The following is a 288,358-nucleotide window of genomic DNA, read 5'->3' on the forward strand; positions in this document are numbered from 1 at the left end:
TGGTGATATATCAATTGTCTTTTCTTTCAATGTTTATTTAGGCCTATATTCTATTATATGTTATTATATCATATTATTATTTTCTAATTACAGGTATGCAATGTCTAGCCTATGATTAGGCTATATCAATGATAAAAACACACATTGCAAAGTAGCATAATAACAATGACAATCGCACTTTAGGCCTAATAGCGGACATTTAGGTGCATAAATAACTTAATTAAGTGGAAAGAAATAGGCTATGTGTAAATATTTGTTCATTTGCCTTGTGGTTATGGTCATTCTATTGACAAATAGACAAAACAAACAGATAAACAACAACTACATTTTATCCTGGGGCAGACAGTTATTTGAAGGGTTAACTACAGTTCTCAACTGCTTATGGAAAGACTGACTTGAGCAGCCCGCCAACAGTGGCACACTTTGAAACCAGACGATTCAAAAAAGGAACAGGCAAGCCTACAAATCGAATGCGTCATCTCCCGAGGGAAACGTTTGCCGGATATTTTACCACCAGGCTGCGTATGCGCGCCGTTCCGCACAGAAATAATTATCAAACTTCAACTCAGCCTGCACACATACCTTCGATTCCACTTTCAAACGGTCTTCCTCTTGTTCTGCTTGCTTTTTCTGTTAGTCAGACATGGAAAATACTTTTACAAAGAAAACGAGAGAATGATTATTATCATACTGACTATATTGTGAGACTGACTTATTCTGTACTTGACAGCTGTTCATTTTGGGTTTTAAATATTGGAGTTTTCCTCTAATTTAAGGTAAGTTGTTCTTTAGATTTCTCTGTCACTGGGGTATGGAAGCAGTTGAAAATGTTGGAGGTATTATATCTATCATGTACTTATATTTAGATTGAGAAATATATTTTCATATATAGGGGAACATGGGGTAACAAGCCCCCCCCTAAGAACAATGTTTAATTGCTGACACAAAAAAAGCAAAGTTTGGTAAAACTTTGGTATGGGAATGATTGTCAGACTTAGGCAAGCAAACTATGAAGAGGAGTAAGTGGCTACAGTTTACACTTTTTTGGTTATTTAATGACATTTCGTTTTTAGAAAATGACAGTTTTCCCAAGTACACGGGTACCCCCCCTGAAGATTACTGTGTTAAAATCTATTTAATACATTTTATTTTGATACTTTTGAATAATTAAATGCTTAAGTCTAGGTATCTTATTTGAATTAAATACATCAAATATTGAACCAAAATGGCATTGCACATCTCACTATTAATATCCTCACTATGATGAGGTTTTGATGTAAGGCCTCTCTTTTCTTTATCACTCCAAATCATTCTAAAGTGTCTAAAAATGACTGTATAACTCAATGAAGTTACTTGTAGATGATTTGGACATTATTTGTAAAATACTAATTTAGGTAGCATAGACTTGCATTAGATTGCCGGGGGGCCAGTTGCCCAATTGGAGGGGTGGTAACTTAAATGTTACTGCTTTAATCAAAACTGATTCCTATTTTTCTTTCTAAACAAGTGGATTAGTTATATTTAGTCTCCGCTACAGGTTTTTCTACAAGCTTTACTCCGTTGATCTAACTCTGTGCATGCACATAGGTGGAGTGGGATTGTTGGATTAGTGGACACCTTTTGGTAACATGATATCCTCGCCAGTCCCACAGCCATTCACAAGGGGGCGATAGCACAGTTTTTTTTGTCTTTTAATTTTGTGAAAACAAGGAAGAATTGCCTTCCCTTGCTTGTAGCCGCTATCTTTAGCTTGGCTAAAGACTTAGCAAGCTAGCTAGCCTTTGAACTTAAAACATTATCGCAGTTTGATATGCTGCTTGTGTATTCATTCCCATATCAGCTAAAACATTGTGTTTTGGTCACAGAGTAAAAAAGCACATGGCTAGCTAGTTGGCTACAGCAGTTTCTACCATTTCACAATATCCTGTATTCACTAGTTATTACTTTTAAACAAAACACCTTTTTGGGTGGATTCTTGTTGTTTGAACAATGGCTGAGATTATATTTAGTTATCAATGCAAAATAGGCTACTTTGATGAATAGCCTATGTATAGCCCATATATCAAATCAAGGAACCAAGCCACACTGCCATCCCACGACTGCAGAAGGAATGATACAGCGTGAAAATGTTCAGGTAGTAAAAAAGTATGTTGAATGCCAGAGCGTATTAAAAGAAGCCGTCCCTTTTGTAACTAAAAATGTAATTGCAACACTCCGAATCTTGCGTCGGCGTAGAGCTTGCAGTAAGCTTAATGGTACATACATAAAACATTTATAGATGTAATACTATATAATATAATACTATATTATATAACTTTTTATAAATTACGAAATATTAGATCAAATTAACTCGGTTTGTTAGTGACTTACACTACCGGTCAAAAGTTTTATAACACCTTCTCATTCAAGGGTTTTTCTTAATTTTTTTGTCATTTCTACATTGTAGAATAATAGTGAAGACATCAAAACTATGAAATAACACAAATGGAATTATGTAGTAACCAAAACAGTGTTAAACAAATTCTTCAAAGTAGCCACCCTTTGCCTTGATGACAGCTTTGCACATTCTTGGAATTCTCTTTATCAACTTCCCCTGGAATGCATTTCCAACAGTATTGAAGGAGTTTCCACATATGCTGAGCACTTGTTGGACGCTTTTCCTTCACCCCTGCGGTCCAACTCATCCCAAACCTTCTCAATTGGGTTGAGGTTGGGTGATTGTGGAGGCCAGGTCATCTGATGCAGCACTCCATCACTTTCCTTCTTGTCCAAATAGCCCCTACACAGTCTGGAGGTGTTGTGGGTCATTGTCCTTTTGCCATGCTGGTTAAGTGTGTCTTGAATTCTAAATAAATCACTGACAGTGTAACCAGCAAAGCACCCCCACACCTCCTCCTCCATGCTTCACGGAGGGAACCACACATGTGTAGATTATCCATTCACCTACTATGCGTCTCACAAAGACACAGAGGTTGGAACCAACATTTTCAAATTTGGACAAAGGACAGATTTCCACCGGTCAAATGTCCATTGCTCCTGTTTCTTGGCCCAAGCAAGGCTCTTCTTCTTATTGGTGTCCTTTAGTAGTGATTTCTTTGCAGCAATTCGACCATGAAGGCCTGTTTCAGACGGTCTTCTCTGAAACAGTTGATATTGGGATGTGTCTGTTACTTGAACTCTATGAAGCATTTATTTGGGCTGCAATTTCTGAGGCTGGTAACTCTAATGAACTCTGCAGCAGAGGTAACTCTGGGTCTTCCTTTCCTGTGGCAGTCATCATGAGAGCCAGTTTTATCATAAAACTTGATGTTTTTTGCGACTGCACTTTAAGAAACTTTAAAAGTTCTTGAAATTTTGCGTATTGACTGACCTTCATGCCTTAAAGTAATAATGGACTGTCGTTTCTCTTTCTTTGAGCTGTTCTTTCCATAATATAGACTTGGTCTTTTGCCAAATAGGGCTATATTCTGTATACCACCCCTACCTTGTCACAACAGAACTGATTGTCCCAAACGTATTAATAAGGAAAGAAATTCCACAAATGAACTTTTAACATGGCACACTTGTTAACTGAAATGCATTCAACACTTTTTTGGTTACTACATGATTCCATATGTGTTTTTCATAGTTTTGATGTTTTCGCTATTATTCTACAATGTAGGTAAAGAAAAAGCTTGAATGAGTAGGTTTTGTAAAACTTTTAACCGGTATTGTACATTTTTTAGATGAGACAGATAAAAATTGTAGTCGAGGAAGAGTAGTGGCAGCAAGGGTGTTAAAAAATTGGTGACATAAAGTGGTTTCTGTTAGAATTACACCACGTTACCCAATTTTATTTTTTGGGGGAAATGCTCTAAAATATGAATTATTTGCATAGGTGCATGTTAATTTGCAACAGAGCTAAATAGTATGTATTTTAGGATGATTATATATTATATTTGTGTTTTATGGTCTATAGGTTTAAATGTTTTAAAGCCTAAAACATGTTCACAAGCGGCATAAAGACTCTGAATGATATGGTACTTGGCTCTTGGGTGAGTTGAGCTCCTATAACAAAGGTATTATTAGTACTGCTCTTGCATGCTTTCATTATGTTGAGAGCTGCACAAAATCTGACATTGACAAAGCAAATAACCCTTGGACTCTCTGACCCTTCCTTCCTTTCGCCTATCTGCAATATTCACTGTGCCGTACACACGTAACTTACACTGTATACAGTAACACTTACTTAAAGCCCGTAGGTACCTACACTGTAAGCAGTAACACATTGCTTAAAGCCTGTAGGTATAATGCATTATAATGACGTTCTAATCCATTGTAAGACTATAGGCACAAATGAGCCTCTTTACTGTCTTGTTATCCTATTATAATCATCCTGACTAAAATAACAGCCTATTTGAGTCACTTGAAAATCTCCTACATACAATAGAGAGGGACAAAACATAGCCTCATAACAAGGCATTGTAAATAAAGGCTCATACATGCTTATAACAAGTTATAATGCATTATAGCTGAAGATTTTAAGTAAATGGTAACCTCTTATGCTTATGCATGTGCAGCGTATGCATGTGTATTGGCACTGGCAGTCAGTGAGTATGTACTGGTACTGTAAAGACATGTCTAATTAGTTCTCTGTCTGCCTCTACGACTACAGTCTCAGACCCCAGAAGAGCACAGTACTGGTGTCTTGGGCCGGATCGGGAGCTGGTTCTCCCCCTGGAAAGAAAGAGGGAGCCCCAGGAGTCCAAGTGACGATGCCTCTCAGTCCCAGACGGAAGACCAGAGCCCCAGGCCACAAGGAGAGGGGGCCCAGGAGGAGCCTGTGAGGGGAGAAGAGGAGCAGCAGAAGGAGGGACAGAATTCCCAGCCAGCCCAGCGGCATCTCTCCAGGGTTTTTGAGGAGTGGAACACGGCGGACGCCAGAGCGTCTACCCACAGGGACAGCCCCCTCTCTGCAGCCAGCAGCCACAACGAGTGGGGAGAAGGAGGAGGTCCTAGGGAGGAGGAGTGGTGGATTGCCTCGCAGGGAGAGGAAACGGAGGAGGAGGGGGGAAGGAGCAGTGGAGCGAGCGGGAATCCTGCCCCGAAGAGGAATGCCAGCCATCTGACACGTGTTCTTTCATCTGCCCTTGAAGAGGGAGTGGCCTGGGAGGACTTTGACCGACAGGAACACACCCAGGCCCTGCCCCGATCCCAAGTCCAGGCAGGCAAGAGGCTGCATGTGTACCTGGAGGAGACGAGCCTGAGCCTGAGCCAGAACGGAACGAACACCCACACAAAGCAGGAAGTGCCCCACGCCATCATCACCACCAGGGTGAAGAAAAGACTTCAGGTGGTTTCCAGAGCAAAATCATCCAAGAGTGTTGACTTGTCATCAGAGAACACCAATACAAAGGAGAGGACAGAGGAGCGCAAAAGGATTTGTCTCAAAGCTGCTATAGGGATCAAAGGTCATAGCAGTTACAGTGCCCTGGTGGGAGTGTCACTGAAGTCCCCCACAGAGACACAGACGAGCTCACAGACCATCCCTGAGCTCTCTGGTGAAGAGGAGTCAGACAGAGACACAGACACGATGGGCCGTAAGAACTCAGGTAAGAGGCGGTCCAGGAAGAACTCCTCCGGAGACGGAGGAGGAGCCAGTTCTCAGGAGAATACACCCACCAAAACCCAGCCTGGAGCCGAGAACTCACCTACATCATCAGAATATAACACACCTAAACCTGGAGACTCCACCCCCTCCTCTTCTAAAGACGAACATGCTTCAGTTCCAAAAAAAATACGCAGAGGGAAGGAGAGGGAGGAAGCCCAGGAGGACCTAGACGCACCAGTACACGCCACCCTAGTGGCCGTGGTGGACGGGGAAGGGAACATGGACATAGACATGGTCGACGACACGAGCCCATGTCGGGTGGAGAGGCGCACGGAGAGCGCCGAGTCCAAACGCCGGAGCATGAAGGTGTCACACAGCGAGGTGAAGTTCTTTGCGAAGAAAGTGATGGTGAACTCGGAGCAGCCACTGAGTCCAGAGGGAGGACACATAGCCGTGAGCTTTGAGAAAGGAGGAATGGCTACAGGAAAGGTCACGGAGGGTCATGATACAGCTAAGGGAAAGGGCAAGGTGGAACCGAAGGTGACCAAGAGGTGAGTTGTGTTTACCTGACTACTAGATTACTGTATCGTTGGATAACCTACTTCCTGACTACGCAGTTTAGGAATCAGATATGTTATTTAAACACTTTAAATATCTCTGTTTACAGCAAAAAAAGTGAAATAATGATATTTTACCTGTAAAGGGAAAACTATCTTTGTAGTGCATCAAAATATGTCCTACATTTGTTGGCATTTCAACCACTAACTCCACTTAGCTCAAAGTATTTTCAAAACACTAAATCCATTGAGATAGATTTTGTGTGTGATATAGAACAAATGTAGTGTATTTACAGCTAGATCAATTGAACAATTTTTGGTCATATTGAGACAGAAAACATGCTTCTTTGTTTTCATTCGTCACAGACCACCTGATTTAAAGAAAGTGGACGAGGAATCCAAGACTCCTCAGCCTATTGGGCGGATCGCAGATAGGATCAGCCTTTTTGAGGGGAGAGCGATGGGGGTTGCCAGTCCCAGTAAGACTTACCCCAGGAGTGCAGATGTTTCTCCCACCAGGAAAGTCACAGAGCAGCTAAGAACAAATGTAAACAGAGAGCTCAGGTTGCCAGATCAGCGGGAGAAATCGGTGGAACGTGGCGATGCCAGGTCCAGCTCAGCCCCCCCTGTTCGGGAGAAATTAAAAACGATACGGGAGCGGGCGAGGAACTTTGCAGAGGCTCAGAAGGTGGATGATGAAACAATGGTACCCCAAAAGTCCTCTAGTATTGCAGGAATAGCTGAAAATTCTACAGATTCTGCTGTGTCAAAGACAACAAAACAGGACATTCAGGGAAAACTGGCCAGTGGGGAAAAGACTCCTACTCTGAGCACCCCAAAGGCAGAGATAACATTGAAACCAGCGGAGCCAGATACCACCCCAGTAGGGGTCATGCCAGTTCCTAAAGCAGATCAGACAGACTCCAAAACAAAGGACAAAGAGGCTACTGAAACAGTGGAGCTACCAAAGAGACCTACCAATATTGACCTAAATACTTCAGTTAAAGGGGGGAGTAGCTCAGACTCAAGCCAGCTGACACCTCAGGTGGACTCAACCAATGAGGTCAGCCCACAATCCAAAGCCAACAGCAGACAAAACTCCAGGTCAAAGAGACGGAAAAGCAAAGGAGGGGAGTCAGCCAATCACCTGAACCCGAGCTGTGACATGAAACAGGAAGTGACAAACACTGAGCAGGAAGTGGTCAACAGCAAACAGGAAGAGGCAGGCACCACAAAGAAAATGGCCACTGCATTTGAGCAGGACGTTAATACACTTACATCGCCACAATACAGTCAATCTGTAGACGTAAAATCAGATGTTAAAAAAGAGTCTGTTAGTGAAAACAGCCAACAAGTAGTCATTAAAAAGCGAGCAGCCTCAGACAAGCAGATCAAGTCATTGTCAGATGAAAAGGAAAATTCTAACAAACCGTTAAAGGAAAAGATGCAATCACCCACACCTGCAAATGTCAACAAAGACAACAAAATGGCTACCTCTGATCCTATCAGTGTAAGAAAGGGGCCCAATGATAAAACTGTAGACATTCTACCCTCACAGAGTTCCAAGGGAGAGAAGGCAGAGGGGGGAAGCTCTGAGACGACCTCTACCATTAAGATAAATCAAAATGTTTCCAAGGACAACAGCGATACATCCCTGTCTTCACATTTGCCTAAGAATAAACAGACTCTTGTTCAAGACCCCTCTCGTGTGGAGAAAGGCTCACCTGTCCCACACGCTAAAGTCGACAACAGACCAATGCAGCCTGAAAAGAAAGCGGTGGAAATGGTAAAACAGTCTGAGAAAAATACAGATACAAAGTCAGAGAAGGATTTGCCTTCAGGCAGTAGACAATACACCCCTGAGACAGCTGGTACTAAAGCTGTCCCAACCTCTGTAGCTCCTATTAAACCTCCAGCCTCACTGACTCCTACACAGCCTTCTCAGTCAGATAAAATTGCCAGTGTTGTTACTCAGATTGATGAGACAGCGATGGGAAAAAAGAGTGATAAATGTGCAATCGAGCCTCCTAAGGAAGGGTCGTCTACACGTGTGCCTGAGCAGAAAACAAAATCGTATCATCAGGACCCTGTATTAGAAAAGCAGCAAACCAATGTCTCAAAGCAGACCCAGTCTGTAATGTCATCTGAGGCGAAGACAGATAAACCTAGCCACGACACACTGACGCACAGAGTGAGGCCTACCCCAGAACCCACCCCCTCAATGCCTAGCACTACAGTGCCAGTAGTAGAGAAGGACACCTCTATAAAAACAGAAAGCAAGGCCTCAAAACCTACAGCAGTAGATTCTGCTCAGAATCCTTCGGAGACTAAAGCCCCAGAAAAGACAAAGGGTCAGGGGGAGAAAGAACTACCTGGGGCAAAGCCGAAGAGTGGTGAGGGGTCAAGTCTGGATGTTGGGAAGCAGAACTCCACTGCTGTAAAAACAGAAAGCAAGGCCTCAAAACCTACAGCGGTAGATTCTGCTCAGATTCCTTCGGAGACCAAAGCCCGAGAAAAGACAAAGGGTCAGGGGGAGAAAGAACTACCTGGGCCAAAGCCGAAGAGCAGTGAGGGGTCAAGTCTGGATGTTGGGAAGGAGAACTCCACTGCTGTAAAAACAGAAAGCAAGGCCTCAAAACCTACAGCGGTAGATTCTGCTCAGATTCCTTCGGAGACCAAAGCCCGAGAAAAGACAAAGGGTCAGGGGGAGAAAGAACTACCTGGGCCAAAGCCGAAGAGCAGTGAGGGGCCAAGGCTGGATGTTGGGAAGGAGAACTCCACTGTAAAGACTATAGCCCCAGAGGTAAAAAAGTCAGAGGATGTGAAGGAGGGGAACACTCTACCAAGCCAATCACAGAGTGAGGACAGAGAAAAGACAGTGATGTTGCCCAATGGAAAGCTAGAAGAGGGAAAATTGAATGCACTTGAACAAAAGTCATCTACTAGTAGTTGTACTACTACTGTGCAAGAAAGGACAACTGATGAAAAGAAAGGAATTGTGGTAACAAATCCTACACTGGTTGGGAATGTCGAGATCCACCCTGTAACACAACTCAAGACAACCAATGAGAAATCAACATTTTTCCCCAGTCCAGGCAAAGTTTTGAAGATACTCTCTTCTACTGAAACCACCAAAAAACAGAGCCCAGTCTCTCCCCAACATCCATCCCTGAATAAGCTCCCCTTACTGGGGGGCGGTGGTAGTGGCTTGCCCCTCCAACGCGACACCCCCTCCAGCTGGCTAGACGTGGACCATCGCTTTCCCAAGCCGAAGCTCCTCCGCCCCGCTGAACCCAAGCTCAGCTCATCGGTCAGCGAGAGCAACCTCTTGGACACATCCGGAGAACTGGACGACGATGACTTCATCGAGAACATAAAACGCCTTGGCGTGCCTTTCTCGTTGCCACCGCGGCAGAACCACCACCACCATCCTCCCAAGCCACCGTTCGCAATGCCCGCCATCCGGGAGGACCGCTTCGAGAAGACCTTTGACCCAGAGGAGTTCCAGTTCGGCCTGAGGAGGAAGAGGGAGTTTTCTGTGGAGACGACCCAGAGTCTTCTGCCTAAGCTCCAGAGGAACCAGGTCAAAGGGGAGCTGAAGCCGGCCAGGGCCAGCATCACAGACCGGGACAGGGGCAGCATCCTACTCAAGAGCCTCGACACCCGTTCCAGGCTCATCTTGGAGAGGGAGAAGACCACCACGGAGGAGGGCGAGGAGAAGAGGAAGGAAGGGGGTGAGGGGGAGGAGAAGGAAGAGGAGGAGGCGAAGGTGGTGAAATCTCGTATGTCACGCTTGGAGGGGAGCTGTATCCTTAGTAGCCTGAACAGCTCCTCCACCCGGGGCAAGAGGCCCGGAGTTCAACTCCAGATGGACACCACTCCGTGTGGGGAGGTGTCTCCCACTGAGGCCCCTCACCTCCAGCCCAGCCCTTCACCAGTCACTAAGCCACCACCACCAGTCCCCCAGACTTCCCCCACTTCCTCTGGGGAGGCTACCATCCAAAGTCGTAACCTGGGGAACAGGCCCACTGCCCAGACTGCTGTGGTCAGTGACTCAGCTTCTCCGTTCCCGTCCTTTAACGACATCAAGCTGCCGGAGTATTTAGAGAAGTACCTTCCTCTCCGAGAGCCTGCTGGGAAACTAGAGCTGAGCACAGGGCAGGAACTGCTCAACTCAGAGGTAGGTTTTCGACAACTCTCAATTCTATTGAGTAGTGCTTGCATCCCACACCACATGTTGAATCTAGCAGTTTTGAACATCTCAATGGTAGTGTTTCTCAAACCTCTTTTTGAGAATCCCAAGTCATGTTACGTATTTGTTCTAGTTCCAGTACCAACACACCTGATACTCTAATCCAATGCTTAACGATTAGATGACCATTCAGATGTGCGGGTACTGGCAGGTGTTTTGGGTAACACTGCCATTGAGATGTTTGAAAGCTATAGAGTGTGTGATCAATCTTGATTGAATGGTGTGAAATGCAAGCAGTGTACTCCCGAGTGGCGCAGCAGTCTAAGGCTCTGCATCTCAGTGCAAGAGGCGTCACTGCAGTCTCTGGTTCGAATCCAGGCTGCAGCACATCCGGCTGTGCTTGGGAGTCCCATAGGGTGGCGCACAATTGGCCCAACGTCGTCCGGGTTTGGCTTTCCTGTTGGATTTCCTGTTGATTAGAAGAACATTATCATAGAACGCAGACACTCTGTTCTGTGTTTAAACATGTTATCCTATTTCAGTAATTGTTTTTGTATTTCCGTAGGTTTTTACGGGGAGGGAAGCGTGTCTTACTGCCTCACACACGGATCCTTATCTGATGGGTATTTAATGGTTATTGTTTGGTTATATCAGGTTATTGGAGGGATGAAGTCACTTGAAGGAGGTGGTAGAGGAGACTTGAATATCAGGCCTGGACTCCTAATGCTGGATGGAAGACCGAATCTTCCTCTGGTTCCTCCATCCTCCCTACTCGAGGCCATGGCCCCTCTGGCTGGCCCACTAGGGACTCGTACTGACCATGTAAGTGTGTGTGGGAGAAGGGGATGGATGGATGGGTGGGTTGGGGGGTTACACGTGTGTAATATTCATTAAGTATTATGTATAAAACAGTTATATTAATTGACTTAAACATGTCTCATAACAGTCAATAAAACAAACCATAGTCAAACCATGAGTCAGAAAGGCCTGACCCACAAACAAGTACACAGTACGCAGAACACAGTCTTAGAAAATAAAACTATCTAGAGCCTTAAAGGGTTCTTGGCTGTCCCCATAGGAGAACCCTTTAAAGAATACTTTTGGGTTCCATGTAGAACCCTTTGTACTGGAAGCAAAAACGGTTCTACCTGGAACCAAAAATGTCTCTACTCTGGGGACAGCTGAAGAACCCTTTTGGAACCCTTTTTTCTAAGAGTGGACAGTACACAGTACACATCATTAACTTAAACACTGATAAGCAGCTCTGGAACCTGGATTTTATGACATTGAAGATAACCATCTAGAATGTCATGATAATTGCAGTATTCATGTGATTTTGGTGTTACAGAGAGAGGATGTGAATGGATTCCATAGGCGACCAGGAAAGGTAGGCACAGCTTCAAACAGATATTTTCAAAGAACCAGGATAGAATTGAAAGAATTAGCAGGATAGAATTGAAACTGAATGGAAGGAGAAGCTATTATTTGTGTCCCAAATGGCACCCTATGCCCTATGTAGTGCAGTACTTTTGACCAGGACCCATAGGACTATACAGAGTAGGGTGCCATTTGGGACTCTACCATTGTGTTATTGAAGACATCTGTTTCATATGGTTTCGCATCAAGGGAAAATGGGGTTGTTTGAGAAAGGAGCAGATCTACAGCTGGATATGTTTAAGAACAAGCTATTCTGTACTGCCAAGAGTCATTTAAACTCTGTGGTAAAAGCATTGCATTGTGGAATCTCAGGGGGTGGGGATGGAAGGCAGGCAGTTAAACATGTACTTTATTTTCTTTATGCTGTTTCAGTAACTGTAGGTTTGCATGCAAGAGTGATAAGGTGGCATCCCAAATGACACTTTGTTCCATATACAGTGCACTGCTTTTGACAAGAGCTCGATGGCCAAAAGCAGTCACTATAAAGGGAATAGGCTGCCTTTTGGGATGTTATATCGTGAGGTTATATAATGCTTGAAGATGAGAATTACAAGTGAATGGAATGAAACATCCTAACAAGCTCTCATGGTAGCTCTGCCAACTTAGTCATATGATGAGTCACCCGATGAGTCATACAATGTGATGGAATATCGACATCAGATTCAGAGCGAGGGAGAGTTAATGTACTTCCTTTTCTTAATGTCTTGATTAAAAGACAGTTCGTTTTGGTAGTCGGATAAATGGAAGTTTGCTTCTTCAAAAACATATACATTCTTTTTTTAAACCAACACGTTTCAAAATGAGGCAGTGACAGCATTTATTTTTCTGTTGATATTTTGAAATGACACATGGTGTTTCCATGGTGATGTTTGAGCATTTCCTTCTCTCTTTATGCTTTCTTCAAGAAAATAAAACCCACAGTGCACCTTGCCAGTATCACTTTAGTTTATTAAGCCTGCCTTCGTCAGAGCTGCTCATGACATCTTTTTCTCTTGATGTTTTGAAATGACAAAATGGCTTCCCTGTTCCTATGATTTAGATGGTGTTGTTTGAGCATGATCAGTTTAGCGGCCAGACTTATGAAGTCTTCAGAGACGTGGTGGATGCCACCCAGTTCCAACTGTCTCCTAGGATTTCTGTGAAGGTGTTGAGAGGATGGTGAGTCACACAGCCAAACTGTCTCTTATATCCTACAGAGTAAATGTTCTGTTTTCAAAGTTCAAGCAAGGTCTGGAATAGGAATATCCAGTTAACAGAAAAAACACAAGTTTGGATGCTCTGTCTGGCGTCTGTAGAAAGCATATTTACATAACATGTAGCGTAGTGCTTCCTTGGCAGAGAATATCTGGCATGCCAAGCTGAGTTATTCGATGGTTTCAAATACCATCCCATCCTATGACTCATGTCAGGAAATACCAATGTGTGATAACAATTATATTGGACTGTTTATCATTCATATTACTTCATTTTATTGAATCAACCACCCAAAGTTTTTGTCCTACATGATAATGGGACATGCACAAACAATAAACTAGTCCAAAGTCAAGTGGCCTGGGTACCAGTCTTTACACTCCTTGTCATGCAAAACATGGGGTACAAGGAGTGGAATGTTAGCCAAGCAGGTTCAGGATTTCAGGCGACAGAAAGAGTTAAACGTGAAGTGTAAAAGAGAATTTCCAGGTGAAATTAAGATGAGCGGTCTCTGATAGTCATTAAAAAAAATGCATCTGGATTAATTCAAGTTGCAACAGAAAGACATCCAGCAAGAGCACAGAAAAAGTCTAATGGCCGCCAAATACAACAGGTGTAGACTTTACAGTGAAATGCTTACGAACCATTCCCAACAATGCAGAGTTTAAAAAAAAATGTATACAAAATAAAATAACTAACACGAGGAATAAAATAAAATAGACAAGAATGGAGTTATATACAGGGAGTAACAGTACCAGATCAATGTGTAGAGGTACGAGGTACAGTGCCTTCGGAAACTATTCAGACCCCTTGATTTTTTCCACATTTTGTTAGGTTACAGCCTTATTCTAAAATTGATTAAATTGTTGTTGTTTTTCTCATCTATCTACACACAATACCCCATAATGACAAAGCAAAACTGTTTTTTTAATATATTTGATAATTTATTTAAAATAAAGAACTGAAATATCACATTTACATAAGTATTCAGACACTTTACTCCGTACTTTGTTTAAGCACCTTTGACAGCGATTACAGCCCTGTGTCTTCTTGGGTATGACGCTACAAGCTTGGCACACCTGTATTTGGGGAGTTTCTCCCATTCTCTGCAGATCCTCTCAAGCTCTGTCAGGTTGGACCCTCCCGGTCGCTGCACAGCTATTTTCAAGTCTCATCAAGGATCTCTCTGTACTTTACGCTGTTCACCTTTGCCTCGATCTTGACTAGTCTTACAGTCCCTGCCGCTGAAAAAACTCCTCACAGCATGATGCTGCCACCACCATGCTTCACCGTGGGGATGGTGTCAGGTTTCCTCCAGACGTGACACTTGGCATTCAGGCCAAAGAGTTCAATCTTGGTTTCATCAGACCAGAGAACCTTTTGTCAAACTCCAAGCGGGCTGTCATGTGCCTTTTACTGAAGAGGGGCTTCCATCTGGCCACTCTACCATAAAGGCCTGATTGGTGGAGTGCTGCAGAAATGATGGAGTTAAGAATGATGGAGGCCACTGTGTTCTTGGGGACCTGCAATGCTGCAGAAATGTTTTGGTACCCTTCCCCAGATCTGTGCCTCAAAACAATCCTGTCTCAGACCTCTACGGACAATTCCTTTGATCTCATGGCTTGGTTTTTGCTCTGACATGCACTGTTAACTGTAGGACCTTATATAGACAGGTGTGTGCCTTTGCAAATCATGTCCAATCAAATTAATTTACCACAGGTGGACTCCAATCAATATGTAGAAACAATTAAGGATGATCAATGGAAACAGGACACACCTGAGCTCAATTTTGAGTCTCACAGCAAAGGGTCTGAAAACATATGTAAATAAGGTATTTCTGGTTTTTAGTTTGAATAAATTTGCAAACATTTCTGAAAACCTGTTTCTGCTTTGTCATTATGCGGTATTGTGTGTAGATTGCTGAGGATTTATTTATTTATTTAATCTACTTTAGAATAAGTCTGTAACGTAACAAAATGTGGAAAAAATAAATGGGTCTGAATACTTTCCGAGGGCACTGTATGTGCGCTCCCGAGTGGCGCAGTGATTGAAGACACTGCATCTCAGTGCAAGAGAGTCACTGCAGTACCTGGTTTGAATCCAGGCTGCATCACATCCAGCTGTGATTGGGAGTCCCATAGGGTGGCGCACAATTGACCCAGCGTCATCCAGGGTAGGCCATCTTTGTAAATAAGAATTTGTTCTTAATTAACTGACTTGCCTAGTTAAATAAAGGTTAAAGAAATATCTAAAAATATATATACATGAAGGCAGGGTAAAGTGACCTAGATATCAGGATAGATAATAATAATAAGAGTCAAATTTAGAAAAGAACCGAGTAGCAGTGCCAAAGTGTGGGAGTGCCAATGTAGTGTGTGTGTGAATGATATGGTGTGTATATATAGTCTAGTGAGTGTGTGTAGGATCAGCGCATTAGTTTACTATTTAGCAGTGGCTTGGGGGAAGAAGCTGTCGATGCTGCTGATGCTCCGGTACCATTTGCTGGAAGGTAGCAGAGTGAACAGTCTGGCTTGTGTAGCTGGAGTCTTTGGCAATTTTTCGGCCATTCCTCTAACTTCGCCTGATATAAAGATCCTGGATGGCATGGAGCTCGGCCCCAGTGATGTACTGGGCTGTCCGCATCACCCTTTGTAGTGCTCTGCGGTCAAGGGCGGTGCAATTGCCATACCAACCGGTGATGCAGCCAGTCAAGATGCTCTCGATGGTGCAGCTGTAGAACCTTTTGAGGATCTGAGGGCCCATTCCAAATCTTTTCAGCCTCCTGAGGGGGAAGAGGCGCTGCCGTCTCCTCTTTACGACTTTGCAGGTGTGTGTGGACCCTGTTAAGTCCTTAGTGATGTTGACGCCAAGGAACTTAAAGCTCTTGACCTGCCCCACAACAGCCCTGTTTAAAAAAATAATAATTTAACCTTTCTTTTTCTTTTTCTTTTTACCTTTATTTAACTAGGCAAGTCAGTTAAGAACACATTCTTATTTACAATGACTGCCAATCAAAAAGCAAAATTGCCTAGTTGTGGATTGTGTGTAGCCCAATCACGAGGCATGCCTACAGTCAGGAACATGCTGCAAACCTGTCAGTGAACAGCATAAAGCCAAAACAAGCCTTTCACAATATTTCAAATACAATTGCTGGAAAATACAGCTTGGAAAACAAAGGGATCCCACTGAAAAAAAGACTAATCTGTCTGTAGGCTACCAAGTTATCAGCTTCCATATAGGCCTATTGAGCGAACAGCATTGTTTTACCAAGTGAATTAAGAGAGAGAAGCTTTTGGCACGAGCGTATCGGCCGTCGCCGGTGAGTGAGCTGAGCATCATTGGGTGAGTCAGTGAAACTAGAAAGCTTTTTTAGGACTAGAATTTCCTCCTTCCCCCTTTCCTCCATCCATTTACACACACCTAGGCCTAGGCCCATGATGGATTGAAGTCAAGGTCGTTTTTATTCATCTCAGTTTGTCAGTGTCAAAGTAGCCTATAATTTCGATCATTTGTGAGGTATTCTAAAATGAAATAGAATTGCATGAAATGCGTTTATAAGGGCCACTTAGGCTATTAAAAAAAAATCCCCATTGTGTGCAACTCCTGCAAGCGCCTCTACTGATCTATGCCAGTACACAAAAGCAAGATAATGCATGCAATGCTTTGTTACAAAGGAGGTTTTTTAACCCCCTTCTCTAGCTCACTTTTTGTTCCGGCACCTCCAAATGTACAATTAAGCACTGGTTAGGATTCACTCTTATAGTCACTGTGGGGACGACATTGTCTATGTACTTATTGATGAAGCCTGTGACTGTTGTGGTATCCTCAATGCTATCGGGTGAATCCCGGAACATATCCCAGTCTGTACTAGCAAAACAGTCTTGTAGCCTCGCGTCTGCTTCATCCCACCACTTCCGTAATGAGCATATCACTGGTACTTCCCATTTGAGCTATCGTTTGTAAACAGGAAGCTGGAGAATTGAGTCATGGTCAGATTTGCCAAAGGGAGGACGAGAGAGTGAATTGTATGCATTTCTGCAGTTAGAATAAAGGAGGTCTACATAGCCACTATCAGGAACAACTGTTCTGTCGACAATGTCACTAAATCTTGTATGAACCTCCAAATAAGGCACAGTGGTCTTGGTAACTAGCCGTACAGATTAGAGGTCGACCGATTACGATTTTTCAACACCGATACCGATTATTGGAGGACCAAAAAAGACGATACCGATTAATCGGTCGAGAGGCAGGTCGTTATTGCTTGGACTAGTTAACTGTAAGGTTGCAAGATTTGATCCCTCGAGCTGACAAGGTGAAAATCTGTCTTCCTGCCCGTGAACGAGGCAGTCTCAGCGTCTCCCCACTCACACGAATATGTTTAATGCAGATCATCTATAATCAATGCAACAGTGATCAAATACATGTAAAATAATACATAAATTAAGAGAAAGAGATAATCATATTGTTCAAATGATTCTATTTCTATTATTCATATTTTATGTGTTTGTTTACCTGCTCCTATCTGTCTTTGCAGCTGGGTGCTTTACGAGAGGCCTGGGTTCGAGGGACGTTCCATTGCCCTAGAGGAGGGGCCTATTGAGCTAACCAATGTCTGGGCAGATGCAGGGCCACCAGGATCACACCCCCATGTCGACATACCAATGGTCATCGGCTCCATCCGACTGGCTGTATGGGTGAGTGTCCACTCTGCTGTAAATGTTGCTACATAGAGAGACACAGCGTAACATATCATGAGCCTTATAATAAGACATAATAAAGGCTAATACTACATAAGGGATAATCAACGAGGGGCAGGGTTGCCATGTTTGCCGATTTCCCACCAGTTGGGTTACTTTGAAAACGTTGTCGCTGGTGAAAATGTATTGGTCGCGGGTGGCAGGTTTTTGGGCTACTTCTAATTGCACTGCGGCCGCCATGGCATTTCTCTCAAAGAAATGTACAGTATATTTCACTGCATTTTACTCATGCTCAGTTCTAGGGTCTGGAGCACAGCGTGGGTGTACATTTGAATTGGAAGTTATGGAACTCCCTGGGCTTCTGTTATGGAAAACGTGTGGAGAATGATAGGGTACATCTGCATCTGTTGGCCATCAAGTAGGCTATTCATTTCTATGCCATTCTAGGCTACTGTAGCCTACCATTTGATTCAATAAATATGTTGAACCTACGATATCGCTGGAGTCGTTGCAAATCAATTTGTGCCACTTGTGCAGCCTACCTGGAGCTGGCAAACAGATTTAATAAATAGCCTATAACTCTGTAGTTGTAGCCTTGTGTTATTATGAAATGATTAATGGCCATGTCAGTTAATTCAATTTGAAGTCATCAATTGTGATCATGGTCACAGCCTATCACAAATGTGTCATTCTCCAGATTTAATGTCAGCTTCATTGTGGACTTTTCCCTGAAAACGAGATGTTGGACTATCAGGGGCAATATATAGGCTACCTACATCTAGCTCAGCAAAACATGGCAAAGTTGATTTGCAATTATAAACACATAGCAGTCAAAACAAGTTAAATCGACATACATTGATGGAAAATGATCTGGAAAGTTTGATACGGACTATTTATATTTTCTCTTGTGACATATTCTTAAACTGGCAATAAGTAATATTTTGATGGAAACCACATTTTGCTTCGTAGCCTACATCCTTAGAAATTACTTCTGTATTCCTTCTTAATTCACTTGATAACGTTATGGGTAAAAGGTTTATTGGATAAATGTGGCAACTCCTCTCTTGCTGCATGGCTAGTTTTCAGGCCTTGTCGACGGGTTTTCCGAGGTCATTGGTTAGAAATGTAGCTAGACCTGGCAACCCTGACGAGGGGCTTTGAGTTCTGTTAAAAATAATGCACGATATGAAAGGTGTGCCACAACGCACAGCAGACTGCCACTGACCGTCGACTGAGTTGCATTATTTTCCACAGAACGCATAAAGGCCTGAGTTGATTATTCTGCTTATCCCACGGTTATAATATAACCCATTTGCAGCTAGAAATGTGTTAATTTGCTTATAGAAATGTGTTAAACATCCATTGAAGTACCTAGCAAGTTTAACTTTGCTAGATAGCTACATTAGTTGTTTTGGTAACCAAACAAATAGACTTAGCTTAGCTAACCAAAACGTTAGTCCTCCTAGCTTGCTATTATGAAAATCGAATTCAACAATGCCAATGATCTTTTCAATTCAAATTTTATTTCAAAAGCAACTCAAACATAGAACATATTAGAATGAACCTCATATCTGTTGGTTATTGCCGTGCATTACTTAAGTGATAATGCTGGAAAAGACGGTGTTTGGAGTGTTATTAAGTCGACGGCCGGCAAACCGTGCCAATATATCCTCCAAACCCCGGCTTAGAGGGCATTATCACTTTTATACAACGGGTTACCAACATATTCAAATAATGATTGATTCATTTATTCATACTATTTCATTCTTCCAAGAGATATAGTGTCGACACAAATCTAAGGTTGCTACCAAAATCGGCTGATCAGAGACTTGACCCAGTTGTTAAGTCTTGCAATGTTCTTATCACTTGCTTGCTAGCTAGCCAACTACGGCTAACTTACTGTCACGTCAAACAGTGCAGACAGAATAACAGCTGCATTTGTTTAAGCTGTTTTCTGGTGACATTTATTTGGATACATTCATAACAATGAGATAATGATGCACAATTTTGCCTGGCATAGGAAATGTGGTCTCTTGTCAGGACACTGTTGTTCAAGGGAGCTAGTCGTGTGGCTCAGTGGGTAGAGCATGGCACAGGCAATAGCAGAGGTGTGAGTTTGGGTCCAAAGGGGGAACAGTAGGAATGAAGATGTATGCACTCACTACTTGTAAGTTGCGATAAGTGCGTCTGCTAAATGTACACACAGCTAACACAATCACTTCAAACTGCAGCTGAAAACACAGCAAACTAGCTGTGTTTAATTTGACCTGTTTTCTATTGACATTACTTTGTATGTATCCATAAAAATGATGCCAGTTGATTGATGATTTTGACTGGCTGAGAAAAGCTGCCTGCCTGCCTGCCTGTCTGTCTCATCCCGACTCCCAACACGCTCATTACTATGGGACAGCTGGAGACCAAATTTCAATATTGAAACAATGTTGCAAATTTCAGAGAGACAGGCAGCAAGGTTTATACAAATCACCGCTGTGGAAATGGGAGATAATGTCTAGATGCTTTTTATAGCGGAGATCAAGTTTATAAATTGCCTGGCTGGGCTGATGAGACAGTGGATTGCGCAGTGAGATTAGAACAGAGTAAACAGTCATTTCAACGTCTTTTGCCGGTGGTAATTTGGGGAATAGACACCTTCTGGAATGCGGTTTTAACCAATCAGTATCCAGGATTAGACCCACCCATTGTATAAAGAGAAACATAACGCACACCCTAGAATGCCCTGTAAAGGTAATTAGAAACGAGTATTCAACAATGCTGTGGTATAAATGCTTATATAAAGCATTATATCTGTCAGTTTTAAATAAAGTGTTACCACAATGCAATCAATCACAATTCTCCCTCCACAGTATGGTGACTGTTTCTGGGTTTGTGTTCCCCTCTGTAGGACTACAGCATTCCCCATATTGACTTGTTCACTGAGCCAGAGGGCCACGGCAGGCTAGCACCGTACCATGACGACACAGTAGAGATCAGCTCCTTCGGTATCCCACAGAACACAGCTTCCATCAAAGTCAACTCTGGAGTGTAAGTGTATCTAATGGCTGTTGTATTTACATGGTACCTCTTCAGTCCACTCTAGGGCAGGGTATTCCAAGCCCTTTCCTGTGACCCGTCCTGGGTGCCCGTTGTGGTTTTTGCCCTAGCACTACACAGATAACCAAATCATAATCGAGCTTTGATTATTTGAATCAACTGTGTACTGCTAGAGCAAAAAACCACAACGTGGGGGCCTCAGGACCGAGCTTTTGGAAACCCTGCTCTTGGGTGTAGGTGCATCTTTGCTCTTCCTAAAATGCTACATATAAATGTCTATGGTGTAGTGGTTCATGTTTGAAGCCTGAAATGTGGCAAAAGGTCGCAAAGTTCAAGGGGGCCAAATACTTTCGCAAGGCACTGTACATGTCTATGGTGTAGTGGTTCAATGGATCAGTCCACTCTGTGTAAGTGCATATTTGCTCCTCATAAATCAGGGGTGGTCAAACTATGGCCCACGGGACGGACAGTTTTTGGTCTAAAGCAGTGCACTAAATAGGCAATAGGGTGTAATTTGGTACGCTACCTTATTACTCTTGCGTGCAGATATGTAGTTACTGAAACATCCGGCATACATCTTTTATTTATTTTTATTTATTATTTGAAAGAAGAAAAACAATCCAGGACACGCGTGAACGTCTGAAACTAGATTAAAAAGTATGTAGAAATTATAATGGACCTTTATATTTTCAAACAACTGCCCTTTTCCTAGCCCCCAAATAGATTTTGACAAACAAATTGGTAGAAATAAATCTACGGCCCTGTTGATTTTCGAAATCCTGATGTGGCTCTCAAGACAAAAAGTTAGCCCACCCCTGTCCTAAATGTCTATGGTACCTTTTTGATCCACTGTGGGTTGTCAGTGTGTGTAGTCCTCCTGAACGGTACCTCTAGATGTCTATGGTACCTCTTTAGTTTGTTTAGTATGCTGCTTGGCTCTTGTTGTAAACCTCCTCAGCAACAAGGCATTCTCCTCATGGTTCTTCTAATGAGATCTGGGTAGGCAGCGGGAGATCAGCATTACATACTGCCGTGCAATACAACTCTTGCTATTGTAGAGAATTCAATTACTGTTTCAGTTGGAGATAATGACATTTCGGAGCCTTGAGCGACCAGGCAATCCTAATTCTCTACGTTAATTATTTCATCGCTTCTGGCTGCTACTGAACCAAACCTGGGTCATGTTCATTAGGTTCCAATGGGAATAAAACTGATTGAACCAGGGAGGGACAACAAGAAATGCTGATTTTTGTTTTCCTTTCTGGGGTGTGCCCTAATGAACCTGATCCTGAGTTCAAATATAATTTGTTTACTCTTAAAACTAAGCCTGCTCAGAGTGCCAGATCAGATAAGCTTTTTTTTTCTTTTTTTTTAAAAGTATTTCAAAGAATTTGGATTGAAGAAGAGTCAGGAAATTATTAAATCTGTGTTTCCCAAACCTGGTCCTGGGAACCCAAGGGGGTACACATTTTTGTTTTTGTCCCAGCACTAACACATGATTCTAATCAAAGGTGTAAGTTGATTAGTTGAATCATGTGTGTTAGTGCCTAGGCAAAAAGCAAAAAGTACACCTCTTTCGGTCCAGGATTGGGAAATACTGGATTAAATAATGATGGGCATGTTGATGTTTTTCAATGAGCCGTTCGTTTTAATGTGGCTTGCATGTGGTATACTGTCATGGTGTTGTTGTTGCAGATTCACATGCTCAAAGTGATTGCCCCTCAGGGATAAATAATGTTTTAATGCAATTGATTTGCAGGCTGAGGAGAGCGAGAAAGCACTGACAGATAATGATTACTGCCCCCCCCCCCTCCCCAGAATGTCCCATATGCAACCTGCTCCTGCATGCTATAGAGAGAGAGGTAAAAGTGGGGAGGGAGAGAGAGAGAGAGAGAGAGAGAGAGAGAGAGGTGGGGTAGGAGACTGGTAAAGGTGGGGGACATATAGAGGTAGAGAAATGGGGGGGTGAGGGAAGAAACTGGTAAAAGCAGAGAGAGAAAGAGAGGTCTAGAGAGAAAAAAGGAAAGAAAGAATCTGGCAAAGATTTCAAAGGTTATTTTTCCCACGTGAGAGGTACGTTTCAGAACATTGTGTGCCCTGGCTTCTAGCTGAAGTACACCACAATAGACCATTTCCCTCTTCGTTGCCAAACTGCGACTAAAGACGGTTTACTTAGGCACGTGAGATCGAAAAGTCCCCTTTCAGGAATAATTTATTTTCTGTGCCCGACCATCCCGGAAATTCTTACTGGAGGCAGTTAAAATTAGAGTTGAATACTTGTGGCTGTCAAAGAAGTGATCATCTAGCCTCAGACCAATGATACAGTACATCATGGCACCAGACTGAATGGTGAGCACAGCGTTCAGCCTAGTTGAACCAGGCTAGTAATCAACTCAACACCAATGTTATTCCCTGAATACTTTCGCCTGTGTTTCCTTAGCAACTCTCCCTGCGGTTCTTTTTCTGACTCACACACAGAATATCTGAGTACTGTACAGTCTTTCTTTCCTTAGCCTCACTCAAGGTAATCTAGCATTGTACAGAACTGGGGGTAAAAGAAGCTGGCACAGCATTGGATGGAGAATAGAGTTTATCTGTAAATCTATCACTGATGTTTTATGTGTGATACACAGGCATAATATGAATCAGGATTTGGCATCAATAACTTAACATTTCAGTTTAATCAATTCAGGCGATGAATGGAAATTGAATCCATTATTTCAAAATTGCCCATTATTTGAATCTAATCTCAGTTCACCTGTGGACTGATTTAAATTTAAGACAATTTGGACATTCATGTAAATCATTTATTGATTTGGGGCGGCAGGGTAGCCTAGTGGTTAGAGCATTGGACTAGTAACCGGAAAGTTGCAAGTTCAGCTGACAACGTACAAGGTACAAATCTGTCATTCTGCCCCTGAACAGGCAGTTAACCCACTGTTCCTAGGCCGTCATTGAAAATAAGAATTTATTCTTAACTGACTTGCCTAGTTAAATAAAGGTAAAATAAATTGATGTAAACACTGATCTCAAGTCTGGATTAGCCCGCTGCTGAATTGGAATGGGACGTACCTTGCATGGAAGAACAGATCCATTGGTGTGTACATAATGTTTAGGGATTCCTGTTCCTCCCCAACACAGGTGGTTGGTGTTCAGTGACCCAGGGTTCCAGGGCCTCCTGGCGGTGTTGGAGAAAGGGGAGTACCCCTATCCCGAGGCCTGGGGGTTCAACACACCCTTCATCGGATCCCTCAGACCCCTCAAAATGGTGGGTGCTACAGTATCTCGCAATAACAGATGTAGGATCTTAATTTGATTACTCTTTTGTTGCCGAGAATGCAGTAGGAAATGCAAACTTGTAGTGTATTCAAGGTTTCAAAAGGCTTCTAAAGTTTGTAATTTGATTTTCTTTAACGAAAAAAGGTATCAACCCCTACAACAAATGGCCATGAATTATAATCCACATTCTGTATCCTTTTACTGCAGGATTCATTTCCTGCTGTAACAAACTGGCTCAAATTAATATCCTACATATGTACTGCACATTAAATACATGGCTTGTGTTCATTTACAATTTATCTTTTTGTTTTATTCTTTCTCCTAACCTTTGTTTTACCTTTTTTTCTGTTTTCAATGTTTAATTACCTTTTGAAAAAAAACAGGTGCCAATGACTAGCAAATAATTTCCAAGGCAGAAGAACAGTACATGCAAAGGATGAACTAATCTATAAAAGTATATCTTTATTTTTGGAATAATCTTTTCGTTTAGCCACATTTGAGCTTTTATTGAATTGTGGAAATGTGTCTAAAGCTACAGTATATATCTTTATGAACATGTATCTCCATGGACATGTAGTTTAACCCATGTATTTTATGGACATGTGATAAGATTAATGTGCAAATAGTCATGACTGACTAGTGAGTGAGCGTTTGGCCAACAAGCATTCAAAATTGGATAGTGACTAGTGAGCAATTGTCAAGTGTTCTAATGACATTTTGCCTTGTCTTTCTATGTCCTATATCACTCTACATGAAGGTTATTAAGTTCACTGTTGTACCAAATGACTGAAATGACTCAGACGCAGAGACAGAAGGCACTCATTCAATCTGAATGAAGCTTGTCCAGTCTCTGGGCGGTGCAATCTCTCACTATATCTCCTATCTGTCTCCATCAGCGTCGCAGTTCGTAATGCTATGTGCGTAAATGGCAGAATTTGCATACTGCTGACTCCCACCTCGATGTTGTGTGCTTTTTTAATTAGTGGACTATAGTGCTGTTGTGATTGATTATCTCTGTTTGTTACAGGGTGCCTTCAAGGTGGAGAATCCTAATGAAGTCAAGGTACGCCATTACTTTACCATTACATTCTGTTTCACTGTCGTCCTCAAGTTGTCCCGGGTTCAAATAGTATTTGTGTTCATTCAAATACTTTAGCTTCGTTTGATTGAGTTTTCCTGGCACAATGGAGCCAATACAATAGTCCCAAAAGGACAAACCCTTCTGGCACCCCAGACAGGCTCAATCAAATGTTTAAATCATTTAAAACCTTTTTTATAATTTCACATACTATTTTAGAATGTTGTCAACTAATGTATTGTTGGTCTGACTATGGAAACACATTGAAAAACAACCAATCACAAATCATTACGATCAGGTCTTGGGGTCAATCAGGGGTCAAACACCCTTTGAACCGCTCCCTCCTACATTTGACCTTTGTCTCCTCAGGCTGTGGTGTATGAGCGGCCTGGCTTTGAGGGATCCTGTCTGGAGATCGATGGGGAAGTGTTCTGTTTTGGAGATGAAGGAGATGAAGAGGCATCAAACCTGGAGTCAAACAGACTGAAGTCAGTGGGCTCTGTGAAGATCCTCAGAGGACTGTAAGTTCATATAGCTCTTAAAACATTCATATGTATTTATGTGGGAGAATACTTTATTCCAGGTTATTAAGAAACACAATACACAATCAAGGTGTCGTGTTGTGATAGAGTGTTACAAAATGGTACTGTCAGTGATGCAACATACAGTGGGGCAAAAAAGTATTTAGTCAGCCACCAATTGTGAAAATTCTCCCACATAGAGGAGCCTCATAAAGAAGAAGTTACAGGTCTGTGAGAGCCAGAAATCTTGCTTGTTTGTAGGTGACCAAATACTTATTTTCCACCATAATTTGCAAATAAATTCATTAAAAATCCTACAATGTGATTTTCTGGATTTTTTTTTCTCATTTTGTCTGTCATAGTTGAGGTGTACCTATAATAAATTACAGGCCTCTCATCTTTTTAAGTGGGAGAACTTGCACAATTGGTGGCTGACTAAATCCTTTTTTTGCCCCACTGTACATATGAAGTAATATACTATACAGTGCTTACAATGTAGCTATTGTCTAATTCCCTTTTATTTACTGTCCCAGCTGGGTGGGGTATGACCAACTAGGGTTTGAGGGTCACCAGCATGTCCTGGAGGAAGGCGAGTACCTGGACTGGAGGGACTGGGGAGGAATGACTGATCAGCTGCTATCTATACGACCTGTACTGGCTGTAGGTATCATGCTATGACCAAGAACTGAATGTTGTACGATTTGGTATGAAATTATGAATTACAGTATGGATGAACCCCTGCTATAAATGAGCATCAACCCTCCTCTTGGAGAGGTTTTGCTCTACACTCTTATTTTGTGCTCTACAGTCTTTCCAAAGGGGTTCTTCGGCTGTCCCCGTAGGAGAACCCATTTTAGTTCTAGGTAGAACACTTTTTGGTTTCAGGTAGAACCCTTTTGGGTTCCATGTATAACCCTCTGTGGAAAGGGTTCTTCATGGAACCCAAAAGGGTTCTACCAGGAACCAAAATGGGTTCTTCAAAGGATTCTCATATGGGGACAGCCGGGCACCTTTTTCTTCTAAGAGTGTATTGTAGCCCTACACAAACACACCTGATTCATCTAATCAATAGAGTCAGGTATGCTATATTAGAGTTGGAACAAAAGCATGCAGGGAAGCTCTCGCCAATGAGGAGGGTTGGGCACCTCTGATGTTTGATGTTGTTTGGTATGCCATGCCAATGATGTAAAGGGAAGTCATGATAGGATATTGTTTGTTATGGTATGCCATGACCATACAATTAGTTATGCAGTACTAAAACAGACTTTCCCCATTCAGGTCAATGTTCTGTGATTAATGGACCAGCGGTCATATTGGGTGTACCTATGAGTGTACCAGTCAAATTGCTGTGAACTGAGGGTTTTGTACATTCTAGTAGTTCTACTTCTATGGGCAGGACCAAGGATGTTCTTTGTTTCATTTCCCCATGACAGGATTTCATGTCACCACACCTCAAGATGTTCAGTGAGAGAGACTTTGGCGAGCTGGGTGCCAACATCGACATCTTAGAGCCTATCATCAATATAGAGGACACCGGCTATGGGCTGAAAACGCAGTCTGTTGACGTTATGGGCGGAGTGTAAGTATAGCGCCAGCTGTGCCATCAGAGTCTCTGGGTTCGCGCCCAGGCTCTATCGTAACCGGCCGCGACCGGGAGGTCCGTGGGGCGACGCACAATTGGCCTAGCGTCGTCCGGGTTAGGGAGGGCTTGGTCGGTAGGGGTGTCCTTGTCTCATCGCGCACCAGCGACTCCTGTGGCGGGCCGGGCGCAGTGCGCGCTAGCCAAGGTTGCCAGGTGCACGGTGTAGCCTCCGACACATTGGTGCGGCTGGCTTCCGGGTTGGATGCGCGCTGTGTTAAGAAGCAGTACGGCTGGTTGGGTTGTGTATCGGAGGACGCATGACATTCAGCCTTCGTCTCTCCCGAGCCCGTACGGGAGTTGTAGCGATGAGACAAGATAGTAGCTACTAGAACAATTGGATACCACGAAATTGGGGAGAAAAAGGGGTAAAAAACATATATATATTTTTTTTTAATAAATACAAAAATAAAGGTAGACTCAGCGAGATGACGTTGCAACGAGCAGTACCGCAGATAGTGAGATGACCGTGATGCAAGACTTTGCTCTCACACAGTCACACAGAGGATCTACACCAGTGGAGGCTGGTGGGAAGAGCTATAGGAGGATGGGCTCATTGTAATGGCTGGAATGGAATACATGGAACGGTATCAAACACATTAAACATATGGAAACCACATGTTGGACTACATTCATTTAATTCCAGTAAATTACAATGAGCCTGTCTTCTTATAGCTCCTCCCACCAGCCCCCATTGATCTAAACATGTGCATGTGTGTGCTTCACGCTGCTACATCGTGTTAGCTACGGGGCCAAAACAGCGAAGAAGTTGTTGCAGAAATGAACCCACTATGTGTAGACGTGCATTCAACATTCCCTCGCTGAGTCTACCTTGAGAGTTTCAGCGAAGCACCAAGTAAACAGCAATATTGGGCCGATTTCCGCTACAACTAAAAGCGTTGAAGCCCCTGTTTAAACTTCTCTGCTGGTTTTAGTCCCGCATGTTGGAGCTATTGAAACATGCACAGATACCCTGCGCTACTCTGGGAGTGCATCTTCTGGCATCGCACTCATCTGCAACATCTGGTGTGCTGCTCGTGGCAACATCATATCTCAGTCTCAGATGTTTAACTTATAAGTGAACCTTGACACATACTATCCTACAGCATGTGTAGCCCTCTAATCGTTGTTACTAATGTGTCTGTGCAAGCTAATTGTTTCTCACTTTGGCTGAAATATCTTCCTGTATTGCCTGCAGAGCTAGGTCTAACGCGTGTTCATTCATGTACAGTATGTTATCTTAAGTTCCTTCTCTCCGGATAAGGGTCTTGTTCATTAGGGCACACCGTACCAAAACATTTAAAAATGGAATACAAAAACAAGCATTTCAAGATCAGGTTGTTCATACACGTTTCACTTCGTTTTTGGAACCTAATGAACAGTTGACTGTAGGCTGGCTGCCTCTCCCCGGCTGGCACGTTCAGACGGGACCAAAATTCCTCCGAGACGTTCAGTTCAGTCCACGCCTCATTTCCTGGGTCTCTCTGTCAGTTGGGAACAGGGTGGAGTACACTATGTGCAGCAGAGCACTTCCACTTGCTTTTGGAGGAACGTCTCTGGTTCTGTTACAGTGTTGTGAACCCTTATTATAGTGTACTACATAGCCTCGCCCCGTCGTCCCTCTCCCCCATCGTCCTTCTCCCTTGTCGTGCTGACTAAACTCTGTTACTCAACCTGTTGACTCAACCCAGCAGACTCTCTCTCCCTTATCTCTCTCTCCCGCTTTCCCTTTCTCTCTTTGCCTTTCTCTCTCCCCATCTCTCATATCATTCTCTCTCTCCCCTATCTTTCTCTTTCTCGTCAGCTTCTGCTGTGGTCTTTTCTATGCTGTGTGATACACGCACACACAGGCACAGTCATCAGATACACACTAATCAAAGACAATATTGAGTAGGAGCGTAAGAGCTAATTAACCACTATCTGTATCTTATCTACATGTTTGATCTGAAATGTCAACATTTAATATTAACCTTGGTTTTAATTACTTTGATTCCGTCTATCTATTCGTTGTTATAGATTTTGCCTTTGGCGTCATCCATCATAGGAGCACAAAAAATACCGTAAAACTCATTATAATGTGCAGCACAGTTTAATTTCCCTTTCCCTAATGATGTGCGTTTAGGGTTGCCAAATTACAGTATCTTTCCCTAAATTCCCACAGAGGATTTCCTGCTTACTCAACCCTGATTCCGGGAAATCTCCAACTGGGATTTCTGGAAAACCTGGGAATTCTGGAAAGTTACTCAAATTTTTTCAACCTTAACCTGAGTGTAGTCAAGTGTGGACGCAACTGCGAGTTGCAGTCTTTGACACTTCTGTTTGAAATGTTATTGTTATTTTGCAAACTGCCAACTGTTCACACAAAATGTTGGCCCTCGGACTGACACATCAAGGCACTACCTGAACTTGAGCAATAAGAAACAGTCCTGAATACGGTCCTCGTGTGTCCCTCCTAGATGGGTGGCATTTGAGGAGGCAGGGTTCTCTGGAAAGGCGTATGTGTTGGAGAAAGGCCTCTACGGAAGCCCAGAAGACTGGGGGGCCCTCAGCTCCAAGATCGCATCAGTCATGCCCGTCATCCTGGTAAGATCAACACAATATTAAATTACAAATTATTATAATGATAAACTAATCATATAATATAGTATTCATGTTGCAACAATAAATTATTAACATGATAAAATATTCAAGAATTGAAATATTCTGTAATCAGTTACATCCGTTTGGAAAGGGGGCAAGGTCGGGGGAATGACATGAGCCATACAGTATGGGATAATGATGATCTAAAGAGACTTGATAGTGCACTATATAGGGAAGAGGGTGCCAATTTGGGATGCATCCAATGATGATAACAAAGTCATCAATGACCAATACACTGATCCAAGAATTGTTTTCCTCAGTTCTCTCAATAATGCCCTCATTTGTGGTCTCTTCTAGGATAATCTGGGAAATTCCTCCAAGTTTAAGGTATGTCAACCAAATGCAACAGGACCAACCTACATTTCTTTGTCCTAGATTTTGTAAACCACTCCATGACAGCCCCATATTTGACAGAATCTGACAGTGTATCCGTTATGTGTCTCAGATGCAGTTGTTCTCGGAGCCGGGGTTCCAGGGTTCTGTCCACGTTGTGGAGGACAGTGTTTCTGCACTGCCACACAGCTTTTCCCTGGGCTCCTGCAAGGTGCTGGCTGGCAGGTGAGTGTCGTACTTGTTATTCATCCAACGTAATCTGCAGATTGTAACACGTACAGTATCTTTCCCGTTCCATTAGCTACATCATTTGCAAGACGAAGTTACTGTTGGCAACAGTCATTTATATCTACAGTTTTATAATGATGCCTATACTTTTATACATTCGCTGTTAAAATGGTGAAGAAAAATATATATAATCGCCATGTCTGTGTTCCAGCTGGCTGGCGTTTGAGGGCCAGGGCTTCACTGAGAGGATGTATGTGTTAGAGGAGGGGGACTACCCTGATCTGAGGGCCATGGGGTGCGTGGAGCCCAACTCCTCTGTCCTGTCCCTGCAGACTACTGGCTTTGTGAGTACTCTGTCTATTAGCTCTCTTTCTGTGTTGTAAATGGCACCCTATTCCCTACATAGTGCACTACTTTTGACCAGGGCCATAGGATATATAGTAGTGCACTATATAGGGAATAGGATGCCATTTGAGATGCACAGGGATGTCTATGTCAGGGATGGGCATAGGCATGTCTATGTCAGGGATGGGCATAGACATCCCAAACATTCCCACACTGTTCCTGCAACTCACATCTCTCTGCTGGAGGTTAATGCATTGGAAGATGACGTTTTCTGATGTTGAGAATAGTAGACTACCCAAGGTGCAATTTTGAAATGTGGTTGTGCATCAGCAGATTTACTCTTGTTATGTCAGTCATTGATAGTCAGTCAATTAGCCCATGGCTGCTAAAATTTTTCAGAATGCTAAATTTGTTTAGCGGCCAGCTATCTAAACTTGTTATCTTGGTCAAATTACCTGCCGGGGGTCCCCCATTGATTTTTTTGTTGTCAGTGTCACTTAGATATCATATTAAAAACTGCAAACATTTCTCTCCTCCCTCATGGCAAAATGTGTAGAATTGCAAAAAATGAACTCTAAAACATAAACAACTTATCTCTGCTGACAAGAGGTGGGCCACTAAGATGTTTTGCTCACATTACACATCAAAGTTGCCCATCCCTGGTCTATGTCAACCTTCTATGGCACAAAGAAAAACCTATTTCATCCAATACATTGGATCCACATAATCATGTGACTTCATCCAATGAAATAATTGTTTTTGGACAATTGTTTGGTATAAAGGGTTACAATAGGAATAGTGGCAATCTATATACAGTACAGTCGTGGCCAAAAGTTTTGAGAATGACACAAATATTAATTTTCACAAAGTCTGCTGCCTCAGTTTGTATGATGGCAATTTGCATATACTTCAGAATGTTATGAAGAGTGATCAGATGAATTGCAATTCATTGCAAAGTCCCTATTTGCCATGCAAATTAACTGAATCCCCAAAAAAACATTTCCACTGCATTTCAGTCCTGCCACAAAAGGAGCAACTGGGACCATCATGTCAGTGATTCTCTCGTCAACACAGGTGTGAGTGTTGACGAGGACGAGGCTGGAGATCACTATGTCATGCTGATTGAGTTCGAATAACAGACTGAAACCTTCAAAAGGAGGGTGGTGCTTGGCATCATTGTTCTTCCTCTGTCAACCATGGTTACCTGCAAGGAAACACGTGCCGTCATCATTGTTTGCACAAAAATAGTTTCACAGGCAAGGATATTGCTGCCAGTAAGATTGCACCTGAAACAACCATTTATCGGATCATCAAGAACTTCAAGGAGAGCGGTTCAAATGTTGTGAAGAAGGCTTCAGGGCGCCCAAGAAAGTCCAGCAAGCACCAGGACCGTCTCCTAAAGTTTATTCAGCTGCAGGATCGGGGCACCACCAGTACAGAGCTAGCTCAGGAATGGCAGCAGGCAGGTGTGAGTGCATCTGCACGCACAGTGAGGCGAAGACTTTTTGAGGATGGACTGGTGTTAAGGGCAGCAAAGAAGCCACTTCTCTCCAGGAAAAACATCAGGGACAGACTGATATTCTGCAAAAGGTACAGGGATTGGACTGCTGAGGACTGGGGTAAAGTCATTTTCTCTGATGAATCCCCTTTCCGATTGTTTGGGGCATCAGGAAAAAAGCTTGTCCGGAGAAGACAAGGTGAGCGCTACAATCAGTCCTATGTCATGCCAACAGTAAAGCATCCTGAGACCATTCAGGTGTGGGGTTGCTTCTCTGCCAAGGTAGTGGGCTCACTCACAATTTTGCCTAAGAACACAGCCATGAATACAGAATGGTACCAACACAGCCTCCGAGAGCAACTTTTCCCAACCATCCAGGAACAGTTTGGTGATGAACAATGCCTTTTCCAGCATGATGGAGCTCCTTGCCATAAGGCAAAAGTGATAACTAAGTGGCTCGGGGAACAAAACATCGATATTTTGGGTCCATGGCCAGGAAACTCCCCAGACCTTAATCCCATTGAGAACTTGTGGTCAATCCTCAAGGGGCGGGTGGACAAACAAAACCCCACAAATTCTGACAAACTCCAAGCATTGATTATGCAAGAATGGGCTGCCATCAGTCAGGATGTGGCCCAGAAGTTAATTGACAGCATGCCAGGGCGGATTGCATAGGTCTTGAAAAAGAAGGGTCAACACTGCAAATATTGACTCTTTGCATCAACTTCATGTAATTGTCAATAAAAAGCCTTTGACACTTATGAAATGCTTGTAATTATATTTCACTATTCCATAGTAACATCTGACAAAAAATATCTAAAGACACTGAAGCAGCAAACTTTGTGGAAATTAATATTTGTGGCATTCTCAAAACTTTTGGCCACGACTGTATATGTGGGCTCAGGAGACGTTTAAGTAGCTTGACGGTCGGTATCAAACAAAGAAGGTCACTATTTAAATGTATTAATATGTTTAGTCATTCAAACAATAAAACGGTCACCAGTAATGGTAAGAGTTGGTGTTCTCATACCATTGTCAGGTCTATAAATAACCTCTCTCTCTCTTTCCCACTCCGTCTCTCCCCATCCCTCTCTCTCCATCCTTCTCTTTCTCTCCCCCTTCTCTATCTCCCTCCCTCTCCTATTCTCTCTCCCTCCCTCTCTCCATCCCTGTCTTCCTCTCCCTCCCTCTCTCCATCCCGGTCTTCCTCTCTCCCCCTACCTCTCTCCATGCTTCTCTTCCTCTCTCCACCCCCCACTCTCCAATTCTCTCTTCCTCTCTATATATCCCCTCCCTCTCCCTCCCTCTCTCTATCCTTGTCTTCCTCTCTCCCCCTCCCTCCATCCTTCTCTTCCTCTCCATCCCCCTCCCTCTCGTTCTTCCTCTCTCCATCCCCCTCCCTCTCCTATTCACTCTCTCCCCATAGGAGTTCTCAATGCCCTCTGTCACCCTGTTTGAGAGGTCAGGTCTGCGGGGGAAGAGGGTGGTTCTGACCGAAAGCTCGGTTAACCTGCAGCTTGCCGGAGGCTGCAGCCTGGTCCAGTCTGTCCTGGTGGAGGGAGGCATGTGAGTACATACAGCACAGCCTTTCTGTCCTCATGTCTCTTGTCTGTTGTCTGCCTGCCTGCTTGTCTCTCTGTCGAAGGTCATATATTTGTATATATGGGCCTCCTAGTCTCACGCACCAGATAGTCCTCCCCAGATTGTGCACAATAGCCTGTGGACAAGGTTTTGGGGCCCTTCATATCCACAGACAGAGCTCTATGTTCTTTGTGTGGGTGTGTCACTGGGTAGTGATATTTTCTTTTTGTGTGTGTGTGTGTGTGTGTGTGTGTCTCTGTGTGTGTCTCTAAGAGAATCCTACTGACGGTTCTCCAGGAAGCTATCTGTTATGTTTCTATCCTTACAGTGCATACTATATAAAGGAACACCAAACTGGAAAGATCATTTTTCTATGGAGCTGTTAGAAACGACACCGTCGTGTGACACAAAAGCTGATCCTTTATCCACTGACACAGCCATTTGTAGTCCTTTATCCACTGACACAGACATTTGTAGTCCTTTATCCACTGACACAGCCATTTGTAGTCCTTTATCCACTGACACAGACATTTGTAGTCCTTTATCCACTGACACAGCCATTTGTAGTCCTTTATCCACTAACACAGCCCTTTGTAGTCCTTTATCCACTGACACAGCCCATGTGTAGTCCTTAATCCAACTGACAAAGCCATTTGTAGTCCTTTATCCACTGACACAGACATTTGTAGTCCTTTATCCACTGACACAGCCCTTTGTAGTCCTTTATCCACTGACAAAGCCATTTGTAGTCCTTTATCCACTGACACAGACATTTGTAGTCCTTTATCCACTGACACAGCCATTTGTAGTCCTTTATCCACTGACAAAGCCATTTGTAGTCCTTTATCCACTGACACAGACATTTGTAGTCCTTTATCCACTGACACAGCCCATGTGTAGTCCTTAATCCAACTGACAAAGCCATTTGTAGTCTTTCTTTCAACGCTTAATACAAGCAGTTCACACACTGTGCCAATTAATCACAGTATTTAAAAATGCCAAAAGGTTGCTCATGAGTCATAGCACTATTTCACACCCCCAGACCAGTTAATCAACCTTTTGTAAACACAGAGTGAAGTACACTTCACACAAGTCACCTGCGTGGGTAGTAGATCAGGTGACTATAGTTGGAGCTATTATTGCACAGTTCACAGTTTTGGAAATGTTGCATTGAGTTTAGTCTAGTGTAGAACGCACAGTCAGCAGGAAGAAGGAGTTTAGTCTAGTGTAGAACAGACTAGATCAGGTGACTATAGTTGGAGCTACTATTGCACAGTTCACAGTTTTGGAAATGTTGCATCAAGTTTAGTGTAGTGTAGAACGCTCGGTCAGCAGGAAGTAGAAGTTTAGTATAGTGTAGAACATACGGTCAGAAGGAAGTAGGAGTTTTGTCTAGTGTCGAACGCATGGTCAGCAGGAAGTAGGAGTCTAGTGTAGAACGCATGGTCAGCAGGAAGTAGGAGTCTAGTGTAGAACGCATGGTCAGCAGGAAGTAGAAGTTTAGTATAGTGTAGAACATACGGTCAGAAGGAAGTAGGAGTTTTGTCTAGTGTCGAACGCATGGTCAGCAGGAAGTAGGAGTTTAGTGTAGTCTAGTGTAGAACGCATGTTCAGCAGGAAGTAGGAGTCTAGTGTAGAACGCATGGTCAGCAGGAAGTAGGAGTCTAGTGTAGAACGCGGGTCAGCAGGAAGTAGGAGTTTAGTCTAGTGTAGAACACACGGTCAGTAATTGTTTGTAAGCTTGTGTAGTCAAATGAATCTATGATCGTATGCTATCCATTTGTTGTTTGTATGCTGTTCTTTGTATGACATTTTAATATTTGATTATTAACCAATGATATTAGGCCACTCTTGTGTTGGTAATTACATTTTTGCATCTGAGCTCCTAGAGTGTGCGGCTCTCTTTTATTTTCAAGTTTTCTACTCCGCTAGCCTTCTTTTTCTTCTAGAAAATTCAATTGATTGGACATGATTTGGAAAGGCACACACCTGTTTATATAAGGGCCCATTGTTGACATTTGTAACGGTTTTGACTTGAGGTTATTGTTTGTAGAGGTGCCAGGTAGGTTGTGCCTACCAGATAACATTTTGTGAGATTTGTGAGGGAATGAGTCCTGTCTGGTCCGTCAAGTCTACACCAATACAAAGGACTCATGTAAAAGTTAGTATGGACATACACTTTTCATAAACCCTTAAAACATTGGAAATAACTGCAAAACAACTGTTCTTTTGCGTTGGTTGTCTTACCAAAATAAATGATCACACACATAATAATATAACAAACAATGAGCTCTGGTTCCTCAAGAAAAGTAACGTACCTCGGGCCTAAAAGAGTCCAGCCCGGTAAAGGAATTCAGTGAACTCAAGTGACTTCAGTCACTCAATTGTCATTTAATAAAGTGATACGTAAACTTGGTTTCATTAATACAAATCAGATTGCAATCAACTCTTTTACCACAAAACTATAAAGTGCGTCATCTCTGTAGTGTTCACTACAACTAAACACATAAATCATCATGGTATACATCACACCAAAACAAATAAAATACCTTATGCAAAAAGTTGGAGTCAGTCGGTCAGTCAGACAATCCACCAACAGATCTCCAGCAGAGAAAGGCCACGAAGAAACAGCGGAGACCAACTGAGATGTGTAGTCCAAGGGAAGAAATGAGTGGATCAACAAAACAAATGAGGGAGGAAGATTCGGAACTGAGGTTTGAACACATCCTCATTCGCACCACCATCACAACCCCCTTTTGCACAGCTGATGCTGGCTATATAATTAGGAATTAACTTCTTTGGGACTGGGGGGCAGTATTGAGTAGCTTGGATAAAAAGGTGCCCAGAGTAAACTGCCTGCTACTCATGCCTAAAAGCTAGAATATGCATATAATTATTAGATTTGGATAGAAACCACTCTGAAGTTTCTAAAACTGTATGAATGTTGTCTGTGAGTATAACAGAACTCATATGACAGGCAAAAACCTGAGAAAAAAATCCAACCAGGAAGTGGGAAATCTGATGTTTGTAGTTTTTCAAGTCATTGCCTATCGAATATAAAGTGTCTATGGGGTCATATTGCACTTCCTAAGGCTTCCACTAGATGTCAAGTCTTTAGAACCTTGTTCGAGGCTTCTACTGTGAAGGAGGGGGGAATGAGAGCTGATTGAGCCAGGTGTCTGGCAGTGCCATGAGCTCAGTCTCGCGGGCTCCCGTGAGAGTTAGCTGCGTTCCATTGCATTTCTACAGACAAAGGAATTCTCCGGTTGAAACATTATTGAAGATTTATGATAAAAACATCCTAAATATTGATTCTATACTGCGTTTGACATGTTTCTACGAACTGTAATGTGACTTTTCGTCTGAACTTTCGCCTAGACTTGCCCGCGCCTCGTGAGTTTGGATTGTGTACTAAACGCTCAAACAAAAAGGTATTTGGACATAAATGATGGACTTTATCGAACAAAACAAACATTTATTGTGGAACTGGGATTCCTGGGAGTGCATTCTGATGAAGATCATCAAAGGTAAGTGAATATTTATAATGCTATTTCTGACTTCTGTTGACTCCACAACATGGCGGGTATCTGCATGGCTTGTTTTTGTGTCTGAGCGCCGTACTCAGATTATTGCATGGTTTGCTTTTTCCGTAAAGTTTTTTTGAAATCTGACACAGCGGTTGCATTAAGGAGAAGTGGATCTAAAATGACATGCATAACACTTGTATCTTTTAGCAATGTTTATTATGAGTATTTCTGTAAATTGATTTTTTAAAACTACTGAACATAACGCGCCAATGTAAACTGAGATTTTTGGATATAAATAACTTTATTGAACAAAACATACATGTATTGTGTAACATGAAGTCCTATCAGGGTCATCTGATGAAGATCATCAAAGGTTAGTGATTAGTTCTCTCTATTTCTGCTTTTTGTGACTCCTCTCATTGGCTGGAAAAATGGCTGTGTTTTTCTGTGACTAGGTACTGACCTAACATAATAGTTTGGTGTGCTTTCGTCGTAAAGCCTTTTTGAAATCGTACACTGTGGCTGGATTTACAAGTTTATCTTTAAAATGGTGTAAAATACTTGTATGTTGGAGGAATTTTAATTATGGGATTTCTGTTGTTTTGAATTTGGCGGCCTGCAATTTCACTGGCTGTTGGCGAGGTGGGACGCTACCATCCCAGAGAGGTTAAAAGGGAAGCACCCTATTGGAAGGAGAAGCACCGAAACGGTTCAGACAAATTCAGGGCCGTCCCACAGTGCATGTCAGAGCAAAAACCAAGCCATGAGGTCAAAGGAATTGTCCGTAGAGCTCAGAGACAGGATTGTGTCGAGGCACAGATCTGGGGAAGAGTACCAAAACATTTCTGCAGCATTGGAGGTTCCCAAAAACACAGTGGCCTCCATCATTCTTAAATGGAAGAAGTTTGGAACCACCAAGATCCTTCATAGAGATGGCCAAACTGAGCAATCAGGGGTTGAGTGCCTTGGACAGGGAGGTGACCAAGAACCCGATGGTCACTCTGACAGAGCTCCAGAGTCCCTCTGTCGAGATGGGAGAACCTTCCAGAAGGACAACCATCTCTGCAGCACTCCACCAATCAGGCATTTATGGTATAGTGGCCAGACCGAAGCCACTCCTCAGTAAAGGGCACATGGAGTTTGCCAAAAGGCACCTAAAGACTCAGACCATGAGAAACAAGATTCTCTGATCTGATGAAACCAAGATTGAACTCTTTGGCCTGAATGTCAAGTGTCACGTCTGGAGGAAACCTGGCACCATCCCGACAGTGAAGCATGGTGGTGGCAGCATGCTGTGGGGATGTTTTTCAGTGGATGGGGCTGGGAGACTAGTCAGGATCGAGGGAAAGATGAATGGAGCAAAGTACAGAGAGATCCTTCATGAAAACCTGCTCCAGAGTGCTCAGGACCTTAAGCACACAGCCAAGACAACGCAGGAGTGGCTTCAGGACAAGTCTCTGAATGTTCTTGAGGTGCCTAACCAGAGCCCGGACTTAAACCTGATCAAACATCTCTGGAGAGACTTGAAAATAGATATGCAGCGACGCTCCCCATCCAACCTGACAGAGCTTGAGAAGATCTGCAGAGAAGAATGGGAGAAACTCCCCAAATACAGGTGTGCCAAGCTTGTAGCATCATATCCAAGAAGACTTGAGGCTGTAATCGCTGCCAAAGGTCCTTCAACAAAGTAGTGAGTAAAGGGTCTGAATACTTGTGATATTTCCGTTTTCTATTTTAATACATTTGCAAAATTTCTACAAACCTGGTTTTGCTTTTTCATTATGGGGTAGTGTGTGAATTGATGAGGGGGAAAAAAACGATTGAATACATTTTTGCTTAAGGCTGTAATGTAACAAGATGTGGAAAAAGTCAAGGGGTCTGAATAGTTTCTGAATGACTGTATAACAAGGCAATTAGAAATGCCAGACGGGCTCATTTTTCTAACTTTGATCACTAATAATCAGTTTAATTAGAGAGTGCTCTTCTCAACCATTGATGGCCTGATAAATCCTACCCCCGCAGACCTACAGTGCCTTGCGAAAGTATTCGGCCCCCTTGAACTTTGCGACCTTTTGCCACATTTCAGGCTTCAAACATAAAGATATAAAACTGTCTTTTTTTGTGAAGAATCAACAACAAGTGGGACACAATCATGAAGTGGAACGACATTTATTGGATATTTCAAACTTTTTTAACAAATCAAAAACTGAAAAATTGGGCGTGCAAAATTATTCAGCCCCCTTAAGTTAATACTTTGTAGCGCAACCTTTTGCTGCGATTACAGCTGTAAGTCGCTTGGGGTATGTCTCTATCAGTTTTGCACATCGAGAGACTGAAATGTTTTCCCATTCCTCCTTGCAAAACAGCTTGAGCTCAGTGAGGTTGGATGGAGAGCATTTGTGAACAGCAGTTTTCAGTTCTTTCCACAGATTCTCGATTGGATTCAGGTCTGGACTTTGACTTGGCCATTCTAACACCTGGATATGTTTATTTTTGAACCATTCCATTGTAGATTTTGCTTTATGTTTTGGATCATTGTCTTGTTGGAAGACAAATCTCGGTCCCAGTCTCAGGTCTTTTGCAGACTCCATCAGGTTTTCTTCCAGAATGGTCCTGTATTTGGCTCCATCCATCTTCCCATCAATTTTAACCGTCTTCCCTGTCCCTGCTGAAGAAAAGCAGGCCCAAACCATGATGCTGCCACCACCATGTTTGACAGTGGGGATGGTGTGTTCAGCTGTGTTGCTTTTACGCCAAACATAACGTTTTGCATTGTTGCCAAAAAGTTCAATTTTGGTTTCATCTGACCAGAGCACCTTCTTCCACATGTTTGGTGTGTCTCCCAGGTGGCTTGTGGCAAACTTTAAATGACACTTTTTATGGATATCTTTAAGAAATGGCTTTCTTCTTGCCACTCTTCCATAAAGGCCAGATTTGTGCAATATACGACTGATTGTCGTCCTATGGACAGAGTCTCCCACCTCAGCTGTAGATCTCTGCAGTTCATCCAGAGTGATCATGGGCCTCTTGGCTGCATCTCTGATCAGTCTTCTCCTTGTATGAGCTGAAAGTTTAGAGGGACGGCCAGGTCTTGGTAGATTTGCAGTGGTCTGATACTCCTTCCATTTCAATATTATCGCTTGCACAGTGCTCCTTGGGATGTTTAAAGCTTGGGAAATCTTTTTGTATCCAAATCCGGCTTTAAACTTCTTCACAACAGTATCTCGGACCTGCCTGGTGTGTTCCTTGTTCTTCATGATGCTCTCTGCACTTTTAACGGACCTCTGAGACTATCACAGTGCAGGTGCATTTATACAGAGACTTGATTACACACAGGTGGATTGTATTTATCATCATTAGTCATTTAGGTCAACATTGGATCATTCAGAGATCCTCACTGAACTTCTGGAGAGAGTTTGCTGCACTGAAAGTAAAGGGGCTGAATAATTTTGCACGCCCAATTTTTCAGTTTTTGATTTGTTAAAAAAGTTTGAAATATCCAATAAATGTCGTTCCACTTCATGATTGTGTCCCACTTGTTGTTGATTCTTCACAAAAAAATACAGTTTTATATCTTTATGTTTGAAGCCTGAAATGTGGCAAAAGGTCGCAAAGTTCAAGGGGGCCGAATACTTTCGCAAGGCACTGTATGTGAACTTTCCTCCACATCTAAATGTGATCAGTTTGTAGCATGTTTCAGAGATAAGATACCCTGCCTTATGTTGGCTATCAGACAAGCAAGACCTGATGAGAAGTTTGATATGTCCGCTAACCTAGCACGCAAAGCACTATGGATTTAATTTCCCTGGTTTACACAGACATGCTCAGGAAAGTTATATTACAACTTAAGTATTCTACCTGCCTTCTCGATCCTATCCACACCACCTTTTCAAAACTGTTTTTAATTGCATTTCTGAAGAAATGCAAGCTATTGTTAATCACTCCCTGTTTACAGGCATTTTCCCCTCTGCACTAAAAACTGTAATGGAGAAACCCCTTCTGAAGAAAGTAATGTAGATTCTTCAGCTCTTAGCAAATTAGCATGTGGCGTTCGATTTTGGGTCCGGTACTGTTCAGTTTTAATGTGTTACCCCTTGGCAGCGTTATCAGAAAGCACAGCACTGATTTTCCCACGTACACAGACTATACACAACTTTACATTTGTGTCACCAGAGGATTTTTAGCTCCATGGATAAATTATTAGGGATTTAAATACTTGGATGGCTGACAACTTCCTATAGCTAAATCAAGACTGAGGTAATTATTGCTGGAGCCAAAGCACAGAGAGAGAATCTGGCCACAAATGTTAATTCACAGGCAATAAAAGATCAAAAACTAACTAAAAAACCTAGGTGTTATTTTAGATTCTGAACTCCATTTCGAATCACACATTAGAAATGTGACCAAAATAGTTTTTTACCACCTGAGGAACATTGCCAAGGTGTGGCTGTTTCGCTCTCAGGCTGATACAAAAATACTCACTCATGCTTTTATTACAAGCAGGCTGTACTACTGTAATGCTCTCCTGTCTAGTCTACCCAAAAAGGCCATTGGTCAACTGAAAAACAGAATGCTGCAGCACGGATACTGACCAAGACCAGACGAACAGCACACATTACACTGGGTTTAAGGTCTCTGCACTGGCTGCCTGTGAGTTTCAGAATTTATTTGAAGATTATTCGATTGGTTTTTAAATCAATCCACGACTGTGCACCCCAATACATGTCAGACATGCTTTTAAGTTGTACCCAGTAAGTCCCTCAGGTCCTCTGACAATGGCCTTTTAACTATCCCAAAGCCTAGGACCAAGAAGCATGGAGAGGCAGCCTTTAGTTACTATACCCCCAGCCTCTGGAATAACCTGCCAGAGAACCTGAGGGGGACCAAGAAGCATGGAGAGGCAGCCTTTAGTTACTATGCCCCCAGCCTCTGGAACAGCCTGCCAGAGAACCTGAGGGGGGCTGAAACTGTGGACATATTTAAAAGAGATCTTAAAACACACCTTTTTAGCTTTGTTTTTCTTAAGGGTGCTTTTCAGTTATTGTTATTCTTTTGTTTTTTTATCCTCTTATGTTTGTTGTGTAGTAAATTTTCAAGTTTTTTAAAGCAATTTGCATTGCATTCCATGTCTGAAATGTGCTGTATAAATAAAGCTTGATTTGGAAGGGAAGAGTCTTGGAATCGTGGGATATTATGAGGTAGTGAGGCTTGGTCCAGACCAGTGGAAAGTTCCCAATGGTGTGTTACATTCAGACTGGAGATGTGGACTCAGCTCTGCAACACACAGAAAAACAAGGAGACACGGCAGGGTCAGACCTATAACTCATGAGTGGGACTTTCTTGCAGGGAGAGACATGGGACGAGGCCAAATGAATGGAGCTTTTGATCCAGATAAAGTGATGACATCAGCACAGACAGGATGTTCCTGTGTTGATGTGTTCCAGTTTCTATGGGGGTTGAGTGGGTGAAAAGGCAAAGCAATCATTCCTCACTAATTGATATGTGAGACGCTTAGTTTGGTAACTGTGTTTTGACCTCGTCTTTGATTGACACCGAGTGAAAAGTTCAAGGAATAATTTGTCTGATATGTGAGACACTAAGCTTTGCTAGTGTGTATTGATACTTTTCGATTGACACTTGGTTACTTCTGACAGGTGGGTGCTGTATGAGGGGATCAACTACCGCGGAGCTCAGATTCTGCTGAAGCCCGGCGAGGTGCTCGATTGGCGAACATTCAGTAGCTGGCAGCGAATCGGATCCCTGCGCCCACTGATCCAGGTAAGAAGCCATCTCAAATGTGATAACATGATTATATGGGCACACGGAGATTAAGGCCAGGATTCAATCCTAGTATTGTTATAGAGCTACGCACTATAACAGATTTTTTAAGGTAATTTACACTTGCGCCAACATCGGCAGCGTTTACCGTTAATCTGATCTCTGCCAAAGTCAGGAAAAATACCTTTTAAAGGGTGCGCTGTTGGCTTCTATAGTGCACTACTCTGTAACGGCCCCATCAATGGAGCTTTGCATAATATTCTGTGTGAGCACAGGGGCTGCATGGCACACAGGAATACATTGACAGCATGTTGAACTGAGAACTACTTATGGTTCATAGACAGTGAACCCTAATCCAGTGTGTGTGTGTGTGTGTGTGTGTGTGTGGGGGGGTGTTTGTTACCTGAGCAGCGACAGGTGCACTTCCGGTTGAGGAGCCAGGAGGGCCTTCTAATGTCTGTAACTGGGGAGATGGATGACATCAAGCTGATGCGTATCCAGGCAACGGATGAGATGGGCGGAGTCGAACAGATCTGGTTCTATCGGGACGGACATCTCCACTGCAAGGTAGCATCGTCATGGCAACAGTGTGTTTAGAGTAAAGCCCTGCAGGGGCATGAATTTTTAAGCCTTGCCCATGCCCGTGACATTCAGACCCTACCCAGGCCCGATTGCTTCTGACCAATGTAAGGCCCTGCCCGAAATCAGAAGTAACTTCCTCCATTAGTAAATCCATTAGCCGCTCCTGTCACTCTTATCGCTCCCTGCGTGCAGCCAGCTCACTCTACATGCACTCATGGTGACTCTTGAGTCTGTGTATCCATAGCAATGGGCAATGAATGGAGGAACGTATAACGCCCCACCCAGCAGACTGTCAACCAATCTCGTTCACGTTCTCATGCTGCGTCATGTGGTTGCTAAGCTAATCGTCACACAATCCCTTCTCAAAATCAGGGTGCGAGTCGAGAAATGTGCCTATTTTCCTCAATAAGTACATAATGTCACAATTCCAAAGCTATACAGATAGCAAGTTAATTATCTCACATCTCCCAAGATTTGTAATGTTGTACTTCTTGTTGACAAAATTCATGCTAATGTTGGGTTTTTTAGCTAGTACCCAATTGATTCCCATTCACGCCTTGAGAGAAAGCTCTCCTTGTCCCAGAATCACCCAGAATGGGTCATGTGTCCCATTGATGTAGCATGGGCAATGTACACAATGGCCGTTAATAGGATTCCAATGGAGTTTTCCATCTCCTTAAAAGTATATCAGGCTCTGCTCAACAAACGAAGAGACATGAGAGAGCAGTTAGCTGTTAGCTACTTTTGGTCACTAAACTCAAGGAACATGAGACGTTATTTTAAATAATCTTTGTTTTATATTTGACGAGGTTGAAGCACTTCTGACACCATGTTATGATCTCAGTCAGATATGACTACTGTGGAGCACAGCACAAGCAAATGGCTCAACTTCAATATGTTAGTGATCAATGCAGTGATACCCGAGCCCTTATGTAATTGAAACAGGACTTACCCGGCTCTAACCCAATGTATAATGTCGGGGCCCGTCGGGCTCGGGTCGGGAAGTAGAGCTCCAGTTTAGAGAAGGTGGACAGGCCAGGAAAATTGTGACTTAACAAGCACTAGAGTCAGGGTATTTAAATCAGATTCTGGAGTACTGCTGGTTCTTGGGTAATCAAATTCTTGGGGATTTGTTAAGTATTCTATCTATACAGTAGTCTGTCTAGATCGTGGGCTACACCTACTGAACAGTTCTTATAGTTTATGCTTCCAGAGAAGCACTCTGAACATGGCCTTGTAACTTCACATAAATTGAATGCCATCCATTTCATTGTTCATGGACTATCGACGAGGATCCTGCACCCAACTATTTTTGGGAGTAGAACTTTTGAGTAAGCATGTTGATTATTATTTCATGAACTTTAAATTTCCAACCCATGACTTCAATTAGTGAGTTTATGACAGCCTTTGTGCTCCAGCTCTGGACTCCCTGCCACGTCTCACAGCATCATGCTCTATGTTGCACTTATATGGTTTATTACAACACTCAACTAGTTTTTATGCTTGATGCAGGCGCATTCTTTATTTAAAGTGTGTGATTGAATGTCGGTACAAATTATTTCCTCTTTAGAGGATAATAAAGTTTTCTACTCTGTCTGGCCAGGTGCAGGAGGATTGCTGCGTGGCTCCGTGCAGCGTGGCCATGCCAGGCAGTCGTATGGGCCTCTCACCTGAGCCTGGCAAACAACCCTCCTGCTGGAGCATCACGCCTGATGGCCTCATCCGCTACACCGCCAGCCCTGACCTGCTCCTGGAGGTCAAAGGTGAGGCAAAAACAACAACAAATATGGGATGCCACTCCTGTAGATCTGAGAAGATTTGATAGGTAGGAGCAATATGACGACATTGCCACCCAGCCAATCAGAAGGAAAGAGAAACCGATTGCAATAATGCTTCTACCTCTCAGATCTACAGGGACTAGTCTGTGTATTGTATTGTTCACTGGTTTCACTTCATTCAGATCTGGGGTTTTATTTAGATTAGATAACTTGACTAGAATAATTGTGAATTAGTGACACCTTGTGGATGGACAGAGACATGACAATGGGCTGCAGTTGGATTCAGTATCAAGTAGGCTTGTGACAAGTTCAGACAAACAGGTTGAATCTCAAATCACTCCCTTCTCCTCGTTCCTCCATTTGCGCGCGCCTCCGCCATATGCACAAGTCCCAAGGAAGGGCCTTCCAAGAGAGTTGGTAGGGACCAGGGTGTGTTTTGGGATTCACCGATAGGCTATGAAACCCCCCCTCAAATTTGCCCCTCCTTTTCCCCTTCTTTGAGGTATTCACTAATCAGTAAGTTATTAGATAAGGCAATGTTGTCTGGATAAGTTAAGGCAGCGTTTCCATTGTGCTTTCACTGATCCAACCTTGGCAGATCAGTGATTGGCCCAAGGAAGGAAGGGACACATTGTATTTAAACAAGGCACAACTCAAATCATTTTGTCTGTCCTTGCAGGTGGTCAACACTATGACAGAAACCAGGTGATTCTCAACGCGTTTGATCCAAACAAACCCAACCAAAGATGGACAGTGGAGATTCTCTGAGGTCTTGTTTTGAGAGGGACGAACTAGGTGTAGTCTTTGAGGTGCAGTATGGTGAGGGGCCTCAGCGCTCTGTGGCGCAGCTGCAGCGTGGGCCCCACACAAGTCTCAAGGACAAGATGCCTCAGGAACAGAACATTTGCTGCTGGAAGAGAAGCTTATATACAGTATAATCTTTCCTCTGAGGTCAAGATGAAAAATATATCAAATTTCCTGGATAATCTATAATATCGCATTACTTCTTCACGAACAAACAGGGACAAAACAATAGTATTCATTACTACATTATGGGAAAATGGACTCAGACTAAACTTGAAATACTTTACCTACCCTTTAATATCTGATAATATACGAGTTTGATGAATAATATTTTTTGATGAATATGTATTTTTTGACATTTTATTCCCTTCTGCCATTAACGTCCTTATGTAAATAAATATGCGATGTGATTATATTTTGTTATCTAGAATATTTGGAATAACAAATTGCCTAACAAAACATGTCATAAAAGAATGAATCAATTGCGCAGGCCAAAATGTATATATTTGACTTTTCCGTAAAGAATTCTCAACACACAAGACAAACTATAAGATAAATAAATGTTGCCTTTCTCAAACAAGCAGTTTATCTGCAAAAGCGCAAACATACCAACCAGTGTTTTGCAGTAGAGCTCAAGAGTTCAGCGTTCTACAGGATGGACATGGACAAACCATTTCCAGGTTTGTACATATTAGGCAAATGTAAGAAAACTGACCAACAGGGTGGGACTATTGGGACCAAAAAACTAAAATGATTGAAGTTGTCCGTTGCAAAGCGTAAAAAAACAAAACAGTTGCGTGCCTTAATGCCCCAATGCTTAGTGTTGACATCACAGCGGTTTAGCTCTTTGGCGCTGCTTGCCTGACTTCCTCCCTGACTTGCTCTGGGGTGTCACTAGTCTCCCCCTCCTCTTCAGTCACTCCGGTCCCCTCCTCTTGGGCCACGGTGACCACAGTCTTCCCCCTGGCGTGACCCCGCTCTACTTTCTGGAAGGCCAGGGGCACCTGGGAGAACAGGAACGTGTCCTCCACCACTGGAAGGATCTAAGGAATGACAACGCTGAGTGTCTGTACACACATGAACAGTAAAAACACAATCCACCAATGAACAACCACCTCAAGGAAATGCCCTAGGACTATGTGTAACTAGAACCAATGAAATGACTTGCTTGTTTTTGCAGTGAGCTGTGTGTATGGACCTCAACCAACCAAACTAATACATATGGCAGGAGAACCCTAAACACATGAGTAATCTATGAATACATTCAACCGCCCATGCGCAAATCGTCTCCAAATGAATGCACAAGCATCAAAAAAATAAATAAAAACGAGGGAGGGGCTAGTGTTAAAAATGTGATGAGGAAATGACAATCCTGTGCCCCCCCCTCCCACCACCCAACATGTTATTCTCGTCTGCGTCTCGTCATTAACAATGAATCGACCGGCTACTGGAGTCACAGTGAGAGACGGTGGAGATATATATTTTTAACGTTTTATTAGAAAACTAAGTAGTGAGTCACAAATATGTCAAATGAAGGTCATAAATGCAATCTGTGGAGTAACAAATGTTGTCAAATGTCACATTCACAAAATAATATTTGACCACTTTTGTTTGCAAAGAAAGAAATATGTTTGTAAAATGTTCTGTTTTAACCAGAAAAAAACTGTTTTTCATTTATTTGTTATTTATTTTTGTTGATGACTCATTTGCTTTTGGATCATGACATATGTTCGCGAAACTATATGGGCATATTTACAGTCTGATATTTAAAAGTTGCATCTTCTATTCATGACTGACAACTAATATATTTTAAACATTTTGATAGAAATCTATCTCCATACTGACAGCGATTGGGATGTGTGTGTGTGTGTGTGTGAGGTATGTCTGTGTGAATGGATTCCTGCCACCAGCACGGCACCCCCGCACCCCAAAATGCCATGCTGTCCCTATAATCCCTGGGACAAAGGGGTATGGATTACACCCGTGACTGAGGGGGGGGGGGGGGGGGGGGGGGGGGGGCACTTTAGCAAATGGCTGCTCAGCACTGTTGGAAACCCATTCACTGTTCAAATCTGACTCGCAGCCATCAACACAGGGGAACGCCCACACACAAAGACAGAGGGACTCTGAATATAGGACAATGCTTGGAATCTGTGGCATGTATAGACCCACCTACCTGGCTAGTTTCCATCTGTAGAAATGAGTTACTGTAGGATGTTATAGACTAGAGAATGCAGTAGCAGTACCTTTCCGGCATCCACCAGCTGGCTGACCTCGTCCAGCGCCGGGCCGTCTGGAGCGTAGAACCCCCAGCGGTAGAACACCCCGTTACACATGTTCTGACAGGGAAAGATCTGAACGTCAAGATACTATCAGACTTCAATTCAATACATCTTTATTGTCCCCAAAGGCCATAAACATACAGAAAACCGACCAGGGACTAAATATGAACAGCAAGCACAAACGCTGGTAAATGACCTTGATAATGACTGTTTGGCAGCACCATCTACTGCAGTGGACACATCCTATACATCACTGCATAGTCACATAATAATGCTAAGTTAACACGTGGTGGCATTATATTATGTGTCTCCAGAAATAAGTGAATGTGCTAGCCTGGTCCCAGGTCTGCATTATTATGTCAACACCTTGTTATGCCAAACATGTCAAGTTATCGTCATGACAAGGATACGACATGATGATGGCACAAACAGATCTCAGAACAGGCTATGAAAGTGCCACTTGTGTGCCTGACTAGTAAGGCTATGTTGGCCCACTAGAGGTCCCCATTTGGCTGTGCTCTCTCAGGTACTGTGTCCAGCTCCAGTCCTAGTCTGTCTGTCCAGTGTGACTCATGCTTTAGCCCCGCAGTCGCCCGATATGGCCAGCCAGCTGCTCACCCAGACAATAGGGCCCTGAGCCAGAGGCTTGGCAGGAAACATACACACACAAACATACACATACAGGCATTTAGGGATTTGACTGCCTAAAAACTACCGTTTCAGCAGCCCCCCACCCCGGTGTGTGTAACTCACAGACAGACAGTCTTGTGACTATTATAACTCCCAGCCAGAGTCATTGTCCTTGCCTACCAGGCTTGTGCTGTTCGGGAGGACTACATAGCAAAGTCCCCAAAGCAGTAATCTGTCGTGGGCAGACTACTTAAACATGAATGGTGCCATAGATCAGTCTTTATACTATGGGCACTGATAGCCAACAAACAGCAATAGTTCCCGTGCTTAAGCTTATTTGAAACAATCGCGATTTCACATCTTTCGAATTTCGGAAGGGGACATTCGGCCCATAGACTTGCCCGCAAAGAGAGAGAGAGAGAGGGTGGAGCTCCTCGTTCTAACATCTCTTCATCTCTTCTCTTAACATGTCTGGACCTTGAACTTAATCTAGCAGCTGACCAATTACACACACTCACAGAGACACACACACTCACAGAGAGACACACACACAGAGACACACACTCACAGAGAGACACACACACACACACACACAGAGAGACACTCACAGAGAGACACACACACACACACTCACAGAGAGACACACACTCACAGAGACACACACACACACTCACAGAGACACACACACTCACACAGAGACACACACACTCACAGAGAGACACACACACTCACAGAGAGACACACACACACTCACAGAGAGACACACACACACTCACAGAGAGACACACACACACACACACTCACAGAGAGAGAGACACACACACACACACACACACTCACAGAGAGACACACACACACACACTCACAGAGAGACACACACACTCACAGAGAGACACACACACACTCACAGAGAGATACACACAAACACACACTCACAAAGAGATACACACACACACACACAAAGAAGAAGTGGTGATCTCTCATATTTGTTGTTGTGTGTGGTAGGGGCTTGGGAGAAAGAGGCGAAGCGAGAGGTGCCACTCTCGCCAAAATCTGTCCAAAATAAGCCCAATGCGGTTTTATGAACTTAAGCTTTGTCTGCCTTGGGACAAGGGGGACAACGACTCCCATTGTTAGGGCGGAGACATGAGCATCTAGTCATTACAGTGGGGCAAAAAAGTATTTAGTCAGCCACCAATTGTGCAAGTTCTCCCACTTAAAAAGATGAGAGGCCTGTAATTTTCATCATAGGTACACTTCAATTATGACAGACAAGATGAGGGAAAGAAATCCATAAAATCACATTTTAGGATTTTTTATGAATTTATTTGCAAATTATGGTGGAAAATAAGTATTTGGTCACCTACAAACAAGCAAGATTTCTGGCTCTCACAGACATGTAACTTCTTCTTTAAGAGGCTCTTCTGTCCTCCAATCGTTACCTGTATTAATGGCACCTGTTTGAACTTGTTATCAGTATAAAAGACACCTGTCCACAACCTCAAACAGTCACACTCCAAACTCCACTATGGCCAAGACCAAAGAGCTGTCAAAGTACACCAGAAACAAAATTGTAGACCTGCACCAGGCTGGGAAGACTGAATCTGCAATAGGTAAGCAGCTTGGTTTGAAGAAATCAACTGTGGGAGCAATTATTAGGAAATGGAAGACATACAAGACCACTGATAATCTCCCTCGATCTCACCCCGTGGGGTCAAAATGATCACAAAAAAATCCCAGAACCACACGGGGGGACCTAGTGAATGACCTGCAGAGAGCTGGGACCAAAGTAACAAAGCCTACTATCAGTAACACACTACGCCGCCAGGGCCTCAAATCCTGCAGTGCCAGACGTGTCCCCCTGCTTAAGCCAATACATGTCCAGGCCCGTCTGAAGTTTGCTAGAGAGCATTTGGATGATCCAGAAGAAGATTGGGAGAATGTCATATGGTCAGATGAAACCAAAATATAACTTTTTGGTAAAAACTCAACTCGTCGTGTTTGGAGGACAAAGAATGCTGAGTTGCATCCAAAGAACACCATACCTACTGTGAAGCATGGGGGTGGAAACATCATGCTTTGGGGTTGTTTTTCTGCAAAGGGACCAGGACGACTGATCCGTGTAAAGGAAAGAATGAATGGGGCCATGTATCATGTATCCATCAGCAAGGGCATTGAAGATGAAACGTGGCTGGGTCTTTCAGCATGACAATGATCCCAAACACATCGCCTGGGCAACCAAGGAGTGGCTTCGTAAGAAGCATTTCAAGGTCCTGGAGTGACCTAGCCAGTCTCCAGATCTCAACCACATAGAAAATCTTTGGAGGGAGTTGAAAGTGCGTGTTGCCCAGCAACAGCCCCAAAACATCACTGCTCTAGAGGAGCTCTGCATGGAGGAATGGGCCAAAATACCAGCAACAGTGTGTGAAAACCTTGTGAAGACTTACAGAAAACGTTTGACCTCTGTCATTGCCAACAAAGGGTATATAACAAAGTATTGAGATAACAAAAGTTTATTGACCAAATATTTATTTTCCACCATAATTTGCAAATAAATCAATTTAAAATCCTACAATGTGATTTTCTGGATTATTTTCTCATTTTGTCTGTCATAGTTGACGTGTACCTATGATGAAAATTACAGGCCTCTCTCATCTTTTTAAGAGGGAGAACTTGCACAATTGGTGGCTGACTAAATACTTTTTTGCCCCACTGTATATACAGATCTCTGGTGTAAATGGGAAGGTGCACAGCACAGAAGGAGTGAACAAGACCAAAAAGACAACATGAGAACAAGCAGACAAACGCTCATAAAAACAAAAATAAGTCATACAGGCCATGGTTGAATCAGTCACATGGTGCCAACTGCCCCACCCTGGCCAAACTAAGGGGTTTCACTTATCTATTTTTCACACTATTGTAAAGCATTGGTACAGATTTTTTTTTTTTTTACATTGTATTTTCCAGCATGGTTCTAGCAACTATGTTTGATGTGTAACCTGGCCAGCGCAGCTCAGCGGTGTGAAACCCCCACCCCTGTCACCCCCACCCTGACAGAGGGGCAGGGTCGGTTGGTTTCGTCAAGTTACAATAAAGGCTTTTTAAACTTTTACATGAGAGTGCATTGATATTTTAGGAAGTTTTGCCATACGTATGTAACAGAGGTGAATCGGATTCAAGCCCTACTAGCGACTTGGTCTAATTAATGGTTAAGGCGTTTGTTTACTGAGCGTAAGACCGGAGTTCAGACCTCATCTGTATGCAATGTTCACACTGCCGGCATCAACTTGTTTTGCTAGCTTACCGTGATGGCCTTCTGGTGCAGGTTGAGTCCTGAGTGGACGGCTCCCTCCAGCAAGCCCATGGAGTCGATGTTAAGCAGGAAGGGGGTGACCAGGGTCACGTATTTGGCACCTGACCAGGACTTTAGCAGGCCCAGGGCCCACTGCTCCGAGTCCCCGCCCACATTGTCCAGGATCACGTCGAACCTAAGGGGGAACACAGGGAGACAGTGGTTATAATGAAAAAGTCTAACACACGATCCTGAGACTCTGTATTGACTCGGGTTCTTTCACTTTGTTCAGTCCAGCACGGTTCCAACTAAGATGGAGGATGTGTAACCAGCTCAGCGTAGTAGAATTCTGCTTGATTCACTAGTGTAAACATGGTAAGAGAGAGGAAGAGAAAGAGAGAGAATCCGATCCACAACAACACAACACTCAAGATGGTCTGAAGTACTATACCTTCATGCTATTCAATAGACAAATATAGAAGTCGACCTGACGATAAACTGAGATGTCTAGCCAAGCCTAAGGGATTGAAGTGTGTCTTCACTCAGGACCACTGAGACAAGGTTATCAGCCACCCAACCCTCCCCCAATGGAGAGCATTTAGTCTCCCACTCTAGTCCTTGAGCCACATTTCCATGGAAACCAGGAAGTGAATCAGTGAGCAGGTATGCCAAATCAACCTTGCTCAGCTGCGTGGGTGGGTAATGTTGTTTATGACGTTGGCCAGGGAGAGAGTCGGTGGGGAAAGTGGTATTCGAGTGGAAACGTGACTGTATGTCATTAGATTGGACCTTACCAGCTAGCTACTCTCATGTCTCAGTAATATGTTAACAGATCAAAACTAGATGAAAATCTCAATGGATAAAATAGGGTTTATTTACGATACATGATCTCTTTGAGGCACTCATTATCTTCTAGTGTTGTGGCCCTGTCTCAGTCGACACATCACAGGGTTGTAAAAAGTGTTTTAAACATTCCTTGATACACACACTTTTACATTATTCCAACTAATAAAACGCACTTTTCCAGCAGTCCCAGCTCCGTGGCCACGTCTCCCGCCGTGTAGTCCACCACTTCATCCGCCCCCAGACCCCTCACCAGTCCCTCTGCATTGTGGGAGCAGGTCACTGTCACGTGGGCGCCCCAGGCCTTCAGCAGCTACAGAGGAAACAGACACTTAGTGAGCGAGACACCTCTCTGTGTGGTTGTGTGTTGATGTGTGTATACTCTTTATGATTGCACAAGGTCAACCAACCACTGGTGCTGGTGTGAGGTGAGTCTTTAGTGTTGGTGCTATGAGCTGCTGGCCATATCTGAAAGGTCCTTACCTGGATGGAGAACGTTCCAACACCACCCGAGCCTCCGGTGATAAGAACTCTGAGAGAGAGAGGGGGGGGGGGGGCAGAGGGAGAGAGAGAGACAGGGTGGGAGAGAGAGAGATCAGACATGGAGGTCAGGATTCAAAGAGAGAAGATGATCCATCTATGTTCAGTGTAACACATATATCAGACATAGTATCGCTGGCTGCTTAGCCGAGCGCCAGAGTGAGCATCATGCAGCAGTGATGTCATTCTGCGTGACACTTAAAGTAAAGCTACTCTTGCTCAAACCAAGACCATGGTTTTTGGTATAGTGATTGGTTAGAACGCTGCTTCAGAAGTGCAAAGTGTTGGTCTAGGGTTTGTGGCCAAAGTGGAACAGGGTGGGGACCTACTGTCACAGAGCAGGAGCGATGTCTGGGAGAGGGAGAAATTTGGTCACGTATGGATGTGTGTGTACTTGCCGTTTGTTAGTGCAGTTGTTTCTGCACAGGCCGCCCGCGTTGACCAGGGCAGACAGGGCCGTGGCAGCCACGTAGGGGATGGACGCCGCCTCCCTGTGACTCAGTGACCTTGGTTTGTGGGAGACCTGAGGTGGGAGGGCACACAAATACAATTTTTCATTCATACAAGGACACACACACACACAGGGTAACTACTAGAAGGACATACAGTAGGCACAAACTAGGCACAAACACACATCTGTCCGTGCTTAACTGTTCCTCCTCCCTCCCATTACCCTTTCTTTTGTTTCAGGCAACGATGGGAAAGCAGAACGACTGGAGTTGCTGCAAGGACAGGACAACAGGACAACAGGACAGGACAGCAGGACAGGACAGCAGGACAGGACAACAGGACAACAGAGGACAGGACAGCAGGACAGGACAGCACAACAGAGGACAGGACAGCAGGACAGGAGAGCAGGACACCAGGATAGCATGCTGATAAGTGCCAAACAAATTATGCACCCCACAACTCAGTTTGTCTGGCTAGCCTAATTGCTGCTTTTACTGGCTCATGGGACCAGTTGTACTGTGAGTCTTAATTAATTATGCACACTTCGTTGCAATATGATTACATAATAATAGACTTGCACCTCATCCAAGTTTGTTTTCCACGTTTTCTCAGTTGAAGGGTTCATAGAAAGCGATGCCCCCTGGTACTTCCATTTGTTTGAAAACAGAGCCATTAAAATAAGCTAATATTCTCCTCTATAACAGAGCCATTCAAATCTGAAAGAAGCCCATGTTCTTTTCTATTCAGCAGACGACTGAACACCAAGAGGGAGGTCTGTCTTACAAAGACTAAGATATATTTCATGAAACAATTCAGTTTCTACATGTATAATGGGATAACACAATGAATGAAAACCTGTTTGGAAAACAATTCATAATAACAATTACATGCCATTTAGCAGACGCTTTTATCCAAACAAACAAACAAACAAGCATGCATGCACAAACAAACATGCATGCTTGTTTGTTTGTATAAAAGCGTCTGCTAAATTAAATGTATTGTTACACACACACACACACTTATTTTATGGACGGTTGGTCCCGGGAATCAAACCCACTATCCTGGCATCGGAGGGGACATGCTCTACTAGCTGAGAACCACCCTATGTCATTGCATTAATAAAATGTACACGTAGCATACACAGTCATAGTAGAATTACCTCATACTCTGTCAGATTCACCATCTCTGCTAGGCTGCCCTGCTTCCATGGAGGGATGGCCGCCCACACCTGTGAAGAAAAAACACACACAAAACACACACAAAAAAACACACGCAAAATAATATATATATTATTTCAAACATTTTATATTTTCAACACATCAGTTATTTATAACATCGTAATGCATACGAAAAACACAAAACGCCGCCGAAGTCCTCTAAAAACAAAATTAAACTTGTTACAATAAGCAGACAGGCTTCCAGACAGTTGGAACGTTTGGACTAGACGAGTTTCTGCACACCACCTGCAGCCCGGCGGAGGCTCAGCAGAGGAGCCCAGACGGGGCCCTGCTGAGGGGGCCAGCCAAGCCACAACCACTAGGGATGGAAAAATACATTCTAAGGGTATCTCTGTAATCCTACTTGATAAACAAGGTACCAGATAATGAGTGTGACAAGTGTGGAAGAAAAAACAACACCTGTTTCATTCCTGCCAACAATGCAAATAATTTACCAGTAGGTAAAAAGTATGGCCAGGTGCGTTTTCATTCGATCAGCAAAACGACTGTTCTCTTGAATGTCACAAGAAGGCACTGTGCATGCCATCCCGACTCAGCATGGTTGTGTTCAGTAAACACCAAATGAAGGAACCCGAGTAAAAACTGGAGAGACAACTTGGACTTGTTCAATAACAAATGTCCATTTTCATTTTCCGTTGCAAAACGTTTTGCTACGGTCGGACCTAATGACTGTTACTAGGCCACATCACATCAGAGCTGCTCAACTACGTACCTCATCTCCTGGTTTGAAATGGGTCACTCCCGACCCACAATCCAACACCATGCCAGAGACATCCCGACCCAGTATGATGGGAAACTCGCCACCGTTCTGACCCAAAGACACCGGGTCCCGTCTCAGCTTCAGAAGATTTGACCCATACCCTCCTGAGAAATATAAACAGACAGATTAGTAAAACAATCGTGGTTTTGATGCAAAATTATTCCTGTGACAGCTAATGCAACTGCCTGAAAGGAGATATGACAATGAGCATATTGACATTATAGACTTATAGATACTTACTCCTCATGGATATGTCGAGAGGGTTGAGGCTTGCAGCGTGGACCTGGATTAAGACCTCACTTGCTGAGTTGACACTGGGAGCTGTGGCATCTTCAGTGAACCGCAGTACCCCATTGTTGCCATACTCGTCAATCACCCAAGCTGGCATGCTGGACCGCAATCTCGAAGAGGAGCTGAGATTTCTTCGGAGGGAGCATATGATGTTCCCAGAACTAGCCATCTTTGTAGTTAAAGCAAGTGCTCTTGCATGGGGCAAAAATAGCTGCCTGCAGCACGCCGTGACTTTGACAGAGCCCATATCGAATGTTATTATCCACTTCCTGAAATGTCTATCAAATCAACTGTGTATAAAAGTAGAAATGGCTTCATGCACTGTCTAATGTAAGGGCTACATGTCAATAGTACGATAATTATGAATGTCAGCGTTGAGGTGACATGTAGCTAGCTATTCATTAAACATACACGCTCATAGAAATATCTTAAAGGTTTAATGAATTACCATGAAGCTACGAGAGTGTTACCCGAAATTATGCACGAACGAAAATCCCAAAATATCTTTATCTTGATAACTAAAATTAATAAGTTACATGACGTGCCTCTGGTACATAACTTACACAACATTCGCTTCCTACTCTGTGCTCTCAATTACCGCTGACCTCATTCTTCTTCGTGTAGTTTTCCGGCAGACTATATGCTTTTCGTGTATTGCTGCCGTTAACAGGTCGGAGTGTGAATTGCACATTTCCTTCACAGAGCCGAAAACGAACTATACATTTAGTATGCAAAGAGAGAAAAAAGAAGAAGAAGAAGAAGAAGAAGAAAAAGACGTGAGGCTCCACCCCAACATCCCACTCCCTTCTCAACCCCATCCACCTAACATGTCTCCCTCCAGCCACCACTGAACTAGGCTAATAGAACTCGCCAGCTTGTCGTCCTAAATCCCTATGGGGAAAATAAATGGGGGAAGATTAGGGTTTTGGGAAAAATGCAGAAAACAAGGTCCAAGGTTAACACAGGTTTAGGATATCTTATATGTTTTGTTCTAGGATGATATCAGCCAGTTAACACGACCTTTATGAATTATGAAGCCTTTATGTGCCTTCTGCACTTTTTGATAACATAAAAAAAGGTGACGTTAGCTGATGAAGATTATGTCATAAAACAAAACGCATAAGATCTCCTAAACCTGTATTTATCACATACCTTATTTTCAGCAGTTATCCAAAAAAACCTACAAAAAACGATTATTTCCCTATAGGCTTTGTCCACCGAATCAATGCTGGAGTTATTGCCTGCAAAAAGGCTCCATTACTGTTTCTCTCTAGTGTGCCAAATCTTTGTGTCAGCCAGGAATAATCTGCTTGATAAAATGGTGTGAGGGACAGATCAGTAACTTTGGCTTGCTGTAATGATTTGTTTGTAGTGTTTCTCTTAGCATCCGTTTGCATAATCGATCACCTGAGACACCTGAGCTTTATACCAGGGTTAGAGTCAATTCTAAATCGAGTTGAGAAATTGCTCTTTAATTCCAATTAAATTATTGAATTTGAATTGACTTAAAATTGGCCACAGAATTTGAATTGAATTTGAATGAAAGGAAGTAGAATTGAATCCAATGCAACTCAAATGGCTTGTTTACTCTACACATCACCATGATCATGTTTATTTGACCATCCTCTATGGTTAACACTACTATGTAGTTCATTTTTAAAACTCATTCTCCTAAAACAATTTTCAATAATTACAGTGGTCTGGAAATATTCTAAGATTATGTTGTGGGTTGTCTATAATAATTCATAATCCTCTTAATGTTTTTTTAATATCAGAAAAATACATTCCCGATAATGTATTAGATTCATTGTTTGAATTGAATTACATTCTGAAATTCTGAATTGACCCCAACCCTGCTTTATACAGTACAGTATGTGTTCAGGGAAAGAACAACAGGGGTTTATTTACTCTAGGAACCAAACGGAAGCAAACAGGACGAAAAGGGGAGGCATTATTAACTGAATTTGTCCAATAAGAAACCCTTGTTTCAGTTGCAAAACATTTTTCTACGGTGTGCATTAATGAATATACTCCTGCTTTTGGTTCCCTAGGATTGACCTCCGGCCACACCATAGATTCTAATGTAGGTTAATTTATTTAACAGGTTGCACAGACATGGTGACATGCAATTCCAGGATCTTGGGACCAAATTATATGAATAAAGATGCCTGGGGTCCCCTGAGGCCAGAGAGGACAGTTCAACAGAGATTGGCTCACATTCATTTGGAATAGTTTGTGTCAAATCAAATCAAATGAAATTGTATTTGTCACATGTGTCGAATACAACAAGTGTAAAACTTACAGTGAAATGCTTACTTACAAGCCCTTAACCAATAATGCCGTTTTTAGAAAAATACCCCTCAAAAAAACAAAAAATCTTTTTTTTTATTAAAGAGCAGCAGTAAAATAACAATAGCGAGACTATATACAGGGGGTATCAGTTGATGGTTTGGGTTTTCGGATGATAATGACATGGGGATCATTTGAATGAGCTTAGCCTATCCTGGTTTATCTTGATTGCAGTATCTCTGCCTTGATTCTACTACAGTTATACTACATGTGCAAACTATTTCACTACTGCTTCCCTGTTTGTAATGAAAAGACACTAGTCAGAAATATACAGTAGCCCAACTTGTATCACTTTATCTATTTTTTTCCTTTGGTTTATTTAGTCAATATTTTCTTAACTCTATTTTCTCAAAACTGCTTTGTTGGTTAAGGGCTTGTAAGAAAGAATTTCACCGGAATGTCTAAACCTGTTAATATTCAGCGCATGTGACAAATAACATTTGATTTAATTTGATTAATGAGCTCACGAGCAGTAGTCTACAGAGCATTGGTTCAACTTCAAACAGTAGAAGATGAACCCATAGAGTTTCACAGAAATACTCTGCCTCAAATGAGTGCTAGTTGAGATTGGAGCAAAAGATTGTACCCAGAGCCTCTGAAGCGGAATAACCATGGTCCTCGTCCAAATGGCACCATAATCCCTATGAAGTGCACTACTTTTGACCAGATCCCTATGGGCCCTGGTCAAAAATAGTGCACTACATATGGAATAAGGTGCCGTTTGGGACATAGCCCATGACTCAGCATGCCAATAAACTGAGCTGGTATTAAAATCACACAGATCTCTTGGGGGATAGGAAGGAGGACGCACATATTGGATACTTTGTTTCAGACCACCTCATTACAGTAGAGGCTGCCTAATGAAGTGTGAGGGGCCATTCTCATTATAACAAGGAGTGAGTCCCAATTATCGCTCCTTTCTCCCAAAGTGTGCAGCTGTTCATGTCCCTTCACTGATTTGAAAGAAAATTGCTGGTATAATTAATATGGTGGAATTTCGCCTAGCCAGCACCTTACCTAAACAGGTGTGTGTTTCCAATGCTTTTGGATATGTGGGGAACAAGTAAACAAGTGCAAACTTTGGGAGAAAGGAGATATTATTGCAGGGATCATCAACTAGATTAAGCCGCAGGCTGATTTCTTCTTGAGCGGACGGTCGGGGGGCCAGAACGTAATTACAAATCATTTGTAGACTGCAAATTGACTGCAAGAAGCCCAAACAGATATAATATTTGACTAAAACATAATTACTTCAAATCTTGCTTACATTTGTATATAAACCCTGTATTATTGGGACACACCCTGAGGAACCTGGCTGCAGTTCTGTGTTCTGAGTGTCCTTACGATTTAACGCTGTATGAAAAGGTTTAGAGATGGCTAGAGCTTTCCCTCAGAGACTTATGAGGACACAAATGGATCAGACTCTCACTAGCATCCCTTTTAAAATGTGTTTGTGTGTGGGGCTGTGGAGGGGCGTCCTGATTCTCAGTCTTATAACAGCCTGGTATAGCTTCTTATCTGGGTCTCTTTAGCCATCCTGGGACTGATAGCCTACATCACATGGTCGAGGCAGACTACAGTCTAAATAGACATGTGTTTAATTGATCACATTTAGTGTGTTAATTTTTAAAATAAAAAATAAAATAAAATTGGGAGTAGATCAGCTTCAATATTGCAGATAGAATCTGGCTTCCATCAATGTAATTGTCTGCATCATTTCCAATGGCCATATATATATTTGACAAATATCTATATCTTATATATCCTACCTTTTAAAAGTTTGGTACTCCCTGTATATAGCTCCACATTGATCTGGTACTGGTACTCCCTGTATATAGCTCTACATTGATCTGGTACTGTTACTTCCTGTATATAGCTCCATTCTTGCATATTTTATTTTATTTGTTGTGCTATTATTTCATTTGAATTATTATTTTGAAAATCTGCATTGTTGAGTAGGACTCGTAAGCAAGCATTTCACAGTAAAGTCTACACCAGCTGTATTCGGCACGTGAAAAATAACACGTGGTTTGATTTGATTTGATGTTGAATGGATGCCTTGATGCGGATGCGTTAATAAAGACTGAGAGGTGCACAGGTTCCACGACAACCCATATGAAAGGGGCTGCGCTGAAGGAGGATATTTTTAGAACGGTCAAGTGGTTTGTTCTCCCTGGAAACTAGCCTGCTGCTGCTTCAGTGATTGGGTACTTGACGTCAGCCAAGCCAAGCCGTGGACCAAGGAATAGAGGCCTAACTAGCTCCTGGAAGGCTTATCACTATGGATGGGCTGGAACCCAAAGCTTTTTTTCAAGGCAGAGGTGTTGTACGTAGTAAATGCCCCTTCTGTTTCAGAGTAACCTGGGTTGTGTTCATTAAGCACCAAATGGAGGAAACCAGCTGAAACACGGATGTTTTAGCTGGGCTTGTCGAATGAGAAATGCTTGTTTTCATTTGATTTATTTATTGTATTTTTTTTGTGCCGCAATGATCACAACCCAGGATGATGTTGTTCATCACAGCACAATCAACTCAGCATTATCCTAGTGTGTGGGGATGATTCACACTCATGAGACTTGTCTTTTCTTCGTGTCTGGTTGGTCAGTTGGAAATCCCTTTGGTTTGCGTCCCAATAATCTCTTCTTCCTCCTGAAGTGTGCACTCGTTCACTACTCCCCACAAGGCTAAAAGCATTGGACCGATGTAGGCCCGGGCTAGAAAGAAGGACTTTTCATATACCGGTCAAGTGAACAAGTGTATACTTCGGGAGAATGGAGAGGTTATTGGTATGCAACCATTGCTTCCCCTACCCCTCTGCTTCAAGCGCAGCGGTTGACAGACCATATTCAGTACAGTTTATCATGTGATAATCTTGGCTCTAAGAGGATATAAAACAACACCAATTACACGTCTGTATGATAACTTACACTACCACTACACTATTTGGGGTCACTTACAAATGTCCTTGTTTTTGAAAGGAAATCACATTTTTTGTCCATTAAAACCTGTTAAGCCTACCCCCTCCTTTTTCGAACATTCTGTTAAAAATTCGCGCAACTTTTCAGCGTCCTGCTACTCATGCCAGGAATATAGTATATGCATATGATTAGTATGTGTGGATAGAAAACACTCTGAAGTTTCTAAAACTGGTTAAATCACGGCTGTGACTATAACAGATTGTGCGTTTCATCGAAAAGCGCAAGAAAAACTGCTCACTGAAAGCTAAAAATAATATCCATGCGTCACTTTCATGGATTGTTAAAAGGGCACAAAATGAATTATGGACCTGCATGCAATTCCTACAGATTCCACACGATGTCGCCATTGTCGTCATTATCCGGGGAGTTTTTTGTTGGTAAATCCAACTAACTGGATTCCATTTCTTCCGGTCTCCGCCAGGATGATTTGAAGTGCACATTGTCGGCCATTGATTTGAAGACGAGGAGCTATTGAATACACATCGCCCTGTAATCATTTTGATAGATTATAAACGTTTACTAATACCTAAAGTTGGATTACAAAAGTATTTCGAAGTGTTTTGTGAAAGTTTATCGTCGACTTTTTTAAATTTAAAAAATGACGCTGCGTTTTAAAACAATGTTTTTTTCTGAATTACACAGCTTCCATAGATGGCTATTTTGGGTATATTTGGACCGATTTAATCGAAAAAAAGACCCAATAGTGATGTTTATGGGGCATATAGGAGTGCCAAGAAAGAAGCTCGTCAAAGGTAATGAATGTTTTATATTTTATTTCTGCGTTTGTGTATCGCCGGCTACGCTAAATCTTTTGTTTACGTCGCATTCAGTCATTTTGGGGTGTTGCATGCTATCAGATAATAGCTTCTCATGTTTTCGCCGAAAAGCATTTTAAAAATCTGACTTGTTGGCTAGATTCACAACGAGTGTAGCTTTAATTCTATACCCTGCATGTGTATTTTGATGAACGTTTGAGTTTTAACGAGTACATTTAGCATTTAGCGTAGTGCATTTGCATTTCCAGGTGCCTAGTTGAGACATCTGCGTCTCAAGTAGGATCAAGAAGTTAAAATAACATCAAATTGATCAGAAATACAGTGTAGACATTGTTAACGCTGTGAATGACTATTGTAGCTGGAAACGTCAGATTTATGGAATATATATGGAATATCTACATAGATCGTCGTAAGCATACTTGGACCAAAGCGCAGCGTGATCTGGGTTCCACATATTTATTTAATGAAACACACAAAAACAACAAAGGATAACCGAAACGTGACGTTCTGGAGTGCTCACAGGCAACTACACAAAAACAAGATCCCACAAAACACAGTGGGGAAATGGCTGCCTAAATATGATCCTCAATCAGAGACAACGAGAAACAGCTGCCTCGGATTGGGAACCATACCAGGCAAACATAGAACTAAACAACCTAGATAGGAACACCACCCCAAGTCACATCCCGACCTAACCAAAATAGAGAATAAAATGCTCTATATGGTCAGGGCGTGACAGTACCAAAAAGAAAGGCTCCGGCACAAAGGAAGGCTCCGGCCTTGGAGTGAGACTGGACGCCGTGCCTGGACTGGACATTGGTGCAGAGGAAGGCTCCTGCCATGGAGCGGGACTGGACACCGTGTCTGGACTGGGCACAGGCGCAGAGGGAGGCTCCTGCCCTGGAGCTGGAGGTTCTGGACCATGGACCGTCGCAGGAGGTTCCGGACTGTGGACCGTCGTAGGAGGTCCCGGTCTGTGGACCGTCGCAGGAGGTTCCGGACTGTGGACCGTTGCAGGAGGTTCCGGACTGTGGACTGTCGTCGGAAGCTCTGGACTGGGGAACATCGCCGGAAGCCTGGTGAGTGGAGCCAGCACAGGTGGCACCGGACTGGTGACACGCACTTCAGGGAGAGTGCGGGGAGAAGGCACAGGACCTACCGGACTGGGAAGGCGCACTGGAGGCCTGATGCGTGGATCCGGCACAGGTGGCACGCACTTCAGGGCGAGTGCGGGGAACAGGCACATGAGGTACCGGACTGGGGAGACGTACTGGAGACCTGGTGCATGGAGCCGGCACAACTGGTACCGAACAGATGACAACCTCCGCACTGTGAGTGCGTGGAGCTAGCACAGGACGTAACTGGGCTGTGGAGGCGTACAGGAGACCTGGTGCGTAGAGCCGGCACAAATTGTAACGGAACGATGACACACGCCACACGGTGAGTGCGGGGAGCTGACACAGGACGTCCTGAGATGTGGAGGCACACTGGAGACCTGGTGCGTGGAGCCGGCACAGATTTCCCCAGAATGATCGCACGCTCCTCAGGACAAGTACGGGGAGCTGACTCCCTCTGTTCACTCTCCTCCAATTTCTCCATCCTCTCCCAGACGGGCTCTGGTTCACTCCCCGGCTCCGCCGACCACCCCGTGTGCCCCCCCAAAAAAATATGGGCTGTCTTTTGGGCTTTCTATGTGGCCACGAACCCCAACGTCGTCGCTGTCCTCCCTTCTCTCCTTGCGTCTGCCGCCACGGAAAGTGATCCTGTCCTGCCAGGATTTCCTCCCAAGTCCAGGATCCCTTCCCATCCAATATCTCCTCCCAAGTCCAGGATACCCTCTCCTCCTGGGCACGCTACTTGGTCCTGTTGTGGTGGGATCTTCTGTCACGATCGTCATAAACTCGGACCAAAGCATAGCGTGATCTGGGTTCCACATATTTATTTAATGAAACACACAAAAACAATAACCGAAACGTGACGTTCTGGAGTGCTCAAAGGCACTTACACAAAAACAAGATCCCACAAAATACAGTGGGGAAATGGCTGCCTAAATATGATCCCCAATCAAAGACAACGATAAACAGCTGCCTCTGACTTGGAACCATACCAGACCAACATACAGTGCCTTGCGAAAGTATTCGGCCCCCTTGAACTTTGCGACCTTTTTCCACATTTCAGGCTTCAAACATAAAGATATAATATTGTATTTTTTTGTGAAGAATCAACAACAAGTGGGACACAATCATGAAGTGGAACGACATTTATTGGATATTTCAAACTTTTTTAACAAATCAAAAACTGAAATATTGGGCGTGCAAAATTATTCAGCCCCCTTAAGTTAATACTTTGTAGCGCCACCTTTTGCTGCGATTACAGCTGTAAGTCGCTTGGGGTATGTCTCTATCAGTTTTGCACATCGAGAGACTGACATTTTTTCCCATTCCTCCTTGCAAAACAGCTCGAGCTCAGTGAGGTTGGATGGAGAGCATTTGTGAACAGCAGTTTTCAGTTCTTTCCACAGATTCTCGATTGGATTCAGGTCTGGACTTTGACTTGGCCATTCTAACACCTGGATATATTTATTTTTGAACCATTCCATTGTAGATTTTGCTTTATGTTTTGGATCATTGTCTTGTTGGAAGACAAATCTCCGTCCCAGTCTCAGGTCTTTTGCAGACTCCATCAGGTTTTCTTCCAGAATGGTCCTGTATTTGGCTCCATCCATCTTCCCATCAATTTTAACCATCTTCCCTGTCCCTGCTGAAGAAAAGCAGGCCCAAACCATGATGCTGCCACCACCATGTTTGACAGTGGGGATGGTGTGTTCAGCTGTGTTGCTTTTACGCCAAACATAACGTTTTGCATTGTTGCCAAAAAGTTCAATTTTGGTTTCATCTGACCAGAGCATCTTCTTCCACATGTTTGGTGTGTCTCCCAGGTGGCTTGTGGCAAACTTTAAACGACACTTTTTATGGATATCTTTAAGAAATGGCTTTCTTCTTGCCACTCTTCCATAAAGGCCAGATTTGTGCAATATACGACTGATTGTTGTCCTATGGACAGAGTCTCCCACCTCAGCTGTAGATCTCTGCAGTTCATCCAGAGTGATCATGGGCCTCTTGGCTGCATCTCTGATCAGTCTTCTCCTTGTATGAGCTGAAAGTTTAGAGGGACGGCCAGGTCTTGGTAGATTTGCAGTGGTCTGATACTCCTTCCATTTCAATATTATCGCTTGCACAGTGCTCCTTGGGATGTTTAAAGCTTGGGAAATCTTTTTGTATCCAAATCCGGCTTTAAACTTCTTCACAACAGTATCTTGGACCTGCCTGGTGTGTTCCTTGTTCTTCATGATGCTCTCTGCGCTTTTGACGGACCTCTGAGACTATCACAGTGCAGGTGCATTTATACGGAGACTTGATTACACACAGGTGGATTGTATTTATCATCATTAGTCATTTAGGTCAACATTGGATCATTCAGAGATCCTCACTGAACTTCTGGAGAGAGTTTGCTGCACTGAAAGTAAAGGGGCTGAATAATTTTGCACGCCCAATTTTTCAGTTTTTGATTTGTTAAAAAAGTTTGAAATATCCAATAAATGTCGTTCCACTTCATGATTGTGTCCCACTTGTTGTTGATTCTTCACAAAAAAATACAGTTTTATATCTTTATGTTTGAAGCCTGAAATGTGGCAAAAGGTCGCAAAGTTCAAGGGGGCCGAATACTTTCGCAAGGCACTGTAGAACGAAACAACCTAGATAGGAACACCCCCCCAAGTCACACCCCGACCTAACCAAAATAGAGAATAAAAAATGCTTGTGAAAGGGCGTGACAGGCCCATTATCAGCAATCATCACTCCTGTGTTCCAATGGCATGTTGTGTTAGCTAATTTAGCTAGTTTGCGCCGTTCTGTGAAGGGAGTAGTACACAGCATTGTACGAGATCTTCAGTTTCTTGGCAATTTCTCACATGGAATAGCCTTCATTTCTGAGCACAAGAATAGTCTGACAAGTTTCAGAAGAAAGGAATTTGTTTCTGGCCATTTTGAGCCTGTAATCGAACCCACAAATGCTGATGTTCCAGATACTCAACGAGTCTAAAGAAGGCCAGTTTTATTGCTTCTTTAATCAGGACAACAGTTTTCAGCTGTGCTAACATAATTGCAAAAGGGTTTTCTAATGATCATTAGCCTTTTAAAATTATAAACTTGGATTAGCTAACACAACGTGCCATTGGAACACAGGAGTGATGGTTGCTGAAAATGGGTCTCTGTACAGCTATGTAGATATTCCATAAAAAAATCTGCAGTTTCCAGCTACGATAGTCATTTACAACATTAACAAAGTCTACTCTGTATTTCTAATCAATTTTATGTTATTTCAATGGACAAAAAATTTGCTTTTCTTTCATAAACAATGACATTTCTAAGCGACCCCAAACTTTTGAACGCGAGTGTACATTTCAACAAGGTTACTCGTAAATTTGATTTGAGACCTCACTTGCTGCAGTCTCAGTTGATTCAATCCAATACATTTACAGTAGAGTAGGCTATATGACATTTAATATCAGACAGACCTGCTTAATATCAGACAGACCCGTTTAATATCAGACAGACCCGTTTAATATCAGCCAGACCTGTTTAATATCAGCCAGACCCATTTAATATCAGACAGACCCATTTAATATCAGCCAGACCCGTTTGATATCAGCCAGACCCGTTTAATATCAGACAGACCCGTTTAATATCAGCCAGACCTGTTTAATATCAGCCAGACCCATTTAATATCAGCCAGACCCATTTAATATCAGACAGACCCATTTAATATCAAAAAGACCCATTTAATATCAGCCAGACCCATTTGGTATCAGCCAGACCCATTTGATATCAGCCAGACCCATTTGATATCAGCCAGACCCATTTGATATTAGACAGACCTATTTGATATTAGACAGACCTGTTTAATATCAGACAGACATGTTTAATATCAGACAGACCTGTTTAATATCAGCCAGACCTGTTTAATATCAGACAGACCCGTTAAATATCAGCCAGACCTGTTTAATATCAGCCAGACCTGTTTAATATCAGCCAGACCTGTTTAATATCAGCCAGACCTGTTTAATATCAGACAGACCTGTTTAATATCAGACAGACCTGTTTAATACCAGACAGACCTGTTTAATATCAGCCAGACCTGTTTAATATCAGCCAGACCTGTTTAATACCAGACAGACCTGTTTAATACCAGACAGACCTGTTTAATACCAGACAGACCTGTTTAATATCAGCCAGACCTGTTTAATATCAGCCAGACCTGTTTAATATCAGCCAGACCTGTTCAATATCAGCCAGACCTGTTTAATATCAGCCAGACCTGTTTAATACCAGACAGACCTGTTTAATATCAGAAAGACCTGTTTAATACCAGCCAGACCTGCTTAATATCAGACAGACCCGTTTAATATCAGAAAGACCCAAGGTCAAAGTCACTTTTCCTGAGGAAAGAGAGAAAAGAGAGAAAGAAATACGTGGGTGTCCCTGTCTAATAAAATGTGTAAAAATGTGTCACCACATTCCCCTGATACAACCACCCCCGTCCCAAACACACACAGGTCTCTCGCATCATTGGTCACTGTCCCTCAGAAAGGAGGCTCTAGCATATAGGAAACACAATGCAGTACGTCATTCATCGGAGGACAGATAGCATCTTATCTGCAGGCTTCCTCCACAGTGCAAGGACAGCATAGGAAATATAATACACGCTCCGGCCTCTGTTTATCCTGCAGATTAGCAGGCTTTTTATGCTGGTGGGGGAGTTATTGCCCTCTGTGTTGGAAAAGTAGCCTACAGAGAGAAGCCCTTCGGTCAGCACATTGATTTCAAAACAGACAGTACTAGTCGACCCACACACCACCAAACCTGGGCTCAAGTAGTGTTCGTTGTCGATCAAATAGTTTAGCTGCTCTCAATTAAGCTTGCCTGGCTGGCCGTGCAATGGAACCAATTGAGCAGTTCCAAAAGTGCAAATCGGCTAAATGGAACCAATAGAGTAGTACCCAAAGTGGCAAACCCCACCCATCTGGCATCACTCCAGACATATTTGATTAAACACTTAAAGTATGTGGAAGACAACAAATACTACTTGAACCCAGGTTTGGAACACGTCACCATGAGTTTGAGTTTCTATGAGAGTTGGAGGTTGTGTTTTGGTTGTGTTTTGGTTGAGGAGATCAGTGCTCATTCCTGCTCTGCCCTTGCCTGACGATTCAAACTGAATTCTTCCCCTGCTCTATGTTCGCTACATTCTTCAGTCTGAGACTGCCATCATTGAAGCCATTTGTGGTGACGTCAAAATGAGGGGTATTGTACAAAACAAAGTTATCAGCGATAGGATCATCTCTAACCAATCAGAGTATCGAAGCCAATGAAGGATTTGCTAGCTACAGTAAATCACGCACGCACGCACACACGCACACACGCACACACGCACACACGCACACACGCACACACACACACACACACACACACACACACACACACACACACACACACACACACACACACACACACACACACACACACACACACACACACTCTCTCTCTCTCTCTCCAGACAAAATTGACTTGTATATTCCAGTCTAACACACATCATAACATCTGTCACCGGCAATGGCGTCTGCCACTTGATTGGGCACACATTAAAAAATACACCAAGTTCATTATACAAATGTCAGTGCCGTGCTGCCAGGGGATGGAGGGATGGTGGAATGGAGGAGTGGGAGAGTGGAGCTTATGGACTCTAAATAGAGGAGTGGGAGAGTGGAGCTACTGGACTCTAAATAGAGGAGTGGGAGAGTGGAGCTGCTGGACTAAATAGAGGAGTGGGAGAGTGGAGCTGCTGGACTAAATAGAGGAGTGGGAGAGAGGAGCTGATGGACTAAATAGAGGAGTGGGAGAGTGGAGCTGCTGGACTCTAAATAGAGGAGTGGGAGAGTGGAGCTGATGGACTAAATAGAGGAGTGGGAGAGTGGAGCTGCTGGACTCTAAATAGAGGAGTTGGAGAGTGGAGCTGATGGACTCTAATAGAGGAGTAGGAGAGTGGAGCTGCTGGACTCTAAATAGAGGAGTGGGAGAGTGGAGCTGCTGGACTCTAAATAGAGGAGTTGGAGAGTGGAGCTGATGGACTCTAATAGAGGAGTAGGAGAGTGGAGCTGCTGGACTCTAAATAGAGGAGTGGGAGAGGGGAGCTGATGGACTCTAAATAGATGAGTGGGAGAGTGGAGCTGATGGACTCTAAATAGAGGAGTGGGGGAGTGGAGCTGATGGACTCTTAATAGAGGAGTGGTAGAGTGGAGCTGATGGACTCTTAATAGAGGAGTGGGAGAGTGGAGCTGATGGACTCTAAATAGAGGAGTGGGAGAGTGGAGCTACTGGACTCTAAATAGAGGAGTGGGAGAGTGGAGCTGCTGGACTAAATAGAGGAGTGGGAGAGTGGAGCTGCTGGACTAAATAGAGGAGTGGGAGAGAGGAGCTGATGGACTAAATAGAGGAGTGGGAGAGTGGAGCTGCTGGACTCTAAATAGAGGAGTGGGAGAGTGGAGCTGATGGACTAAATAGAGGAGTGGGAGAGTGGAGCTGATGGCCTAAATAGAGGAGTGGGAGAGTGGAGCTGATGGACTCTAAATAGAGGAGTAGGAGAGTGGAGCTGATGGCCTAAATAGAGGAGTGGGAAAGTGGAGCTGATGGACTTAATGAAGGAGTGGGAGAGTGGAGCTGCTAATGAGATTTCATCCAGCCGAAAGGTTTCTCAGTCAGACCTCACATCCAGTGTGTGTGTGTGTGTGTGTGTGTGTGTGTGTGTGTGTGTGTGTGTGTGTGTGTGCAGTGGCAGATTTAGGTACAGGTGACATGGGTGGCACCGGGTGCTCGCACAAAAGCAAAATGGAATGGTGACGTTTGCACGATCGGTTTTCTATCGCTCATATGTCCGTCACGTCAATGATATCATGTCACAGTGTGGGACTGTGGGTCAAGTAACCTTGTCGGTGTGGGCGCCCTGATTCTAGTTTGTGAGCTAGGCAGGCTCCCACTCTGAAGTATGGTATGGGGAAGGGTGCGGGGGTAGGTTGACCTCAGGTCTCCCCACTGGAAGCCCGAGGTAGGGGAAGTTGGGGAATCTATCAAACAGCACACCTCTAACTTTGTACAGTACTAATGCAATTAGTAATGCAATTAGTTGTACAATTTAGTTTGTGTGTTACTTGTTGGAAGTTCAATAGTTTAATGATCAGGTTCTCTTCTTTATAAGTGTGTTATTCTATTTGTGTATTTGTGTGATATAGGATTTGTGCAATTTTGTTTTATTTGCATTGCGCGCTCAAAGCGCGGAGCTCTGAAAGAGCTCTGACAGAGTCGCCCTCCTGTCAGGAGCTGCCAGAGTCGCCCTGCTGTCCAGAGCCTGCAGTGCAGCCCTTCAGTCTAGTGGCACTCTTCAGTCCAGCATCGCCCTTCACTACAGACTAGCCCTCCTGTCCGGAGCCTGCAGTGCAGCCCCTCAGTCCAGAGGTGCCCCTCAGTCCAGAGGCGCCCTTCACTCCAGTCTCGCCCTCCAGTCCGGAGCCTGCAGTGCAGCCCCTCAGTCCAGAGGCGCCCTTCACTCCAGACTCACCCTCCAGTCCGGAGCCTGCAGTGCAGCCCCTCAGTCCAGAGGCGCCCTTCACTCCAGACTCACCCTCCAGTCCGGAGCCTGCAGTGCAGCCCCTCAGTCCAGAGGCGCCCTTCACTCCAGACTCACCCTCCAGTCCGGAGCCTGCAGTGCAGCCCCTCAGTCCAGAGGCGCCCTTCACTCCAGACTCACCCTCCAGTCCGGAGCCTGCAGTGCAGCCCCTCAGTCCAGAGGCGCCCTTCACTCCAGACTCACCCTCCAGTCCGGAGCCTGCAGTGCAGCCCCTCAGTCCAGAGGCGCCCTTCACTCCAGACTCACCCTCCAGTCCGGAGCCTGCAGTGCAGCCCCTCAGTCCAGAGGCGCCCTTCACTCCAGACTCACCCTCCAGTCCGGAGCCTGCAGTGCAGCCCCTCAGTCCAGAGGCGCCCTTCACTCCAGACTCACCCTCCAGTCCGGAGCCTGCAGTGCAGCCCCTCAGTCCAGAGGCGCCCTTCACTCCAGACTCACCCTCCAGTCCGGAGCCTGCAGTGCAGCCCCTCAGTCCAGAGGCGCCCTTCACTCCAGACTCACCCTCCAGTCCGGAGCCTGCAGTGCAGCCCCTCAGTCCAGAGGCGCCCTTCACTCCAGACTCACCCTCCAGTCCGGAGCCTGCAGTGCAGCCCCTCAGTCCAGAGGCGCCCTTCACTCCAGACTCACCCTCCAGTCCGGAGCCTGCAGTGCAGCCCCTCAGTCCAGAGGCGCCCTTCACTCCAGACTCACCCTCCAGTCCGGAGCCTGCAGTGCAGCCCCTCAGTCCAGAGGCGCCCTTCACTCCAGACTCACCCTCCAGTCCGGAGCCTGCAGTGCAGCCCCTCAGTCCAGAGGCGCCCTTCACTCCAGACTCACCCTCCAGTCCGGAGCCTGCAGTGCAGCCCCTCAGTCCAGAGGCGCCCTTCACTCCAGACTCACCCTCCAGTCCGGAGCCTGCAGTGCAGCCCCTCAGTCCAGAGGCGCCCTTCACTCCAGACTCACCCTCCAGTCCGGAGCCTGCAGTGCAGCCCCTCAGTCCAGAGGCGCCCTTCACTCCAGACTCACCCTCCAGTCCGGAGCCTGCAGTGCAGCCCCTCAGTCCAGAGGCGCCCTTCACTCCAGACTCACCCTCCAGTCCGGAGCCTGCAGTGCAGCCCCTCAGTCCAGAGGCGCCCTTCACTCCAGACTCACCCTCCAGTCCGGAGCCTGCAGTGCAGCCCCTCAGTCCAGAGGCGCCCTTCACTCCAGACTCACCCTCCAGTCCGGAGCCTGCAGTGCAGCCCCTCAGTCCAGAGGCGCCCTTCACTCCAGACTCACCCTCCAGTCCGGAGCCTGCAGTGCAGGCAACAGTTTACCCTACTGAACACAACTCAGTTTTTGATTTGAGGTCGATTTATCTATATATTGAGGGCCATCACTGTCCTCACTGATGTGACAATCCGCTCCTCAATGCGACATTTCCCATGGACTTAATTTCCCATGCAAATCCGCCTGAAACCTACTTCCTGTTTATAGGGGGATTGTAGGTGTGATCCGTAGGTGTGAACAGGAAACGACAGCTCTTGTTTGATTCCCCTGAGGCGAGAGGGAGACAGGGTAGCCTTTGGGCGCCTTCCAGCAGATCACTTTTGTCAAGATGTTGACCAATGTTGGTCACCGCCTTTCCAAGTGTGCTGCATTATGGGTATAAAAATTGTCGACTGCATGACCTTTATAACAACCATGTGATCAAAGGTCATGAACTTTCAACTGCAGTAGACTGGACATTTCTGCAGTTGCTCCTCACCAACTGAAACTTGAAGTCAGAAACAAAGCATTGTGGCAAAGATTTGTATAAATAAACCAAGATAGACCACAGCTAATCGTTTACAATGGGAATAAATGAGTCATAGTGGGCTGAACAAGCAAGGAGGTGGGCAGAGCCAAGCACAAGCTATCGAGATCCTATTGGCACATTCTAGTATACATCTGCATTTTTCCATTAGGGAACTCCATTTTTTTTTTTTTTACGCAATGGGTAAAGTCGACAAAACTTAGTCCACTCTGTTCATAAAATATTATAGTTTTGGGAAGAGAAAATTGATTTGAGATCAAAATATTTCATTGATGAGAAGATTTGCAGAATGTCTGCCAAAATCCATCTCGTTCCATCTTCTCCCAATGCCGGCTGTGGGCTTCCTCTCACTACCATATTTGGTAGTGAGTGGAAACGGCAAGCGGATGCTTCACATTTATACGTCCGGTGTAATGTCTGTCTCATTGTTCTGTGATTGTGGGAGACGACCTTCTTCATTTTTTGGGGAATTAAAAGGCACAACTGTACATGCTCATAAATGGTTGATGTCGCCACCTATCATTGGTTATTATCAATGCATGTGTACTGTTTTGGATGGATGACTATTTAGAGCTTAAATACATCTTTATCCTGACACCCTTAAGATCTAATTACATAGTCCTACATGTGATCCAAATTTCTGGTGTCCCATGTTGTAGCCTACAATTAGTCTTGTCTGTAATATTGTTGTCAGCAAACAAACAAACATACATTTGTTGATTGTATTTTAAATGTGAATAAAATTTAAATCATATTGTAGACTACACATGGATTATTGTAGAAATTGTAGCTTAATCTGTGTCTGGAAAACCGTCCCTTAATGATCAAGTACCCTAGACACCAGTCGTGGGGTCAATACCAGGTCTATTTGACTGCCTGGCATATTTTGACATCATCTAATTATTTTCATATTGTTTATCCAATAACTTATTCGAACTGATGTACACGTGTAGGCTAATTATTTTCATATTGTTTATCCAATAACTTATTCGAACTGATGTACACATGTAGGCTAATTATTTTCTAGACAGTGAGTGTTTTGTCCTTCATGTGATTGAATTAAAAACAACATAAAGGTTCATAAACACTCTTTGTGGACTCCATTTGATCACATCTGTTACAATTCCATGTTGCACAATCACAAATAATAATGAGGAAGGTACAAGGGCATTATGTAATGACCAACAACAGAGCCGCAAAAACACCTATGTGTTCTCATTCTAGAAGCCTCTGCGTTCACTACCTGGTAATATTTTGAGAAAACCATCGCAAAAATACAATACAAGTCTTGTGAATGCTAGGGAGAGCTTGGGCTGGTATTTCATTTCCTTATCATCAGGATATTCATTCCTTGGACCATGTTGATCCTGTTCTGCTTTGTGTAGGAGAAGTGGAATTTTGATTTACATCAACTTCCTTGGCAATAACAGAGGTGAATGCCATGTCTGCCATAGTTGTGATTCCTAGTAACAGCAGAAGTTGTCTGACTGCTGTCGGTGCATTTGTACTGTACCTCCCCGACATTACTCGTCGACTTTCGGCTTACCATTCAAACGCACCCAATGTGTGTCTGAAAGCAATGCCTCCTGGGTATGTGATTTGGGCAAACATTAGCCCTATTATTTGCCATGAAACAATAAGGGGAAAAATGCTATGCCAGGTGCTATGCCAGGTGCTCTGCCAGGTGCTCTGCCAGGTGTTATGCCAGCCAGTTGTTGGAGGGTCTGTTAGTGTTGATATAGTGATGAGTGAGATATCTTTATCTCTGACGAAAGAAACCAGTACCTCAATGGTTTCTGAGAAACTGCAGCTGCTGTAAAGAAGTGTTTTTGGTGAATACTAGAATGAGTCTTCGATACAACGGCAGCGGGTGACTTAAAACATCATCCATTTTTGAAGAGCGAGAACTTTGTTGTCAATGGTGTATACATCGTTTTAATTACATGGACGACATTTAGATATTTTAGTGTTTCATTGTTTGTATTGATTATAATTTTCCCTTCCTGGAGGAGCCTCCTATTCTTTGGTATCCAACAATTACATCAGGAAAAATACATTTGTACTCCAATGCTTGCTTGGTGGGTTCCGTGTGTAAAAGGAGTGAGCAAGTGTCTCCTCTAGCCACAGGACCCTGCAGAATGTCACATGGACCAGCCAATGATGTAGGACAGCCGGTGTCATGGACGTCTGGGATGAGAGCAGAGACTGAAGAAGGGAATGAAAAAAAATCAATGATAGGAAGAGGGGGATGATGTGGATGATATAAGCCACTTCTGCACTTTATCACTCATTGTGGTTCTGCAAGAGTTTTCACATTCCCAAATACTTTTTATTCTGAGAACTGTAACTAAGGACAAGTGTTTTTATGACAATGTTGGACTGGGGCATTTCTGACGGAGTAGTAGGCTCTTGTTTGTGGAGTTTGACTTATCTGATCAGTATTTTAATATTAATTTGCTTTATCAACACCTAGTGGCAGATTGATGCAGGGAAAGAGGGCCACTTCCTGTTCCTCAACCCGACCCACAATCCCATGGGGCTGATGAATCACCATACTGACAAAAACACTGACTTAATTCTTGCTGTGTTTTTTATTTATATACTGTAAATATTTGTTGCTATAGTTCAGAATAGTCAGGGTGCCATGCTGTTTTGTGAAAAATATATTTTCTGTCTAGAAACATAACATTTGTGACTTGGTATTTCAGTACTTGAAAATGTGGTTGATTGTTTATTCCAGGTCAGTAAATTTGTCATCTACAGTAATTAATTAATAATTGATTATATAATTATAATGAGGCGATATCATTCTCTACAGTATGAATGTACTGTATGTTTTATCCAAGTGTGCATGCCAGACTGGAGTGTGCTGATTTGGGAGCTGTCAGATGTTCTTGACCAGTAAGGAGAGTTTCGGGAAGCTTGTGTCATGTTTATTTTTTTTATTTTACCTTTATTTAACTAGGCAATTCAGTTAAGAACAAATTCTTATTTTCAATGACGGCCTAGGAAAAGTGGGTTAACTGCCTTGTTCAGGCATTGAACAACAAACTTGTCAGCTCGGCGATTCAATCTTTCGGTTACAAGTCCAACGCTCTAACCACTAGGCTACCTGCCGCCCCATGTGACAGAAAATATTTTGCTACAGAAAATGGAAATTAGTATTTCTTATTGGAAAAGTTCAGGTGTGCTCCGTGTTTCAGTCAGTTTTCTTCCATTTGGTGTTTAATGAACACAACCCTGATGCCTGCAGATGGCGTCTGGTTGTCAACAGTCATTGTATTGAACAGTCATTGTACTCAGGTATTATCCACATATACTTTGTGGGTTTCTGGCTGAGCCAGCTTAAATATATCCTGGTTAAACAAAACTGAATGCTTAGCTGGTCACCCACCATTGTTTCAAGAAGCCACAGCTTTCAGTCTGGTTTTGCCAGGCTATGGTAGCTCAAATGGCATCTTTCGCCACACTCCCCAGGCAGTAGACAGAGTAGGCAGTAGACAGAGTGGGTGGAAGCTATTCCCAGCAGCAAACAGGTGCCATCAGGTGGCATCAGGTGTCCTTTCCAAAGGTCAGGAATAGAAAAGAGATGAAGCCAGAGCTTGTCCTAGATATGCTGTTACTAGAACAGATGCTCTCAGAGGACAAGTGAGCAGTGGATCTGGGTTCAAATAGTATTCAAAATATTTAAAATACTTTGAGTGTTGGCTCTAGCCTGCCTTATGTGCCGTTTTGGAACTTTCATATTGGTCCATTAAGCCAGGAAAGCTCATTCAAGCACAGATAAAGTAATAGAAATGATTTCAAATAGTATTTGAAACCAGGTTTCATCAGCAGGTTATAGAGCCACTTCACACAAGGTGGTAGCCATGGTGTAAATCTGGGATGGAAGCTGATTTGTTCATAAGAAATTAGGTTAGCCAAGTGGGTTTCATCACTCCTGTCATTTAAACAGGTCAGTGTGTGTGTGTGTGTGTGTGTGTGTGTGTGTGTGTGTGTGTGTGTGTGTGTGTGTGCGTGCGTGCGTGTGTTGGTTTATCCATCAGAACATTACAGCCTTGTTGAAGCTGTGTGTGTGTGTGTGTGTGTGTGTGTGTGTGCGTGCGTGCGTGCGAGCGTGCGTGCGTGCGTGCGTGTTTGTGTTGGTTTATCCATCAGAACATTACAGCCTTGTTGAAGCTGAAAGAGAAAGAGCAGGTAGAGAATTCAATATGGCGGTTAAGTTTAATCAGTAGCCAACCAAACCAAATTGACATTGGAAAAATCCAAATTAGTTTTTTTTTATTTGAGAAAAACATCTTCTGTAGTTACATGGAAGGATTATATGTTATGATATGTGAGATGCTCTGGTCAGAGCTGAGGTAAAATACCCAGAATCTCTCTGCTGTTTAACCCAGGGACACACACAGCCAATCGTGAGGCAGCTGTCTAGGATGGCCGCCTACAAAGATTTCTCCTGTTTTTGGTCTCCATGGTGATAGTGGTTGCATGATGTGAATGAGAAAAATTGTACCCAGGGGAGTTGGTGGTCGTAATGGAGCAGTTTAGAGTCATAGTTAGCAAAGAGTATGTGATTTTTGTGCGTTTTACAAGATTGAAAACTCTTATTCTCCATCAAAAGTGTCTAATCCAGGAATAGGCTTCATCTGATTTTTGGGAAACTGGCCCTAAATGTCTACAGAGCAAAATCTATTGACAAGTGCACATGTATTGACATAGAGAATAAGGGGAAGCTTAGTCTGTCCAACAACAACAAGAACAGTTTTCTTAACAGGAGAGCAGCTAAAAACAACCAAATCAGTGAAAAGGCTCCAGCCATTTGGCAAGACGTCCCCTTCAGCAATGCATTCTGGACCTTATCACTGAAAGATTTACTTGGCGTAAGTCGTTCCCTCAACTTTCGCTCAATGTTCCACCAACATTCAAGGAAGGCACCCATGAATCCTAGACTACTTCCTCCCAACGTAGCTCCACTCCCACTCCCCAGGTGCTCTCATTTGTTGACTTCTGTAACCGTAAAAGCCTTGGTTTCATGCATGTTAACATTAGAAGCCTCCTCCCTAAGTTTGTTTTACTCACTGCTTTAGCACACTCTGCCAACCCGGATGTACGAGCCGTGTCTGAATCCTGGCTTAGGAAAACCACCAAAACCCCTGAAATCTCCATCGCTAACTAAAACATTTTCCGCCAAGATAGAACTGCCAAAGGGGGCGGTGTTGCAATCTACTGCAAAGACAGCCTGCAGAGTTCTGTATTACTATCCAAGTCTGTACCCAAATAATTTGAGCTTCTACTTCTAAAAATTCACCTTTCCAGAAACAAGTCTCTCACAGTTGCCGCTTGCTATAGACCTCCCTCTGCCCCCAGCTGTGCCCTCGATACCATATGTGAATTGATTGCACCCCATCTATCTTCTGAGCTCGTGCTACGAGGTGACCTAAACTGGGACATGCTTAACACCCCGGCCATCCTACAATCCAAGGTTGATGCCCTCAATCTCACACAAATTATCAATGAACCTACCAGGTACAACTCCAAATCCGTTAACACGGGCACCCTCATAGATGTCATCCTAACTAACTCGCCCTCCAAATACACCTCGGCTGTTTTCAATCAAGATCTCAGCAATCACTGCCTCATTGCCTGCATCCGTACTGGGTCTGCGACCAAACGACCACCCCTCATCACTGTCAACCACTCCCTAAAACACTTCTGCGAGCAGGACTTTCTAATCGACCTGGCCGGGGTATCCTGGAATGACATTGACCTCATCCCATCAGTAGATGATTCCTGGCTATTCTTTAAAAGTGCCTTCCTCACCATCTTAAATAAGCATGCCCCATTAAAAAAATATTGAACTAGGAATAGATATAGTCCTTGGTTCACTCCAGACCTGTCTGCCCTTGACCAGCACAAAAAGATCCTGTGGCGTTCTGCATTAGCATTGAATAGCCCCCGTGATATGCAACTTTTTAGGGAAGTTAGGAACAAATATACACAGGCAGTTAGGAAAGCTAAGGCTAGCTTTTTCAAACAGAAATTTGCATCCTGTAGTACTAACTCAAAAAAGTTCTGGGACACTTTAAAGTCCATGGAGAATAAGAGCACCTCCTCCCAGCTGCCCACTGCTCTGAGGCTAGGAAAACACTGTCACCACTGATAAATCCACTATAATTGATCATTTCAATAAGCATGTCTCTACGGCTGTCAACTGCCTGGCACCCTTCACAGCAACCAGCCAAAGCCCCCACCATTTCTCCTTTACCCAAATCCAGATAGCTGATGTTCTGAAAGAGATGCAAAATCTGGGCCCCTACAAATCATCCGGGCTAGACAATCTGGACCCTCTCTTTCTAAAATGATCTGCCGAAATTGTTGCAACCCCTATCCCTAGCCTGTTCAACCTCTCTTTCGTATCGTCTGAGATTCCCAAAGATTGGAAAGCTGCCGCGGTCATCCCCCTTTTCAAAGGGGGTGACACTCTAGACCCAAACTGCTACAGACCTATATCTATCCTACCCTGTCTTTCTAAGGTCTTCAAAAGCCAAGTTAACAAACAGAGTACCAACCATTTTGAATCCCACTTCTCCACTATGCAATCTGGTTTCAGAGCTGGTCATGGGTGCACCTCAGCCACGCTCAAGGTCCTAAACATCATAACCGCTATCGATAAGAGACATTACTGTGCAGTCGTCTTCATCGACCTGGCCAAGGCTTTCGACTCTGTCAATCACCAAATTCTAAATGGCAGACTCGACAGCCTTGGTTTCTCAAATGATTGCCTCGCCTGGTTTACCAACTACTTCTCTGAAAAAGTGTGTCAAATCGGAGGGCCTGTTGTCCGGACCTCTGGCAGTCTCTATGGGGGTGCCACAGGGTTCAATCCTCGGGCCGACTCTCTTCTCTATATACAGTGCCTTGCGAAAGTATTCGGCCCCCTTGAACTTTGCGACCTTTTGCCACATTTCTGGCTTCAAACATAAAGATATAAAACTATATTTTTTTGTGAAGAATCAACAACAAGTGGGACACAATCATGAAGTGGAACGACATTTATTGGATATTTCAAACTCTTTTAACAAATCAAAAACTGAAAAATTGGGCGTGCAAAATTATTCAGCCCCCTTAAGTTAATACTTTGTAGCGCCACCTTTTGCTGCGATTACAGCTGTAAGTCGCTTGGGGTATGTCTCTATCAGTTTTGCACATCGAGAGACTGACATTTTTTCCCATTCCTCCTTGCAAAACAGCTCGAGCTCAGTGAGGTTGGATGGAGAGCATTTGTGAACAGCAGTTTTCAGTTCTTTCCACAGATTCTCGATTGGATTCAGGTCTGGACTTTTACTTGGCCATTCTAACACCTGGATATGTTTATTTTTGAACCATTCCATTGTAGATTTTGCTTTATGTTTTGGGTCATTGTCTTGTTGGAAGACAAATCTCCGTCCCAGTCTCAGGTCTTTTGCAGACTCCATCAGGTTTTCTTCCAGAATGGTCCTGTATTTGGCTCCATCCATCTTCCCATCAATTTTAACCATCTTCCCTGTCCCTGCTGAAGAAAAGCAGGCCCAAACCATGATGCTGCCACCACCATGTTTGACAGTGGGGATGGTGTGTTCAGCTGTGTTGCTTTTACGCCAAACATAACGTTTTGCATTGTTGCCAAAAAGTTCAATTTTGGTTTCATCTGACCAGAGCACCTTCTTCCACATGTTTGGTGTGTCTCCCAGGTGGCTTGTGGCAAACTTTAAACGACACTTTTTATGGATATCTTTAAGAAATGGCTTTCTTCTTGCCACTCTTCCATAAAGGCCAGATTTGTGCAATATACGACTGATTGTTGTCCTATGGACAGAGTCTCCCACCTCAGCTGTAGATCTCTGCAGTTCATCCAGAGTGATCATGGGCCTCTTGGCTGCATCTCTGATCAGTCTTCTCCTTGTATGAGCTGAAAGTTTAGAGGGACGGCCAGGTCTTGGTAGATTTGCAGTGGTCTGATACTCCTTCCATTTCAATATTATCGCTTGCACAGTGCTCCTTGGGATGTTTAAAGCTTGGGAAATCTTTTTGTATCCAAATCCGGCTTTAAACTTCTTCACAACAGTGTCTCGGACCTGCCTGGTGTGTTCCTTGTTCTTCATGATGCTCTCTGCGCTTTTGACGGACCTCTGAGACTATCACAGTGCAGGTGCATTTATACGGAGACTTGATTACACACAGGTGGATTGTATTTATCATCATTAGTCATTTAGGTCAACATTGGATCATTCAGAGATCCTCACTGAACTTCTGGAGAGAGTTTGCTGCACTGAAAGTAAAGGGGCTGAATAATTTTGCACGCCCAATTTTTCAGTTTTTGATTTGTTAAAAAAGTTTGAAATATCCAATAAATGTCGTTCCACTTCCTGATTGTGTCCCACTTGTTGTTGATTCTTCACAAAAAAATACAGTTTTATATCTTTATGTTTGAAGCCTGAAATGTGGCAAAAGGTCGCAAAGTTCAAGGGGGCCGAATACTTTCGCAAGGCACTGTACATCAATGATGTTGCTCTTGCTGCTGGTGATGCTGTGATACACCTCTACGCAGACGACACCATTCTGTATACTTCTGGCCCCTCTTTGGACACTGTGTTAACTAACCTCCAGACAAGCTTCAATGCCATACAACTCTCCTTCCAGGGTCTCCAACTGCTCTTAAATGCAAGTAAAACTAAATGCATGCTCTTCAACCGATCACTGCCCGCACCTGCTCGCCCGTCCAGCATCACTACTCTGAACGGCTCGGACTTAGAATACGTGAACAACTACAAATACCTAGGTGTCTGGTTAGACTGTAAACTCTCCTTCCAGACTCACATTAAGCATCTCCAATCCAAAATTAAATCTAGAATTGGCGTCCTATATTACAACAAAACATCCTTCACTCATGCTGCCAAACATACCCTCGTAAAACTGACCATCCAACCGATCCTCGACTTCGGTGATGTCATCTATAAAATACTACTCATCAAATTAGATGCAGTCTATCACAGTGCCATCTGTTTTGTCACCAAAGCCCCATACACTACCCACCATTTTGACCTGAACGCTCTCGTTGGTTGGCCCTCGCTTCATACTCGTCGCCAAAAGCACTGGCTACAGGTTATCTACAAGTCTCTTCTAGGTAAAGCCCAGCCTTATTTCAGCTCACTGGTCACCATAGCAGCACCCACTCATAGCACGCTCTCCAGCAGGTATATCTCATTGGTCACCCACAAAGCCAATTCCTACTTTGGTCGTCTTTCCTTCCAGTTCTCTGCTGCCCATGACTGGAACGAACTGCAAAAATCTCTGAAGCTGGAGACTCATATCTCCCTCACTAGCTTCAAGCACCAGCTGTCAAAGCAGCTCACAGATCACTGCACCTGTATATAGCCCATCTGTAAACAGCCCATCTATCTACCTACCTCATCCCCATACTGTATTTATTTATTTATCTTGCTCCCCAGTATCTCTACTTGCACATTCATCTTCTGCACATCTACCATTCCAGTGTTTAATTGCCATATTGTAATTACTTCGCCACCATGGCCTATTTATTGCCTTAACTCCCTTATCTTACCTCATTTGCACTCACTGTATATAGACTTTTTGTTTTCTTTTGTTCTACTGTATTATTGACTATGTTTTGTTTATTCCATGTGTAACTCTGTGTTGTTGTATGTGTCGAATTGCTATGCTTTATCTTGGCCAAGTCGCAGTTGCAAATGAGAACTTGTTCTCAACTAGCTTACCTGGTTAAATAAAGGTGTTCTCAACTAGCTTACCTGGTTAAATAAAAGTGTTCTCAACTAGCTTACCTGGTTAAATAAAGGTGTTCTCAACTAGCTTACCTGGTTAAATAAAGGTGTTCTCAACTAGCTTACCTGGTTAAATAAAGGTTAAATAAATAAAATACAATTATAAAAAAAAACATCCTACAATATTACAATTGTAAACCCACCAATCAGCCTGACCACTGAAGTTCATGTTTACATTTAGTCATAGGTCACCGTACAAAGAACAAGGGGGACCAGTACGTCTGGCTGCTAGTCAGAGAAGAGTGAAGTTGGCCCTAGATGCTGATCTTGGTTCAGTTTAGCATTTTAGGATTGGGGACAGGAAGCTGATCTTAGATTAGTATTGGGGACAGGAAGCTAGAGGAAACTCCCCCCTGGTAGCCCACAAAAAGGTAATCCTCACAATGGAAAGTTTGCAAAACTATTGAGATCCTTGGGGATCTTTGCAAATCTTGGTATCTGACATCTTGGAAATGTGTAAATCCATGCAAATCCAAAGTCCGCTGAGTCGGCTGTTGTGTACGCAGAAGAAAACGTGTTGTTTTTTCATCTTTATTTGAATAGCTTTGTTTTTCCTACAAACAAACCAAATTCAACCTGGGGCCTGGTCTACCATTTGTCATGTACATGTTTAGTCATTTAGCAGTCGTTCTTATCAGTGCATTCATCTTCAGGTAGCTAGTTGAGATAAGCACATATCACCATCATCTTAAGGTAGCTAGTTGACATAAGCACATATCACAGTCATCTTAAGGTAGCTAGTTGAGATAAGCACATATCACCATCATCTTAAGTAAATTTTTCCTCAATAAAGCAGCACTGTCAGTTTCATATCGGACTATCAAATGATTGCTATCAGATGATTGGATTATATTTAATCTCATTGAAATGTTGAAATCATACCAGTACTTTTACAGTTGCAATACGATTCAAACAAAAACTCAACAATTATTACAGAAACAATGTCACATATTCTAAATACATTTTGACAAATTTTCTTTGGGAATAATAAATGACCAAAAATGTAATTGTGAAAAGTGATATATAATAAGACCAAAAGAAACCCTGTCCACACTAATAACCTCATTCAACAACTGATTCTGGCTATTTTTCCCAATGTTCAGTACATCCTACAATAAACCCTTATAATGGTTAAAGATGGTTATGTGGATATGTCTAAAGAATATTGTAGTGAGGATGGTATCAATTGTTAGCATTTCCATTTTTTCCTTCCACTGTATCATTAACCAACATCAATAAAAAAAAAATTGTAACACAATGCTATTGCTACATCACTGCCAGTGACGCTGACCTCTATAATCACACACTGCATCGGTTACAGAGCAAACACAGGGATTCCTCTCCGCCCTCCCCACAGCCCACCTGTGACCAGCCCCTAGGCTCTAGTCCTGTTGTAATGTTTTTTGTTTGTTTAGGCAAATGAAGATAAGGATCTAAATGGCTGATACGTTTTTTTTTTTTGTGCGGGCGGGGGGGGGGGGGGGGGGGGCCTTACCCAATGCTCTTATCTCCCCTGAATGGTACTTTTGCCATATTTCCGCTGAAGATTTACCCCACTGTTTTAATCCAAAAGGCTCAGACTTTACTGTTTATATCTACGCGGACCTGCACTGTGGCATCAGTTGGCCTGCTCTGACTTGAAGCCAAAGCTAGGCTACAGGTACTTTCAGCTGGCATTTACATAACAACGGCTGACTCTGGACTTTAACACCTTCTCACAAAGCAACTATTGAGGTTGTGTCACAGTTTACCTCTGTTGAAGGAATGGCGGACCAAAACGCGGCGTGGTTTGTGTTCATCTTGATATCTAATTAAAGAAAGTACTGAACACTGAATACAAAAACAATAAACAAATAACGACCGTGAAGCTAAATGAGAACTGTGATGACACAAGCAATCAACATAGACAATCACCCACCAACAAACAGTGCAACCCAGGCTACCTAAGTATGATTCTCAATCAGAGACAACTAATGACACCTGCCTCTGATTGAGAACCATACTAGGCCGAAACATACAAATCCCCAAATCATAGAAAAACAAACATAGACTGCCCACCCAACTCACGCCCTGACCATACTAAATAAATACAAAACAAAGGAAATAAAGGTCAGAACGTGACAGGTTGTTTATTCTGCTCGTCTTAAGTCTTAAGTGTCACACTCCTGATGGAAATACAATAATACTACAATCTTAGAAAAAAGCCTTCCAAAGGGGTCCTTTGGCTGTCCCCATAAGACACAAGTGTCAAACACATTCCAAGGAGGGCCGAGTGTCTGCGGGTTTCCGCTCCTCCCTTGTACTTGAGTGTTGAATTAAGGTCACTAATTAGTAAGGAATTGGTTTTCTAGGCCTTAATTGAAAGGAAAAAACAAAACCTCACAGACACTAGGCCCTCCATGGCATGAGTTTGACACTCCTGCCATATGAGAACTATTTTTGGTTCCAGATAGAACACTTTCTTTTTGGTTCCAGGTAGAACCCTTTGAGTTCCATGTAGAACCAACCCTCTGTGGAAAGGGATCTAGCAAACTTTTGGGAAAAATCATGTTTGACCAAATACAAGTTTATTTTACAGAAAACTAGTTAACAACAGACTTTCAACATGCTTATAGAGAAGGGCACTCAACATGTACTGCACTGTAACAGATTACTGATGATTGGTTGAAATAAATAGATAATAAGAAGCTTGTGGGAGCTGTACTGTTAGATTTCAGTGCAGTCTTTGATATGATTGACCATATCCTAGTTGTAGAGAATGTATGTGTTATGGCTTTTCAACCTCTGCCATATTGTGGATGCAGAGCTACAGTATCTATCTAATAGAACTCAGTGGGTTTTCTTAAATGGAAGCTTATCTAATGTCAAATATGTAAAGTGTGGTGTCCCGCAGGGCAGCTCTCTCGACCTTCTGCTCTTTACTATTGACCTGCCACTGGCATTAAACAAAGCGTGTGTGTTCCTGTATGCTGATGATTCAACCATGTACGCAACAGCTAAGGAAGTCACTGAAACCCTCAACAAAGAGTTACAGTCTGTTTTGGAATGTGTGGCCAGTAATAAACTGTTCCTGAACATTTCTAAAACTAAAAGCATTGTATTTGGTACAAATCATTGTGATAATGTTAAGTTAAGTTCTAGACCTGGTAATACAGTTTACAATACAGTTTACAACCTGGTAATGAATGGTGTGGCTGTTGAACAAGTTGAGGAGACTAAGTTATCCTAGATTGTAATCTGTCATGGTCAAAACGTATAAATTTGGGCCTCCCGGGTGGCGCAGTGGTTAAGGGCGCTGTACTGCAGCGCCAGCTGTGCCACCAGAGACTCTGGGTTTGCGCCCAGGCTCTGTCGAAACCGGCCGCGACCGGGAGGTCCGTGTCCGGGTTAGGGAGGGTTTGGCTGGTAGGGATATCCTTGTCTCATCGCGCACTAGCGACTCCTGTGGCGGGCCGGGCGCAGTGCGCGCTAACCAAGGTTGCCAGGTACACAGTGTTTCCTCCGACACATTGGTGCGGCTGGCTTCCGGGTTGGATGCGCGCTGTGTTAAGAAGCAGTGCGGCGGCTTGGTTGGGTTGTGTATCGGAGGACGCATGACTTTCAACCTTCGTCTCTCCCGAGCCCGTACGGGAGTTGTAGTGATGAGACAAGATAGTAGCTACTAAACAATTGGACAGCACAAAATTGGGGAGAGAAAAAAAAGGGGTACAAATTTAAATAAATAAAAAACTTATAATTCAATGGTTGTAAAGATGGGGAGATAAGAGATGCTCTGCTCACACTTAAAAAATCTGACACCATTGAAGACTTGTTCATTGGAACCTTAACTTCATCCCAAATGGCTCCCTATTCCCTACATAGTGCACTACTTTTGACCAGAGTCCCATAGGGAATATGCTATATGGGACACACACCATAAATTATCAGCTGTGCTTCACTGTAATTGTCAGATTTTTTGGAAACCTGTTCAAGCCTATTGGCCTCAGTATCCTTCAGCCTTGAGCCTTCCCTCCAATTCCTCCAACACAGAGGGGGCGCTTCCAGGTGCTAGGCAACAGACTATGCGTTGGGCAGGTGTGTGACACAGAGATACGTGGTAGACAAAGATATGTTCTGGATTATTCATGCGCCTAAACCTCACCTCATTACTGACTGACCTGCTGTTACCTGCTCGTATCATAACTAAGTGCTTTGGTTACAAACCTACAAATGAACATATTTGTTGTGAAATTTTAAACAACTTTTGAAATACTGTTTATGGGCTTACTTTTTTGATTGAACGTGATTCCAGTTTACTTGAAGGTGATATACCTGAAATAACGTTTCTGTTTCTATTCAGTGTACAGTACCAGTATACCAGTACCAAATGTTTGGACACACCTACTCATTCAAGGTTTTTCTTTATTTTTACTATTTTCTACAGTGTAGAATAATAGTGAAGTCATCAAAACTATGAAATAACACATATGGAATCATGTCGTAACCAAAAAAGTGTTAAACATATACAAATATATTTGAGATTCTTCAAAATAGCCACCCTTTGCCTTGATGACAGCTTTGCACACTTGTAGCATTCTCTCAACCAGCTTCATGAGGTAGTCACCTGAAATGCATTTCATTTAACAGGTGTGCCTTGTTAAAACTTCATTTGTGGAATTTCTTTCCTCCTTAATGCGTTTGAGCCAATTAGTTGTGTTGTGACAAGGTAGGGGTGGTATACAGAAGATAGCCCTATTTGGTAAAAGACTTGAAAGACTATCACAAGAACAGTTCAAATAAGCAAAGAGAAAGAGATTAGAGTTAACTGCACCTCAGCCTGCAGCGCAAATAAATGCTTCACAGCTCAAGTTACAGACACATCTCAACATCAATTGTTCAGAGGAGATTGCGTGAATCAGGATTTCATGGTCGAATTCTTGCAAAGAAACCACTACTAAAGAAGCCCCACCTGTTTTAAGGCCCATATCTTTCTGCATCTTATTTTGGCATTAATATATGTCACATATCACTTTGCAAACAATGTAAAAAATATATATAATAATCATGGCGTCAATAAAGCCGCATACAAACATGGTCTCTTTTTGCATTCTTGAGTAAGGAAGCTCCAAAATGTAGGTGTTTCAGCCTAGCTTAGTGCTTTCTGTGGTTGCTGTGGGGGTGCCAGTGGTAAATATACGGAGTGTAGGAGTTGGTAATGTTCTCTACTTGCGCCGTGATTGGCTCAGTGTTCTGTCACTCATGGGGACACTAAGTTACTGCCTTATCTAAAGGTAGAGCTTGAAAATTCAAGCCCCTTGGGTGCTGTCGTAGAGTTACATTGGATGTGCCATCCAATAAATCTCAAGGTCATTGGCCACAGATAAAATGGCGTCAAATCACGTTATATCTACAGTAGCTTTGATTGTACTGAGGATGATCAGTCAAATCAGGATAATGACGCCGAAGGAAATGGCCGCCGTTTTACGATCCCGTAACAAATTGTGCTATTGTGTATATTTTTTCGTGTTATTTTAAACAAATTTTGTACATAATGTTTCTGCCACCGAGTCTTATGACCGAAAAGAGCTTCCTGATATCAGGGCAGCGATTACTCAACCCGTACTGGAGGAATTCTTCTTCATCAACGAGTCGGACAGGAAGGATTTACTCCAGACACCTGACAAGGCCCTTATCCCCATCATTCGCAGGAGGAAAAGACGGCGGTATTGTGGACGACGGTCTGGGTGCCATGTAAGGATTTGTCGCCAAGAGGGTAACTACCTTTACCATCAGTCCTATTAGCCAATTCACAATCAATTGATAATAAAATTGACAAACTATGATCACTTATATCCTACCAACGGGACATTGAAAACTGTAATATCTTATGTTTCACAGAGTCATGGCTGAATGACGACATGATTAACATACAGCTGGAGGGTTTTAAGCTTTTTCGGCGGAATAGGATAGCATCCTCTGGTAAGATAAGGGGCGGTGCACAAAATATGGTGCACAAAATCGAAGGAAGTCTCAAAGTTTCGCTCGCCTGAGGTAGAGTATCACATGATAGGCTGTAGACCACACTATTTACCAAGAGAGTTTGCATCTATATTTTTCATAGCTGTCTATATACCACCGCAGACCAATGCTGGCACTAAGACCACACTCAATGACCTGAAAACGTCCATAAGTAAACAGGAAAACTCAACATTCTCAATGAGCTAAAGGGTAGAGCTGCCACATTCAAATGGTGGGATTCCAACAAGGAAGCCAACAAGAAATCCCGCTATGTCCTCCGACGAACCGTGAAACAGGCAAAGTATCAACACAGGACTGAGATTGAATCGTACTACACCGGCTCCGACGCTCGTCGGATGTGGCAGGGCTTGCAAACTATTACAGACTACAAAGGGAAGCACAGCCCAGTGACACAAACCTACCAGATGAGCTAAATTACTTCTATGCTTGCTTCGAGGAAAGTAACACTGAAACATGCAAGAGAGCACCAGCTGTTGCGATCATGCTCTCCATAGCCGATGTGAGTAAGACCTTTAAACAGGTCAACATTCACAAGGCTGTAGGGCCAGACGGATTACCAAGACGTGTACTCTGAGCATGCGCTGACCAACTGGTAAGTGTCTTCACTGACATTTTCAACCTGTCCCTGACTGTGTCTGTAATACCAACATGGTTCAAGCAGACCACCATAGTCACAGTGCCCAAGAACACTAAAGTAACCTGCCTAAATGACTACCAACCCGTAGCACTCACATCTGTAGCAATGAAGTGCTTTGAAAGGCTGGTCATGGATCACATCTACACCCTTATCCCAGAAACCCTAGACCCACTCCAATTTGCATAATGCCCCAGCAGAGCCACAGATGATGCAATCTCTTTTGCACTCCACACTGCCCTTTCACACCTGGACAAAAGGAACACCTATGTGAGAATGCTATTCATTGACTACAGCTCAGCGTTCAACACCATAGTGCCCTCAAAGCTCATCACTAAGCTAAGGACCCTTACCTCCCTCTGCAACTGGATCCTGGACTTCCTGACGGGCCACCCCCAGGTGGTAAGAGTAGGGAACAACACATACACCACACTGATCCTTACCACAAGGGACCCTCAGGGGTGCATGCTCAGTCCCCTCCTGTACTCCCTGTTCACTCATGACTGCATGGCCAGGCACAACTCCAACATCATCATCAAGTTTGCCGATGACACAACAGTGGTAGGCCTGATCACAGACAACGATGAGACAGCCTAGAGGGAGGGGGTCAGAGACCTCGTTGTGTGGTGCCAGAATAACAACCTATCCCTCAACGTAACCAAGACCAGTACCAGTACCAAAAGGAGATGATTGTGGACTACGGGAAAAGGAGCACCGAGCACGTCCCCATTCTCATCAACGGGGCTGTAGTGGAGCAGGTTGAGAGCTTCAAATTCCTTGGTGTCCACATCAACAACAAACTAGATTGGTCCAAACACACCAAGACAGTCGTGAAAAGGGCACAACAAAGCCTATTCCCCCTCAGGAAACTAAAAAGATTTGGCATGGGTCCTGAGATCCTCAAAAGGTTCTACAGCTGCAACATCGAGAGCATCCTGACCGGTTGCATCACTGTCTGGTATGGTAATGGCTTGGCCTCCAACCGCAAGGCACTACAGAGGGTAGTGCGTACGGCCAAGTACATCACTGGGGCAAAGCTGCCTGCCATCCAGGACCTCTACACCAGGCGGTGTCAGAGGAAGGCCCTAAAAATTGTCAAAGACCCCAGCCATCCCAGTCATAGACTGTTCTCTCTACTACCGCATTGCAAGCGGTACCGGAGTGCCAAGTCTAGGACAAAAAGGCTTCTCAACAGTTTTTACCCCCAAGCCATAAGACTCCTGAACAGGTAACCAAATGGTTACCCATACTATTTGCATTGTGTGCCCCCCACCAACCCCTCTTTTACACTGCTGCTACTCTCTGTTTATCTTATATGCATAGTCACTTTAAATATACATTCATGTACATACTACCTAAATTTGCCCGACCGACCAGTGCTCCCGCACATTGGCTAACAGGGCTATCTGCATTGTGTCCCACCACCCGCCAACTCCTCTTTTTACACTTCTGCTACTCTCTTACTCTCTGTTAATCATATATGCATAGTCACTTTAACAATACCTACATGTACATACTACCTCAATAAGCCTAACATGTGTCTGTATATGGCCTTGCTACTCTTTTTTCAAATGTCTTTTTACTGTTGTTTTATTTTATTGCTTACCTACACACACACACACACACACACACACACACACACACACACACACACACACACACACACACACACACACACACACACACACACACACACATCACTGCCTGGTATAGCACACACACACACACCTCTATATCAGACGGTGTTAGAGGAAGGCCCTACAAATTGTCAAAGACTCCAGCCACCCGTGTCATAGACTGTTCTCTCTGCTACCGCACGGCAAGCGGTACCGGAGCGCCAAGTCGAGGTCCAAAAGGCTTCTTAATTAACAGCTTCTACCCACAAGCCATAACGCTCCTGAACAGCTAATCAAAGGGCTACCCAGACCTTTTTTTACGCTGCTGCTACTCTCTGTTTATAATCCATGCATAGACACTTTAACTCTACCTACATGTACAAATTACCTCAATTGAGTCTGTACCGGTAGCCCCTGTATATGGCCTTGCTTGTTATTTTACTGCTGCTGTTGAATTATTTGTTACTTTTATTTTAAATTTTTTACTTATCTATTTTTTTTACTTGACACTTATTTGTTCTTTTTTTCTTAACTTCTTAAAGGATTGTTGGTTAAGGGCATGTAAGTAAGTATTTCAACACTACCTGTTGTATTCGGCATATTTGACAAATAACATTTTATTTAATTTGATTTGATGTCAACATCATACTTTTAAAATCTTAGCTAGCAAGCTACAGTGCCTTGCGAAAGTATTCGGCCCCCTTGAACTTTGCGACCTTTTGCCACATTTCAGGCTTCAAACATAAAGATATAAAACTGTATTTTTTTGTGAAGAATCAACAACAAGTGGGACACAATCATGAAGTGGAACGACATTTATTGGATATTTCAAACTTTTTTAACAAATCAAAAACTGAAAAATTGGGCGTGCAAAATTATTCAGCCCCTTTACTTTCAGTGCAGCAAACTCTCTCCAGAAGTTCAGTGAGGATCTCTGAATGATCTAATGTTGACCTAAATGACTAATGATGATAAATACAATCCACCTGTGTGTAATCAAGTTTCCGTATAAATGCACCTGCACTGTGATAGTCTCAGAGGTCCGTTAAAAGCGCAGAGAGCATCATGAAGAACAAGGAACACACCAGGCAGGTCCGAGATACTGTTGTGAAGAACTTTAAAGCCGGATTTGGATACAAAAAGATTTCCCAGGCTTTAAACATCCCAAGGAGCACTGTGCAAGCGATAATATTGAAATGGAAGGAGTATCAGACCACTGCAAATCTACCAAAGATCCCAGAGATCTACAGCTGAGGTGGGAGACTCTGTCCATAGGACAACAATCAGTTGTATATTGCACAAATCTGGCCTTTCTGGAAGAGTGGCAAGAAGAAAGCCATTTCTTAAAGATATCCATAAAAAGTGTTTAAAGTTTGCCACAAGCCACCAAACATGTGGAAGAAGGTGCTCTGGTCAGATGAAACCAAAATTGAACTTTTTGGCAACAATGCAAAACGTTATGTTTGGCGTAAAAGCAACACAGCTCATCACACTGAACACACCATCTCCACTGTCAAACATGGTGGTGGCAGCATCATGGTTTGGGCCTGCTTTTCTTCAGCAGGGACAGGGAAGATGGTTAAAATTGATGGGAAGATGGATGGAGCCAAATACAGGACCATTCTGGAAGAAAACCTGATGGAGTCTGCAAAAGACCTGAGACTGGGACGGAGATTTGTCTTCCAACAAGACAATGATCCAAAACATAAAGCAAAATCTACAATGGAATGGTTCAAAAATAAACATATCCAGGTGTTAGAATGGCCAAGTCAAAGTCCAGACCTGAATCCAATCGAGAATCTGTGGAAAGAACTGAAAACTGCTGTTCACAAATGCTCTCCATCCAACCTCACTGAGCTCGAGCTGTTTTGCAAGGAGGAATGGGAAAAAATGTCAGTCTCTCGATGTGCAAAACTGATAGAGACATACCCCAAGCGACTTACAGCTGTAATCGCAGCAAAAGGTGGCGCTACAAAGTATTAACTTAAGGGGGCTGAATAATTTTGCACGCCCAATTTTTCAGTTTTTGAATTGTTAAAAAAGTTTGAAATATCCAATAAATGTCGTTCCACTTCATGATTGTGTCCCACTTGTTGTTGATTCTTCACAAAAAAATACAGTTTTATATCTTTATGTTTGAAGCCTGAAATGTGGCAAAAGGTCGCAAAGTTCAAGGGGGCCGAATACTTTCGCAAGGCACTGTAGCAGTCATCATCATGAAACAAGTTGACAATCTACTGGCAAATGCTTTTTAATCTTTGTATATGAAGAGAAATTATAGATAAAACGTATTGGTGCTCATCGGCCATTGGACATAAACAACAACAACAACAACAAGTTGGAAATCGCAAATTCAGCAATGAGTGGTTCAGAAGGGATTAGTGGCTAACTACAAGCATTGCAAAGCAACCACTAGCCTGCTATTCAGTGGAGTGGCTGTGTGGTCCCAAATCTGGATTTAAGGGTCTCTTTTCCAAGCTTAAAATTATTAACATTCACCATTGGCCATGCTGTCAATCGAGCACGATTTCTGCTGCGCTAAAAACAACTGTTACCTCGGAACTGGGAAATCTGACTTCAGTAAGTTCAAGTCAACTGGAACTCAGGGAGAAACAAGCTCCAACTGGGAAAATACTTTTTGAACTGTCATCCAACTGGGAATTGTAAGTCGGAAACTCTGGCCTCTTTCTAGAGCTACGACCTGAAGATCGCTGACGGCATCATGATTTGACCTTGTTTTTTTTCAGTTCCCAGTTGTCTTGAAAGCACCATGAATCCAGAGAATGCCAGACTTTGATGACAAAGTTTGATTACAACATTTGCCCATGAAGGACCGCCGTGCCACCTTCCTGTTCAAGTGAGCACAGCAAGGTAAGTCCAAAAATGTATTGTATGTTGCTGCATAAATGATGTAATATGCCAGGGAGTTATGTATACTGTAGCTAAGATAGTAATATTAAGTGTATGCTGTGTAGTAAGCTGTTAGTAGCCCATGTGCCTCAACCTAATAATTTGGTATATTTTCCCCTCTTAATTTCGCCTACTGTTCTGACTTGGTGGTTCACATGAAGCCTGTAACCTGTTTTAGAGAAATGTAATCATAGAATATTGTAAGAGCTTTCATTGTCTGCTTATATGCCCCCTTTATTTAGCCTACGGTTCTGACTTGGTGTACAGGGAGAACATACTAAGAACTATGTCGCTGTACATTTCAAAAGTGCTGAACAAATAGTTATATTAACTACATCCATCCGAGCTCGCTCATTAATGTCTTAATCGAAATTATGGATTTCCTCTTATCTACGTGTCGTCCCCTTATGTCATAGTTTGTACATCTCAATTGTCAGTAGAAACCATTTTGTTTAAGCAAGTTAGCCATTTCAAGCTATGTTTTTTTAAAGACTGAATGAACTGTTTCGCTGCCAGACAAGGCTCCGCTGATAGGCATGTGTAGTAGTGGTAAGGTGTTAGGACTATTTTTCCCACCAAGATTTACATGTTAGGATTAGGGGAAGGCTTAGCTAACATGCTAAGTAGTTGCACCCTCTTTTTGTTATTGCCTTAGGTAACCATCTGTAACCATACCAAACATATCATACCAAATTTAGGGTTTTGGATTAATGACAGAATAATATTAAATGCTCTGAGACCAGGTTGCATACACACATTCATTGTCCACACTTACACACACCCACACGTGTGTGTCCGTGTGTGTGTGTGTGTGTCTGCACGTATGTGTCTGTGCGTTTGTGTGTCTGACTACATGGTCACAGGCCCTGTAACAGGAACACAAGCAGTGGCATGAATAATTCATGGTGCCAATCAATGATTAAAGGTATTCATGTATCATACCTCACACCACACAGGGCTGGCTTTAGTGGCATTCAATGAAGACATGGAGGCCTGAAGGCCTGGATGTCTGTGTGTGTGTGGGGGGGTTGGGGGTGGAGGGTTAGGAAGAGGTGTGGTGCGGCGGGGTGGGTGGGGTAGGCGGTGGAGGAGATGGTGGGGTCGAGGTAGGAGGTGGAGGAGGTGAGGGTTGAGGTAGGAGTGGAGGAGTGGGGAGTTTGGTAGGGGTGGAGGAGTGGGGAGTGTGGTAGTGGTAGAGGTGTGGGGGGGTAATGTAAGGGGTGGAGTAGGTTAGGGATTAGGTAGAGGGTAGATGAGATGTGTGTGGGGAGGGGGTGAGGTAGAGGTGGAGGAGTGGAGGAATGGGGGAGAGTGGCAGTTGGGAAACAATGATCTATGTCTATTAAACTGTTTGCAATATAATCACAAAAACATGGGGAGATTAAACTAAACTAAAATGAACTGAAATCAAATACACTATACTACACGAAACTACTCTAAACAACATTACACTACACTATACTACACTACAACACTACACTACAATACTGCACTACACTATACTACACTACTACACCAATACACTACACTACATTACACTACACTACAGTTCTACACTACACCACACTACCTTAGACTGCAATATACAACACTACTACACAAAACTACACTACTAAGCAACACTACTACACTACACCATACTACACTACACTCTTGCTGCTGGTGATTCTCTGATCCATCTCTACGCAGAAGACACCATTCGGTATACTTCTGGCCCTTCGTTGGACACTGTGTTAAGTAACCTCCAGACGAGCTTCAATGCCATACAACTCTCCCTCCGTGGCCTCCAAATGCTCTTAAATGCAAGTAAAGCTAAATACATGCTCTTCAACCGATCACTGCCCGCACCTGCCCGCCCGTCCAGCATCACCACTCTGAACGGCTCTGACTTAGAATATGTGGACAACTACAAATACCTAGGTGTCTGGTTAGACAGTAAACTCTCCTTCCAGACTCACATTAAGCATATACAATCCAAAATTAAATCTAGATTCTGCGTCCTATTTCGCAACAAAGCATCCTTCACTCAAGCTGCCAAACATACCCTCGTAAAACTGACCATCCTACCGATCCTCGACTTTGGCGATGTCATTTATAAAATAGCCTCCAACACTCTACTCAACAAATTAGATGCAGTCTATCACAGTGCCATCCGTTTTGTCACCAAAGCCCCATACACTACCCACCACTGCAACCTGTACACTCTCGTTGGCTGGCCCTCGCTTCATTCTCGTCGCCAAACCCACTGGCTCCAGGTCATCTACAAGTCTCTGCTAGGTAAAGCCCTGCCTTATCTCAGCTCACTGGTCACCATAGCAGCACCCACTTGTAGCACGCGCTCCAGCAGGTATATCTCACTGGTCACCCCCAAAGCCAATTCCTCCTTTGGCCGTCTTTCCTTCCAGTTCTCTGCTGTCAATGACTGGAACGAACTGCAAAAAACACTGAAGCTGGAGACTCATATCTCCCTCACTAGCTTTAAGCACCAGCTGTCAGAGCAGCTCACAGATCACTGCACCTGTACATAGTCAATCTGTAAACAGCCCATCCAACTACCTCATCCCCATACTGTATTTATTTATCTTGCTCCTTTGCACTCCAGTATCTCTACTTGCACATTCATCTTCTGCACATCCTACCATTCCAGTATTTAAATGCTATATTGTAATTACTTCGCCACCATGGCCTATTTATTGCCTTACCTCCCTTATCTTACCTCATTTGCACTCACCCTATATAGACTTTTTTAAATATATTTTTTTCTAATGAATTATTGACTGTATGTTTTGCTTATTCCATGTGTAACTCTGTGTTGTTGTATATTTCGAACTGCTATGCTTTATCTTTGCCAGGTCGCAGTTGCAAATGAGAACTTGTTCTCAACTAGCTTACCTGGTTAAATAAAAGTTAAATAAATAAAAACATTTAAAAAATGCTACAACACCACAATGCAATACTACACTACACTACACTACTACACCCCACTACCACACTACACGACACTATACTACACTATACTACTACACTACAATATACTACACTACTACAATAAACTACACTACTAAACAACACTACTACACTACACTACTCAACACCCCTACACTATACTACCCTACAATACACTACAACACTACACTGTACTACACTAACACACTACTACACCACACTACTACACTACACTATACTACACAACACGACACTACTACACGACACAATACTACATGACCACTACAAAATACTACACTAAACTACACTGCTACACTACACTATACTACACTACACTACACTATACTACACTGCTGCACTACACTAAACTAACTTACACTACACTTTACAACACTACTACACTAACCTACACTTCACTACACTAAAACACTACAAAACACTACACTATTACACTAAACTACACTACTACGCTACACTATAATACACTACGGGATGGCAGGTAGCCTAGTGGATAGAGAGTTGGGCCAGTAACCGGAAGGTTGCTGGATAGAATCCCGAGCTGACAAGGTAAAAATATGTTGTTCTGCCACTGAGCAAGGCAGTTAACCCACTGTTCCCCGGGCGTCGAAGACAGGGATGTCGATTATGGCAGCCCCCACACCTCTCTGATTCAGAGGGGTTGGGTTAAATGTGGAATACTCATTTCAGTTGAATACATTCAGTTGGACACCTAACAAGGTTTCTCCCTTTACTATTATACTACACGACTACACCACATCCCTCTACAGTCGTGGCCAAAAGTTTTGAGAATGACACAAATATTCATTTACACAAAGTTTGCTGCTTCAGTGTCTTTAGATATTTTTGTCAGATGTTACTATGGAATAGTGAAGTATAATTACAAGCATTTCATAAGTGTCAAAGGCTTGTATTGACAATAACATGAAGTTGATGCAAAGAGTCAATATTTGCAGTGTTGACCCTTCTTTTTCAAGACCTCTGCAATCTGCCCTGGCATGCTGTCAATTAACTTCTAGGCCACATCCTGACTGATGGCAGCCCATTCTTGCATAATCAATGCTTGGAGTTTGTCAGAATTTGTGGGGTTTTGTTTGTCCACCCGCCTCTTGAGGATTGACCACAAGTTCTCAATGGGATTAAGGTCTGGGGAGTTTCCTGGCCATGGACCCAAAATATCGATGTTTTGTTCCCTGAGCCACTTAGTTATCACTTTTGCCTTATGGCAAGGTGCTCCATCATGCTGGAAAAGGCATTGTTCGTCACCAAACTGTTCCAAGATGGTTGGGAGAAGTTGCTCTCGAAGGATGTGTTGGTACCATTCTTTATTCATGGCTGTGTTCTTTGGCAAAATTGTGAGTGAACCACTCCCTTGGCTGAGAAGAAACCTCACACATGAATGGTCTCAGGATGCTTTACTGTTGGCATGACACAGGACTGATGGTAGCGCTCACCTTGTCTTCTCTGGACAAGCTTTTTTCCGGATGCCCCAAACAATCGGAAAGGGGATTCATCAGAGAAAATGACTTTACACCAGTCCTCAGCAGTCCAATCCCTGTACCTTTAGCAGAATATCAGTCTGTCCCTGATGTTTTTCTTTGCTGCCTTTCTTGACACCAGGCCATCCTCCAAAAGTCATCGCCTCACTGTGCGTGCAGATGCACTCACACCTGCCTGCTGCCATTCCTGAGCAAGCGCTGTACTGGTGGTGCCCGATCCCGCAGTTGAATCAACTTTAGGAGTCGGTCCTGGCACTTGCTGGACTTTCTTGGGCGCCCTGAAGCCTTCATCAATTGATCAATTGAATCGCTCTCCTTGAAGTTCTTGATGATCCGATAGATGGTTGATTTAGGTGCAATCTTACTGGCAGCAATGTCCTTGCCTGTGCAAAGCCCTTTTTGTGCAAATCAATGATTCCGTACGTGTTTCCTTGCAGGTAACCATGATTGACAGAGGAAGAACAATGATTCAAAGCACCACCCCCCTTTTGAAGCTTCCAGTCTGTTATTCGAACCTAATCAGCATGACAAAGTGATCTCCAGCCTACTGACATGATGTCAGTTGGTCCTTTTGTGGCAGGGCTGAAATGCAGTGGAAATGTTTTTGGGGGATTCAGTTCATTTGCATGGCAAAGAGGGACTTTGAAATTAATAAAAATTCATCTGATCACTCTTCATAACATTCTGGAGTATATGCAAGTTGCCATCATACAAACTGAGGCAGCAGACTTTGTGAAAATTAATATTTGTGTCATTCTCAAAACTTTTGGCCATGACTGTACACTATACTACGCTACATCACACCATACTACTAAATTACACTTCACTACTACTGTACGCTGTTCTACACTATACTACATCACACTACTACTCTAAACTGCACTACACTACACTATACTTCACAACATCACACAACACTATACTACACTACTATACCACACTACTAAATTACACTACACTACCACACTACACTAAACTGCATTATACTACACTATACTACACTACTACACCACACTACACTATACTACACTACACCACCCTATACTATACTACACTACTACACTACACCACTACACAATAATATGCTTTACTACACAATACCACACTATACTACTACACTGCACAATACTACGCTACCCCACTCCACTACCACACTACACTATGCTACACTACCACACTATACTACACTACACTACTACACTGCGCTACTACACTATACCACACTATTACACCACATTACATTACACTACACTACTACACTACTACACGGTACTACACTATACTACTACATAATGCTACACTACTACACTATACCACACTACATCATACTACACTACACTATATTACACTACTACACTATACTACCACACTACTACATAATGCTACACTACTACACTATATTACACTACACTATACTACACTATACCACACTACTACACTATACCACACTACACGACTACACTACATAATACTACACTGCACTAACACACTATGCTACACTACTACACGATACTACACTTTACTGCACTATACTACACTACAACACTATAATACAATACTACACCACACTATAATACACTACATGACTCCACTACACTATGCTACACTACACTACACTACTACACTATACTACTACACTGCACTACTACACTACTACACTAAACTACGACTACGCTAGTTAGTGTACTACATTAATGTACTACGACTACACTAAACAACATCGCACTACACTATACTACACTACACGACATTACATCACCCTACACTACACAGCACTCAACTACTACACTACACAACACTACTCTTCTACACTACACTACACTACACTACATCACCCTACACTACACAACACTAAACTACTGCAATACACTAGACTACACTACACTACAATCCTACACTACACTACTACCCTGAACTACACTGAACTACACTACACTAGAGGAAATTAGAGGAAACATCCCCCTGGAGTAATACAGTTATGGTTAGGATTAGAGGAAACATCCCCCTGGAGTGATACAGTTATGGTTAGGATTAGAGGAAACATCCCCCTGGAGTGATACAGTTATGGTTAGGATTAGAGGAAACATCCCCCTGGAGTGATACAGTTAGGGTTAGGGTTAGAGGAAACATCCCCCTGGAGTGATACAGTTATGGTTAGGATTAGAGGAAACATCCCCCTGGAGTGATACAGTTATGGTTAGGATTAGAGGAAACATCCCCCTGGAGTGATACAGTTATGGTTAGGATTAGAGGAAACATCCCCCTGGAGTGATACAGTTATGGTTAGGATTAGAGGAAACATCCCCCTGGAGTGATACAGTTAGAGTTAGGGTTAGGGAAACATCCCCCTGGAGTGATACAGTTAGAGTTAGAGGAAACATCCCCCTGGAGTGATACAGTTAGGGTTAGGGTTAGGGAAACATCCCCCTGGAGTGATACAGTTAGGGTTAGGATTAGAGGAAACATCCCCCTGGAGTGATACAGTTAGGGTTAGGGTTAGATAAACATCCCCCTGGAGTAAGACAGTTAGGGTTAGGGTTAGAGGAAACATCCCCCTGGAGTGATACAGTTAGGGTTAGGATTAGAGGAAACATCCCCCTGGAGTGATACAGTTAGGGTTAGGGTTAGGGAAACATCCCCCTGGAGTGATACAGTTAGGGTTAGGATTAGAGGAAACATCCCCCTGGAGTGATACAGTTATGGTTAGGATTAGAGGAAACATCCCCCTGGAGTGATACAGTTATGGTTAGGATTAGAGGAAACATCCCCCTGGAGTGATACAGTTAGGGTTAGAGGAAACTTCCCCCTGGAGTGATACAGTTAGGGTTAGGATTAGAGGAAACATCCCCCTGGAGTGATACAGTTAGGGTTAGGGTTAGGGAAACATCCCCCTGGAGTGATACAGTTAGGGTTAGGATTAGAGGAAACATCCCCCTGGGGTGATACAGTTAGGGTTAGAGGAAACTTCCCCCTGGAGTGATACAGTTAGGGTTAGGGTTAGGGAAACATCCTCCTGGAGTGATACAGTTAGAGTTAGGGTTAGAGGAAACATCCCCCTGGAGTGATACAGTTAGGGTTAGGATTAGAGGAAACATCCCCCTGGAGTGATGCAGTTAGGGTTAGGGTTAGGGAAACATCCCCCTGGGGTGATACAGTTAGGGTTAGGATTAGAGGAAACATCCCCCTGGAGTGATACAGTTAGAGTTAGGATTAGAGGAAACATCCCCCTGGAGTGATACAGTTATGGTTAGGATTAGAGGAAACATCCCCCTGGAGTGAGACAGTTAGGGTTAGGGTTAGAGGAAACCTCCCCCTGGAGTGATACAGTTAGGGTTAGGATTAGAGGAAACATCCCCCTGGAGTGATACAGTTAGGGTTAGGGTTAGGGAAACATCCCCCTGGAGTGATACAGTTAGGATTAGAGGAAACATCCCCCTGGGGTGATACAGTTAGGGTTATGATTAGAGGAAACATCCCCCTGGAGGGATACAGTTAGGGTTAGGGTTAGAGGAAACCTCCCCCTGGAGTGATACAGTTAGGGTTAGGGTTAGAGGAAACCTCCCCCTGGAGTGATACAGTTAGGGTTAGGATTAGAGGAAACATCCCCCTGGAGTGATACAGTTAGGGTTAGGGTTAGGGAAACATCCCCCTGGAGTGATACAGTTAGGGTTAGGATTAGAGGAAACATCCCCCTGGAGTGATACAGTTAGAGTTAGTGTTAGGGAAACATCCCCCTGGAGTGATACAGTTAGGGTTAGGATTAGAGGAAACATCCCCCTGGAGTGATACAGTTAGAGTTAGTGTTAGGGAAACATCCCCCTGGAGTGATACAGTTAGAGTTAGTGTTAGGGAAACATCCATCTGGAGTGATACAGTTAGGGTTAGGATTAGAGGAAACATCCCCCTGGAGTGATACAGTTAGGGTTAGGGTTAGAGGAAACATCCCCCTGGGGTGATACAGTTAGGGTTAGGATTAGAGGAAACATCCCCCTGGAGTGATACAGTTAGAGTTAGTGTTAGGGAAACATCCATCTGGAGTGATACAGTTAGGGTTAGGGTTAGGGAAACATCCCCCTGGAGTGATACAGTTAGGGTTAGAGGAAACTTCCCCCTGGAGTGATACAGTTAGGGTTAGGGTTAGGGAAACATCCTCCTGGAGTGATACAGTTAGGGTTAGAGGAAACTTCCCCCTGGAGTGATACAGTTAGGGTTAGGATTAGAGGAAACTTCCCCCTGGAGTGATACAGTTAGGGTTAGGATTAGAGGAAACATCCCCCTGGAGTGATACAGTTAGAGTTAGTGTTAGGGAAACATCCATCTGGAGTGATACAGTTAGGGTTAGGGTTAGAGGAAACATCCCCCTGGAGTGATACAGTTAGGGTTAGGATTAGAGGAAACATCCCCTGGAGTGATACAGTTAGGGTTAGGGTTAGGGAAACATCCCCCTGGGGTGATACAGTTAGGGTTATGATTAGAGGAAACATCCCCCTGGAGTGATACAGTTAGGGTTAGGATTATAGGAAACATCCCCCTGGAGTGATACAGTTAGGGTTAGAGTTAGAGGAAACATCCCCCTGGAGTGATACAGTTAGGGTTAGGATTAGAGGAAACATCCCCCTGGAGTGATACAGTTAGGGTTAGGATTAGAGGAAACATCCCCCTGGAGTGATACAGTTAGAGTTAGTGTTAGGGAAACATCCATCTGGAGTGATACAGTTAGGGTTAGGGTTAGGGAAACATCCCCCTGGAGTGATACAGTTAGGGTTAGAGGAAACTTCCCCCTGGAGTGATACAGTTAGGGTTAGGGTTAGGGAAACATCCTCCTGGAGTGATACAGTTAGGGTTAGAGGAAACTTCCCCCTGGAGTGATACAGTTAGGGTTAGGATTAGAGGAAACTTCCCCCTGGAGTGATACAGTTAGGGTTAGGATTAGAGGAAACTTCCCCCTGGAGTGATACAGTAAGGGTTAGGATTAGAGGAAACTTCCCCCTGGTGTGATACAGTTAGGGAAAGGATTAGAGGAAACTTCCCCCTGGAGTGATACAGTTAGGGAAAGGTTTATATGTAAGGTGGTAGTGTCCTGAAAGCCTCCTTTCTGACGTTGTATGTTATTTTTCTCAACAAAACCGCCACGAGAGAGTACAAAATTGATTGACGTGAAAAATAAATTTGTATAATTGTTACTAAAAGGTTTGACGTCTAGCAATTTCACATTTGTTACCAACAATTACAAACATCTATATTTGATGTCAATCTTCTTTGTGTGATGGAACAAAATTAGCCAAATTAAACTGTTTGCTTTTCTGCGAGTGGTGTGGCTCTGCTCGTTAGCGACTAGTTTTTCAGGAAACTCACACCAGAGTGGTGCTGGGATAATGGAAAGGTTTGTTATGTTTGAAAGAAAGGAAGATTGAACTTAAAGTCAATCTGAGGGCTAGATGGAGGGAGAAGGGAAAATAAGTGAAGAGGTAGGGAAGAGAGGGACAGGAAGGGAGAGGGTTTTGGGATAAGTAGGAACAAATACTGTGTGTGGATGAGAGGGGGATGAGAGAAGCTGGGCAGGGAGAGGTTAATATGGTGCAGGGAGAACATGGGGGGACAATAGGCAGGTGTAATGGCTTGTAAAGCCTGGCTATAGTGTTGCAGAGAGGGACTCTCTCTCCACTGACTGAAGCATCACCCACGGCACTTACTGCTTACTCAGTGTATTAATCAGTTTCACATCATCACCCACCGTGCTTCCTGCTTACTCACTGTATTAATCAGTTTCACAGCATCATCCACCGTGCTTCCTGCTTACTCACTGTATTAATCAGTTTCACAGCATCGTCCACCGTGCTTCCTGCTTACTCACTGTATTAATCAGTTTCACAGCATCATCCACCGTGCTTCCTGCTTACTCACTGTATTAATCAGTTTCACAGCATCGTCCACCGTGCTTCCTGCTTACTCACTGTATTAATCAGTTTCACAGCATCACCCACCGTGCTTCCTGCTTACTCACTGTATTAATCAGTTTCACAGCATCGTCCACCGTGCTTCCTGCTTACTCACTGTATTAATCAGTTTCACAGCATCATCCACCGTGCTTCCTGCTTACTCACTGTATTAATCAGTTTCACAGCATCGTCCACCGTGCTTCCTGCTTACTCACTGTATTAATCAGTTTCACAGCATCGTCCACCGTGCTTCCTGCTTACTCACTGTATTAATCAGTTTCACAGCATCATCCACCGTGCTTCCTGCTTACTCACTGTATGAGTCCATTTCACAGCTGATGTCATTCCACTGCATGCACAACAGGATGCACATTTACAACACGGAGTGGTGGGAACTAACGTACTGTAGGTTTCAACATTTGTGTGCAATTTGTGTTTCCTGTTGAATTGTTGAAATGGATTGAATGTTGTGGATTTTAATGCTTCCTTATCTTGTTAAAGAGGGAATTTGACCTCATATTATCTCCATTCCAGCACCATGTCAGTGTCTAAACATGTTTAAACAAAGCCTTTCCACGTTCTGTAGTTAAAAAGATGAGAAGAAAGGTCCTAAGAAATTACCATGTGAAGATGTCATCATGTTCAAACCATGGAAACGGAATTTCAGAAGATTATGATCACATTTCCTCTTTAGTGTGGTGGGACTCCGACAAGGGCTGTCTGTATGACAAACAAACACTGTGTTCATCTGAGGCTGTTGATCCCTTCATTTTGCATGACGCCTCTGAAAAACCCAAGTGAGATAAAAATATTTGTTTGGCAAAGTTTTTGAAATTAACATAGCAAATCAATGGAAAAGACCAGGGTGATTAGGCTGGACAAGACCAGGGTGATGAGGCTGGACAAGACCAGGGTTATGAGGCTGGACAAGACCAGGGTTATGAGGCTGGACAAGACCAGGGTGATGAGGCTGGAAAAGACCAGGGTGATGAGGCTGGACAAGACCAGGGTTATGAGGCTGGACAAGGCCAGGATTATGAGGCTGGACAAGACCAGGGTGATGAGGCTGGACAAGACCAGGGTGATGAGGCTGGACAAGGCCAGGGTGATGAGGCTGGACAAGACCAGGGTTATGAGGCTGGACAAGACTAGGGTGAGGAGGCTGGACAAGACCAGGGTGATGAGGCTGGACAAGACCAGGGTGATGAGGCTGGACAAGGTCAGGGTAATGAGGCTGGACAAGGCCAGGGTGATGAGGCTGGACAAGACCAGGGTTATGAGGCTGGACAAGACCAGGGTGATGAGGCTGGACAAGGCCAGGGTGATGAGGCTGGACAAGGCCAGGGTTATGAGGCTGGACAAGACCAGGGTGATGAGGCTGGACAAGGCCAGGGTGATGAGGCTGGACAAGACCAGGGTTATGAGGCTGGACAAGACTAGGGTGATGAGGCTGGACAAGACCAGGGTTATGAGGCTGGACAAGACTAGGGTGATGAGGCTGGACAAGACCAGGGTGATGAGGCTGGACAAGACCAGGGTTATGAGGCTGGACAAGGCCAGGGTGATGAGGCTGGACAAGACCAGGGTGATGAGACTGGACAAGGCCAGGGTGATGAGGCTGGACAAGGCCAGGGTTATGAGGCTGGACAAGACCAGGGTGATGAGGCTGGACAAGACCAGGGTTATGAGGCTGGACAAGACTAGGGTGATGGGGCTGGACAAGACCAGGGTTATGAGGCTGGACAAGACTAGGGTGATGAGGCTGGACAAGAAGATCAAACCAAAATATAATTTAAATAAATAAAAAACGTTTAGAGTTTTTCATGTCTTGGTGTGTCGGGTAATGAAACTTCATCAACATTTGAATCACGTTGCAACAACATAAATGGTTGATTGAATTTGCAGCATTTATTGGGTGTAATTTTAACCTAGATTTCAAGCAAAAATCAGCAATAGGGTTTTAAGGGTTGGTTCATTTCAAGTAGAATTCATATTTGTTGACAACTCATACAAATGGACGTTGGATGTTCGTCTGACATCTAACCATGAAGTGGCATCCTTTCTAGCATGAAATCAAAGACTAGACAGTGTTGGTTAGACAGAGCAGAGAGACAGGTCTAGTTACCTAAATATATATGAAATCATTCACCTTTAGGGGATCCTCCTCTCCAACTCTTGGCAAGTGGATAAAAAACATCAGTGCTTAGCGTTAAAAACTGAGAAATGCGGCATTTTTTTTCAAAGGAGAAAAAGTTTAGGACCTGAGTTTAAACCTCACATCTGTAGAACATGAAGGTCACAGCTTTGTTGTGTGTGTGTGTGTGTGTGTGTGTGTGTGTGTGTGTGAGACTGGACTAAAGCCAGAGGAGATCTAGGGGGCATCATGAAATGCTGAGTTCAGCTCGGGCCCATGCAGCAAGCTCAGCAGCTGCTGTACGTCTAGACTCTATGGCAGCTCAATACCAATTAATCTGTCTGCTGCACTCCTATAGCAAACTACATTAGGATTATGTTATGGACCGAGATCGATGTGGATTTCCAGGAGATGAGAGATCAAAGTACAGGTGACATTGACCAAGAAGGACGGTTTCAGAAGGCTGGATCAATAAACAACCAAGCTAGATTCTTAAAACAAGATTTGGTAGTTTGTCATTTCAAAGGTAGTGAAAGTAGTTAAGCCACCAAAAGAGAAACCTAAATAGTGAATCTTAAACCTACAAACTCATTGGGGCGGCAGGTAGTCTAGTTACAGCGTTAGGCCAGTAACTGAAAGGTTGCTGGTTCGAATTCCCGAACTGACAAGGTACAAATCTGTCGCTCTGCCCCTGAACAAGAGAACCCACTGTTCCCCGGTAGGCCATCATTGTAAATAAGAATTTTTCTTAACTGACTTGCCTAGTTAAATGAAGGTTAAGTAAAAGTTCAATTAAAGCAAAACAAAAAATGCACCCAGTGACAGTATAGTATCAACCAATGAAACACCTTGAAAACAGTAAGGAGAAAACATACAAAATAAATATTTTTAAGTATAATTTATTGTACATTGTCATTCCTTCCCAATATTTCAGAAGATTTAACAAAAACTAACATTGTAACATTGCCATTTATACAAAATATCAACTATAAGGGGGAATATAAATGTAACATCAACCCTTCCCACATGGTTACAGTACAGTCATTTTGTTAGGACCAACCAGGCATCGAAAGGGAGAGATGCCAGTTATACCCTCCTTGTAAAAGACCAGAAACTCTTTATAAATCACAAGGTATACCGACACAAGCCCAGTATCAATCTTATTATCTCTACATACAACACATCTTCTGGTACATTTCCAATAACAAAAAACTCAAAAAGTGCCAAATCGTGACCATTTAAAATAGTTGAATTAAAAGAGGCTTGAGTTTCTCTTTAATAATCTATGTGCAACCTTCACTTTGGGCAGGGCACATACAAAACAAATTTTGAATTATTTCCCAGGTGAAATTAAAACTACAATAAGAACTTCTGTACACACAAGTGGTCCATATTTTTTTCAAGAGACCTGACATGACAACCACTTCCCTGTAGGCCTACATACCCCAGAATACCCCAGACTGATAACCAGGATGTTGGTTGTGTTACTATGGAAATGCAGGTCTTGAGGGTTGGCAGAGCAAGAAGCCATGTTGAGGTTCCGTATGGGGTTACGAAATAGTGGAGGGGTGCGAGGGGTTGATGGTGGCGGCTTCCTCTTCAACTAACGTCCCCCCCCCAGAAAAAAAAGTCAGCACTAGGATTTTCTTTTTTCTGTGGGGGCGAACGAGTGGGTGTGGGTGATGTGGAGTCCATTTTGGCTGCTGGATGTTAGGATTGGGGTCTTGGTTCAGTGCGGTTGAGGGGAGTGGTGGTGGTTGAGGTGGTAACAGGAGGGTGGATCAAGGGTTATGGGTTCAACAAAAGCATTGCAGAAGCCAGGTCGCCATGACGATGGGGAGCAGGAGGGAGAAGTGGCTGGACTGCAGTGACATACCCACTCCGGTAGGGGAGGTGGAGTTGACCGAGCTGCTGTACGTGTCCGTGACCATGGTGGAGTTGACGCTGGAACCTACACCGGGCGTGTTGCCCGATGTGGTGTTCAGGGAGACCACCTGCAGGCAAACAGGAAGAGGCTTGGTTTAGCAACATCTCAAATTTAATTCCACTGAGTTCTTCATTTTTGAACAAACACATTCTAGCCAAAGCACACATTCACATTTTAGTCATTTAGCAGAGCTCTTATCCAGAGTGACTTTTTTAAATTATTTTTTTTACCTTTATTTAACTAGGCAAGTCAGTTAAGAACAAATTCTTATTTTCAATGACGGCCTAGGAACAGTGGGTTAACTGCCTGTTCAGGGGCAGAACGACAGATTTGTACCTTGTCAGCTCGGGGATTTGAACTTGCAACCTACAAGTCCAACACTCTAACCACTAGGCTACCCTGCCACCCATCAATACGATGTCATATCTAGAGGACTTTACATTTTAGGGTAGAAAAGGAAGGCTGTGAAGAACTAGCAAACAAATACTTCAGGGGGTTAAAAACCAGCTATTGTGGCATATGGGTATTCTAGGCCCAATCTGAAAAACAATCAATGGATTGAGATTTAGAATGGAGGGATGTTTTACAATTAAAATGGCCACCAATTTACTGAACACCATGTAGGGTAGTCCAATTTGTCGTGCCATATCCAAAGAAAAATAATAGATTAGACCAAATCAGTAACCTAACTGAACCAAGAAAATTTCCACTGAATGTTCTTCCAACTGGTAGCCTAGCTAGTTTATGTTGCAAAATAGCAAATTGTGCAAATTAAATACAATGCACTTTTCATTTATACATCCGCTACACTGGAAAGAAAACAAAGATGTAACCTGTTCTTGTCTCTGTTCGGGTCACACCCAGTTATCACGTTGGCCTGTACATGTAACACCACATAGAATGCTAGTCCAAACAGGCACGCGCAAACGGACGGTCTTCGCTATTCGTTTCAGGTATCGTTTGTCGCGCAGCACTGAAAGGAACTTTATCCCTTTGGTAGACTCGGGTGTACGTGGCTTTAAATCATTCATTTACCGAGATGTTTTTAATAAATTAAAGAAACGTGCATCACAACTATTAGGATAATTGCCAACAAGACAAGATGGATAGATAGATGTTAAGGAACGGTCCCAAAATGTGCGCACACGTTAAAGTAAGTGATTGGCACCAATGTGAGGCTTATGACTTGGATCAGATCATATAATTGTATGATTTTACCTGATTACTACCCACTGGGCAAACACTGTTTGAATCAACGTTTCCACGTAATAAAAGAAAAGCAATGTGATGACATGAATCAACATAGAAAACAGATTGGATTTTTAAAAAGTAATCAACATAAGATTATTTGGCTTTTTTTTTTTTACCCAACTTTGAACCTAAATCCAATGACATGATGACATGGTGAAATGTTTTGTTGAATTCAGGTTAGTTGACAAATCAACCAAATTTAAATAAAAACTGGACGAACTGACGTCTGTGCTCGGTGGGCTACTTTAAATCCTCTCTGCCATAGCCCTATAACGTTAAAACCATATCACGAACAATTAATTATAGACTATCGAAGAAATACCCTACAACAAAAACACCTCACGCAAATAAAATGCGAATTACTTTACAAAAAACATGATTTTTTTATAGGAAAAATACTTAATATTAATAATAAATGTATTTGACATACCTGTGTCGATAAACATATAGCGAACACAATCACTCCGAGATGAACAACCATCATTTTTGACATCCTTATGATGATTTGGCTAGAACTTCAAGCACAGACGCAACCAGCAGCCACAGTCCCTCTGAAAATGTGATCACTGAAATAGTTGGACCGACCTTCTTTATACCAGCATCATGACTGACGTGTGACGTGAGAATTGTCACATACCTACAGTAAACAACCAGGAAACAAAATAACCAATTAATGTAAAATCTTGCGCTAAACATATTTATTTTATGTTGAACATTTTGGTCGTTAAAATCCATATGCATTTTGTATATTTTATAAGGGTGTGTCATCAGTGGAAAGCTACATTCAGAGCTACATTCGGAAGCTTTTTGTGGAATAAAACAAAATATGGCTTTGGAACGGCTCCCATTGAATGAAAAGGTCTGCTACAGGGGCAACTTCATCCAGGAATTATTAGGTTTCAACGTCCAAATAAGTCATTTGCAACGAGTTGCTTGGACGGTATCTTCTGCCAACAGTTCGCAATGAACCTCTTCGTCGTCATTTTACTTGCGTCTTTGGTCTTTGGAAAGTTTCTGATTATATATATATTTACCATTGTAGGCTATGGGCTAAGGATAGGTTCCTATGACCAATACAGGAATCTCTAGATTTTCTGTCCAAGACCTATCTGTATAGAAATCTAATGGGCCAAATACAAAATGGGTATCATCGCCTGAGGTGGCCTAATTCCATATGCAAAAGCATCCAACAGGTGAGCCACCACTGCCTCAACCGAAAACAGGCTACTGTCGCCCTCTGGTGGCAAGTCAAAGTATCGCAAAATAAAAGATATCTTGCACCAGCCCTTTACAAACGAATTGGCGAAACCTTCTGTTTGTACTGCACCAACGTTTTTAATCATTTTCAAAACTGCCAGGGGTATACCAAAATGCCATTTTTATGATTGGATCCAGATGTGGGATTGTACATTTTGGCCTATAAATATCGTCCCTAGTCTCCTCGCTTTCGGGTAAGTGGATTTCTGAGAGAATAGTGAGATGATCTGATCCCCTCCAGAGGGATCCCAAAGAGACAGCGCTCCTTCGCTGCCTGCGCTCCCTGCAGAGGCACCAGATGTGCCTCTGTTATTGAGACGGGGAGAAAGTGGGGCCTTTAGTAAGGCATCAGATAAACCCGTTTCCCAAAGCTCAGGCTGATCGTGTATCACCAGCGGGTCTATGAGTGGAGCCAAACCCCAGCTAGCGAGTGCACCGGGATCGGGTTCCTGTTTACACGAGGGGGGCGGGGGCTGAGAGGCATAACATATAACATGATATAACATATAAGTTAACATATACTATAACATATAACAAAACATATAACATAACATATAACATAATATATAACATATAACAAACAACATATAACATAACATATGTTATAATATATAACATATAACAACATATAACATAACATATACTATAATATATTCAGTGGGGAGAACAAGTATTTGATACACTGCCGATTTTGCAGGTTTTCCTACTTACAAAGCATGTAGAGGTCTGTAATTTTTATCATAGGTACACTTCAACTGTGAGAGACGGAATCTAAATTATATGATTTTTAAGTAATTAATTTGCATTTTATTGCATGACATAAGTATTTGATACATCAGAAAAGCATAACTTAATATTTGGTACAGAAACCTTTGTTTGCAATTACAGAGATCATATGTTCTTGAACAGGTTTGCACACACTGCAGCAGGGATTTTGGCACACTCCTCCATACAGACCTTCTCCAGATCCTTCAGGTTTTGGGGCTGTCGCTGGGCAAGATGGACTTTCAGCTCCCTCCAAAGATTTTCTATTGGGTTCAGGTCTGGAGACTGGCTAGGCCACTCCAGGACCTTGAGATGCTTCTTATTTAGCCACTCCTTAGTTGCCCTGGCTGTGTGTTTCGGGTCGTTGTCATGCTGGAAGACCCATCCACGACCCATCTTCAATGCTCTTACTGAGGGAAGGAGGTTGTTGGCCAAGATCTCGCGATACATGGCCCCATCCATCCTCCCCTCAATACGGTGCAGTCGTCCTGTCCCCTTTGCAGAAAAGCATCCCCAAAGAATGATGTTTCCACCTCCATGCTTCACTGTTGGGATGGTGTTCTTGGGGTTGTACTCATGCTTTTTCTTCCTCCAAACACGGCGAGTGGAGTTTAGACCAAAAAGCTCTATTTTTGTCTCATCAGACCATATGACCTTCTCCCATTCCTCCTCTGGATCATCCAGATGGTCATTGGCAAACTTCAGATGGGCCTGGACATGCGCTGGCTTGAGCAGGGGGACATTGCGTGCGCTGCAGGATTTTAATCCATGACGGCGTAGTGTGTTACTAATGGTTTTCTTTGAGACTGTGGTGCCAGCTCTCTTCAGGTCATTGACCAGGTCCTGCCGTGTAGTTCTGGGCTGATCGCTCATCTTCCTCATGATCATAGATGACCCACGAGGTGAGATCTTGCATGGAGCCCAAGACCGAGGGTGATTGACCGTCATCTTGAACTTCTTCCGTTTTCTAATAATTGCGCCAACAGTTGTTGCCTTCTCACCAAGCTGCTTGCCTATTGTCCTGTAGCCCATCCCAGCCTTGTGCAGGTCTACAATTTTATCCCTGATGTCCTTACACAGCTCTCTGGTCTTGGCCATTGTGGAGAGGTTGGAGTCTGTTTGATTGAGTGTGTGGACAGGTGTCTTTTATACAGGTAACAAATTCAAACAGGTGCAGTTAATACAGGTAATGAGTGGAGAACAGGAGGGCTTCTTAAAGAAAAACGAACAGGTCTGTGAGAGCCGGGAATTCTTACTGGTTGGTAGGTGACCAAATACTTATGTCATGCAATAAAATGTAAATGAATTACTTAAAAATCATACTATGTGGTTTTTGGGATTTTTGTTTTAGATTCCATCTCTCACAGTTGAAGTGTACCTATGATTTAAAAAAATACAGACCTCTACATGCTTTGTAAGTAGGAAAACCTGCAAAATCTGCAGTGTATCAAATACTTGTTCTCCCCACTGTATACATATATTTTACACCTTTATTTAACCAGGTAGGCTAGTTGAGAACAAGTTCTCATCTGCAACTGCGACCTGGCCTAGATAAAGCAAAGCAGTTCGACACATACAACAACACAGAGTTACACATGGAATAAACAAACATACAATCAATAATACAGTAGAAAAATCTATATACAGCATGTGCAAATGAGGTAGGATAAGAGAGGTAAGGCAATAAATAGGCCATGGTGGTGAAGTAATTACAATATAGCAATTAAACACTGGAATGGTATGATATGCAGAAGATGAATGTGCAAGAGGAGATACTGGGGTGCAAACGAGCAAGATAAATAAATATAGTATGGTTATGAGGTAGATTGGAGGGGCTAATAACAGATGAGTCATGTATAGGTGCAGTGATCTGTGAGCTACTCTGACAGCTGGTGCTTAAAGCTAGTGAGTGAGGTAAGAGTCTCCAGCTTCAGAGATTTTTGCATTTCGTTCCAGTCAGTGGCAACAGAGAACTGGAAGGAAAAGCGTCCAAAGGAGGAATTGGCTTTGGGGGTGACCAGTGAGATATACCTGCTGGAGCGCGTGCTACAAGTGGGTGCTGCTATGGTGACCAGTGAGCTGAGATAAGGCGGGGCTTTACCTAGCAGAGACTTGTAGATGACCTGGAGCCAGTGGGTTTGCAACCAGCCAGCGAGAGCATACAGGTCGCAGTGGTGGGTAGAATATGGGGCTTTGGTGACAAAACGGATGGCACTGTGATAGACTGCATCCAATTTGTTGAGTAGAGTGTTGGAGACTATTTTGTAAATGACATCGAGGATTGGTAGGATGGTCAGTTTTATGAGGGCATGTTTGGCAGCATGAGTGAAGGATGCTTTGTTGCGAAATAGGAAGCCGATTCTAGATTTAATTTTGCATTGGAGATTTGGAGTTTAATGTGAGTCTGGAGGGAGAATTTACAGTCTAACCAGACACCTAGGTATTTGTTGTTGTCCACATATTCTAAGTCAGAACCGTCCAGATGCTGGACTGGCGGGTAGCTGAGGACAGCGATCGGTTGAAGAGCATGCATTTAGTTTTACTTGTATTTAAGAGCAGTTGGAGGCCACGGAGGGAGAGTTGTATGGCATTGAAACTCATCTGAAGGTTAGTTACCACAGTGTCCATAGAAGGGCCAGAAGTATACAGAATGGTGTCGTCTGCGTAGAGGTGGGTCAAAAAATCACCATACAACATATAACATAACATATAATATATAACATAACATATACTATAATATATAACAACATATAACATAACATATAATATTTAACATAACATATAATATATAACATAACATATACTATAATATATAACATATAACATAACATATACTATAATATGTAACATAACATACAATATATAACATAACATATACTATAATATATAACATAACATAACATATAACAACATATAACATAACATATAATATATAACATTACATATACTATAATATATAACATATAACATAACATATAATATTTAACATAACATATACTATAATATGTAACATATAACATAACATATAATATATAACATAACATATAACATAACATACACTATAATATGTAACATATAACATAACATACAATATATAACATTACATATACTATAACATATAATATATAACAACACATAACATATACTATAACATATAACATAACATACAATATATACCATTACATATTCTATAACATATAACATAACATACAATATATAACATTACATACACTATAACATATAATATATAACATAACATATACTATAATATATAACATATTACAACATATAACATATACCATAACATATAATATAGAACATATACTAAAATATATAACATACCATATAATATATAACATAACATACTATAATATTTAACATATAACATAAAATATATAGCATAGCATACTATAATATGTAACATATAACATAACATATAATATATAACGTATACTATAATATATAACAAAATATATAACATATAATATATAACATATACTATAATATATAACATAATATATAACATAACATATACTATAATTTATAACATATAACAACATATAACATAACATATAGCATAACATATAATATATAACATATACTATAATATATAACATATAATATATAACATAACATATACTATAATATATAACATATAACAACACATAACATAACATAGGCTACTACTTCTATGATAAGGCCCTTTACATCAGCAGAAACCAATATCAACTGGTTCAAAGTCATATACTGGTCACAGACTTCTGAGAGGAACATTCCCAATAAAGTAGGGTTAGTCATTCATTGAATAGACATAGTTTTGCTGCCTGTGGGATTTCATCAGAGCAGAATGCTAAGGCATATCGAATCTGCGTGTGGTATGAATGACCTTAAAGGGAGAGTGGGTTGTAAGCTACTTTCCTCTGTTATGCTGTGTCCAAGGCTGCTATCCCACTGGGCACAAACATCAGTCCAATGTCTTTCTTTTGATTTACATTTGGTTGAGTTGTCAATTAATGAATTCAACATGAAATCAATCAAAAATGTCACCATGTCATTGATTTTAGGTTAAAAGTTGTGTGGAAAAAAACTAAATTCCCTTAGTTGATGACTAAAAATCCAATCAGTTTTCCACCTTGATTGAATATCATCTCCTCCCAAGGGGCCTCCATTGGTAGGGACGAGGAGCTGCTTTATGGAGAGGGTCCAAACTTTGGCTGAGCGCCATGACCGGGCGTAGGACATGCTGCTGAAGCAATTCCGCGGGTTGTCTGGGGGGCAGCCTGCCATGGTGGTAACACCACCGCCCCTCAGTAACTTGGCGGTTAGCAGCTCTGCCCCACCGGCCACTCCACCTTCCTGGCAGCCCCGTTGACCTCCCCCAGAACGCTTTAATGAAGAGCCGAGCACCTGTGGGGGTTTTTAGCTCAGTGTGCCCTAATTTTTGAGCTTCAGCCCTTCTACTTCCCCTCGGATCACTCCAAGATAGCCTACTTCCTCATGCTGTTGTCTGGGAGGGCTCTCACCTGGGCTACCGCTATATGGGAAGAACAGTGTGTGAGTCTGGAGGGGTTCGTGGGAGAGGTGAGGAAGGTTTTTGATGCCCTGTTTTCTAGGAGAGAAGCTGCCCAGAAGCTAATCCAGCTCCGGGAGGACCCCCGCGGAGTGGCCGACTATGCAGTGGATTTCCCCACATTGGCAGTGGAGAGTAAGTGGAACAAGGAAGCACTGTTCTACATGTTCCTGCACGGCATCTCGGAGGAGGTTAAGGATGAGCTTGCTGCTCAGGATTTACCCACGGATCTTGACTCCCTCATCGCTTTGACCATTCATATCGATGGGCGATTGAGAGGAAATTCGATTTCACTCGCAGGTCCAGGGATTCCACCTCACCTCCGAGTCATCCCGGAAGTCCCCGACGGTCCTGTTGCCGAGAGCACCCAACGTTTCGAAACCTTCATCGAGAGTCACCAAAGATGACCAAGGCACTGTGTCCTGAGCCTATGCAACTAGGCAGAGCTGTGCTGTCGCCAGCGGAATGACAACACAGGATCAACGCAAGGAGCTGTCTGTATTGCGGGACTCTTGGTCATTTTGTGTCCTCTTGCCCGTTAAAAGACCAGGCTCACCGGTTGGAGCGAGTACTCCGGTGGGCCATATGGATACCTTTTCTGCTTCCCCCTTTTCATGTCATTCTGCTGTGGGGAAACCAGTCCAAATCTCTCCAGGTCCTCATTGACTCTGGAGCCGATGAGAGCTTTTTGGACGCCACACTGGCTTCTGAGCAGAACATCCCCACTCAGCCCCTCTCCATTCCCATGAAGGTTAGAGCCCTGGACAGGCGCTCCATAGGTCGGGTCATCCATAACACCACTCCTATCAACCTACGTGTGTCAGGGAATCACAGCGAGACCATTCAATTCCTGCTCATCAAGTCCCCCCAGATTCCTGTGGTTTTGGGATTCTCCTGGCTCCAGTGACACAATCCCCTCATCAACTGGTCTACGGGTGCTATCATGGGCTGAAGTCCGCCCATTGTCTGAAGTCAGCGCAACCTGCCCCGGGACATCTTCCTGGTGGCTCTGAAGTTTTTCCGGACCTCTCTGCCATTACCACGGAGTACGAGGGCCTTCAGGAGGTGTTCAGCATATCCCGGACCACTTCCCTTCCACCGCACTGCCCCTAATAACTGCAGGATTTACCTTCTCCCTAGCACCACGCCGCCCCGGTGACGTCTGTACTCTCTGTCGGGACCAGAGACCAAGGCCATGGAAACCTACGTTGGGGATTCCCTAGCTAAAGGATTTATCTGTCCCTCTTCCTCTACCGCTGGTGCAGGTTTCTTCTTTGTGTAGAAAAGAGAGAAGACCCTGTGCCCATGCATTGACTACCGAGGACATTACAATGACATTGCTGTAAAGAACCGTTATCTGCTACCACTCATTTCCTCGGCCTTCGAGCCTCTCCAGGGGGCCACTGTTTTTTCCAAGCTGGATAAACGAAATGCCTACCACCTGGTGCGGATACAAGAAGAGGACGAGTGGAAGACCGCCTTCAACATGACCAGCGGCCACAACGAATATCTGGTCATGCCCTTTGGCCTCACCAACGCCCCTGCCGTGTTCCAAGCTCATGTGAATGATGTTCTCCACAACATGCTGAACCGGTTCGTCTTCGTCTACATTGATGACGTCCTCGTCTTCTCCCGCTCCCCCCAAGAACACATACTCCACGTCCAACAGGTTCTCCAGCGCATTCTGGAGAACCAGCTGTTTGTTAAGGCGGAAAAGTGAAAATTCCATTTCTCCACCATTCTCTTTCTGGGCGGTGGTGGGTTGGCATCAGCCTACATCCAGGGTGCAGCTGCAACGCTTCCTGGGGTTCGCTAACTTTATCGCCACTTTATCTGGGGTTACAGCACCCTGGCCTCCCCCCTGTCTGCACTCACCTCTACCAAGGTTCCATTCCTGTGGTCCTCTGCCACTGACCGGGCATTCTGAGACCTTAAGCACCGCTTCACCACTGCTCCTATCCTGGCTCATCCTGACCCTTCCCGTCAGTTCGTGGTGGAGGCCGATGCTTTGGATGTTGGGGGCTGTTCTGTCCCAACGTTCTGCCCAGGACCTTAAACTGCATCCCCACGCCTTCTTCTCCCACCACCTCAATGCAGGGAGAGGAACTACGATGTGAGGAATCTGGAGCTTCTAGCGGCGAATATGGTGTTGGAGGAATGGAGGCACTGGTTAGAAGGGACGGAACATCCGTTCATTGTGTGTACCGACCACAAAAACATGGAATATCTCCGCACTGCCAAGTGCCTCAATTCCAGGCAAGCGAGATGGGCCCTGCTTTTTACCCGGTTCAACTTTTCCTCTCCTACTGGCCGGGGTCCAAGAGCTTCAAGCCGGATGCCCTGTCTCGCCGCTATAACCCCACGATTACCATCCCGAAGCTGGAGACCATCCTTCCCACCTTGTGCCTGGCGACGGCACGCAGCTTCGGTATAGGTAAACAGGTCCAGGAGGAGCAGCAGTCCCAGCCGAACCCTGGGGGGGGGGGGGGGGGGGGGGGGCAGATAACTGGATCGTTGTGCCTGATGCTGTTCACTCCGTGGTCCTGGAGTGGGTCCATTCCTCCAGGCTTGCCTGTCACCCGGGATTTAGTCGGACCCTGGCCTTCGTGCGGCAACGCTTTTGGTGACCTACTATGGTTCCAGTTGTTGCCGCGTTTGTCGCTGCCTGCACGGTTCTGCACACAGAACAAGATTCCTCGGCAAGCTCCAGCTGGTCTTCTCCAACCACTGCCTGTCCCTCACCGTCCCTGGTCCCAAATATCCCTGGATTTCATCATGGGTCTCCCCCTGTCTGAGGGCAACACTGCCATCCTGACTGTGGTCGACTGGTTTTCCAAAGTCGTCCACTTCATTCCTCTCCCCAAACTACCCTCGGCCAAGGAGACAGCCAGCTTATGGTGCAGCACATCTTCCGGATCTACGGACTCCCGGTGGACATGATCTCCAACCAGAGTCCGCAGTTCTCATCCCGGTTCTGGAAGGCGTTTTGCACGCTCATGGGGTCGTCGGTCAGCCTGTCCTCAGGATTCCACCCCCAGTCCAATGGCCAGTCGGAGCGAACCAACCAGGACTTAGAGACGACTCTTCGCTGCCTAGTCTCCTGCTCCACACTATCGGTTTGGGCAAAGGGTATGGCTCTCCACCTGGGACTTGCCTCTCCAGGTTGAGTCCCGTAAACTTTCCCCCTGTTTCCTCAGCCCGTTCCCCATCTCTAGAGTCATTAGCCCCACTGCTGTTCCACTTTCGTTACCCCGTACCCTCTGTATTCACCCTACTTTCCATGTGTCTAGGATTAAGCCTGTGTCTCACAGCCATTTGACTTCTGTTTTCAGGCCCGCCCCTTCTCCCCGTGTCATCGATGGCCATCCGGCGTACACGGTGAGATGTTTCCTGAGTGTTCAACCACAGGGCAGGGGTTTCAAGCACCTGGTTGACTGGGAGGGTTATGGCCCAGAGGAGAGGTGCTGGGTCCCCGCTAGAGACATCCTGGACCCAGCCCTCATCGCCGACTTCCACCGCCGGTATACCGGTCAACCAGGTATGCACCCAGGTAGATGGAGCCCCAAGAGGGGGGTACTGTCACACCCTGATCTGTTTCACCTGTCTTTGTGATTGTCTCCACCCCCCTCCAGGTGTCACCCATCTTCCCCATAATCCCCTGTGTATTTATACCTGTGTTCTCGATTGGTCTGTTGCCAATTCGTCTTGTTCGTGAAGTCAACCAGAGTTTTTGTGTTTCAGCTCCTGCTTTTCCCAGTCTCTCCTTTTCTCGCCCTCCTGGTTTTGACCCCTGCCAGTCCCGACTCTGAGCCTGCCTGCCTGACCACTCTGCCTGCCCCTGAGCCTGCGTGCTGACCTGTACCTTTGTCCCACCTCTGGATTATTGACCTCCACCGACCCTGACCCTGAGCCTGCCTGCCGTCCGGTACCCCACCTCTGGTTTACTTACCCCTGCCTGCCTTGACCTATCTATTGCCTGCCCCTGTTGGATTATTAAACCATTTTTAATTGTACGTTGTCTGCATCTGGGTCTTACCTTCGTACCCGATAGGTGTTTCACTTGAACACAGAGGATATGTTTGAAGAATTCTGCATGCAGTCTCAATTTGGTGTTTGTCCCAGTTTCTGAATTCTTGGTTGGTGAGCGGACCCAATACCTCACAGCCGTAAAGGGCAATGGGTTATATAACTGATTCAAGTATTTTTAGCCAGATCCTAATTGGTAAGTTTAATTAATTGATGTCATACAAGGCCCTTCTTACCTTGTCTCTCAGATCGTTCACAGCTTTGTGGATGTTACCTGTGGTGCTGATGTTTAGGCTGAGGTATGTATAGTTTTTTGTGTGCTGAATGGAATTTGTATTTGTGGTCCTGGCAACTGGACATTTTTTGGAGCACCATTACTTTCATCTTATTGAGATTTACTGCCAGGGCCCAGGTCTGACAGAATCTGTGCAGAATATCTAGGTGCTGCTGTAGGCCCTCCTTGGTTGGGGACAGAAGCACCAGATCATCAGCAAACAGTAGACATTTGACTTCAGATTCTTTTAGGGTGAGGCCAGGCACTGCAGACAGTTGTAGTGCCCTCACCAATTCGTTGATATATATGTTGAAGAGGGTGGGGCTTAAGCTGCATCCCTGTCTCACCCCACAGCCCTGTGGAAAGAAATGTGTGTGTTTTTTGCCAATTTTAACCGCACACTTGTTGTTTGTGTACATGGATTTTAGAATTTTGTATGTTTCCCCCAACACTTTCCATCAAGTTGTATAGCAGGCCCTCATGCCAAATTGAGTCAAAAGCTTTTTTTAAATCAACAAAGCATGAGAAGAATTTACCTTTGTTTTGTTTAGTCTGTTTGTCAATTAGGGTGTGCAGGGTGAATACGTGATCTTTCTTACAGTAATTTGGTAAACATCTAATTTTACATTTGCTCAGTACATTGCTTTCACTGAGGAAATGTACAAGTCTGCTGTAAATGATAATGCAGAGGATTTTCCCAAGGTTGCTGTTGATGCATATCCCACGGTAGTTATTGGGGTCAAATTTGTCTCCACTTTTGTCGATTGAGGTGACCAGTCCATGGTTCCAAATATTGGGGAAGATGCAAGAGCTAAGGATGATGTTAAAGATTTTAAGTATAGCCAATTGGAATTTGTGGTCTGTATATTTTATAATTTCATTTAGGATACTATCAACACCACAGGCCTTTTTGGGTTGGAGGGTTTGTATTTTGTCCTGTAGTTCATGTAATACAAGAATCGAGTGTGTTCTGGTAGTCTTTAATAGTTTCTAAGATTGTCACGCCCTGACCTTAGAGCTTTTTATGTCTCTATTTTGGTTTGGCCAGGGTGTGATTTGGGTGGGCATTCTATGTTCCTTTTTCTATGTTTTTGCATTTCTTTGTTTATGTATGGTGTATGGTTCTCAATCAGGGACAGCTGTCTATCGTTGTCTCTGATTGGGAACCATACTTAGGTAGCTTTTTCCCACAGGGTTTTTGTGGGTAGTTAATTTCTGTTTAGTGTTTTGCACCTTTCAGGACTGTTTCGGTTATTCCCTTTGTTATTTTGTTATAGTGTTCAGTTTTAATAAAGAAAACATGAACACTTACCACACTGCGCTTTGGTCCGATGATTCCTCTTCTTCAGATGACGAATACCATTACAAAGATTTGCATTTGATCATGTATATGTTTTTGCTGTTTGTTCTTTGATATAGGGCCAAAAAAGATTGGAGAAGTGGTTTATCTATACTTCTCCATTTTGGATAGATAACTCTCCGTGTTGTTGATTGTTTAGTGTTTTCCAATTTTCCCAGAAGGGGTTAGAGTCTATGGATTCTTCATCTACATTGAGCTGATTTCTGACTTGTTGTTCCTAATGTATTATTTTTGTGATTCACCATAGTGAAAGCATAGGCTCAGGTTTTCTGGGTGTCTATGTTTTTGGTTGGATAGGTTTCTCAATTTCTTTCTTAGGTTTTTGCATTCTTCATCAAACCATTTTGTCATTGTGAAATTGTTAGATTTGATAGGGAAGCTCAGAGGTCAAATATACTGATTAGGTTTTCGACTGCCAAATTTACACCTTCGCTATTACAGTGAAAGGTTTTTTAATGGCATCAGACCGAGGCTCTGCATCTGTCCTCGTGCTCCTAGACCTTAGTGCTGCTTTTGATATCATCGATCACCACATCATTTTAGAGAGATTGAAAACCCAAATTGGTCTACACGGACAAGTTCTGGCCTGGTTTAGAGCTTATCTGTTGGAAAGATATCAGTTTGTCTCTGTGAATGGTTTGTCCTCTGACAAATCAACTGTAAATTTCGATGTTCCTCAAGGTTCCGTTTTAGGACCACTATTGTTTTCACTATATATTTTACCTCTTGGGGATGTCATTCGAAAACATAATGTTAACTTTCACTGCTATGCGGATGACACACAGCTGTACATTTCAATGAAACATGGTGAAGCCCCAAAATTGCCCTCGCTAGAAGCATGTGTTTCAGACATAAGGAAGTGGATGGCTGCAAACTTTCTACTTTTAAACTCAGACAAAACAGAGATGCTTGTTCTAGGTCGCATAATTTTGCACGCCCAATTTTTCTGTTTTTGATTTGTTAAAAAAGTTTGAAATATCCAATAAATGTCATTCCACTTCATGATTGTGTCCCACTTGTTGTTGATTCTTCACAGAAAAATACAGTTTTATATCTTTATGTTTGAAGCCTGAAATGTGGCAAAAGGTCGCAAAGTTCAAGGGGGCCGAATACTTTCGCAAGGCACTGTATAGCATTTCTTAATTTTATTCAGTTTCTTTGGCTTTGATGCCTCATGATTGAGTATTGCTCTGTTTAAGTCGACTGATTTTGCTGTGATCTGATAGGGATGTCAGTGGGATGACTATGAATGCTCTGAGAGACTCTGGGTTGAGGTCAGTGATAAAGTAGTCTACAGTACTACTGCCAAGAGATAAGCTATAGGTGTACCTACCGTAACCGTCCCCTCGACGTCTACAATTGACTATGTACATACCCAGCAGAGCTGCAGAATTTGTGACCTGTTTTAGTTGGTTATGTTGTCGTAATTGTGCCTAGGGGGAGGGAAGGCTGTCACCACCAGGTAGGTGTTGTCCCCCTGTGTGCTGAGGGTGTCAGGTTCTTGTCCAGTTCTGGAATTTGTCGCCACAGACTAGTACATGTACTTGGCCTGGAAATGATTCATTTCCCCCTCCAGGATGGATAAGCTGTCATCATTAAAGTATGGAGATTCTAGTGGGGGGATATAGGTAGCACAGCAGGACATTTTTCTCTGTTGAGATAATTTCCTTTTTAATTTCTAGCCAAATGTGAAATGTTCCTGTTTTGATTAATTTAATAGAGTGAGGTAGGTCTGCTCTATACCAAATTAGCTTACCCCCTGAGTCCTTTCCCTGCTTTACTCCTGGTAATTTGGTGGATGGGATTACCAGCTGTCTGTAACCTAGAGGGCAACCAGTGGGTCCATTTCCTCTATACCATGTTTCTTGTATGATGATAATGTCTGTATTTCTGATTTATTTGGTGAATCCAGGTTCCTGCCCCTTAAGCCAAAGGCAGATGACCTCAGGCCTTGGATATCCCAGAATGAGATAATACTGCTGCACAATTAATCAAATGGCCACCCATACTATTTACATTTTTACACTACTGCTACTTGCTTTTTATTATCTATACATAGTCACATTACAAATGACCTACTTATTGTTGTGTCATTTTCTTGTGTTTCTTTTTTATTTATTTACCCTTTTTTACTTTAGTTTATTTAATAAATATTTTCTTAACTATATTTCTTGAACTGCTTTGTTGGTTAGGGGTTTGTAAGTAAGCATTTCACAGGCGTTGTGTTCCTCTCGCTCTGATCAAACAGATGTAATTTGAGAAACCCCAAAACATTCTACCGTGGTATCGGTTACCCAGGCGGGATTTTCATCTCTTTTATTTAAATCCTGGAATATAATAGACTGTGTTGGTTCTGTGTTCCCCGCAGATAAAACAGTCCTTGCATTCCTCATGAAATGTATCTGTTGAGATTCGGGAGGGGTGGCCGCCAGGTGTTGGGTTACAGCGCAGAGGCCCCTCCCTGCTCTCTGGGATTTAGAGAGAGGGGTTGTTAGTCGGCGGCTGTAGGGCGGCAGCAGCAGCCCACAGCACCTATGTTCAGTGGAGAGTCAGTGGAAGGTGCCCCCAGATGACCGACGCAGACGTCTGGGAATGACAGCCGCTGTCACCGAGAGTGACAGCTTTCGCTCTCTGTCGCCGCACCTTGACTAGCCTTGACTAGCCCCGGAGTGACGCGCTCTATCAGTCGCACGCCAAAGAAGTGACACGGAGCCAGTCAGAACTATGCCAGAGATGGAGAAAGGGAGACCACCGGAAAACAAACGCAGTAGGAAACCCGCGCACCCCGTCAAGAGAGAGATCAACCAAGAGATGAAGGTGAGGGGAAATCAGTTATTTGGCTTTTCTTTTAGCAGTGTTCTGTTTGTGAATAGTCTTAAGTAATGCCATGCTATGTCGTTGTCTTTAGGTCTCTTTTTATGTAGTGTTGTGTTGTCTCTCTTGTCGTTATGTGTGTTTTGTCCTATATTTTTATTTAATTTATTCTTATTTTTAATCCCAGCCCCGGTCCCCGCAGGAGGCCTTTTGCCTTTTGGTAGGCCGTCATTGTAAATTATAATTTGTTCTTAACTGACTTGCCTAGTTAAATAAAGATGAGATAAAAATAAAAGTGCAGATTGAGACTTTTGAGACATTGGGAGAGAGCTCCGTGCGCACTAATCACACAGTTGGAGGCATTCACAGACGCCATGAAAACTTCGATTTGTTCCCATTGAAACAATTCAATTTGCTTATAATTGAATGCCGTTATATTATTGAATACTTCCGAAATAATGATGAATGATGATAATGATAATGATGATAATTTCATATGATGAAATAAGACAGCTATATTGTATTACCTGGCCTTGCCACAATAAACCGACTGTCGGGAAATATAGCTTTCTGAGGGAATGAAAACGTGTGACTGTTTAATTAAAGTGTCACTCTTAGGTTATCTAATATTTGATGTCGTGTCCACTGAATGGTAGGTAGCCCTTCTGTAGTGACGCCATGTCAGTCCATCCGTAGCCTCGCGCAGCAAAGTCCAGTGGTGTTCCAGATGTGCGTCACCACCAAGAACACTTCACTTCTTCCACGCTTCGGCTGTGCGCGCACTTGTTGTAGTAGGCTAGTCTACATGTTTACAACAATGTAACGTTGTAAAAAATAAATACATTCGAACGAACATACATAGTCACATCACTTGAGAATATCCGCTAGGGCAAAGGATCAGTAGGCCGAACCTAAACAGGTAACCGTAGTAATTGTGCCCTTGGAAAGTGACTCAGAATCAGTTTCATGGAAACTATGTCTACTGTTTTATTTGGTGATTCCAATTCAAAACAAAATTGAATATGATGGTATTGGTTTCAGTCCTACTGCTAGAGTGCAAGTCTTGTAGTAGGCTAGGCTACAAGCCCACATTTTGTCAGCCTTCAGTTTAATGAGTTCTGACATTGGCCACTGGGCACAGATGTCAGTTCAAAGTCTAGTTTTGATTTACATTTGGTTGAGTTGTCAACTATTGTGAATTCAACATTAAATTAAATGTAAAAAATCGTCTTGTTTTGTGAGAGGAAATGTGCTCTTTTTGCGTAAGTGGTTTGGATGGTAGCTTTTGATATCCAGGGAGTGGTGTAGAATTGCAACTTAACTAATTTGAATGAAAACATGCTAAATGCTGTCTGTGCTTGATGTAAGTCAGCCCGGCCTGGATCTGAGCTGGATCCGGGGGTCGGCCCTGCGTTGTTGCCTTTGGTCAGGGTTCTTTCTGTGGGGCTTGTCACTCTCACAAAGCAGATGTTGGTCTGAACTGCCAATAAGAAACAATAACAACATTGTGGGAAGTAAAGCACAGGGAGGAGAAAGAAGAAAATTCCTGTCTCTCCCTAATGAGAAAATAGTGAGACAAAACAACACTGAATTCCATGTAATATAGGAGGACATGCCCTGATGGAACTGTTGATGTAGACTAGGCTAGTCCCACGGGATGCAGGCAGCACAGGCAGAGTACTACTTTGTGATTCTCAGACTTACAGGGAGCCACGTGGATCTACAAAACAGGCCTTGGGTGACCGCGGTAATGAACTGGGGCTGTTGGGCTTGAAGGTCAGTGGTGTAAGTGTGTGATTATGAAATAGAGAAGGGTAGATAAAGAAAGACAGATGGACAGATATATTTTGTCTAACTCTCACACAGATCAGAGAGACAGACAGACAGACACACACACACACAGTCAGAGAAACAGACAGACACACACAGACAGACAAAATATAACTCTCAGACAGACAGACAGATCACAGACAGACAGACAAAATAGAACTCTCAGAGACAGACAGACAGACAGACAGACAAAATAGAACTCTCAGAGACAGACAGACAAAATAGAACTCTCAGAGACAGACAGACAAAATAGAACTCTCAGAGACAGACAGACAAAATAGAACTCTCAGAGACAGACGGACAAAATAGAAGACAGACAGACAGACAGACAGACAGACAGACAGACAGACAGACAGACAGACAGACAGACAGTGATTTCAGGAGCTGTCTGTCTGTCTGCGGGCTGCTCCGGTCCAGTCCAGTGTTGTCTTAGTCAAGGGATCTATTTCAATACCACAGTCAAACCCACTCCTTCCATGCCAGACCGTAGCACAGCGCGGACACCAGATACCTGACTTTATTCATCGTTAGGCATATTTAGCTGGATATGATACCTCTACATACACACAAACACACCCGCACACACTTGGGGACACACACAATTCCTTTTCTTTGAAGCCCTGTCAGAGTGAGGAAAGCAGAGGGAAGAATGTGTAGTCAGTACCACAGCCCTGGTGTAACACTACAACAGGCAGACTGTCCACACTGGAAAAGGCTGAAACCCGAGAGGGAGTGCAGTGTTGGGTATCAGGGCTGGAAGGTGCCGGGTGGAGGGGGCAAGGGGAGAGGCAGAGGGAGGAAAGGGCAGGCGAGGGAGGGGACACACAAAGAGGGACTGGGTAGTGCTGGACACTTGGGAGAGGAGCAGGGGAGGGAAGGACTGGGTAGTGCTGGACACTTGGGAGAGGAGCAGGGAAGGGAGGGACTGGGTAGTGCTGGACACTTGGGAGAGGAGCAGGGGAGGGAGGGACTGGGTAGTGCTGGACACTTGGGAGAGGAGCAGGGGAGGGAGGGACTGGGTAGTCCTGGACACTTGGGAGAGGAGCAGGGGAGGGAAGGACTGGGTAGTGCTGGACACTTGGGAGAGGAGCAGGGGAGGAGGGACTGGGTAGTGCTGGACACTTGGGAGAGGAGCAGGGGAGGGAGGGACTGGGGAGTGCTGGACACTTGGGAGAGGAGCAGGGGAGGGAGGGACTGGGTAGTGCTGGACACTTGGGAGAGGAGCAGGGGAGGAAGGACTGGGTAGTGCTGGACACTTGGGAGAGGAGCAGGGGAGGGAGGGACTGGGTAGTGCTGGGCACTTGGGAGAGGAGCGGGGCATTTCCGAGAACCGTGGGACCTAGCGGTGGTGTAAGGTGTCCTGCTCGGATTTCTGCTAATTTCAGATCGGATTTCTGCTCCAATCCCCACTCGCCTCAAAGCCACAGAGGAGACGAGGTGGGCGGATGAAAAGAGAGAGAGACCTTTGTGTTGTTTTCTTTCATATGGTCTGAATGTTTAAAAAGCCAGGATGTTCACTTCACAACACATCTGCTGAGAACACTTCTTTATTTTGTCTCTTTTTTCCCCAATTAAAAGAGCTAAACAAAGAATGATTCATATATTTTACACTGGTATTAGGTTGGAAAACTTTTCCGTCTCCTATTTAGCAAGAGTAAACAAACTGCAATACATCATGGAAAAATAGTCATACTGTACTCCTCTGGGTTCCCTTGCTCATTTCATCCAGTCAGGGCTGGTCTGGAAGTCTAAAGAATCAGCACATTGATTCGCGACTGGAAGCTCTGGTTACATTTAAAGAGTGGGATAAAAAGTTCCACTAACAAACCTCGGATGTAAGGTCACTCACAACTGAACTTCACATTGGCTTAGCGTTAGCAAGCAGTGGCTCGGTTGTCCCGTCTCCTGCCATGTCCCCTGACTGACATAACCTATAATGTTGCTCAGTGATTTATTTTCCATTTTTCCTTTAGACGTTTGCAGAGAGCACCATGAATGAGCTCCTAGGCTGGTACGGCTATGACAAGTTGGAGCTCAGAGACTCCGAGGCCACCGAGATACGGAACTACCCCAACCGTGAGAGACGCCAGCAGCACGTCTCAGTTCTTAAAGGTGAGGGAAGGCCAGGGCCCTGTTCACTAGGCCACACCGGAGTAAAACGCTTTGCAATGGAGAGTGGAAATCTGTGTTTTAATTGGACAGGTAGTTCAGGTAGTACCTCCTTTTTCAAAACGATTCCTTTTTCAAAACGACCCAAGGTCATTTGTTAAGGTAGTATCCTTGTTTCACTCCCTTTCTAAACGTTTACTGCCTACTGAACATTTGCTGCCTGCTGGGCATCTGTACAATACAGCTAACATATTTAACAGAGGTCAGACAGAATTCACAAGTAACCCAGTAAGAGAACATAGAGGTTGTTAAATCCAGACATATTACTTCACCCTTCTTATGTTTCACTTACTATCATTACAGTAAACCTGTGTGGATGGACTATTATCTTTCTACAGTTTTCAGTGTCATTGTTTTCTGTCCATGCCCTTTAGGCTGAATCTACATCTGTATTTAAATTGTGTGTGTGGAGTGGAAGTGGTGCCAAGAGAAACTGACTGAATTCAGATTCCATTTTTGTTGGCACTTTACATGACTTTATATGTATGTTAAGAACATAAATTCACTCTGAAGTGACCCTAGATATCCTGTGCCTTCCAGAAAACTCGATGCCCAAATCCAAGAGCCTAGACAGCCCCATGACACTGGCCATGAGGAGTGGAGAGAGAGAATCATCCAGAGTCCCCTCTTCCTCCCCCGGTTCCTCCTCTCTGACCAGCCCTAAGGAGCAAAAGAGTGCCCCCGTAATTGTCCCGCTTATAAAGCCATCGGCAGGTAGGGACAGGCCTGAAAAAATCTCTCTCTCTCACACACACACACACACACACATCTACTGAGCATATGCAAACACACACCCTTTGTGTGATCAACTGGGTTAGAACCCATGTCTCCTGCACATCACAAAAGTGTTTTAGCCTGCCTAGCTAAAGTCTAGACATTATTCAGGAAGCTAACACAAGTCTTCAGGTCTCAGGCAAGGTTCCTCATCACACAGGTGTGGTTCACTAAATCACCCCTGTTACACTCACACATCATCATCATCATCATCATCATTACCATATGTAGCCTACGGTTCTTCAACACTCACACATCATCATCATCATCACTACCATACGTAGCCTACGGTTCTTCAACACTCACACATCATCATCATCATCATCATCATCACTACCATACGTAGCCTACGGTTCTTCAACACTCACACATCATCATCATCATCATCACTACCATATGTAGCCTACGGTTCTTCAACACTCACACATCATCATCATCATCATCATCATCACTACCATACGTAGCCTACGGTTCTTCAACACTCACAAGCTCCTTAAATGCTCATCTTCATCATCAAACACACTTCACATGTTGATGTTGATTCCTCTCCCCTTTGGCTCTGTCCACAGTGGAAGACGTGCAGAATGTGCAGATAGTGTGTGTGTGGTGTCAGAAGGAAGGGGTGAAGCGCTACTCTCTCTGTATGGGCACCGAGCTGAAGAGCTTCTGTAGTGAGAAGTGCTTCGCCGCCTGCCGACGGGCCTACTTCAAACGCAACAAGGTGAGGGATTCAACCTTGGTTCACCCTTATTTCAACTTGGAATCAATGGGACAATTTTAGGTCAGACAAAACTGACTTGTCAACTGCAGCAGTTCAGATGGAGAAAATGACACACACACACACACACACACACACACACACAGTGTTTTTTTATGGACAGGCCAGTGTTTTGAGGGTGGGAAGGGGTCAACGTTTGCAGAGGACACTTAGTTAGTATCAGTTACGGCTTAATGGAGGAAGGGCCAGTCATCATGTGGCTTGGGTCTGGAGGATCGGGAAGCAACAGGGAAGCAGTGCCTATACACAACTCCACTCCTATACACAACTCCACTCCTATACACAACTCTACTCCTATACACAACTCCCCTCCTATACACATTACCACCATTTTTCACCCTCCATCCAAGACATGGATACCCTCTCTTAGAGGCGCGGGCGGGGGTGTCAGGCAAGGCTATCCCCTTTCACCGTTCCTGTTGTTTTGCCGCGCTAGGTTTTATTCGCACGACAACAGACAGGGAGGGAAAGGGTGGAGGGGGGCGGGTCGTCTGCTGCCTACCTGCAACAAACCCTTTAGTTGGTGGAAGTGGGGATGGAACTGTGGCCGTTGGCTTGTCCCTGCTTGTTTCTTGGAGGGAGAAGGGCAGAGGGCCTGGGGGTGAGGTGTCCACTTTCAGTGCATACCTTACCTGCATCTGCTTCATGTTTCGTAACTCCACACATCTCAATGGGTCACAAAGAAGAGACCATAGAGAATAAAATGAGGGTTCAGGCTTGTCATCTATTTTATCTTACTGAAACATTCCAAAATGTTACCAAAACTTTTTTTAAACAGTCCCTTTGTTTCAGTGACCTCAAAGCCCATAGGTCAATGTACTCTGTTACTTTGCACCCCTATGACAAGGCAAATTGTGCAGTGGTTATTTTGGGATTGGTTATGTAAGTTTGTTTTAATGACCAACCACGGGAGCCTTGATGATTTAAAGCAACTGCTACTTCATCAACACTTGATGCTTAAATCCCATAGTGGATACTACTGAATCCAGGCTCTACTCTGAAACAGCTTTAACACAATCCGGTGTCCTGTTCATTAGGGCACACAATGTTTTGCAACAGAGATCTGTTATTGGACAAATCCAGCTAGTCCCTCCCATATTTGTTTGTTTCGTTTGGTGCCTAATGAACATGACCCAGCTCTTGATAGTTTGTTTGAAGTGTATAATGATGCAGCTTTGCCCCACTCCGTCAGGCCCGGGATGAGGACCTCCATGTAGGGGAGAGGTCCCCCCAACACACCCCTGCTGATAACTCACCACGACTCGTGCTGAACAGTGGAGGTGCCAGAGTAAGAACAAAACACAATCCACTTCGTAGAAATATAATATACTTTTTAAATAGTTTAGCTCAAAGACTAGTTATGCATTGATGCATGTTTGTCTTTGAGAGCTACTTCAAAACATGTAGGGGCAGTTTCTAGGACACAGATTAGGGGACAGTTCCTAATACACAGATTAAGGGGCTGTTTCTAGGACACAGATTAGGGGACAGTTTCCAGGACACATATTAAGGGGCAGTTTCCAGGACACAGATTAAGGGGCAGTTTCCAGGACACAGATTAAGGGGCAGTTTCCAGGACACAGATTAAGGGGCAGTTTCTAGGACACAGATTAGGGGACAGTTCCTAATACACAGATTAAGGGGCAGTTTCTAGGACACAGATTAGGGGACAGTTCCTAATACACAGATTAAGGGGCAGTTTCTAGAACACAGATTAGGGAACAGTTCCTAATACACAGATTAAGGGGCAGTTTCCAGGACACAGATTAAGGGGCAGTTTCCAGGACACAGATTAAGGGGAAGTTTCCAGGACACAGATTAAGGGGCAGTTTCCAGGACACAGATTAAGGGGCAATTTCTAGGACATAGATTAAGGGGCACTTTCTAGAACACAGATTAAGGGGCAGTTTCTAGGACACAGATTAGGGAACAGTTCCTAAAACACAGATTAAGGGGCAGTTTCTAGGACACCGATTAAGTGGCAATTTCTAGGACATAGATTAAGGGGCACTTTCTAGAACACAGATTAAGGGGCAGTTTCTAGGACACAGATTAGGGAACAGTTCCTAAAACACAGATTAAGGGGCAGTTTCTAGGACACCGATTAAGGGGCAGATTCTAGGACACAGATAAAGCCTAGTCCTAGACTAAAAATAATTATTGATGGAGATTCTCCATTGAGTTTGCTTTTTAGTCTACGACTAGGTTTAACTGTGGGTCTGTGAAACCGCCCTGTAAAGGGATAGTTCAGGGATGTTACATATAGTATTTCCATATTTGTTTCCTTACCTTTGCCAACAATTAGCAACATTAGCCATGTAATTTAATCTCGCCTGTTAGCATGGATTATTTTTCATGCCCAAATCAGCTCAAAATAGCACAATCAATTTAATATGATTTGGTTATGACATTTAACACATGCTGAACGGGGGAGATTGGTTTACATTGGGAATTTGTCCCAAAATGCGAATGTTGCTAATTGTTGGAAGTGGCTAGGTTAACAAAATCAGTATGGATTGCAGTCACTCCTTGGCCATAGACTTCTTTCAAGGTAAAAAATTAAATAAATATCAACATTTGTAAAATCCCTGAACTATGCCTTTGCAAGCTTTGTGAATAAAGCAGCTTTTCACAATACTGTCATATAGAATATTCCATATTTTATATTACCATTTCTACGACATATCATTTCTACGACCAGTCATTTGCGTTTTCCTTTTCACATGTCACTTAAGTAACTCTTCACAGTCTCTCTCGCCTGTACCGCAGGTGTGCAACTGGTGCAAGCACGTCCGCCACACCAAAGAGTACCTGGACTTTGGCGCCGGTGAGGAGCGGCTCCAGTTTTGCAGCACCAAGTGTCTGAACCAGTACAAGATGGATGTGTTCTACAGAGAGGCCAGGGCCACTCTCACCAGCTCCAGCCCAGGAAGACCAACCCAGGAGGGGAGACCCGAGTCCACCGGAGGGGTCCAGAACCAGAAGCTCCTGACCCCTGAATCGTGGAGCAGCAATGCTGGGGACGTGAGGGGGACGACCAGGTCGCCCAAAGGTCAGACGCCGATCAATGGTACAGCGGCACCAAGGACTGTGTCTCCATCCGAGGCGTCATCTTCGTCATTGAAGGTTAACATTTCAGGACTGAGGCACCTGGAGAGGCACGTCCTGCCACCACCCGCGCAGGTAGCGAGCCACCACCCCGCCCCCCCCCCTCCTCACCCCCCCATGGAGCACCACAAGGCCATGCCTCAGATCCCGCTGCCCTTCATCCGGCCCCCTCTCCACGCCCAGGGCCTGAAGAGCCCCCTGGCCAACCCCCCCAGGGGCCACCCTGGCCCCCCTTCCAGCCCCATCCACCAGCCTCCCCCTCACTCCCCCCATCACCCCCACCAACCCCACCTCCAGCCCCCATCGGCCACCTCCATGAACCCACCCGGAATACACCCCTACCCGGGGGCCTACTTCCCAGGCTTGCATTCCCCCCCTATCAACATGATGGGGCTCCGTGGCCCCGTGCCCATGCTCCCTATGATGAACTTTGGGGGATGGCCGTCCTTAGGCCCCTTCTTCCCCCAGCCCACGGTCCTGGTGCCCTACCCCATCATTGTACCAATCCCAGTCCCCATCCCCATCCCTATCCCAATACCCATACCCCCTAAATCTGCTCCTCCAGAAGCCCCAGGGGTCCCCCACAGTGGGGTTATCCAGCCCGTGCCGGAGGGAATAGAGGGGGGACGCTCCAGGGGTGTCAATTTGCCTTCTCCCAGGAGCTTGGCGGCCAACAGATTGGGTAGAACCACCAACCAGGGTCTCCCCTCACCCTCAGACCACCCCAGAAGGGACATCACAGATTGGGTGAAGTCGGAGAGGCAGGCTCAGTCACCCATGTCGATCCCTCACAGTGCAGTGTCCTCCCCCAGGGCTCGCTACGATGCTTCCCCATCTTCCACCTCAGTGATTGAGGGGCTGTCAGACTTTAAGCTGAGCCAGCAGCAGCAGCCAGAGAGGCAGGTCATCCAGAGAGTGCTCCAGAGGACCCCGGTCAAGCTGGAGCCCAACCCCCACGGAGTGGTGGACCTGTCGGGTCCGGGTGAGCCCGGAATGGGGCAAGGCACCAGGCTGGTGGATACCAGAGTGGACCACCACAACCACCACCATGACATTATCAAACCCACCCCTCCACTAACCCAGTCACCCCCTCTTCTGCACAACACCGCCTACCCCCAGAGCCCTAACATACGACCCCCCTTAGACACCCCACCAACTCCCAGAGGGGAATGCAGCAGCCCTCCCTGCGATACCGCCACCCCCTCCCCCTCAACACTCCCAGACGTCCCCAAACAAACAACACCGTCATCATCCCCTGACCCTCCTCCCAGCCCAGACTCCTCCCAGTCTCAGAGAGAGGCCCCGCCTCTTGGCCCTGACGCCGCCCTCAGTGAGCTGGAGGCAGTCAAAGAGAACAGCTGCTCCAATGGCCAGGTCCAGGTTCCATCCCTCCCCACCAGCCAATCAGAGGGGCCCTCGGCCGCTGGCGACTCCGAGGACCCCCACGTCCCAGATGAGGACCATGCCTATGCCCTGCCCACCCCCAACCTTACACCCACCAGAACGGGCAGTGCCCCCACCAACACCCCCACCACTCTCCTCCTGCCCAAGCTTAGGGACAAGGGTGTTCTACTATGCCCACCGAGTGTGGCTGGGCCTGGGGACATGGAGCCTGCTCTGAAGAGACGGTGCCTCCGCATCCGAGATCAGATCAAGTAGGGAAGGGAGGTAGGTGTCTCTTGTTACAACAGGTTTTTGGGACACTAAGGCAATGGCGATGTAAGAGAGGAATCGGAATGAGAAAGACAGAAGACGTGAAAATTAGGTAAAGGAACTTTCATAAAGATTAAATAAGATTAGAAGGCACACAATTAACTGTTTCACTCTATCACCAACACACACACACACACACACACACACACACACACACACACACACACACACACACACACACACACACACACACACACACACACACACACACACAGACAGAGAGAGAGACAGACAGACAGACAGACAGAGAGAGAACCCCGTAGGAAGCAAGCAGACATCCAAACAAAGCACTGTCACAGGCCCTGCCTGATTAGGTGATGCCTTTTCAAAATGACTCTCACTTTCTCTATGCTCTGCCCCTTCCTCTGGCCTAGCTATAGCTATAACCCTAGAGCTGTCTGTCTGTCCCTTCCTCTGGCCTAGCTATAACCCTAGAGCTGTCTGTCTGCCCCTTCCTCTGGCCTAGCTATAACCCTAGAGCTGTCTGTCTGTCTGCCCCTTCCTCTGGCCTAGCTATAACCCTAGAGCTGTCTGTCTGCCCCTTCCTCTGGCCTAGCTATAACCCTAGAGCTGTCTGTCTGCCCCTTCCTCTGGCCTAGCTATAACACTACAGCTGTCTGTCTGCCCCTTCCTCTGGCCTAGCTATAACCCTAAAGCTGTCTGTCTGTCTGCCCCTTCCTCTGGCCTAGCTATAACCCTAGAGCCGTCTGTCTGTCTGTCTGTCCCTTCCTCTGGCCTAGCTATAACTCTAGAGTTGTCTGTCTGCCCCTTCCTCTGGCCTAGCTATAACCATAGAGCTGTCTGTCTGTCTGCCCCTTCCTCTGGCCTAGCTATAACCATAGAGCTGTCTGTCTGTCTGTCTGCTCCTTCCTCTGGCCTAGCTGTATCCATAGAGTTGTCTGTCTGCCCCTTCCTCTGGCCTAGCTATAACCCTAGAGCTATCTGTCTGTCTGTCTGCCCCTTCCTCTGGCCTAGCTGTATCCGTAGAGTTGTCTGTCTGCCACTTCCTCTGGCCTGGCTATAACCCTAGAGCTGTCTGTCTGTCTGCCCCTTCCTCTGGCCTAGCTATAACCCTAGAGCTCTCTGTCTGTCTGCCCCTTCCTTTGGCCTAGCTATAACTCTAGAGCTGTCTGTCTGCCCCTTCCTCTGGCCTAGCTGTATCTGTAAAGCTGTCTGTCTTCCCCTTCCTCTGGCCTAGCTATAACCATAGAGCTGTCTTTCTGTCTGCCCCTTCCTCTGGCCTAGCTATAACCATAGAGCTGTCTGTCTGTCTGTCTGCTCCTTCCTCTGGCCTAGCTGTATCCATAGAGTTGTCTGTCTGCCCCTTCCTCTGGCCTAGCTATAACCCTAGAGCTATCTGTCTGTCTGTCTGCCCCTTCCTCTGGCCTAGCTGTATCCGTAGAGTTGTCTGTCTGCCACTTCCTCTGGCCTGGCTATAACCCTAGAGCTGTCTGTCTGTCTGCCCCTTCCTCTGGCCTAGCTATAACCCTAGAGCTGTCTGTCTGTCTGCCCCTTCCTTTGGCCTAGCTATAACTCTAGAGCTGTCTGTCTGCCCCTTCCTCTGGCCTAGCTGTATCTGTAAAGCTGTCTGTCTTCCCCTTCCTTTGGTCTAGCTATAACCCTAGAGCTGTCAGTCTGTCTGTCTGGTCCTCTGGCTTAGCTTTAACCCTAGAGCTGTCTGTCTGTCTGTCCCTTCCTCTGGCCTAGCTATAACCCTAGAGCTGTCTGTCTGTCTGCCCCTTCCTCTGGCATAGCTGTATCCGTAGAGCTGTCTGTCTGTCTGTCTGTCTGTCTGCCCCTTCCTCTGGCCTAACTGTATCTGTAAAGCTGTCTGTCTGCCCCTTCCTTTGGCCTAGCTATAACCCTAGAGCTGTCTGTCCCTTCCTCTGGCCTAGCTATAACCCTAGAGCTGTCTGTCTGTCTGCCCCTTCCTCTGGCCTAGCTATAACCCTAGAGCTGTCTGTCTGTCTGTCTGCCCCTTCCTCTGGCCTAACTGTATCTGTAAAGCTGTCTGTCTGCCCCTTCCTTTGGCCTAGCTATAACCCTAGAGCTGTCTGTCTGTCTGCCCCTTCCTCTGGCCTAGCTGTGTCTGTAAAGCTGTCTGTCTGCCCCTTCCTCTGGCCTAGCTATAACTCTAGAGTTGTCTGTCTGGCCCTTCCTTTGTTCTAGCTATAACCATAGAGCTGTCTGTCTGTCTGTCTGTCTGTCCCTTCCTCTGGCCTAGCTATAACTCTAGAGTTGTCTGTCTGTCCCTTCCTCTGGCCTAGCTGTATCTGTAAAGCTGTCTGTCTGCCCCTTCCTCTGGCCTAGCTATAACCATAGAGCTGTCTGTCTGTCTGTCTGTCCCTTCCTCTGGCCTAGCTGTATCTGTAAAGCTGTCTGTCTGCCCCTTCCTCTGGCCTAGCTATAACCCTAAAGCTGTCTGTCTGTCTGCCCCTTCCTCTGGCCTAGCTATAACCCTAGAGCCGTCTGTCTGTCTGTCTGTCCCTTCCTCTGGCCTAGCTATAACTCTATAGAGTTGTCTGTCTGCCCCTTCCTTTGGCCTAGCTATAACCATAGAGCTGTCTGTCTGTCTGCCCCTTCCTCTGGCCTAGCTATAACCATAGAGCTGTCTGTCTGTCTGTCCGCCCCTTCCTCTGGTCGAGCTGTATCTGTAAAGCTGTCTGTCTGCCCCTTCCTTTGGCCTAGCTATAACCCTAGAGCTGTCTGTCTGGTCCTCTGGCCTAGCTATAACCCTAGAGCTGTCTGTCTGCCCCTTCCTCTGGCCTAGTTGTATCTGTAAAGCTGTCTGTCTGTCTGTCTGCCCCTTCCTCTGGCCTAGCTGTATCTGTAAAGCTGTCGGTCTGCCCCTTCCTTTGGCCTAGCTATAACCCTAGAGCTGTCTGTCTGTCCATTCCTCTGGCCTAGCTATAACCCTAGAGTTGTCTGTCTGCCCCTTCCTCTGGCCTAGCTATAACCCTAGAGTTGTCTGTCTGCCCCTTCCTCTGGCCTAGCTTTAACCCTAGAGCTGTCTGTCTGTCTGCCCCTTCCTCTGGCCTAGCTATAACCCTAGAGTTGTCTGTCTGCCCCTTCCTCTGGCCTAGCTTTAACCCTAGAGCTGTCTGTCTGTCTGCCCCTTCCTCTGGCCTAGCTTTAACCCTAGAGCTGTCTTTCTGTCTGTCCCTTCCTCTGGCCTAGCTGTAACCCTAGAGTAGTGAGGAGTGCCAAGTTACTGAGATTCTCTCTCTTTGGCGCCATTCTCTTTAGTGGCCATGCGCATATTGTGTGACCCGTGTGTGTGTGTGTCTCCATTGCACCGTACAAGTTCAATCAAACAGTGCTGCATTCAAATCCGTTTTGAACCCAGGTCTGGTGAGAAAGTATGTTTGTGTGTGTCTGAGTGAGGTCCACTGGTCAGCAGCTCACCAAACACACCACGCTGTGATATTATTTTCTCCTATGAGCCTCCACTCTTCTGCCCCAGCCGTCTTTCTGGTGTTGTCGTGGAGACAGTGGCGATCGTCAGACTTGGCGGCGCTGTGGATGTTTGTGTGCTGTGAATATGAGAGCCAGCCCTCAGTGATAGAGCTCTGGGGCTTCAGAAAACGGAGCAGTAGAACCGGAGAGATCCGGCTCCGTGTGTCATCATAATGACTGGCCCAGGCCCCGGCTCTCGGTATAGTGGTGTGGAATCTTCTCCTCTCATTAAGTAGCATTCTCTCATCTTCTCTCTCCCCCCTCTCCTCCTCGCCCCTCTCCTCTCCTCTCTTCTTCTCTCCTCTTCTCATTATTTTCTCCTCTCCTCTCTACTTTCTCCTCTTCTCTTCCCTCCTCTCCTCTCTCTTCTCCTTTCCTCTCATCTCCCATTTCCTTCTCTCTCCTCACAGCTTCTTCTTCTTCCATTGAACCAGATGTTCTATGGAAGACATACAGTACATTACAGTAACAACCCTAACGACCAATCAGATTGGAACCCTCCTTACTTTCGACCAATCAGATTGTTCTCCGTGTTCCCCTTTCCAGATTGTTCATTCAAATGGTCCTGTTGCCACCCAGAGCTGTGTGTGATTATGTGCTCATGTTTCAGTTTTACATCGTGGGCTTAATGTACACATGATGACCGAAAAGGTTTTCATTTCCAGTTACCTCTACTTACTCCCCTTTCCCATCGCATATCAAAGACGTTGAAAGGTCAAGGGTCATCTTAATAAAAGATGGCTATTGGCAGAGAGTGACACATAACCCCATAACTGGTTTTAACTGGTTTAGCGTATACTCCCAACAACGACATGCCAGAAGTATTAAACGATTTGCTTTTGCAGAGAACGATGTCCCTGCTTCACCCTTTGTCATTTGTTGTGGTTTTGCGCGGTCCGCCGTTTCCCTTAGTAACCAATACATATGAAAATCACAGTGTGTTGCCAGCATTGCGCAGACGGATTTATTGCTTGGTGTTCTATGTAAGGGGAGCCGGTGTGTGTGTGTGTGTGTGTACATACGTGCACGCGTGCCCGTGTGTAATGGGAGCTGGGCTGCGTTCATAGTCGACTGATTTTAGTTTAGCACCTCTCAGCGCCAAGGGGAATATGGTTATCTAGTTCCATTGTGTTCACTGCTAAAAGTCTTCTTTAAAAAAAACATTTAAAGTATTTTAGCTCTGACAGAATCAACAGGCCAACTGGAGGATTGGAGGATTTCACCTCAGGAAATAGGCCGGTTTCGTCTCAGTTTTCCCTGCCTTTATTTGGGCTATTTTATTGCCATGCGGAAATGGATCCCTCCACATTGGTTTTTGCAGAGCGTTTGAAACTAAAACGGAGAGGGACACAGGCAGTAGAGTTAGAGAGTGCAGAGAGCAATGGCTTCTTGGCCCCTCGTACGTGTGCGTGTACATGTGTGTGTACATGTGTGTGTACATGTGTGTGTGTGTGTGTGCTCTTGTCCGCATGTGCATTTTTACTCCCCAAAAAGTCCTGCAAATTCACGAAAAAACAAAGCTGTTTGTGTGTGTGTGGTGTGTGTCTGTGCGTGCGTGCGTGTATGTATGTGTGTGTGTGGTGTGTGTCTGTGTGTGCGTGCATGTATGTATGTATGTGTGTGTGCATGTGTTCAGCACAGATGTTCTTGGTTTGATAGTGCCCTAAACCTCATTCTCACAGTGACTGGGTGGATTAAGGGAGGATTGATAGACGGCAGATTGATAGATGGCAGACTGTAATATGGATGTAAATGGAACTGAAATTGACATCTTTCTCGCTCTCATCCCTGCCTCTCCCTGTCTTTCTCTCTCCGTTTTTCTCTCTCTCTCTGTATGTGATGAACAGGCTCACTGTACAGCGGTACCAGATCCAGTGCCCCGCCCTCTTGGGTACATCACCAGCACCAACGCCCTCCCTCCAACCCATTACTCAGCCACCTGGGAGATCAACTCCACCCTTCTTCTGACCACGACGTGCCAATCAAGGAAGCAGTCCAATGGGAGAAGCAGTCCAATGGGAGAAGCAGTCCAAGAGCTCAATGTTGACTTCCAGTACATTCACAGCACAAGAGTGTGTGTATGTTTGTGTGTGTGTGTGTCTATGCACGCCGTTATGTACCTTTATGTGGCATTTCTGGACCTTCCCAAGGGACAGACAATTCCATCTCTGATCTCTCCCATAGTCCAGGAGCCTATGAAGCCAGCCCAAAGAGCCCACTCAGCCCAGTTCCAATCCTCAGCCATAGTCAGGGGCTCTACAGTGCACTAGATGGTAGGCTGCTAGGCTACGATCAGCAGCCTTGTGTGGTCTTCTCCAATAGAGACTGAACCTGATCTCTTTCCTGGGGAAATGGTTTGTTTTCTCTGCTCGGCTCCACACAAAGAGCCACATTGTTCCTCTCCCCCATATCCCACACTGACTCTCCTACTCTGGTTTTGGGTTACCTGGCTAACAGGGGCTCAGGCTTCAGGAGGAGTTTGTGTTTTTAAATTGTTCTGTCTGACGGAGGGCCAGGAATATGTGTGTACCCTTCTCCTTCTTTCCTGTCCTTTCCACCCCGCAGTCCCCTCTCCAATGGTACACACACTAGTCCTAAAGTGTGACTCTGACACCAATTGCTTGTTAATGTCCTCTTCCCCTCCTATTTCCCCCCTCTATGGACGAGGGGACGAGGGTCAGTTCAGCACATTATTCTCTGGTGGTTTTCTGTTTGAAAGAGGGATGGAGACCCTTGGGGCAATGAAAAATGACAAAATAATTAACTGTAAACTATGTAATATGATAATGAAAGAGAGTCCCATATATCATGAAATCCACAATTTGTGACTTGCCTGAGACCGGAAGACTTGTGTCAGCTCCCCAAAACTAATGCCTAGGTTTTGGCTCGAAGGGCTAACACTTGTGGTGATCCGGAGACCCAGCTTTCGAACCCTGCCATGGGACAGAGGTAGATCATTTCAGTGTCCAAACCTACTCACTCTGTTGACGCTCTTTATCTTACTCAGATGACTCCTTTTGGTGGGTTTGGACAGTCATGTTACCAGCCAGGGTATTATTTTGAACTGTCAAAGGCTGCAAAAAAGCAGCTATCAGTATTACAGTTTCCCCTAGTCTGGGGGTTTATAATGATGATACTAACTATAAGCCTGGTCCCAGATCTGTTCATGCTGTCTTGCCCACTCTTCTGGTCATTGTCATGCCAAACAGCACAAACAGATCTGGAATTAGCCTGAAAACGATCTAGTGGGAGCATCATCATCTGGAGGCCTTGCCAACACTCATCGTCACATTGTGAGAATTCACTTTTAGTTTTTGCTTTACATAGACTTTATAATAATTTATGAATGATGCCTTCATAGATCTCCAGAAAGTGCTTTATTGATTTTTATTTCGATCCTGATTATTATACTGTATTTGTTTGCGAGTGCCGAAGCTCTTACCAGTGTCCAAATGTTTTGTTTGAATTTGTCCACTAGAGTGCAGTGTCTGTCTATGGAACATAGCAACTACCTGTCTCATATACCTTATATAAATAGAGTTTTCAATAGCGTACACAATTGTTCATTCAACCATACATTTACTGCCAATTATAAGTCTTGTCTTTTTTCTTGACAGCCCAGTTTCAACAATGCCTCGATCTATGCCTCGATCCAGCCACAGAACATCACTTATTGCCATCACTATAGCCAAAGTAGAACATTGCCACAACCATAGAAATACAATTCCTAGAAGGATGTCCCCATTCAAGTCAATGAGGCCATAATGGGTCATTCTATTTCTATGGCCACAACAACATTGCCAAGTCATTGGCTGGAAAGCAGACTCCTTGCTGCGGGGGAGTGACCACACTGGCTTTCCAGGGTCTTTCTATAGTCATGACCTCGAATAGCCTCCTGACCCACACTCCCCTCTCTCGCACACCCACACAAACACGCACACACATGCCTCTGCAATCTCAAAACTGCATTCCAAAAAGCACGTCAATCAGCATGTGTAACCATGGTGAAAAGTAGCTAATTCCAGTCAACATGCTCACCTTAGGTTATACCCTGTAGTGTCATTGTAATCTTAGTCTGACCAAGGGACTGTGTCAACAACTAGTATATGAGTCAGTGGTGACGTCACTTGGCATCTCTATACTATCAGTCTTGTGATATCGGGGATACTCCCCTAGCCATACCTTTAGTGCAGTGTTTCCTAACCCTGGTCCTCCAGGACCCCCAACACAACACAGTTTAGTTGTAGACCTTGACAAACACACCTCATTCAAGTCATTGAGAGCTTGATGATTAGTTGACAAATGAATAAGGTGTTCTTGTCCATGGTTACAATACAAATGTGTGCTGTTGGGGGTGTTGGGAAACACTGCTTTAGTGGCCAAGAAGTGAACAAAAAACTGCCATGGTATATTACACATCTGCCTATAGTAACTAACTCAAACCCTAACCCTATAGTATACTACACCTACCATCACTGTCCCTCACCTGTTTATTCAAGACTTTGGGGGAGAATTGGGAAGAACAAAAAAAAATGCTAAGTTGTCTGAAACCCATAGATTGTGGACTCGGGACACTCATTGAACATGTAAGGCACCGTATAATTGACAATTCACAGATTGTTTGTATTTAGGCCTAAATTAATAGGATCAACTGGGAGCTGTTTGGTGGAGACCTATTTGTAAAGTGAATAAAGGCTATTCTGAGAACAACAACATCATGTGTTTTTCATGTCTGATGTCATTGTTTACTTTGTATTACAGAACAAATATACTTTTCAATGTAAAATGGTCTAAGTATAGCAACCAAGGTCAAAACTATTCACTGAAACGTAACATCCGAATGTGGGATAGATAATATTCTCTCTGCCATATCTTGGCTGTGTCCAAAATGTCACCTTATTCCCTATATAGTGCACTGCTTTTGACCAGAGCCCTTTGCCCTATATAGTGCACTGCTTTTGACCAGAGCCCACAATAGGGTTCAATTTGGGATGCAAGTCTATCTCAGTTAATGAAGTTGTTACAATTAAGTAATAACGCACAACGGGATGTGGTATATGGCCAATATACCATGGCTAAGGGCTGTTCATAGCACGACACAAAGCGGAGTTGGCCATATACCACAAACCCCTGAGGTGCCTTATTGCTATTAAAAACTGGTTACCAATGTAATTAGAGCAGTAAAAATAAATGCTTTGTCATTCCCATGGTATACGGTCTGATATACCATGGCTGTCAGCCAATCAGCATTCAGGGCTCGACCTCACCCAGTTTATACTTTAACACATTTGACAGAATGACAGAATATCTGGAATGATTTATTCCATAAATGTCTAGCATACTTTTACAACCTTTGTTTTGAATACAAATTCCAGTTTTGATTTGATAAAAATACATAAAATCTATAGAATGCCATTAAAAGCGGTATAAACTTTTACAACATTTTATTTGAGTAAACATTCTAGTTATGATTTGATAGAAATACATAACATCTATAAAATGTCATTTAAAGCTGTATAAATCAATAACCTTTTCACAGATTATGACAGAAGAATCAAACTAGGTATGATTTATTCTATAAATGTATAGCATACTTTCACAACCTTTTGTTGAGAGTAAAAATTCCAGTTTTGATTTGATAGAGGGAATGTAGTCCGTCTAGAGTACATGTGGTCAAAGTTCAAACCAGTCTGTTGTACCCTATTAGAAGGGACCTGGCATAAGATTCTGCATCTTCAGTCATATTAAATTACAGGAAAAAACTATGGGATGAAGGGGTCAGGCCTGACTAACAAAAAAGACAGGTGGATGGATCAACATGGACCTTCCACAGTGGAGATAAGGAAAACTAAGTGTGACCCATAACCTACACTCCCATTCAAAAGTTTGGGGTCACTGTTTTTGAAAGAAAAGCACGTTTTTTTGTCCATGAAAACAAGATCAAAATGATCAGAAATACAGTGTAGACAATGTTAATGTTGTAAATGACTCGTAGCTGGAAATGGCAGATTTTGTGGGGAATATCTACATAGGCATACAGAGGCCCATTATCAGCAACCATCACTTCTGTGTTCCAATGGCACATTGTGTTAGCTAATTCAAGTTTATCGTTTTAAAAGGCTAATTGATCCTATGAGGACCTTGTGGATCAGATGTACCATTATACCCACTGATCAAATGTATAACAGACAGACACTGCTAAAAAGGGGTTGTTTGTGATATTTTCACTCAGTTGCCACTTTATTAGGGTCACCATCCTATTCACAAAAATAAATTGCTCTTACATACAGTTGAAGTCGGATGTTTACATACACCTTAGCCAAATACATTTAAACTCAGTTTTACACAATTCCTGACATTTAATCATGGTAACAATTCCCTGTCTTAGGTCAGTTAGGATCACCACTTTATTTTAAGAATGTGAAATGTCAGAATAATAGTAGAGAGAATGATTTATTTCAAATGTAATCACATTCCCAGTGGGTCAGAAGTTTACATACACTCAATTAGTAATTTGCAGCATTGCCTTTAAATTGTTTAACTTTGGTAAAACATTTCGGGTAGCCTTCCACAAGCTTCCCACAATAAGTTGGGTGAATTTTGGCCCATTCCTCCTGACAGAGCTGGTATAACTGAGTCAGGTTTGAAGGCCTCCTTGCTCACACACGCTTTTTCAGTTCTGTCCACAAATTTTCTATAGGATTGAGGTCATGGCTTTGTGATGGCCACTCCAATACCTTGACTTTGTTGTCCTTAAGCTATTTTGCCAAAACTTTGGAAGTATGCTTGGGGTCATTGTCTATTTGGAAGATCCATTTGCAATCAAGCTTTAACTTCCTGACTGATGTCTTGAGATGTTTCTTAAATATATGCACATAGATGGCATCATTAGGATGGAAAATGATTTAGTGAAGTGCACCAGTCCCTCCTGCAGCAAAGCACCCTCACATCATAATGCTGCCACCCCTGTGCTTCACGGTTGGGATGGTGTTCTTCTCCTTGCAAGTCTCCCCCTTTTTCCTCCAAACATAACGATGGTCATTATGGCCAAACAGTTATATTTTTGTTTCATCAGACCAAAGGACATTTCTCCAAAAAGTACGATCTTTTTACCCATGTGCAGTTGCAAACTGTAGTCTGGCTTTTTCATGGCGGTTTTGGAGCAGTGGCTTCTTCCTTGCTGAGCGGCCTTTCAGGTTATGTCGATATAGGACTCGTTTTACTGTGGATATACAGTGCCTTGCGAAAGTATTCGGCCCTCTTGAACTTTGCGACCTTTTGCCACATTTCAGGCTTCAAACATAAAGATATAAAACTGTATTTTTTTGTGAAGAATCAACAACAAGTGGGACACAATCATGAAGTGGAACGACATTTATTGGATATTTCAAACTTTTTTAACAAATCAAAAACTGAAAAATTGGGCGTGCAAAATTATTCAGCCCCTTTACTTTCAGTGCAGCCAACTCTCTCCAGAAGTTCAGTGAGGATCTCTGAATGATCCAATGTTGACCTAAATGACTAATGATGATAAATACAATCCACCTGTGTGTAATCAAGTCTCCGTATAAATGCACCTGCACTGTGATAGTCTCAGAGGTCTGTCAAAAGCGCAGAGAGCATCATGAAGAACAAGGAACACACCAGGCAGGTCCGAGATACTGTTGTGAAGAAGTTTAAAGCCGGATTTGGATACAAAAAGATTTCCCAAGCTTTAAACATCCCAAGGAGCACTGTGCAAGCGATAATATTGAAATGGAAGGAGTATCAGACCACTGCAAATCTACCAAGACCTGGCCGTCCCTCTAAACTTTCAGCTCATACAAGGAGAAGACTGATCAGAGATGCAGCCAATTTGTCCGTAGAGCTCATATCCAGGTGTTAGAATGGCCAAGTCGAAGTCCAGACCTGAATCAAATCGAGAATCTGTGGAAAGAACTGAAAACTGCTGTTCACAAATGCTCTCCATCCAACCTCACTGAGCTCGAGCTGTTTTGCAAGGAGGAATGGGAAAAAATGTCAGTCTCTCGATGTGCAAAACTGATAGAGACATACCCCAAGCGATTTACAGCTGTAATCGCAGCAAAAGGTGGCGCTACAAAGTATTAACTTAAGGGGGCTGAATAATTTTGCACGCCCCATTTTTCAGTTTTTGATTTGTTAAAAAAGTTTGAAATATCCAATAAATGTCGTTCCACTTCATGATTGTGTCCCACTTGTTGTTGATTCTTCACAAAAAAATACAGTTTTATATCTTTATGTTTGAAGCCTGAAATGCGGCAAAAGGTTGCAAAGTTCAAGGTGGCCGAATACTTTCGCACGGCACTGTACATACTTTTATACCTGTTTCCTCCAGAATCTTCACAAGGTCCTTTGCTCAAATTATGTCGATTAGCCTATCACAATCTTCTAAAGCCATGACATAATTGTATGGAATTTTCCAAGCTGTTTAAAGGCACAGTCAAGGTTGTAAAAGTATGCTAGACATTCATAGAATAAATAATACCTAGTTTGATGTTTCTGTGACAAACGGTGAATTAGTTATTGATTTATACAGCTTTAAATTGCATTTGATTGATTGTATGTATTTCTATCAAATCAAAACTGAAATTTGTATTCAAAACAAATGTTGGAAAAGTATGCTGTACATTTATATAATAAATCCTATCTAGTTTGATGATTCTATGACAAACGGTGAATTAGTTATTGATTTCTACATTTGTAAATGGTTTTTGGCGAATGTCTGTTGAATGTCCGAATGTGTGAATATAAAACCAACTTTACCTCGGTCTTTATGAGAACGAGCTGATCCAGTAGTCTAAAGCCAATAGCTACTAAAGACTATTATTATAGTCACCAATAAGATAGTGACTATAATAATTAGCTTGCACCGCAATTGTGTCATCGGCTATGTATAGGTTAGTCAGAGAAGACTCACAGGCGAGTTACATGGCGACATCAGCATTCCAAAAATACTGGAAGTTGTGGCGAGCTCGGGCTGTGACTGTAAAAGAGATCAATGAGATAAGAGGAGAGGAATTTCTGTTTCACTGAGTGCTTGTGGGTAACGATGTTCTGGGTTGTTCAGAGGACTGAATGTATGTGACTGGTGAAGACACCGAATAGAAGTTCTCGGTGAACCCGTTTCAATGAAGAAACTTGACATTTACAGAGACAAAATACACGAGTCATGCTTGCGGAGTTCAGGAGCTTGAGACAGACACCACGATTTGGAACAGCGCGCCTAACCTGGGATCTGGATGAGTCCGTTTTAAGTGGGAGATTCTGTCGGCAATTCTTTAATGTCGAATAATATGCAGCGAAAACTGACAATAAATTATTAACCAATTTATACCGTCAAAACAACGCTTGTTCAGCGGCGTTATCAGTTTATCGTTCAGCCAACCAGCAGCAAAATAGCGAGCGCTGCCCTACGGTGTTAAAGGGACACCGCAGGTATTGACCAAGTTGTTGTCGTGACATTTAAGGTTACCATCACATGCCATTGTCGGACCTGGATTGACTAAATTGCCATCATGTCATCCGGAGCGGAGAAGAGGCTGGACACCCGGCTGAAAAAGTTGGAATCGCTGATCAGAGACCCGAAGTCGGCGTTAAACTTGGAGAGTTTACTGGTAAGTTTTTAACAACAGGACAACATAACTGTCAAGAGAGAGGAGCAGCATGGATTTACAGTAGCATATCATCAATCTATGAGTAGCTGATCAGTCAAACGTCCATCTAATCTTTTAGATGATGGTAGTCATTTTTCCTCTTTATCTTGGCTATTCAGGGATTTTGCCCCCAGGGTTAATTCACTCTTATAACATCTTGTGGGTGTGTAAAGCACATGTCAATAATTTAGTCCAGTACAGTACACTACCGTCACATGGAAGGACAAATGTTTTGCTATCATCCTATACAACTATAGGGATTTAGATTGAACAGACCCTGAAGCAATAAGGTTCCCATCATCTTGCTCTCCCCTCATACTAGAGGGAAGATTGCACTTCGTTGCATCAGATGTATGGGACACAGATCTGAAAATCTGGCTCCAAGAGTTGGCCTATTTGCTAAGTCAACCTGTAGTAGGCTCAAGTGTTAAATAAGTACAAGAGGTGAGCAACCACCCATGTTTGTCTCCCTGACAGCTAGCAACCTCCTCTGCTTGGACAAGCCCCTTGTGACCACCTGGCTGGCGGCCATTTTAGAACTTGACCTATCAAGGAATGGACCGCAGATCTCTCAGAAAGCAACCTTGTGTGGATGCAGCTCTTTGTTAGCTGATGTCAGGGGATAGGGGAGTCACTAGGTTTTTGTTCTAGCGTGTTATCAGTGCATTCATTTGACTTAACCTCAGCACACACCCCTTAGCCTCAGGCAGTGGCCTAATGCCCTGAATCTATGGTATTTCCAGGGTTTTGGATCATTAAAAAAAACATGCTTAGTAGGTGTCTATAACATCTCGACTATAATTTACTTATAATACAGTCAGGCATTTTTATTTTTTGGTGGCACACTTAATTTGCTAACCAATGAAGCGCTTTAAAATAATTCACAGAAAAATGTCTAGACTGGATGAACATGCTTTTCTAGATGAACATGTACTCACTATCCATTCCCCTCATTCCATGTCTATTTCAGTTCACAGATGTGATGCTTTAACTTGAGGAAATGGTTTAGGATTACACCTCAGTTTTGGATTCAACAAGTCAAATCAGTAGACCTACACACTCTTATAATCTCTTTCAATCCCTCCCCCATAACTCCCATGAGCGGATTTAACATGTTTGGAATAAACAGATTATGTGTAGGCAGATTGTTAGGCATATTAGGTCATTATGAGATTAAGGAAGAAACAGATTAGCTAGCTAACTCCATAGTCCGACTGACTCAAATCTGGGCCTGTATGTGTAGGAGGACTGATTTAGGATCAGTTTTGCCTTTTCAATCACAATGAATAAGACCTGATCCTAGATCAGCACTTCTACATAGAGTCCCCAGAGGATCTACTCTTGAGTGTTTGGTTGTAAGAAAAAGTGTCATGTGCTCCACAGACATTGATAACAAACCCATACTTTATCTACATCAGCACACTGCAAATAAAGGGATTGGCAGGTTGTTGTGGTACACCCAGCACATATGATGATATAGACTATGACCTTAGTAGCTACACAATAATGGAAGCTACTAGACAGTATATCAGAGGAAGCTATTGAATGGATATGCCTATAAATCTTCTTCCATTTTTAAAGGGACACGTCAGGATTTTGGCAATAAAGCCATTTTATCTACTTGCCCAGAGTAGATAGATGAACTCCTGGATACAATTTTTATGTTTCTGTGTGCAGTTTGAAGGAAGTTGCTATCTAGCATTAGAGCAATGACTGGAAGTTGATGGTAACAGCTAGCATGCTTAAGGGAAAGGGGGATACCTAGTCAGTTGTCCAACTGAATGTATTCAACTGAAATGTGTCTTCCGCATTTAACCCAACCCCTCTGAATCAATGAGGTGCTAAGTGGTAGCATGCTAGGTATCCACTATAGGTTTCAATCATTGTGTATCTGCTGATGATGGAGATGTGGAGAAGAAACCACATTAGGCTATTTGAGAGTGACGCAACCTAATGGTCTTTTGTGAAAATGACGACACATCCAAAAGTACCTGCTTAAGGGAATAATTGTGTTGTTATTTTGGGTTGTCATGAGTCACTGTGAGATGAAGGCCCATTGAAACCCTCACAATAGACCAATAGTGTGCGCTCACTAGATCATAATCTAGGACTGTCATGGATCCAAATATGGGCATTGTATTTTACACTATCGGCTAGTTGCTATTCCAGCTATGCTAAGCCTCTCTTATTCAACCATTCCTAAATAGTTTTTTTACAATGATAATACATGTTTATTGTGATCAATTAATCAATTACCCCTCAATCCACCTGACTTAGTTAAAGGAATAGTTTGGGATTTTGGCAATTAAGCCAATGCTTGCTGATCCCTTAGACTTTGTCATTGTTTGGGGACCAGCATGCCTCATTGTTAGCCCTACAGAGCTGGGTCCTGTTCAGTAAGGTACAGCATAGCAAAACATTTCACAACGCAACACTAAAATCTTTGTTCTTATTGGACAAGTTCAGATAGCAGTACATCCGTTTCATTCTTTATCAAAACATTTTCACCCAACTAGCCTAAACACTAACCTGTTTTTGTTTCATCCAGTGCCCTCATATCACTAAGGATACCCAACTGATAGCTTACCGCTCTTGTGATTTTAAAAATATATTTAGAAATCGCCCCAGAAACTACCTTCAACTTCCTTCTAACAGCACGCAGAGACCTATACATTGTATCCATGAGTTCATCTGACTGCCAAAATCTCAAACTATCCCTTTAAATCACAAGAGTGGTAGGCTATCAGCTGATTCAATTTAGTGATATGAGGGCACTGGATGATACCAAAACAGGCTAGTGTCTACATTAGTTGGCTGACAACGTTTTGTTGAAAAGTGAAACTGGGATGTACTGCTATCTGAACTTGTCCAATAAGACCGCAAAATGTTTTGCTAATGTTTTGCTATCCTGTGCCTTACTGAACAAGTCTCTGTAGAAGGCCTAAAAATGAGTCATGCTGGCCCCCGCTACAGAGCACCACACCTCAGGAAGCTGAAAGCACATCCTGGCATTGAGCATGGAGATAACCCACCCTGACCACACAGTACTATTTCCTGTTTGTTTACGCTTGTTTTGGTGTAGTCGCTGGCACTCATCGTTTGTGAGGAAAACAAGCAGGAATACACGTTTCAATGAGACCTGTGTCTCCTGAGTAAGTTTACCAGTCCGCTTGTCCCTGTATTTGTTTTATATATTCATCTTACATTCAGTCAAAATGTACAGACAGGCCTGGAAGGAGGTTTTAGATGGAAATGTGATAAAACTAGCGATAAAACTTTAAGGGTCAAATCCTAAAGCATGAAACGCACAGAGAATCTGACTGCCGATAGGTACTACCACAGAGACCTTTCCTTCTCTTGCTAGAACAAAAGACGTACCTGCTGCGTACCGACGAACCTGACCTTTCTACTTTTAGAATCGCAATGCTCGGCAGTGGCCGACAACCTGACTTTGAGCCAATCAGAGAGCACTTCAACCTCCACGTGGGGGAGCTGACAAGAGTGACAAGAAAAAGGAAGAGGGCACTTTTTTCGGTCTAAACCACCCACCTTTTCATCAGAATTATAAAACTATAAAGCTGCATAATACATTTATTTGTTCTAGAACAAGTCTTTACATCTTTTACATATAGCTAAGGAGTTTTCTGCTCAAATATTTCTCTGTTTGTTAGCTTTGATAATGTGCCCTAGCTTATTAGTTAGCTAGCTAACGCTAGCTTGTTAACAGGCAGTCACACAGACTTTATATGAAACAAATGGGGTGGTAAGTGCAGCACATTGCGCACACAATACTAAATGCTTTACCAAGCTAGCTATCTGGCCACTGTAGTAATATTATGATTAAATCGCAATGGATTTCCATGAAGCATCTGCCCGTAGCTGGCTGCCGAGAGTCAATGCGGGGCGGCAGGTAGCCTAGGGGTTCTAGCGTTGGGCCAGTAACCGAAAGGTTGCTAGATCGAATCCCAGAGCTGACAAGGTAAAAATCTGCATTCTGCCCATGAACAAGGCAGTTAACCCACTGTTCCTAGGCCGTTATTGTAAGTAAGAATTTGTTCTTAACGGACTTGCCTAGTTAAATAAAGGTAAAATAAAAAATGCAGTGTATTTTACTTTACCTAGCTAGCACAGCAGCTAGCTAGCTAGTAAATCATGCTAACCATTTAGCTAATGTTAGCCTGCTAGCTAAAAATGTATCTATGGGCTGTATGCGATGATGGAAGGTGAAATTGTTGGCCATCTTGCTAGCTAGTTACAGTGCCTTCGGAAAAGTATTCAGACCCCTTCACTTTTTCCACATTTTGATACGTGCCTTATTCTAAAATTCATTAAATAAAACAATTTCCTCATCCGTCTACACACAATACCCCATAATGACAAAGCGAAAACATTAAAAGCAAAAAACATAAAAACATTATTTACATAAGTATTCAAACCCTTTGCTAAGAGACTGGGAATTGAGCTCAGGTGCATCCTGTTTCCATTGATCATCCTTGATGTTTCTACAACTTGAGTGCAGTCCACCTGTGGTAAATTCAATTGATTGGACATGATTTAGAAAGGCATACACGTGTCTATATAAGTTCCCACAGTTGACAGTGCATGTCAGAGCAAAAACCAAGCTATGAGATGAAAGGATTTGTCCGTAGAGCTCAGAGACCGGATTGTGTCGAGGTACATATCTGGGGAAGGGGACCAAAGCATTTCTGTTGCATTGAAGGTCCCCAAGAACACAGTGGCCTCCATCATTCTTATTGGAATAATTTTGGAATCACTAAGAGTCTTCTTAGAGCTGGCCAAACTGAGAAATCGGCGGAGAAGGGCCTTGGCTAGGGAGGTGACCAAGAACCCGACGATCACTCTGACAGAGCTCTAGAATTACTCTGTGGAGATAGGAGAACTTTCCAGAAGGACAACCATCTCTGCAGCACTCCACCAATCAGGCTTTTATGGTAGAGTGGCCAGACAGAAGCCACTCCTCAGTAAAAGGCACATGACAGCCCTCTTGGAGTTTGCCAAAAGGCACCTAAAGGACTCTCAGACAATGAGAAACAAGATTCTCTGGTCTGATGAAAACAAGATTAAACTCTTTGGCATAAATGCCAAGCATCACATCTGTAGGAAACCTGGCATCATCCCTACGGTGACGCATGGTGGTGGCAGCATCATGCTGTGGGGATGTTTTTCAGAGGCAGGGATTGGGAGACTAGTCAGTATCGAGGCAAAGATGAACGGAGCAATGTACAGAGAGATCCTTGATGAAAACCTGCGCCTTGGTCTCCTCCTTACGACGACCGTAACGTACGTGTGTGTGTGTGTGTGTGTGTGTGTGTGTGTGTGTGTGTGCAAATGGCGTGAGGTGGTAAGGCAATAAATAGGCCAAAGTAATTACAATGTATCAGATTAACTCTGGAGTGATAGATGAGCAGAGGATGTACAAGTAGTGATACTGGTGTGCAAAATAGCAGAAAAGTCCATTAAAAACAAAAAGAAGCCTTGGCCAGGTCGATGAAGACTGCTGCACAGTACTGTCTTTTATCGATGGCGGCTATGATATCGTTTAGTACCTTGAGCGTGGCTGAGGTGCACCCATGACCAGCTCGAAAACCGGATTGCTCAGCGGAGAAGGTACAGTGGGATTCGAGATGGTCAGTGATCTGTTTATTAACTTGGCTTTTTAAGACTTTAGAGAGGCAGGGCAGGTTGGATATAGGTGTATTACAGTTTGGGTTCAGAGTGTCACAACTTTTTGAAGAGGGGGATGACCGCAGCAGCTTTCCAATCTTTTAGGATCTCGGACGTTACGAAAGAGAGGTTGAACAGACTGGTAATAGGGGTTGCAACAATGGCGGCAGATCATTTTAGAAAGAGCGGGTCCAGATTGTCTAGCCCAGCTGATTTGTACGGGTCCAGGTTTTGCAGCTCTTTCAGAACATCTGCTATCTGGATTTGGGTGAAGGAGAAGCTGGGGGGGCTCGGGCAAGTATCTGCGGGGTGTGCGTAGCTGTTGGCCGGGGTAGCCAGGAGGAAAGCATGGCCAGCCATAGAGAAATGCTTATTGAAATCTTTGATTATCATGGATTTATCAGTGGGGACTGTGTTACCTAGCCTCAGTGCAGTGGGCAGCTGGGAGGAGGTGCTCTTGTTGTCCATGGACTTTACTGTGTCCCAAAACTTTTTGGAGTTAGAGCTACAGGATGCAAATTTCAGTTTGAAAAAGCTAGCCTTTGCCTTCCTGACTGACTGCGTGTATTGATTCCTGACTTCCCTGAACAGTTGCATATCGCGGGGTCTATCCGATGCTATTACTTTATTTAACCAGGTAAGCTAGTTGAGAACAAGTTCTCATTTGCAACTGCGACCTGGCCAAGATAAAGCATAGCAGTTCGACACATACAACAACACAGGGTTACACATGGAATGAACAAAACATACAGTCAATAATACAGTAGAAAAAAAGAAAACAAAGTCTATATACAGTGAGTGCAAATTAGGTCAAATAAGGGAGTTAAGGCAATAAATAGGCCATGGTGGTGAAGTAATTACAATATGGCAATTAAACACTGGAATGGTAGATGTGCAAAAGATGGATGTGCAAGTAGAGATACTGTGGTGCAAAAGGAGCAAAATAAATAAATACAGTATGGGGATGAGGTAGATAGGTGGGCTGTATACAGATGGGCTATGAACAGGTGCAGTGATCTGTGAGCTGCTCTGACAGCTGGTTCTTAAAGCTAGTGAGGGAGATCTATTGCAGTCTGCCACAGGATGTTTTTGTGCTGGTCAAGGGAAGTCAGGTCTGGAGTGAACCAAGAGCTATATTTGTTCTCAGTTCTACATTTTTTGAAAGGGGCATGCTTATATAAGATGGTGAGGAAATTACTTTTAAAGAATGACCAGGCATCCTCGACTGTGTGCTAAAGCAGTGAGTAAAACAAACTTAGGGTGGAGGCTTCTGATGTTAACATGCATGAAACCAATACTTTTTCATTTACAGAAGTCAACAAATGAGAGTGCCTGGGGACACGCAGGGCCTGGGTTAACCCCCACATCTCCTGAGGAACAGAGGAGGAGTAGGATGAGGATACGGCTATAGACTATCAAGACTGGTCGTCTAGTGCGTTGGGGACAGAGAATAAAAGGAGCAGATATCTGGGCGTGGTAGAATAGATTCAGGGCATAATATGCAGACAGGGGTATGGTGGGGTGCGGGTACAGTGGAGGTAAGCCCAGGCACTGAGTGATGATAAGAGAGGTTGCATCTCTGGACGTGCTGGTTATACTGGGTGAGGTCACCGCATGTGTGGGAGGTGGAACAAAGGAGGAATCTGAGGCATTTAGAGTGGGACTAGGGGCTCTACTGAACTTAAACAATGATAACTATCCTAAACAACAGTATAGAAGGCATATTGACATTTGAGAGTGTTACGGTTTTCTTCCGGTGAAGGAGAGGAGGACCAAAATGCAGCGTGGTTAATTCGATACATCTTTAATGAAGATGATACACGAACAATACAAAACAATAAACATAACATGAAAACCTAAACAGCCTTATCTGGTGCAAACAAACACTAAGACAGGAACAATCACCCACGAAACACTCAAAGAATATGGCTGCCTAAATATGGTTCCCAATCAGAGACAACGATAAACACCTGCCTCTGATTGAGAACCACTCCAGGCAGCCATAGACTATTCTAGACAACCCCACTAACCACAATCCCATGACCTACAAAAACCCCAAGACAAAACACATCACATAAAATAACCCATGTCACACCCTGGCCTGACCAAAATAATAAAGAAAACACAAAATACTAAGACCAGGGCGTGACAGAGAGAGACATAAAGCGAGGCATAAAGAAATCACAGGTGTTGATTGGGAGAGCTAGCTAAGACAACAACGGGTAAGACAAAAGCAGCTAATCAGCTAAGAAAACAACAGGTAAAATGGCGATAAATGGGCAGAGGATTGGTTAATTACACACAAGGCCTGAGTTCGGGGCCGACAGATAAACAACGTGGAGTACTGTGATATGAACAGTCCAGCAGGCATCAGCTATGTAGCCAAGTGATCATAGGGTCCAGTGAACAGCAATAGATGGAAAAAGGGAAGCTGCGGGGTAGTCGTTGCTACGCTAGTACGAGGGAGACACGGCGTCTAAAGTTAGCAGGCCGGGGGTAAGTAGAAGCATCTGCGCCGACGCTGGGCACAGTGGATGGAATTACGTCTGCGGGACCAGTTGTGGTGGTACGGCGGGGTGCCGTGGCGACAAAGGGACCGGGCCAGATGGCGGAAGAGGTATTGTAGTTGTAGGAATTTAGTTTGCTAGCTGGGAGATGCGCCTGGCTCAGGGCTAGCTTCGGGACTGGGTCACTCGGTGGCAGCTAGCTAGCTTTGATGATTAGGAGTAATGGTCCAGGGTTTACGGCAGGAATACGGCGTTGTAGTGGAGAAAACAGTCCGAGGCTGGCAGGTGTTAACCAGGCTAAAAAACGTCTGGTGCCTGTGCAGAGGGTAAAGGCCGCTAGCATTGGCTAACATTGACTAAATAGCTAGTAGCTAATTAGCTGCTTAGCTTCTGATGGCTAGAAACTGATGGAGGTTTTGGCTATAAGGTCTAAAAACAAAATGGCGGGTTACCGGGAGGTATATTTAATTTTAAAATATAAAAGAGATTGAAAAATAAATTGAAATGTATACAAAAAAATACAAAAAGTAAAGAGAGGACGACGCCATCTTGGAATTGCTGTATTGGAATATAGCTGTGGCCATCTGGCTAGTATCAACAAGGGTTTTCTACAACAGTAGCAACTTTAGCGCAGTTACAGTAACTAGTAGGGCTGCAGGATTTGGACAAAATATCTAATTGTGATATTTGGGGGGGGGGCATAAATTGCAGTTTTTAAACAGGTGAGTGTAAACTTGTTAATTCCATCAGACATGGTTAAAACAACTGACACTTCTAAAATGAGATCATATTCTGAATGCATACAGCAGCTAACCGAGTGAAATACTTTCCAACATTGTTATAGGCTGCATATGATACCATTATTACACCTACATGTTAACAGACAAACATGATTATCAAAATATAGTGTGCTATAAGCACAGTACTTATTCATTAATTCATAACATAGAGTTTATTTTATCATTAGGCATATGATTTCTTAAATTAAGTTCATTTTTAATTCAGGCAGCCATAGGCTGCAGATGGAATAGGAAGCTTATGATTGTGTAGAAGTAAGTTCAATCATTATTATAATTGAATTATAAGTCAAAGTGCCTTAACCTACCAGTTGCAAGGTGCAGCCAGTGTCCAAAACATTGTAGTCTGGTCCACTCATTCAACGCAATGTTTCAACTTCTCCCTTCATTTTGTTATAGTGTTGAGATGGCGACTTGGGAGAAATATCTGCAAGATGAAATCGTGTATCTCCTGTCAGCTTGTTTATCATCTTCTTGAAGCTGTCTTTGCTGACTGTGTAGATAGGAGCCATGTCTTTGGTCATGTTATAGGTATAGCCTCTGATTTCTATGTGTCTGTGGCATGTTTTATATTCAAATGATTGAATACATTTGTAGTGTCGTTCGCCACAACTCCGAGGCACTTTTTGCACAACACCTGCATTTGGTCGCTTTGCCTATAGCCAAAATACTGCCATACTCAGTAACAGTGTGTGGGTAAAATCACCAGGGAAGCCAAGCCAGGTGGAAAAAGACATATTACAACCTATGTGTTGTGATAATTGCGTTGTTTGCTCTATAACCTGTTAGTTCAATCATATGTTACAACAAACAGTTACATGACCTACAGCATGGCCAAGCAAGTTAATGTTTCTGACATTTTTGGACCACAAAACAACTAAGTTACCGCAAGTCATAAAGAAAACAAGCACTGACTACATTATCCAACACCATTTCAACTTCAACATCATCTAGTCAACTATGCTTAGTCTAATACAGTAACAACTAAAAGATAACAAATGATTTAGTCCAATCAAAGTAAGCCGAATATGATGTGGAATAATACATCTAGCTACATTTTAAACTTCCATCCTTTCAGGCCAGGGGCACAATGAATGAATTTATGTTTGGATCAGAATTGCTGTTATAATCATTGGCCAGTACAGAGAATGAAGTAAAACCACAAGTCAAACTCCCTATCTCCATCCATGACTAGTTTAGGAAAGAGATGATTTTAGCTAGATGGCTAGCCACCGGAGGACAACAACGCAACGATTCAATGACATTTGTCTTCTGATGTGATTTGTGTGAAGCCAAATCCAAACGGGCTTCCCTTCCCTTGTGCCAGGACCGTTCATAGCAGCGTTCACTCAGTTTAGGCACGCTACGGGCGGTAACAATGTCATACTCTTTTTGACCAGACAGCATCAGATAGATGGGCTACACATACTGAGACAGAGGGGCGCTCTTTCGTTCGATGGGATGCTTTCTCCGGTGAGATACATTCAGTCTTGAGGGATATTTATGAAACCCAGAGAGATAAAAGGTAAATCATTTTGTATGTTTTTTTCTTTGGTACATTTTTTGGGGAAGCCTGGCTCACTTTAGCATCCATGAATACATGCCACTGGCCATACCACTGAAGATGCACCCTTCTTTGGCACTATATCAAAGGTCTTGTTAGCACCAGCAGCACTCATGTTTCTGACAAGCACTCTGTGGTATAGCCGTTCTCTCCTCACCAGTATCTAACTGCTCACTCTTAGCGGGGACACTTGTAATGGGACAGCATGCCATGCAGAGAGTGAGAGAAACCATTTGTGATTGGTCAGCATCCTCTGCATGTAGAGAGGGAATGATGGGGTCTAGTTTATCGCGTTGGAGGAGGTACCGTAGTCTAGTTTTTGTTGTATTAACAGAGTGTGTAAAAAAAGGAGAATCACAGCCTACAGGAGGGTAGCTCTCCAGGAACAGGCTCTCCGACCACCAAGCAACAGACAGACATACATTGTCAAACACTACTGCCACCTTCTGGTTTGGAGTATTTTAACTGAGTGGCTGACGACTTCAAGGTCATTGCTGTGTGAACACGAGATTGGCTACCGAAACTGTTCAGAGTTGCTAAGTAGCCACCCGTTTGACAGTCCTACTGGTGTGTCTGAGCCATTTGATGAGTACTCTGGATGTAGATTTAGGATTCGTCACTATTACAAATAGAATACATGTAGTCAATGACAAAATGTATTCCGTCACAGACCCACACAGCTGCTAAAATTAAATGGACCCTGAGCTCCTAGAAATGCTGGGTCAAGTCAGAGAACTGTTCAATAAACCATTATAGCCTCTGAGCCCCGGGTCTATTTCCACACACCCGGCCTCTCGCTCCCTTTTTCTTTCTCTCACTCTATCTTTAGCTCTCTCTCTCGCTCTTTAGCTCTCTCTCTCGCTCTTTAGCTCTCTCTCTCGCTCTTTAGCTCTCTCTCTCTCTAGCTCTCTCTCTCTCTAGCTCTCTCTCTCTCTAGCTCTCTCTCTCTCTAGCTCTCTCTCACTCTCGCTCTTTAGCTCGCTCTCTATATATAGCTCTCTCTATATATAGCTCTCTCTCTCTCTCTCTCTCTAGCTCTCTCTCTCTCTCTCTAGCTCTCTCTCTCTCTAGCTCTCTCTCTCTCTCTCTCTAGCTCTCTCTCTCTCTCTCTCTAGCTCTCTCTCTCTCTCTATAGCTATCTCTCTCTGGCTCTCTCTCTCTCTCTCACTCTCTCTTTAGCCCTCTCTCTCTCACTCTCTCTTTAGCCCTCTCTCTCTCTCTCTCTCTCTTTAGCTCTCCCTCACACACACACAAAAGGCTAGGAATTGTTCCACATGCCAGGGAGAGCCATCCTAGACCTGGCCACTCACATGGCTAGAGTTAAGGGGGGGACATTTGATGCTGTGAGAACATCCTCCCTTCCCCCTAGTTGACTCCACTTGACCCTCCCTCCACATTCCTGGAGGTAATAACTTGAAATGTTTCAAAACTTTTTCTTCCTACTAAACCCATGGTCTTAAGTAGCATGGAGTCCCTCACCACCCACACATCCCCCGTGGGTGTGGTATTTATAAACTACCCTCACTCTATATACTACCAGCCGGCTGTGGTGGAGTGTAGACAGGACCTGGAAAGGACAGGCAGGAGGTCTGCCTTATATCACTGTGACTTGTTTTGGAAGGAGATGTTGAATGCCCATGCCCAGATGGCCATCCCTCTAGGAGGTTGTTGAAATGCCCAGATGGCCATCCCTCTGGGAGGTTGTTGAAATGCCATGCCCAGAAGGCCATCCCTGTTACCCCCTACTTCAAAGGCCGAACTCCACTAGTCATTGTGTCATTTGTTTGTTATTCTGTCTATTAGCAGACTCATCTTCTCTCCCAGCTGTGTTGCATTTGGGAGAACGCTGCTATGAAGGGCAATAAGAGATATTGATTTCATTAGCCTAGTCATTTTGACCTTTGCCTTTTTATTCATTAATTTGATGGTATAAATCATTGAGTTGTTTGCTGGAGATCAGAAAGAAGACAGAGGGTATGTTCCATTGTCCATGCTAGCGTACGACTTGTCCATGCTAGCGTACGACTTGTCCATGCTAGCGTACGACTTGTCCATGCTAGCGTACGACGTGTCCATGCTAGCGTACGACGTGTCCATGCTAGCGTACGACGTGTCCATGCTAGCGTACGACGTGTCCATGCTAGCGTACGACGTGTCCATGCTAGCGTACGACTTGTCCATGCTAGCGTACGACTTGTCCATGCTAGCGTACGACTTGTCCATGCTAGCGTACGACTTGTCCATGCTAGCGTACGACTTGTCCATGCTAGCGTACGACTTAGAATGCATCTCCAGCCCAATACATTGCTTCATTCTAAGTAGTATGACTGTTTGGATATCGAAACACAGACCGTTTTGGTTAGAAAGATTTAAAACTGATAGCGATATTTCAGCAATTTTACATATTTTGATCATGAGCTTTCAAGGTAAGTAAACAAATGTGAAAACATGTAATCACTGAACTTGCCCTTTAAGCTTGTATTTAGCAGGTGAACTGAATTCTTGGCTTAATTAGATTCTATAATAACGCATGAAAACCATTTCAAACACATTCAATTGATTGGATTTATTTGACTTTTTCCGCAGGATTCCATGAATGCCTTGGCCCTGGATTTGGACTACCCAGCGCTACGGAAAAACAAAAACATAGACGCCTTCTTAAACAGATGTAAGATATATCATTGCTTTGAGGCAGACCTTGAGGCAGACCTATATACAGGGGGTACCAGTACAGAGTCAATGTGGAGGCTATATACAGGGGGTACCGGTACAGAGTCAATGTGGAGGCTATATACAGGGGGTACCAGTACAGAGTCAATGTGGAGGCTATATACAGGGGGTACCGGTACAGAGTCAATGTGGAGGCTATATACAGGGGGTACCAGTACAGAGTCAATGTGGAGGCTATATACAGGGGGTACCGGTACAGAGTCAATGTGGAGGCTATATACAGGGGGTACCAGTACAGAGTCAATGTGGAGGCTATATACAGGGGGTACCAGTACAGAGTCAATGTGGAGGCTATATACAGGGGGTACCGGTACAGAGTCAATGTGGAGGCTATATACAGGGGGTACCGGTACAGAGTCAATGTGGAGGCTATATACAGGTGGTACCGGTACAGAGTCAATGTGGAGGCTATATACAGGTGGTACCGGTACAGAGTCAATGTGGAGGCTATATACAGGGGGTACCAGTACAGAGTCAATGTGGAGGCTATATACAGGGGGTACCGGTACAGAGTCAATGTGGAGGCTATATACAGGTGGTACCGGTACAGAGTCAATGTGGAGGCTATATACAGGGGGTACCAGTACAGAGTCAATGTGGAGGCTATATACAGGGGGTACCGGTACAGAGTCAATGTGGAGGCTATATACAGGTGGTACCGGTACAGAGTCAATGTGGAGGCTATATACAGGGGGTACCAGTACAGAGTCAATGTGGAGGCTATATACAGGGGGTACCGGTACAGAGTCAATGTGGAGGCTATATACAGGTGGTACCGGTACAGAGTCAATGTGGAGGCTATATACAGGTGGTACCGGTACAGAGTCAATGTGCGTGCGGGGGCACCGGTTAGTCAATGTAATTGAGGTAATATGTAGGTAGAGTTAAAGTGACTATGCATAGATAATAAACAGAGTAGCGGCAGCATAAAAGAGGGGGGCAATGCAAATAGTCTGGGTAGTCATTTGATTAGCTGTTCAGGAGTCTTATGGGTTGGGGGTAGAAGCTGTTAAGAAGCCTTTTTGACCTAGACTTGGCACTCTGGTACCGCTTGTCGTGCGGTAGCAGAGAAAACAGTCTATGACTTGGGTGGCTGGTGTCTTTGACAATTTTTAGGGCCTCTGACACTGCTTGGTATAGAGGTCCTGGATGGCAGGAAGCTTGGCCCCAGTGATGTACTGGGCTGTACGCACTACCCTCTGTAGTACCTTGCAGTCGGAAGCCGAGAAGTTGCCATACCAGGCAGTGACGCAACCAGTCAAGATGCTCTCGATGGGGCAGCTGTCAAACTTTTTGAGGATCTGAGGGCTCATGCCAATCTTATCAGTCTCCTGAGGGGGAATAGGCTTTGTCGTGTCCTCTTCACAACTGTCTTGGTGTTTGGACCATGATAGTTTGTTGTTGATGTGGACACCAAGGAACTTGAAACTCTCGATCCTGCTCCACTGCAGCCCCATCGATGAGAATGGGGGCGTGCTCGCTCCTACTTTTCCTGTAGTCCACAATCATCTTGTTTGTCTTGATCATGTTGAGGGAGAGGTTGTTATCCTGGCACCACACGGCCAGGTCTCTGACCTCCCTGTATGCTGTCTCATCATTGTCGGTGATCAGGCCTACCACTGTTGTGTAATCCGTAAACTTAATGATGGAGTTGTGCCTGGCCATGCAGTCATGAGTAAACGGGGTACAGGAGGGGACTGAGCACGCACCCCTGAGGGGCCCCCGTGTTGAGGATCAGCGTGGCGGATGTGTTGTTACCTACCATTACCACCTGGGTGTGGCCCATCAGGAAGTCCAGGATCTTGTTTATGGTGTTGAACGCACTATGGTGTTGAACGCTGAGCTGTAGTCAATGAATAGCATTCTCACATAGGTGTTCCTTTTGTCCAGGTGGGAAAGGGCAGTGTGGAGTGCAATAGAACCTGCATCATCTGTGGATCTGTTTGGGCGGTATGCAAATTGGAGTGGGTCTAGGGTTTCTGGGATAAGGGTGTTGATGTGAGCCATGACCAGCCTTTCAAAGCACTTCATGGCTACAGATGTGAGTGCTACGGGTCGGTAGTCATTTAGGCAGGTTACCTTAGTGTTCTTGGGCACAAGGACTATGGTGGTCTGCTTGAAACATGTTGGTATTACAGACTCAGTCAGGGAGAGGTTGAAAATGTCATTGAAGACACTTGCCAGTTGGTCAGTGCATGCTTGGAGTACACATCCTGGTAATCCATCTGGCCCAGAGGCCTTGTGAATGTTGACCTGTTATGGTCACATCGGCTAAGGAGAGCGTGATCACACAGTTGTCCAGAACAGCTGGTGCTCGCATGCATGTTTCAGTGTTACTTGCTTCGAAGCGAGCATAGAAGTAATTTAGCTCATCTGATAGGCTCGTGTCACTGGGCAGCTCGCGGCTGTGCTTCCCTTTGTAGTCTGTATTAGTTTGCAAGCCCTGCCACATCCAACGAGCATCGGAGCCAGTGTTGTACGATTCAATCTTAGTCCTGTATTGACGCTTTGCCTGTTTGATTGATTGTTCGTCGGAAGACATAACGGGATTTCTTATAAGCTTGAAAGCGGCAGATCTACCCTTTTAGCTCAGTGCGGATGTTGCCTGTAATCCATGGCTACTGGTTGGGGTATGTACGTAGGGTCACTGTGGGGGACGACCTATTGATGAAGCCAGTGACTGATGTGGTTTACTACCCAATGCCATTGGAAGAATCCCAGAACATATTCCAGTCTGTGCTAGCAAACAGATTTGTGTCTGGAATTTGTGCCAATCAAAAGCTTGGGACTAAAATGGTGATCTGCATTTTTGTCAATTTAGTTATTGACATAGCTTTGTTCTGTTTTAATGTTCTCAAGCTATATAGTACTCTAAATACCCCAATTCATGTTAAGTTCAAAAGAATGCAAGATCAACATTGCTGACTGGGGGAATGGACTGTACAAGGTATCTGAAGCATTCCAAAGGGATGCTGGCCCATGTTTACTCCAATAATGTGTCAAGTTGGCTGGATGTCCTTTGGGTGGTTGACAATTCTTGATACACACTGGAAACTGTTGAGTGTGGAAAACCCCAGAAGCGTTGCAGTTCTTGACACAAACTGGTGCGCCAGACACTTACTATCATACCCTGTTCAAAGGATATTTTGTCTTGCCCATTAGCCTTCTGAATGGCACACATACAACCCATGTCTCAATTGTCTCAAGGTTTAAAAATCCTTATTTAAACTGTCTCCTTCCCTTCATCTACACGGATTTTAAAGTGACAAGTGACATCAATAAGGGGTCATAGCTTTCATCCAGATTCACCTGGTCAGTCTGTCATGGAAAGAGCCTGTGTCCTTAATGTTTTGTACACTCAGTGTAGTTCCAAGCTCTTGTAATGAGAGAAGAACAGATTCTGAATATATTCTGATCATTTTACTCACCTAGTGACTAACCGTGCTACTGGCAACAATGTAATTCTGTTTTTAGCCGCTGTTTACTGACACCTGTCATAACAGAACTAAGTGCATTCGTAAATTGATCAATTATTCTGCACTCGGGTGCACTGTCGACCAAGAGTGTTCTGCCATTGGATTGTTTTGCCAGTGTGAATGTACAACCTCTCCCTTAGTTCCAGGTTTATAACAATTAACTACAGTTTCTGTATCAACCCTGCCTTGCAATATTTCATATCAGAAGACTATATAATAACCAGTATGAAACCCGACGCCAAACATATATCACCTTTACTGTAGCAATTGGTGACACAACACAGGTAGACGGGCAAGTTAAGGTAACTAACCACTGGTACAACTGCAAAGGTATTTGACCTCTGTGAGGCCCTTGCTGACCTCTCCTTTGCGTGGGCCTCTGTTTGCAAGGTAACCCATTTGACCTCTGACCTCTGTCTGTCTGTCCTGTAGATGAGAAGGCCATGGTTAAGATGCGGGACCTGCAGATCAAACTGGAGGACTTTGACAAGGTCAAGATGATCGGCAGAGGAGCCTATGGAGAGGTGCAACTGGTGAGAAACTCCCTCCGTGTGTTTGTGCGTTTGTGGCACAAAGATACAATGATACACAAACAGATGAAGAACATTTACATTCCTCACTGCCTCTGTGAGCTCTTGCGTTTGTGTCTCCCCCTTCCAGGTGCCTGTCTGTCTGCATGTTTTTCTTTGTGTATTTTTCAGGTTCTGTGTACCTTGTAATAAAGGCATGTTTAGACAGGTCGTGTGTGTGTGTGTGTGTTGGAAAGATTCATTTTGTGTCTGAAGTCTTGTGTGAAGAGGGGGGGCTGGTCGATCTGTGTGTACATGTCCTGTGGGTGTCTCGTGTTTTTTTTTGTGTGTTGTCATGTTGTTTGCAGGACTTTATGTTATCAAGGGCCTTCAATGGCATTCTCTGCAACTTTGTCACAGTCAAAGTGACATTGTATCTTGTCTACTGGTGACTATGTTATGAATGTGTGTTTATACTGCTTTCTTTTCACGGTTTCCCTCTTAAAAAAAATCTTGAATCTCAGTAGCGTCTACTACTTGTATAAATAAAGTGTGTGTGTGGCCGTGTGTGTGTGGCCGTGTGTGTAATCTTATACCTCGTCATCTCAATCTCTAAATTTAAAGACTCAATCATGGACACTGACAGTTGTGGCTGCTTTGCATGATGTATTGTTGTCTCTACCTTCTTGCCCTTTGTGCTGTTGTCTGTGCCCAATAATGTTTGAACCATGTTTTGTGCTGCTACCATGTTGTCATGTTGTGTTGCTACCATGCTGTGTTATGTGTTGCTGCCATGTTGTGTTGCTGCCTTGCTATGTTGTTTGTCTTATGTCTCTCTATGTAGTGTTGTGTCGTCATGATGTGTGTTTTGTCCTTTTAATCCCAGCCCCCGTCCCAACAGGAGGCCTTTTGCCTTTTGGTAGGCCGGCATTGTAAATAAGAATTTGTTCTTAACTGACTTGTGAGGTTAAATAAAGGTGAAATAAAAAATGTACCTCCCGTCCTCCAGGTCCGCCACAAGGCGTCTCAGAAGGTGTACGCCATGAAACAGCTGAGCAAGTTTGAGATGATCAAACGCTCTGACTCCGCCTTCTTCTGGGAGGAGAGAGACATCATGGCCTTCTCCAACAGCCCCTGGGTCGTCCAGGTGAGAGAGACGTACACTCATACACGTACAGTACACACACCTCTCACATACTCCAAATGTCAGTCAAGCTGTTATTGTTGTGTTATGTGTTTTCCAGCTGTGCTGTGCTTTCCAAGATGACCTCCACCTCTACATGGTGATGGAGTATATGCCTGGTGGAGATCTGGTCACCCTGACCATGAACTACGACATGCCAGAGAAGTGGGTCCGTTTCTACACTGCCGAGGTGGTGCTGGCTCTAGATGCCATCCACTCTATGGGTTTCATCCACCGCGATGTGAAACCGGACAACATACTACTGGACCAAAATGGCCACCTCAAGCTGGCTGACTTTGGCACCTGCATGAAGATGGACTCTGTGAGTTTGCAGGGGAGTTGGAGAATTGGCTGAGGGTCTAGGGAAGTACTACCTGGTCCTGGGGAGCCAAAGGGGCTCACATTTAGTTTTTTTGCCTTAGCACTAACACATTCAAGAATCAACTCGTCATCAAGCCTTCACTTGAATCAGGTGTGTTAGTGCTAAGGAAAAAACCTAAATGTGCACCCCTTCGGGTCCCCAGGACTGGGAGGCACTGGTCCAGGGCCTAGACTGGGCTGTGGGGGTTTTCTGAGTGAGACGCCATCCTAACCCGAAATGGTCTTGTTATGGTAATTTTGTCTGAAACACCAAACTCAAGCCCTAGACCTTACTTTTTTTCTGCTTTCTTCTGTAACTTTTAATTCTAACATGAGCTAATTTTAGACTATTTCCAAGGTGATGAACTGTCTACTGCTAAAATCTGGGTTTGGGGGAATTTCACTGCTCCAGTGCACCACCATGTGGTCAGATTATGAATTGTTTAGTGTCAATTTCCACATAGAAAGTCCATCAGGTTAAGTTGCTGAATCATGACTTACAGGACAGGTAAGCTGTGCCAAAAAGCTCTTTGACAAATTTAATGGGCCGGTTTCCCAGACACATCCTGAACAACCTGCCCTCTAAATATACATCTGCTGTCTTCAACTAGGATCTCAGCGATCACTTCCTCATTGCCTGTGTGCGTACTGGGTCTGCAGTCAAATGACCACCCCTCATCACTATCAAACGCTCCCTAAAACACTTCAGCGAGCAGGCCTTTCTAATCGACCTGGCCGGGGTATCCTGGAAGGATCTTGACATCATCCCGTCAGTAGAGGATGCCTGGTTATTCTTTAAAAGTGCTTTCCTCACCATCTTAAATAAGCATGCTCCTTTCAAAAAATGTAGAACTAAGAACAGATATAGCCCATGGTTCACCCCAGACCTGACTGCCCTTGACCAGCACAAAAACATCCTGCGGCGTTCTGCATTAGCATCAAATAGCCCCCGTGATATGCAACTTTTCAGGGAAGTCAGGAACCAATATACTCAGTCAGTTACGAAAGCTAAACAGAAATTTGCTTCCTGTAGCACTAATTCCAAAAAGTTTTGGGACACTGTAAAGTCCATGTAGAGTAAGAGCACCTCCTCCCAGCTGCCCAGTGCACTGAGGATAGGAAACACTGTCACCACTGATAAATCTACAATAATCGATAATTTCAATAAGCATTTTCCCATGGCTGGCCATGCTTTCCCCCTGGCTAACCCTACCCTGGCCAACATCTCAGCACCCCCAACTTGCCCAACCCCCCCCCCCCCCCGCTTCTCCTTCACCCAAATCCAGACAGCTGATCTTCTGAAAGAGCTGGATCCTACAAATCAGATGGGCTAGACAAGGGCTGGACCCTCTCTAAAATGATCCGCCAAAAATTGTTTCAACCCCTATTACTAGCCTATTCAACCTCTTTCGTGTCGTCTGAGATCCCCAAAGATTGGAAAGCTGCTGCGGTCATCCTTCTCTTCAAAGGGGGAGACACTCTAGACCCAAATTGTTAGACTTATATCTATCCTACCCTGCCTTTCTAAAATCTTCGAAAGCCAAGTTAATAAACAGATCACCAACCATTTCGAATCCCACCTTACCTTCTCCACTATGTAATCTGATTTCCGAGCCGGTCACGGGTGCACCTCAGCCACGCTCAAGGTACTAAACGATACCATAACCGCCATCGATAGAAGACAGTACTGTGCAGCCGTCTTCATCGACCTGGCCAAGGCTTTCGACTCTGTCAATCACCACATTCTCATCAGCAGACTCAACAGCCTTGGTTTCTCAAATGACTGCCTCGCCTGGTTCACCAACCACTTCTCAGATAGAGTTCAGTGTGTCAAATCGGAGGGCCTGTTGTCCAGACCTCTGGCAGTCTCTATGGGGGTGCCACAGGGTTCAATTCTTGGGCCGACTCTTTTCTCTGTATATATCAATGATGTCGCTCTCGCTGCTGGTGATTCTCTGATCCACCTCTACGCAAACGACATCATTCTGTATACATCTGGCCCTTCTTTGGACGCTGTGTTAACTAACCTCCAAACGAGCTTCAACGCCATACAACACTCCTTCCGTGGCCTCCACCTGCTTTTAAATGCTAGTAAAACTAGCTCTTCAACCGATTGCTGCCCGCACCCTCCCGCCCGACTAGCATCACTACGCTGGACAGTTCTGGCCTAGAATATGTGGACAACTACAAATACCTAAGTGTCTGGTTAGACTGTAAACTCTCCTTCCAGACTCACATTAAGCATCTCCAATCCAAAATTAAATCTAGAATCTGCTTCCTATTTCGTAACAAAGCCTCCTTCACTCATGCCCCCAAATATACCCTCGTAAAACTGACTATCCTGCAGATCCTGTACTTCGGCAATGTCATTTACAAAATAGCCCCCAACACTCTACTCAACAAATTGGATGCAGTCTATCATAGTGCCATCCGTTTTGTCACCAAAGCCCACATTCTACCCACCACTGTGACCTGTACACTCTCGTTGGCTGGCCCACGCTTCATATTTATCGCCAAACCCACTGGCTCCAGGTCATCTAAGTCTTTGCTAGGTAAAGCCCCGCCTTATCCCCGCTCACTGGTAACCATAGCAACAGCCACGCGCTCCAGCAGGTATATCTCACTGGTCACCCCCGAAGCCAGCACTTCCTATGGCCGCCTTTCCTTCCAGTTCTCTGCTGCCAATGACTGGAACACATTTCAAAAATCTTTGAAGCTGGAGTCTTATATCTCCCTCTCTAACTTTAAGCATCAGCTGTCTGAGCAGCTTACTGATCACTGTATCTGTACTCAGTCAATCTGTAAATTTCACACCCGACTACCTCCTCCCCATATTATTACTTACCCTCTTGCTCTTTTGCACCCCAGTATCTCTACTTGCACATCATCATCTGCACATCTATCACAGTATTAATGCTAAACTGTAATTATTTTTGCCTCTACGGCCTATGTATTGCCTTATCTCCCTACTCTTCTACATTTGCTCACACTGAACATAGATTTGTCTATTTTTCCTTATCTTTTGTGTTATTGACTGTACGTTTGTTTATGTGTAACTTTGTGTTGTTTTTGTTGCACTGCTTTGCTTTATCTTGGTCAGGTCGCAGTTGTAAATGAGAACTTGTTCTCAACTGGCCTACCTGGTTAAATAAAGGTTAAATAAATAAAACACAGATTAGGCTTAGTCCTGGACTAAAAATCAGAGTCACCATTAAATGTGCTTCTTAGGACTAGGCTTAATCTATGTCTGGCACACTGGCCCAATATGTTTCACTGTTTAGTTGACCTACTTTAACGATGTCTCTGTCTCTGTCTGCCTGTCTCCCCGCCTGCCTCTCCGTCTGCACGTCTCTCTCATTCCAGACGGGCATGGTCCACTGTGACACAGCGGTGGGGACTCCGGACTACATCTCCCCTGAGGTGCTCAAGTCCCAGGGGGGGGACGGCTACTACGGCCGCGAGTGTGACTGGTGGTCCGTGGGGGTGTTCATCTTTGAGATGCTGGTCGGTGAGTGAGTTTCTCTGATCCTGAATCAGAACGGTTTTCAGGATCTCAATTGGACTGTTGACCTGCTAATGTTAATTCTCTTAGTTTTGTCATTTGGATTGGGGCTAAGTGACTAAAGATGGTTTGATTAACCCCGCTCGGGTGATATGTAACCTTGCCTGAGACCTCAAGACTTGTGTTAGCTCCCTGAGCTAATGTCTTGGATTTAGCTCAGCGGGCTAACAGTCTTGTGGCATGCCGTACACCTAGGTTTAAACCCAGTGGTCACACTACTAGGCTATTTGTGTTTATTGAAGCTAGTTTAACCTCCCCTGTAAAGCCTAACAAAAGCCCAAAAACATATTTTAAATTTCACCTCTCTTTTTAGGCGACACCCCATTTTATGCTGAGTCACTAGTAGGAACATACGGGAAGATCATGGATCACAAGAATAACCTCAACTTCCCTGATAATGTGCAGATGTCCAATGATACCAAGGACCTCATCTGTGCCTTCCTGTCTGACAGGTACAGTATGTTTGACCCCGTGACCGGTCTGACCTCTCGGCTCCTTCAAAGTGTGATCTCTTTTTTTCACACTTTCCTGTGGAGGCTGTTACTTACTAAATGAGAGGAGCGTGAGGAGGGAGAGGAGAGGCATGTGGGAGAAAAGCTGTCCCACTAAATGAAAGTGGCCTAACGAAACCTTAATAAGACCTATATGCTTCAGCACTCTTTAGCTTGAGCTAATGTCGTGCTACGCCACATAAAGGGAGGAAAACTGGTCATGCCACATTTTGCAGAGCACCAGACATAAGGTTATGTAGCCTAGTAGGACTCGTTTTACTGTGGATATAGATACTTTTGTACTGGTTTCCTCCAGCATCTTCACAAGGTCCTTTGCTGTTGTTCTGGGATTGATTTGCACTTTTCGCACCAAAGTACGTTCTTCTCTAGGAGACAGAACCCGTCTCCTTCCTGAGCGGTATGACGGCTGTGTGGTCCCATGGTGTTTACTTATACTTGCGTACTATTGTTTGTACAGATGAACGTGGTACCTTCAGGCATTTTGAAATTGCTCCCAAGGATGAACCAGACTTGTGGTCTACCATTTTTTTTTCTGAGATCTTGGCTGATTTCTTTTGATTTTCCCATGATGACAAGCAAAGAGGCACTGAGTTTGAAGGTAGGCCTTGAAATACATCCACAGGTACACCTCCAATTGACTCAAATGATGTCAATTAGCCTATCAGATGCTTCTAAAGCCATGACATCATTTTCGGGAATTTTCCAAGCTGTTTAAAGGCACAGTCAACTTAGTGTATGTAAACTTCTGACACACTGGAATTGTGATACAGTGAATATTAAGTTAAATAATATGTCTGTAAACCAATTGTTGGAAAAATGACTTGTGTCCCGCACAAAGTAGATGTCCTAACCGACTTGCCAAAACTATAGTTTGTTAACAGGAAATTTGTGTGAGTGGTTGAAAAACAAGTTTTAATGACTCCAACCTAAGTGTATGTAAACTTCTGACTTCAACCGTATTATGAATTTGCTTAAATGATGTGTGAAGTATCAATGTAGTGCTTATGAACACTATAAATATTGTTATTAAGCATTGAACAACTAACAAAGTTGTTCTTAGTTTAAACTGGGACCAGAAAAGATGGGAACACCTGAGTGAGCGGTTCTTTGTTAATGGCTATTAGATACTTAGGATCGTAGTAGTAGTAGTTGATAGGAGTAGAGGTTAATGATTATACTTAGCATCATAGTAGTAGTAGTTGATAGGAGTAGAGGTTAATGATTATACTTAGCATCATAGTAGTAGTAGTTGATAGGAGTAGAGGTTAATGATTATACTTAGCATCATAGTAGTAGTAGTTGATAGGAGTAGAGGTTAATGATTATACTTAGCATCATAGTAGTAGAAGTTGATAGGAGTAGAGGTTAATGATTATACTTAGCATCATAGTAGTAGAAGTTGATAGGAGTAGAGGTTAATGATTATACTTAGCATCATAGTAGTAGTAGTTGATAGGAGTAGAGGTTAATGATTATACTTAGCATCATAGTAGTAGAAGTTGATAGGAGTAGAGGTTAATGATTATACTTAGCATCATAGTAGTAGAAGTTGATAGGAGTAGAGGTTAATGAGAGGCTGGGACATTAGCGGTATAGTAGTAGTAGTTGATAGGAGTAGAGGTTATTGAGAGGCTGGGACATTAGCGGTATTGTAGTAGTAGTTGATAGGAGTAGAGGTTAATGAGAAGCTGGGACATTAGCGGTATAGTAGACGTCAAACACCCTTTCTGTTGCCACACAATGCCTGTCTTATACTCCCCTTCCCCTCTGTTTACGTTCTCTCACTCACTCTGCAGTCTCTCTCTCACCACACACACACTCACATACACACAGAGATGCACACACACCCATACACACACACACATGCCCTACGCAAACTAAGGTTATTATAGTAAACTGAAACTAAAATAAAAAACTACTTAGTAAACTGAAATAAACTGTACTGAAACTATTATCTTTGACTGCAAAACCACGTAAAATAAAAACCATAAATTATTTGTTGTTTTTTTCTTCTAAAAATCAATTGGGGTTTTGAAGGGTTTTATTTTGAATGGGTTTTTAAGCTTCGGACTCTGTTGGGTAAAGGCTGCCAGTAGATGGCAACGTTTCAAATAGGCCTAGCTTGTGCATCAGTATCACTAACTAACAGGGTGAGCACAGACTGGACTGGGCCAAGGTATAACAGCTTGTTAAGTTGCTGGAGCCGTTCGCAATCCACGCTGACCAGCTTCAAACTGACAGCCAGACGCTGTCTGATGTGGTGCCGTGCCTTCTCTACCTTGAGGCACACTTTCAGTCAACTACTGTTGCCAAACAGATGTCACGGGTCCTCCTGAAGTCACTGTGGGAGCGCTTCGCATGCATACTGAATCCTCTGGCAGCCAACTTCAAGCCAACCCCTGCAGCAGCTTGCCTGATGACACAAGTGGGTCTCTGGCACTTTGTTCAACAGAGATGGAGCCACTGATGAGGGAAGCAGAGTCTTATACTTCAGCAAATCAGAGTGCAGCTGAGGAGCAGCAGGATCCCTGAAAGATGCCAGCATATTGAAACCATCTTGACCACATTTCATCAGAAATATAGCTTCCTTGCATTGACCATTGTGTCTGTGGTCACAGTCTGCTGTGAAGGTGGGCATGTTTACAGTCACCTCTCCAGTTCTGTCAGGCAAGGATGGCTGTTTATCCAAAGCTGTGCCCTGTGGCACTGGGTCTGGTTTCTGCCCCTGTATCCCAAGCGCTCGTGGAGAGAATATTCAGCCTGTCATCAGGCTTGAGAAACCAAAGGACCACCTCCTCTGGAATGCAGGGTCTTCTTGAAGATACAGCAGACAATCTCGTTTGGTTGAACAGAAACACACACACACTCACGCTGGCGGCTGGCTGTGAACGGATAGATTTCTGATTTCTGAAGTGTTGTATTGTGTTTTTACTGCTGTTGATGTTTTTATTAACCCAATTTGAAGAGGGTAGTCAGGTGATGCATGTTTAATATTACATAACATAACAGGTCACGTGTGCTATGACTTCATTTGTTGTTGTTTTCCTCTCTCTCTCTGTCAGATAAACTTTGATCTTACATCTACTACTAACGAAAATAAAACAGCATTGGATTGATGTAAACATGGTTAAGAGTTTCCTTACACCTTGTTTCTTCCACCAGTCTAGGCGCTTATCCTTTAAATCCAAGTCGTATTAGGATTGTTTTATCATTTAAACCTAACCAAACCTATATCCTGGCCATGGAGTTGTACAGAGTCCTCTAGTGGCCTAAAGACTGTGTTGGCATGGGCAGCGCCATTGAGGCCCTTCGCCATTTTGATTTAGTTAACTGGGCGGAACTTCCAACTTCATTGGCTGATGCCTCCTGATGAACTGGTTGGAGTAATTACAGCTGGGTCATCAGGAGGGATCAGCCAATTTAGTATATTTTCTTGACAGATAGTTATTTCCAAGATGGAGATGGCCTTAATGGCACTGCCCGTACTCTCACCATGAGAGATATAGAGATGTTATGTCTATCCAAGTCTAGGGTCCTGGCCCATCACCTTGTGTATTACTGCCCCTCAATGGCAAGAAGTGGCATCACAAAAACAAATTATAGGCCTACAACACATATAGGCCTACAACACATATAGGCCTACAACACTGCAAATAAATCATATAAAAATGAAATAGAAATGTTTTCAATCAAATAAACTAAATAAAAATTGTAAATCAAGTCTGAAAACTAACTGAACCCAACTGTTTTTTTTAAAAATGAATAGAAATAATTATACCCCAACTATAATAACGTTGCTACACACTGACACATACTTATTCCCCCTCTGTCATGCTAACTGCTCAGCTCCACCATGGGTTTTGCCATCAGTGTCGCCTCAATGTGACGTTACTTTTACACTACATTCTTAAAGAAAATAATGTACTTTCTTCTCCATACATTTTCCCTGACACCCAAAAGTACTCGTTACATTTTGAATGCTTAGCAGGACAGGATAGCCCCCGGATATCCATATATAAAAATGTAAAAAACAATCGTGCTGTCTGATTTGCTTAATATAAGGAATTTGCAATGATTTATACTTTTAATACTTAAGTATATTTGAATACTTTTAGACTTACTCGAGTAATATTTTACTGGGTGACTCACTTTTACTCGAGTAATATTTTACTGGGTGACTCACTTTTACTTGAGTCATTTTCTATTAAGGTATCTCTACTTTTACTACAGTATGACATTTGGGTACTTTGCCCTTACTGTACTGTACCATTTTCATCCATTATGTGTAAGTACAATAGCTTTGTGTTCATTCAATTGTTGCTGATGGTTGTACTAAATTATCCTCTAACTACACAAGTTGCTTTTGTTTACATTGTGAACCTAGTCAATGTAGCTAGCAAGCTAGCTAGTACTTGTAGCTTCTTGACTTCGTAAATGTTAGTTAAAAACCAGGGGTGTATAGTTGAGGCCATATGCAACCAAAAGGAATAATTTACTCAACATCTGATCACTGATGGCAATGCCGGACGCCCGATGGCTATAGTGTAGCAGGGCCATTACACACTGTGGTTCACTGACTCCCTCACCAGCTCACTCCATCAGTCAGTAAGGACCAGTCCCACCAACTCTCTCTTTACTCACCAGCTCAGTCAGTAAGGACCAGTCCCACCAACTCTCTCTACTCACCAGCTCAGTCAGTCAGTAAGGACCAGTCCCATCAACTCTCTCTACTCACCAGCTCAGTCAGTAAGGACCAGTCCCATCAACTCTCTCTCTACTCACCAGCTAAGTCAGTCAGTCAGTCAGTCAGTAAGGACCAGTCCCATCAACTCTCTCTCTACTCACCAGCTCACTCCATCAGTCAGTAAGGACCAGTCCCACCAACTCTCTCGACTCACCAGCTCACTCCATCAGTCAGTAAGGACCAGTCCCACCAACTCTCTCTCTCTCTCTCTCTACTCACCAGCTCAGTCAGTCAGTCTCTCAACCAGTCCCATCAACTCTCTCTACTCACCAGCTGTCAGTCAGTCAGTCAGGACCAGTCCCATCAACTCTCTCTACTCACCAGCTGTCAGTCAGTCAGTCAGTCAGGAACAGTCCCATCAACTCTCTCTACTCACCAGCTCAGTCAGTAAGGAACAGTCCCATCAACTCTCTCTCTACTCACCAGTTCAGTCAGTCAGTAAGGACCAGTCCCACCAACACTCTCTCTACTCACCAGCTCACTCCATCAGTCAGTAAGGACCAGTCCCACCAACTCTCTCTCTACTCACCAGCTCACTCCATCAGTCAGTAAGGACCAGTCCCACCAACTCTCTCTCTACTCACCAGCTCAGTCAGTCAGTAAGGACCAGTCCCATCAACTCTCTCTCTACTCACCAGCTCAGTCAGTCAGTCAGTCAGTCAGTAAGGACCAGTCCCATCAACTCTCTCTCTACTCACCAGCTCACTCCATCAGTCAGTAAGGACCAGTCCCACCAACTCTCTCGACTCACCAGCTCACTCCATCAGTCAGTAAGGACCAGTCCCACCAACTCTCTCTCTCTCTCTCTCTACTCACCAGCTCAGTCAGTCAGTCAGTCAGTCAGTCTCTCAACCAGTCCCATCAACTCTCTCTACTCACCAGCTGTCAGTCAGTCAGTCAGGACCAGTCCCATCAACTCTCTCTACTCACCAGCTGTCAGTCAGTCAGTCAGTCAGGAACAGTCCCATCAACTCTCTCTACTCACCAGCTCAGTCAGTAAGGAACAGTCCCATCAACTCTCTCTCTACTCACCAGTTCAGTCAGTCAGTAAGGACCAGTCCCACCAACACTCTCTCTACTCACCAGCTCACTCCATCAGTCAGTAAGGACCAGTCCCACCAACTCTCTCTCTACTCACCAGCTCACTCCATCAGTCAGTAAGGACCAGTCCCACCAACTCTCTCTCTACTCACCAGCTCAGTCAGTCAGTAAGGACCAGTCCCATCAACTCTCTCTACTCACCAGCTCAGTCAGTCAGTCAGTCAGTCAGTAAGGACCAGTCCCATCAACTCTCTCTACTCACCAGCTCAGTCAGTCAACTATCTCTCTACTCACCAGCTCAGCCAACTCTCTCTACTCACCAGCTCAGTCAGTCAACTATCTCTCTACTCACCAGCTCAGCCAACTCTCTCTACTCACCAGCTCAGCCAACTCTCTCTACTCACCAGCTCAGCCAACTCTCTCTACTCACCAGCTCAGCCAACTCTCTCTACTCACCAGCTCAGCCAACTCTCTCTACTCACCAGCTCAGCCAACTCTCTCTACTCACCAGCTCAGCCAACTCTCTCTACTCACCAGCTCAGCCAACTCTCTCTACTCACCAGCTCAGCCAACTCTCTCTACTCACCAGCTCAGCCAACTCTCTCTACTCACCAGCTCAGTCAGTCAGTCAGTCAGTCAGTCAGTAAGGACCAGTCCCATCAACTCTCTCTACTCACCAGCTCAGCCAACTCTCTCTACTCACCAGCTCAGCCAACTCTCTCTCTTAATCCTGTCCCTCCCCATCTCTCTTTTTTCACCACATTTCTGTTTTTCTCTCTTTGGCATTCAGCCCTCTTGTTGTTTTGGTATGCTCTCTCTCTCTCTCCTTTCTCTTGTCTCCATATTTGTCTTTCTGTATTACCCTATAGCTCTTTCATATTCATTCTCACCTCAGTATTCTGAGCTTCGGGACATGCTCTGTGTGTCTGCCATGGTCTCTCCCATCATGTTTTCTAGTGGGGCACACCCCTCCCTTGCTCTGTTCCTTTTGGCTGAGTCTGGAATGTCCCACACGTGGCAGTCCAAACTGCCGCACCCCTCTGGCCCTGCACCCTGTGGCAGAGGAGGGAGGGAGGCCAGATGGGAAGAGGAGGGAGGGAATTGCAGCAGTAGATATAGTAGTGGTGTGTCAGTAGTGTTGTTGACTAGTCTGGTCCCTACTTTGCTCCTGTGTAACTTCCTGGATCTACATTCTCTCGTATCACTACTCTTACTGGCTGCGCTAAGACTCTTGTTCTACTGGCCGTTACTGACCGCTGCAGTGGTCGTGAGGCGGTCCAGCCGGGCCAATCAGTGGACTGTGGTCAGTGCCTAGTGGGCTAGTGGTCACTCCAGCTGTGTGGAGCAAAGTGGCGCTTTGCTTTGTGTTCATGTTGCGGTCAATTTCCACGTTTGAGTGAGTGACCGCTCTCTGACCGCTCCGTCCCATTGGCTATGTACAGGGAGGTGCGTCTGGGGAGGAACGGCGTGGAGGAGATCAAGAGACACCCCTTCTTCACGAACGACCAGTGGACCTTCGACACCATCCGAGAGAGTAAGTGTGTGTGTTCAGTCAAACCGTGTGTATTTGTGTGTGTATGTCTTCAGTCATACTGTGTGTGTGTGTGTGGTTATTTGTGTGTGTGTGTGTGCCTGTCTGCCCCTCTCTCTCTGTCTCTCTGTCTCCTTCCCAATCTGTCTCTCCATCACCCAACTTGTTATTGTCATGACTTGACACTACAGTTCATTCCCATGTAGGGAGCCTGAATCTCTACTCTATCAGCAGAGACTGAGCAGAACAGTCACGTGTCTATCATCAGCACTACAGCACAACCCTGCATGGCCAGAGGCCGTGTGTTCACTATCACTCGTCTCAGAGTAGGAATCCATGTGATCTTATTCATTGTGATCTAAAATTGAAAACAGATCCTGGATCAGCACTCCTACTCTTGATGTATACTGAACTATTACTAATCGCTCATTACAGCATACTACACTGTGTAATGCTACACAGATTCATGCTTGGTGAGGAGTATGTACTTGGGCTGCTCAATCCTTCCATCCTCACTGATTTTGATATCATGTGACAAATCTATTGAAAGTACTACGGTGGGATCACACACACACACACACACACACACACACACACACACACACACACACACACACACACAGAGAAACGTTGGAAAGGGGGGGACAATGCAACTAGACTGGGTAGCCATTTGACTAGATGTTCAGGAGTTGTATGGCTTGGGGGTAGAAGCTGTTTAGAAGCATCTTGGACCTAGATTTGGCGCTCCGGTACCGCTTGCCGTGCGATAGCAGAGAGACCAGTCTATGACTAGGGTGGCTGGAGTCTTTGACAATTTTTAGGGCCTTCCTCTGACACCGCCTGGTATAGAGGTCCTGGATGGCAGGAAGCTTGGCCCCAGTGATGTACTGGGCCGTTCGCACTACCCTCTGTAGTGCCTTGCGGTCGAAGGCCAAGCAGTTGCCATATCAAGCAGTGATGCTCTCGATGGTGCAGCTGTAGAACCTTTTGAGGATCTGAGGACCCATGCTAAATATTTTCAGTCTCCTGAGGGGGAATAGGTTTTGTCGTGCCCTCATCACGACTGTCTTGGTGTGCTTGGACCATGTTAGTTTGTTGGTGATGTGGACACCTAGAAACTTGACGCTCTCAACCTGTTCCACTGCAGCCCCGTCGATGAGAATGGTGGAGTGCTCAGTCCTCTTTTTCCTGTAGTCCACAATCATCTTGTTTGTCTTGATCACGTTGAGGGAGAGGTTGTTGTCCTGGCACCACACGGCCAGGTCTCTGACCTCTCTATAGGCTGTCTCGTCGTTATCAGTGATCAGGCCTACCACTGTTGTGTCATCAGCAAACTTAATGATGGTGTTGGAGTCGTGCCTGGTCGTGCAGTCATGAGTGAATGGGGAGTAAAGGAGGGAACTGAGCACGAAGTGTTGTTCTATTGGGTTCCCCCACGCTATAGTATCAGTGTTCTGTTGGGGGTTCCCCCACGCTATAGTATCAGTGTTCTGTTGGGTTCCCCCACGCTATAGTATCAGTGTTCTGTTGGGTTCCCCCACGCTATAGTATCAGTGTTCTGTTGGGTTCCCCCACGCTATAGTATCAGTGTTCTGTTGGGTTCCCCCACGCTATAGTATCAGTGTTCTGTTGGGTTCCCCCACGCTATAGTATCAGTGTTCTGTTGGGTTCCCCCACGCTATAGTATCAGTGTTCTGTTGGGTTCCCCCACGCTATAGTATCAGTGTTCTGTTGGGTTCCCCCACGCTATAGTATCAGTGTTCTGTTGGGTTCCCCCACGCTATAGTATCAGTGTTCTTCTGTTGGGTTCCTGCACACTATAGTATCAGTGTTCTAATGGGTTCCCTCACGCTATAGTATCAGTGTTCTAATGGGTTCCCTCACGCTATAGTATCAGTGTTCTTCTGTTGGGTTCTCCCACACTATAGGATCAGTGTTCTAATGGGTTCCCTCACGCTATAGTATCAGTGTTCTAATGGGTTCCCCCACACTATAGTATCAGTGTTCTTCTGTTGGGTTCCCCCACGCTATAGTATCAGTGTTCTAATGGGTTCCCCCACGCTATAGTATCAGTGTTCTGTTGGGTTCCCCCACGCTATAGTATCAGTGTTCTGTTGGGTTCCCCCACGCTATAGTATCAGTGTTCTGTTGGGTTCCCCCACGCTATAGTATCAGTGTTCTGTTGGGTTCCCCCACGCTATAGTATCAGTGTTCTTCTGTTGGGTTCCTGCACACTATAGTATCAGTGTTCTAATGGGTTCCCTCACGCTATAGTATCAGTGTTCTAATGGGTTCCCTCACGCTATAGTATCAGTGTTCTTCTGTTGGGTTCTCCCACACTATAGGATCAGTGTTCTAATGGGTTCCCTCACGCTATAGTATCAGTGTTCTAATGGGTTCCCCCACACTATAGTATCAGTGTTCTTCTGTTGGGTTCCCCCACGCTATAGTATCAGTGTTCTAATGGGTTCCCCCACGCTATAGTATCAGTGTTCTAATGGGTTCCCCCACACTATAGTATCAGTGTTCTTCTGTTGGGTTCCCCCACGCTATAGTATCAGTGTTCTAATGGGTTCCCCCACGCTATAGTATCAGTGTTCTAATGGGTTCCCTCACACTATAGTATCAGTGTTCTAATGTGTTCCCCCACACTATAGTATCAGTGTTCTATTGGGTTCCCCCACACTATAGTATCAGTGTTCTTCTGTTGGGTTCCCCCACATTATAGTATCAGTGTTCTTCTGTTGGGTTCCCCCACGCTATAGTATCAGTGTTCTTCTGTTGGGTTCCCCCACGCTATAGTATCAGTGTTCTTCTGTTGGGTTCCCCCACGCTATAGTATCAGTGTTCTTCTGTTGGGTTCCCCCACGCTATAGTATCAGTGTTCTTCTGTTGGGTTCCCCCACGCTATAGTATCAGTGTTCTTCTGTTGGGTTCCCCCACGCTATAGTATCAGTGTTCTTCTGTTGGGTTCCCCCACGCTATAGTATCAGTGTTCTTCTGTTGGGTTCCCCCACGCTATAGTATCAGTGTTCTTCTGTTGGGTTCCCCCACGCTATAGTATCAGTGTTCTTCTGTTGGGTTCCCCCACACTATAGTATCAGTGTTCTAATGGGTTCCCCCACGCTATAGTATCAGTGTTCTAATGGGTTCCCCCACGCTATAGTATCAGTGTTCTAATGGGTTCCCTCACACTATAGTATCAGTGTTCTTCTGTTGGGTTCCCCCACGCTATAGTATCAGTGTTCTAATGGGTTCCCCCACACTATAGTATCAGTGTTCTATTGGGTTCCCCCACACTATAGTATCAGTGTTCTAATGGGTTCCCCCACACTATAGTATCAGTGTTCTATTGGGTTCCCCCACACTATAGTATCAGTGTTCTTCTATTGGGTTCCCCCACACTATAGTATCAGTGTTCTAATGGGTTCCCCCACACTATAGTATCAGTGTTCTAATGGGTTCCCCCACACTATATTATCAGTGTTCTAATGGGTTCTCCCACACTATAGTATCAGTGTTCTAATGGGTTCACCCACACTATAGTCAGCCCATTGTCTCCCGTTACTATAGGTGTGCACTTACACACTCCCCATCATGGATTTAAAAGTGCAGGATTTGTGTAAGCTGGGGAAAGTTTCCACCATTGCCAAATCAATGGGAGAAAGTTTGCAGGTGGGTAAGGGTGGAGAATGGGAAGGCAGCTTCACTCTCTAGTCTGCTCGTTAGCTAGCATGCTGAAGCCCCATTTCTGACTGTTGCCTGAAATAAAGCTGTAAAACTCTTGGATGTGGTAGACTGGGTCTGCCTATCAAATGGCACTCTATTCCCTACATAGTGCACTACTTTTGACCAGAGCACTATGGGATTCCTTATTGGCCCTGGTCAAAGGTAAGTGCCCTATATAGGGAATGGAGTGACATTTGGGACACAGCCTGTGTGTGCTAGTAAGCACCCTGTCCAATGATGGAGCAAGGGAGGGGACAGAGATAGCCCCCTATGTGCTTGCAGGAGTAATAAGAGGGGCACCCCAGAACCACTGCACCAGCCCCAGATCAGATTTGAGGGCGGTCGCTCCCTCCTCTCTCAACTCTTACTGTGGCCACAGCTGCCTGTCATTAGCCTACCCGCTATCAGGAGCATGCTGGGAAAGCCATGCTGCAATTGGCCCCCGGGAGCTGGGACCGTGTCTGTCTCTCTCCAGTCTCACCGCACAGCTCTTGCTTTTCGCTTTCGCTTTTTCTTTCATTCCCTCTTTTATTGCTCACTTTTTCATTTTTCTCTCTCTCCCATTTGTCCACCATCTATTGATCTCTCCCTACTGAGGGTGCTGTCTTGACTTGGTTCTCTTTGCCTGGAGCCAGAATGGATCCTGTTGAAGAAATAAGATTCAACATGGCCACTTAGTTCCCTAGCCAGTAGTGACATCTTTATAGGTTGTCGAGCAACTGGGCTCGTCTCAGCTTTCGCCTCCTGGCCCCTTGACACATTTCTGTCCGCCTACTGTACAGATGGAGGCCTTTAAAAGAGCAGAAGGGGAGTTAGTTCTCTCTCTCCTAGAGTGTGTTTAGGTGTGTGAAAGGCAACAGTGTGTGTTGGGGCACAAAGAGGGCACTGTAGGGGGAGAGAGGAGTGGTGGGTTTGGAGTCCGCCCCACGCCAGCTCGCTCCTACCGCCTGTGCCCAGGGCGGCTCAGTGTACTATAGACTACACACACCTAGAACATCACAGTATAGTCTAAAAATGATATCTTATTGAGAATCGGAGGAGCCAACGGTTATCTCTGATTTGATTGATTTTAGACATTTTAACCATCTGTCTCCTTCCTCTGCCCAAACCCACACTATTTCCACCCCTTCCTGTTCTCTCGCTCGCTCTCTCACACTCTTTGCTTCTTTCTGACTGAATCTCTCTCTCACTTTGCCTCTCTCACTTTGCCTCTCTCCTCCCTCTCTGTCACCTCTCTACCTCCTCTGCTTCTCCCGCTCTGCATTCCTCTCTCACTCTCTGCCTGTCCCTCGTTCAGCCGTGGCCCCAGTAGTGCCGGAGTTGAGCAGTGACATAGACACCAGTAACTTTGACGAGATTGAGGATGAAAAAGGCGACGTGGAGACCTTTCCCACACCAAAGGCCTTTGTGGGCAACCAGCTGCCATTTGTGGGTTTCACCTACTTCAAGGAAGACCAGTAAGGCTAATTGTTTTCTATCTATACTAAGAGTGAAGTTTGGCATCTATACAGTGTCTGTATATAGTTATATTATTGTTATATTTAGCTTCAGCAAGCTAGCCAATTATCCAGGAATTGGGTTTGGTTTACTACATTTAAATTGGAATGAATTTGAATCTATGTGCTGTATGTTTTAAGTAATTTTTTTTGTTAACGGTCTGTCTTTATTCACTAGGGTATTTGGTTTTTTAAGGTTCTCTGTGCTCTGCAGGAAATGTGCTTAGTCAGCTCGGCCTGTAACTAGAGAGGGATGGAGGGAGGGAGAGGGATAGATGGAGGGAGTGATAGAGGGATGGAGGGAGTGATAGAGGGAGCGAGGGAGGGAGGGAGGGAGAGGGATGGAGGGAGGGAGGGAGAGGGAGGGAGAGGGATGGAGGGAGGGAGGGAGAGGGATGGAGGGAGAGAGGGAGAGGGAGAGGGATGGAGGGAGGGAGGGAGGGAGGGAGGGAGGGAGGGAGGGAGAGTGATGGATGGAGGGAGGGAGAGTGATGGATGGAGGGAGGGAGGGAGAGGGATGGATGGATGGATGGATGGAAGGAGGGAGGGAGGGAGGGAGGGAGGGAGGGAGGGAGGGAGGGAGAGGGATGGAGGGAGGGAGGGAGAGGGAGGGAGGGAGGGAGGGAGGGAGGGGATGGAGGGAGGGAGGGAGGGAGAGGGATGGAGGGAGGGAGAGGGGGAGAGGGATGGAGGGATGGAGGGAGAGATTGTGTTTCATATGTGTAGAACTGTAAAACCGTTTTAAGCCAGTCGTACACTCTGCGTCTGTTCCTGCTTTACACTGCCTCCTTGTTCCAATAGCCCTTCTAGAAAATCCACGCGGATAAAAGTCTGATCTTATGATCACGATCAGTGAATGGGGATTGTAGCGCTGGAGTCTGAAGTGGGTGGGTTCTGGGTTGGGCCGGGATGTGTTATGGGGCGGGACACTGGCATGGAGGTTGGCATGGTGTGGTAGCGCACCTCAGGTAAAGCCAGTTTAAAGACCCATGTCCTCTCTCCTCCCTCTCCCTCCTCCTCTACCAGATTGCTAAGCAGTGTGAATAAAGTGATCTCTGTGGAGGAATCTAAGGACTGTGTGGATAACTGTGAGGAAAAACAGGACAGCATCAAAGGAGAGGTAGGTTGTTGAATCGTTGCATACGTACATGTGTTTGGGTTTGTTTGCTTGTTTTTAAAGCACAGCTGGGAGCAGAGGGGAAGATGTGTACTCAGATGGCCTGAGGTGACATTTGAGTAGCTCTGAAGACTAACCAGTAAAATAGAACATAGACAGACATAATTCTTAGACTGATTGAATAGAACACTCAGACATACTCAGCATGTGTTTGTAAATAGAATCTGGAGTGCCAGAGTGCCCTCTGGGCGTTCTTAAACTTAGAGGGTTGTCAGATTGTCCGTTCGTAAATTCAGAGCGTTTCATTCTCGGAGCATTCAGAGCGCACACTGGACACTCTGGCTGAGGAGTAGGGTTGATCCCAGCGTTCTGGCCTCACAACAGCAGTCAAACACCCAAGCTAACTGGCTAAAGTTGGCTAGCTTACTAGCTACATCCAGACACAAATGAGAGAACGCCTCACTCTGACCATTTTACTCCCCCTAGCAGAGCTGTTTAGGCAGTTTTCATGTTATCCAGAGTGTTGGTGACTGTAACTGTGCTGCTGGCAACAATTTAATTACACTTCTTTGCTGACGTTTACCGATACCGGCCATATTCAACAGGTGTTGAGTGTTTGTCAATTCGTAAGTTACTCTGCGCTCCGGCACATTCAGACGAGAGTTCTCTGAAATAGCCCGAGCGAATTTACGAACGCACCCTCAATTACAGTGCCTTGCGAAAGTATTCGGCCCCCTTGAACTTTGCGACCTTTTGCCACATTTCAGGCTTCAAACATAAAGATATAAAACTGTATTTTTTTGTGAAGAATCAACAACAAGTGGGACACAATCATGAAGTGGAACGACATTTATTGGATATTTAAAACTTTTTTAACAAATCAAAAACTGAAAAATTGGGCGTGCAAAATTATTCAGCCCCTTTACTTTCAGTGCAGCAAACTCTCTCCAGAAGTTCAGTGAGGATCTCTGAATGATCCAATGTTGACCTAAATGACTAATGATGATAAATACAATCCACCTGTGTGTAATCAAGTCTCCGTATAAATGCACCTGCACTGTGATAGTCTCAGAGGTCGGTCAAAAGCGCAGAGAGTATCATGAAGAACAAGGAACACACCAGGCAGGTCCGAGATACTGTTGTGAAGAAGTGTAAAGCCGGATTTGGATACAAAAATATTTCCCAAGCTTTAAACATCCCAAGGAGCACTGTGCAAGCGATAATATTGAAATGGAAGGAGTTTCAGACCACTGCAAATCTACCAAGACCTGGCCGTCCCTCTAAACTTTCAGCTCATACAAGGTGAAGACTGATCAGAGATGCAGCCAAGAGGCCCATGATCACTCTGGATGAACTGCAGAGATCTACAGCTGAGGTGGGAGACTCTGTCCATAGGACAACAATCAGTCGTATATTGCACAAATCTGGCCTTTATGGAAGAGTGGCAAGAAGAAAGCCATTTCTTAAAGATATCCATAAAAAGTGTAGTTTAAAGTTTGCCACAAGCCACCTGGGAGACACACCAAGAAGGTGCTCTGGTCAGATGAAACCAAAATTGAACTTTTTGGCAACAATGCAAAACGTTATGTTTGGCGTAAAAGCAACACAGCTCATCACCCTGAACACACCATCCCCACTGTCAAACATGGTGGTGGCAGCATCATGGTTTGGGCCTGCTTTTCTTCAACAGGGACAGGGAAGATGGTTAAAATTGATGGGAAGATGGATGGAGCCAAATACAGGACCATTCTGGAAGAAAACCTGATGGAGTCTGCAAAAGACCTGAGACTGGGACGGAGATATGTCTTCCAACAAGACAATGATCCAAAACATAAAGCAAAATCTACAATGGAATGGTTCAAAAATAAACATATCCAGGTGATAGAATGGCCAAGTTAAAGTCCAGACCTGAATCCAATCGAGAATCTGTGGAAAGAACTGAAAACTGCTGTTCACAAATGCTCTCCATCCAACCTCACTGAGCTCGAGCTGTTTTGCAAGGAGGAATGGGAAAAAATGTCAGTCTCTCGATGTGCAAAACTGATAGAGACATACCCCAAGCGACTTACAGCTGTAAAAGGTGGCGCTACAAAGTATTAACTTAAGGGGGCTGAATAATTTTGCACGCTCAATTTTTCAGTTTTTGATTTGTTAAAAAAGTTTTAAATATCCAATAAATGTCGTTCCACTTCATGATTGTGTCCCACTTGTTGTTGATTCTTCACAAAAAAATACAGTTTTAAATCTTTATGTTTGAAGCCTGAAATGTGGCAAAAGGTCGCAAAGTTCAAGGGGGCCGAATACTTTCGCAAGGCACTGTATCAGACAGACGCAATAGAATTCTATCTGACAGACATACAACAACTGACAGAACTCAGCGCTGTGTGATTACCAGACAGAACTGTCAGACTGACAGAACTCAGCTCTGTGTGATTACCAGACAGAACTGTCAGACTGACAACTCAGAGCTGTGTGATTACCAGACAGAACTGTCAGACTGGCAGAACTCAGCGCTGTGTGATTACCAGACAGAACGGTCAGACTGACAGAACTCAGCTCTGTGTGATTACCTGACAGAACTTGAGCTGTGTGATTAACAGACAGAACTGTCAGACTGACAGAACTCAGCTCTGTGTGATAACCAGACAGAACTCAGCACTGTGTGATCACCAGACAGAACTGTCAGACTGACAGAACTCAGCTCTGTGTGATTACCAGACAGAACTTGAGCTGTGTGATCACCAGACAGAACTGTCAGACTGACAGAACTCAGCACTGTGTGATTACCTGACAGAACTCAGCGCTGTGTGATTACCAGACAGAACTGACAGAACCCAGAGCTGTGTGATTACCAGACAGAACTGACAGAACCCAGAGCTGTGTGATTACCAGACAGAACTGACAGAACCCAGAGCTGTGTGATTACCAGACAGAACTGTCAGACTGACAGAACTCAGAGCTGTGTGATTACCAGACAGAACTGTCAGACTGACAGAACTCAGCGCTGTGTGATTACCAGACAGAACGGTCAGACTGACAGAACTCAGCTATGTGTGATTACCAGACAGAACTGTCAGACTGACAGAACTCAGAGCTGTGTGATTACCAGACAGAACTGTCAGACTGACAACTCAGAGCTGTGTGATTACCAGACAGAACTGTCAGACTGACAACTCAGAGCTGTGTGATTACCAGACAGAACGGTCAGACTGACAGAACTCAGCTCTGTGTGACTACCAGACAGAACTCAGAGCTGTGTGATTACCAGACAGAACTGTCAGACTGACAGAAATCAGCTCTGTGTGATTACCAGACAGAACTGTCAGACTGACAACTCAGAGCTGTGTGATTACCAGACAGAACTGTCAGACTGACAACTCAGAGCTGTGTGATTACCAGACAGAACTGTCAGACTGACAACTCAGAGCTGTGTGATTACCAGACAGAACTGTCAGACTGACAACTCAGAGCTGTGTGATTACCAGACAGAACTGTCAGACTGACAGAACTCAGCTCTGTGTGATTACCAGACAGAACTGTCAGACTGACAACTCAGAGCTGTGTGATTACCAGACAGAACTGTCAGACTGACAACTCAGAGCTGTGTGATTACCAGACAGAACTGTCAGACTGGCAGAACTCAGCTCTGTGTGATTACCAGACAGAACTGTCAGACTGACAACTCAGCTCTGTGTGATTACCAGACAGAACTGTCAGACTGACAACTCAGAGCTGTGTGATTACCAGACAGAACTGTCAGACTGGCAGAACTCAGCGCTGTGTGATTACCAGACAGAACGGTCAGACTGACAGAACTCAGCTCTGTGTGATTACCTGACAGAACTTGAGCTGTGTGATTAACAGACAGAACTGTCAGACTGACAGAACTCAGCTCTGTGTGATAACCAGACAGAACTCAGCACTGTGTGATCACCAGACAGAACTGTCAGACTGACAGAACTCAGCTCTGTGTGATTACCAGACAGAACTTGAGCTGTGTGATCACCAGACAGAACTGTCAGACTGACAGAACTCAGCACTGTGTGATTACCAGACAGAACTGACAGAACTCAGCGCTGTGTGATTACCAGACAGAACTGACAGAACCCAGAGCTGTGTGATTACCAGACAGAACTGACAGAACCCAGAGCTGTGTGATTACCAGACAGAACTGACAGAACCCAGAGCTGTGTGATTACCAGACAGAACTGTCAGACTGACAGAACTCAGAGCTGTGTGATTACCAGACAGAACTGTCAGACTGACAGAACTCAGCGCTGTGTGATTACCAGACAGAACGGTCAGACTGACAGAACTCAGCTATGTGTGATTACCAGACAGAACTGTCAGACTGACAGAACTCAGAGCTGTGTGATTACCAGACAGAACTGTCAGACTGACAACTCAGAGCTGTGTGATTACCAGACAGAACTGTCAGACTGACAACTCAGAGCTGTGTGATTACCAGACAGAACGGTCAGACTGACAGAACTCAGCTCTGTGTGACTACCAGACAGAACTCAGAGCTGTGTGATTACCAGACAGAACTGTCAGACTGACAGAAATCAGCTCTGTGTGATTACCAGACAGAACTGTCAGACTGACAACTCAGAGCTGTGTGATTACCAGACAGAACTGTCAGACTGACAACTCAGAGCTGTGTGATTACCAGACAGAACTGTCAGACTGACAACTCAGAGCTGTGTGATTACCAGACAGAACGGTCAGACTGACAGAACTCAGCTCTGTGTGACTACCAGACAGAACTCAGCGCTGTGTGATCACCAGACAGAACTGTCAGACTGACAGAACTCAGCACTGTGTGATTACCAGATAGAACTGACAGAACCCAGAGCTGTGTGATTACCAGACAGAACTGACAGAACTCAGAGCTGTGTGATTACAAGACAGAACTGACAGAACTCAGAGCTGTGTGATTACCAGACAGAACTGTCAGACTGACAGAACTCAGCGCTGTGTGATTACCAGACAGAACTGACAGAACCCAGAGCTGTGTGATTACCAGACAGAACTGACAGAATTCAGAGCTGTGTGATTACCAGACAGAACTGTCAGACTGACAACTCAGAGCTGTGTGATTACCAGACAGAACTGTCAGACTGACAGAACTCAGCTCTGTGTGATTACCAGACAGAACTGTCAGACTGACAGAACTCATAGCTGTGTGATTACCAGACAGAACTGTCAGACTGACAGAACTCAGCGCTGTGTGATTACCAGACAGAACTGTCAGACTGACAGAACTCAGCACTGTGTGATTACCAGACAGAACTGACAGAACTCAGCGCTGTGTGATTTCCAGACAGAACTGACAGAACCCAGAGCTGTGTGATTACCAGACAGAACTGACAGAACCCAGAGCTGTGTGATTACTAGACATAACTGTCAGACTGACAGAACTCAGAGCTGTGTGATTACCAGACAGAACTGTCAGACTGACAGAACTCAGCTCTGTGTGATTACCTGACAGAACTGTCAGACTGACAGAACTCAGCTCTGTGTGATTACCAGACAGAACTGTCAGACTGACAGAACTCAGAGCTGTGTGATTACCAGATAGAACTGACAGAACCCAGAGCTGTGTGATTACCAGACAGAACTGACAGAACTCAGAGCTGTGTGATTACCAGACAGAACTGTCAGACCGACAGAACTCAGCTCTGTGTGATTACCAGACATAACTGTCAGACTGACAGAACTCAGAGCTGTGTGATTACCAGACAGAACTGTCAGACTGACAGAACTCAGCACTGTGTGATTACCAGACAGAACTGTCAGACTAACAGAACTCAGTGCTATGTGATTACCAGACAGAACTCAGCTCTGTGTGATTACCAGACCGAACTGACAGAACTCAGTGCTGTGTGATTACCAGACCGAACTGACAGAACTCAGTGCAGTATGATTACCAGACAGAACTCAGCGCTGTGTGATTACCAGACCGAACTGACAGAACTCAGTGCTGTATGATTACCAGACAGAACTCAGCACTGTGTGATTACCAGACAGAACTGACAGACATGTTGATACCTGAGTGTATGAGCTCCATCTGGTGAGCTCCATGTTAGTGTGCGTACCTGTTAACTTTCCTTCCCTGTCTTCTTCAGTCAGATCAGCTGCAGAAGAAGCTCCATTGTCTTGAGGAGCAGCTCAACCATGAGATGCAGGCCAAAGACCATCTGGAAAACAAATACAAGTAGGGCTCACCTCAGAACACACACACACACACACACACACACACACACACACTTACTTACTCCCACATGTTCCTCTCTCCCCAGGACTACCACTAGTAATCTAGAGAAGCTGGTTAAAGAACTGGAGGAAGAGGTGAGACTGGGTGATGTGCAGTATGTAGAGTTGTTCAGTAATGTTTTGGCACATCACACATGAACCCTTCCCTGTCCCTGTAGATGAGCAGCAGGCAGAGAGTGGAGTCTTCTCTGAGGCAGCTGGAGAGAGAGAGGGCCCTGCTGCAGTACCAGAGTGCAGAGAACCTCCGCAAAGTGGAGCTGGAGGCTGACAGGAAACGCTGCCTGGAGAACGACCGTAAGCCCAGGCTGTGTGACGCATACACATGGAACCATAGAAGTAGAATCCATTGAACAGATCTCCCCATTCAAGGGTTAGCAGGGTTTCCCAAACTATGTCCTCGGGACCCGACGGGGGGCACGGTTTGTTTTTTTGCCCTAACGCTACACAGCTAATTCAAATGATCAAAGCTTGATGATTACTTGATTATTTTAATCAGTTGTGCTAGTGCAAAAAAATAAGTCTGCACCCTCTGAGGTCCCAAGGACAGAGTTTGGGAAACCTGGGTTAGAGGTACCAAGCCCTTTCAATGGATGCTACGCCTATGTATGGAACATTATCTAATTATCTCAACATTATGTCAATGAAACAGTTGCTGAATCCCAAATCGATCCCCGGCCCCTACTGCCCGGCCCCTACTGCCCGGCCCCTACTGCCCAGCCCTTACTGCCCAGCCCCTATTGCCCAGCCACTCCTTTACATCTGAGAGGATTGGCTAGGTGGAAGCAACACCGTGACATCATTCTCCACCCAGCCAATCAGAAGGCAATGTGAATCGATTTACCATAATGCTTAGATCTGTCCAATCCTCTCAGATCTATAGTGCCTAGGGTGTAAGGGCTAGGGGGGTTGATTTGGAATTCAGCAATTAAGTTAGGATTTTGTCCCTACACACACTCCAGTTACCTTTACCTTTACAGGAAGAGTAGCGTCTGCCTCGGGGTTCCATAATAAATCCTCCTGGCCATCTATTATGTCACCTGTACACGTTCACACTCTCCTAAACACAGATACACTGATTGATCTGTCCACCTGATTGTCCTTGTCTAGTGAACAGCCTGCGGGACCAGCTGGAAGAGCTGAAGAGGAGGAACCAGACCTCTCAGATGTCCAGTGACAAGAACATCCACCTGCAGAGACAGGTGAGGCAGAACAGTCCATCTCTCTACCTACCTTCTCTGTTGCGCTCTCGCTCACTCGACACCAATTCTGCACTCCTGAATTGACTAATAAAGATAAAACTCCAACCACCCCACCACCACATCTCTTCCTTCTCAGCTGGATGAGGCGACAGCCGTGCTGGCAGAGGAGCAGGAGGCTGCGGGGCGTCTGCGGAGGAGCCAGGTGGAGGCCCAGAAGCATGCCCAGGCCCTGGAGCTCAGCCTCAGGGAGCTGGTGGACAAGTGCACCCAGCTGGAGAACGCCAAGATGGGCCTGGAGCAGCAGCTGATGGGCCTTCAGGCCGACCTGGAGGCTGAGAGGAGGGACCGCTGTCTGGGGACAGAGATTATAGTTGACCTGCAGGGTGAGTTTGCACATTTGTAACCATTCCATTGGTTCCATATTGACATGAGTGCCAGAGGGGCAGGGTTTGCACTTTAGGAACCATTTCATTAGTTATATTGTGCCAGGGAAGCTCAACCAAGCACAGCTAGGACCCAGGTCTGCCTGAGAGTACGTCACTCTTACAGAGACCCTGTGTTTTGGAAACTTTGGGACATTGGTCATTGCGTCCATTCAGGATCATTGCATCCATTCAGTTCAGACAGGACAGTTTGGAACAGGCAAGTCATGTTGTTTGCTGTGATGTCTCATAGTTTTCCCTCTTTCAAAGTCTCCACTTGGGTGGAGTCAGGAGCAACAAGGAAAATAAACATTGATGTTATTTTTACACATTAAAGAAGGGAATGAGTGAATACAGGTAGATGATGTAATGTCTCCTAGTACTCTGTGTGAAGCCTTGACTGAACCCGTGTGTGTTCTCCTTAGCTTGATGCCCTCATCGATATCTCTACCTCTATACTAATGTGTCTCTCTCTACCTCTATACTAATGTGTCTCTACCTCTATACTAATGTGTCTCTACCTCTATACTAATGTGTCTCTACCTCTATACTAATGTGTCTCTACCTCTATACTAATGTGTCTCTACCTCTATACTAATGTGTCTCTCTCTACCTCTATACTAATGTGTCTCTCTCTACCTCTATACTAATGTGTCTCTACCTCTATACTAATGTGTCTCTCTCTACCTCTATACTAATGTGTCTCTCTCTACCTCTATACTAATGTCTCTACTTCTTTTTCCCTTTCTGTTTTCCACACTCTCATTCTCCATCTTATTTTCTCTCTGTCAGGACATATCCAGGGTCTGGAAGAGGAGGTGAAGCAGGTGAAGGGTTCTCTCTCTGGAACACAGACAGAGAAGAGGCAGCTTCAGCAGAGACTCACTGACATGGAGAAGGTAAGAGGCCTGGGTGGTGTTCATTAGACACCAAATGGAAGAAAATGGACTAAAACAAGTGTGCCATGATGAACACAACCCTCCACCCCACTGGTAAGACTTAATGTAGATGGCACTCGGGCTCCATGGGAATTTCCCAAGCCCAAATCGACCTCTCGCCCCCCCCCCCCCCCCCCTTCTTGTGGAGATCAGATGATTGGATAGGTATGAGCAACGTGATAAAAATGTCCCTGTCAGAGAGGGAGAAATATCTTCTATTTCTTTAATCATCTCAAGTCCTCTCAGGTCTCTCTTTGTTCTGTGGATGTACACAGATTACAGCCACAAATAAACAAACACACAGCTGACCTTTGACCTCTGGTTGGGCCCATTAGGAGAAGAGCAATCAGGAGATTGACCTGACGTTCAAGCTCAAGTCGTTGCAACAGAGTTTTGACGTAGAGGAGGCCGAGCACAAGGCCACCAAGACACGCCTTGCTGACAAGAACCAGGTCTATAAGTCCATTGAGGAGGCCAAGTCTGAGGCCCTGAAAGGTGAGAGGGAGGAAGAAAAAGGAGAGGTGATTGGGGGAAATGGGATACCTAGTCAGTTGTACAACAGAATGCCTTCAACTGAAATGTGTCTTCAGCATTTAACCCAACCCCTCTGAATCAGAGAGGTGCGAGGGGCTGCCTTAATCGACATCCGTGTCTTTCGGCGCCCGGGGAACAGTGGGTTAACTGCCTTGCTCAGGGGCAGAACTACAGATTTTTACCTTGTCAGCTCAGGGATTCGATCCAGCAACCTGGGATGGATAGAAATGGAGCATATTAGAGAAAAATGTATGTGGGGGGAAAAAGAGAGGTCAAGAAACTACTGAGTCAATAATGACCGTTTGGATAAAGGTGTTGGCTAATGGACCACATTATACAATTGTCTATTATTCTAATAGTTATGGTAGCATTGTCTCCTTGTGTTTTTTCAGGGATGGAGCGGACGCTGCAGGAGGAGCGGAGCTCCAAGCTGCAGTTGGAGTCCAGACTGCTGCAGCTGGAGAAGGAACACTCCATGCTGGACTGTGACTACAAGCAGGCCCAGCACAAAGTGGATGAGCTGAACACGCACAAGGACAAACTCGCAGAGGAGGTGTGTGTTTCTGTGTGTGTGTCTGTACTTGCCCTGTGTGTGTGTACATACCTTGTGTGTGTGTGTTTGTGTGTGTGTAAGGAGTTGAATGTGTGTAAAGATTGTGTTTCGTGGAGACTTCTCTCTGTTTCATCAGCTGCAAACATACAGGAACCAGCCAAAATAAAAGGAAAACCAACATAGTGTTTTAATAGGGTTTTGGACCACTATGAGCCAGAACATCTTCAATGCACCTTGGCATAGATTCTACAAGTGTCTGGACATCTATTGGAGGAATGCTCCCTTCTTCCACAAGAAATTCCACCATTTGGTGTTTTGTTGTTGGTGATGGAAAACGCTGTCTCACTCGCCACTCCAGATTCCCCCATAAGTTTATATTTTTTTCACCTTTATCTAACCAGGTAGGCTAGTTGAGAACAAGTTCTCATTTACAATTGCGACCTGGCCAAGATAAAGCAAAGCAGTTCGACACATACAATAACAACACAGAGTTACACATGGAGTAAAGCAAACATACAGTCAATAATACAGTATAAACAAGTATATATACGATGTGAGCAAATGAGGTGAGATAAGGGAGGTAAAGGCAAAAAAAAGGCCATGGTGGCGAAGTAAATACAATATAGCAAGTAAAACACTGGAATGGTAGATTTGCAGTGGAAGAATGTGCAAAGTAGAAATAAAAATAATGGGGTGCAAAGGAGCAAAATAAATAAATAAGATAAAATAAATACAGTAGAGAAAGAGGTAGTTGTTTGGGCTAAATTATAGGTGGGCTATGTGTTCTATTGGGTTGAGATCATGGCATATGGTTTACATCGTTTTCGTGCTCATCAAAGCATTCAGTGACCACTCGTGCCCTGTGGATGGGGGCATTGTCATCCTATGGGGACATAGCCATAGCAACCAAAATAATGGCCTGCCCAGCATTTTTATACATGACCCTAAGCATGATGGGATGTTAATTGCTTCATGAACTCGGGAACCTCACCTGTGTGGAAGCACTGGCTTTCAGTATACTTTGTATCCCTCAGTTACTTATTTTGGCAGTTAGCTGTAAGTCTTGGTGCTCTCTTTACCCTGACTAACCTCGCCATCTTGCTCTCTCTCTCCCTCTTTATTTTTCTCTCTCACCTCCCCCTCCCTCCTTCCACCTCTAGGTGAAGAACCTGAGCCTGGGCATGGAGCAGGAGGAGCAGAAGCGCAGGCTGAGCCAGAACGACCTGAAGGCCCAGACCCAGCAGGTGACCGCCCTGCGGTCCTCAGAGAAGCAGCTGAAGCAGGAGCTCAACCACCTGCTAGACATGAAGCAGAGCCTGGAGAAACAGAACCATGAGCTACGCAGGTAGAGGGGGATACACACACACACACACGGGCGGCTGGCTTGGACATTTTTTTTATTTTATTTTTTTTTTCACCTTTATTTAACCAGGTAGGCAAGTTGAGAACACGTTTAAGTGTGTGAGAGAGAGGATGTGATGACCAATGGATGTTAGATATCATGTCTGTCTTTCCCATGCCCTAAGTGGTGGGAGTTGTGTATGTCAGTTGTTTCAGATTGACATGTGATTTGACATGGTAGTGATTGACAGTGATTTTGCCCAATCACAGGGAGAGACAGGAGGCTGAAGGACAGCTGAAGGAGTTGAAGGACCAGCTGGAGGCAGAGCAGTATTTCACGGTACTGTTGATTTCTAGACACTCCCAATGTGTGGAAAGACTGGGTTGTAGAATTCGGGCAATTTTCCCAAAATTCCCAGGTTTTCCAGAAATCCTGGTTGGAATACTCCTGGGTATTTTGGGAAAGTTAATTTTGCACCCCTAAGAAAGACTATTAGCTCTTTTCTGTCTATTCATTCTGCTTACTAGTGTAGTGTTTTGTCCCAAATGGCACGCTATCCCCTATGTAGTGCACTACTTTTTATTTTCATTTTTTTATTTCACCTTTATTTAACCAGGTAGGCTAGTTGAGAACAAGTTCTCATTTGCAATTGCGACGTGGCCAAGATAAAGCGTAGCAATTCGACACATACAGCAACAGAGTTACACATGGAATAAACAAAACATACAGTAGAACAAAAGAAAACAACAAGGATATATGCAGTGAGTGCAAATGAGGTAAGTTAAGGAAATAAATAGGCCATGGTGGCGAAGTAATTACAATATAGCAATTAAACACTGGAATGGGAGATCGGCAGAAGATGAATGTGCAGGTAGAGATACTGGGGTGCAAACGAGCAAAATAAATAAATACCAGTATGGGGATGAGGTAGGTAGATAGATGGGCTGTTTACAGATGGGCTATGTACAGCTGCAGTGATCTGTAAGCTGCTCTGACAGCTGGTGCTTAAAGCTAGTGAGAGAGATGTGAGTCTCCAGCTTCAGAGATTTTTGCAATTCGTTCCAGTCATGGGCAGCAGAGGACTGGAAGGAAAGACGGCCAAAGGAGGAATTGGTTTCAGGGGTGACCAGTGAGATGTAGCACGCGCTCCAGCAGGTATGAGTGGGTGCTGCTATGGTGACCAGTGAGCTGAGATAAGGCGGGGCTTTACCTAGCAGAGACTTGAAGATAACCTGTAGCCAGTGGGTTTGGTGACGAGTATGAAGCGGGGCCAACCAACGAGCGTACAGGTCACAATGGTGGGTAGTATATGGGGCTTTGGTGACAAAACGGATGGCACTGTGATAGACTGCATCCAGCTTGTTGAGTAGAGTGTTGGAGGCTATTTTATAGATGACATCGCCGAAGTCGAGGATCGGTAGGATGGTCAGTTTTATGAGGGTATGTTTGGCAGCATGAGTGAAGGATGCTTTGTTGCGATATAGGAAGCCGATTCTAGATTTAATTTTGGATTGGAGATGCTTAATGTGAGTCTGGAAGGAGAGTTTACAGTCTAACCAGACACCCAGGTATTTGTAGTTGTCCACGTATTCTAAGTCAGAGCCGTCCAGAGTAGTGATGCTGGACGGGCGAGCAGGTGCGGGCAGTGATCGATTGAATAGCATGCATTTAGTTTTACTTGCGTTTAAGAGCAGTTGGAGGCCACGGAAGGAGAGTTGTATGGCATTGAAGCTCAGATCCCAGATCCCTATGGACCCTGGTCAAAAGTAGTGCACTATATATGGAATATGATGACATTTGGGACGTCCCATAGTTTTTGTGTGTTGACCGTTTCCTCTGTACCAGACCCTGTACAAGACCCAGAACCGGGAGCTGAAGGAGGAGTGTGATGAGAGGAACAAGCTGTATAAAGACATTCAGCAGAGACTGGAGGAGTACCAGGAAGAAAGGTACTGGAACATTAGGATCCAACCAGAAACTGTTCCTTGACACTAAGATTGCAACATTCTGGTAACTTTTCCCCAAATTCCCATGTTTTCCAGAAATCTTACAGTAATCTTACAACCAGGATTTCTGGAAACTTTGGGGAAAGTTAACGGAATTTTGTAACCCTACCTGACACTATTTGTTCACAATACTGAGCCAAGCCAAACTGAGCCGAGCTGTACTGCACTGGCCTGGTTACGTATCTACTGTAGGTGCTGGACTGAACCATTTTGAAAGGAAAATGTCATCTTGACCCTCTGAGCACCTCTAACAAACTGTTGAAGATTAGAGTCATGAGCACACACTTAGTCTCTCTAGGACTGTAGTCTGTCCCTGAAAGATGATCTGTAGCCTAACGTCAACATGCATTCCACCCTTATCACTCAGTCAATTGCGAGATGATAGCCTGACAATACTGCAGGTAATATGATCAGCGTGTTACCTAACCTCCAGTCTACAGGTGACGTGCCATCAATCACCATATCACCAACACAATAAGCTTTGAGCGTCTGACAAAATGACGCAAGATTTTAGTTCTGAGTTAACCGAGATTAACAGGCACTGTAAAGTCACACAGACAGACTTTTAACGTGTAAATTCCTGTAACAGCAAGCCCGTAAGACTGTGGGTAAGTGTTTCATAGAAATGGCTATGGAGCTCATTGATTGGCCTGAACATAACGTTTACTGACTTTGAGAGATTAATGTAGGCCTTGGTCGTGTGAATGCCCTGACAAACATGACACTAATGTCATCTGTTCCTCTTTCCCATATTGTAGTGTAAAAAAATCCCACAAACACTGATTTTCCTGGTATTACGGGATTTCCTTTCCGGGCTTCCAGTGACTGCTCTGATATACAGTACTGGACTAGATTAGGTTTCATTAACTTTATTTTCCCATACAGTAGTGTGAGAATTTCCCCACATTCCTAGTTTCCAGGGGTCTCTGGCGGCCATAACAGTACTGGGCACAGATTTGGTCTCATTAACATTTCCCAGGTTATAGTGTCCAATTCCCCAATGTTCCCACATTCCCTGATATTCCGGATCGTCTTTCCCTCAGGGATTCCCTGGCGGCCCAGCTGGAGGTGAGCCTGACCAAGGCGGACTCGGAGCAGCTGGCGCGCTCCATCGCCGAAGAGCAGTACTCTGACCTAGAGAAGGAGAAGATCATGAAGGAACTGGAAGTGAAGGATATGACGGCCAGACACAGGCAGGAGCTAGGAGACAAGGAGGCTACCATCGGCTCGGTGAGAGGGGGAGATAGAGAGGGGGGCATAGAGAAAGGGAAGGAGAGGGAGTGAGAGGAGACATGATGGCAGGAGCTAGTAGACAACAGGGAGGGAGGGGATAGAGAGAGACAGAGGGAGGAAGAGAGATTGAGAGGGAAGGAGGAAGAGAGACTGCCAGAGAGTGGACGGAAGAGAGACTGACAGAGAGGGGGGATGAGAGGGAGGAAGAGAGAATGACACAGAGAGGGAGGAAGAGAGACTGACACAGAGAGGGGGGGGAGAGACTGACAGAGGGAGGAAGAGAGAGATACCGAGAGTGATACCGAGACATGAATTCAATCAATCAGTTAAGAATATTGTCAAAGAAGCTAGTTTTCTGAAGCTAAGTTTCACTAGCTAGGTTTCTGAAGCTAACTTTCACTAGCTAGGTTTCTGAAGCTAGGTTTCACTAGCTAGGTTTCTGAAGCTAGGTTTCACTAGCTAGGTTTCTGAAGCTAGGTTTCACTAGCTAGGTTTCTGAAGCTAGGTTTCACTAGCTAGGTTTCTGAAGCTAGGTTTCTGAAGCTAGGTTTCTGAAGCTAGGTTTCACTAGCTAGGTTTCACTAGCTAGGTTTCACTAGCTAGGTTTCACTAGCTAGGTTTCTGAAGCTAGGTTTCTGAAGCTAGGTTTCTGAAGCTAGGTTTCTGAAGCTAGGTTTCTGAAGCTAGGTTTCTGAAGCTAGGTTTCACTAGCTAGGTTTCTGAAGCTAGGTTTCTGAAGCTAGGTTTCACTAGCTAGGTTTCTGAAGCTAGGTTTCTGAAGCTAGGTTTCACTAGCTAGGTTTCACTAGCTAGGTTTCTGAAGCTAGGTTTATGGAGCTAGTTTTCACTAGCTAGGTTTATGAAGCTAGGTTTCTGAAGCTAGGTTTCACTAGCCAGATTTCTGAAGCTAGGTTTCTGAAGCTAGGTTTCTGAAGCTAGGTTTCTGAAGCTAGGTTTCACTAGCTAGATTTCACTAGCTAGGTTTCTGAAGCTAGGTTTCTGAAGCAAGGTTTCGGTTTCACTAGCTAGGTTTCACTAGCTAGGTTTCTGAAGCTAGGTTTCTGAAGCCACGTTTCTGAAGCTAGGTTTCTGAAGCCAAGTTTCACTAGCTAGGTTTCTGAAGCCAAGTTTCACTAGCTAGGTTTCTGAAGCCAAGTTTCACTAGCTAGGTTTCACTAGCTAGGTTTCACTAGCTAGGTTTCTGAAGCTAGGTTTCACTAGCTAGGTTTCTGAAGCTAGGTTTCTGAAGCTAGGTTTCTGAAGCTAGGTTTCTGAAGCTAGGTTTCTGAAGCTAGGTTTCACTAGCTAGGTTTCACTAGCTAGGTTTCTGAAGCTAGGTTTCTGAAGCTAGGTTTCTGAAGCTAGGTTTCACTAGCTAGGTTTCTGAAGCTAGGTTTCTGAAGCTAGGTTTCTGAAGCTAGGTTTCACTAGCTAGGTTTCTGAAGCTAGGTTTCTGAAGCTAGATTTCTGAAGCTAGGTTTCACTAGCTAGGTTTCACTAGCTAGGTTTCACTAGCTAGGTTTCACTAGCTAGGTTTCTGAAGCTAGGTTTCTGAAGCTAGGTTTCACTAGCTAGGTTTCTGAAGCAAGGTTTCGGTTTCACTAGCTAGGTTTCACTAGCTAGGTTTCTGAAGCTAGGTTTCTGAAGCCACGTTTCTGAAGCTAGGTTTCTGAAGCCACGTTTCTGAAGCTAGGTTTCTGAAGCCAAGTTTCACTAGCTAGGTTTCTGAAGCCAAGTTTCACTAGCTAGGTTTCTGAAGCTAGGTTTCACTAGCTAGGTTTCTGAAGCTAGGTTTCACTAGCTAGGTTTCACTAGCTAGGTTTCTGAAGCTAGGTTTCATTAGCTAGGTTTCGGTTTCACTAGCTAGGTTTCACTAGCTAGGTTTCTGAAGTTAGGTTTCTGAAGCCAAGTTTCACTAGCTAGGTTTCTGAAGCCAAGTTTCACTAGCTAGGTTTCACTAGCTAGGTTTCTGAAGCTAGGTTTCACTAGCTAGGTTTCACTAGCTAGGTTTCTGAAGCTAGGTTTATGGAGCTAGGTTTCACTAGCTAGGTTTCTGAAGCTAGGTTTCACTAGCTAGGTTTCTGAAGCTAGGTTTCACTAGCCAGATTTCTGAAGCTAGGTTTCTGAAGCTAGGTTTCTGAAGCTAGGTTTCTGAAGCTAGGTTTCACTAGCTAGGTTTCACTAGCTAGGTTTCTGAAGCAAGGTTTCGGTTTCACTAGCTAGGTTTCACTAGCTAGGTTTCTGAAGCTAGGTTTCTGAAGCCACGTTTCTGAAGCTAGGTTTCTGAAGCCACGTTTCTGAAGCTAGGTTTCTGAAGCCAAGTTTCACTAGCTAGGTTTCTGAAGCCAAGTTTCACTAGCTAGGTTTCTGAAGCCAAGTTTCACTAGCTAGGTTTCTGAAGCTAGGTTTCTGAAGCTAGGTTTCTGAAGCTAGGTTTCTGAAGCTAGGTTTCACTAGCTAGGTTTCACTAGCTAGGTTTCTGAAGCTAGGTTTCTGAAGCTAGGTTTCTGAAGCTAGGTTTCACTAGCTAGGTTTCTGAAGCTAGGTTTCTGAAGCTAGGTTTCTGAAGCTAGGTTTCTGAAGCTAGGTTTCACTAGCTAGGTTTCACTAGCTAGGTTTCTGAAGCTAGGTTTCTGAAGCTAGGTTTCTGAAGCTAGGTTTCTGAAGCTAGGTTTCACTAGCTAGGTTTCTGAAGCTAGGTTTCACTAGCTAGGTTTCTGAAGCTAGGTTTCTGAAGCTAGGTTTCTGAAGCTAGGTTTCACTAGCTAGGTTTCTGAAGCTAGGTTTCTGAAGCTAGGTTTCTGAAGCTAGGTTTCACTAGCTAGGTTTCACTAGCTAGGTTTCTGAAGCTAGGTTTCTGAAGCTAGGTTTCTGAAGCTAGGTTTCACTAGCTAGGTTTCTGAAGCAAGGTTTCGGTTTCACTAGCTAGGTTTCACTAGCTAGGTTTCTGAAGCTAGGTTTCTGAAGCCACGTTTCTGAAGCTAGGTTTCTGAAGCCACGTTTCTGAAGCTAGGTTTCTGAAGCCAAGTTTCACTAGCTAGGTTTCTGAAGCCAAGTTTCACTAGCTAGGTTTCTGAAGCTAGGTTTCACTAGCTAGGTTTCACTAGCTAGGTTTCTGAAGCTAGGTTTCATTAGCTAGGTTTCGGTTTCACTAGCTAGGTTTCACTAGCTAGGTTTCTGAAGCTAGGTTTCTGAAGCCAAGTTTCACTAGCTAGGTTTCTGAAGCCAAGTTTCACTAGCTAGGTTTCTGAAGCCAAGTTTCACTAGCTAGGTTTCTGAAGCAAGGTTTCTGAAGCTAGGTTTCACTAGCTAGGTTTCTGAAGCCAGGTTTCACTAGCTAGGTTTCTGAAGCCAGGTTTCACTAGCTAGGTTTCTGAAGCTAGGCATCCATCCAATAGCCAACTGTTTTTCATGCAAATATTCTAAAATCTGCATAAAAAATTCTCGCATTACTCATTTTACAGACACAAAAAGATCCCAATTTGTCTTGCGTATTTTGATTTTGCTGACATTTGGAAAGTTTACTGGAAAATTTGCTTTTTCCATCAGGCTTGTTGTGACATTTTTTTATCCGGCATGTACTGTACTCGCATGAAAAGACCACACACACACAGTACTTGGAGTGTCTGTAACGCCGACCTGTCCTCTGCTGTCTCCTACAGCTGGAGGAGTCCAACCGCACCCTGACAGTGGACGTGGCCAACCTGGCCAATGAGAAGGAGGAGCTCAATAACCAACTGAAGGAGATGCAGCAACGTGAGTCACGCCTCTCATTGTCTAGACCCCTTGTGCTCTGAGCCCCGGTTCACAGTGGCCAGAATGTAACAGAGATGTTGTGAGAATGTTTGGTATTGGTTTGGTGATGCTGTGTGTTGTCCAAAACATTCCAGGGGTGTTGTGAGAATGTTTGGTATTGGTTTGGTGATGCTGTGTGTTGTCCAAAACATTCCAGAGGTGTTATGAGAATGTTTAGTATTGGTTTGGTGATGCTGTGTGTTGTCCAAAACATTCCAAAGGTGTTATGAGAATGTTTAGTATTGGTTTGGTGATGCTGTGTGTTGTCCAAAACATTCCAGGGGTGTTGTGAGAATGTTTGGGATTGGTTTGGTGATGCTGTGTGTTGTCCAAAACATTCCAGAGTGTTGTGAGAATGTTTGGTATTGGTTTGGTCCACAGAGCTGCAGAAGGCCAGAGAGGAGGAGAGACAAATTAATTGTGTGAAGATGTCCTTTGAGAAGCAGCTGCAGACGGAGAGAACGCTCAAGATTCAGGTGACAGACTGGGCGGATGAGACTGGGCGGATGAGACTGGGCGGATGAGACTGGGCGGATGAGTGTCACGTGTGAACTAGCTGGATAGTGAGCGCTAGCAGCCATCTTGCGGTGACATCACCTGCCCTGAGACCTGTAGTAGCGTCACCCTAACCCTACTAAGACGATGTCTGTGTCTGAAGTCTATCTTGTCTACTACTTACTAAAACGACATCTTCACATTTTAGTCATTTAGCAGACGATCTTATCCAGAGTAGTAAGTTAAATACTGTGTACTAATAGTACTACATACTATTTAGAATGTACTGTTTAGTAAAAACAGATGAGGTACACAACAAATATCAACATACTAGGCTCATCCATACTGAGAATGCGCAATTACATTGATTGATTCCCGCCAATAGTTCATTTGGGTACAGCTCGTCATATCTGATTATCAGCTGTTCTTCCTCAATAGTGTGCAGTGAATTATACTAGATGGAAATGAGTATATGACATCCTGGCATTTAAAGCATCGTCTTTCCCAAAATGTCACTTTCTATAAAATGTTATATTTTCACATACCCCAAATGCTTACTATTTAGACAGCAAGTATAGGTATTTGAACACTGCCCATGTTATTGGTAGGGTAATGGTTAGCATAAAACGCTAGCACCTGGAATACAAATGATGGTTGTGTTCATGTCCTGGGTTCAGCAGGACAGCGACAGAACTCCAATGTTACATAGTATGCATCTATTTGTTGATTTAATATATAGGGTCAGATGCCTAGTTCCGGACTAAAAAGCATACTCAATACAGAATCTCCATTACATGTGTGTGTTTTGTTCCAGGACTAGGCTGAATCGTGTGTCAGAGAAACCAGCCCATAACGCATTTTTCATTGAGAATATATATTGCAGTGTGCTGTCCATTACCATAATATATTGTGGACTGTATATGTACATGCCCACCAGGCGATCAACAAGCTGGCCGAGATCATGAACCGCAGGGAGACGTTGCGAACGGGTCACAACCGCGACGACACGCTGGACGTGCGCAGGAAGGAGAAGGAGAACAGGAAGCTGCAGCTGGAGCTGAGGTCAGAGAAGGAGAAACTCAACTCCACCATCATCAAGTACCAGAAAGAGATCAACGACATGCAGGCGGTCAGTCTAAAACACAACCTTATACTAACCATCTCACAACCACTTTAACAGGCAGTCAGTCAGTACAACCAAAGCACAACCTTATACTAACCATCACACAACCACTTGAACAGGCAGTCAGTCAATACAACCAAACCACAACCTTATACTAACCATCACACAACCACTTTAACAGGCAGTCAGTCAGTACAACCAAAGCACAACCTTATACTAACCATCACACATCCTCTTTAACAGGCAGTCAGTCAGTCCAACCAAAACACAACCTTATACTAACCATCACACATCCTCTTTAACAGGCAGTCAGTCAGTCCAACCAAAACACAACCTTATACTAACCATCACACATCCTCTTTAACAGGCAGTCAGTCAGTCCAACCAAAACACAACCTTATACTAACCATCACACATCCTCTTTAATAGGCAGTCAGTCAGTCCAACCAAAACACAACCTTATACTAACCATCACACATCCTCTTTAACAGGCAGTCAGTCAGTCCAACCAAAACACAACCTTATACTAACCATCACACATCCTCTTTAACAGGCAGTCAGTCAGTCCAACCTAGTGCTGAGCGATTTAACCAACGTTTCGTAATTTGACCAATGTTTTTTTGTTTGTTTTGTGAGTCCAACGCAGCATTTGTCGAAAGAGAATTCAAGTCAAGAACTTTATGGGGGACGCTGAGCTGAAGGCAATTGTAGTTTTCATTAAGCCAAATATTCAATCTACGTGGCAGTTAACTAAAATGAACATAATCTGACTATTTTTTCCGTCTCGGACAAGAGACAAATGTCCAAAATAAATCCAATGGGTGAACTTTGAACTTAAGCTTGTCGCCTGCCTTCCTGCCTTTGGTACAACGACTCCCATTGTTAAGGTGGAAACATGAGCATCTAGTCATTATATACAGATCAATTCAATTCAATTCAAGGGCTTTATTGGCATGGGAAACATGTGTTAACATTGCCAAAGCAAGTGAGGTAGATAATATATAAAGTGAAATAAACAATAAAAATTAACAGTAAACATTACACATGCAGAAGTTTCAAAACAATAAAGACATTACAAATATATATAGTGTTTTAACAATGTACAAATGGTTAAAGGACACAATATAATATAAATAAGCATAAATATGGGTTGTATTTACAATGGTTTGTTCTTCACTGGTTGCCCTTTTCTCGTGGCAACAGGTCACAAATCTTGCTGCTGTGATGGCACAGATCTCTGGACAGATACACTTTTACGCCTGCAACATTAGGTTAGATGCACACAAATGAGGGAGGAATGTACACAACACAACAACGAGGAGGGCAGAGACCGTTTGTGAAAGTACGTCTTATCTACTTTGGAAAAACTAGTCATGATTTTGTCAGACAGCTCTGCGGCATGCTTAGGCAGGCAATCTAAATAGGATGACTGAAGGCAGTACAGTATGGGGAACACAGAGATAACTGGCTGGCTGACTGCTACTGTCTGAGCAGCGATGAGATGATGACTGAAGGCAGTACAGTATGGGGAACACAGAGATAACTGGCTGGCTGACTGCTACTGTCTGAGCAGCGATGAGATGATGACTGAAGGCAGTACAGTATGGGGAACACAGAGATAACTGGCTGGCTGACTGCTACTGTCTGAGCAGCGATGAGATGATGACTGAAGGCAGTACAGTATGGGGAACACAGAGATAACTGGCTGGCTGACTGCTACTGTCTGAGCAGCGATGAGATGATGACTGAAGGCAGTACAGTATGGGGAACACAGAGATAACTGGCTGGCTGACTGCTACTGTCTGAGCAGCGATGAGATGATGACTGAAGGCAGTACAGTATGGGGAACACAGAGATAACTGGCTGGCTGACTGCTACTGTCTGAGCAGCGATGAGATGATGACTGAGGAATGAAAAAGAATCAAGTTGTTAATATAGTAATATACACAACTGAACTGTTTTATTATTTCATAGTCATTTCCTATTTTTCTACTGATGTCTACTCAATGTGGACCTGAGAGACGATGGAATATTTTCAATGTTTTGGCAATTGAATGTTCACTATTTGTGTCTTTGGAATTTCCATTACAAAGCTCTAAAGTCATTGTCATGTCATTATTTTAAATGCATTTAATGTTAAAAAAATATATTGAAATCGAAAACCGTGATACTTTTTTAATAACGGAAACCACCTCAAAAAGCACTTATCGCTCAGCACTAGTCCGACCAAAACACAATCACAATGTTAAACTCAGCATCACACAACCACTTGCTGCTGTGAACATTTCACTGTGAGAGCATCTCACATGTTTTTGTTGTTGTTGTTGTTATTATTACTAGGTAGTGCTGTGGGGAATGAGGCCAGTTGGCTGTAATGACCTCCCACAAATACATCGATATGAAGACACCAGTAAATCCAACCTAACTGACATTCTTTCTGCTAAATTCAAAAGTGTGTGTGTATTTCCACCTCCAGGTGATATCAGACGAGAGCCAGGTGCACATTGAGCTGCAGATGGCCTTGGACAGTAAGGACAGTGACATTGAGCAGCTGCGCTGTCAGCTGACCTCTCTGAGCATCACCTCCATGGACTCCACTAGTTTCAGCAGTGGTAACGACCTGGACATGGACGACAGCGGTTACCCAGGTAACAACACTTTCAACACCCCTCACTTTAGCACCCGAGTCAAAACGACCGAGCACCCGAGTCAAAACACTGAGCACGTAGTAATTTAACACTAATTGTTAGTCAATCCTTCCCCCATCTCTGTGCTGTCTCTTTCCACAGTATTTCTTCTCCTCTATCCTCCCCTATCTCTCTGTCTCAGCACAATGTCCCTCACACGTTTATTTCCCCCCGTCACTCCTCTATGGCCTTTCCCACCCCTTGTTTCACTATTCCTAAACCTCTGCTTTAAGATACACCTGTTATTCCTTATTCCTGCCTGTTTTCCCTTCCTCCTTTTTCTCTATCTCTCTCTCTGTTGTGGCTGCGTAGTGCACATCACTCACTCCCAGACCTCTGAGTCCATGTCCTTCCACTACCAGCGCACGCAGAAATCTGTCAGCGTTGCCACTCGGCCCTCCTTCAGAGTATCTCACCCTCTCTTTGAGGATGAGGAGGAGGAGGAGTATGAAGGAAATGATGGGCAGTTAGAACATGGCTGCCAACCTTTGGCCCTCACCTATGAGCAGCCGCCCCCAGAGCCTGACTGCAGTGGTGCAGGTGAACCCGCATGCTGGTTCAAAGTTCAAACACAATGCAGCTAGTCGCCAAAAATACGCACCTTCTCTCTCCCGCCTCGGCTGTCTGTCTAACACTACTGACAGTGGCTTTACTCAGCTGTGTGTCTAACACTACTGACAGTGGCTTTACAGTGCTACTAATACTGCCTGGTGTTTTGCAGCTGTGTGCGGAAAGTCGCAGCCTAACATTTTGTGGCCCCTGTTAACCTTGAGTTGACTCAAACTATAGTATGAGGACTGTCCAGACTTTGTTTGTCTTTTGGAATGGATCCAGTGTAGGGATCCTGAGCTGTATCTGAAATGGCCCCCTATTCCTTATATAATGCACTTCTTTGACCCATAATGAGTGCACGACATATGGGGTGTCTTTTCGAAGCAGCCCTGCTTTGTTTCAAGCACAATTAGTAGATGATACCAAAATACAATTGCAAGGAAGTCATGTAAAAAAAATTATAGAGATAAATGAATTGGCTAAAGGGCATAATATGATGCACGCAACGTGTTTGCATTGACAACAGGGGTTTGCCGTGTGGATTGGCTCCTAACCTCCGCTACTTCTCTGCAGTATGGAATATACTGGAATAGTGTATTGCTCTTATTTGCTAATGTAATTCCCTTTTCCCTTATGCAAAACAGATACCAGGCTGGAGGGCTGGCTGTCACTTCCTGCCAAGAATACCAAGAGGTTTGGATGGGATAGAAAGGTATGCTGCTCCCTCTGGCTCCGCCTATCCTTCTGCTAATACAGTCCTGGGTACTAATAGTATTTGAAATGCTTTATCTGCGATCGATTGAGCTATCCTGGCTCAATGGGAACAAGTGGAATAGTCCCAAAAGTGTAAACGATGTCCATGTAACACTCCGGGCAGGCTCAATCAAACACTCTAAAGTATTCAAAAGAAAACAAACACTATTTGAACCCATGTCTACAGACGTTGATATTTCCCCAGTATTTGAGATGATAAAGTGTGACTGTTCTCTCTCTCTCTCTCTGACAGTATGTGGTAGTGAGCAGTAAGAAGATTCTGTTCTACAACAGTGAGATGGACCGAGAGCAGTCCAACCCCTTCATGATCCTAGACATCAAGTGAGTGAAGACATCCACATTCTTATGTGGCTCTGTCTGCTCCCAAATGGCACCCTATTCCCTATATATTGAACTACTTTCAACTAAGGCCCATAGGTCTCTAGTTAAAACCAGTGCACTATGTAGCTAATAGGGTGCTATTTGAGACGGAGCCTCTGTTTTCGTCCCATGAATTCCTATGGCCTCTGCTGATAGAGACCAACTGCTTGTATTGAGATGCCTATCATAACCTTGTTCATAACCTTGTTCTTTCCTCCTTGCAGTAAGCTGTTCCACATCCGACCGGTCACTCAGACAGACGTGTACCGCGCTGACGTCAAAGAAATCCCCCGGATATTCCAGGTAACATAACTCAGACACAAAGTTGAGCCAAGCTGTCCTGGACTAGTTTTACATTCCTCTGTCTTGAGCAGTAGAAAAACTGTTAATGGTGAATTTCACTTCTCTCATCCCTCTCTTTTCTGTCTTCCCTTTCTTCACCCTCACAGATTCTGTACGCCAACGAGGGCGAGAGCAAGCGGGAGCAAGAGTTTGCGGCGGAGCCCCTAACGCTGACAGGCGAGCGCTCATCCTTCGTCAGGCACAAGGGTCACGAGTTCATCCCCACGTTCTACCACCTGCCGTCGAGCTGCGAGGCATGCACGCGACCTCTGTGGAACGTGTTCAAGCCTCCGCCCGCGCTGGAGTGCCGCCGCTGCCACACCAAGTGCCACAAGGACCACCTAGACCGGAAGGAGGAGGTCATCGCCCCCTGCAGGGGTCAGTAGAGGGCAAAGGTCACATCTTGTTGGGCCGTGGTTCAAATACTCCACTAGTATTGTTAACCAATGTACAGCACAGTTCATAATGGTTTTTCTACCTGTTTTAGAGTGTATTGACTAACCTTAACCCTCGTCTCTCCTCAGTAAACTATGACATGTCCACGGCCAAAGACCTGCTCCTATTGGCCGGCTCTCAGACAGAGCAGAAGAGATGGGTCAGCCAGCTAATCAAACGCATCCCCCGGAAACACCCCACCCCTAGCCCCGCCCCCACTGCAGCCTCTGCTGCCCAAGCTCCCGAGCCACCCTCTCGCTCCTCCCCAGAAACCTCCCCACAAGCCTCCCCCCGCAACACCCCACAACGCTCCCCCCCCCGCAACTCCCCTAGCCTTTCCTACCGCGGAGCCATCAAGGTCCAGCCTAGTCGCCAGAAGACTCAGCTCGAAGGGAAGCCCAGGTGAGACTATGGGTGGGGTTTGACTAGGAACTGGAAATCTTTCAAATGTTGTGGAGTGTAGGAGTGTACTTGTCAGACTATTCATTCTAGGAACTTTCCACTGTAATCACATAATGGTTTATGTTACTTGTCTTTTAGACCAGAGTCATCTTGCTTAGCTTCATGCCAGTTTATGAGCTAATAAGTAACTTATCCTATAAACAAATCTGCAATCATGGCATAATGTTCTTGCTGTTGCTTGAGTCTTTTATGGACTATACTTATTCCAAACTGTCACAACTCTATGTGCCGGTTTCCCAGAGAAAGATTATGCCTAGTCCTGGACTTACACACACTTTCAACACTATACCTTCACAAATAACCAAAGCCAAGTTGGTGTCATCAGTGTGAGGTCCATCATTCACCTTAGCAATGAATACGAAGGGGCCTCAGAATGCTGGAAAACTCATTTACTCACATGCTCAGCTAGCTCCTAACTCACTCTCTTCCACTGGCCACTTCCCTTTAGTGCTGGCCCCATGCTCAGAATCATCCTCCACTGACACTTGACTCCTCACCTTTGAACCCCCCATCATACTAGTGCTAATCACTCTGCTAGACTGTAAGTAGCAGACCCCAGTCAGTATTGTGTGTGACTGTCAGTCTGCTGCACTGCCTGCAATGTCATCTCCACTAACCACTCCCTCTCTCAGCCGCTCATCCATGTCATCTCTACTAACCACTCCCTCTCTCAGCCGCTCATCCATGTCATCTCTACAAACCACTCCCTCTCTCAGCCGCTCATCCATGTCATCTCTACTAACCACTCCCTCTCTCAGCCGCTCATCCATGTCATCTCTACAAACCACTCCCTCTCTCAGCCGCTCATCCATGTCATCTCTACTAACCACTCCCTCTCTCAGCCGCTCATCCATGTCATCTCTACTAACCACTCCCTCTCTCAGCCGCTCCTCCACCCTCTGCCTCATGTCATGCATTTCAAGTAACTGTACAGGGCTGACCCCATGTCCCAATTCTCTACCGTTCTCTATCTAGGAGTGAACTGGATTGGTGTGTATATGGGCTGGACATGGGAGTTTGCACCATATTTCTTACACCAGTCTTTTTCAATCCATGAAAGTGTACAGTTAGGGCAGAAGGGTAGAGAATCAGGATTTGCTCACTGTAGTGTCTGACTAAAACATGGACTGCAGGCCATGGACTGACACCAGGGGGACTCCCTCTACCGTTTCAGATTGCTTGTTGATTTTGAAAGCCTGAAGGACTGGAGTTGGTCGTTGGAGGATGTCGATGATGATGATGATGATGATGATGATATGTTCGGCTTCTGAGGAAGTGAGGGGTAACTTCAGCAGTGGCTGCTGGGAAATTGAGTTTTTGTTGGAGGCCTTGAGGCCTGATGCATGTGTGGCTCCATTGGTAAGAGCATGGCAACTCAGTCGTAGTTCAATTCTGAGAGGGATAACAGACTAAAAATGTATGCACTCACTGTACTGTAGGTTGCTTTGGATACAAGTGTCTACTAAATGGCATACCGGTATTATCACTATTATGCATGTTTTGTGTGATTTCAATAGGGGCATTAAACAGAATTGATTGCCAGTAATGATTGGGTTGTGTAGAGCTTTCTGATGGGAGTCACTGAGTTGGACATTCACTATAATAGATGATAATATCTGCTGAAGAACCCACCACAGTCAGTGTTCTGCTGAAGAACCCACCACAGTCAGTGTTCTGCTGAAGAACCCACCACAGTCAGTGTCAATGTGTGTTTGAGTTGTCAGAGAAGTTCTCAACAAATATTTGTTTAGTTGCATGCTGTGTGCTGCTAGTTTGTGGTGTTGATGGCTGATGTTTTGTTAGCTGTTTGTGTGTGTGTGTGTGTGTGTGTGTGTGTGTGTGTGTGTGGTGTTGATGGCTGGTGTTTTGTTAGCTGTTGTGTGTGTGTGTGTGTGTGGTGTTGATGGCTGGTGTTTTGTTAGCTGTTTGGTGTGTGTGTGTGTTTTTGCACGCACTCTTCGTGTGCGTAATCTGACTTCATCTAGCAAAATGCCATATTAATTAATTAATTTTCTCTCTTCACAGTTTACCTCTATGATACAAAGATGTGCTGAATCCTCTCACATCATGTGGACTGGAGCCTGAACACAGTGGAACCTATACATCTACTTTGCCTTTTCAGAGACAAAGGTAGTGTCTCAAACGGGGCCCTATTCCCTATATAGTGCACAACTTTTAACCAGGGCCCATATGGTTCTGGTCAGAAGTAGTTGCACTATATAGGTAAGGTGCCATTTTGGATTCAACCAAAGACTGCAAAATGCCAGATATTTTAGGGAAAGAGGGTCAGGTTAACGTTGCATTCATGTAAGGACTGCAGTCGGACTTGCATATGTCTCAGTAAACCAAATGGTTTCACCTTCTGCCTTCTACAGTATAGCCTGGTCCTAGATCCGTTTGTGCTGTCTTGCCAACTCCATTACTGTGCTGTTGTCATGTCAATGGCAAGACGGCACAAACAGATCTGGCACCAGGCTTCATACACTATGCATGTCATAGCAAATTTGTACAATTCCATGATTTCATGGATCGAGAAAATGAAATACTTTGCAGGTCACTCTAAAACTGCCTTATTTTATAAATGTCATGTTGAAATACATACAGACCTAGCCATATATTTGCCTGTGTCTTTACATGCCTGGGTGATCCTCATAAGCTATATAATTAGATGGGTCTGTATTAGGTATGTGAGTGTGTGTATGTGTGTATATATAGGAATACGTGTTCTGTCAGTGTATTATTGCCACAAAGATACAGTACCAGTCAAAAGTTTGGACACCTACTTATTCAAGGGTTTTAATTTATTTTTACTATTTTCTACATTGTAGAATAATAGTGATTAATCAAAACTATCAAATAAAACATGGAATCATGTAGTAACCAAAAAAGTGTCAAAAAAATCGAAATATATTTAAGACCTTTAAAGTAGCCACCCTTTGCCTTGATGACAGCTTTGCAACAATTCAACCACGAAGGCCTGATTCACGTAGTCGTCTCTGAACAGTTGATGTTGAGATGTCTGTTACTTGAACTCTGAAGTATTTTTTGGGGGCTGCAATATCTGAGGCTGGTAACTCTAAGGAACTTATCCTCTGCAGCAGAGGTAACTCTGGGTCTTCCTTTCTTGTGGCGGTCCTCATGAGAGCCAGTTTCATCATAGTGCTTGATGGTTTTTAAGACTGCACTTGAAGATACTTTCAAAGTTCTTGAAATGTTCTGCATTGACTGACCTTCATGTCTTAAAGTAATAATGGACTGCTGTTTCTCTTTGCTTATTTGAGCTGTTCTTGCCATAATATAGACTTGGTCTTTTACTAAATAGGGCTATCTTTTGTATACCTTGTCACAGCACAACTGATTGGCTCAGAAGGAAAGAAATTCCACAAATTCACTTTTAACAAGGCACACCTGTTAATTGAAATGCATTCCAGGTGACTACCTCATGAAGCTGGTTGAGAGAATGCCAAGTGTGCAAAGCTGTCATCAAGGCAAAGGGTGGCTACTTTGAAGAATCTCAAATATAAAATATATTTTCATTTGTTTAACACTTTCTTGGTTACTACATGATTCCATGTGTTTTTTCATAGTTTTGATGTCTTCACTATTATTCTACAATGTATGAAAAAAGTTTAAATAAATTAAAACCCTGAGTAGGTGTGTCCAAACTTTTGACTGGTACCGTATGTGATAGTTTTATTTTTACGAAAACTAAATATTTCACTGCACATATTTTTCCCTGTAATGTTACAATATAGGCTATGTATAAAAAATATAATTTAAAGTGTGAAATCTGAGTTTAGTCTACAATTGATACTTAGATGAGTGTATTACTTCATTCAAATCATGTTACATTATCAGAGTAAAGTGTTTGTAGCCTAGTCCCAGCTCTGTTTGTGCTGTCTTGTCAACAACACCAACCAAAGGGACAAAATGGCACAAATGGATCTGGAAACAAGCTAAAGTGTTTGTCTTTATGACCGAATAAGGTGAACCATGAAGTACAATATGGGAATATTCTTCCACAGTCGCCCCAATGGACGCTGATCCTGGGTCAGTTTTGTATTTACCCCACTAATGGTTACGGTTAGGATTGGGGGAGGGGAAGCTATTCCTAGATCTGTACCTAGAGAAGACTTCACCCCCGGAGTTTCTCGTCATCAGTTTTCAGGCTTCAGTAAACAATGCTGACCATCAGACAGAACTGGAACAATATATTTCATTTATGTTCTATATCACTGCCCGTCTACTACATGGCTTGTTGGAAAAAATCGGAATAAATACTGTAAGACAGTGAATATTCTTTATTGTGTGTTTTTATTGTGTGTTTTACTTGTATTGCACATCATTTTGGAGAGTTTAAGACCTTTTTTTCCCTAAGGGTTGCTTCAATACCATGTTCTGGGACCAAAAGACCAGTGGATAAGACCTTGTTTGTGGTTTCACAAATCAGACATTTTGAAAGTGAAAATGCTAGTTTTCTTTATAGGACAGTCCAGTTTTAAGTCCAGTTAGTCCCTCCATGTGTCATTCTGTGTTCTGTTTGCTGCCTGAAGAATATGACTCAGGTGACTGACAGACTCCTCTCCAAAGCTCATTCCACCTTTTTGACATCTCTTCTGTAGTGGAATATCATGGCCAGCACAAATCCATTGAGCGATGACAAGACCGCGAACCGGGTGAGAACTGGAAGAATCAAAGAACCAAAGGCCACAAACTGATCACTGTGGGCTCACTTCCTAATGTTTATAACTTTTGTTGAACTTTCAGAAAGTGATCTATTTCATCAAAGCCATAGAGTTGGGTAGAGGACCCACTTGGCCTAAAACCCTATTTCAGCAAAAGTATGAAATGAGCTCTAGTACATCTCTATGGACTAAGATCACGTGGTGATTGCCAAGTCTCTACAAGGAAGGCAGTAGATACTGACCTTGTATGTCTGCTGTTGTCATAATTGTAGTGAACATCCTCGCTGAAACACAGAGGATTTGAGTGTAAAAACATAGACGCACAAACAAACCCTCAAAACAGTCAATGATATCTCCATTACTGTATTAAAGGGACAGTTCACCCAAATTACAAAAGGGTGAAATATCCCTTTAAACATTCAGACCCCCACAATACAAAATGACCAATGGAAGAGGCCTACTGTTCTAGTACCAAACTGGTGGTCAGATTCTCTACTCTTCAACCTGAAGTGTCCACCTGTTCACTCCTCATGGATTTAAAAGCAGTGGATTGGATGTAAGTATTGGGAGTTTCCATCATTTCCTTACACCAATCCATTCTTTGTAAATACATGAAGGGGTGTGAACAACTGCACACTTTGAATGGTAGAGGAATTGGACCACAGTCTCTTCCCCTCCCTTGGCTTGGTACTCACCCAAGCAGGTGTAGCAAGATATGCTCCAGGCGAGGGCACTGACCCCGGAGGAGTCCTTGGACTGGTACAGGCACTGGGCAGAGGCAAACTTACTGCTGGCACTGATTAAGGTACAGAGGCTCTGAAGGGGTAGAAACAAGACCAAGAACAGACATGAAGATTATTATTTTATTTTGTACCTTTATTTTACCAGGCAGGTCAATTAAGAACACATTTGTATTTACAATGACAGCCTGATTTAAGCCCCACTGGGTAAGAACGGAGGGCAGATCCGTCCTAACGCACCTGATTCAACTAAGGGCTTGATGATTGGATGATTCAAGTGTGTTGGTCTGGAACAAAAGCCTGCACACCCACTGTGGGCCCTCAGAAACAGGATTAAGGCCTATACACAAGTCACCTAACAGCTGAATGATTTCTGGAGCATCTATATAGACCTTATAAACAGTTTATGAATCCTTCACTAAGCCTTACAAGTTGTAGTTTGTTTAAAGTGGGACCTAACATGCTATACTTACCATAGCCAGATCAATGATCCAATCTTGTAGTGTGACAAGTTTCCATCCCCCTACAAATCTAGAGTGGAACATTAAAGACTACAACAGCTGACAGTGAGCAATGTTTGTCATTTCTCAGTGATTGGTTAGGATTGTCAAAGTCAGCCGCTTGTACTCAGTGATTGGTTAAGGTTGTCATGAGTCAGCCGCTTGTACTCAGTGATTGGTTAAGGTTGTCATGAGTCAGCCGCTTTTACTCAGTGATTGGTCAGGGTTGTCATGAGAGTCAGCCGCTTGTACTCAGTTATTGGTTAGGGCTGTCATGCGAGTCAGACGCTTGTACTCAGTGATTGGTTACGGTTGTCATGAGAGTCAGAGGCTTGTACTGACTCCCTCCCCTTCAATTAAAACGCAATCGCCCTCAGAAAAACACGCATAGCATACACGCTCTCACATCGCTCACCCCTTTCAGTGGTCTTTAATGTATAATTGTGTCTGTGAAAGATTGTAATCGGTCAAATCTACCTGAGCATCTGCATTCTGTTTGGGTGGAGGATACAGTGCAATGTAGATCAAGCTGTGCTTGGCTTTCCCATTGTAATAGAGGATGAGCAGAAGCAGGACGGTGTCTAAAACAAAAATACACTGTGCTTCAATTTACACCTCTTAGTTAATGCAATAGACTTGTTAAAGGGGGATTTCAGTAGTTAATGTTAGTTGATTCTTCACCCTGTAACTAGTCTATGGGAAGGATAAAAAGTAATCCATGGTTCAGATTTCATTAAACTGCCTCTACAAACGTCTGCTAACTTTAGCCACTTCTAGCTGGCTATCAATGGTATAGCGTCAACCGTGACAATTTTCTAAATATCATGGCCAAACCAACTGAATTATTTGACATTAAAGACGATTTTTGTAACATTGCACAGTTGCACGTATTACTCCCATAGAGTTTTAGCTAGCTGTGGCTAAAGTTAGCTTAAGTTTGTATAGGCTGTTAAGGATCGGTTTTTGACTAAAATGACATAACCAAATCTAACTGCCTGTAGCTCAGGACCTGAAGCAAGAATATGCATATTTTTGATACCATTTGAAAGGAAACACTTTGAAGTTTGTGGAAATGTGAAATGAATGTATGGATAATATAACACATTAGATCTAGTAAAAGATAATACAAAGAAAAAAACATGCTTTTTTTATTATTATTATTTTCATCTTCTTTGAAATGCAAGAGAAAGGCCACAGTGTATTATTCCAGTTTAGGTGCAGTTAGATTTTGGCAACTAGATGTCAGCAGTGTATGTGCAAAGTTTTAGACTGATCCAATGAACCATTGCATTGCTGTTCAAAATGTTGTTTCAAGTCTGCCCAAATGTGCCTAATTGGTTTATTAATATATTTTGAAGTTCATAACTGTGCACTCTCCTCAAACAATAGCATGGTATTATTTCACTGTAATAGATACTGTAAATTGGACAGTGCAGTTAGATTAATGAGAATTTAAGCTTCTGCCCATATCAGATATGTCTATGTCCTGGGAAATGTTGTTGTTATTTACAATCTCATGCTAATCACATTAGCTCTTTTTAAAGAAAAACTAACCCCGGATTACAGTTTCTCCTGGTCCATATACTTTCAAGATTAAAAAATATTAACATCAAGTTGTAAAATACTGAAGTTCACCTTTAAGGATCTTCTTCTCTGTCACACACACAATGCTCTATTTTTATATATTTCACTCAGAACACACACACACACACACACACACACACACACACACACACACACACACACAGGAAGAACACCCTTTCATGACTCGTGCCATGATGGGGGCATAGCACAAATCATTGCACATGATAGCATCATCTTGTGCAACATCACCTTGGGCAATGAGTATCGGGTACTCCAGGAACGTGGAAGATGGTGCAGCATGGTGAATCTGGTAGGTGACAAACACGACATATCTGGAATGGAAGGACATGCAGACAGTCAGGCAGACAGATGGAAGGACAGAGAGGGAGAGAGAGACAGACAGACACAGAGGGACAGACAGACAGAGAGAGAGGCAGGCAGACAGACAGTGGATTCATTTAGATGCCAGTACCAGCAGAGTGACCAGACACACAGGCTGCATGTATGCCAACACACTAAATCACAAAACTGTACTGCAGGGAATTAGGATTAGGGGAGTCTGATTTCTGTAGTATGTTGAACTGTAGTGAAGTCATGAGGTTGTCCCGACCTGGCCTTGAACCCGGGACATTTAGACTGTCAACCCAACACCTTAGCTATTACATCTGAATCCGAATCTCTTGACAAGGTAGCTAGGTGTTGGGTTAGGAGTCGCCCTTGCCTTTACCATGCTGCCAACTGACACCCTGGTTCCCCTCACTCCTTTCTCCCAAAGTCAGACACTCCCCATCAGTCTGTACCCCATCCATTTCCAGTTGACATTTACCAGTGGGTCGAGTGACAGTGTAATGGGGCACCACAGCTGCAGCCGAGCTATACTGAGACCAGTACAGTATAGAATGCCTAGTTTAAGCCCCTCTTCCCCTACACGTAGCTTCAAAGTTAATGAAAGCTGAGGAAGAGTTCAGGGGGGATCAAAGTTATTTCAGAAGGTAGACAGGACTGTAGGTATAGCATCTGGAAACGTTATCGGAAATGAATATTTGATGGGTTATAGGCCTATATCTCATGAAGTATGCTTTAGAAGAAATACCTTGAATGTCATATGCTGTTCCTACTCAGAGGAGATGAGATGTTTCAAACCACTTGACATTCATTTAGTAGTTGATGGTGTAACCTGTTTTCTAGTTGATTAATAACAAAACAGCCATCATTGGTGCTTCCTAGTTATTACAAAAACATCGAAATGTACTAGAACCCCCCCCCCCCAAACAAAAATAAAACCCGTTGTTTTTATGTCTCAATTTATCCGTGCAAATTAGACTCTGTATGCTTAAGTTTGACATAAATGTACCAATAGGCTGGTCTGAAACACAGCTATGTGAGTACAGACGTGTGGAGATGTCCTTAACTTACCCAGTCAACTCCAACAGCAAGCCCTTCAGGCTGAATCCCTTGGAAGACTTCGCTCTTGCTACGAGAACAATCGACGGGATTTTAGACACTAAACACAAGCAGAATGTACTATAATTTAACAAGTGTAACAAAATGTTCGAGTCGTCTACGGGTGACGTTAGCATATTGTCTTGGTATTGGGTAAAAATAATGATACTTGTAGTCTGCAATCACTCCTGTTAGTTGCCGGATTGACTTGACAGCGTGTAGTCAGTCTACCCGAGAGAATTGGACAGGTGGCTGAGCATTTTTCCAGTATATTACTTCAAGCAATAACCTTTTGGCCATCACATAGTGAGCGTTGAAGTGCGCCCCCGAATTTATATGGCTTGTATTTCAAAGAAGCGTTATATTACATTACATGGATGACAAACTATACAGTTACAACAGTAGCCTATAGGCAGTTGTGCCTGCCTATATGATGGTCAGTGAGTTTGAAAAACGTGAAAGAAATATGACACAGATGAATGTAGGCCTATTTCTCCAGAGGTTCGTGATTCACTTTTGGAACTGTTTGTTCCCGCCAAGTGCTGATCGCTCATTATTTACTCAATGATTAATGATTGTACGGCAGGCTATCCACCTTCCTAATTCCCGTCTACAACGTTGAAACCATTCTGACTGGACGATACAAAACAGGAGCTGGTATAATTTACAGCATCATTTTAGACTATTATAAAACCAGGGTAAGTGAAATTTCAAACATCTTTTTATTGATCAATATGCTCATAGTTTTGGACAGAAGCCTAAGGACATGTCTTTAGCCTATACTAGTGATCTAAGCACTGAGAAATGTAACCTACTGTAGTTGGAAATATCCACATTTAATGTAATCAAATCAATTGTTTACGCTTGTAGTAACATTATAGGCACAGCACTTTAGCAATTGCATTTTAATTGCTAAGCTATTTTTATTTCCAGACAGGAGAATAACTAACATTTATGAGCATTCCTCTCTCTTTTCCCTTGCTCAGTGCCTTAGGGATGAAGCGCTGGTTTCTCATTCCTCTCCTGTTTCTGGCATGTTGTTGCCATGGCACCTTCTCTTGCCCAGCCCTTTGCAAATGCTACATATCCCCAAGAAAAACAGAGGTGGTCTGTAATGAAGTCCCCCTCACCCAGTTCCCCTCCTACGGTCTTCCAAGCAACACAACCTCCCTCACCATCCAGTTCACCAACATCAGCTCCATCTCAGAACAGCACCTGAGAGCTACACCCCTTCTACAGGAGCTCTACCTGTACAACAACAGCCTGAGTACCCTTCCCTCAGATCTCTTCAGGGGTGTCCCTCACCTGTTCTCGGTGGCTCTCTCGGGTAACGCATTGGATCAGCTTCCCGCCAATGTCTTCAGCCACGCTCCACTGCGTGACCTGGTGCTGAAGAACAACCTGATCAGCTGTGCGGATGCTAATTGGCTCCCTGACAACAGTAACCTCACCTGGCTGGACCTGTCAGGGAACCGTTTGACGGCCGTACCCACAGCCCTGTTCCAGAAACTACGCCATCTGAAGAACCTTGACCTCTCACATAACCACCTGGAGAAGCTCCCGCCAAATTCGTTACACCCTCTGACCAAACTGGAGAGGCTGACGCTGGAGGGGAACAAACTCAGCACCCTGGACGTGTCTACCTTCAGTAACAACCTCAACCTGACACACCTGTTTCTTCTGTCGAACCGGCTTGGACAACTGCCACCAACCCTGTTCCATGGCCTCCCAAACCTGGCGCACCTGAGTCTGGATGATAACCTGCTGAGCCACATCCCTCCTGGTCTGCTGGACCAGCTTCACTCCATTGATGAGCAGGGGTTGGACCTCACGGTGAACCCCTGGGTGTGCGATGGCAAGGTGGAGTACCTGTGGAGGTGGCTGCAGAAGAACCAGAAGAAAGTATTCCTGGCCGATGACATCAGGTGTGCCAGCCCTGAGTCTCTGAAGGAACGATCAGTTATGTCACTAACTGACAGTGAGCTAGCACTCTGATCCATCAAACCTTTTTCACTCAGATTATGAATTATCACTTTAACCTATCTCAAAGTGTGGTCTATTGAACTCCTATCTCAAATGAATCTAAGGTAATGTTGGTCTATTGCATATTGTGTATTTTCATCATAATTATGCACACATCCACGTAAATAAAAAAGTTACCTGAATTGGAATTTTAAATTACTTATCTTGGTGTCCTATCCTTGCTCTCTAGCACCTTAGTCTGTCAGAAAGGGGTATAAATACCCCACCAACTGGCCCCACGTCTTGACTGAATAATATGCCTATTAAATAATGATGCATTAAGTAAAATTGTTGTAAAAGTAGTCAGATGTTAAAGGCTTAATTAAACACGTACTGATATTAATCTCTGAACATAACTGAAGGAAATGCAAACAACAGGCCACCACAGTCTCTTTGTTGACATTAACAATTTATATTTGACCTGTAAAAAATTACCAAAATTGTCATGCCCTGACCTTAGAGCCTTTTTTATTCTCTATTTGGTTTGGTCAGGGTGTGACTTGGATGGACAAATCTATGTTTCTATTTCTTTGTTGGCCTAGTATGGTTCCCAATCACAGGCAGCTGTTTATTGTTGACTCTGATTAGGGATCTAATCAGATCTAATCAATGGGACCTTTTTCCCACCTTCAGTTGCGGGATCTTGATTTGGTTAGTTCCAGTATAGCCTGCATAACGTTACGGTCGGTTTGTATTTTTTTGGGGTGTTCATTTGAAATAAAAGTAAGATGTTCGCCTACCACGCTGCACCTCGGTCTCATTCCAACAACGAACGTAACAAAAATAGCTGTAATTCAACTGCTAATTTACATGATATTTTGTCGTTGTTGTGTAGAGTGCCCAAGTCATGTTTTCAACTACCCCAAAAATAGTTACAGCAAAAAAATAAGTGTATGATGAATGACTAAGAATGGAAATTCCCCAGTTGCCCAGGTCTCTAATTCTTTGTTTACATTTTGCAATAAATCCACAAAAACAGGTTGTGGACTTTATCTAAACCCACTCAGTATTAACTCTGTCTGGTGCATAGCCTGACCCACACAAACACCCACACACACATTTTATATAAGGAGCATTGAAATAGTCATAAGAGCAGATGAAACAAGCAAGCCAATGAAGGCAACAAAACATGAATGACAGCAAGACTTCAGGTAAGGTGAACTAAAGGACTTTGATTTAATTACTGTGTCTTAATCCTCTTGACAAACAATACTTTTATCTGTATCTGAAAAAAACTATAACTCAAGTTATTTGTTATGTATTATTTACGACTTATGATTATATCGAACATTGAAAGATACCGATCAGAATAGTGTCATCCATTAAAACAACTGCATGTATAATGGCCTTGATGTTACAGAGCATTAAGGAATTCTTTAGGATTTATGAGTCACCTATGTCTTTTGCGTTAACATACACTTCTGCAAATATTAAATAATGTATGTTTTGAGGCCCAACTATCTCTTTGTTTCACAGTTTTAGCAAGATGAGCACCTGGTTCCTCCTTCCTCTGTGTGTGCTGACCTGTTGTTGCAGCCGTAGCAATGGCGCCCTCTCTTGCCCAGACATGTGCACCTGCCATTTCTCTTCCAGCGACACCAAGGTGGTCTGCAGTGACGACTCCCTCTCCCAGTTCCCCTCCGATGGTCTCCCAGGTAACACCACCTCCTTGTCCATCCAATCCACCAACCTCAGCACGATTACTGCCAACCACTTACAGGCCACGCCCCTTCTGAAAGAGCTCCAACTATATTACAACAACCTGAGCACACTTCCTTCAGATCTCCTCAGAGCTGTCCCTCACCTGCACACGTTGGATCTCACAGGGAACCACCTGCACTTCCTACCACCATATGTCTTCAGCCACGCTCCGCTGCGTAACCTGGTGCTGAAGAACAACCTGATCAGCGGTGTGGATGCTGATTGGCTCCCTGACAACAGTAACCTCACCTGGCTGGACCTATCAGGGAACCACTTGACGGCCGTACCCACAGCCCTGTTCCAGAAACTACGCCACCTGAAGAACCTTGACCTTTCCCATAACCGCCTGGAGAAGCTCCTGGCGGGGGCACTGAATCCTCTGAGCAGCCTAGAGAAGCTCAACCTGGAGGGGAACCAACTCAGCGCCCTGGACCCTTCCGCCTTCAGGAACACCCCAAACCTGACGCACCTCTTCCTCCAGGAGAACCAACTGGAGAGGCTTCCCCCGACTCTCCTCCAGGGGCTCCATCGCCTCGAGTTCCTGTTTCTCAACTTCAACCGGCTTGGTCACATCTCCAACACCCTGCTGGAGCAGCTCTCCTCCCCATGGACAAGCAACCATCTTTGGGTGGCCTTCAGCCAGAACCCCTGGGTGTGTGATAAGAAGGTGGAGGACCTGTGGAAGTGGCTGCAGAAGAACCAGAAGAAAGCTTTCCTGGCCGATGACATCAGGTGTGCCAGCCCTGAGTCTCTGAAGGAACGATCAGTTATGTCACTAACTGACAGTGAGCTAGGACTCTGATTTATTTTATATTTATATTAAACAATAAGACGATGGGGAGCTGTGGAGGTGTCTCAGTATGACCCCGGGGAGAGTGTATTTTCTGGAGGAGGTGAAATGTGCCAGCCCTGGTTGTTAAGGACCAGCGGTTGTGTCTCTGACAGAGAAAGAGCTAGGCCTCAAAACTGATAAATAAAACAGGCCCACTCTTCAGGTAACAACTGCAAATTATTCTGTGTTTTGATTGGCTAAAAGGTCTTTCTCTGTCTGTCTGTATGTATGTGTGTATATACAGTGCCTTGCGAAAGTATTCGGCCCCCTTGAACTTTGCGACCTTTTGCCACATTTCAGGCTTCAAACATAAAGATATAAAACTGTATTTTTTTGTTAAGAATCAACAACAAGTGGGACACAATCATGAAGTGGAACGACATTTATTGGATATTTCAAACTTTTTTAACAAATCAAAAACTGAAAAATTGGGCGTGCAAAATTATTCAGCCCCCTTAAGTTAATACTTTGTAGCGCCACCTTTTGCTGCGATTACAGCTGTAAGTCGCTTGGGGTATGTCTCGATCAGTTTTGCACATCGAGAGACTGAAATTTTTTCCCATTCCTCCTTGCAAAACAGCTCGAGCTCAGTGAGGTTGGATGGAGAGCATTTGTGAACAGCAGTTTTCAGTTCTTTCCACAGATTCTCGATTGGATTCAGGTCTGGACTTTGACTTGGCCATTCTAACACCTGGATATGTTTATTTTTGAACCATTCCATTGTAGATTTTGCTTTATGTTTTGGATCATTGTCTTGTTGGAAGACAAATCTCCGTCCCAGTCTCAGGTCTTTTGCAGACTCCATCAGGTTTTCTTCCAGAATGGTCCTGTATTTGGCTCCATCCATCTTCCCATCAATTTTAACCATCTCTCCTGTCCCTGCTGAAGAAAAGCAGGCCCAAACCATGATGCTGCAACCACCATGTTTGACAGTGGGGATGGTGTGTTCAGCTGTGTTGCTTTTATGCCAAACATAACGTTTTGCATTGTTGCCAAAAAGTTCAATTTTGGTTTCATCTGACCAGAGCACCTTCTTCCACATGTTTGGTGTGTCTCCCAGGTGGCTTGTGGCAAACTTTAAACGACACTTTTTATGGATATCTTTAAGAAATGGCTTTCTTCTTGCCACTCTTCCATAAAGGCCAGATTTGTGCAATATACGACTGATTGTTGTCCTATGGACAGAGTCTCCCACCTCAGCTGTAGATCTCTGCAGTTCATCCAGAGTGATCATGGGCCTCTTGGCTGCATCTCTGATCAGTCTTCTCCTTGTATGAGCTGAAAGTTTAGAGGGACGGCCAGGTCTTGGTAGATTTGCAGTGGTCTGATACTCCTTCCATTTCAATATTATTGCTTGCACAGTGCTCCTTGGGATGTTTAAAGCTGGGGAAATATTTTTGTATCCAAATCCGGCTTTAAACTTCTTCACAACAGTATCTCGGACCTGCCTGGTGTGTTCCTTGTTCTTCATGATGCTCTCTGCGCTTTTGACCGACCTCTGAGACTATCACAGTGCAGGTGCATTTATACGGAGACTTGATTACACACAGGTGGATTGTATTTATCATCATTAGTCATTTAGGTCAACATTGGATCATTCAGAGATCCTCACTGAACTTCTGGAGAGAGTTTGCTGCACTGAAAGTAAAGGGGCTGAATAATTTTGCACGCCCAATTTTTCAGTTTTTTATTTGTTAAAAAAGTTTGAAATATCCAATAAATGTCGTTCCACTTCATGATTGTGTCCCACTTGTTGTTGATTCTTCACAAAAAAATACAGTTTTATATCTTTATGTTTGAAGCCTGAAATGTGGAAAAAGGTTGCAAAGTTCAAGGGGGCCGAATACTTTCGCAAGGCACTGTATATATGTGAGTATATATATATATATATATATATATATACTCACTAACATTATCACACACACATTTGAGACAAACACCTCTTGCATTTCAATTAAGGCTTCTGTATATTTGTGGATACCCTTAGGACGGTCCACTGGCACTAGGTGGCATCATATTCAATGTTTTTGCACGATAAGCTCCCTAGTAGACTATTGAGTGACCTGTCCTGAACAGTTAGTTGTTCTAATGTAATACATGGTTGACAACAACTATGCATGAATAGAAAATGGACACCTTTGTGACAGGATGTCTTTGTGACAGCTACTTTTCTACAGGTCAATCAGCCTGGTGGACCTAGTGATCTGGTGGTGGTAATACTTTGTGGTTTCCCCTCTGCATTGTCTCACTTGTATATGCACTTCATTCTTCTTCTCCTGTTTTTTAATGGCATTGAAATCAATGAGGAGGGAGAGAGAGAGAGAGAGAGAGAGAGAGAGAGAGAGAGAGAGAGAGAGAGAGAGAGAGAGAGAGAGCGAAAGAGAGAGAGAGAGAGGTAGGGAGCGAAAGAGAGAGAGGTAGGGAGCGAGAGAGAGAGAGAGAGGAGAGAGAGCAAGAGAGGGAGAGAGAGGTAGGGAGCGAAAGAGAGAGAGAGGTAGGGAGCGAGAGAGAGGGAGAGAGAGAGAGAGAATCAGTGAGTTTGTCCTCTGCGGATGTGGCACAGGCCTCTGTCCTCAGGATGCCTTGATCACAGTAAGTGAGAGACCCAATAATTTATGACTCTTGTAAAGCAGCACCCACGTCTCCAGAGGTGGTTACTAATGAAAATTAAACCCTGATCATAAATATTTGCTGAAGAGCGGAAGAAAACATGGCTTCCTGAAACGGCAGCGGACGTCGGAGCGTTTTTCCCCGGCATCGTACAATAGAGTTGGATAGAGGGCGCCAAAGTCCGTTTTACCATGGACAGCGCAATTGAGGGCTTTAACCATTTTGAAGTAGCCAACTGGGTGGGACTTGCTATGGGTTAAAGAAGGATTAAATAATTCCATCCAAGTCAGCAGGAGGTGTCAGCCAATGAATTATACTCCTGAGTAAACATTTCATAATTAAATCACCAACTATGACGTGTTCTGACTGGTACGCACCTATGCACTGCCAAGACAAGCATAGGAGAGGAACTTTACCACTTTAAAAGAGAAAAAGCCCTCAATAGCTGGTGGCATCAGACAAAGACAAAGATGGCAAAGATAAGAGATCTCTAGTGCATCTTTATGCGTCCTACGCTCGTTCTGCCCACGAACAGGTGACCTTTCTCTCTGATTGGGATGGACGAGACGGAGTGTGTGCTCTGGCATCGGGCCGCACTGTAATGACTGACTGACAGTGATAAAAAAAAGGTTATTGGCAGGGCTTTTAAAAGGTTATTGGCAGGGCTTTTAAAAGGTTATTGGCAGGGCTTTTAAAAGGTTATTGGCAGGACTTTTAGACGTTTATTAACAGGGTTTTTTAAATGTTATTGGCAGGGCTTTTACAATGTTATTAACAGGGCCTTTAAAAGATTATTGGCAGGTCTTTTAAAAGGTTATTAACAGGGCTTTTAAAAGGTTATTGGCAGGGCTTTCAAAAGGTTATTGGCAGGGTTTTTAAAATGTTATTGGCAGGTCTTTTACAATGTTATTGGCAGGGCTTTTCATGCACGCCAAACAAACATGGTTCATTACAAGATGAAGAGTTAAAATGTAATTCATCTTCCAAATGAGGGTGATGTGATATGAGTATGACTAGTAAGTGCTCAATAACTCTGCCTTGTAAAATAAATACTAATAACAACTTCATATTCTGCATTGGACAAACTGAAATGTATTTTTTAAGAAACGTATTGCCAACCTAAATATTTCAGTTAAAATCATTTGGATAGAGAATGGCATCTCAATAAAATGCTGTGAACGCTATAGTGCTTTATAGTAATAGACTGAAAACATTGCTGTGATTTACAGTGTTTGATTGAATAGAAAATTGCATTCATCCAAAATGGCACCCTATCCCTATCTAGTGCACTACTTTTCACCAGAGCCCTATGGGCACTATAAAGGGAATAAGGTGCCATTTGGGACGCATTAAATGTTTGATTGATATACACCCCATCATGATTCATAGCACCTGATAAATAGGTTGTCATCTTCCATCTCTGAACTACAGTGCCTTATATAAATACTCTCTCCATTAAGGTCTTGCCTGATTCCTGGCACCTTTGTGAATACATGTGCCATTGTGGTAAAGCAAGGATCATGGCTCACAACTATAAACCTGTCACGTCCTGACCTTAGAGATCCTTATTATTCTCTATGTTTGGTTAGGTCAGGGTGGGACTTGGGTGGGAAAGTCTATGTTTTCTATTTCTTTGTTTTTGGCCGAGTGTGGTTCCCAATCAGAGGCAGCTGTCTATCGTTGTCTCTGATTGGGGAGCATATATAAGTTGTCATTTTCCGTTTGGGTTTTGTGGGATCTTGTTTTCAGTTTAGTGTCTTAGCCTTGCAGAACTGTGCGGGTTCGTTTATTTTTTATTTTTATGTCATCGATAAAAATACAATGTATGCCATGGTCTCCTTCTACCAACGAGAGCCGTTACAGGACCTTAACCCTGCTGTTACGAGAGCAGTGTAAGGTCAATTCTATTTCAATTCAGAAAAACTGAAATTCCCCCCAAAAATGTGTGATGTATTTTTTACATAGACATTTTGGAATTGGAATTTCAATTTAATTCCCGCGCTGACTAAATTTAAATGGAATTTATCCCAATCCTGTAAGACACAAATACTATTGTTTAATCTACAGGGCCAAACTGATCCTACTGTTGATCAGCATTCATTCAGACTCTTTCTGAATACAGGCCAGGAATTACTGAGGTTAGCCTCCCAAATGGCATCCTATTCCCTACATAGTGCCCTACTTTTGATCAGAGCCATATTGGTCCTAGTAAAAAGTAGTGCACTATAAAGGGAATAGGGTGCAATTTGGGAACGGTTAACAGTATTGTTTCCCGCTATCATTTTTATTTAACTAGTAAGAAGTTATTATTTACAATGACGCCCTATCAATGTACAGTATACTTAATTTTTCTGTACTCAAAGCATTGAAACGTTTATTTTCAATAGACCTCACATGTTGGATTTCTTATGTCAGCGCCCTTGAAATCCCACAGTTCATGGTCATTTTATTTGTTGTAGATGTTCAAAACTCTATCAAAAGTGAGAGGGGGTAGCGACGTGCCCATTAAATACCTGCCTGCAGCTCGGTGAGAGGAGGAAGAGACATGCTCATTAAATACCTGCCTGCAGCTCGGTGAGAGGAGGAAGAGACATGCTCATTAAATACCTGCCTGCAGCTCGGTGAGAGGAGGAAGAGACATGCTCATTAAATACCTGCCTGCAGCTCGGTGAGAGGAGGAAAAGACATGCTCATTAAATACCTGCCTGCAGCTCGGTGAGAGGAGGAAGAGACATGCTCATTAAATACCTGCAGCCGCACACACAGAAATAGAGAGCATGCTCTACAGACCCACTCCAATTTGCTTACCGCCCAAATAGGTCCACAGACGATGCAATCTCAACCACACTGCACACTGCCCTAACCCATCTGGACAAGAGGAATACCTATGTGAGAATGCTGTTCATCGACTACAGCTCGGCATTTAACCCCATAGTGCCCTCCAAGCTCGTCATCAAGCTCGAGACCCTGGGTCTCGACCCCGCCCTGTGCAACTGGGTACTGGACTTCCTGACGGGCCGCCCCCAGGTGGTGAGGGTAGGCAATAACATTTCCACCCCGCTGATCCTCAACACTGGGGCCCCACAAGGGTGCGTTCTGAGCCCTCTTCTGTACTCCCTGTTCACCCACGACTGCGTGGCCACGCACGCCTCCAACTCAATCATCAAGTTTGCAGACGACACAACAGTGGTAGGCTTGATTACCAACAACGACGAGACGGCCTACAGGGAGGAGGTGAGGGCCCTCAGAGTGTGGTGTCAGGAAAATAACCTCACACTCAACGTCAACAAAACTAAGGAGATGTTTGTGGACTTCAGGAAACAGCAGAGGGAACACCCCCCTATCCACATCGATGGAACAGTAGCGGAGAGGGTAGTAAGTTTTAAGTTCCTCGGCGTACACATCACAGACAAACTGAATTGGTCCACCCACACAGACAGCATCGTGAAGAAGGCGCAGCAGCGCCTCTTCAACCTCAGGAGGCTGAAGAAATTCACAAACTTCTACAGATGTACAATCGAGAGCATCCTGTCGGGCTGTATCACCGCCTGGTACATATTCTTCATCCCCTTACACTTGTGTCTATAAGGTAGTAGTTGTGGAATTGTTAGCTAGATTACTTGTTGGTTATTACTGCATTGTCGGAACTAGAAGCACAAGCATTTCGCTACACTCGCATTAACATCTGCTAACCATGTGTATGTGACAAATAAAATTTGATTTGATTTGAATTTTATCGACAGACTCACAAGAACATATTGAGAGAACTGGTTCAGAATATTAGGGATATATTTGAATTGTATTTTTTTTTTAACTTAACCTTTATTTAACTAGGCATGTCTGTTAAGAACAAATTCTTATTTACAATGATGGCCTACCCCGGCCAAACCCGGATGACTCTGGGCCAATTGTGCGCCACCCTATGGGACTCCCAATCATGGCCAGTTGTGATAGAGCCTGGAATTGAACCAGGGTACAATTCCAGTAGTGCCTTAGACCGCTGCACCAGTCGGGAGCCATCTAAATATATGCATATTTGTCTCCAGTTCAGCTTCAATTCTAGATTATATAAGTTTAGGAAAGTATTTACAAATCATTTAAAATACAGTTTCAGAGCGTCTTTATGCATGACAGAAAGAAAACGGTGAAAAGGATTCATGTAAATAAAAAAAATACTTTATTTTTTATTTCAACTTTATTTAACCAGGTTGGTCAGTTGAGAACAAGTTCTCATTTACAACTGCGACCTGGCCAAGATAAAACAAAAAAACACAAACAACAACAGTTACACAAGGAATAAACAACCGTACAGTCAATAACACAATAGAAAAAAAGTATATACAGTGCCTTGCGAAAGTATTCGGCCCCCTTGAACTTTGCGACCTTTTGCCACATTTCAGTCTTTAAACATAAAGATATAAAACTGTATTTTTTTGTGAAGAATCAACAACAAGTGGGACACAATCATGAAGTGGAACGACATTTATTGGATATTTCAAACTTTTTTAACAAATCAAAAACTGAAAAATTGGGCGTGCAAAATTATTCAGCCCCTTTACTTTCAGTGCAGCAAACTCTCTCCAGAAGTTCAGTGAGGATCTCTGAATGATCCAATGTTGACCTAAATGACTAATGATGATAAATACAATCCACCTGTGTGTAATCAAGTCTCCGTATAAATGCACCTGCACTGTGATAGTCTCAGAGGTCCGTTAAAAGCGCAGAGAGCATCATGAAGAACAAGGAACACACCAGGCAGGTCCGAGATGCTGTTGTGAAGAAGTTTAAAGCCGGATTTGGATACAAAAAGATTTCCCAAGCTTTAAACATCCCAAGGAGCACTGTGCAAGCAATAATATTGAAATGGAAGGAGTATCAGACCACTGCAAATCTACCAAGACCTGGCCGTCCCTCTAAACTTTCAGCTCATACAAGGAGAAGACTGATCAGAGATGCAGCCAAGAGGCCCATGATCACTCTGGATGAACTGCAGAGATCTACAGCTGAGGTGGGAGACTCTGTCCATAGGACAACAATCAGTCGTATATTGCACAAATCTGGCCTTTATGGAAGAGTGGCAAGAAGAAAGCCATTTCTTAAAGATATCCATAAAAAGTGTCGTTTAAAGTTTGCCACAAGCCACCTGGGAGACACACCAAACATGTGAAAGAAGGTGCTCTGGTCAGATGAAATCAAAATTGAACTTTTTGGCAACAATGCAAAACGTTATGTTTGGCGTAAAAGCAACACAGCTGAACACACCATCCCCACTGTCAAACATGGTGGTGGCAGCATCATGGTTTGGGCCTGCTTTTCTTCAGCAGGGACAGGGAAGATGGTTAAAATTGATGGGAAGATGGATGGAGCCAAATACAGGACCATTCTGGAAGAAAACCTGATGGAGTCTGCAAAAGACCTGAGACTGGGACGGAGATTTGTCTTCCAACAAGACAATGATCCAAAACATAAAGCAAAATCTACAATGGAATGGTTCAAAAATAAACATATCCAGGTGTTAGAATGGCCAAGTCAAAGTCCAGACCTGAATCCAATCGAGAATCTGTGGAAAGAACTGAAAACTGCTGTTCACAAATGCTCTCCATCCAACCTCACTGAGCTCGAGCTGTTTTGCAAGGAGGAATGGGAAAAAATTTCAGTCTCTCGATGTGCAAAACTGATAGAGACATACCCCAAGCGACTTACAGCTGTAATCGCAGCAAAAGGTGGCGCTACAAAGTATTAACTTAAGGGGGCTGAATAATTTTGCACGCCCAATATTTCAGTTTTTGATTTGTTAAAAAAGTTTGAAATATCCAATAAATGTCGTTCCACTTCATGATTGTGTCCCACTTGTTGTTGATTCTTCACAAAAAAATACAGTTTTATATCTTTATGTTTGAAGCCTGAAATGCGGCAAAAGGTTGCAAAGTTCAAGGGGGCCGAATACTTTCGCAAGGCACTGTATATACAGTGTGTGCAAATGGCGTGAGAAGTTAAGGCAATAAATAGGCCATAGTGGCAAAGTGATTACAATTTAGCAAATTAACACTGGAGTGATAGATGTGCAGATGATGATGTGCAAGCAGAAATACTGGTGTGCAAAAGAGCAAAAAAGTTAATAAAAACAATAAGGGGATGAGGTAGGTAGATTGAATGGGCAATTTACAGATGGTTAGCTGCTCAGATAGCTGATGTTTAAAGTTAGTGAGGGAGATATAAGTCTCCAACTTCAGCAATTTTTGCAGTTCGTTCCAGTCATTGGCAGCAGAGAACTGGAAGAAAAGGTGGACAAAGGAGGTGTTGGCTTTGGGGATGACCAGAGAGATATACCTGCTGGAACGCGTGCTACGGGTGGGTGTTGATATCGTGACCAGTGAGCTGAGATACGGCGGGGCTTTACCTAGCAAAGACTTATAGATGACCTGGAGCCAGTGGGTCTGGCGACAAACATGTAGGAAAGGCCAGCCGACGAGAGCATACAGGTCACAGTGGTGGGTGGTATATGGGGCTTTGGTGACAAAACTGATGGCACTGTGATAGACTGCATCCAGTTTGCTGAGTAGAGTGTTGGAGGCTATTTTGTAAATTACATCGTCAAAGTCGAGGATCGGCAGGATAGTCAGTTTTAGGAGGGTAAGTTCGGCGGGGCGTGAGTGAAGGAGGCTTTGTTGCGAAATAGGATGCCGATTCTAAATTTAATTTTGGATTGGAGATTTTTAATATGAGTCTGGAAGGAGAGTTTACAGTCTAACCAGACACCTAGGTATTTGTAGTTGTCCACATATTCTAGGTCAGAACCGTCCAGAGTAGTGATACTAGTCGGGCGGGCAGCTGCGGGCAGCGATCAGTTGAAAAGCATGCATTTAGTTTTACTAGCGTTTAAGAGCAGTTGGAGACCGCGGAAGGAGTGTTGTATGGCATTGAAGCTTATTTGGAGGTTTATTAACACTGTGTCCAAAGAAGGGCCAGATGTATACAGAATGATGTCGTTTGCGTAGAGGTGGATCAAGGAATCACCGGCAGTAAGAGCAACATCGTTGATATATACAGAGAAAAGAGTCGGCCTGAGAATTGAACCCTGTGGTACCCCCATAGAGACTGCCCGATTTGACACACTGAACTCTATCTGAAAAGTAGCTGGTGAACCAGGCGAGGCAGTCATTTGAGAAACCAAGGCTGTTGAGTCTTTCCGATAAGAATACGGTGATTGACAGAGTCGAAAGCCTTGGCCAGGTCGATGAAGACGGCTGCACAGTACTGTCTTTTATCGATGGCGGTTATGATATCGTTTAATACCTTGAGGTGCAGCCATGACCAGCTCGGAAACCGGATTGCACAGCGGAGAAGGTACGGTGGGATTCGAAATGGTCAGTGATCTGTTTATTAACTTGGCTTTCGAAGACTTTAGAGAGGCAGGGCAGGATAGATATAGGTCTGTAACAGTTTGGGTCTAGAGTGTCACCCCCTTTGAAGAGGGGGATGACCGCGGCAGCTTTCCAATCTTTAGAGATCTCGGACGATACGAAAGAGAGGTTGAACAGACTGGTAATAGGGGTTGCAACAATGACAGCGGATAATTTTAGAAAGAGAGGGTCCAGATTGTCTAGCCCAGCTGATTTGTATGGGTACAGGTTTTGCAGCTCTTTCAGAACATCTGCTATCTGGATTTGGGTGAATGAGAAGCTGGGGAGTCTTGGGCAAGCAGCTGCGGGGGGTGCGAAGCTGTTAATTACATATAATTATAATAGGGAGAATAGTGTATAATAGCCTTTGTCTTTTGCCTGCACCAACCATGGAACTGTGTGATGAAGAGGCCAAGTATTGCACCATGCGTCGGGTTCAAGCTGTTATGGCTTGGTCTGCGCTCTGCTCCATAACGATTTAATGAGCCCACATGTCTTTAAAAAATATATATAATCAAATGTTACTAATGATCCTCAGCAAAAACCACACAGCAGTGAAGGAGTTTACACAGTTTACACTGTGCACACACTGGTTGAATCAACATGGTTTCCACTTCATTTCAATGACATTACGTTGAACCAACGTGAAATAGATATTGAATTGACGTCAGTGCCTAGTGGGAGATGGAGTAAACGAAAAACTATTTAAATAAATGGAATGATAATGCAGACTATACCAAGTGAAGGGAACTAACAGTAAATTAACAGTGTAATATGTGTGGTTATAGTGATAGTGACTCATTTTTAACATGATAGAAATGGGAAACAGAGAAAGTCGGGGTAGCCTATAATTAAGACATTCGAGAGTGCCCATCCCTGAAAATTAAAAGTCTGTACATTACAAATTCAGCATAATGGCAAAGCATTTCATAAACATTCCTGTGGGAAAGTTGATAAGCTGATATGATTCAGATTGTTGCCATATGGCTGGTTTCACATTTGTCTCCAGCGATTATAAGGTAAACTAGATCTAAAACAATTGTAATTTATATTTACAATCCCCTTCTGCAAACAGATTTAGCCGTTAGCAATAGCTCTTATCAAGTTGTATATTACAAGTGCATGGTGAATGGTGCTATTTCTGTCTTCAAAAATAAAGATGCTTTTTCCACTTGGAACCGGTAGTTTCGCTAGACTTTATTCATGATGGAATTATTAGGGAATAAAGTCCATGTCGGAATACGGTGTATCTGTAGACACAACTTCATTTACTTGAGCTCCACCCCAAGGGAATAGAGGGTGAATAGCATGCTATTCTCCTGCGTACCCAAACTGATTTCAAAATGAAACCACAAGGGAATAGAGGGTGAACAGCATGCTATTCTCCTGCTTACCCAGACTGATTTCAAAATGAAACCACAAGGGAATAGAGGGTGAATAGCATGCTATTCTCCTGCTTACCCAGACTGATTTCAAAATGAAACCACAAGGGAATAGAGGGTGAATAGCATGCTATTCTCCTGCTTAAGTTCAAGGTCAGAATAAACATAGAGAGAAAAAAGGGATTTACATTCCATTTACACACTCTTAACTCGGGTCAGAATTCCCCCCTAATTGAAAACAACAGATTTTTTTTGTGGCCATTTTCAGATCATTAAATTCTATTTCAACTTACTTCCTGGAATTGACTCAATTGAAAACTTGAATTGACCCTAGCCAACTTTGCCAATCATCCAACTCTATTGCTCACACAAAACAAGAAAGTCTGAGTGCGAATGTTGGGACAGCTTAAATTGAGCACACTGCTGTTTTACATTTCTCTTAGAGCCATGATAGAGAGCAGTACAGCCCAGTCATCCATCTCATTGACCTTGCAGAACTAAACGCAGCCAAAACAATCACCTGACGAGACAAGAGATGACAGACTATGAATTTAACACCAGCCACAACTAGGCAGAGATGTGCTTTGGTTAATGAGAGAGAGTAGTAGTGAGAAACTGGCAGGTTTCACCTTTCTGTTGAAGGGCTAAACAGTAGTGCTGTTGGCCCCGAGCCTCTTTAGTCCCTCCTGTAGATCTGAGCGGTTTGGACAGGTGGAAGCTAGTTACAGAGTGGCTATAGTTATAGACTGGCAGGTCTCACTCTCACCCTTTGGCACGCTGAAGTCTGCCTGCAATGGAGTAAATGCTGGCTAACCTTTACCTCCTCCCTGACCCTGCGCTATGCAATTAGACCACACACCTTCGTGCTGTGGCTTTTTGTTAAGATATCTTTGTCCTCTCGCCTAAGCTGCCATCTAAATATATACTACACAGCAACACCTTCTCTGCCCTCTTAAACTATAATTAAGTCTTATAAGTTCAAAGAAAATAACATTTCAACTTCATTAGCTCTCATAGATAAGATGTGAGGGGACATATAAAATGCATTTATAATCTCTTCTAAAGAGATGTGTGTGTGACTGACTCCGTCTATCCTGGTGGGATTTAACCTGTCGTCTATTACGGATCATCCAGCTGTTGATACAGGTTTAGTGGGGTCTGGTTCTGGGCCCCTGACCGACGCGTCTACTGCTCTTCAACCCTGTCTGTGGGATTTAACCTGTCGTCTATTACGGAACATCCAGCTGTTGATACAGGTTTAGTGGGGTCTGGTTCTGGGCCCCTGACCGACGCGTCTACTGCTCTTCAACCCTGTCTGTGGGATTTAACCTGTCGTCTATTACGGAACATCCAGCTGTTGATACAGGTTTAGTGGGGTCTGGTTCTGGGCCCCTGACCGACGCGTCTACTGCTCTTCAACCCTGTCTGTGGGATTTAACCTGTCGTCTATTACGGAACATCCAGCTGTTGATACAGGTTTAGTGGGGTCTGGTTCTGGGCCCCTGACCGACACGTCTACTGCTCTTCAACCCTGTTTGTTTTGAAGCATGATCTTCAAAGAATCGGGAGACAGAGGGTCAAGGTGATGACATCAGAACAGGTTCAAGGTGATGACAACAGAACAGGGTCAAGGTGATGACAACAGAACAGGTTCAAGGTGATGACAACAGAACAGGGTCAAGGTGATGACAACATAACAGGTTCAAGGTGATGACAACAGAACAGGTTCAAGGTGATGACAACAGAACAGGGCAAGGTGATGACATTAGAACAGGCTCAAGGTGATGACATCAGAGCAGGGTCAAGGTGGTGACAACAGAACAGGGTCAAGGTGATGACATCAGAACAGGCTCAAGGTGTGGACATCAGAGCAGGGTCAAGGTGGTGACAACAGAACAGGGTCAAGGTGATGACAACAGAACAGGTTCAAGGTATGGACAACAGAACAGGGTCAAGGTGATGACATTAGAACAGGCTCAAGGTGATGACATCAGAACAGGTTCAAGGTGATGACAACAGAACAGGTTCAAGGTGATGACAACAGAACAGGGTCAAGGTGATGACAACAGAACAGGGTCAAGGTGATGACAACAGAACAGGTTCAAGGTGATGACAACAGAACAGGCTCAAGGTGATGACAACAGAACAGGTTCAAGGTGATGACAACAGAACAGGTTCAAGGTATGGACAACAGAACAGGGTCAAGGTGATGACATCAGAACAGGCTCAAGGTGAAGACATCAGAACAGGGTCAAGGTGGTGACAACAGAACAGGGTCAAGGTGATGACATTAGAACAGGCTCAAGGTGATGACAACAGAACAGGGTCAAGGTGGTGACAACAGAACAGGGTCAAGGTGATGACATTAGAACAGGCTCAAGGTGATGACATCAGAGCAGGGTCAAGGTGGTGACAACAGAACAGGGTCAAGGTGATGACATCAGAACAGGCTCAAGGTGATGACAACAGAACAGGGTCAAGGTGATGACAACAGAACAGGTTCAAGGTATGGACAACAGAACAGGGTCAAGGTGATGACATCAGAACAGGTTCAAGGTGATGACAACAGAACAGGTTCAATGTATGGACAACAGAACAGGGTCAAGGTGATGACAACAGAACAGGTTCAAGGTATGGACAACAGAACAGGGTCAAGGTGATGACATCCGAACAGGGTCAAGATGATGACATCAGAACAGGGTCAAGGTGATGACATCAGAACAGGGTCAAGGTGATGACATCAGAACAGGGTCAAGATGATGACAACAAAGTGTCACAGATGGTAAGGTTGTTAGAAACTTACTAAATGGCCTTGGAGTGTCTGAGAGGTTTGGACTTTCCTGGGATGCCCCCCAATGGTCAGGAATTCAGACAGGAATTCGGGAATGGGAATTTATCATGAGCTGTATAGTAAGTACTTGCTTACTCAACGTACAGATTCATGTACAGTATTTACATCTATGCTTGTAGACTGAAGCACTTCATCCATCTGAATTGGCAACTTTAGGTCCATCTGTCCATGTATATTTGTGCTTGTTTTATTGCTATTTGCACAGTATTTCCATCAACATCGCACAAGTAGGAGTGTTACATTCGCACAAGTGGGAGTGTTACAAGTTATTAGTCTAGGCGCATTCATTGTCATTATGCAGACTTTGCTGTTACATAATGATTCATGGTAAATGCATATCTGAGTAAATCTAACGTGTGAAATAAATATTAAGCCCTAGAGAAGCCATGGGCCTACGTTTAATGAAACAGTCACTCAATAATGTTTTTTGTTTTTTTACTTCAACCCCAAATCATTTGCGATCATTGGACGAGACCACTTGAGAACTTTGTTCCGGTTCATAAAATATAATTGTCTCTCGCGATGAGAAAATCAGTCGTGGAGGGAATCACCAGCAACATGCCTGAAGCAGTTCTATCTATCTTTATGGTCACAGCCTCTTGTAAAACCACTTCTATCTATCTATATGGTCTCAACCTCTTGTAAAACCACTTCTATCTATCTCTATGGTCTCAGCCTCTTGTGAAACCACTTCTATCTATCTCTATGGTCTCAGCCTCTTGTGAAACCACTTCTATCTATCTCTATGGTCTCAGCCTCTTGTGAAACCACTTCTATCTATCTCTATGGTCTCAACCTCTTGTGAAACCACTTCTATCTATCTTTATGGTCTCAACAGCGCCTCTTCAACCTCAGGAGGCTGAAGAAATTCGGCTTGTCACCAAATACACTCACAAACTTTTACAGATGCACAATCGAGAGCATCCTGTCGGGCTGTATCACCGCCTGGTACCTCAACTGCTCCGCCCACAACCGTAAGGCTCTCCAGAGGGTAGTGAGGTCTGCACAACGCATCACCGGGGGCAAACTACCTGCCCTCCAGGACACCTACACCACCCGATGTCACAGGAAGGCCATAAAGATCATCAAGGACAACAACCACCCGAGCCACTGCCTGTTCACCCCGCTATCATCCAGAAGGCGAGGTCAGTACAGGTGCATCAAAGCAGGGACCGAGAGACTGAAAAACAGCTTCTAACACCACTAACATTGAGTGGCTGCTGCCAACATACTGACTCAACTCCAGCCACTTTAATAATGGAAAAATGGATGTAAGGAATGTATCACTAGCCACTTTAAACAATGCAACTTAATATAATGTTTACATACCCTACATTACTCATCTCATATGAATATACTGTACTCTATACCATCTACTGCATCTTGCCTATGCCGTTCTGTACCATCACTCATTCATATATTTTTATGTACATATTCTTCATCCCTTTACACTTGTGTGTATAAGGTAGTTGTTGTGTAATTGTTAGGTTATATTACTCGTTGGTTATTACTGCATTGTCGGAACTAGAAGCACAAGCATTTCGCTACACTCGCATTAACATCTGCTAACCATGTGTATGTGACAAATATCTCTATGGTCTCAGCCTCTTGTAAAGTCACTTCTATCTATGGTCTCGGTCTCTTGTGACCAATTTTCTTAATGATAAGCCTGTAAATTTATCAACTGAATTGAGACAGCGCTAAAATAACATGGCTGACGCTGTGTGCCCTCTGTAAAACATTTTTGCGCCTGGCTCGTCTGTCAGCCAAGGACTGAGACACTGTTAGAGAGGGGAAAGTGCCTCATAGAGACGAGGGGAGGGTGTGTGGGTATTCACGGTCTTGTCATGTGCCTAGTAATTTAATTTGGTCAGACGCCCATTTTCGTAGGCTGTCCACAAGAGATTATTTGACCAGCAATGAATGTCATTTGCATCATTGGTAGAAGATTAACCTGGGTCTGGGGAACCATCCCTCCAAGCAGTTCACCCTAGGCCTGCTCATAGCCAAGCCATTGCCATATGGCTTGGCCTGTTTAACCTTCAACAGGAGGGTATGCGATTATATTATAACGTCCTTCAGCTAGCATTTATTGCTATTCTCCTTCACACACCAACCACTGTTCTCTCCTCCTGTGAAACACGTTTCCTATGGTCTGGGAGCAACGATGTGGCATCACGCCATGTTCCCATTAGCTCTATCGTCTGAAAGGTTATTGTGGACATGCAATCATAAAGTTTTAACGAGCCCTATAAGAAAATACATCAAGAGATTTATATTTATATTCTTTATATTCTCTCTCCGTGTTAATTACAGAAAGAGGTTTAAATTGTTATGGGCCCTAATTGTATTGATTGATTTATATCTGATGACGATTTTGCATTTAGCCTAATTTCTGTGGCCCCTGGGGTTTAATCAGTTGTTGATGTTGTTGGAAATTATAGTATATAAGCTATAGGCCTGGGTAAATGAGTCATTCCTTATCATTCTTCGTGAAATGGAATTGTACTCGTTCTGTAGGCTACATTCCATCTGCGTCATATTGAACATTGGTCCAACAGGGCCCTGGGGCCCCATACAGTGCGTTTGAGGTGAAAATGTATCTTTACTATAGAGAAATTAACATAGAGAGACATAGAGAGAGAGGGGGAGGGTGTGGCAGATGGAGAGATTTCAGAAAAGTACAAAATTGTGTCTAGTTGTTTTTCAGAAGTCATATCCATTTTAATCTTTTCGCTTGGAGAAAGGTCCGATTGAATCTTTGTGATGATTTTTTTTTGTTGTTGCGTTTTCACGGATCTCTATGAGTCAAGCTGCCTTCTGAGTGCACATATGCGTGCTTTTAAACTTTTCTGTCCAGGAAAAAAATATCAATGTTCTGAAAATTATAATGGTTCTGTAGACAGTTTCCATTCCTCCTAAATCTGCAATCATTTAGGAGATAACCTTACCTATTCCCCGCATCTGAAAATATCTCTCCCACCGGGTTGGGAATATGTCTCTTTGAGCCTTGGCTTTACCTTCCAGCATCCTTTTTCAAATTAATGCTACTACTGTCTATTTCATGCAGAATTCGATACCTCGACATCATTTACATACAGGGGCACGACTTTGGTTTTAGGGACGACATAATTTTTATTAAAAATATCCAGTCAGATTAACACTCCAAACAGCCTACCCAACCACCCGGAGGTGTCCGCATGGTCCTAAAGCACACCGTTGTCTCATTTTGTATCACATTCCAATTATAAAACTGGGGGGGACAAAAATACAAATTCAGAATTTGGGGGGGGGTCAACATGTCCCCCGTCCCCATCCCCAGTGAAAGTTGCGCCCCTGTTTACATATACCACATACCACCCACATGCCATGTCACCTGACATTTGTTTTACTTACAGTTTTTGAAACCTCTCACTCAAAGTGCAAAACTACACACCAAATATCCAAAACCATAAGCTGTTTCTCAGCCTTTGACTCAGTTGTCAATTGCATAAAACACTTTTTTCAAAACAATACACACAATTCTCTACCTAAAACAAAAAAATCTAACAGGAAGTGACTTGCTTTCCGTTTCCAAACACAACCAATCAAAATGCTACACTTATTCACCAGGTCACACACACACTCCTCACATGTGCAAACACTAATAGCTTAACTGATCACTAACCAATCACTGCTTTACTGTAGTATAGGCCTATAAATAGGTCAAAGGTCAGATTACCTGTTTTGAACAATGAATGCCAACAATGGACAGAGAGCAAGAGGAGTAGGAGGAAGAGGAAGAAGAGGATGAGGGCAAAGAAGAGAAGGAAGGAGAGAAGGAAGGAGAGCCATCTCTGATGAGAGTAGGGCAACACTTGTTGATCATGTGCTCAACCACGGCTTGACCATGAGAGAGGCTGGACTGAGAGTCCAGCCCAACTTGAGTCGATTTACAGTGGCGTCCATTATTCAAACCTTCAGAAATGAGAACAGGTATGCAACTATCTAATGACTATTTTAGCATTACAGTAATGTACTGTAAAATACGTATGACTGCATAGTATTGCATAAACATTTGTAACGCTAAGCCATCCATTCACTGCACTGCATTGAATGAATGAGGTTGGTTATCATGCTGTACAACATTTTTTTGGACATTGTTTACAGTTCCTATGCTGAACACATACTGTGTTTGAATTCTGTACAGAGTGGAAAGGCAAAGACATCATGGAGGATGAGGACGCTTGTTTACAGATGTACAAGAGACTGCAATTATAAATATGGTTTTGGCCAACAATGCAATTAGGATTCGAGAGATAAGAGGGCATATCTTGAATAATGACACCATATTTAACAACATCAATGCTGTAAGCCTGTCGACCATACAACTCATCCTCCAACGGCACCGAGTGACGATGAAACAACTTTACAAGGTGCCATTTGAGAGAAACTCTGACAGAGTCAAGAATATGCGACATGACTTTGTAGAGGTATGTATGCAACACTACTTCCAGTACTTCAGACATACTGTACCATATTTACTCATCTGTATATCATTTTGTCTCTTCCAGAGAGTATTGGAGCTGGATGCCCATGTAATTCGCCATGAATTTATTTATGTGGATGAGGTTGGCTTCAACCTCACCAAAACCAGGCACCACGGAAGAAATGGAATAGGACAGAGGGCAATTATCAATGTCCCTGGACAGCGTGGGGGTAATATAACTGTGTGCTGCCATCACTCAAAACGGGGTCCTCCATCACAATGCCACACTGGGTTCGTACAACACCGGCCATATGCTCACTTTTCTGGATGCAATTTACACAATGCTTGTCCCTGATCCAGATCAGGAGCCTGCTAGATTTGTGGTTTTATGGGACAATGTTAGTTTTCACCGGGCTGTTCTGGTCCAAAACTGGTTAGCCACCCATCCACAATGTGTAGTTTTGTACCTACCCCCATATTCACCTTTTCTAAATCCCATAGAGGAATTCTTCTCAGCCTGGAAAGTGAATGATCGCCAACCCTATGCCCGCATGCCGCTTCTCCAGGCAATGGAGGACGCATGTGGGGACATAGAGGTTGCCTCTGTCCAAGGTTGGATACGCCACGCTAGGAGATACTTCCCTCGATGTTTGGCAAGAGAAAACTTATATTGTGATGTGGACGAAGTAGCCAGACCCAGGCCGGAGAAGAGATGAAGCGTAGCTTAGCACTGGTGACTGTGCTATGACAGGTCAGCATAATTTTCCTAACTTATTTTTTGATTGGGTGGAATCAATATGGAACCAGTGTATGGATACCCACACACAATTGTGTTCTTTACTGTATTCTAAAGAATATACTTTTGGTTTACATATGTTTATGGTTTTGTTGTATGCTACTGTCCACAACAGTAATGTTTGGCCTAATAAATATTTTCTGTTTCTACATTGCATTGGTGTTTACAGTGTACTTGTTACCCCTCTCAGCAGATTACTTTCACTGTAGAACATTGTATTGGTGTTTACAGTGTACTTGTTACCGCTCTCAGCAGATTACTTTCACTGTAGAACATTGCATTGGTGTTTACAGTGTACTTGTTACCCTTCTCAGCAGATTACTTTCACTGTAGAACATTGTATTGGTGTTTACAGTGTACTTGTTACCCCTCTCAGCAGATTACTTTCACTGTAGAACATTGTATTGGTGTTTACAGTGTACTTGTTACCCCTCTCAGCAGATTACTTTCACTGTAGAACATTGTATTGGTGTTTACAGTGTACTTGTTACCCCTCTCAGCAGATTACTTTCACTGTAGAACATTGTATTGAAATGTAGATATGAGCCTATGAAAGAACAGTGTTTACATGGTATATCCAAAATTGTTCTATTATGAAAGCAGTGTTTGCCATTTGATGCAAATGCTTCATTCTGACATGTGTTTATGGCATTTTGAATGCAGTGTTACATTTTGAAGATGTGAGGCATTTTGCATTTTGTGTGTGCAGTTTTGGGAATTGTGTGTAGAGTTTTGAAAAAAGGAGACAGTTTTGAAAACCTGTGTAAGCAGTTAGAAAAAACTGTAATGGGATAGTTCACTCAAGCTATCGTTTAGTATTTCGTTCTTTAGTCCACTAGTTTTTGAGTAATCCTTTAAGATTCTTGAATAGTATTGGATCTGTTTAGCAACATTGATTTGCAATGAAGTATTCAGTTCAAATATAATATCAGTTACACATCTGAATTGATGACACTGAACAAGTGGGTCAGTCTAGGTCTCGTTCTTCCTTAAGTTCTATTTTTAAACAGGGACATTAGTCAGAAATCCAAATCCTAAAATGACAGAGGGAAAGGGAGGGGGCTGGGACAGGAATTATATATCTGTTTATCATCACAATGGTTGTTGCTGTGTAACTCAACACTGATCCATGTAATTGATTCAAAAGAAAACATTCAGACTCAGTGAGTCAGCTGCATGTGACACGTGTGTGTGTGTGTGTGTGAAACCTGGGCTCAAATACTCTTTTAGGGTATTTCAATTACTTTCAAAGACATTTGGAGGTAAGTATTTAGATATATTTTTAGTTGAATATTGGAATGTATTTGGAAATACACTTGGAAAATATATAATTTGCATCTATTACTTGTTATTTTCTAAATTTGCCATGAAATGAGCAGTAGCAGTACAGAACCATCACTAGACCAGCACATTAGACAGCACATTCCTCACTTGCAGATGCGCAATTAAAGGGGAAATACACTCAAATCTAAATGTGTTTGTTTTCTTCCAGACCTAAAAAATAAAATATTTAGAAGTGATTTAAGCATTGACATTAACTTGTTTTTTTTCTGAGCAATTGTAATTTTGAGAGTGAAAAACAACCTAAAACCCAGAAAAATAAAACAAAGAACATATTTTGGGAAAAATATAAAACATAATTTGGCGAAGAAGTTAAAGATTTTATCAGGCCCCCCTTTATTAGCCATTATTTTACCAGCTATACTGACAGAAAACAGTGCAATACGTTCTCTTTAAGGACCCGAGGAAGAGATGCAGAGGAGAAAAAGAAGAGAATGTTCCTGTTTGAAAGCTAGAAAAAAAATGCAGCTTGTGACATGTACATTTTTAAAAAAGTAGCTCTCATGCTAGAAAAGGTTGGAGACCCCTGCCCTAAAGCATCAGTCTGGTGGATACGTGTGTGCATCAATTCCTCTCATTGTGCAGTGAGACGATCTCCCTCTCATGCATGTATGAGGGGCAGGGAGAGAGAGACATTGTCCCGCTACACAATAAGAGCATTTGACATTATTTGACATTACAGCTCCACCTGTCAGGGAGTTAGAGGCCTCTCCCACTAGCCCTGACATTGTGTGAGTGCATGCTTGCATCCACTCCTGTCCTCCCTCCCATTCTCTCCCTACCCACAGCAGTTTAAAAGCGTCAGCATGCTTCAGTTCGGCTAGTACCTAGCCAAAGTCGGCTAGCCGAATAAAACGAGTGTGCTCATATACTCCCTTAAAAAACTTTCACTTGAAAAACAAGAAAAAAGTGGCCATAGTAGGCCTACCGTTTGTCAATTTTGAGATACCATAGCCAGTATCCATAACCAATGCAGATGAAATGGTGGGATACCCTGCATGCTCTTTTCTTTGAGGCATGATGACTTTAGTTGAGTACAGAGTCACAGCTGACAAGTCTGCTGACACTGTATCTCATTTTATTAGGCTACACATGATAACATCCCACTGAGCAAAAATGTGTTGAATCAACATTGTTTCCAAGTCATTTCATCCCCAAAAAATGTAATGTGATGAGTTCAACCAAATGTAAATCAAAACTAGATGGTTCTAGGGGGTCTCCAAGTCTGTGCCCAGTGGGATATATACATGTATATCTGTAGATATAGGAGCATCTAGTGCCTATAGAAAAAAATGCAATAGAGAATAGACATTCATAGTTAATTCACTTTTAATATACTTTTTTTTACAGAGGAAAATTAGACACACTGTATAATTGTATGCATATGCAGTGGACTGCATCGACACATGGCGCTGTTCAGCACCACGTCAACCCGCTTATCAATACACCCGTGATTAGGTCCATTTGACTGTCAGTCCAAGGTTATAAAGAGGAGGAGTGACAGAGTACTGTTCTTGCAGCACTTAGACCTTACACAATCACAGATGAGATGACTGTCAAGTAGCCTCGGCTATAGGCCTACACCAGGGGTATCCAACAGGTCGATCGTGAGCTACCAATAGCTCGCAGCCCACCTATGAGTAGCTCAACAAACAATTCTGAAAGTACATGCAATTTTGAAGTGTTCCACCGCAAACTGTCATAAATAAATCTCACAATTATCAGACACCGTAAGCTCCCAGCTACTACGCAATCAAAGCAACATTGACATTATCCCACTTGTGGGTTGACAGAAATACTTTCCCCAAAAACCTTCTCAATTAAATGTTAACTGCAAATTAAAGTACCTGGCAGAAGTATATCATGAGTAAGTATATAATTTGTATCTATTATTTGTTATTTTCTAAATTTACCATGAAATGAGCAGTAGTGGTACAGAACCATCACTAGACCAGCACATTAGACAGCACATTCCTCACTTGCAGATGAGCAATTAAAGGGCCAGATGTGCAATTAAAGGGGAAATGCACTCAAAAATCGAAATGTGTTTGTTTTCTTCCAGACGTAAAAAAATACAATATTTTGATGTGATTTAAGCATTGACATGGGCTGTTTCTCCATTAACAATTGTAATTTTGAGAGTGAACAAAAAATAATAATATCTAAAACCAGGAAAAATCTAACTGAGAATACATAATTCAGGAAAATATAAAACATAATTTGGGGAAGAAATCACAGATTTTATAAGCCTCCCCTTAGAGTTGTTTATTAAAAATATTTTACCAGGTATACTGAGAGTGAAAACAGTGCAATACTTTCTCTTCAAGGACCTGAGGAAGAGGTGCATGGGAGGGGAGAAGAGAAGCATGTGCCAATTTGAAAGCTAGAAAAAAAACTGTAACTAGCCACATGTTTCGTTTTTTAAAAGTAGCTCTCATGCTAGAAAAGGTTGGAGACTCCTGGTTGGTGACTCCTGGTTGGAGACTCCTGGTTGGTGACTCCTGGTTGGAGACTCCTGGTTGGAGACTCCTGGTTGGTGACTCCTGGTTGGTGACTCCTGGTTGGAGACTCCTGGTTGGTGACTCCTGGTTGGTGACTCCTGGTTGGTGACTCCTGGTTGGAGACTCCTGGTTGGAGACTCCTGGTTGGTGACTCCTGGTTGGAGACTCCTGGTTGGTGACTCCTGGTTGGAGACTCCTGGTTGGTGACTCCTGGTTGGAGACTCCTGGTTGTTGACTCCTGGTTGGAGACTCCTGGTTGGTGACTCCTGGTTGGTGACTCCTGGTTGGTGACTCCTGGTTGGAGACTCCTGGTTGGTGACTCCTGGCCTACACCAATGGTCCAGCGTAAACATGAACCAACCACTTTGGTCTACATTTACAATAACCACAAGTTCCTACTCTATTATTTACACTATTGCATCACCCATATACTTGTATTGTCTTTTCTTTCTATATTTTTGTTCAAATGATGTGTTCATGTATTTTGGAAAAGTGACATTATTACACTAATGAACTTATATTTTGAGACATTTTACAATGGGTCACCAAGTTCTTTATCGTGATTTTATTATCATTTGTGATCTCGCAATGGATGTTTTTGGGGCATATACTGTCGGTCCATTAAAGCTGTGCGCTGTGAAGAGGGGTGATTTGACTCAGCTATGAACTGGCAAAGCTTCTGTCCAAGCTTGGGGTTTGTACTCCTGCTCTGGGGTCTTTCAGCAGGGGAATGTAGGTGTCACTGTGACAGGAGCGTATGGCATTGTCCCACACTCCGGCCGTGACACCGACTGATCTGCGCTGTATGTGGGGCCCGCTCTCCTCTGCACATGCCTCGCTGGAACGCAGCGCCATCAGTTCGATCTCGTGTTTGGCCGCGGTCTCCAGCACCTGCTGCTTATTGTAGAATATGACGAAGTTGTTGATGATAGGGTGTATGGGCAGCGCGATGGCAATCACCCCGCAGAGGAAGCTGACGGCCGCGTTACACCGACCCAGCGTGGTCTTGGGGTAGATGTCTCCATAGCCCACGGTGGTCATGGTGATGACGGCCCACCAAAAGGACTGCGGGATGCTGGTGAACATGGTCTCCGGGTGGCTCTGCTCCAAAGTGTAGGCCAGTGCCGAGAACAAGAAGACGCCCACGCCCATGTACATGAGCAGCATCCCCAGCTCGCTGAAGCTGCTTTTCAGGGCCGAGGTGAGAGTCTGCAGCCCAGAGGAGTGGCGCGCCAGCTTGAAGATGCGCGCAATGCGCATGATGCGCAGCGCCTGCACCGCCTGCTGCACGTTAGCCAGCTCCATCATAGCCGTGCCCAGAGACGTCAAAGTCAGCACCACGTAAAAGGGCATGATGGCCATGAAATCTATGATGTTCATGAAGGACAGGACGAATTTCACTTTATTCGGGGATGATATCAAGCGCAGGACGTATTCAACGGTGAACCAGCCGATACACGTGGTCTCGATGGCCTCCAAGATCGGGTGTTCCATGTGATTGCCCTCAGCGTCCTCCACCTGCAGGTCAGGGATGGTGCCTACGCACATCACCACCGAGGAGATGAGGATGAAGAGGAAAGACACTATGGCGATGACGCGCGCGGACAGCGACGACTCCGGCTTCTCCAAAAGCTTCCACAAGCACATTTGGAAACATTGCCAGCCCCTGGCAGAGGGGTCCCCTTCCCGGTCGACCAGAATACTTTGAACCTTCTCGGCGATCTCTGCAAGCTCGTCCTCCGCCTCCTGTAGGTCGCCTTTACAGCAATCGTCCAGGAAATATAAGTCGATTTTCCAGAACTCCATCTCCTGTACGAAACAAATTGGACAGATGCCCCGTTTAATATGTATCTCCCCGTAGTAATACAGCTCAATTATACACTTAAACGCGTCCGGGTCTCTGTCAAAATAAAATTCACCTTTCCCTGAGTCATAGTCGTCACAAAGCGAAGATAAGTCCTCCAAACACCCCTTGGAGGTGTTCCACAGTTCCGCTAGTCGGGTCTCCGGAAAACGGTTCAGCACATCCCCACACAACACCTGTATTACTCCACCGATGTTCAGGACAATCCCGGTCTCCTCACTGGCCTCCGAGCCATTGCAATCAGCATATCGCGTCCTCGTTATTCCCCACATACTTGTCCGTGTAGCCTATATTGTTGATTTACTCCAAGAAAATCTGAATGAATATAGTTGGCCTGTATTAATTTCAACTAGTCTACGCTAGGATACTTGCGTAGGAAACTGCGTGCGTAAAAGACTGCAGAACAACAAAGGAAAACGTCAAGTTTTCAGATCTTCTTAAATGTTTGACACAAATGTATAGGCCTATAGGCTAAGCTTCATTCGAACCTGGAAAAAATCCACATGTATCTTTTGCGTAGAGCTGTAGCAAGCAATGCCGAATGAACAGGCGTCTCTTCTCCCACTAGTCCGTCATCAGAAAATAAGAGAGCGCCTCTGTGCCTGCTGTTAAAAGTTGGACTACTGTGCATCAGTGCGCAGTCTTGCAGAATACGCGTCACAACAAATATAAATATGTGAGGCTGCTAATGAATAGTGGAGTAACTAGAGGCAGAGAGCTACAGGGAAGTGTGGGGGAAGTGGGAGGAGAGCTGTAATAAATTGTGTTTTATGGTAAAGAGACGACATTAGCCAGGAAACGGACATATATCACATGGCAGAAAATATTGTCCCCACTACCAGTCCCAATACCATTTGTCTATTTCCTCATGGAGGTAGCCACCCCAAGGGTAAAACAACAAGCAAATCTGTCTCAGGCTAGCTTTTGAAAAATGTTTCGGCTTGTGTGCACAAATATATTGCCTGTCAAGAAAGGTAAATCTCTGTTGTCAAGGAATACATTTCAACAAGATATGTTGTAGTGAAAAATGAGATATTTAATGGCCATATTATGGAAGGATGTTAGGTTACCCAAGTGTGCGTAAATGCGCAGAGGCATAAGGCAACAGTCTTGCCTAGTATCTCCATCTAGCGACAATGAGTTCACGTTGCAATCACGAACCACATAAATTGGTTTGTTGAATCAATATTAGCCTATATATTCTCAGTGTTGGGAAGTAATCAACTACACGTAGTTCAACTAAACTAGATTTTGCAGAAGCTTGGTGGTAGTTGAACTAAATTCAAATATTGGTAGTGTTTTCAGTTGTTATTTACTTTTTTTGACATGTAGCATGTAGCTAACTACTCGAACTCCAAACTACGTTTTTGCAAAAATAAAACGGGTGTAGGCAAAAATTTCATTTGTTCCGGTATCAGACTTGCCTAATTATCACTTGAAACATTGTTTTTGTGTAGGCTAAATTACACATTCTGTTAACACCTGACTCCAGAGTGATCTGTTCTTGCAATTTGTAGTCTATGATATTTCAGATTTAGATATGACAAGTTTTTACTAAGTAGTTTGTATGTAGTGAATGATGTACTTTTTCTTAGTGTAGCCTAACTTCTTCCAGTGTGAAGTAATTGGTAGCTTGGTAAACTATATTTTCAGAGTAGCTTCCCCAACACTGTATAATTTATTGATTTAAGCAACAAACAAAGTCCATCCTACTGTAGGCTTAAATGCAAAACTTTGGCTCATCTAGAAATGCCCCCTGTGCAGTTTTTTTTACACTAAGAAATGTGTAGGTTACAGACAAGGAGCTGGAGCAGCCCTATTTCAACTTGAATAGCATAACCTACAGATTTTAGGCAATCAATCATTCCACATCATAAGAACTCAAGTGGGGGTTTCCTAAGAACACATCCAAATATTGGATAACTTTAGCAATATGGGAACCTTAAGCATATGCAACAAACAAAGCAAAATCATTGTAAGAAATCACATGAAAAAAAATCACTTTTAGATTTTAATCTATGGTGTTAAGACTACTGAACTTCATTGTGGTCATAGAAAAAACCTTGGAGTGAAAGCAGGGCCGGTCCTTGGCTTCTACCGCCATAGGCAAAACCAAAAAATGCCTCCCCCTCAGGATGTTGAAATCAAGTTAATTTTCGGTTCTGAACCAAAGTTGAAAATACTTATTTTCCAGATGTTGAAAATACATGTTTTACAGACACTGAAAATACGTATTTTACAGATGCTGAAAATATCTGTTTTCCGGGTGTTGAAATCAGGCTCATTTTGGTTCTCAATGAAAGTTGAACATAAGTCATTTATAGACGTCTATGTTTGGACCAAAAATCAATGTCCGTGGCTGTGGAAATCAAGGCCGGTCCGGAACTGCACCAAAAAAGACCTCCAAAACAGCGTCGGTCCGTGCTTACTGAGGTGTAGCCTACAGTGTTGCCTGACATTGAATTTTATGAATGCCTATCTATGTGGCAAGACTACCGTTTGTAAAACACCAAAGACCAAAAAAAGATGTCCAGAAGATGTCGGCTAGTGCTTACTGGGGTGAGGCCTACGATGTCCGACACAATGGAATTTATGAATGCCCATCCATCTGGTAGACCCACCTTTTGTAAAACAGGTCATTGCATTGGCTTTATTAGTCCTGATTCCTGTGACTAATCAATTTGGCTATGTAAGCTCTGAATATCAGCTACCCAACTTCGTCAGGAGTTATAGAGAGGCCTATTTGCAATGTGTTTACACAGTGGGAAATGCAAAAGTATTTTATTTTTGCTATGATCAGCGTGTCAATAATTGACAGATACAAACTTCAAACCACTGATCATGACAATGGGGTCAAACTCCTGGACAACAGTTGTGATTGTCCATTCCATATTGTCCATTTTACATTGAACTGTCCTGTTTTTTAGGATATGTTGTTTGTTAACATGACAGCTGCATTTTTTATTTCATTGAGCGACATTTAGGTTAGGCTTGATTGGAGAAACTTGCATGATGTAAAAAGTGTCTGTCTCATTACATTGTCATACATTTTATGCCCAGCCTGTAGGCTACAGAAAAGACCACATACTCTTTCTACCATATCCTATATCTGCTACATGATTTATATTAGATCTTCTTTTTTTGGTGGAACATTGGTGGAGTGCTGCAGTGATGCATCTCTCCAACAGAACCCTGGAGAAGTGCGCTAGGAATGGGCGCTAGGAATGAGCAAGCAATGTATTTTGTGCCCTGCCTTTGACAAAGTGGGCACTGCTTATCAAAGGGCGGCATCAGCGCTCACCTAAAAAGCCCATATGGCGCTGGTTGACAGAAATGATCATTATTTTGGGGCAGAATTATGTAAGGTGTTATGTGTTGTTGTTGGAGGTGCGTCTCAGTCAGTTTAGCTCAGAAAATTCCGCCCTCGTCAATCTTTCGCCATAGGCGGTCGCCTAATCCTGCCTAATGAGCGGTCCGGTCTTGACTGAAAGAAAGCATCTTGGCTCTCCACCATGGCTTTAACTCTCCACACATCTTCCTGTGATTATTTTACACGCCATCCTGTACTGGCTGGGAAAACTACACGTCGAGTTCTGATTGGACGTGGCGCGGCACAGCCGGCAGGGAGCCAATCAGCGTGGGCCACGGTAAAACATTTCGCCCTCTCTTTTTGTAGAGCTGGTCCTTTTCTGCAACAGAGCTGCTCGGGACAATTACATTGGACTGGTGCACAGAGATCCGCTGGAATCATGAGAGGGCTTTTACTTGGTAAGAAAGTCTAAACGGCTTGTTCAGATTTATTAGTATTATATTGGTTTGTAGTTAATGCCATTGTAAAAAAAGAACAAAGCTATTTAGCTAAGGTTCGGTCATGGTGGCCATAGGATGTATCCAAGATTGCTAGCTATCTGACGTTAATGCTACTGAATCAGATTGTATTTTGATTCACTCTGGCAATATTAGTTACCTAGTGACAATGACACGATGGCTAAAAGACGACAAGCTGAATTAAAACCTGATGAAATGGGTTCTGAATTGTAGACTAGTTAACCATTTTAACCGTAGCTAGATATCTAGAGTTTGGCTTGATGTGCCAACTTAAAAAAATATATATTCTGCTGAACTGTAGCCTATTCCCTACATAATTGAAAGTTTATGTATTAGCAATCATTTCATGCTACCAACATGGTCTTGGACAGTGTTTGTTTGCATATGCAATATGACAATGTACATACACCTCACACTCAGCTCCTTCTTTCCTCTGCCTCTTTCCCACCAGGTGTTTTGGGTTGTTCCCTGGTCTTGATGGCCCAGGGATTCTACTCTGCTGCTGATGATGTCGTTGAACTCAACCCCTCCAACTTCAACCGGGAGGTTCTTCAGAGCGACAGCCTCTGGCTCATTGAGTTTTACGCTCCTTGGTGAGTGTTTGAATCTGATGGGGGCCCAATGAGATACTGAGAACTTAGCCACAAGGGTTAAATTGCCACCAAGCAGCTAGTGTTGTATGAAATCTCTTTATCCCAATAACCTGTCAAGGAGGGACACAATAGTTTGTAGACCTGGGGTGCATTCAGAAGGTTGTATCGTTACAGAAAGTTCGGATAGAGATGTATTTTGAAGAACAGGAAACATTGTCTGTTAAGAAGAATAGGAAATTGTCAATAACATTTCTACAGCGTTCTTATCACTGAATACACATTGATATAGAAGTTCAAATAGTAGCTAGTGAACACATCATCCCTTTGGCATAAACTTGAAGCTAATGCACGCATCCTGACTGAAAAACATCTGTGGCAGGTCTATGCAAAACCAGACTTGCTCATTATCACTCAGAGTGATCGTATTTGTGTAGACTCCACTCTGCTAATGCAGATGGATATAAGGCTGTGTGTAGTCTGGTGCCTGGAACAGGAAGACTGTTTGTCTCCACAGGTGTGGACACTGTCAGAGCCTGACTGCTGACTGGAAGAAGACAGCCACAGCCTTGAAGGTAAACTCTACATCTGTTATTAGTGTCACCTATATTACACCAATATTATTTCAACTTAAGATGTTGTAATTCAACTTTAAGTTGTTTTATTAATGTGTTATGTCACTAGCTACATGAAGTGCACGTTACTACAGTGCGCTCCACATGCAACCATCACATCTGTGCAGGACCATTTGATAACTATCAGCAGTTGATCACTATACCACATTCACAATAAGCAGCTGCATCTTTTACTGCTACTGCTTGTCGGTGTCATGTCCTGGGTGTATCTCTTTCTGGTACAAAACAAATAGAGATCACCAGCGCACTATGAGCTATACTAATGAGGGATGCAATGACTATTTCTGGCAACAGTAATGATGATGGTGGTGACATTGACTGTAACCTCTCACTGTTCCCCCCCCCCCCCTCAGGGCATCGTTAAGGTCGGTGCAGTGGACGCCGACCAGCACAAGTCCCTGGGCGGTCAGTACGGTGTCAGAGGCTTCCCTTCCATCAAGATCTTTGGGGCCAATAAGAACAAGCCTGATGATTACCAAGGTACGTCTAGTAGCTGGGCCTTTCCCTAACTTTAAAGGTAGACTCAGATATGGCATCATCCTCAGGCTCAATTCCTACCACATGTAGAGCCGCTAAATGGCATATACAGTATTATGATGTCATATTGACGTTACCTTTAACATGGACCAGGGTTGTGTTCATTAGGGCACGCAATGGGAAACATTTTTAAATGCTTTTCGATTGAAAAGGAAAATCTGCGTTTCTTATTGGATCAGGTAGTCCCTCCCTGTTTCAGTCCATTTTCTTCTCTTTGGTGCCTAATAAACACAACCCTGTGTTGTCTTCATTAGTGCACACCCATAGCAAAACATTTTTTCAACGGAAAACAAAAACAAGTGTTTCTAATTTGACACATTCAGGTTACCCCACAGCATGGCAGCAACACAGCATGGCAGCAACACAGCATGGCAGCAACACAGCATGGCAGCAACACAGCATGGCAGCAACACATGATAACACAGCATGGCAGCAACACAGCATGGCAGCAACACATGACAACACAGCATGGCAGCAACACAGCATGGCAGCAACACAGCATGGCAGCAACACATGATAACACAGCATGGCAGCAACACAGCATGGCAGCAACACATGACAACACAGCATGGCAGCAACACAGCATGGCAGCAACACATGACAACACAGCATGGCAGCAACACATGACAACACAGCATGGCAGCATCACAGCATGGCAGCAACACAGCATGGCAGCAACACAGCAAGGCAGCAACACAGCAAGGCAGCAACACAGCATGGCAGCAACACAGCATGGCAGCAACACAGCATGGCAGCAACACATGACAGCAACACAGCATGGCAGCAACACAGCATGGCAGCAACACATGACAACGCAGCAACACAGCATGGCAGCAACACATGACAACACAGCATAGTAGCAACACAACATGGCAGGAGCACAAACATGGTACAAACATTTAGGCACAGACAACAGCACAAAGGATAAAATGGTCAAGACATCAATGTGTTTGGATTGCTGGGCTCTAATGGTGTTAATAATCTCCCTCCCTCAGGTGGGCGTAGTAGCCAGGCCATAGTGGACGGAGCCCTGAATACTCTCCGTACTCTAGTGAAGGACCGGATGAGTGGCAGGTCAGGTGGTTCTGACAACAGCAGACAGGTAACTACTACTGACGCCTCGGCTGGGTCATGTTCAGAATGGACAAACGTTTAAAGTGAAATATGGAGGTACTGGCTGTCCAACAAGAACACTAGTTATTTTCCGTCACAAAATGTTTTGCCCCATTGTACCCTATTGAACATGAGTCTGGTGTCCTACAACATAAATGTAGCCAGATTTAGCAGCGTTTTGAAATAATTGAATATGATTACAGGGTTTTCAGAATCGTGTCAAGTCTTCTTGTTTAAACATTTTGCGCCGAGTGTAAGCGGTACGTCTAAGTAAACATACTCTTTCTCCAGAGTGGTGGTGGTGGTGGTGGTGGAAGTAAGAAGAATGTTGTGGAGCTGACGGATGACAACTTTGACCGGCTGGTTCTGGACAGTGGTGAAGTGTGGTTGGTGGAGTTCTTTGCCCCCTGGTGTGGCCACTGCAAGAGCCTGGAGCCTGAGTGGGCGGCCGCAGCCTCGGCCGTCAAGGAGCAGACCAAGGACAAGGTCCACCTGGGAGCCGTGGACGCCACTGTGCACCAGGGTCTGGCCAGCCGTTACGGGGTGAGCAGGAACACCCAGCAGTCAGATACTATCAGTGTAGCATCACCACTTATGTCTGTCTGCGCACAACAGCAGAACGTTCAGATTGTTCTACATTATATATTTCTAACACTGATTTATATAGAAATACAGGAATCGTGTCTGCTCTATTCAGGACATTTATACAAGAAACGTCGAACAACATTTGCCTACCGAGTGTGGCCCGAGGACTGAGGTTTTTCCCGTTTCTCTTTCCGTATCTGCAGGTCCGTGGATTCCCCACAATTAAGATCTTCAAGAAGGGGGAGGAGCCTGAGGACTACCAGGGGGGGAGGACCCGAGGTGACATCATTGCCCGCGCTCTGGACCTGTTCTCTGACAACGCTGCTCCTCCTGAACTGCTCGAGGTAGGTGTGTCTGTCTGGGGGCGGTGTGTCTGTCTGGGGGCGGTGTGTCTGTCTGGGGGCGGTGTGTGTCTGTCTGGGGGCGGTGTGTGTCTGTCTGGGGGTGTGTGTGTTTGAGAGCATTAAAACAATAAGATTGTAACCTAAAAGGTTCCAAGATATTGTTTTTATGCTCGCCATCAAAGTTAACCATAATAAAAAAATATATATTTTAACTAGAAGATAATCTTCCATTTGAAGTTTAGTGTTTCTTTTAAGACACTGTTCGATTCTTAATTGTGTGTGTGTGTGTGACTCTCTCAGATCCTTAACGCAGATGTCCTAAAGAAGACCTGCGAAGACTACCAGCTCTGTGTCATCGCTGTGCTGCCCCACATCCTGGACACAGGTTAGATGGAACTACTCTATGCCAGTTTGGACCAGTTTACTATGCTAACTTCTATTATATCAATGTATGCTTATATTCTCAGGCTATTTGATATGGCAGTTAGTCATTGTACCTCATGACGGTACATTGATCATTTTGGATCTGTACGAGACTAACCTGTCCCTTTCCTTCCTCTTGCCTTGTTACAGGTGCAGCAGGCAGGAACAGCTACCTGGAGGTAATGATGAAGATGGCAGAGAAGTACAAGAAGAAAATGTGGGGGTCAGTATATAGAAAGAGGCTGTGTTTGAGCGTATCACCGACTCCGCAGAATGACTGACTTTTACAAATGATTGTATCCTAAAGAAGTACTCAATGGGATTTATTCAGTGCATTCGATTTCAAACTGTCTGACTGAATGAATTTGATCTCAGACTGTGGATGGATTAATTCAACCCAATAGAATTTATTTAGTGTAATTTGATTATCTCTCTCTAGCTGGCTGTGGACTGAGGCTGGTGCTCAGATGGAGCTTGAGGCGTCGCTGGGCATCGGAGGGTTCGGCTACCCCGCCATGACGGCCATCAACGCCCGCAAGATGAAGTTCGCCCTGCTCAAGGGCTCTTTCAGCGAGACCGGCATTCACGAGTTCCTCAGGTAGGGGGGCGCTGTCTGCTCATTTTGTGCTTTACATAATATACAGTAGCTCATGGATGCGTCCCAATTGCACCCTATTCCCCCTGGTCAAAAGTAGTGCATTATAAAGGCAATAGGGTGCCATTTGGGACCTATCCATGCCCAACTCTCTTCCTGGCGAGATACTGGATCTGAATGCTTCTGCTCCAAGCTGATTTTAAAGTCCTTGTGAACAGCCAATCAGTATACAATATTTCCACAGTAGCATTCTGAGGTGTATCTTCTCTGTCTCTCTTAGGGATCTGTCTGTAGGCCGTGGCTCCACTGCTACCGTTGGGGGCGGGGCTTTGCCTAAGATCAACTCAGTTGATGCCTGGGACGGCAAAGATGGAGAGGTGAGTGAGAAAGGTCAAAGGTCACGGGGTGGATGGGGTGCGGATGTATTCCTACCATAATACAGTTTTGGCTGAACGAGGTGACTTGAGCTTCTTTTGAAATGGTGAAGAATGGCTTTGGACAAGTCTTGCCTGGGGCCTGTTCAGGAGGATGTAACGTTACAGAACATTACCAAACGTCCAGATAGAAATGTACAGTGTTGAACATATGTCAGGGAGGACAGACTCATTGAACACATCACAGGGCAGTATTGACTAGAAACCATACGGACTGAAATGGCATCATCTGATATTTTCTTTCAAAAACTTTTTTCTGTTGCAAAATGTTTTGCTGTAGTTTGCAACTGTTTACACTAATGACTACGACCCATATTTTGTATTGTCTGGCCAGTTCTTACATCTTTTATCCCCAGCTTCCCGTGGAGGATGACTACGACCTGAGTGATGTGGACTTGGACGACGACATTGGGAAGGAAGAGTTGTGAGAGCCCAGCTTTCCGGGCGGGCCGATCCAGACGGATACGGTTGGGCGCCATCTTGTCTGTCTGGTCTAACTTGGCGCGACCCGTCTCTCCTCTCCCATGGAACAATGTGTAGATTGGGTCGCCCAGTTACTGAAGTACTCACGAAGAGGAAAGAAATGAAGAGCATAACCCTGTTTGAATAATTCAGAAAAGTATCCTTCCTTTGTTACCTTGATAGAGCACAGATCTATAAGTGATAGGAGGTGAAAGCAAAGTTACCAGCCAATTTGACCAATCCAATCAATTCAGATCTGTGATTATTTAAAGGAAGGTAGAAGGTAAGGAAATAAGTGTACATTTCTGAAGTATTTGAACAGGACCAGAGAGACATACAGCTTCTCACATCATCTCCGTCAAGTGGGGAGAGGCGTGGCCTGCAGGAGATTCGCCCGTAGAGAATGATAGAGATATTATCTTTTTATATAAGTCCCATTATGGCGTCTGAGTGCACAGGCAGCGCCATTGAGGCAAACTCCATTTTGAAGTAGTCCATTTTCTTCTAACTGAAAAGGTGCACTGCAACCTAGTGTTATGTTTGAACCGGTATAAAGCCAAAGTTGCCGATTTACTGGCAACTGCAGTTATGGAACGTTTGCTCAAGAGTGTGTCATTCATTGGCTGATCCCTCCTGATGACCAGGATGGAATCATGTGATCCTTCCTTATCCCATAGGAATCCCCACCCAGTTGACTACTTTAAAATGGTGGAAGCCCTCAATGTCCATGCCAAAACAGGTTCTATCCATCTAGAATCCTCTAACTCTATGACTTCGCCTTACAAACCTACTGAACATTATATTTTCTGATTTAGTCTTTTTTTTTTTCTCTCTCTCGGTGAGAACACCAGTGATTTTACATTGTCTGTGCAGGACAAAGGGGAATGTGGGACTTCTTGTGTAGATTTTTCTTACACAACTATTTTGATTGTGTGAAAACAAAATGACATTTTTGTTAAGAAATAAAGAGAATAAAAAGTTACTGTTTCATTATTCATGTAAATAGCTGAGAATGACAAGCAGAGCTCAGGCACAGCTATAACCTCTAACTGTAGGGAACCTCTAACCCTTTCACTAGACTGCAAGCGTGTATCTGTATTTTGGGTCACCCGCAATTGGAACCAACCCACTGTACTCATGACATCCTAGATACACAAACTGTAAAAGCAGCATATGAGTGAAGCAAGACTTGTGCTGCAGGACTTTTTTTTGTTACCATAAAGAAGTCTGAAGTAAACAACAAAGTTGCATTTGTTTTTTTATAACTGATGTGCTTCTGGAGCAGCAGGCTAAAAACACCACGTTTTCAGGGTCCCCAAAGTGTGCCGATCGGGACCTGGGATAATCCACTCTGTTGGCAAGCCCTGTGGAGCTAAACAAACCAGTGACTGCAAAAGACTACAAGATACTGGTTTTAATACAACATCACTGGAACTTTCTGTACAGGTTGGGTATTAAAACATTCATTTTCAAAAATCCTGTGCTGCAGAAACGGTATATAGTCAAAGTGAAAAACATTTTTGAATGTGCCTAACTAATATTACATTTAGAGAAAAGGTCGCAATGAGACGACCCATGGTTTTTACGTGTTAGTAATTTAGCAGATAATTAGGGATGAGTGTCTTGCTCAAGGGTACATCGACAGTTCATTTTTTTTACCTAGTCAGCTCGGTGATTCAAACCAGCAACCCTTCAGTTACTGTCCCAAACGCTCTTAATTGTTAGGCTACCTGCCACTCCAGGTTGACGTACAAAATATTGGTTTTGGTTGATTTCTTCTTACCGTGACACATCAGGAGAAAAAGTCATAATACTTAGTGTAATAATACATTCAGTACAAATATTTAGATATGGCACTTCACGTTGACTAAAGTACGGCAAGCAAAATTAAACATTAATAAAACATTTGCAAGGAAATGTCATAAGTCTATTCAGTGGTACTGTGGGTGTAACATTTGTTTCATGATGCAAAACATATATCGCTGTAGAATGCATGAAACCGCTGCATTGGGATATTGGAAACTGCTATCCTGGTCCCAGATCTGTTTGTTCTGTCTAGCCAACTCCATGCAATAGAGAGAACAAACATATCTGGGATCAGGCTAGGGAACTACTGATGATGTAAACAAGACATGGAATGAGAGAATAAAAAATGGCTGCCTGATATGGGTGTTGTAATGACAACTGTGCCTCTTCCACCTCTTTCTCGTGTGTGTGTGTGTGTGTTGGATGGGGGATGATACAGTGATCTCCACTTTCCTGTCTTCAGAACTATGTGTGTGTGTGTGTGTGTGTGTTGGATGGGGGATGATGATACAGTGATCTCCACTTTCCTGTCTTCAGAACTATGTGTGTGTTGGATGGGGGATGATACAGTGATCTCCACTTTCCTGTCTTCAGAACTATGTGTGTGTTTATGTCTTCAGAACTGGCGAGAGGTCCCCTGGTCAGATTGCAGGAGCCGGACGATGGAAGGGTCACTCTTGGCACCTTTGATGAACTCCTCCAGAGAGAGTTTGCCTATAGTCAAGAAGAGACCCCAGGTTAGCAACACACACTACACTATAAACACCAAAAATCACATTATTTGCACAGCAGGGGGGGGGGGGGGGGACTTCTGAACGAGGTCACCAGAAATCCATACTGTTTCAATACACAGACATAGCACATAAGAGCTCAAGTGAAATACCCATTCAAGACATACTGTAGGCTCGGGTTTTGTGGACTCAAGTGTGCACTGTAAATGATTGTCACTAGAACAAGTCAAAGAACGAGATGTTTAAAAGCAAAGAAAAACTCACCGTCTTTGTCTACGTCCATCTGTCTGAAGATTTTATCTGTCCGTTTCTCTGGCGTCGACTCATCTTCTGGCATCTTCATCACTGAGGACACCATCTTGTAGATCGCCTGCGGAAGGAAGAAGAATGTATCTTGGGCAAAACAGTTTCATTAAGCTCATAAGGTATTAAAAAGTGACATTCTTCAAGAATCAATGTGTATACAGTTTGACCATTAAACAACAGGGTAAATCGCAAAAAAAGATTCAACGTTCTCTGTCAGAATGGAACTATTCTGCAGTCAGGTTACCACCTGGAAAAATCCTTACGGGCTTTATAAAAAATATCAATGAGACAGGAGCATATGGTCTGAGGACACTTTAACAAGGGAATTTGTTTATTCAGGTTCGTTTGTAGCAGCACCACACACAATCGCCTGAGCCAACACTGATACGAGACATTCTGCTCAGGCCACGATGGTGGGGAGAGCAAATATCACCATGTTGATAAAGGATAATAAAAGGAGAACAAGTAGCAGCCAATGTTTGTGACTTGTGGTGAAAATATGTTTATGATATCACGGATGTGAGTAATAAAGAACATACCACTCAGATATATACAGTGAAAGAAAAGTCGTAAATAGGAGAGAGAGATCCCGTCCAATGTCTTCCGAATCCACAGTGAAAAGTATGGCAATTTAAAGGTAGACTCAGCGAGATGACGTTGCAACAAGCAGCACCGCAGATATTGGGATGAGCGCCATGCAAGACTTTGCTCTCACATGGTCACACAGAGTATCTGCACGGGTGCGCTTCACGCTACAGTGTGGTAACTATGGAGGAGAAAGAAACGCACACCTGTTTAGGCGAAGTGCTGGCTAACAGAGTAGAACACTTCAGAAAGAAAATAAGCTCCGATCCAGACAGCTTGTCTATCAAGACCTTGGTTATTCAATTATTGCATCTGAGCTCCTAGAGTGAGGCTTTCCTTTTCTTTTTCAAGCTATGGGATCAAAACATCAAAGAAGTTTAGCCTTGTGATTAGTTGTTGCGGAAATTGACCGGATATTGTCCTTACTTTGTGCATGCAAAGACATATCAACATGTCTACCATTAATATAGCCATCTATCAGTCATTTTTATCCAAAGCAACGGACAGAACTATCAACATTGACAATGACACATATTCAGAATATGTGGTACATGCAGGAATCACACCCACAACCCTGGTACTGATAGCACCATGTACTGTTAGAATAAAAGGTGCTTCCTAGAACTAAAAATAGTTATTTGGCTATTCCTGTTGGGACACTCAATGGAAAACCCTCAGAGGTTTATTGAAAAAGGTTCACTGAGCCATCAGAACCACCTCATCTCATTGGTAGACTACATCTCACCTGTACGATCTCCAGCATCTCAGCCCGGCTGATGTAACCGTTCCCGTCCAGGTCATACATACTGAAGGCCCAGCGCAGCTTCTGCTCCAGGCCGCCGCGCGACGTAACGCTCAGCGCAATGATGAACTCCCGGAAGTCAATGGTGGCGTCGCCGTTGGTGTCGAATGTCCGGAAGACGTGCTCGGCGAACTTGGAAGCGTCGCCATACGGGAAGAAGTTGGCGTAGATCTTCTTGAACTCTTCGACGGTCAGGTGGCCCGTGGGGCAGTCTTTGAGGAAGCCTCTGTACCATTCCTGAAGCTCGTGGTCAGAAAACTCTGTGTTCTCGCGCAGGTCGTTCAGCACTTCGGGACGCAGTTTGCTGTTCTGTTTCCCCATGACTAGCTCTCTGCAACAAAGTTTAGAACCTCAAGGGTCTTTCCTGGTTAAATTACGGTGAAAGTCTACTGGGCTGCTAGTCTTGGGACCTGATCTCCACCACACAGGACTGCAGGTCCCCCTTCTGCTCTCCTCAAGATGTCTGTCTGGCTGGCTGCAGGTCCCCTTCTGCTCTCCTCAAGATGTCTGTCTGCTGTCTGGCTGGCTGCAGATCCCCTTCTGCTCTCCTCAAGATGTCTGTCTGGCTGGTTGCAGGTCCCCTTCCGCTCTCCTCAAGATGTCTGTCTGGCTGGCTGCAGGTCCCCTTCTGCTCTCCTCAAGATGTCTGTCTGGCTGGCTGCAGGTCCCCTTCTGCTCTCCTCAAGATGTCTGTCTGCTGTCTGGCTGGCTGCAGGTCCCCTTCTGCTCTCCTCAAGATGTCTGTCTGCTGTCTGGCTGCAGGTCCCCTTCTGCTCTCCTCAAGATGTCTGTCTGGCTGGCTGCAGGTCCCCTTCTGCTCTCCTCAAGATGTCTGTCTGCTGTCTGGCTGCAGGTCCCCTTCTGTTCTCCTCAAGATGTCTGTCTGGCTGGCTGCAGGTCCCCTTCTGCTCTCCTCAAGATGTCTGTCTGCTGTCTGGCTGCAGGTCCCCTTCCGCTCTCCTCAAGATGTCTGTCTGCTGTCTGGCTGCAGGTCCCCTTCTGCTCTCCTCAAGATGTCTGCCTGTCTGCTGTCTGGCTGCAGGTCCCCTTCTGCTCTCCTCAAGATGTCTGTCTGCTGGCTGGCTGGCTGCAGGTCCCCTTCCGCTCTTCTCAAGATGTCTGTCTGCTGGCTGGCTGCTCGATCAATGTCCTCTTCCTCTGTTCCTACGGGAAATGGAACACTCTCATTAGGAACATCAAGTGAAACCAGTGATAGTGAGGTTTTGATTCAACCAATTTGTCTGGATGTTGTGTAATAACTTGAGGTTGAAGAACCACCTCAAACAGCCCAATGTTGATTCATACTGAATTATGGTTATTATAAACTGGGTGGTTCGAGCCCTGAATGCTTATTGGATGACAGACATGGTTTAACAGACCGTATACCACGGGTATGACAAAACATTTATTTTTACTACTCTAATTACGTTGGTATCCAGTTTATAATAGCAATAAGGCACCTCGGGGGTTTGTGATATATGGCCAATATACCACTTTTAAGGGCTGTATCCAGGCACTCCGCGTTGCGTCGTGCATAAGAACAACCCTTAGCCATGGTATATATACACCACACCCACTTGTGCGTTATTGCTTAATTATAACGTTTGACAGAAGAGGCTTTGAACAGCCTATGAGCAGTGGCAGAGTGATACTGATAAGATGATAACTGAGATGCTCCGAGTGCCACTCGGGAGGGTGAGACCTGGTCTCCGAGGCAACCATTTGAATGCCCTCACACGGTGAGAATTTATCGACCGTTTGCCATGCGATGGAAGGAGAGTGGCTGGGAGCATTCTAGGATTCAATACGTCAGTCTTGTCTCTCAAAAAGGTCAGCACGGCACAAGAAGCTGTTGTTACCTCAGAAGCCAGCCAACCATTACATAATCCAGGTAACTAGGTTAGGCCACGTGGGAGGCAGTTACACACACAGGCAGGGGTTTTCAGTTGTATGTGTGTGTGTGTGTGTATGTATGTGTAAGGGAGAGTGAGGGAGAGAAAGAAAGTGTGTGAAAAAGAGGGGAATAACAGGGTATCTGGCATCACAGCATATTGGTTGTTTTTTAACACAGATTCAAAAGAGAACGCATCTAATTAGCCTACTGAGAAAATTGAAAGACATTTGCCACTGCAGGGGGCTGCTTTGGTCTTTTTGAGGGCATCATTGTAAAAGTGTGTGTGTGCACGCGTACGTGGTGTGCATGTATCCTTGTGTGTGAGAGAGAGAGAACTTGCAATAGAAAAAGTCATATGTATCAAAGGAAAACCCTAATTTCTAGGTAGGCTATACCATGGGAGCCGCGGTGACTGCACACACATGGCACACATTTAATGACACATTATATAACACTTCCTCTCCCTGCACTTTACCAACAAAGCTTTTATTGGCCAGAGAGAGGAAAGGTCATATGATCCTGTTCTCTCATTACCTCTCTTTCTCTGTTTACCTCTCTTTCTCTCTGTCCTCTGAGGTTATTGGCACAGGACAGATTATACCAGAGACAGTAGCAGAGGACAGAAACTAATTGGGCTTGTGACTGTGCTCTAACAAGCTTCTCGAAAGGCCTCTTGTCTCGAGAGTCCTTAATGTACACAGTCCTTAATGTAATTTCCTGCAGTTTTCTCGATCTGAGTCGTAATGTAAACGGAGCTCTAAGGGGGCGAGTGGATTGGGAGTAGCCTGAACTCTCCCTGTCACACCAAGACTAGCCCTAGCTTGGTTTACAGCTGTGCAAAGCTGGGAATGAAACATCACGGACACAGACACAGACACACACACCCATCCAGAGCCCGACCGCACCCTCTGGCCCCAGAGTTTAACACCCCCAGGAAGCAACAGGCAGCGCCTCCCCTGGACTGTGTCACATGGACGGTTTTCCACGCCAGCTCACTGTGCTTGGCAGGGCTAGGTCAGACATAAACACAGGCGTTGCTATTTATTCCCTACTTGCACACAAACCCACAAGACATCCAAAAAGATTCCATTCCAGATAGAAATGGCTGTTCTTTTTTTTACTTCTAATTTTAAAGTTTAAAAAAACACTTAGTAGCCTACACTCCAATAGATGCCCATGAAGTATCCACTTTATCAAACTGGTGTATGATAATGCATTATATAGCACAACTCTATAGCAACAATGTCATGTAGTAATTTTTAAAGATTTTGCTGGATAGCAATGCAGGTTTACACACAGTGAAGGATGGGCATATGTTTGTTAAAAGCAATGTCTTCCTTTACGGATGTCTTACTGAAAAGGAGCAACATAGGGAAGAACTGTCAGCTAGGTGGATCTCCTCTCAGACCTAGAACAATAAGTTCTACAAAATGGCAGTCATGCACATACCGTGTCAGTGGCAGATATCTACCCAGTCTGGTGCTTGGCAGGTTACACAGCATTACATTTGACAGGTGTTTTCACAGCTAGAACCTTAGCCTAATACTGCCAATTCAAATGATGTATTCAGTGCCATGAACAGAAGTTGGGATGGCAATCTAGCCCTGTTTTCTGGTGTATAGAAAGTATTTGGCTGTGATTCAAACAAACTGCAACGCTCACTTAACAGATTATTAATGTTTGAGCCAACATTCACAGCTTTTACCACAAAAAAATTGTATCAAGTGTGGTACCACGTCAGCACGTTGCAGTTTGTCTTTGTCTGTCTTTATGGCATGAAGGTGGCAGTATAATGAATTTTCCCTTCCTCCTTGTAGACTTTATCATGGTGGAGATGGTAGAAAATGTTACTGGCTGGTGCTATTTGGATCGCTGTCATACCTTGTCCATAGACTGCTTACAGGGTAAGCAAACCAATATGTCATTTGGGTGAACTGTCCCTTTGTTATTTTTCCCCATTGCGTTCCAACAGGTATTCAAGCAGGTGGCGTCACTCCTATGTGAAGTGCAGACGGTTCATTGTGCTCTCTGTTGTAAGATGATGCTTTTTTTTTACCAACCAGAAAAAATGGTTTAGTTTGCGTCTTTTCATATGCCGATAGAACCACACTTTTGATTTGTTTGTGGGAAAAGAACAGGCTTCACTAAGTTCACATATGAACTCCAGTGACATCCATTAGGCCCTATGTTCTGAGATTGTGAAACTGGTTGTCCCCTATTAAACCTAGATTCCTTCCACAGCACGTTCACACCATGAGCAGCCCCGTGAGATTATAATTTGACATTCAATGCTTGCGTCCCAAAAGGCACCCTATTCCTTATTTAGGTCTAGTGCACAGCCCTATGGAACCTGGTCAAAAGTAACGCACTACATTGGAATAGGGTGCCATTTTGGACACAACCAATGTATGCCTTTCCTCTCAGTAACACGGCAACAGTCTTTCTCTTGCTGCTCTGGCTCTACCACTTATTGTAGTCTGTAGAAGCCCCCCCCGATCAACCCTTTACCCAATAACCATGGCTGCCGTTGTTCCACTTTTTCCACTGGCTAATGAAAATATTTGCACAGCTTCCAGATTCCACACACTCACACGGCATGCATTTCCACGACTGGGGAGTCCTGTCCCACCTCTGACCCCCGAAAGTTCCACTCTCTTCCATTTCTAACGGTATGTAGCAAATCATCAGGTCCAGTAAATCACACATGACTCTAGTAACCCCTAACCCCAGTGTTGGTGACCGTTGCCTTGGAGCTCGTTACCTTACACATGGCCTACAGGCAGGCTTAGTGACATCATCACATGCCGGGGGAGACCCCATCCCCTACAGGCAGGCTTAGTGACATCATCACATGTCGGGGGAGACCCTGACTGGTGTCAAAAGATTCCCCCCAACACAAAGCACCATCTCTCTCCGGCTGCAGTGAACCAGATGATCACACTCAAAACAAACAGCAGGCTGTTAACCATTTGGAGAATTCCCAGTATCCCCCCAGAATAGCATTGTTGGCAATGGCGCGCCGTTTAATGATGTCTGTCAGGGGGCGTCAACATGCACATTTCCCATTGCTAACTACTGCTCCAGAGATGGATTGGACAGAGAAAATACTATTTGCGAATGCAAATGGCTAATCCATCATGTGATGTGCTTGGGGAGAGAGAACCCAGTTAGACAGCGTACTGGCATTGAAAATCTAATTATCGTGGCATGCTGTGAAGCTGACTGGGCTTCAATTAAATATGTACTAGTGAACTCAACATCTTTATGGAAGACTACCGTTAGTCACTCATATTCACACCTCTCTGTCAAAGTTGGCTGTGATGAGACTTTTGAGAAAAGGCTAGGTCAGGAGATGACCCAGTATTTGATCGAGGAGGGGAAAAGACATTTCCAAACCATTCTCACTTCCATCTGTGTGTGAGGTTTACTGAGGCAATGTCAGAAAAGCATGAACTGTAGCAGACATATATAGTCCCTTGACACACCTGTCTCCACGGCAACACCATGGTGCTAAGGCTGACTTATGCAGGGGAGGAGGCAGCAACTAACGACTGGGGCACGTCTCCAACTGGGCACAGCATTCAAAGCATTGCAGATATAAATGGAGCACATAGAACCACAGACACATGTCTGTATTCTACTTGTTAGAAAAGAGGGTTAATTCTAGTACTAGTTGTACCTGATACATTCTGAACATCCTGTTCTGTTATCTCCAAATAAATGGCCGTGACTTGAGAGAAAAAAATATATTATTGTGTAGAATATGACACAATGTTATAATATCTGCTGAAAAAATGATTCAATGTCTTCAACCATAATCCTCTCAATGTTTTTATAAATTATTTTATATTTAAAAAAAAAAAAGCTATGACATCGACTTTGACTATTGCCACACCTTACATAAAGCAGATAATATGCCATTCTATTTTCCTAGTCCACAATAACCCCCATATGAGCTTCTCTCTGCTGCAGAAAACACCACTGTGACAAGATGTACATACGCATGATCAGATATCTAACCATGGAAAGAAAGTTGCCGATTTTAAACTACAGTCTGAAGGACGCAAGATTATGCACATAAATGCATCGCCATATTGAGCCAACATCGAGCATATAAAATTATTAAAATAAATATCGAACTGTCAACAAACTCAACGTTTTATACTTAGTCCTGGCATACGATGTTGTGCTGTCGGCTGAAGATGGGTAGGCCTATTCAGTCCGGTTGTGTCCAAGTTGCGGCTCAATACCGTTAACTTTTATTTCTAACGCTTCAACAGAAAAACTCAACTCAAGTAAATTAAGGTTACAATTACCTTGAGATGGTATAAGCAACCGTATTCAGTCTGAACATTAAACTGTTGAAAGGACTACACAACTAAAAAGTATTTTTGAAGGAAGTTCTGTTTTAAAATATATTCAGAGATCAGGATAAACAACTTCTTCATGCAACGCTGGTTCCTCATTTTGCATGATATACGACACATACACGGCTCTGCTTTACCCGGACTCGCCCAATTCTCTCGTGGGGGATGTCTTTTCTATCTAATAGCAGTCGTTTTACTTTTATACTGCCTCTTAGTGGCATTTGATAGGCTACTTTATTTATTTTTTTAAACCCTTTCCCGCAATGGAATGTATGTAGGCCCTCGGTAATAAATTCTCAAATATATTACTGCCAAAAGGCCCCTCCTACTTGGATATAGAACAATCCACACTCGCTACCACAAGATTTGCTCTGCTGATACAGTAGCGGGAACGTAACAGTAACTGTTGGGCCTAATACAATCTGCAGGTCCAATGGAAGGATATCTGATCGGTGTGGGTATTTAATCGCACATTCTGGATTTGTTTAAACGTTTGGTGTTAGTCTTGCAACCGTATCATATTACACATTATTTATTTCATAAGAACTTTGGACTACATTGCTATAGTAAATACTGTACTAATATAAATTCATAGGAACATTGCATTCTATGTGTCAATTCCATTGTTATGAAGTCAGTTAACGACCCTTGTTGAATATAAAAGGCCAAGGCCTATAGAATTTACTTTAAGAATGCTCAATAAGGTATACAGTCGTGGCCAAAAGTTTTGAGAATGACACAAATAGTAATTTCCACAAAGTTTGCTGCTTCAGTGTCTTTAGATATTTTTGTCAGATGTTACTATGGAATACTGAAGTATTTTATTGACAATTACATGAAGTTGATGCAAAGAATCAATATTTGCAGTGTTGACCCTTCTTTTTCAAGACCTCTGCAATCCGCCCTGGCATGCTGTCAATTAACTTCTGGGCCACACTGATGGCAGCCCATTCTTGCATAATCAATGCTTGGAGTTTGTCAGAATTTGTATGTTTTTGTTTGTCCACCCGCCCCTTGAGGATTGACCACAAGTTCTCAATGGGATTAAGGTCTGGGGAGTTTCCTGGCCATGGACCCAAAATATCGATGTTTTGTTCCCCGAGCCACTTAGTTATCACTTTTGCCTTATGGCAAGGTGCTCCATCATGCTGGAAAAGGCATTGTTCGTCACCAAACTGTTCCTGGATGGTTGGGAGAAGTTGCTCTTGGAGGCTGTGTTGGTACCATTCTTTATTCATGGCTGTGTTCTTAGGCAAAATTGTGAGTGAGCCCACTCCCTTAGTTGAGAAGAAACCCCACACATGAATTGTCTTAGGATGCTTTACTGTTGGCATGACACAGGACTGATGATAGCGCTCACCTTGTCTTCTCCGGACAAGCTTTTTTCCAGATGCCCCAAACAATCGGAAAGGGGATTCATCAGAGAAAATGACTTTACCCCAGTCCTCAGCAGTCCAATCCCTGTACCTTTTGCAGAATATCAGTCTGTCAGTTTGGTACCATTCCCCAGATCTGTAACTTGACTAAATCCTGTCTCGGAGCTCTACGGATAATTCCTTCGACCTCATGCCTTGGTTTTTGCTCTGACATGCACTGTCAACTGATGTGATCAATTTCAAAAATAGTATAACCCTTGAATGAGTAGGTGGTCTAAAACCTTTGACTGGCAGTGTATTGTTGTAAAGTTTTTTGTATGTAATGTCTTTTTGTGTCAGACCCCAGTAAGACTAGATGTCGCTAATGGGAATCCTAATAAATCAAATCCCGAACTAATGCCTAGGTTTTAGCTCAGTAGGCTAAAACAACTTGTTGCACACAGATAACCTGGTTACAAACCCAATTGACCCAGATTCTGACCATTGATGTCTATCAGATGCAGGAGTTGTTGTGGAGAAATTCTGCCCATTGATGATTATCAGATGTAGGGGTTGTTGTGGAGAATAGTAGGAGGTCAATAAGGAGCTGTAGTGTAACAGACAGAGATGGTTCAGAGTACCATGCTCCCATGGTGACCGTGAATAGGCTGACCTAGTCTAAGACCTGGAGACTAGTGTTAGCTCCCTGGCATAATAGCTAGCAGCACACCACACTGCATCCCACTGCTGGCTTGCCTCTGAAGCTAAGCAATGTTGGTCCTGGATGGGAGACCAGATGCTGCTGGAAGTAATATTGGAGGGCAAGTAGGAGGCACCCTTTGCTCTGGTCTGAAAAAAATATCCAGATGCCCCAGAGCAGTGATTGGGGACATTGCCCTGTGTAGGGTGCCGTCTTTCAGATGGGATGTTAAACAGGTGTCCTGACTCTGTGAGGTCACTAAAGATCTCATGGCACTTACTGTAAGAGTAGGGGGGTTAACCCTAGTGTCCTAGATACATTCCCAATCTGGCCCTCATATCATCCCCAGCTTCCAATTGGCTCATTCATCTCCCCTGTAACTATTCCCCAGGTTGTTGCTGAAAATGAGAATGTGTTCTCAGTCAACTTACCAGGTAAAGTAAGAGGCTTGTCTTTAGCTCATAGGGCTAACACAATGTTGTGGCACGCAAACAACACAGGTTCAAACTTAGTCCATCACATATCATAGTCAAAATCAACCATCGAGAAAATCAAAAAATCAGACCAGAGGCATTAAATGAATTTGGCAAGCACATGAAATCATAGCTCCTGTTTTAATATTTGACAGCTTTACAGGAAGAGGGTACATCGCTCTAATGTTTGTAGAGCTTTGATGTACACTCACCACTCTCATGTTTTTGCATGCCAACCAAATTCAATAGCTTATCTCTTGTACAAAGCACAGAAAAAAAAGGAAAAACAGACTTAAACTTGAGCTCTACCCAGTAAATGTACATTGCTTGGATCCTCCCCTTCACAGCACAGAGTAAAAGACGTCAGTGTTGGTCAGTTTCTAGTCAGAATATCCATGTCACAATGTTGTACCCAAGACCTCAGTGTGCTGGAGACCTGACGTTGTAAAGAGGGTGGTGTACATGTCAGCACTTTAAATAAATAATTAATACCATAGTGAGTGCGTCACTGTCGCTCTAGGCCAACACCTGTTACTAAGCAAATTGGCTGTTTATGATTGTCAAAGAATGGGCTAGACTCATGACAATTAACATTTTTGCTGACACTTTCAATGGGTACCCCTGATTAATTTACTGAACCTTTATTTAACCCTTGTTTGGTGTTCGGGTCTGTGGGACCCATTTTCAATCTTTACTAAAATAATACCTCAGAGTCATTGGTGTATTTGGAGAGAGATGGAAGGAGATGGACCAAACGCATTTACATGCATACTTTGGAGTTCTTATCCTTGCTGGTGTTTTCAGATCCAATGGGAAATCTAGAAAATCCCTGTGGGATGCAGAAACTGTCAGAACTTTCCGATGCAACAATATCTCAGGAAAACTTCCACATTATTTCCATGATTATCCGCTTCTCTAACCGAGACACCAGACCAGCTCAGCGGCAGAGAGACAAGCTAGCTGCAATCAGATCAGTGTGGGACAAGTGGGAGGACGCCTTCCCCTGTTTTACAACTCTGGGCCCAATGTTACTGTTGATGAGCAGTTTATGCCATTTAGGGGCTGCTGCCCCTTCAGGCAGTACATAACGTTTAAACCCGCAAAATATGGAAACGAGATCTGGGCTGCCTGTGATGCTGCTTCATCAAATGCGTGGATCTTGCAAGTGTATACGGGGAATGCAGATGGAGGAGCCCTTGAGAAGAACCAAGGGAGATGGGTTGTCCTGGACTTGATAAAGGGACTCTGTGGCCACAACATCACATTCAATAACTTTTTTACTTTGCCCAAGCTGGGACAGGAGCTCCTCAAGAGGAAGCTGACAATGGTAGGAACACACACACTTGGAAGGCACCTTCCCCCTAGATATTTGTTAATTTTGTGTTTGAAAGAGTTGAGGCTGTTGCAGTGCTTGAGGTGGTCCAGGAGACACTTCCAAAAAAGACTGACCTCTGACCTCTGTAAGAGATGGGAAAATGTACATCATCTTGTGCATAAAAAGGGCTGTGGAGATGGGTAGCAGTTCTTGTAGAGTAGTGATGTACCTGAGTATTGAATTTGAATAGCGATATTAAAGAAACACAGGTAAGATTCATTTTGAATTGGTATAAGAACACACAGACCTGAAGTTTGTTGATTACATTAATATTGAGGATTTCAAGGCGATGAAAGACTGGTGAGGAAATGTCTGAGTGAGTTGCCATCCTCACAAAACGCTTTGGAGTTATGTTACTGAGATCCAGGCTGTATTGTGATCATAAATAAGGCAACACGCTGAAGGATGGCCTACATAGAAAAGCAAGCAGGATCACTTCCCAGGAACTTTACTCTATAATCCACAAGAGGGCGCTAAAAGCCAAATATATCACCTGTTACGTCATTGCATATATCTTGCTTGTCAAGCTTCAAGAGACACACAGCTGGGAAGGAGACTCGTACAGATGTGAACATGTTATTGGCAACCATGATGTGTCTGACACTTTACTTGCTGTGTTGCTCATGGCGTATCCATAAGTGTCATAAAGTGCATCCTAAAGCGTTTATAGTTATCTTCTATGAAAATCATTAATTTCATCAACATCTGAAGTTTCCGTTAACTTTGCAATCAGTAGACAACAGTAAACTAAGCTAATAGTATGTTAACATTTTATTCAGCAGACACTCTTATCCAGAGCGACTTACCCATTTATCTTAAAGACCCCAATGCAGACGTTTTAATATCAATATCAAATCATTTCTGGGTAACAATTAAGCACCTTACTGTAAAAGTTTTCCATTAAAATTGAAAAAAAAAAGTTTTTTACCCCAAAACATTTTTGTCAAGCAAGAATTTTGCTAGGACTGTCTGGGAGTGGTCTGAATGGGGAGGGGGAAACTATTAACCAATATACCACCTGGTGATGTCACCAGGCAAGCCAAAACACCCACCCATGCAAACAGGCTGATTAGAAGGTCCTGTGTAGATTGTATTTTAAACCAGCAACTATCAGGAAATAACACAGATCACATTTTTTTTACACTTTTACAGTGTTAATTTCATCAGATGTTGTACAATATGATACAAAACCAGGGAAAACAGATTTTTGATTGCACTGGGCCTTTAAGGTAGCTAGCTACAGTAAGCGAGACAACTGCACATCACAGTCATAGTAAGCAAATGTTTTCTTAATACGTAGAGTGTAATTGTTCCATATAATCAGGTTAATAGAGTTAAATTGCTGTTGTCACAGACTGAATGAATATTAGAGCAAACAGCCAGCGTGTCTATTTGAGGTTACATTCTTTCAATCAAGAGTTGGGTTATGTTCAGGGTTATCAGGACTTGTTTTTGTTATAGAAAGATAGGGCTCAGAGTAAGAAGAATGTAACATTATTGTTTGGTATGATCACTGGGTCAGAGTAAGAACCTAACAAATAGACAGGAAACATTGTGAAATGCATAAACAGTATTGACCGAACACGGAGATCATGCATTACTATTGCATGTCTGTAAGGCATGAGGCAGGTTAGCAAACCCACCGGGCAAAGATTACAACATAAAATAAGCATCCAATTGTGGTTGGTATGTGATTGAGTTGTCTACAACTGTGAATTCAACTTGAAATAAGACCAAACATTGCAACCCTGATGTGTGGTTGAGATCTATAGGTTAAAATTAGAGAAAAACTTGGATTGCATATTCAAACATATCAACTGATGTTTGAAGTCGAGTAGTTGAGAGAGTCCGGTACACCTTACGCTGAAGTTACCCTCATAATACTGGAATCGGTGTATAGCGTTGCAATGCCCAGGCTTTTGTGGTACAGAGGGTTAGGCGCTCGCCTCTGCATTGTAGAAGCTAGACTCAATCCGTTGCGGTGAAGATCTGCGCTCTAGCGTGATTGAAATTTAAAGGCAATGTACACATGTTCGTGGAGACTGTATTCACAGTTATGACGTCTCAATCGGAAATTACCTTTCAATTTCAATCGTGCTACAGCCCGGATCTTCAGTGCTACGGATTGAACCCTGTGTCTGCCTCTGATAAACTTGTCTGGGTTAAAGATAGGTGATAAGATTGGAAGTCTGATCAATGCAGTAGTAGTCATATCTTAAAGAGGCACAGACTGACAACTGTACCCTACTTGTATGGTTTGCGGTGTGCACATGTAAATACTCTCACGTGTTTTCAAAGTGCGTGATTAACCAATAAGCACACATAACACCTATTTTAAAGTCCCTGCATTGGTTGCCTATCAGTTTTATAATTGATTTTCAAAGCACTATGTGGCCCTGCACTCAAAACTATGTCTGACATGCTTTTAAGATAAAGTACCAGTCGATCCGTCAGTTCCTCTTAGTCCGTTAGTTCCGCCCTTTAGTTGTTCCAAAAATCAGAACCAAAAGTTTGGTGAGGCCTGCCAGAGGATCTGAGGGCCTCAGACACTGTAGACATTTTTAAGAAAGATCTTAAGACACCTTTTTTGTGCTTTTATCTATTTTATTGATTTTATCCCATTTTAGTTATCTTATTTATTTTTATGCATTAGTCTCTCAGATTCACTGTTATTTTATTGTTTTGCAATTAAAATTAGTCTAATTTAGTTTTACCATTTTTATGAAGCAGAGAGAAAAACAGTAGTGGACATTCAACTGGTTTTCTAATTGCTGAATTCTTTTGATTGACCTTCTGGAATGTGCAAAAGAAATGTGGACACATTTATCTTCTATATCAAGACTCAGACATTGTCAGTGAAACAAACATCATTGGGGGGAGCATGGAAATGGGTGATAACTACTCAAGTACAACTGTGTAATGGTGCAGATCAGAATTTGTAGTACAGTACAGTAGCCTGATTGAGCCATGTCAATATGCTCCAAATAAAGATAAACATTTTCAAACTGATAGTTTTCCAATCCAAGTGGCTTTTTGTCTGCAGCCATACCTTCCCCCATTCCTCTGATGGCTTTCATCTGAAGATAAGTAGCTAGGTTCCCTCCGATGGCTTTCATCTGAAGATAAGTAGCTAGGTTCCCTCCGATGGCTTTCATCTGAAGATAAGTAGCTAGGTTCCCTCTGATGGCTTTCATCTGAAGATAAGTAGCTAGGTTCCCTCTGATGGCTTTCATCTGAAGATAAGTAGCTAGGTTCCCTCTGATGGTTTTCATCTGAAGATAAGTAGCTAGGTTCCCTCCGATGGCTTTCATCTGAAGATAAGTAGCTAGGTTCCCTCTAATGGCTTTCATCTGAAGATAAGTAGCTAGGTTTTTGCCTGATACCTGGATGGGCAATAGGGGGCACTTTTCCCTCTTAGTTAAGTAGACCCCAAACCCCTTCCCCTTCCCCTTGCAACCCAAAACCTTCACAGTCAACTTACCTATGATATCAATATCATACCTCCTCTGATATGTGTATTTTTCTTGTTATGTTGTCATTGTGATAACTGGTCTAGTAAGAATATCATGATCTATACAAATACTATTCAATACTTGCTTTATTGGTCCATTTTCAGGGATATTCTTAAGGTTTTGCAGTCCCAGTACCCAACCTGACACCCATCACAGACTGGGAGTAGCACAGGGAGTACTGTAGAGCAGCACACAACACCCATCACAGACTGGGAGTAACACAGGGACTACTGTAGAGCAGCACACAACACCCATCACAGACTGGGAGTAGCACAGGGACTACTGTAGAGCAGCACAGGGACTAGTGTAGAGCAGCACACAACACCCATCACAGACTGGGAGTAGCACAGGGACTACTGTAGAGAAGCACCACTGTATCAATTAGGGGTAACGTGCCTTGCTGGGCACAATGGCAGTAGGTAGTATATGGGATTTTGAAGCCGGTAAAACCTCTGACTGCCTTCTTAGTCCCTTCAGATTTACCCCAATCATCTCAGTGATTCAAACCGGCAACCCTCCGGTTACCGGCCTGCATCTCTAATCTTGAGGCAATTTTGTTCATATCACTAAATTCTACAAAATATATTATTTCCCGTTCCCTAAACCTATAACTAGGCCAACAGTACTTTGCTACTACATGATTCTAGTCTAGTGTCACGACTCTTGACCATGAGACGACTCCTGGAACACTGTTATCAATGAGTGATTTCCTGGGGCTTTCTTCCCTGCATGTGTCATGGCTGTGTGCACGGGAGATACACTGACTGAGCACATCAGCGAGAGAGCAAAGGTAGAATCCAACACAAATGTGCTGAACAAAGTCCAGTAATATGTTTCTAAACACTTCTACATTCATGTGGATGCTACCATGAACACAGATAATCATGAATGAATAATGTTGACTGAGAAAGATACAAAGGAATACATATCATCCCCCCCCCCCCCCCCCCCCCCAAAAAGGATAATCTCCCCTGTTATAGGTAATGGTGAGAGGTTAGCATGTTTTGGGGGTATGATATAAAATGCTAATCTCCCCTGTTATAGGTAATGGTGAGAGGTTAGCATGTCTTGGGGGTATGATATAAAATGCTAATCTCCCCTGTTATAGGTAATGGTGAGAGGTTAGCATGTCTTGGGGGTATGATATAAAATGCTAATCTCCCCTGTTATAGGTAATGGTGAGAGGTTAGCATGTTTTGGGGGTATGATATAAAATGCTAATCTCCCCTGTTATAGGTAATGGTGAGAGGTTAGCATGTTTTGGGGGTATGATCGTTGTGCCTCTTTAACATTCTCACTCCTTATTCATTTAGGATTATCTGTGTTCATGGTAGCATCCACATGGATATAGAAGTGTTAAGACACATATTCTATTCTTATTTACAATAAAAGTGACTCCATACTGCATTATTTACCATTCATTTATTTTTGGCACAATATAAATGAATGGTACATTCATTAAATGCTAAGAATATGGGACCAAATACTAAACTTTTGACTACTTTAATAGTCATATAAGTGAATTTGTCCCAATACTTTTGGTTCCCTAAAATGGGGGGACTGTGTCCACTAAGTTCTAAACGGTTCACCTGATATGGATGAAAATACGCTCAAATGTAAACTGACAGTCTGCACTTTAACCTCACAGTCATTGCATCATTTCAAACCCAAAGTGCTGGAGTACAGAGCCATAACAACAAATACTTGTGGACCTCACTGTACACCCATTGATTCTTGAAGAATATAACTTATAAATGTCGCATGAGCTTAGTTCAACTGTCATACCCGTCCAGAACCCCAAAATATAAGCTTGTTTTACTCTGTTGGTAAACATTGTAAATGTAAACACCCCCTGTATAGCCTCATAACTCTGTTAAAACTATCATTTTGATCTCATGGATGGTCAGTTCTTGCATCCATAGCTCTGTCTATGAATTTGAGAGTGGTTACATTTCTCCAGGCCCATGCCACAGCTTTTTACCAAAACAGAGGCAGGGCAATACTTTGTTATTGTTTCAACCACAGATTGGCCCTTTAATAGTTATTTTACCTCAGAGTCATATGAACACTTTGACAGCAATTCACCATTTTGATATCTTAGACCTAGGTTGTCATGTTAGCAGGTTGGTATGTTAGCATCCAATTTGTTTTCACTGCTTTGCTATGCTACGCTAAAAAAACATTACAAAATAGCTTACAAATACTTTAATGTAACTTATATCACTCCAAATTCACTCCAAAATATTTGTTTATTAGTCTCAGAACTGTTTTCAACCATTATCAAAAGTTAGACATGATTTCTGTGTTACTTTCCGTACAGGCTCTACAGATAAAAAAAAAATGAATACAAGTATGAAAACTTTAATTAAAACATTGGAAGAAGTTCTGTTTGAAAAACATGAATTCTATGATGATTACAAATCTTATGGATGGATGATGTGATGTAAATTTGGTTGAAGTATGTGTGAGCTATTTAAAAAATGTTTTTATGGAAATGTTGGAAGCGAACATTAGAAATAGCTAATATGACAAACTAGGAAGTTAAATTGGTGGATTGCTGTGACAAGTCATCATTGTACTTCTCTTGAAGTAAGAAAACTACTCAAATTGGGAGGGAAAAAACCCAGAAAACCAATTCTATATTTATGAGACATATTATTTTTTACAGTTCAACAAAGTACAGTTTCTAAACTAACCATTTCAATGTATTAATCTATTACCTTTACACACAAGGACAGTTTTGGTCACGTGTAAGGCAGTCTCAGACAGACCTTTTGAACTTCATGCTTTGCTTTCTCTGGGGCAGTGGCACTGATGTGATAACGTTAAGCCCTATGTAAATGTAATGGCTAATCCTCTAGTTTGCTATGATAAAGATACTTGATCATATGTCACTGACAGAGTTGGTCACAAAGGTTTTTCTTCATCAGTTACAGTAGAGGCCTGAATATATCTTTGAGAGGAGAAAAACGCAATCTAATCATTGATTAGAACAATAATAATAATATTATGTATTACATTTGTAAAAACGCTTTTCATTATACAAGAATAATCTCTAAGTGCATAAAATAAAATAAAAAAATAGTCAAATGTAAATGGTTAAAAAAAATATCACAACAAAATATTTCTAACCATATCATGAAAATAGAACAATTAGAAGGATAATAGGTAACTTGCACAAATGTTAGTAACTTTTTCTGGGCTAATAATGATTAAGGAAAGAGACTGAATACAGCATTGATCTCTCTCGTTGGCTGAAGAGGATTCTGGAAGCACTCCAGCAAAGAACATGGTGTACAATCTTAAACAAATCTTTCGTAATAAAGATTATGTAAGACACACTGAACTTAATATTGTATGGCACTGTATCTAGGACAGTGGGCAAAAGCTAGTATATTATAACATCATAAGTGACATTTCATACAATATTGAGACCAAATCCTTATCTAATGCTGTTCAAGACCGTTTGTAACACTACATGATGTTACATCACTACACTTCTGCGAGCAGGCCTTTCTAATCGACCTGGCCCGGGGATCCTGGAAGGATATTGACCTCATCCCGTCAGTAGACGATGCCTGGTTGTTCTTCAAAAGTGCCTTCCTCACCATCTTAGATAAGCATGCCCTCTTTCAAAAAATGCAGAACTAAGAACAGATATAGCCCTTGGTTCATTCCAGACCTGACTGCCCTTGACCAGCACAAAAACATCCTGTGGCGGACTGCAATAGCATTGAATAGTCCCCGCGATATGCAACTGTTTAGGGAAGTCAGGACTCAATACACGCAGTCAGTCAGGAAAGCAAAGCCTAGCTTTTTCAAGCAGAAATTTGCATCCTGTAGCTCTAACTCCAAAAAGTTTTGGGACACTGTAAAGTCCGTGGAGAACAAGAGCACCTCCTCCCAGCTGCCCACTGCACTGAGGCTAGGTAACACGATGTCTACCGATAAATCCATGATAATCGAAAATTTCAATAAGCATTTCTCTATGGCTGGCCATACCTTCCTCCTGGCTACTCCAACCCCGGCCAACAGCTCCGCGCCCCCCCCCCCCCCCCCCTACTCGCCCGAGCCTCCCCAGCTTCTCCTTCACCAAAATCCAGATAGCAGATGTTCTGAAAGAGCTGCAAAACCTGGACCCGTACAAATCAGCTGGGCTAGATAATATGGACCCTCTCTTTCTAAAACTATCTGCCGCCATTGTTGCAACCCATATTACCAGCCTGTTCAACCTCTTTCATATCGTCTGAGATCCCTAAATATTGGAAATCTGCCGCGGTCATCCCCCTCTTCAAAGGGGGTGACACTCTAGACCCAAACTGCTATATACCTATATCTATCCTGCCCTGCCTCTCTAAAGTCTTCGAAAGCCAAGTTAATAAACAGTTCACTGACCATTTTGAATCCCACCGTACCTTCTCCGCTGTGCAATCCGGTTTCCAAGCCGGTCACTGGTGCACCTCAGCCACCCTCAAGGTACTAAACGATATCATAACCGCCATCGATAAAAGACAGTAGTACTGTGCAGCCGTCTTCATCGACCTGGCCAAGGCTTTCGACTCTGTCAATCACCGTATTCTTATCGGCAGACTCAATAGCCTTGGTTTCTCTAATGACTGCCTCGCTTGGTTCACCAACTACTTTGCAGACAGAGTTCAGTGTGTCAAATCGGAGGCCATGTTGTCCAGACCTCTGGCAGTCTCTGTGGGGGTGCCACAGGGTTCAATTCTCGGGCCGACTCTTTTCTCTGTACATATCAATGATGTCGCTCTTGCTGCGGGCAATTCCCTGATCCACCTCTACGCAGACGACACCATTCTGTATACTTCTGGCCCTTCCTTGGACACTGTGCTAACTAACCTCCAAATGAGTGTCAATGCCATACAAAACTCCTTCCGTGGCCTCCAACTGCTCTTAAACTCTAGTAAAACCAAATGCATGCTTTTCAACCATTCGCTGCCCGCACCCTTCCGCCCGACTAGCATCACCACCCTGGACGGTTCAGACCTAGAATATGTGGACAACTACAAATACCTAGGTGTCTGGCTAGACTGTAAACTCTCCTTTCAGACTCATATTAAACATCTCCAATACAAAATCAAATCTAGAATGAGCTTTCTATTTCACAACAAAGCCTCGTTCACTCATGCCGCCAAACTTACCCTAGTAAAACTGACTATCCTGCCAATCCTTGACTTTGGCGATGTCATCTACAAAATAGCTTCCAATACTCTACTCAGCAAACTGGGTGTAGTCTATCACAGTGCCATTCATTTTGTTACCAAATCACCTTATACCACCCACCACTCCGACCTGTATGCTCTAGTCGGCTGGCCCTCGCTACATATTCGTCGCCAGACCCACTGGCTCCAGTCATCTATAAGTCTATGCTAGGTAAAGCTCCGCCTTATCTCAGTTCACTGGTCACGATAACAAATAACCACCCGTAGCACACGTTCCAGCAGGTATATCTCACTGGCCATTCCCAAAGCCAACACCCCCTTTGGCCGCCTTTCCTTCCAGTTCTCTAGTGCCAATGACTGGAACGAATTGCAAAAATCGCTAAAGCTGGAGACTTTTATTTCCCTCACCAACTTTAAACATTAGCTATCTGAGCAGCTAACCGATCGCTGCAGCTGTACATAGTCCATCTGTAAATAGCCCACCCAATCTACCTACCTCATCCCCACACTGTTTTATTTACTTTTCTGCTCTTTTGCACACCAGTATCACTACTTGCACATCATCATCTGCTCATTTATCACTCCAGTGTTAATCTGCTAAATTGTAATTATTCGCTACTATGGCCTATTTATTGCCTACCTCATGCCTTTTGCACACACTGTATATAGACTCTTTTTTTTCTACTCTGTCATTGACTTGCTTATTGTGTTATTGGCTTGTTTATTGTTTATTCCATGTGTAACTCTGTCTTGTTGTCTGTGTCACACTGCTTTGCTTTATCTTGGCCAGGTCGCAGTTGTAAATGAGAACTTGTTCTCAACTAGCCTACCTGGTTAAATAAAGGTGAAATAGAAATAAAATAAATATGACATCACAGCAGAATGCATTCATCAGTGAGCTCATACACTCTATCAGAAATCCCAGGCCTAAGGCTAAAACACTAGGTCTGGGTTTTCTAACTTCTAACTTCAAAAGGGGAGAAAAAACATATTCCGTGCAGGGTGCTCTTCAGACAGACAACTCTCCCAACAAATCACAAGTATAAAACACTGAAATATCACATTTACATACGTTTTCAGACCCTTTACTCAGTACTTCCTTGAAGCACCTTTGGCAGCGATTAAAGCCTTGATTCTTCTGTGGTATGATGCTACAAGCTTTGCACACCAGTATTTGGGGTGTTTCTCCCATTCTTCTCTGCAGATCCTCTCAAGCTCTGTCAGGTTGGATGGGGAGCGTAGCTGCACAGCTATTTTCAGGTCTCTCCAGAGATGTTCGATCGGGTTCAAGTCCGGGCTCTGGCTGAGCCACTCAAGGACATTCAGAGACTTGTCCCGGAGCCACTTCTGTGTTACCTTGTCCTGTTGGAAGATGAACCTTCACCCCAGTCAGAAGTCCTGAGCGTTCTGGAGCAGGTTTTCATCAAGGATCTCTCTGTACTTTGCTCCATTCATTTTCCAGCTCGATCGTCACTAGTCTCCTAGTCCCTGTCGCTGAAAAACATCGCCACAGCATAATGCCAAGGACAATTCCTTCAACCTCATGGCTTGATTTCTGCTCTGGCATGCACTGTCAACTGTGGGACCTTATATAGACAGGTGTGTGCCTTTCCAAATCATGTCCAATCAATTGAATTTACCACAGCTGGACTTCAATCAAGTTGTAGAAACATCTCAAGGATGATCAATGAAACAGGATGCACTTGAGCTTAATTGCGAGTCTCAAAGCAAAGGGTCTGAATACTTATGTAAATTAGGTATTTCTAAAAAAAAAGAAACATTTCTAAAAGAAAAATCAAAAAAAAAATGCACAAATTTCTAAAAACCTGTTTTCACTTTATCAGTATGCGGTATTGTGTGTACAGTGCCTTGCGAAAGTATTCGGCCCCCTTGAACTTTGCGACATTTTGCCACATTTCAGGCTTCAAACATAAAGATATAAAACTGTATTTTTTTGTGAAGAATCAACAACAAGTGGGACACAATCATGAAGTGGAACGACATTTATTGGATATTTCAAACTTTTTTAACAAATCAAAAACTGAAAAATTGGGCGTGCAAAATTATTCAGCCCCCTTAAGTTAATACTTTGTAGCGCCACCTTTTGCTGCGATTACAGCTGTAAGTCGCTTGGGGTATGTCTCTATCAGTTTTGCACATCGAGAGACTGACATTTTTTCCCATTCCTCCTTGCAAAACAGCTCGAGCTCAGTGAGGTTGGATGGAGAGCATTTGTGAACAGCAGTTTTCAGTTCTTTCCACAGATTCTCGATTGGATTCAGGTCTGGACTTTGACTTGGCCATTCTAACACCTGGATATGTTTATTTTTGAACCATTCCATTGTAGATTTTGCTTTATGTTTTGGATCATTGTCTTGTTGGAAGACAAATCTCCGTCCCAGTCTCAGGTCTTTTGCAGACTCCATCAGGTTTTCTTCCAGAATGGTCCTGTATTTGGCTCCATCCATCTTCCCATCAATTTTAACCATCTTCCCTGTCCCTGCTGAAGAAAAGCAGGCCCAAATCATGATGCTGCCACCACCATGTTTGACAGTGGGGATGGTGTGTTCAGCTGTGTTGCTTTTACGCCAAACATAACGTTTTGCGTTGTTGCCAAAAAGTTCAATTTTGGTTTCATCTGACCAGAGCACCTTCTTCCACATGTTTGGTGTGTCTCCCAGGTGGCTTGTGGCAAACTTTAAACAACACTTTTTATGGATATCTTTAAGAAATGGCTTTCTTCTTGCCACTCTTCCATAAAGGCCAGATTTGTGCAATATACAACTGATTGTTGTCCTATGGACAGAGTCTCCCACCTCAGCTGTAGATCTCTGCAGTTCATCCAGAGTGATCATGGGCCTCTTGGCTGCATCTCTGATCAGTCTTCTCCTTGTATGAGCTGAAAGTTTAGAGGGACGGCCAGGTCTTGGTAGATTTGCAGTGGTCTGATACTCCTTCCATTTCAATATTATCGCTTGCACAGTGCTCCTTGGGATGTTTAAAGCTTGGGAAATCTTTTTGTATCCAAATCCGGCTTTAAACTTCTTCACAACAGTATCCCGGACCTGCCTGGTGTGTTCCTTGTTCTTCATGATAATCTCTGCGCTTTTAACGGACCTCTGAGACTATCACAGTGCAGGTGCATTTATACGGAGACTTGATTACACACAGGTGGATTGTATTTATCATCATTAGTCATTTAGGTCAACATTGGATCATTCAGAGATCCTCACTGAACTTCTGGAGAGAGTTTGCTGCACTGAAAGTAAAGGGGCTGAATAATTTTGCACGCCCAATTTTTCAGTTTTTGATTTGTTAAAAAAGTTTGAAATATCCAATAAATGTCGTTCCACTTCATGATTGTGTCCCACTTGTTGTTGATTCTTCACAAAAAAATACAGTTTTATATCTTTATGTTTGAAGCCTGAAATGAGGCAAAAGGTCGCAAAGTTCAAGGGGGCCGAATACTTTCGCAAGGCACTGTAGATTGATGAGAAGAAAAAAAATGTTTTAATCAATTTTACTTTCAGAATGCACTGTACATTAATTGAAAATATCCTCCACGATCTCCATATAGTTAGCATTTTTGTGTCCGGTGAAGATGTTTACACCAGGGCACAAGCGGATAAGGCTCTGGACGGATTTTCTGCGCATCCATTTTTGACTATATCAATCGGATGTTCCTGTCTGTGTATGTCAGAACATTGTTAATGTGGAAGGCAACAGGTCTGCCTAGGGAGACTAATGTCATTAGAGTTTTAATGCACCAGTCTACAGTAAAAATCCCTTTGTAGCATCTGCAGACATCCTGTCTAAATACACATGCAAAATCTGAGGTTTTTCGTTGTCTTTTGTTGAAGATAGAGTAAAACTTTATCTGTCAACTTGCCAAGCTGTAAAACAATGCCCTGAGGTCACCCCTTATGTTTTACAGCGATCTTAGTCCTGCAAAATCATCATTTTAATTAGGAAAATGTTTTCTTTTGGCTTCAAGTCAAATATGTCAGATTGTCCCCCCAAATGCAAAAAGCAATGCGTTGTGATGTTGTTTTTTCTAATGGCTCTACGTACTCTAGGTTTCTCAGACTGGAACTAAATCCTGCATTTGCATCTCACACATATTTTCACCAGAATAAGGAAGTAAAACTACTGCTGACAAAGGCCTGTGAGATGTACTGTATATAGGGGAAACAAAATCTACATGACTTATTATTATTTTAATTTGTATTTTATATTAACCCTCAAACTAATGGCATGGATGTGAGTGTTGTTTGTTTTATGATCTTTGATGATGACATGCTTGTTTTAAAGTGGTTGCTTGTGCTTCCCTGCATTTGAACACATTTTCGTATAGTTTACAACTAAACCTAATTTTCTTTGTTTTCTGATAAAATTATGGTAGCAAGCGTATATAAAAATGATAACCATTACATCTATCATCTTAACTGGCAAATGTTTATGGTTGGCTAACCAGCTAACCAGCCAACCAGTTAACCATTGATATCCCTAATATGAATAATCTGACTGGGCAAAAACTTTTTGAATCAACGTTGGTATCGGTGGGTATGAGCTCAGTGATATCAGTGGTTTGTATCAGTTCAGTGGTATCGGTGGGTTGCATCAGTTGAGTGGTAGCTGTCTCTCTAGCGACGTTCAGTAATGTTCTTCAGTACTGGTAAGAGTCTTCCTGAGCTGGCAGTTCACCAAAGCTCTCAAGATAAATGTAATGACCAATTGACCAACTAATGAATAAATGACATGCCTGTATCACAACAAGCAACAATCAAGCAATGCACGTGGACATGAAACATTGGACTACTGCTTCTACTTTGCTCATTTTGCAGTAATGCCTTGAATCCTATATATACTGAACAAAAATATCAACGAAACATGTAAAGTGTTGGTCCCATGTTTCATGAGCTGGAATAAAAGATCCCTGAAGTGTTCCATTCGCACTAAAAGCTTATTTCTCTCAAATTTTGGGCACATATTTGTTTATATCTCTGTTAGTGAGCATTTATTATTTGCCAAGATAATCCATCCACCTGACAGGTGTGGCATATCAAGAAGCTGATTAAACCGCATGATCATTACACAGGTGCGTCTTGTGCTGAGGAACATAAAAGGCCACTCTAAAATGTGCAATTTTGTAACACCGCACAATGCCACAGATGTCTAAAGTTTTGAGGGCACATGCAATTGATATGCTGACTGATATGCTGACTTCTCTGTTGCCAGAGAATTGAATGTTTATTTCTCTCCCATAAGCCGTCTCCAATGTAGTTTTTTAAAATGTATTTGGCAGTACATCGAACCGGCCTCACAACCGCAGACTATGTGTAACCAGGCAGGCCCAGGACCCACACATCCGTCTTTTCACCTGCGGGATTGTCTGAGAACAGCCACCCGGACAACTGATGAAACTGTGAGTTTGCACAACCGAAGAATGTCTGCACAAACGGTCAGAGACAGTCTCAGGAAAGCTCATCTGCGTGCTCGTCGTCCTCCCCAGGGTCTTGACCTGACTGCAGTTCGGTGTCATAACTGACTTCAGTGGGAAAATGCTCACCTATGATGGTGACTGGCACGTTGGAGAAGTGTGCTCTTCATGGATTAATCCCGGTTTCAACTGTACCAGGCAGATGGCAGACAGCGTGTATGGTGTCGTGTTGGCGAGCGATTTGATGATGTCAACGTTGTGAACAACAGAGTGCCCCATGGTGGTGGTGGGGTTATGTTATGGGCAGGCATAAGCTACGGATAATGAACACAATTACATTTTATAAATGGCAATTTGAATGCACAGAGATACCGTGATAAGATCCTGAGGCCCATTGTCGTGCCATTCATCCGCCTTCATCACCTCATTTTTCAGCATGATAATGCATGGCCCCATGTCGCAAGGATCTGCACACAATTCCCGGAAGCTGAAAATATCCCGGTTTGTCCATGGCCTGCATACTCACCAGACATGTCACCCATTGAACTTGCTTGGGATGCTCTGGATTGATGTGTATGGCAGCTTGTTCCAGTTCTCGCCAATATCCATCAACTTTGCACAGCCATTGAAAAGTAGTGGAAAAACATTTCACAATCCACAATCAACAGCCTGATGAACTCTATGCGAATGAGGTGTGTCGCACTGCATGTGGCAAATGGTTGTCACACCAGATACTGACTGATTTTCTGATTCATGCTCCTACCTTTTTTTTAAAAGGTATGTGTGACCAACAGATGCATATCTTTATTCCCAGTCATGTAACATCCATAGATTAGGGCCTAATGAATTCATTTCAATTGACTGATTTCCTTATATGAACTATAAAATCTTAGAAATTGTTGCATGTTGTGTTTATATTTTTGTT

At 43.8% G+C, this 288,358-nt stretch overlaps 10 protein-coding genes across 23 annotated transcripts; 6 read left to right on the forward strand and 4 right to left on the reverse strand.

Moving 5' to 3' along the window:
- Positions 1–489: 489 nt before the first annotated feature.
- Positions 490–46,741, forward strand: LOC139414951 (beta/gamma crystallin domain-containing protein 1-like). Of its 2 annotated transcripts, XM_071162604.1 has the most exons (23): positions 521–776; positions 3,959–4,034; positions 4,655–6,141; positions 6,514–10,327; positions 10,994–11,161; positions 11,688–11,726; positions 12,816–12,934; positions 17,502–17,661; positions 20,567–20,706; positions 23,857–23,983; positions 25,022–25,057; positions 25,442–25,593; positions 26,127–26,253; positions 27,027–27,172; positions 29,689–29,815; positions 30,170–30,199; positions 30,318–30,430; positions 30,645–30,777; positions 33,703–33,842; positions 43,039–43,162; positions 43,574–43,729; positions 45,348–45,507; positions 46,202–46,741. In XM_071162604.1, exons 2-23 carry the CDS (start codon positions 3,984–3,986, stop codon positions 46,288–46,290), a joined length of 7,638 nt encoding a protein of 2,545 aa, XP_071018705.1. In that variant the 5' UTR covers positions 521–776; positions 3,959–3,983; the 3' UTR covers positions 46,291–46,741. The 2 variants fall into 2 exon arrangements, with proteins under 2 accessions (XP_071018706.1, XP_071018705.1); XM_071162605.1 differs by lacking the exon at positions 3,959–4,034 and having other exon boundaries at positions 490–776.
- A 67-nt stretch (positions 46,742–46,808) lies between these two features.
- LOC139414953 (reticulon-4-interacting protein 1 homolog, mitochondrial-like) lies at positions 46,809–57,292 on the reverse strand. The gene is made up of 9 exons (XM_071162606.1): positions 56,602–57,292; positions 56,314–56,465; positions 55,523–55,591; positions 54,312–54,436; positions 53,857–53,905; positions 53,550–53,686; positions 52,543–52,726; positions 48,573–48,665; positions 46,809–47,369 (listed from the first exon to the last, which is right to left on the reverse strand). The coding sequence occupies exons 1-9, from the start codon at positions 56,897–56,899 to the stop codon at positions 47,166–47,168; spliced, it is 1,311 nt and encodes a 436-aa protein (XP_071018707.1). The 5' UTR covers positions 56,900–57,292; the 3' UTR covers positions 46,809–47,165.
- A 67,419-nt stretch (positions 57,293–124,711) lies between these two features.
- Positions 124,712–143,603, forward strand: LOC139414954 (sine oculis-binding protein homolog B-like). 3 transcript variants are annotated; one of them, XM_071162610.1, is made up of 8 exons: positions 124,742–125,065; positions 128,866–129,004; positions 129,602–129,775; positions 130,405–130,556; positions 131,806–131,901; positions 133,362–133,739; positions 133,914–135,389; positions 140,738–143,603. In XM_071162610.1, the coding sequence occupies exons 1-7, from the start codon at positions 124,973–124,975 to the stop codon at positions 135,378–135,380; spliced, it is 2,499 nt and encodes an 832-aa protein (XP_071018711.1). In that variant the 5' UTR covers positions 124,742–124,972; the 3' UTR covers positions 135,381–135,389; positions 140,738–143,603. The 3 variants fall into 3 exon arrangements, with proteins under 3 accessions (XP_071018709.1, XP_071018708.1, XP_071018711.1); XM_071162608.1 differs by having other exon boundaries at positions 124,712–125,065; positions 133,383–135,389; XM_071162607.1 differs by having other exon boundaries at positions 124,729–125,065; positions 133,362–135,389.
- A 4,293-nt stretch (positions 143,604–147,896) lies between these two features.
- Positions 147,897–214,920, forward strand: LOC139414956 (rho-associated protein kinase 2-like). 8 transcript variants are annotated; one of them, XR_011634919.1, is made up of 35 exons: positions 147,897–148,525; positions 161,704–161,785; positions 165,756–165,856; positions 166,842–166,979; positions 167,077–167,337; positions 170,739–170,883; positions 171,251–171,389; positions 178,677–178,768; positions 183,792–183,951; positions 185,017–185,110; positions 191,236–191,324; positions 191,410–191,458; positions 191,542–191,677; positions 192,491–192,582; positions 192,719–192,965; positions 193,797–193,903; positions 194,278–194,437; positions 194,869–195,029; positions 196,190–196,374; positions 196,641–196,710; positions 198,217–198,320; positions 199,421–199,607; positions 203,273–203,366; positions 203,787–203,881; positions 204,838–205,029; positions 207,500–207,671; positions 208,023–208,250; positions 208,907–208,974; positions 209,269–209,357; positions 209,621–209,699; positions 209,846–210,116; positions 210,263–210,575; positions 211,810–211,910; positions 212,661–213,428; positions 214,130–214,920. XR_011634919.1 is itself a non-coding variant. In XM_071162613.1 (34 exons), exons 1-33 carry the CDS (start codon positions 148,427–148,429, stop codon positions 211,904–211,906), a joined length of 4,596 nt encoding a protein of 1,531 aa, XP_071018714.1. In that variant the 5' UTR covers positions 147,897–148,426; the 3' UTR covers positions 211,907–211,910; positions 212,661–214,920. The 8 variants fall into 8 exon arrangements, 5 of the variants coding, with proteins under 5 accessions (XP_071018714.1, XP_071018715.1, XP_071018717.1 ...); XR_011634920.1 differs by lacking the exon at positions 211,810–211,910 and adding an exon at positions 211,084–211,176 and having other exon boundaries at positions 212,661–214,920; XR_011634921.1 differs by lacking the exons at positions 212,661–213,428; positions 214,130–214,920 and adding an exon at positions 211,084–211,176 and having other exon boundaries at positions 211,810–211,885.
- LOC139414958 (solute carrier family 66 member 3-like) lies at positions 214,919–219,925 on the reverse strand. 2 transcript variants are annotated; one of them, XR_011634922.1, is made up of 8 exons: positions 219,561–219,849; positions 218,394–218,476; positions 217,072–217,141; positions 216,534–216,591; positions 216,301–216,400; positions 216,016–216,136; positions 215,563–215,604; positions 215,276–215,318 (listed from the first exon to the last, which is right to left on the reverse strand). XR_011634922.1 is itself a non-coding variant. In XM_071162618.1 (7 exons), the coding sequence occupies exons 1-7, from the start codon at positions 219,722–219,724 to the stop codon at positions 215,227–215,229; spliced, it is 630 nt and encodes a 209-aa protein (XP_071018719.1). In that variant the 5' UTR covers positions 219,725–219,925; the 3' UTR covers positions 214,919–215,226. The 2 variants fall into 2 exon arrangements, 1 of the variants encoding a protein (XP_071018719.1); XM_071162618.1 differs by lacking the exon at positions 216,301–216,400 and having other exon boundaries at positions 214,919–215,318; positions 219,561–219,925.
- A 658-nt stretch (positions 219,926–220,583) lies between these two features.
- LOC139414960 (leucine-rich alpha-2-glycoprotein-like) lies at positions 220,584–221,765 on the forward strand. Its single transcript, XM_071162622.1, has one exon. It carries the CDS (start codon positions 220,584–220,586, stop codon positions 221,580–221,582), a length of 999 nt encoding a protein of 332 aa, XP_071018723.1. The 3' UTR covers positions 221,583–221,765.
- Positions 221,766–222,600: 835 nt separating this feature from the next.
- Positions 222,601–225,876, forward strand: LOC139414959 (leucine-rich alpha-2-glycoprotein-like). 2 transcript variants are annotated; one of them, XM_071162619.1, is made up of 2 exons: positions 222,601–222,765; positions 223,086–225,876. In XM_071162619.1, exons 1-2 carry the CDS (start codon positions 222,743–222,745, stop codon positions 224,110–224,112), a joined length of 1,050 nt encoding a protein of 349 aa, XP_071018720.1. In that variant the 5' UTR covers positions 222,601–222,742; the 3' UTR covers positions 224,113–225,876. The 2 variants fall into 2 exon arrangements, with proteins under 2 accessions (XP_071018720.1, XP_071018721.1); XM_071162620.1 differs by having other exon boundaries at positions 222,646–222,760.
- Positions 225,877–247,811: 21,935 nt separating this feature from the next.
- Positions 247,812–249,910, reverse strand: LOC139415520 (voltage-gated potassium channel regulatory subunit KCNF1-like). The gene has a single exon (XM_071163626.1). It carries the CDS (start codon positions 249,628–249,630, stop codon positions 248,155–248,157), a length of 1,476 nt encoding a protein of 491 aa, XP_071019727.1. The 5' UTR covers positions 249,631–249,910; the 3' UTR covers positions 247,812–248,154.
- Positions 249,911–253,006: 3,096 nt separating this feature from the next.
- LOC139414961 (protein disulfide-isomerase A6-like) lies at positions 253,007–259,886 on the forward strand. The gene is made up of 12 exons (XM_071162623.1): positions 253,007–253,126; positions 253,638–253,779; positions 254,294–254,351; positions 254,765–254,891; positions 255,944–256,050; positions 256,353–256,604; positions 256,850–256,990; positions 257,291–257,375; positions 257,564–257,636; positions 257,853–258,011; positions 258,289–258,385; positions 258,799–259,886. Exons 1-12 carry the CDS (start codon positions 253,108–253,110, stop codon positions 258,868–258,870), a joined length of 1,332 nt encoding a protein of 443 aa, XP_071018724.1. The 5' UTR covers positions 253,007–253,107; the 3' UTR covers positions 258,871–259,886.
- A 263-nt stretch (positions 259,887–260,149) lies between these two features.
- LOC139414962 (hippocalcin-like protein 1) lies at positions 260,150–269,702 on the reverse strand. 2 transcript variants are annotated; one of them, XM_071162624.1, is made up of 4 exons: positions 269,345–269,702; positions 263,078–264,298; positions 261,706–261,811; positions 260,150–261,424 (listed from the first exon to the last, which is right to left on the reverse strand). In XM_071162624.1, exons 2-4 carry the CDS (start codon positions 263,453–263,455, stop codon positions 261,327–261,329), a joined length of 582 nt encoding a protein of 193 aa, XP_071018725.1. In that variant the 5' UTR covers positions 263,456–264,298; positions 269,345–269,702; the 3' UTR covers positions 260,150–261,326. The 2 variants fall into 2 exon arrangements, with proteins under 2 accessions (XP_071018725.1, XP_071018726.1); XM_071162625.1 differs by having other exon boundaries at positions 263,078–264,292; positions 269,345–269,533.
- Between the last annotated feature and the right edge of the window lie 18,656 nt (positions 269,703–288,358).

The sequence above is a fragment of the Oncorhynchus clarkii genome, chromosome 8 (assembly GCF_045791955.1).
Source record: "Oncorhynchus clarkii lewisi isolate Uvic-CL-2024 chromosome 8, UVic_Ocla_1.0, whole genome shotgun sequence".
NCBI lineage: Eukaryota > Metazoa > Chordata > Actinopteri > Salmoniformes > Salmonidae > Oncorhynchus > Oncorhynchus clarkii.

Coding starts and splice junctions, on each gene's coding strand:
- LOC139414953 (XM_071162606.1), bottom strand. CDS start 56,899: ATGGGCTCTGTCAAAGTCACGGCGTGCTGCAGGCAGCTATTTTTGCCC. Junction 54,437..55,522: donor TGAATCTGACAGAGTATGAG/GTAATTCTACTA, acceptor CTCCCACCTCAG/GTCTCCCACAAACCAAGGTC. Junction 53,687..53,856: donor TTGGAACGTTCTCCATCCAG/GTAAGGACCTTT, acceptor TTTCCTCTGTAG/CTGCTGAAGGCCTGGGGCGC.
- LOC139414954 (XM_071162607.1), top strand. CDS start 124,973: ATGCCAGAGATGGAGAAAGGGAGACCACCGGAAAACAAACGCAGTAGG. Junction 125,066..128,865: donor AGATCAACCAAGAGATGAAG/GTGAGGGGAAAT, acceptor TTTTTCCTTTAG/ACGTTTGCAGAGAGCACCAT. Junction 129,776..130,404: donor GCTTATAAAGCCATCGGCAG/GTAGGGACAGGC, acceptor CTCTGTCCACAG/TGGAAGACGTGCAGAATGTG.
- LOC139414951 (XM_071162604.1), top strand. CDS start 3,984: ATGTTCACAAGCGGCATAAAGACTCTGAATGATATGGTACTTGGCTCT. Junction 12,935..17,501: donor GTGAAGGTGTTGAGAGGATG/GTGAGTCACACA, acceptor CTGTCTTTGCAG/CTGGGTGCTTTACGAGAGGC. Junction 25,058..25,441: donor AGAATCCTAATGAAGTCAAG/GTACGCCATTAC, acceptor TTGTCTCCTCAG/GCTGTGGTGTATGAGCGGCC.
- LOC139414962 (XM_071162624.1), bottom strand. CDS start 263,455: ATGGGGAAACAGAACAGCAAACTGCGTCCCGAAGTGCTGAACGACCTG. Junction 261,812..263,077: donor AGATGCTGGAGATCGTACAG/GTGAGATGTAGT, acceptor TTCCTTCCGCAG/GCGATCTACAAGATGGTGTC. Junction 261,425..261,705: donor GATGGACGTAGACAAAGACG/GTGAGTTTTTCT, acceptor TCTTGACTATAG/GCAAACTCTCTCTGGAGGAG.
- LOC139414959 (XM_071162619.1), top strand. CDS start 222,743: ATGACAGCAAGACTTCAGGTAAG. Junction 222,766..223,085: donor ACAGCAAGACTTCAGGTAAG/GTGAACTAAAGG, acceptor TTTGTTTCACAG/TTTTAGCAAGATGAGCACCT.
- LOC139414960 (XM_071162622.1), top strand. CDS start 220,584: ATGAAGCGCTGGTTTCTCATTCCTCTCCTGTTTCTGGCATGTTGTTGC.
- LOC139414958 (XM_071162618.1), bottom strand. CDS start 219,724: ATGCTAACGTCACCCGTAGACGACTCGAACATTTTGTTACACTTGTTA. Junction 218,477..219,560: donor TTGCTGTTGGAGTTGACTGG/GTAAGTTAAGGA, acceptor CTTCCATTCCAG/ATATGTCGTGTTTGTCACCT. Junction 215,605..216,015: donor ATCTTGCTACACCTGCTTGG/GTGAGTACCAAG, acceptor TCTGTGTTTCAG/CGAGGATGTTCACTACAATT.
- LOC139414956 (XM_071162613.1), top strand. CDS start 148,427: ATGTCATCCGGAGCGGAGAAGAGGCTGGACACCCGGCTGAAAAAGTTG. Junction 185,111..191,235: donor AGGACAGCATCAAAGGAGAG/GTAGGTTGTTGA, acceptor TGTCTTCTTCAG/TCAGATCAGCTGCAGAAGAA. Junction 191,459..191,541: donor TTAAAGAACTGGAGGAAGAG/GTGAGACTGGGT, acceptor CTGTCCCTGTAG/ATGAGCAGCAGGCAGAGAGT.
- LOC139414961 (XM_071162623.1), top strand. Junction 257,376..257,563: donor GCCCCACATCCTGGACACAG/GTTAGATGGAAC, acceptor GCCTTGTTACAG/GTGCAGCAGGCAGGAACAGC. Junction 258,012..258,288: donor GGCATTCACGAGTTCCTCAG/GTAGGGGGGCGC, acceptor TGTCTCTCTTAG/GGATCTGTCTGTAGGCCGTG.
- LOC139415520 (XM_071163626.1), bottom strand. CDS start 249,630: ATGTGGGGAATAACGAGGACGCGATATGCTGATTGCAATGGCTCGGAG.